We start from the raw sequence: 288358 nt of genomic DNA, 5'->3' as shown, positions 1-288358 counted from the left end.
TCAATCAAGCTACTTCTTTGGTGCATAGAACATCACTTGGTCAAAACTAACGCAGACATATCTTACGTTGTCCCACAACCCAGAAAAAGTCCCAGTTCAGATTTCCATTATATTGCAAATTGGAAATGAAGAAATCACCTTATAAAGCAAGGTAGAGAATCTGAATCAACTGTTTCTTTATTTTGTGTGTTTTTGTCTCAATTATTAAAGCTGGTTCTCAATGTTATCAATCAAATTAAATGTTGCTCCATAATTCAAGATGTGGCATGGTAATTTTTGATTAAATATGATCAACAATTTTCATTTCAAAGCATTCATTCTTGTAAACCAAATGCTGCATTATGATTTTTTTTGCAGCACAGAATAATTATAATTATTGGGGTGGCACATTGGTTAGCATTGCTGCTTCACAGCACCAGGGACCTGGGTTCAATCCCACCCTCAGGTGGCTGTCTGTGTGGAGTTTGCATGTTCTCCCCATGTCTACGTGGGTTTCCTCCGGGTGTTCCAGTTTCCTTCCACAATCCAAAGACGTGCAGGTTAGATAGATTGGCCATGTTAAATTGTCTCTTAGTGTCAGGGATATCAGCAGGGTAAATACATGTGGTTGTAGGGATAGAGCGTGGGTGGTCAGTGCAGTCAGTGGGTTCCTTCTGCACTGTAGGGATTCTGTTCTATGATTCTATAATTAGTAATGCAATGCATTTAAATGTAAGGAAAGACAGAAGGAGTGAAGTCTATCGTTGCTTTAAGACATTCTGGTGCAATCTCATCAAGGGAACACTGGTGCTGTATAAGTACTCAATATTTGTGGCTTAGGACATGTTCTAGCCTGTTTCACCACATGGAGCAAACCTGCTGAAATGGTACCAAGCTGAAGTGAAGTTTTTGCAGAGAGGAAAAAACAGCAATTGAAGTGTGTAAGAAAATTATTTTGGGAGCAAGAAAGTTAGTTGTGCTAAAACAGTTCACAATAAAAATGTAGAATATTAGGTTGACAGAAGAAACGTACTGTCTCAAGTATAACAAAATCTTGCCATTATATTTCACAATGATTAATATTCATAGGGGTCAGTGGAAACTTCAACTTGACGGGAAGATTGAGTGACATTTAGAGCTGACAGTAATAATACTATCAACCGACAGGAAATTTCAATAGGAAGTAGAAAACCAATATTGGTCACGAAGGAAATATATAAAGAAAAATTTAAGGTAAGAACACTACAAGCTTGCAAACCAGACAGAAACCATGAAGTGTGTCACTGTTATAATGTATACACTGATTAGCATTCATTGTTGCTACTGCAGGCAAGAACAGTCGGGTGACAACTGCTTCAGCTATTCCAATTTCCCAGCTCACCTCAAGGAGCTCAGATCTTCATATCGGAAAATCAAGGCTTATTTTGTGAGTATGAAAATGAAATGCATCTTGTGCAGTTGTAGAGAATGATGCAGTCTTTGTAAATTACAGGTCTGGTATGTTACGATTTATGAAGTGCAGCAGAGTCAACGCTGTCACCGCTGAGTCTGTGACAAGGAGTAATTAGAGCTCTTCAGTTTGTTTTCTTATGAATGCACTGCAAACAGTATTTTAGGAATTAAAATAGTTTGAATTAGATTTGAAGATGAAAATTCAAGAAGCTACAATAATAATTGTATTAAAGCAATTCGACATCAGTTAAATTAGCTTTGACATCGATTGTTTATGAAAGGGAGAACACAGACTGTATTTTTATTGAGATAATACTGCAGTTTGTGTAGATTTATTCAATTTTACTTTGCAATGCTCAGTATGAAAAACACAGATATAGACTGTTGCAGATAAATTAGAGGTATGTGGTTGACAGTAATACAAAAGCATCAACAACAAAATGAATCCTTAATGTAATAAATCTAGGTTACTACATAGATGGAAATTCACTTGGTCTTTATTGATCTACAACACTTACTGGAAACAATGTTGCATTTAGTCATTATTAATTTCTTGCTTTTTATAGCAAAACAAAGATGACAATTTCCAGGTAACATTGCTGGGAGGCAGACTTAAGCATGGATTCAAGGTGAGGAAAGTTTAACATAAATTGTTTGGAATATAGAGTATGAATGTTAGACATGCATGGAATTAATTGGCAGAGTTCCACAACAGGGAAATCCTAGTGAAGCTTGTGCTTGTGTCTAGGGATTCTATGTTTGAATAATGGTGATAATGCTAAGTGACTGCATGTGAAGAGGTCACGAGAGCAGACGTAATGTGTAAAGATAAACCAATCGTGACTACTGGTTCATTTCTGCGCATTGGTTTATCATGTGAGAGTAACAGAGAACGCTATGTGATCAATCAGAGAATAAAGAGCATGTAGAGAAAGCTGAAAATGCTGGAGAAACTCAGCAAGTCTGACAGCATCCGTGGAGAGAGGAGAGAGGCAACGTTTCGAGTCTGGATGACCCTTCGTCCCTCCTGTTTTCGTTTCAGATTCCAGCACCCGCAGTATTTTGCTTTGATCATAAAATGAATAACCCATTTGCTTTTCCACTGACAATGGCTGAGGGAGGAAGGTGGCCAGCTTCAAAACGTCAGCTTTATTCCCTCACCGCAAATGCTGTCAGACCTGCTGAGTTCCTCTGGCATTTTCGAGTTTTATTTCAGATTCCAGCGTCCGCAGTATTTTGCCTTCATCTTATGTAGAGAGAGCTCATGCCCCAAGGGTCGGAATCAAGTGGATTGATATGAAGCATCAGTTGCAGATAGCTGGGCAGTAACACAACCCTGTACATATCAGTGTCTGCAAGCAGTGCCTCCCACCTGCCTAAATGTCACATGAAGGTAAATCAGTGAGAAAGCTATCATCAACACAGATTTCAGCAAGTGAAGGTTAAGATTCATGGATTTTCCCCGTTGGTGCTGTTGCACTGTCTGTATTTTATGAAAGCGCACATGTGCATTTTTTAAAAAACTATAACCCCAGCCAGAGTGTAGCATCTGATATGCAAATGATAGCATCAGAGATAGCCCAGTGAAGATCAACCATTAGCCAGGAAAGAGAAACAAACATATCTCAGTAATTCAAGCATTTGTGGGATAAATCATCAGTTTTCTCAGCTGGCAGAAGGTGGAATATTGAGGGGAGAAATTACTAATTTTAAAATTTAGGTTAAGAAAAGGGAAAATGAAACTACTTAACAATAAAACCAGTAAAAATGTCCTGTTCTTAAGAGGCTTTTGTTTAAGGTCATTGCTCTCCCAAGTGAGGATTGTGTAAGTGCATGTTTTCTAAATTAGGATATGGACTGTGGCATTATTCCAATTTTGTGACAGAACTGTCATTTCCTATTTGAGCAATGGGTCCTTGACAAGGTTATAACAATGACATTTGATATGTTCAGGGCCGTGAAGGATGTCAGTTTTTGAAGGAAATGCTGAATTTCTACCTCACGGACGTAATCCCAGCAGTCAAGGCCCAGCAGAAATTAATCAGCAGTAACATCAGTAAAATTGGGAACATATTGTCTGAACTGAAAAAGAATGTGGACAACTGTGTAAGTACTAGACTTTTGCCATTATCATTACACTGTAATCACTTTTGCTTTTCGAGTATTGTTGCAGCAACAGGAGTGGCACTTGCCAATAATAGGATGCTGCTGTCAAAACAAAGAGACATTTCCCAATTGACATTTCAGTGCTAGTGTGATGCCAGGTATGCGGGCTGTACCGCCTGAAGAATAGCGGACGATATCAAACAGCATGTCCCAGCCACTGTTCACAATAGGCCACAAAACTCAAAATACAGTGTCCAACATTAGATGTGATTCCACAATTGGACAATATTTATTAAATAATCCTGAGTGCATTAAGAAGCACACTGACAACCAATTTAAGATTGTCAGTCACGTTCGCAGTGAGGTGCATTTGTATTTACTTGAAGCTATATGTATTAATACACAGGCACAACACGTGTATCTTTTCTTTGCAAACAGAAGGAACAGGTGCACACATTGTACCTGTTTCAGTGAAACAAGATAAGTGATGACCATTCATTGATTCATTCCCCAGGGTTAAGGCATGACCAATCAGGATCAAGCTACCTGGCTTAAATCTCAAACAATGCTTGGCAGTTATCTGTCAATTACCATCAACAGGTGCATTGTCTATACTAACACCTCTAACAATCAGAGTCCACTTGCCAACCAATCAGTATTCTTTTCTCAAACAATATAAATTGCTGTGTCCCCTCATACTCGTTTGTGCGCTTTGTCAGGACAATTGCAAGAAGAAAAACTTAAACATGTTTCCTTTGTCAGCAAACAATTTTCTTTAATGCAAAAAATGTTTTGGTTGGTCTCGTTTGATTAGAAGGCTCTGAGATAAAATCCACTAACTTAAACTTGTTAGTGAGGCTGACGCCCCTATGCAATATACTCTGGCTAAAAATGCCATCTTCCAGATGAAACATTTTGATGCCTCATAAACATAAAATAATTATGACAGCATTTGAAGATGAGCAGGAAATTCTGCTAAAGCCTCGACCAACATTTCTTCCTCAATTAACAGTGTCAAAAGGCAGATTTGGTCATTTAGTTCCTGTTCATGGGACCTTGATGACTGTATCTGTCTGCGTAGCAGTGCAGTTCAGAAGTAGCCCATTGGCCGTGGAGCGTTTAGGGATATTTTGAGGAGGTGTAAAGTCTTTTTCTTCTAACTCATCTCTGACCTAATTGTCTACCTCACAAGAATCTGTCCAATTTAGTCATTTGGACGTCTTGTTAACAAGGTCATACATGAAATCCTGATATGTGTAGTTGGACTTTCCTCGCTTTTTAAATAGAATCAAAGCAAACTAAGTATATATGTATATTGCATATATATACATATATATACATACACATATATGTGTGTATATATATGTATGTATGTATATATTTATATATGTATATATTTATTCATTCAGATAAAGGTGTGTTGAAAATTAATTTGTTTAGTCAATAAACACACTGCCCCCATAGTGATTTGCGTCAAGATCTGGAGGTACTTGCCCAGTTTTCTATCCATAATGCAAACTGGAGCATAGGAAGTGGGAGTCATCATCCTAACTTTGTTTTGGTGCACAGTTCCTTCCTCCACTCAGAAATAGAGCCATGAAAACAGAGAGGAATGATTTAGAAGGGCGTCTGGGGAGACACAATGAGCCGGACTTAAAAGCACATGTATCCTTACAAAATTTCCATTTCACATCGATCCTTGCAGCAATTTACAACCTTGGAAACCCTATCAGTGGAAATTGGCATTGTAAAAATGAGGTTGTCAACACCTGGTTTTTTGTGTATAATTGAAAGTGTTGGCCTTTTTGCAGTTTGCTGCAAACTGAATATGGAATGTGTGCTTGAAGTGATGCACAGACACTTCTGAAACAATAATTAGCATGTTTTGAAAGTGGCATCTCTTTATATTTGGATTGCAACAGAGGAATAGGAACATACGTAATAGGAATAAGAGTGCACCGCTTGGCCTCTTGATCCTGCCGCACTATTTAATAAGAACATGGTTGATCTGATCATGACCTTAATTTCACTGCCTTCCACCTGCCCATGACCACTGATTCCCTTGTAGACCAAAAACCTGTTTAATACAGGCTTTAATACATCCATTGTTCCAACCTCCATTGCTCTGTGGGATAAAGTATTCCCAAAAAAACCCTCCTCAATCCAGTCTTCAGTGGGAGATACTTTATTTTGAAATGTTGCTGCCTTCATTGGTTTCTGATCCCCTCATATATTCCAATAAGATTTCATTCTTCCAACCTCCAATGTGTATCAGTCCAACCTGTTCAACCTCTCATCAGTTATAACCCTTCACCCTGGGAATCAAACTGGAGAACCTTCTTTGGACCAATAATGTGGCTTATCTTAAAATTATTCAGACTACGTCAATGGATAGAGGCCAGAGCTCATGTTTTCTTGTTCAGATTAATTTACAGAAGCAATCTCCCCCTAGTACAGGGTTCAGTCAACGTGCGCAGCTCTTCTCTTTTGAAAGTTTTGGTTCACAAAAGAAGCGCAAAGCCCCAATTTTGCACCAATTCAGAATGAAACAAAAAAACAGCCGTTAAATGAATGTACCACCATTGTTGCTGCGAAAACCGTTAACCAGATAACCAGGCAGCCAGAATGCATTTGCAAAAAAGTCGATGTGAAAATAAAGAATGCAAATTTTCAGTGGGACAGCACCAGCTGCAGATTGAGGGCCTTAATTGAAGCAAAGAAGCGCTGACCTAGTTGTTTCGTTAACTGTAACTCGTGATTCTATCTGATCAAACATAATTGCGAACCAGTTTCACAAGGGCATTATTGGACAAATTCTTGGGCCTTTTAGTAATATTTTATAAACCAGCTTTTGATGCCTGAACAGCTCTAAAGATGAACAATTATTTTCATTAACTCATTGGATGATTCAGCAATAAATGACAAAAGTGCATTTGGTCAGATTGTGAGACAGCAACAGGTGACAGCTGTGCTTTCTTCTGAGTGTTGCCTGACACTCACATATTGAATGGGATTTTTTTTTAGTTTCAGAATGTATCCACACCCATCCAAGCAGTTGCCTACACTCATATAGCACATTATTTAATCTGCAACTATCTCTGAGGATGAAGTGCTACAGTGTAAATCCTGAGTCAGGGCCTGACTGTAGAAGCAGGGAGTCTCACTCTACCACACTCTCTATAGCACCACTCTGGCATGTATATAAAGTGAAACTACTTTGACACCAATAATAATCATTACATAAGTGAGGAGTGGATGGTGTATTTCAATTTTTAAGGTAGGTCAGTATTGCTGGAGATGATGCTTTCCATTCTAAGTTAGTATTCTCACTGCTCACAGTCCTCCAACTGCACCATATAGATCAGATTTAAAACAAATATTTATATTTTGGTATGGCAGTGTGTTTGATATTCAATAGACAATTGGTTAAACTTGTACGCTTTTGCCTTTCAGCATAGATTGTTCAACTGTGACATGTGCCACTGCAGAGATAGTCCATATTTTGAGACCATAAAAAAAGTGTACAAGAAGGTAAGAAAGAAATTACACATAAAACATCATAGAAGAGATGGTTTTAAACAATTTTTATTGTCTAATATTGTGTCATTGTGTGTCTCAGTTGCAGGAGAAAGGGGTTTACAAAGCCATCGGAGAGCTTAACATCTTTTTTGACTGGCTCCAGCAATACATAAGGATGAAAATGAATTGAAACGCTGCAAAACTGACTTGAAAGAACCAATACTTCCTGATTTAACAAAGTCACTAGTATTTAAATGGATATTTATATTTAGACTTGTCAGTTTCGGAAGTTATTTAATTCAGAACATCACTGAGAAATTGTGATGTTTTCTGCTTCTAAAATTCGGTGTCCCTTTTAAAATCGTTAAAAAATTGGTTCTCCCAGCGCCTAAATTGATTGCGAGAATGGGTAGGCCAAATCACTCCGTAACCAATTGCTAAGGATACTCAGAAGTGTCCCGCCATAATGTGCCATATGATTTGTCCTCTCTTATGCAAAAGTACCGTTTTACACACAGTTCACCCTTGTTTTCCCTTAATGAATTACCTCCAGAAAAATCTCTGATGCTGGGAGTCCACAAGAATATAGTAATATCAACAGTTTCCTAACAGTTTCTGAAAATGATTCCCCCCACCTCATACTTTACAAATGAATCCCGAGACTGCCGAAACTAAATGTAAATTATGTATGAATGAATTTCATTCAATTATTATTTTTCTACACATTATCTGCGGAGGGTATTTTCTTTATTTGTATAGAGAGTTATTTTTGATGATGCGATAAGTGACTTTTTTTAACAACTATTTTGGGAATAACAAATAGATTTAAAATCAGCCATTGCTGTTAGTTCACATAACTTAAATGTTTTGCTCTTACAGTTTGATACATAGCTAAAATATTTTAAAGAGAATATTTTTGTACTATTTATGAGAGTGTAATGTGGAACTTTAATGACTTTAATTTCAAGTTACCTTCATAAATCCATCCATTACTGTATCAGTAATTCTTTAGCACTCATCTCAAAGTTTGCAGCATTAGCCAGCGTCCAATTTAGTTCAACTATTTATTGAAATTATATGAATGCTAATAGTGTTCAAATGAATGTGCACTTGTGTGTACTTTATTATAAGTTATAGTACATTGCCTCCAGTAACTGTGGTATTTGAACCTATCTTTTTGGCTAGTTTAAAATATAAAACTCTTATGTACTACATCCTCAGATATTGACATTTATTTTTCCAGCACCCTGTCAGTATAAAACCTCCCTCAATTCAACACAAGTGGGATTGATTTAAACAGTGTAAGCAGGTGGGGTATCAAGGAGTTGAAATCTTGTCCTATGATGCACTAACCATTTAAAGACCAGGAGCTGGAAATTCATCTTGGGTTGTGAAAGAAAATGGACAATGTTATTACACACAGCACCCAGTGTTCAGTTCCACTGCAGTCAACATAGTGCAGACAGCAAATCCAGTACAGTTCATTACCTGAGATGAATTTCTAGTTTAGGATTTTTAGTTTGTTTTGGTGTATAATTGCACCACACAGTCTGGTATCACTGTCATACTCATGTTAATGCAAAGGGAACCTCCTCAGAAGAGGGAAGAGCAGGTAAAACCCGTTTGCTACCAACAATTAAATCATTGGTTGTTTTCACTTGAGTTGTCCCAGTGGCTGTGGGAGGATCTTACAGCACAAGAGCAGCTGGCAGGACCACAATCTCTGTAAATGTTGGCACAATTCGTGCATGTATTGTTAACCAGCCTACCTCAAGATTTTTGCAAGCTGAGACAGCGACTTTGGAGTTTGTGTTATATGTTTCACAGTAAAATGTAGCAATTGTGTTGGCCCTTTGAGCTACTAGATCTTTGAAAGATTTCAGCACAGAATTGTTTTTGAAATATATCCAGTGCTGAATATTGTGAAGACTGAATTCGGGAAAAAATATAAAATGCAAAGCATTTTTAAGTTATTGGCGATATCAAGTTAAAAGTAATTCTTGTCATTTTGGGGAAAAACTCCCATAATGTTCAAAGGGTTTAAACGTTAATTACTCCAGCTTATTTAATGTATTCATTTACCTCATGTGTGTCAAAAGAATTGTAATGTACTTGGTTGTTCTGTCTGGATAAATACAATTCGATGCTTTGTTTACATTTCAAGTCTCTTTTATTGAGCTTTTATCTTAATGTAACATACAATGTGTTAGCAGCGGAAACATTATGGGTTGGATTTTCCAGCTCTTCCCACTGGCAGGATTTTCCAGTCTCACCACAGGTGCCCTCCCCATGTGGCAGGTCCCTTGGTGACACAGCCAGCAAACAATGCAAATGGCCATTGACATTGGTGGGACCATTCCTTCCCTCTGGCAGCCAATGGCAAGTTGCCTCCACCACCAGAAATCATGCCATGCTGGGGAGAGCGGGGGGTCTGGAAAATGTTGAGCCTGCTCTCTCCATCTGCGGGAATGGCTCAAAATGTGGAGAGTTTGGAAAAACTTGAGTCTCGCCAGCGAGATCGCATATTCCAATTCTGAGCTAACCTCACTGGCGGAGTGATGCAGAAACGTCGGGGAAGAGGGGAAATCTAACTTGAATACATCAGCGTATCATCAACACCCACTCTGAATATAGAACCAGCACTGAATATTCAGCTGGTGCCAGCGTAACGTCACACCAGCGCCAGGTACAACAACTCTATATAAGCATGAAGCTGGAGACATTTCCTCTGAGGGGAATGTCGGAGGTGACCGCTCAGGTGGCCATTACTTTTCAGGCAATCCAACACTCGAGGGGCACCATGGAGAATGCTGGGGATGTAAAGAGGTGCAGCTCAGGACCAGGGGTGAGGGTCACTTTCGCCATCGGGGTTGGGGGGGGAGGGGATGGAGGATTGGGAGTGTAGGTGGGTGGCTCAGAGGCCTTACCTACTCTTCATAATCGGGCTGTCCCTTGCACCAAGGGGATGTGTTGGCTGCCATGCAAGCATCACTTCCCAATTCCTCCATGCTGGTCAAAAGTCACTGAGTGAGTGCCCTTCCTTATTGGAGCTGCAAGCTGGGAGAGAGGTGGCCACAACAGAGGGGCGGAACTGGGCGTGACTATAAAGTCCTGAGGTCCTGCTTTGTGAGAGGCCACTCTGCAAGGACAGTGTGGGGGATATCCGTGGCAGGAAGCTACCCTGTCTCACAAAGACACATAAAGTCCTAGAGTGCAGCGCAGAAGAGACCCTTTGGCCCATTGAGTCTGCACTGCTGAAAACTACCATTAAACGTGCTCTAATCCCATTTTCCAGCCCTTGTCCAGTATTATAATATTTCAAATGCTCATCCAAATATTTTTTAAAGATTGTAAGGTTTTCAGCCTCCACTAGTTTCCCAGGCAGTGCATTCCAGATTCCAATCATCCTCCGAGTGAGTTTTTTTTGTCAAATCCCCTCTGAATTTCCTGCCCCTTACCTTAAATCTCCTTATGATTAACCCCTTCACCAAGGAGAAAAGCTGCTTCCTATTCACCCAGTCCATACCCCTCATAATCTTATACACCACAATCACGTCCCCCCTCAACCTTCTCTGCTCTTGAGAAAACAACCAAGTCTATCTCGTCTCTCCTTATAGCTCAAATGCTCCAACCCAGGCAATGTCCTGGTGAGTCTTCTCTGTACCCCCTTCTCGTGCGATCACATCCTCCCTGTAGTGAGGTGACCGGAACTGCACACAGTACTCCAGCTGCAGCCTAACCAACACTCTGTACAACTCCAACATTACCTGCTTGCTCTTATACACTTATACTCTTTGCCACGACTGATGAAAGCAAGCGATATGCCTTCTTAACAATCCTATTTATGTGTTCTGCTGACTTCAGGGATCGGTAAATAATCATTCCAAGATCCCTCTGTACCTCTGAGCTTCCCAGTGTCCTGCCATTCATTAAATACTCCCTCATCTTGTTTCTTCTTCCAAAATGCATCACCTCGCATCTGTCAGGGTTAAATCCTATCTGCTCTGCCCATCTGACCAATCAATCTAGACCCATCATAAGAACATAAGAAATAGGAGCAGGAGTAGGCCATCTAGCCCTTCGAGCCTGCCCCACCATTCAATAAGATCATGGCTGATCTGAAGTGGATCAGTTCCACTTTCCCTCTTTCTCCCCATAACCCTTAATTCCCTTGTCTATCAGAAACCTATCTACCTGTGACTTAAATATATTCAGCGAGGTAGCCTCCACCACTTCAATGGGCAGGAAATTCCAGAGACTCACCACCCTTTGAGTGAAGAAGTTCCTCCTCAACTCCGATCTAAACTGCCCCCCCCTTATTTTGAGGCTGTGCCCTCTAGCTCTGCTATCTTTTCTAAGCGGGAAGAATCTCTCTACCTCTACCCTATCCATCCCCTTCATTATCTTATATGTCTCTATAAGATCCCCCCTCAGCCTTCTAAACTTCAACGAGTACAGACCCAGTCTATTCAATCTCTCCTTATAGGCTAACCCCCTCATCTCCGGTATCAGCCTGGTGAACTTTCTCTGCACTCCCTCCAAGGCCAATATATCCTTTTGCAAATACGGGTACCAAAACTGCACACAGTACTCCAGTTGCAGTCTCACCAGTGCCCTGTACAGTTGCAGCAAAACCTGAAAGAACAAGAACAAAGAACAAAGAACAACCTAGCACGGGAAACAGGTCCTTCGGCCCAACAAGCCCGCGCTGCCATCTCAAAAGCATTTTCCTACACCTCCCTTGACCCGTGTGTATGCGTATGGTACCCCCATTGGAAACCAGATTCAGGGGAGAATAGTTTAGGGACAATTTGTTACACCAATCAGCCTAAGAGCACATCTTTGGGGTGTGGGAGGAAACCGGAGCAACCGGAGGAAACCCACGCAACCACAGGGAGGATGCGCAAACTCCCACAGACGTTGACCCAAATCCATGTATCTGCACAGCTAGCAGTGATAGTCACTGAGCTGTTGTGGTGCCCATCTGCTGGTCCAGTTTTAAGCACACACAATGACGCGAAGTACTAGGCCACTCTCGAAACATCCAAAAGCAGCCCACGCACTACTCACCGTGTGCATGCCCCTCGTTAGACAACAAGGTGGACTGACGCACCTGCGGATTAAAAGAGACAAAACATCAACATGCAGCATTATATTTCCAGCTCTGACCCTTTTTAAAACCGTCTCCTATAACCCTCCATCCCTGTTTCACTCATGTGCCTATCTAAGTAAACCTTAAACAAGTCCAGTGTGCCTGCCTCCACCACCTTGCTTGGTAGTGCATTCCATACCCCCACAACCCTCTGTGTGAAAAACCTCCCTCTAGTATCCAAATTATACTTCTCTCCCCTCACCCTTAGCTCGTGACCCCTCGTGATATTTGTCTCCAATCTAGGAAAAAGCCTGCCACTGTTGACTCTATCTATACCCTTCATTATTTTATACACCTCTATCAGATCCCCCCTTAATCTCCTTCTTTCTAAGGAAAAAAGTCCCAGTTTACCCAATCTTTCCTTATAACCCAGTCCTTCCATACCAGGCAGCATCCTGGTAAACCTCCTCTGCACTCTCTTTAGAGTCTCCACGTCCTTTCGGTAGTAAGGTGACCAGAACTGGATGCAGTACTCCAAATGCGGTCTAACCAACATTCTGTACAACTGAAGCATTAGACGCCAGCCCTTATACTCTATACCCCTTCCTATAAAGGCTAACACTCCGTAAGCTTTCTTTGCAACCTTCTCCACCTGGGTTGCCACCTTCAGAGGCTTGTGCACTTGCACTCCCAGGTCCCTCTGCATTTCTATACTCTTAATTGGTCTACCTTTTATCATGTAACTCCTCCCTGCATTATTCCTTCCAAAATGCATCACCTCGCATTTGTCAGGATTAAATTCCATCTGCCATCTCTCTGCCCAATATACCAGCCTATCTATATCCTGCTGCATCGCCTGACAATCCTCCTCGCTATCCGTCAATCCTGCCATCTTGGTGTCATCTGCAAACTTGCTGATCACACCACGTACACCGTCTTCCAAGTCATTTATATATCACACCACGTACACCCTCTTCCAAGTCATTTATATATATTACGAAGAGAAGAGGTCCCAGTACTGAGCCCTGCGGCACACCATTGGTGACAGACCTCCAGCAAGAAAAGGACCCTTCCACTACTACTGTCTGTCTCCTGTTACCTATGATGTGGGTGTGCCGGCGTTGGACTGGGGTAAACACAGTAAAAAGTCTGACAACACCAGGTTTTAGTCCAACCGATTTATTTGATAGTAAACTCACTAGCTTTCGAGGGGATTCCCTCTTCTTCAGGTGAATGGATTCACCTGAAGAAGAGGGAATCCCCTCGAAAGCTAGTGAGTTTACTATCAAATAAATCGGTTGGACTAAAACCTCCTGTTACCTAGGCAGTTTTCAATCCATCTAGATACCTGTCCCTGTATCCCATGTGCCTTAACCTTTTCTACCAGCCTACCGTGAGGGACTTTGTCAAACGCCTTACTGAAATCCATATAGATCCTTGCTTTTATATTCTATCCCCCTCGCTATAAAGGCCAACATTCTATTCGCCTTCTTGATCACCTGCTGCACCTGCAGACTGGGTTTTTGCGATTCGTGCACAAGGACTCCCAGGTCCCTCTGCACTGTAGCATGCTGCAGCTTTTCGCCCTTTAAATAATAATCCCTCCTACTATTATTTCTACCAAAGTGGATAACCTCACATTTGCTAACGTTACACTCCATCTGCCAGGTCCTCGCCCACTCACTCAGCCTATCCAGATCTCTCTGCAGGCTTTCCACACCCTCCACGCAATTTGCTTTTCCACTCATCTTCATGTCATCAGCAAACATCATTACCCCACACTCAGCCCCCTCCTCCAGATCATCTACGTAAATGGCAAACAGTTGAGGCCCCAGCACTGATCCCTGCAACACTCCACTAGTCACCAACTGCCAACCAGAATAGCACCCATTGATTCCAACTCTCTGCTTCCTATTAGACAACCAATCCTCTATCCATGCTAACACCTTACCCCCAACTCCGTGCACCCTAGCCTTTTGCAGCAACCTTTTGTGAGACGCAGCAACCTTTTGTGAGGGCATCAAGACCCGCTCACTTGGGTAGGGTGAATGCAGTAAAACCTACAACCCTCACTCTGTCAATGGTGTGAGGTTGGAGAGGAGCACTGAACAGGAAGTTCAAATCCACTTCCCTGCAAACTCATACTGTTAGATCCAGCAGTGAGAAGATGTTTATTGCCTCATGCACAGCTGTTTAACTGCACAGCATTGAAGACCCCAAAGAATGAGGCTGCCCTCTAAGGAATTGCTTAAAATTGCTAACTGCTGACCTCTCAGAATTTAGCTGTGCCTGGTCAAGATGAATATTGTTGCCAACATGACTAACTGACAATTCATAGAAACATAGAACCCCTGCAGTGCAGAAGAAGCCATTCAGCCCATCAAGTCTGCGCCAATTCTCCGACAACCTTCAACCTCACACACTTACCATACTTAATCCACTTAACCTATATATCTTTGGGCACTGGGAAATTTAACATGACCAATCCTTCTAACTTACACATCTTTGGGCTGTGGGAGGAAACAGAAGCACCTGGAGGAAACCCTCGCAGACACGGGAAGAATGTAAGAGCTCCAACACTAGAATTGAATGCGGGTCCCTGGTGCTGTGAGACAGCAGTGCTAACCACTGTGCTATAGTGCCGCCCATTCTTTGAGGAGTCCAGCATGCCTGTTTAATATATAGAGCCACATATAGTCACAGAGTCAGAAAGGAGACAAAAGTTACCCTTTAGAACACCAAGCACCAAGAGTGTAAATGCATCTTTCGAGTAGTGCAGAACTCGCACTGTGGAGAGTCCCCAAACAAGTGATAGCTGACACCACTCACCCTGTCCAATATCATGACTGACACCATCTTTGAGATACCTATCAGGTCACAGGCCTTGTTGTCAGGCATTCTCTGTGATGACCTTTAGCTCTATGCAAGGCTGAGACTTCTGTTCTTTGGCAGGGGGGATGGAGAATGTATGGGTCAGATGCCGTGAGACAATAGGTCCTCAACACTCACTATTCATCCTGTTGACGCATAGATGAATCTGTGTGGGGGTGTGGCTGTAATGTCAGAGGGGGTGGTGTAAGGGAGGGAGAAGTTCACACAAGTGATGGGAAGCACTGGGATGACAATCACAGACACATAATGTGTGCCTCATTCACATGGGCTGCCTTTTACCCACCAATGGCATATATACTATATGTATATTTGAAACCAATACTTCAACAAAAAGCAAACTCAAATTACATCAGGGAAATATACAAATGCAGTGGTGAGTGGCTGATACTTATGACATCATGTGTCACTGACAAAACAGCCACTCTTGAAACCAATGAAGTGAGTTTAAAGCAATCGTGAATAGAAACCCCTTTCCCCCAAATTCAGAGTTCTTCTTTGAAATAAAAACTAATTCACAATAAAATGCTTGAAGTAAACGGTGAGGCAGCCTCAGTTGTGGTCACTTTGTTCTACCCTTTTACTCATGCAGCATACCGCAGTGACATTAAGCAAAATCAGACAGGAGCTTTGGAACAGTTACTTATTGTAACCATTAAATCATGGTCAGACATTAAGACTTGGCACATTTACTGAAGCTGAACTTGATATACTGGTTGAATCAGGCAGTACATACAAGGGAGACAGGAATGGAGGATATGTTGATAGTGTAAGACAATGTGAAGTGGGAGGAGGTCCATATGGAAGATTAACACTGATATGAAACAAATGGTATGCATCCCTGCCATAAAATTGTGTGTAATATTATTTAAAGTCAACAATTTTGAAACATAATCAATATTCTTCTTTTTCTCCAAAGCCCTAAGCAACTTCCAGCAGGTACAATTTCATACTGTGGACATACAGCCCAGTGTCAAAAATACAAAATGGCTGCATTGCCCACAAAATAGGAGAAGAAAGTATATCTCTTTCTTCAACCACACAGTCAGTCACTCCAGGCCAGAATTGAACCCAGAACCCTGGCATTGTGAGGCAGCAGTGCTAACCATTGTGCTACACTTATTAACTTCCCTTGAAAAAGTTGAACACATAAACTAATCTGCGAGTGAGACAGGGGTGGATCTAGTAAACTGGGTGGTATGGCTTTGGCCATTCATCATGTGTCCATCCATTGCATGATGACCTTTGACCCAGAAGTAGTACAGTTTTGAAAATTTTAATTTCTTTCAAACTTCTAGAAGATTGGTAATTGTTTTTAAGAATATTGGAAAAGGACTTAAAGAGTTTGCATTATTTGTAAAGGTGATCTGTTTTAATTTTCTCAGAGAATAAATAATATTGAATTGTGTGACCTGGTAAGACTTGACCTGGAAACACCAGAAGGAAGTTTAAAATGCAATAGGCTTGTAGTAGACACAGAGAAGCAGACAAAGAAGCTGTGAAAAAGATAGGAACTCCTGAAGGCAACTGCATGAGCTGATTAAAAGGGTCCAAAACCTGGAAAACCATGTGAGTAGCTCGGAGATGCCAAAGGCTTTCCCAGAAGTGGGCAAACTATGAATGAGGTGTTACCAGTTGGCCAGTTGAAAGGGAACTCTGGAAAGCTAAAACATTAGGAGTGTCATGAGTTGAGGGAATTTGTAGGAGTGTGCCTTGCTGATGATAATCAAAGCCAGGAAGCCCAGAGGAGTCCTATCTTAGGACTCCTGACTTGCCCTATGAGAATAACAAACAACATATTGTGGAACTGCGCAGCTACACAATACCACATGTCCATGGAGAGTGATGTAGGTGTTTGTGGTAGTGTGGGAAATACACTTCTTGTATCATCTGTTTAAAGTGAAATTGATGTTTTTATGTGAAGTATCATTTGCCTGTCAATTCATGTTTAATTTGTGTTGGTTCTGATCTGTTGTAAAGAAGAAATAGAATTTTGTTGGCCATTTCTGCATCATTTCGCAAATTAGGCTAGCTTGGTTTACAGTTTCCCCTCGGGGATTAAATCATTTGGAAATGAATATTAGGCGGATGTATAATGAGCAGCTTGTGTGATCCCATCCATTTTAAACTCCAACTCAGGAAAAAGGAGTAAAATGTGGAAACATGTGAACTTGTCCACTTTGGCAGGAAGAATTAAAAAACAGTGTACTGTTTATTTGGAGACAGATTGCAGATCTCAGTTGTACAGAGGAATCTGGATATTGTGGTACACAGAATAGAAAAGGTGAGCATGCGGCCCAGGCAGCAGGAATGCAAAATGGAAGATTGGCGTTTAGTGTGATGGGCATCAAGTATGGAACATGAAATTAAAGTAGGAAAGGTTTACTGCAGCTGTACAGAGCATTGGTGAGACCACATTTGGAATATTGGTCTCCTTGAAAAAGGATGTAATTGCAAGAGAAGCAGTTTAAAGAACGTTCAATTGACTCATTCCTGGGATGATGGAATCATAAGAAGAAAGGTTGGGCCTGTTACTCATTGGAGTTTAGAAGTGTGAAAGTTGATCTTATTGAAACTTATACGATCCTGAAGGGATTTCATAGAGAGAGAGACGAGAGGGCACTGTTTAAGAATTAGAGATCTCCCTTTTAATGTGGAGATGAGGAGAAATTTTGTCTCTCAGAGGGCTGTTTGTCTGTGGGAGTCTCTTCGCAAGAAAACAGAGGAGGTTGGGTCACTGAGTTAATTCAAGGCTGAGTTAGACAGACTTTTGATAGACAAGGGAATTCATCTATGAGGGGAAGACAGGAAAGTGGAATTGAGCCTACATCAGGATCTTATCGAATGGTGCAGTAGGCTCAAAGGATCGAATGGCCTACTCCTGCCATTAAATTCTGTGTTCATATCCAGGTCTACATCTTCATCTCAATTCATTATTGTATTTCCCTAAGACTAACAGCATCAGTTCACCAACAATCTATAGTCTATTTGTCACACAGTGAGAGATGAGTATTGGACAACATTGCTTTACTGAGTAAAAGTTCAGCCACTTGATACATATATTGTCCACACTGACTATAACTGGCTTAGTATTTTTGCTGTAAATCCATTCAATTCATTCATTTTATATTACTAGGTTTCCTTTAACAGAGAAACAGAACACAACTTTAGCTATATCACGTGGTTTTCTGGACAATTTCGCAACACAAACACTTTTGAGGGATCGCGTGCCATTGTCACACTCTACAGTATTGAGCAACACCAACTGCGGGCAATAACTAGAACAAGACTGTTAGGTTTCCTGCTACACAGAACGATGCACAAATGAAGTTCCAGAATGGTTTGTCCTCAGTGTAGTTTAGAAGCAAATTTCCCAATAAGAAGACTTTTTATTTCCTTATATGGGAGTGTGTTGTCAAGGATATAATGTACTAAGGCCATTCTGATACAGTAGGGAAATAACTATTTGATCTGATATGAATATATTTATTGTGCACATACACATATTAATATGCATACAACCTACCACATGCCTTTGTACCCATGCGCGATCCTTCCCAATTATATGCCCCCTGCTAACAATCTTGCCACGGGGAAGGACATTACATTCTGCCTCACATCTCTGCTCACCAGGGCTGTCTGGATTCAAATGCTGAACCTCCCACTCAGATGGAGGAATGCTATAGCTGTAGTCAAAGCTCTCTCCTTTGATCTGAAACTACCGGTAATCATAGAAAAATCAGCACAGCATGAAACCACTGGGACTCATGTGCCTGTAACCTTATTTCAATTTTACATTTCATCATAGCTCCTTACTGCACGACATGCATTTTGAAAATTTGTATTTTTATTATATTCTTTTTTCACACCTCCCACTGGGAAGATGCATTAACAATCTGCTGGCAGGCTACAGAAGATGCAGGAAGTTAAGCAATGTGCTTCAGGGTGGCAAAGTCCTTGGTTTTCTTCTTCTCTTTTAACAAGCTGTTCCAAAATGCACTTCTATATGATTTTGCTTGCTGATTCTTGGGCAGCCACTTATGTTAAAGTTTATTTATTAGTGTCATAAGTCGGCTCACATTATCACTGCAATGCAGTTGCCGTGAAAATCCCCTCATTGTCATACCTCGGCGACTGTTCGGATACACTAAGGGAGAATTTAACATGGCCAATCCACCTAACCAGCACATTTTTCAGACTGTGGGAGGAAATCAGAGCCAACCTGGGGGAAACCCTGGGACGGCACAGTGGCACAGTGGTTAGTGCTGCTGTTTCACAGCTCCAGGGAGCTGGGTTCGATTCCCAACTTGGGTCACTGATAGTGTGGAGTTTGCACATTCTCCTCGTGTCTGCGTGGGTTTCCTCTGGGTACTCCAGTTTCCTCCCACAGTCCAAAGATGTGTGGGTTAGGTTGATTGGCCGTGCTAAAATTGCCCCTTAGTGTCCTGAGATGCGTAGGTTAGAGGGATTAGTGAGTAAAATATATGTAGGGATATGGGGGTAGGGCCTGGGTGAGTTTGTGGTACAGATGTGATGGGCTGAATGGCCTTTTCCTGTACTGTAGGGTTTCTATGATTTCTATGAAATCCCATACAGACACGAGGAGAATGTGCGGATTCTGCACAGACAGTGACCTAAGCCGGGAAGCAAACCCGGGTCCCTGACGCAGTGAGGCAGCAGTGCTGACCACTGTGCCACCATGCCGACATGCATCGTCCTTACATAAGACGCTGTATAAAAGCACCTTTCTCTTTTTACTTCTGATGAAGAAACACATACACACAATACAATTCTTCAAAAAAACAAGGCTACTTTATCATCTGCTGTGTATTCTGGCAACCAAACTGTAGATTACTGTGACCTGCTCCACATTCATATTCACTCTAAATCAAATTTTTAATAACTTTTTTTAAACTTAGAAACCAGGAAATTTGTGTGCATTTTATAATTTGACTGAAAGTGAATTTGACAAAAAAAATATGTGTAGGGATTTTTTCTCTGCATTTATTTTGAGACATTTTCCATTGTTAAAGTGTATTGGTTTATCAAAGTTGATGATCATTTAAATTATTCAAGTTTTTAGTTCCAAAGATTCAGACAGAGTTATATAACTAACCACTAAATTTCTCCTTTCTGACTCACCCCACCTACACAAGCATAAGTGAGGAAATGTCTGGTGAGTTAAAATTTGTGCTATTTACGTAATACTACAAGCTTCTATTCATAACATTAAATCATCTTTTAGCACGATGGGGGATCAAGAATACTCTTTTCGAAGGCTTTTGTGTTCATATATCTCTGTCAAGCCACAATTCCTCTGCTTGTTCAAGATTAAGGGAGCTTTCTATTGTTGTTCTGTCAGATTTAATGTACTCTCAAGGAATGGGAATGCACAATTGGCAACTGGAATTCCCTCATCATTCTATGAATAAGAACAACATCATCATTCACATGTGATAAAGCAACATGTCAGTTAATAGTGAGTGAGGAAATTAGGCATACTTGTGTATTTGTCATGTCTGGGAAGAATTTCCCTTGAAACAAAACATTGAAAACTTTAACACTTACCTCTAATGGTGATTATTACAAATATAGAGGGCAGGTTTCTCATCTTGTGTCATGTGAGCGGCCAATTTTCATGTGCTTTCTCTTTCTAGATTTACAACAGAACGGGACCAGGGATAATATTTTCAATTCACATGCCTATTTCAGACATCGCACTTAGTGAATGAATCACGGAGTTGGTATGAATAGGTAGCTACATGTCAGCATGAAGGTAAAAGTTAAAAGCAGGTCATCCAACTTGTTAATCATTGTGTAGGGGGTCAAAATCGATACAATTAGCTACAAGTGAAGTCGTACTACAATATTTTTGGCTAGCACACAATAATAGCAACAGGTAGGGAGATAGAACCAGACCTGGTCATAATAAGGTCATACCATGTGATGGATGTCATGTTATGTTGTAATGTTGGGTGTAATTAGGTTCAAGATATTTGTCCCAAAGCGATTTTTTAATGCAGGTGTCTTAGGGTATGTGTGAGTATTTGTAAATTTCCCCATCTTTTTTCCATCAGTCTGAAATTCTTGTTCTGTTCACTTGAACAGAATCTGTTTTATGGACAATCCACAGATAAAGATAATTGTAGGTGAGAAAAACAACCATAGAATCATAGAGGTTTAAAGCATGGCCCAATTTGTTCATGATGCCCCTTTTTTAACCCCTAAGCTAGTCCCAATTGCCTGTGTTTAGCCCATATCCTTCTATACCCATCTTACCCATGTAACTGTTTAAACACTTTTTAAAAGACAAAATTGCACCTAGCTCTACTACTACCTCTGGCAGCTTGTTCCAGACTCTCACCACCCTCTGTGTGAAAAAATTGCCCCTCTGGAAACTTTTGTATCTCCCCTCTCACCTTAAATGCAACCCATGCCCTCTAGTTTTAGACTTCCCTATCTTTAGGAAAAGATATTGACTATCTAGCTGGTCTATGCCCCTCATTGTTTTATAGACCTTTAAAAGATCATCCCTAAGCCTCCTACGCTCCAGAGAAAAAAGTCCCAGTCTATTCAACCTCTCCTCACAACTCAATCCATCAAGTCCCAGTAGCATCCTAATAAATCTTTTCTGCACTCTTTCCAGTTTAATCATATCCTTTCAGTAATAGGGTGACAAGAACTGTACACAGTATTCCAGGTGTGGCCTTACCAAAGTCTTGTACAACTTTAACAGGACGTCCCAATTTCTGTATTCAGTGTTCTGACCAATGAAACCAAGCATGCTGAATGCCTTCCTCACCATTCTGTCCAGCTGCGACTCCACTTTCAAGGAGCTATGAACCTTTACTTCCAGATCTCTTTGTTCTATGGCTCTCCCCAAAGCCCTACCATTTACTGAGTAAGTCCTGCCCTGGTTCGATCTACCAAAATGCATCACCTCACATTTGTCTAAATTAAACTCCTTCTGCCATTCATCAGCTCACTGGCCCAACTGATCAAGATCCCATTGCAATCCTAGATAACCTTCTTCATTGTCCATTATGCCACCAAGCTTGCTGTCATCTGCAAACTTACTAACCATGCCCACTAAATTCTCATCCAAATCATTAATATAAATGACAAATAACAGTGGACCCAGCACCGATCCCTGAGGAACACTGCTGATCACAGGCCTCCAGTCTGAAAAACAATCCTCTACAACCATCCTCTATCTTCTGTCATCAAGCCAATTTTGTATCCATTTGGCTACCTCAACATGGATCATGCTTAATCTGGCCAAAATGACCATAAAGTCTGCCCACTACAGATTCCAATAATGTTTTTTCAATTATTATGAGATTGTTGCTGCTATTAAAATAGTCAGTTTGTGAACTTGATCTTTTTCAGACCTTATGCTTTGCACTGAGTGAAACATAGGAGCAGGAGTAGGCCTATTAGTCCCCAGGCCTTCCCCGTCATTTTACGAGATCATTGCTGATCTTCCATCTCAATGCGTTGTTCCCACACTATCCCCATACCCGTTGATAACATTGGTGTCTAGAAGTCTATCAACCTCAGTCTTGAATATACTCGATGACAAAATCTCTACAGCCCCTGAGGTAGAGAATTTGCAAGATTTGCCATCTTCTGACTGAAGAAATTTCTCCTCGTCTCTGTCCTAAATGATCTACCTCTTTTTCTGAGACTGCATCCCCTCATTCTAGACTCCTGAGCCAAGGGAACCATCCTTCCTGCATTTATCCAGTCAAACCCTGTAAGACTGAATTATCACATTGTTTCAATGTGATCACTTCTCATTCTTCTCAACTCTGAAGAATACAAGAATACTATACTCCCCAATCTGTCCTTACAGGACAATCGGTCATCCCAGGAATTAATCTGTTAAACCTTCATTGCACTCCCTGGAAGGCAAGTATATCCTTCCTTAGGGAAGGAGACCAAAACAGCACACAATACTCCAGGTGCAGTCACACCAATTCTCTTTATAATTGTAGCAAAACTTCCTTACTCCTTTCTCAAATCAATGCAGAGAACTGTGACGTAATTTTAATGCAGAAAAATGTGAGGTGATTTCAATGCTGCAAAGTGTGAAGTGATGCATTTTGGTAGGAAGAACATGGAGAGGCGATATAGAATAAGGGGTACAAATCTAAAGGGTGCACAGGAGCAGAGGGACCTGGGTGTATATGTGCATAATAATGTTTTTTCAATAATTGTGAGATTGTTGCTGTTATTTAAATAGTCGGTTTGTGAACCTGATCTTTTTCAGACTTTATGCTCTGCACTGTTTTAAACATTGGAACAGGATAGGCCATTCAGCCCTCAAGCCTACCCCATCATTTTATGAGACCACAGCTGATCGTCCTCCTCAGTGCCTTATTCCTACACTATCCCCATACCTCTTGATGACATCGGTATCTAGGAATCTATCAACCTCAGTCTTGAATATTTCTTTTTATTCATTCATGGGACGTGGGCATCGCTGCCCATCCCTAGTTACCCTTGTTCAGAGGGTGGACAAGAGTCAACCACATTGCTGTGGCTCTGGAGTCACATGTAGGCCAAACCAGGTAAAGACAGCAGATTTTCTTCCCTAAAGGACATTAGTGAACGAGATGGGTTTTTCCGATAATTGACAACAGTTTCATGGCCATCGGTAGATTCTTAATTATAGATTTTTAAAAATTGAATTCACATTCCACTATCTGCCATGGCAGGATTTGAACCTGGCTCCTCAGAACATTAGCTGAGTTTCTGGATTAATATACTCAATGATAGAATCTCTGCAACCCTCTGGGGTAGAGAATTCCCAAAATTCGCCATCTACTGACTGAAGAAATTTCTCCTTATCTCAGTCCTAAATGGTCAACCTTTTATTCTGAGACTGTGTCCCCTGATTCTAGACCCCTTATTGGAGGACAGGCAGAGAGAGCAGTTAATAAGGTATGCAGTAGCCTAGGCTTTATTAATAAAGGTGTAGAGTACAAGAGCACGGAGGTTTTACTAAACTTATACATGACACTAGTGAGACCTCAGCTGAGGTATTGTATTTCTGGGCATCACACTTCAAGAAGGATGTGAACATATTGGGAAGAGTACAGAAGAGGAATACAAAAATGGTTTCAGGAATGAGAAACTTCAGTTATGAAGATCAGATTGGAGAGGCTGGGATTGTTCTCCTTGGAGAGGAGGAGACTACGAGGAGATTTGATAGAGGTGTTCAAGATCATGAGAAGTCGGACAAAGTAGATAGGGAGAAACTGTTCCTGTTTGTAAAAGGAGCAAGAACATGGGGACACAGAGTTAAAGTGATTAGCAGAAGAAGCAAATGAAATGTGAGGAAAATATTTTTTCATACAGTGAGTGGTTGGGGTCTGGAATGCACTGCCTGGAAGTCTGGTAGAGGCAGGTTCCATTCGGGCATTCAAGAGAACATTAGATTGTTATTTGAATAGAAACAATGCTCAGGGAAAGGCAGGGGAATGCCACTAAGTCATAATGCTCATTTGGAGAGCAGGTACAGACACGATATTTGTAATGATTCTGTGATCACCTTGCAATTATTTATCTTCTTATGTGCTTGTAGCATCTACATGTTAACTGGAGTTCTCCGATGTCACACGCCCCACACCACCGGGAACAGAGAATTTGGCACTCAGCCAAATTGCCGAAACACTGGAGTGGGATGGGAAAATCCCATTTGCAAGCAAGATTGGAGACTCCAGCCCGTGAACTTTCAATGCCTTATGATCAAGAAGATCCAAGTCTCTTTGGACCTCAATACTTTCTAATCTCCCCCATTTAAGAAATAGTCTACATTCCCATTTTCTTTACCAAAATGAATAACTTCACATTTTCCACATAATATTCCATCTGCCAATGATCTTGCCCATTCACATAGTCTGTCCAAAACTCTTTTAAGTCTCTTTGCATTCTCCTCACAACTCACATTCCTATCAAAATACTTGGAAATATAATATTTGAGGCCATGCAATAAAATTGCACCCATTGCTGATTTTAACTGAATTCCCTACTTTGCATAACCTTGTAGGTGCTCTTGCTCACCTCAACCACCACAGTGAGGACATTGCATGTTGTCAATGTCATCCATGCTTCAGTTGGTAGCACACTCACCTCTGAACCACGGTGTTCCAGGTTCAAGTTCCAGTGAAGGGCTCAAGCCCAAAAATCAAGGTTGCCACTAGCAGTACTGGGAAGTAGTACTAGGAAGTTAAACTTTACCTATTAGTGTCACAAGTAGGTTTACATTAACGGTCCAATGAAGTTACTGTGAAAATCGCCTAGTCGCCATACTCCAGCGCCTGTTTGGGTACACTGAGGAAAAATTTAGCATGCATCATACTGGTGGAGATGCCATCATGGAGCAGCACAGTGGCACAGTGGTTAGCACTGCTGCTCTATAGCACCGGGGACCCAGGTTCAATTCCAACCCCAGGTCATTGTCTGTGTGGAGTTTGCACATTCTCCTCATGTCTGCATGGGTTTCCTCCGGATGTTCCAGTTTCCTCCCACAGTCCAAAGGTACGCAGGTTAAGTTGATTGGCCATGCTAAATTGACCCTAGTATCAGGGAATTAGCAAGGTAAATAAGTGGGATTACGGGAAGAGAGCCTGGGTGTGATTGTGGTTGGTGTAGAGTTGATGGGCCGAATGGCCTCCTTCCACACTGGATTCTATGATCTTTACAATGAGACTTTGACTCCATCTGGATGCTTGGGCTGATAGGAATGACCCCTTGGCATTATTTTGAAGAAAAGCAGGGATATCATTCCCCATTGTCCTGGACAACATTTATCCATCTGTCAACAGGACAAAAAACATTACCTAGGCATTATCACCCAGCTGGTTGTGAGAGCTTGCTGTGTGCAAATTAACTGCCATTTTCCCTTGTCTTAAAATAGCGAGTACACTTCCAAAAGCACTTAGAACAAAGAACAAAGAAAAGTACAGCACAGGAACAGGCCCTTTGGCCCTCCAAGCCTGCGCCGATCATGATGCCTGCCTAAACTAAAACCATATGCACTTACAGAGTCTGTATCCTTCCATTCCCTTCCTATTCATGTATTCGTCCAGTTGCCCCTTGAATGCCACTATCGAATCTGCTCCCACCACCTTCCTGAGCAGTGCATTCCAGACATTCACCCATTCTGTGTAAAAAAAAAACCTGCCTCGCACACCTTTCACTTCATTGGTAACAGGGTATTTTGCAACATTCTGAGACGTACCAGCAGGTTCATGGTGCCATGCTGTGGGCATTCACAACCCTTGCCAGTGGCTGGCTGCAGCAAATTGAATATCTTTACTTTGAGCTGCCAGTCATGCAACTGGGAGGCAGAGGAATTAATATGACCAACATAATAAACACAGTTCCACATCCTTCAGCTGACTAAACGGAAGTCTTAGTGTTGACATCCAAGTGTGGTAAGGAGAACTGCTGCATTTACGCAAGGGAAGGAGATGAAGACGACCAGTTTTGACCACCATGCAACATGAACTTGCAACATGTTTTGCAATGTAGCGCACGCTGTCTTTGTGAAAGAACATTCCTATATTTCTAAAACTGCTTTGCAATCAGATCCCTCAGGTTTATGTAATTTTTATTTTTTGAGAGCTGGATGCTTTCTTCCTGCTGTTGGAGACATACAGAGAAAAAGAGGAAGATATCTCCACACTCTATGTATTTCCCTTGATCAGCACTGAGGGAACAACTTTGAGTAAGTCCATGAAGAATAATAATTTATAAAGACATCTATTTTACCTCCAATATTTAATCGGCAGATACTTGCAGAAATATCATTGAATAGCTTGATAATGTGGAGTACTGAGATACATGAAAACACTATTGCCAATGTCAGATCATTGGAAACATTACACTTTTCATGAAATTAGTGATATAGCTTGGAAAATGAACAGAGCTGGGGATGTTTTCACAGTAAGACAATGCATTATTTTTAGATTAAAAAAAACAACTGACACTGGAAGTAAGTAAGACAGATAGGCCTGGGGAAAGTCCTGACCACATTTACAGATATTACAGGTAGACCCACTTAAAGCTTCAGCTTTTCCAGTCAGTTGTTTGCCAACCTCACTATTTTAATCTCGATCCATTCCCGCTGAGCATCACTCATTTCGCCTCGCAAACAGGCCGTGCAATGTGAGAACAATTTCATCAGGTTAGGCCCGGCGCTGGGGAGTAGCTAAGTTGGCTGTGAATTTGTTTGGACTGCACAAAAGGCTCTGGAGTTGGTTCGAAGCATTGAGCACTTCACTGTATATCAGTCCAAACCTGGTGGCTGGAATAAATCATCCAGTGCCTTGGTATGTGTGCCAGTCAATTGGTAACACTACCACAAAAAAAAAATGGCACCAGGAGCGAGGTGACTTCTTGCGAGCTGTCCCCAGCATTAGACAGTTACATAGGTAAGATTGGTATAGAAGGATATGGACCAAATGCGGGGAATTGAGAATAGCTTTGGGAAAAAAAGGGCAACATGGACAAGTTGGGCTGAAGGGCCTGTTTCCATGCTGTAAACATTTATGATTCTATGACCCTCCAATTCGATCTTTTACTCTCGTTCTATGCTTCTAAAACTCAACTCTACATTCTGCACCCTATCCTTCTCCCCTGTACTCTATGAACGGTGTGTTTTGTCTGCACAGTGCACAAGAAACAATACGGTCAATCAAAATAGTTTTCACTGTATCTCAATACATGTGACAATAATAAATCAAATCAAATCACCAGGGCTTGAGCATAATAAAAAAGGCAGACACTTCCATGCAGTGCTGAGGGAGTTCTGCCCAGTCAGAGGTGGCTGCGTTTTAGATGAAATGTTAAACAACGGCCCTGTCAGCCTTTCCTGGTTGGGTTAAAAGGTCCCGTGATATTATTTTGAAGAAGGGCAGGGGTGTTGTAACCTGGCCAATATTTTATCCCTCAACCAACATCACAAACAATCCAGAATTTCAGTCACTAGTACCTGACCGCTTGTGGGTGTTTGCTGAATGCATAGTGACAGCCATGTTTCCTATATTACAGCAGTGACTATACATCAGATATACTTTGATAAAGGCAAAATACTGCTGGAATCTGAAACAAAAATGGAAAATGCTGGAAAATCTCAGCAGGTCTGACAGCATCTGTGGAGAGAGAATAGAGCCAACGTTTTGAGTCAGGATGACTCTTCATCAAAGCGAAAGACAAAGAAAACAGGACAACTTCACAAAGGAGGGAAATTCAAACTTAGCAGGGTTTTTTGAATTAGTGCTGAGTTTAAACAGACATCATTTTGGCTGCTGCAAGGGCACTAACAGCAACAGGGAGTCACAAATAAATGGAGTAGACATAAACACTCTTTAAAGATAGATAAGGTCTGATTGTAACATGATCTGAAATTCTTTTAAATCCCCCAATCTTTAAATTTGAAAAAACAGACTTACATTCTCAGTAAGAGTTTAAAAAGCAACTCTGTTTGACTACTTTGACGAGCCATTTGGTGTAGGTTTGAACAAAAACATTATTACATGGTCATGCAGCTTCTGTAGAGATCATTTATGACATTTACCCAAAGGGATATGATTATGCCATCACTAACACTTGGCTGAGTTTCAAAAGCTACAATTGTCTAGCTTAAATTGTCTAAGTTTAAAGATTGGGGGATTTGAAAGAATTTCAGATCACGATACAATCAGGCTTCATCCTCCTTTTAAAGAATGTATATGTCTACTCCATATATTTGATTGACAGTTTAAAGATGCTATTAAAGGATAAGATGACCTTTCTTGTGAGGTGTAAATATAAGTTTTTTTTAGTTTTCTATAAGAGATCAACCACATGAACGAAGTTAAAAGCATTGGATGAGTCTCTTGAATGGGGGACGTTTTTCATATCAAGTATGTATGAGAGAGAAGTTTATTTTCATCTACATGTGTCTCCTGAGGTCTGCCCATACTGGATACTGAATGAACGATTATGGTGTTGGCATGGTATATGGGCAGGCATGAGTTGGCACAGAGGCGACATGGGGATGTGACGTGGCATAGAGATTGGGGGGGGCAGTGAGCCAGAGAGTCTAACAACTTTTAAATCAACTGGAACAAAGTCCACAGAACAGAGGCAGACGTCTTGACTAGCCCACCTTGGCAACCAACGAACCCCTTTGCCAACAAGCCTGCTTCGGGGGCAATGGACCTGATCTGATCCTGACTCTGTCTCACTGGAGTAAAAATTTAGCCTAACTCACCTAACAGAGGTGAGTCTGCCAAGATGGAAATATTGCAACTCGAACCATCTGCTTCAGTCGTCAAAATAAAGTCCTAATCTCTAAATGGAATAGAGAGGATAGAATTTTTAGCTTTTTATGGGATGTGGGCATTGCTGGTAAGGCTAGTATTTATTGCACAATCTTAATTGCCCTTGAGAACATGATGTTGAGCCATGTTCTTGAGCCATTGCAGTCTGTGGATTATAGATAGGCCTATAGTGCTTTTAGATAGGGACCAGGATTTTAACACAATGAAGATAAAGGATTGGTGTTATATTCCTCATTAAGGTCAAATGTAACTTGGAGAGGAACTTGCAGATGGAGTGTTCCAATGTGCCTGCTGCCCTTGCTTTCCTAGGCAATAGAGGCCATGGGTTTGAAAGATGCTGGCAAATAAGTCTTGGCAAATTATTCAATGCATCTTTCATATGGTAGACATGGCAGCTTTTTGTGCCAGTGGTGGAGTGAGATCATCTTTAAGTTGGTGAAGAGGTGCTAATCAAGTGGGTTACTTTGCCTTGTGAGGTGTTGAATGTTGTTGGAGCTGCACTCATTCAGACAAGACAGTAGCATTCTATTGAACTCCTAAGTGGCAGCTTGTGAATGGTGGAGTGAGACATTGGGGAGTCAGGTGATTTATTTGCCACAGAATGCCCAGTCCCTATCTCCTCCATTAATACTGGGGGATTCAGCAACAATAATTCTCTTAAATGTCAATGGAAGATGGCTAGATTCTCTTTTGTTGGAGATAGTCATTGCCTGGCATTGTGTGGCACCAATGTTGGTTGCTACTTATCAGCCCAAGCCTAAACATTGTCCAGGCCTTGGTGCCAAGTTGGTATGGACTGTTTTAGTCCGTAAGGAGTTGCAAGTGGAACTCAACCCTGCAAAACCATCAGCTAACACCCCCATCTCTGACCCCTGATGGAGGGTAGGTCATTGTTGAAGGAGGTGAAGCAGATTGGGCTGAGGATAGCACCTGAGGAACTCTTCAAACTGAGGTTCTTCACTTCTGATAAGCATAACATCTTCCTTTGGACTGCATTTGGCCACAGGCAGCATTTAGTGAATTCCTTTTGCTAAAAACTATCCAATATATTTGCCTCAAAGTGTTCCTCCCCCTCCCTTTAAGTTCACCAATTTAAAGATGATCTCACCCCACCACTGGCACAAAAAGCTGCCATGTCTACCAAATGAAAGATGCATTGAGTAATTTGCCAAGATTTATTTGCCAGCACCTTTCAAACCCATGATCTAGGAAAGCAAAGGCAGCAGGCACAGTGAAACACTCCCACCTGCAAGTTCCTCTCCAAGTTACATTCGACCTTAATGAGGAATGTATCACCATTCCTGCTGCCTCGCAGCACCACGGAGTCAAGTTCAATTCTAGCTTTGGGTGACTGTTGGTGTGGCGTTTTCCCATTCTCCCTGTGCCTGCGCTGGTTTCCTCCGGGTGCTCCGGTTTCTTCCAACAGTCCAAAGATGTGTGGGTTAGGTAGATTGGCCATGCTAAATTGCCCCGTGATGTGTAGGTTAGAGGAATCATCGGGGTAAACATGTGGGATTATGGGGATGGGATGCTCTGTCGGAGAGTCAGTGCAGGCTCAATGGGTTAAACGGCCTCCTTCCGCACTATAGCATTTCTATGATTCTATGATTTCCATGATTATGCTCTGACTGGCATTTTGCTTGTCACTTCAATTCTTTATCCCAATCATGTTGGTTTCAGATCCTGCTGAGCACCCATTTTCTATAACTTGCCACATTGTCAACACTGTGGCCTAGGCCCGTTGGCTATATTTTGTCATTTTAATTGCCTTAATTGGCTGGGCATTTTACCCATTTGGGTTTCTGATTTCACTGCCCAGATGCCTGGGGGGAAAACAATATTGGGAGGCCAATGGAATCTTTTCCCCTATTTCCCTGCGTCCATCAGTCTGGAAAAGTTTGGACATAGTTATTAACCAAGCTATGAGGAACCATAGGGTTCCTCATATCACACAGTCTTGTGTGCCTTTGCAAAGTGCAGAATGCACTTGAGCCAAGTGAATGAGCCATCAGTTACTGGTGCAAAAAGCAAAGAAGTTCTGCAGAGTATTCTAGGAGGTGCGATGTCCCGGGGTGAGTTTTAAACTATAACACCTCCAGCTTTTAGCATCGTCTTGTAGAAAGATGCAATAATATCTAACAACATATAGCCAATCTTTCTGTAGAACAGTGGATGGGATTTTCCACAAGACAAAATAACAACTTGCTTTTTACCTGAAACTTTTTCTTATCTGGAATTTATCGTTTCATAATTACTAATTGATCTGAAACTTGGCGGCGGTGTCAGACTGCTTCTAAAGCACAGAAGGGAACTCGGCAAAGGTGGCATACTGAATGTCTACCAAAGTCAAAAAAAAGATTATTAGACAGCGAACAACTAACCAATCTAGGAAATATTTCTCTAGAGAAAACAATCTCTGCTAAATGATACATCGCTTTTTAAGAATACTTAATTAACACACTCTGATGGCTTTTGACGTACAGCTAGAGGCTGATATATAACAAATCTGATGCAACTAAAATCTCAAGCACAGCTGGTAGATTCTGTAATCAAAATGGATTAAGTCACTCAAATTCAATGAGACAAATCAGTGTCTAGTATTAATGATGTTTGTCCATCTCAGTAACTAGCATGGGCACAAAAAAGATATATGTGGCAATGGTCATGTATCTGCAGAATTTAAAACAAAATACAGCTATTCACCTCACTTTGCACAAGGGAAATAGATATCCTCATCTGGAATTCTGTACTGAATTTTTAATTACTGCATTCAAAGGAGGTGATTGTAACCATTTATTTATTGCCCTCGCCTCATTACCATTCAGAAGGTGATGGTGAGCTGAGTCCTTAAATACAACTGAATGGCATGTTCAGCCATTTCAAAGGCCAGTTAAAAGTCAACCAAATTACTGTAGTTCAGGCATCCAAGATTAAGTAAGGACAGCAGATCTCCCCCCCAAAATGATCATAGAATCATTGAATCCCTACAGTGCAGAATGAGGCTATTGAGCCAATGCAGTCTGCACCAACTCTCTGGCAGAGTATCTTATCCAGGCCCTCTCCCCTGCCCTATCCCTATAAACCCATACATTTACCATGGCTAATCCATCTAACTTGCACATCTTGGGACATTAAGGGGCAATTTAGTATGGCCAATCCACCTAACCTGCACATCTTTGGACTGTGGGAGGAAATTGGAGCACCCGGCGGAAACACACAGACACGGGGAGAGTGTCTCTCAGGACAACATGGTGGCACAGTGGTTAGCATTGCTGCCTCACAGCACTAGGGACCTGGGTTTAATTCCAGCCTCAGGTGACTGTGTGAAGTTTGCACGCAGTCACCCGATTGTGCGCAAACTTCTGCATTGTAGGGATTCTATGATTCATTCTATGCACGTGAAAGCTCCACGCAAATAGTCACCCAAGGGTCCCTGGCACTTTGAAGCAGTAATGCTAACCACCGTGCCTCCGTCAATATTATAGTGCACAGAATAGATCTTTATCATAATTCAGTAATTTTGCATTGTCATCTGTACTTATACTAGCTTTTCATTCAACAATTATTTCATGTGAGCTCATTTGCCCAAGGCTTGATTTGAACTCATGACTCTGTATCATTTGTCCATATTAGTCCAGTAACACAACCACTATGCTACTAAAATTTCCCCGAATGTAGGATTAAATTGAAGGGTTAGTGGTGGAAAATTAGCTGTGTTTTTTTGCAAATGTCTTTATGATCTCATGCAGTCATGTATAGAGGAAGGGAGGGGACCCGATCAACTAAAGGTAAGAAAACAACGCAAAGAAACTAACCTGAACTAAAGCTTAGTGTCAAAAATTATGCTTGAAGTATGGAAAATTGCAATGGCAAGCCAACTTAAAATAGAAGCAGCAGACATCAAAGCAGGGGTAACTGTGCAGAAGAGAGAGCGGTCAACGCATAAGATTAAACTTACATGTTTGAAACATGAATATGTTATTATAATGTTAAAAATTCAAGTGTTTTATTAACTTTGTTTTTTTTCACTTTTAATACTCCAAAGATTTGTGGGTTAGGTTGATTGGCCATGCTAAATTGTCCCTTAGTTTCAGGCGATTAGCGAGGTAAATATGTGGAGTTACAAGAATTAGGCCTGGGTGGGATTGTTATCGGTGCAGGGTCAATGGGCTGAATGGTCTCTTTCTGCACCATAAGGATTCTATGATTCAATGGAATGACATTGCTAATCCCTTCTGTTAAGCGGTGATTGTATGCATCTTTGTGCATATGTGTGTGTGTGTGTGTGTGTGTACCATTATGAATGACAAGAAAGAGAACTGGCATGGCAAAATTAGTCATCAGCTTCTTAAAGAATCCTCAGACAGTTCTGTTCTTTGTCAGGGATGGGCAAATGTTATCAATAAATCAGGCTCCAACAGACCTGCTGAACAGGTCTGTGCCCTTTGAATGACTGGGATATGACTTATCTACGAAGATATTTTTTTCTGAAGGATGTGGTTTGTGATCAGAGCAACCTCATGCAATAATGAATCTACAAAATACAGGCAAGGCCCAATGCATCTGTGCAGATAAGAGATATATTCCTGTGTAGAGCTTCCATTGACTCAGCAACCACCACATCTTTCCAATGCTTCACATTGAAATAACAACAAGGCCTTTGTCCAAAAACTTGGTGTAAAGGGATCGAACACGGTGAACGTGCCAAATAGCTCAATAGAAGAACAAAAACCAAGAATGAGTCGTAGAGTCATAGAATCCCTACAGTGCAGAAGAGGCCATTCAGCCCATTCAGTCTACACCGACACTCTGACAGAATATTTTTCCCAGGCCCTCTCCCCTGCCCTTTCCCCGCAACCCCACACATTTCTCATGGCTAATCCATCTAGCCTGCACAGCTTTGGACACTAAAGGGCAATTTAGCATGGCCAATCCACCTAACCTGCACATCTTTACTCTGTTAGAGGAAAGCGGACCATCTGGAGGAAACACACGTGAATGCGGGAAGAACGTGCAAACTCCACATGGAATGACACACAGTTCTGTAGAAAACATAGAAACATAGAAAATAGGAGTGGGAGCAGGCCATTCAGCCACTCAAATCTGCTCCACCATTCATTATGATCATTGCTGTTCATCCAACTCAGAAACCTCTGCTCACTTTCCACCCCCTATCCTTTGGTACCTTTAGCCCCTATGTCTAACTCCTTCTCGAAAACATACACTGTTTTGGCTCCAACTGTTTTCTGTGGTAGCGAATTCCACAGACTCATCACACTCTGGGTGAAGAAATTTCTCCTCATCTCTGTCCTAAATGGTCTACCCTGTTTCCTTAGACTGTGACCCCCTGCTTTCAGACAGCCATCCCCCCACCACCCACCACCGGGAAAATCCTTACTACATCCACCCTGTCTGGCGCTGTCAGAATTTTGTAGGTCCCTATGAAGCCTACTGCCCCCCCAACCATTCCCCCCACCCCACCGCCAGTCCTGCATTCTTCGAACCTGCGGCCTTTAGTTTGCAATCTTGTTATCCCAGCAAGCTGCATAAAGGTAAGATACCAAAATGCATTAATAGGGAGGCGACGGTCTAGTGGTATTATCACTAAACTATTAATCCAGAAACCCAGCTCATGCTTTTTGACCCAGTTTCAAATCCCGCCACGGCATATGTGGAATTTGAACGAAATAAAAATGTATGAAATTGAGAATCTACTGATGACCATGAAACCATTGACGATTGTGGGAAAAACCCATCTGTTTCACTAATATCCTCTAGGGAAGGAAATCTGCCATCCTTACCTAGTCTGGCCTACATATGACTCCAGAGCCACAGCAATGTAGTTGATTCTCAACCACCCTCTGAAATGCCCTAGCAAAGCCACTTAGTTATATCAATTGCCACAAAGTCAGGGGCAACTAGGGATGGGCAATAAATGCCAGTCAGCCAGCGATGCCCATGTCCCATGAATGAATTTAAAAAAACCTCATTATGACTTTATTGGACTTGAGCGGATTGAAATTGGTAAGCATTCTGCTCAAAGTCTAAGCATAGGACAGGCTCAACCACAGACAGAACTCCGAAGGGTGAAACCCCAGTTTTGTTCTCAAAATCTATAATCAATTTCATAAAGTGCAATGCTCGTCATATTAGTTATGAGAAACACATTGTGGTTCAAGCCCTAACATCAAGTGTGTCAGAAAAGTTTCTTTATTTGCTGTCATCATGTAGGCGAGCAGAATGTCAGCTAAACAGTAAACATCTTACCTGTTCTGTGCCCGGGTCTGAAATGTTCCACCAATATCTGAACCAAGTGTCACTTCCTATCCGCTCTAAACATACAACATAACTTTGTAGATTTCTGACAGGCAAACTGTGCATTTTGCTTTATTTTTGTACATGCAAGATATTTCATGAAGCCTTTGTTCAACGCTATCAAACGTCTTACACTTTCTCCCCTCACCATTAAGCAATAAGTCAGTTTTTCAGCAAAAACAGAAAATGTTGGAAAAAGTCAGCAGCAGCTGTGAGAGTTTCGGGTCCATGTGACTCTTCTTCAGAGTTAAAGAGAGGGAGATGGATTTTTTACTGCGGGAGATGGGGGTGGAGAGCTGGAGCAGGGTACAAGGTCAGTGACTGGTGGAAGAGAGGAGCGATTGCAATAAAGATATGTCGGCCAGGAGACAGAGGAAGCACTAATGGCAGGAGACGGTGCTAGAAGTTGTATAAAGGTATCTCAGAATGTGTTAATGGGTCCGTGCTCAGTGAAAGTAAAACATAAAAACAAGTGACAGATGGCCCAATGGGGATGGGATGTTCTTTTGCATTGGGAGAAAAAATATGAAAGATATGAAAGAAGAAAGGATCAAGATGGAGGAGAAAGGTCGCAAACTGTAGCCATTGAACTCAATGTTGAGTCCTGAGATCTGCAACATGCCTAACTGGAAGATGAGCTGCTGCTCCTATGGCTTGTGTTGGGCTTCACTGGAGCATTGCCACAGGCCAAGGATGGACATGTGGGCATAAGAGCAAGATGCCGAGTTGAAATGGCACACAACAGGAAGGTCGGGGTCACACTTGCAGACAGAGTGAAGGTATTCTGCAAAGCAGTCATCCAGGCTATGTTTAGTCTTCCCAGTGTGGAGGAGACTGCACTGATAGCAGCGAACACAGTACATCAAATTAAAGGAGGTGCAAATGGCAATTGCTTCATTTGAAGGAAGATCTTGGGGCTTTAAATGGTGAGGAGCGAGAGTTAAAGAGGCAGGTATTGCACTTCCTGAGATTGCAAGGGAAGAGAATGAGGAGTTGGGGGTGATGGACCAGGGTGCCACTGAAGGAATGGTCCCTGCAGAATGCTGACAGGGGTGCTGAGGGGAGGATGTGTTATGCATTGGCATCATGCTGGAGTAGGTGGAAATGCTGGAGGATGATCTTTTGAATGTAGAGGCTGGTGGGGTGAAATGTAAGGACAAGGGGGACCCTGTCATGGTTCTGAAAGGGAGAGGTATGGGTGAGGGCTGAGGTGTGGGAAATAGGTCGATCCCATTGAAACACATTTTGATATCTTACCATAATGTTACTAGCACATTCTCCTACCATTAATGCTTCCTCTGTCTCATGGCCTACACATCTTGGTTGTAATCTCTCTTAAATTCCCTTCGATTCTACTCCAGCTCCTCCACCCACCCCTCTAACAGCATCAAATCCATCACATCTCTCCCTCTTCCTTAAAACCTTGTAAAATCTAAAAGATTTCCAGCCAATTTAGTTTTACCTGGTTGAACTAATCTCATTCCAATAGACTGAGCTGCTGGCCCTTCACAATGATAATAGGTAGTTGAGCCAATTGCTGGCTTTCACAGGCAGGTTGTTCCTAATACTTTTAAGGATTCGCCCATATATGTAGCTAATTTTGCCAAGGTATCTTTCAACTTCATTTCTTAGGTACCAACCTTCAAATATTTATATGTATGTTCTCCTATCACTGAAGTTCCAATGTCCACTTCCATGTGGAGAGGAAAGCCATTTAGCTTAATTATGATGGGGGCTGATTTATACACACTTAAATTATTTAGCTGAAACACCACAGGCCTGTCTTCAGACTCTGCAAGACACTTCTTATTTTACATGTTTGAATCGGAGTTGTTTACTTTTTGTTCAGCCATGAAAGTCTTCCCATTTACCCTCGTCGCCAATGTAGTGTAGTGAGGTAAGGCTCGAACTTTGGTCAGTGAACCAGCAAAGGTTTATTAACAGAATAACCATACACGTCACAAAGGAAAAAGTCTTAAATTCCACAGGCCCAAAACTAAATCCTGGAAGAAGCCCAGGCAAGTCTGAGTGAGTCCCTAACTCGGGTCCTGATTGGATCAGTGAATCACATGGCCCTTAAAGGGCGATAACACTACAGGGTGCGATAGGAATTTGAGTACAAATACTTTCTTTCTTACCCAAGGTCCCAACTTTAGTGCTCAGTGATATTAGCCATATCAAATATGACTCTATGATGCTATAGCTTGTCCAACATCTTCCTAAACTGCTTTAATGAATACACTTTCACCGCAATGTCTGTCCATGCATAGAACACTACATCTTATCAAGATTAAGTGTTGCTAGATAAAACACGGTTGCCATTGCACCTAGATCAGATTGTCTTCCTCATCCAGGTTCCCACCACCAGCACAAATATTTACAATGAGCGTGGCCTAAACAAGCAGAGAGTGGGACCTCTACCCCTCAGCCCCCTGGAGAGCAAGCTGGTCAATCTGATTGCCAGACCTCGCTTGTGGGAATGCTGGGACTGCAAATAGGCCCCTGGGAAAAAGAGCAGAGGATCCTGGGCTAAAGTAAGTCCAGGGTCCTTTGGGTGTGAAAGGATCAGGCTCCCAAGGGAAGTGAGTGTTGGGGGCTGGTTTTTGGAGGCTAAGTCGGGGAGCACAAAGTGGGATTTTCTTTTAGATGGTGGGCAAGCTGCTGATTTCAGCTCACATCTGTCTGCCATTTTAGGGTGATAGATTTGGGGTGGAAGGGAAGCCTATGGACTAGCCACCATTATAGTTTGTGTGACCTCCCCCTGCCACTCACACACCCGCCTCCCCCCCAACACCACCCCCCCATAGCCTCGTCCCCACCCCCACCAATAAATCACCCAGTCATAGAGGCACAGAAAGAACATATAAAACTGATGGGCAGAAAATAACCAATTTGTCCATTAAGCTTGACATTTGATGGCTACAACATCATGATTAAATCTTGCTCCTTCCCTCACTGATTATTTTTAAGGCAGAGATACAGAGATTCTTGACCAACAAGGCAGTCAAAGGTTATGAGGAGGTAGGTGGAAATCTGGGGTTGAGCTTACAATCAAATCAGTCATGATCTTATTGAATGGCAGACCAGATCCAAGGGCCCAAATGCACCTAATTCGTGTTGCCAGGGATAGGCAAAAGTCAGAGAAGGACAAAATCAAGGGTCAATAATAGGAAACCCTAGAAAATGCCTTAGGGCATCAAAATGGATTGTGAAGAACAGTATACCCAACACCATTCACTGTGAGAACCCATTAAAGCTTAAAGATTATTTATTAGTGTCACAAGTAGGCTTACATTAACACCGCAATGAGGTTATTGTGAAAATCCCCTAGTCGCCACACTCTGGCGCCTGTTCGGGTACACTGAGGGAGAATTTAGCATGGCCAATGCACCCAACCAGCATGTCTTGTGGACTGTTGAAGGAAACCGGAGCACCCGGAGGAAACCCATGCAGACACGGGGAGAGTATGCAAACTCCACACAGACAGTGATGCAAGCCGGGTCTCTGGCACTATGAGGCAGCAGTGGTAACCATTGTGCCACCACGCCACCCCATGTTAATTCATGGACCTTCTCATGGGAACATTTTAATTCGTACCAATCTGATGGTTTCACATTTAGTACAAGGAGGGGGGATTGTTCAAACAGACCTGAAAAGTCCAAAGAATATGGCACTGCACCAGCACGAGCCTCCCCGATCTCCAGATTCCCATACCTCAGACAGTTCATTCAGACTGCTGCAGAGCGTTACTGAGGGCAAGGTAGGTGCTTCCCCACTGGAGGGCAGGAACTTGGACAGAGAGTCATTGCAAAAGTGCTGACACATATCGACACGTGCCTTCACAATTGCAAGAAATGAGTGGTCAGGCAAGACTTATACAGAGAGAGAAAGGGGGCGAGATGGAGACTGATTGCATCAAAAAACCATGCAGCTCCAGTGAGGCAGTAATTTAAATCTGGCTGTTGTTTGTAAGAGAACCTTCAGCCTAACCGCCAAGCTGAGGCAGAACAGTACCAGAGAATTATGCTGAACTTTACGCATTTGGTGACTTTTCAACATCTTTTTTTTCAATACCAGGCATTTAGAATAGGAGAACACTAAAGAAGCAGGCAATCACATGCATGCAACTCCAGCATACTGGACCTCAGGCAGATACAGCTTCCCTGATCTCTGTGCAAAAATACATGCAGAAATACATGTACTTTTCTGACTTTCGTTACAGGCAGCACCTCTACAGAGGATGCGTTATCACCAAAGCAGAGTCTTCACAGAGTGTGGAGAAACAACCTGACTGGGAACACCAAACTGAGAGTCTACCAAGTCTGTGTACATGAAAGTATCCCGACAATGTATGCCATGCAGGAGAAAATGCTGTATGGTTTGAACGTCTCACACATATCCTTGGAAACTCTTGGCAGGATAAGGTCACCAACTCCAAGGTACTGGAGCAAGCCAATTCCATCTGCATTCACTCGTTGCAAAGCCAATGATGTCTGTGCATGTTCGTTGGATGGATAACCCAAAGGCTCCTTTATGGTTAACTGGTCACTCCAACCTCCTATGTGTCCTTACCTCTGTTAGGAGACACACAAGCTAGATGCAAAGATGATAGATATTGAAACTGACAACGGGAAGACAGCCGCTGACAAGTGAGACCTCTGTAGGCTGACTGGAAGGACAATGGAAAAGGCGAGCAGGAGGGGAAAGCTCAGCAGAATGAAAACAGGGGCCAGAGAAAAGCGAGGCCAGCGAGTCTCACACCCACTCAACCCATTGTCTTTCTCTGCAGCAAACGTGGCAGCAACTGTTACGTCAGAGTGAGGCTCCTGAGCCACACCAGACAATGCTTAACACAGAATGGAACAACTCATTGACTTGTAGGATGGAAGGCTACAAATCAAGATTCAGTTTCTAAATCCTGATGCAAATTAAATAAACCAATGTATTACTTGAGGCAAAAGGCAGAAGATACAACTTGATAGGGTCATAAAAGGCCATTGTAGTTTGCTCACATTGTACACCTTGACCCATCCACCAACTCCCATTTTACCCATGCCAATGTTGACACATTGTTTTTTTTCTTTATTATTTATCTACGGATGTGCGAGTCACCGGCTAGACCAGTATTTATTGCCCATTGCTAATTACCCTTGAGAAGGTGAGCTGCCTCCTTGAACCACTGCAGTCCCTGAGCAGTGGGTACACCCATAGTGCTGTTAAGGAGGGAATTCCAGGATTTTAGCCCAGTGACAGTGAAGAAACGGCGATGTATTTCCAAGTCAGGATGGCAAGTGTCTTGAAGGGAACTTCCCGGTGGTGGTGTTCCCAGGTATTTGCTGATATGTCATTCTAGATGGTAGTGCGTGTGGGTTTGGAAGGAGCTGCCTATGAACATTGGTGAGTTTCTGCAGTGCATCTTGTAGATGGTACACACAGCTGCCAATATTCATTGGTGATGGAATGAATTAATGTTTGTGGAAGGAATAGCAATCAAGAGGGCTGCTTTGTCCTGGATGGTGTCAAGCTACTTGAGTGTTGTTGGAGCTGCACCCATCCAAACAATTGGAGAGTATTGCATTACAGTCCTGACTTGTGCCTTGTAGATAGTGGACATGACTTTGAGGGAGTCAGGGAGTGAATTGCTTGTTACTGGATTCCTGGCCCCTGACTTGCCCTTCTAACCATATTATTTATATGGCTAGCCCAGTTCAGTTTCTGGTCATTGGTAACTTCCAAGACATTAACACTAGGGGTATTAGCATGGTAATGCCAGTAAATGTCAAGGACTGATGGTTATGTGTGAATTGGAGCCAGCCATTAGCTGGTGAAAGGTGTGGGTCTGCTTCATCAGCATAAGTAAGCATTGAGATGCACTTCTGGGTACAGTTTGTGGTTAGGGAGGATAAGGATGTTTTTTGAACATTGTATGCTAAAATGTCAAGGACTCTGTACATCTGCATATATAGCAATAATTATGCAAACTAAGGATTGAAAAGATACTGAATTATATTGGTTGAAAGTGCACACCAAACTGTAATGCTATTGTTTTCTTAATTGGCTGCAAAATGCTATCACTGGAATTGTTTCATAAAACCTGGTCAGAACATTATAGTGAGGCCCATTGTTTTTGATCTCTTTGTGCACAAGAAATAAAGGCATAGTTTTTGCGTACTCATATACAGCGTCTGGTTACTTCTCAATAGTTAGATTCTCTCTTGTTGGAGATATGGGCTGCGATTTTCCCATTGCGAACCGCAACTTGTCTGTCTGGTCGTGGTGAGGGATGCGCATCTCTGGCCTTGAACAAGGATTTGCTCATGCGTCGGGAATGCATGCACATCTCACAGAGACGTTGAAGAGTCACAGGCCAGACCACACTAGAAACCAGCAGGAAAGTCATTTAAATCTGTTTTTGATCTGTTTAAATTATGTAAATTAGTTAATTATTGGGACCTTTTAAGATCCCAATTGAATCTCCCATCCTTCCAGGAGTACCTCATTCCAGTGGGATTCAGACCAGCTCCCTACGTTTGGTGAAGAAGCAGGAGACCCCGCTGGAATGAAGGGGGGTGCAATCGGGTTCCATCAGGGGGTCAGGTGGAGTATATGCCCTGGCACTGCCCAAGAGGCAAAGTGCCCATGCCCAGAGGGCAACTTGGCACTGCCCACTGGGCACTAGGCAGTGCCAAGGGGACAAAGGCCTATTGCGGACAGGGCCTGGGGCGATCAATGGGAGTGGGGGGGTCCTGCTGCCACTCTGCAGGCAGGATCAGTCTGGGATGGAGAGAGGGCAGCAATTCGGGTGGGCTTGGGGTGAGAGTGGGTGGGTGGTCTGCTGAGGCGGTGGCCTGCTTCCGGAGGGCTCTGACCCGGTGGGGTCAGCAGGAAGGGGGATCTGCGGGGATGAGGGGAGTGGGGGGATCACCACTGCGAGGAAGTGGGGCCTGGACATCGGGGCACTCCAGGCTGAGGCGGGTCGGGGTTGGCCCAGAAATTGTTGTGGGGGGCCGCGAGCGGGCTGTCGGGGGAGGGGGGGAGGTGGGCGGGGGTGTGGTTGGCTGGAGGGACAACATTGCGGGGTGCCCCAGGCTAGCCAGCAATTGAGCTGGCCAGCAAATGGGAAGTTGACAGTTTGGGGCCACTGAGCATCTGCAGAGCTCCAGAAGTATCCAACTCTGGCACAATTAGGCCCAGCACCCCCTGGGTTTTTAATGAGATTCCCGATTGGGACCTCTTCAGTGCACAGAGTGCAGAGATTCAGGTGAGAAGCTGAACTGACAGAAGAGTCAGGATTTAGAACCGTTCTCCCACCAGTTTGGAAGAATTGCAGCCATGATGTGGAGATGCCGGCGTTGGACTGGGGTGGGCACAGTAGGAAGTCTCCCAACACCAGGTTAAAGTCCAACAGATTTATTTGGTATCATGAGTTTTCAGAACACTGCTCCTTCATCGGGTGAGCAGTGATGGGTTCACATACACCGTGTTTGTGAACCTACCCCCACTAACCTGATAACGGAGCAGGATTTTGGCCCAGTGGTAGTGAAGAAACAGTGACATATTTCCAAGTCAGGATAGTAAGTGGCTTGAAGGGGAATTCCAGGTGATGGTGTTCCTAGGTATCTACTGCTAGATGGTAGAAGTCGTGGGTTTGGAAGGCGCTGCCTATGAACATTGGCGAGTTTCTGCAGTGCATCTTGTAGACGGTAAATACATCTGCTTCTGTGCATCAGTGATGGAGGGAATTCATGTTTGTGGAAGAGGTTGCAATCAAAAGAGCGGCTTTGTTCTGACTCTGAAAGCTCGTGATTCCAAAGCCTTTTTATTGTTGGAGATAATCATTGCCTGACACTTGTATGGCACAAATGTTACCTGCTGCTTCTCAGCCCAAGACCAGATATTTTCCACATTTTGCTGCATTTGGACATGGATTGCTTCTGTAGAAACATCCACTCAAGTTTGTAATGTCAACATGTTTATGGAGTCTATAAGTTGTCTGTAGTTGGCTGTCTATAAGATGTGCATGAGAGAACTTCCCGGAAGGGTGAGATTGAATGAGAGTAGCAGAATAGAAATATTATCAGAGAGAGTTAGGGAAGTCTAGGTGTTGGATGAAGTCAGCAAGGCTGTGGTACAGAGGCAAGTTTCCTCCATTAAAATGCTTCAGAATTTTGGAAAATCTTGATCAGGTGTCGTCACTTGAACAAAGAGGGTTAAAAGAACGAACTACAATATTCTAACTCTGATCTAATCAATAATTCTGTACAGGATTATTATCTTTTGTTTTTGAAATGTATGCTCCACTTGGAAGCTATTATTTAAGATGTTATATAGCAGGGCAGCTCAATAAATTCAAGGCAGTGTCAACATTCCACAAAATACTGTGGATGCTGGGAAACCTGAAATAAAAACATAGAATGGAAAAATACAGCAGGTCTGGCAACATCTGTGTGGAGAGAAAAAAGAGTTAACACTTTAAGTCTGTTTGACTCTTTCTCAGAATGAAATCGACTCAAAATGTTAAGTCTTTTTTCTCCATATACATGTTGACAGACCTGCTCAGTTTCCCTTTCCCTTTCACAAAACCATGTTGACGCCAAAACAAGAAAATGCTGGAAAACCTCAGCAGGTCTGGTAACATCTATATAGAGAAAAAAGAGATAACGTTTTGACTCCATTTGATTCTGATGAAGAGTCAACAGACTTGAAGCGTTAATTCTGTTTTCTCTCCATAAAAATGTTGCCACTCCTGCTGCATTTTTCCAGCATTTTCTTGTTTTGGATCAACCCGGGTTTTGTGAAAGGGAAATCATGTTTTGCAGTTTATTGGAGTTCTTTGAAGGAGTCATGTGTGTTATGAATAAAGGGGAACTGATGGATGTACTGTACTTAGATTTCCAGAAGGCATTTGATAAGATGCCACATCAAAGGTTAAAGTGGAAAATACACACTCATGGTGTAAGAAGTAACACATTGGCATGGATAGAAGATTGGCTACCTTATAGGAAACAGAAGAACAGGCATTAATGGGTCTTTTACTGATTGGCAGGGTGCAATAAGTGGTGTGCCACAGGGAACTGCGCTAGTCCTCAACTTGTTACAATTTATATAAATGGCTTGAATAAAGGGACTGAAGGTATTGCAGGTAAATTTGCACATGTCACAAAGACAAGTAGGAAAGTAAGTAATGAAGAGGATGTAAGGAGGCCAAGAAGGGACATAGCTAGGTTAAGCAAGTGGGCAAAATTCTGGCAATTGCAGCATCATGTGGGCAAATGTGATATTGTCCATTTTGGCAGGAAGAATGAAATGTTTATTATTCAAATGGTGAGGGATTGCAGAAGTCTGAAACTTAGAGGGATCTGGTGTCTTACTGCATGAATCACAAAAAGAGGCAGGTACAGCAATTCAGTCATGCCGTTTTGTAGGGTGATATAGATTGCGTTACAGGTTCTTGTTGTATTTCTCGTTCCAGTTTTAGTCTTGTAATCACCGCCCTGTTCACTGAAGTTACATTGGCTGAATATTCCATGGGTACTGCCAACGTAACTGGGACCATTTGTAGAACCCGGCCATGCCCACATCAATGAAGAGGATGCCTCCACAATCACTGAGAAATTGGGGAAGGTAATCAAGAGCGATGTTGAATATCAACCATGGGGCCTATGGTACGAGGCAGCTGGTTGTCCCATTGGGCATGGTATGCCGGGCTGAGGCAGAAAAGAGAGAACCAGGATGCTTAGAGAGCGGAGAAGAATTTAAAAATAAAGGCCCACAGTCATTCAGCCCATTGGCCTCGTGGCATTGTTGCTGGACTACTAATCCAGAAACTCAACTAATGTTCTGGGGACCCAGGTTCGAAGCCCACCGCAGCTGATGATAGAATTTGACTTCAATAAAAGAAAAAATCTGGATTTACGAATCTACTGACGACCATGAAACCATTGTCAATTGTTGGAAAACTGATCTGGTTCACTATTTTCCTTTAATGAAGGAAATCTGCCATCCTGATAATCTGGCCTACATGTGACTCCAGAGACAGAGCAACGTGGTTGACTTTCAACTACCCTCGGTCAACTAGCGATGGACAATAAATGCTGACCAGCCAGCGACACCTATGTTCCACAAATTAGTAAAAAATATGTGGGGGAGGAAGTCCCCTCATCAGGACATTGTCCTTCCCATCCTCGTGGCTCCTTCTTTGGGGAATGAGAGGATATCTGGATGGATCTCCTCTCTGCTGCTGGTATAGATTCTAGGATTTGGACTCAGTGGAGGGTTGGTAATAATGCTGGGAAAATGCTGCAGTTTTGGAAAACGGCCATAAGTGGGGCTTTAATGCATCTAATTGGCTACCCACCTTCATGGAGCAGATTGAAGCTTCTGGTGGGAGCCTATCCTGGGAAACATACTGAGAGATGGCAGGCAACAGAGCGCTATACTGACTTCAGTTTGATTAGTGTCACAAGTAGGCTTACATTAACACTGCAATGAAATTACTGTAAAAAAATCCCCTGGTCGTCCAACTCCAGCACCTGTTCAGGTACACTGGGGGAGAATTTTGTGTGGTCAATGCATCTAACCAGCATGTTTTTCAAGTTTGAGGGATGAAATCAGAAGACCCAGCGGAAACCCACTCCAGCATGGGGAGAATGTGCAGAATCTGCACTGACAAGCCAGGTATCGAACCTGGGTCCCTGGCACTGTGAAGCAGCAGTGCTAACCACTGGGCCATCATGCCCGCCATGTAACAATCTACATTTCCTTATCTGACCTGTACCTCCAACTCCACTTCCCTGGCTGAGGATTCCACCCATCGTGTCTGTCTTCCCATTTTCATAAGTGAAATTTCTTAGCTGCCTACATCTTGCAAGTTGCCAGAAACTGAAACATTTGTCTTAACAGTTTTGTTTCCATTGAGTGAGAACAGAGGTTTGAGCTGACCTATGTGAAAATTGCTTCTCTTTAATGAGTCAGCTGTCATGAAAGTAAATTCTAATCTGTGAATCTTTATGCTGGATCAGATAGCACAATGTGGCAATGCAAAATAGTTAATTATGTACATTAATATGTATTTGTATCTTTGATCTAAACCTTCTAGTTAGAACATTATGTGCTGTGTTAGGAAACCAAAGGTTCTGAGCAATTTATATTTGTCGGTTCAGTTAAATGTTTCAGTGCCTGGACGGACTATGTGGTTAGATTTCAAGCTGAACAAGCGTTTATCTGTGTGGGAATTAGTTTCAGTTTTAGCTGGGATACTATTGAGTTTAGAGAGCAACAGCATGAAGAAAGATTGTTGCTTAGCAACGATCTGTAAGGGGAGCAGAAGCTTTATTGGTTTTTTTAGTTTTAGCTAAAATCTAGCAGTTGAAGGCAGACAATGAAGCAGTAAACAACTCTCTCTCAACTCTGCTAGGAGAACCAGCTCCTTTTAACTTTGCTATAAGAAAACCTCTACAAGGGAATAATGGTTCAGCCAGCCAATGCCAAAGATCAAAAAAGCAATCAGGTAAGAAGCTAGAGAAAAGAAGAAAAGTTTCCTGAAGATCTGAAGTTAAAGGGAACAAAGAAGAAACTGAGAAACACAGCCTGATTCTGTTCAGGGACACCAGGCAAAGCTGAGAAGAAATCGATTGGTGGAGATATTTGAGAAAAGTTTCCTAAAAGTAATCCTAAAGTTTGAAATGTCTTTCTATCATCTATAAACAAATTATAAAGCATTTGCTGGATATCGGAATTAGTGTATAGTGGAAACCTGAAAGGGTTAATGCCAAACCCTGAAACAAACTTGCTACTAAAAGTGGAGCAGAAGCTCTGGTCAACCAAGTCTTTTGGAAATGTGAATTGGATTTTGGAATGCGGATGGCTCAGTGAACGTTAAGAAAGAAAAAATTAAAGTGCATGTTGAGAATAAGCTTTAGAAACTATCAAGTGACAATTATCTGGGAGGGATTCTGAGGAGAAATCCAGAAACATTGACTTTGTATGCCAATGAAACCATTTTACCTTCATACTTATAGTCTCATCGCTGTTCAAGTTAAAACCGATTTGTATTGAATAAACTAAAGGTAAAGGAGTTTTGTATTTTTTAATGTTTAATAATTCTTTTCTTCTTGCTAAAACTAATTAGCTGTCCTTTGACTCTTCCCTTTACATTTGATCAAAAAAAATTTAGTCTTTTGAGCCATCCAGTTATATCAACTGGGATTGTAACGTGTTGCTTAATTCACCAAAGATTCTTAGACAGCACGTTCCAAACCCATGACCACTTCCACTAGAAGGACAAGGGCAGCAGATACTTGGAAACACCACCGCCTGCAAGTTCCCCTTCAAGCCACTTACAATCCAGGCTTGGAAATGTATCGTCCTTCCTTCGCAGTCGCTAAGTCCAAATCCTGGGATTCCCTCCATAATGGCATTGTGGGTCAACTCACATCACATGGACTGCAGCGATTCAAGAAGGCAGCTCACCACCACCCTCTCAAGGGCAACTAGGGATGGGCAATAAATGCTGGCCAGCCAACAACACCCACACGAATGAATTAAAAAAAAATTCTGAAATAGTACAAGATTAGAGGATGACTAGAGTTAGCCGGAGACCCCAGGAATTGAAGACTAATCTGCAGGACACTGTTACAAGAAATCCTGATGAGAGATAATGGGCATAAAAAAAAGTTTTTATTTTCTTTCAATGCTTCTGTTTATTAGCTACAAAGATATTGGAGTTTTTTAAAAAAATGTTTAACTGAGTCAAAAATGATCTGTCTGGGTCGTAGCACTTTCCAACTGCAATATAGAGGCAGTACATCATGTTGAGTGGACAGAAGCGAGGATCTGGAGGGCATGTGACAAAACCTTTAGCGGTACATTCAACCCGAGTTGGCAATCTTGTGGTTAAAAGGAGGTTTTGGACATGGAGGAGAGGCTTGCCATTATTCTGCTGAAGGTGCCTGTAGGAAGCTCTGATCAAATTTTAATTGGGGTGTTGAAACATTGAATAATTATGAAGAGAAAAGGGTGTGGTAAAAGATGTGGGAGTGAGGCTAGGTGAGCGCAACAGGCCAAATGACTACTTCTCAATGGGCTGAATAATACAGGGGGCAGGGCACCAACAGCTCACCCACACCCACCACCGGAAATCACTTTGACATGAAGCCAACCAACTATAGGTCGAGCCTGGCAGAAATAAAGCGCTGCTGGGGTTCTTTAACCAGGGCTGTGTAGGACTTCCTGCATTGGGATGGAAGTCCCCTCCTCCGGAGCTGCTGGCTAATCTGAACTGCTGGCAGTGCCATCAGTGCTGGTAGCACCAGGAAGGCATCAGTGGCAGCTGCCTGGATTGTTGGTGAAGTGAGGAGTCAAAGGCCTGGGGTCCCTGAGGCAGCTAAGCCTGGGGGGTCTTGGGTTAAGAGAGTTAGGGAATGTTAGGGACAGTGGCAGTGTTGAGGATGGGGGGAGTGGTGGAAAGAAAGTGGGTTTAAGAGAGAGAGTGGGCAGGAACAAAGGAGGGGGCCAAGTTTGAGAGAGCACAGTCCCCAGAGAGTTACCCCCCCCCCTTTCCTTCCCATCCTTTAACCATCTGAGGTTAAAGATAGGGCTTCCTGCTCCAACCCTGTCACCTACGCCTAACACATTGTAGTGTGGGCAGCATATTATTAAGATCAATATGCTTGAAAACAAGCCTCATTGCAAACACAGCTCCATCGCCTGTTGACATGGAGCGGTCCTCCACAACCCCCAATTGGGAACTATTGTGTGCCACTCACTCATGGAGGCAACGAGCTCATTTTGCCACACATCATCTCTACACCTTACCATTGCCGGCAAAGTGATTTCAAAAACATGCCAACATCCTTCCATAGCTGGCAGACAGTGCCTGCTATGATGTGCCCCTTTAATACCAGTCTCTAACATCTCATCCAGTGACAGGACGGTGGCTGGTTGATGCCACAGTGCATTCTTTATTAGTCAAATGTCATCATTCAGGATACTGAGGCAGATGTTGTTTCAGAGAAGAAGCCAATAAACTATGGCTTAAGATTTTGGGCAGACGTGAAGGATTTCTCTGCAACCGTACCCACAATGTTCCTTCAAGTTTAAACAAAATGCATTCTGTTCATTGATTTTAACACTGTAATGGAAACAGAGGCAGACAAGAGAACAAAAAAGAAGGATTGAATAAATATATTTTTTTAATTGCTGAAGGCGGTATCTTTGAATACAACGGGGTAAAGTCATTGAATGAAACAAATAACATGCCAATCTGTCTAGGATAGTAAATAAAAAAACAAAGAAATGATACCCCTGTGTGATTTGATAGATGTAGTGAAAAATACCTCAGACACATTTTATATAGAAAGAATAAAATTGGACAACGCAATCAAAACTCAGCAACTGTATGAAAGGAGTGAAGGTCAATGTACAGCAAGGCAAAAACTGGACACCCGACTTGTCAGATTTTAAAACAGCAGCTTAGTGCGATAAACACTGATCATGGCCACATTCAAACCAACACCCCGGATCCCAATTTTAAACAAACAAGACCAGCCAGAACAGGGAGGGGTCAGGTTGGTTACCCAGTTTAAACCCCACCCAGAAAGAAGAGATGTAAACGAGGATTTGACCCGAGCCTAGCCCTGTCCGTGGGTTTGCTTAAAATAAGGGCTCTAGATTTTTCCAATGAAAAGGTTCTACATTTTCTTTCCTCACAAAAAGTTCACATTTGCCATAATCTGGATTTAATCTTCTTGTGACACCCGAGTTTGCATGATAATCTGGACATGTGAAGACCACACAAAATTTATAAAAAAAAACCCTACCCAAAGTGAATTCAGTGTAAAATATGGCTGTCGGTCCCCTTCGGGAGACACACATGGTCCAGTTCCTGAAGATCGAGCAGTTCCTAGATTCAGTGAATGCATGTCTTCTCTAGTGAAACCTCTATATTTTTAACACTCATTGTTTTTTCATGTCGCCCACATGGCATTTTCATGCTATATACAAGCTCTGTTTATAAAACTAAACTATTATATAGATCAGCACTTGTGGCTTGTGCGTGTACGTGAGGGAAGGAAAGAGAGGAAGAGGGCACTAAAGCAAAATGTTGGCTCAGAAAGTGATCACATTTGATGCTATTCTTATTCCACACAGTCAATAATTGGAACAGTCATTTCTACTTAGCAGAAGTACCTGATGGGGGCAAACTCTACTTGTGTACCAACTTCATATGAATGAGGACAAACAGTGGAACACAGAGGGTGATAACTGCCTTCCACCCCCACACCCCCCTGAAACAAGATGGTTTTGTGGGATGACTCCAACTACGCGGAGCTGATATTTCAGTCCCAACAAGAGGATTACATGAATACTAGCTGTGCCTGCACTCCACTAAAGCAGCCAGGACTGAAAGTGAAAGTTGAACTAATTTAGTATAAGAGGTGCCTCCTGAACGCTGTCAGATCCCTGGGTTCAAGAGGCAACAGCCACTTTGGAAGGGCTGCTGGGCGTTTGGCAAAACCCTTGCAGTACAAAGATCTTCTTAAAATCAGCTGAAGGGCAAGTAACGGGTGGTGTGTAAATGCTAGGTAGACCCGTTACCGGGAGACAACGGCCTGGAAAAATACTGCAATTATTTTGTTTCTGGAATACTGCTCAGTTGTTCCAGCCATACTTTGCTGGATGCATGTTCACACACAATGTGCAGCTTTAATAAGTTTAATAGTTGGTGCACAGGCTTTTAAGTATGCTAGGCCCTATTCTACAGTATTATACACTTTTTTAAGTTTATTAGTGTCACAAGAAGGCTTACATTAACACTGCAATGAACTTACTGTGAAAATCCCCCTGGTCACCACACTCCAGCATCTGTTCGGGTACATTGAGGGAGAATTTAGCATGGCCAATGCACCCAACCACGACGTCTTTTGGGGCATGGGATGGAACTGCAGCATCCGGCGGAAACCCACGCAGACATGGGGAGAACGTGCAGCCTTCACACAGACAGTGACCCAAGCCAGATTCGAACCCGGGTCCCTGGTGCTGTGAGGCAGCAATATGAACCATTGTGCTACCGGGCCTCATTTCAGTGTGCTAATAAACTTGCAGCACTGCAGCGCCTCAGGAACCTGACATCATGTCATTGCCTCTGGCACTTTTCAGCAGGAGAACTGTGCGGTCAAAAATAGTACTAACTTTTTAAAAAGAAATTGAGTTTACTTTACATCACAATAATTCATTGAGATAAGGTTAGAAGAAATATTGCTGTAATGTGGTGTTTTCTGACAAGTTCAGATCAATGCCTCCTGCACAGGGGCTCCCTCAGGATCTTGGCTCATTAAACGATTCAGATTCACAGCCTTTTCAGAGTGGATCTATCTTGCTCATTCATGCAGTGCTCTGTTACACAGTAACTTGTTCTCCAGCTCTGGAGTGCAGTAATAAAAACAGAAACTGCTGGAAAATCTCAAGCATGTCTGACAGCATCTGTGGGGAGAGAATAGAGCCAACGTTGAGAGTCAGAATGACTCTTCCAAAAGTTGACTCAAAACTCGATTCTCTCTCCACAGATACTGTCAGACCTGCTGAGATTTTCCAGCATTTTCTGTTATTGTTTCAGAATACAGCATCCACTGGATTTTGCCTTTATCCTGGAGTGCAATAAGCTGCTTATGACAAGAAAATAACTGAAAATCCCAAGCTATTTTCTCTCCATCCCTGCTGCAATTCTGCACCTATACCACATTCACACTTTTGCTTCAAATACATATTGTCATTTTTGCTGCAACCTCTGGGACTTTAACCTCCCAGGGTGCACAGTGCATTACCACCCAGCATAGAAGTCAAGAAAACTAGAGTTATGAGAAGGAAATTAATGTATTATTTCCTTTGAGTGTATTGGCATCAGAAATCCTGTGCTCTCTCTGCAGAAATCAGCAACAATATGAATTAAGATTCCATTTATCGGATTCAGTGCTCAAGACTTCAGACCTTTAGAAGGATCAGAGCAGGATGTGCATTAGGTTAGTTCTGAAGGAATGACTTGGAAGATACTGTTATCCGGCCCAATTTCAATCAACAAAGTCACTAATTCTTTTTTTGTTGCAATTTGCCGAAGTTTAAAATTAATTGTCTTAAGGAATTCGCCAATCTTCCATATACAAATAAGAGGATTGAATGTAAGTAGATAGCAGATCTTACAAGGAGCAAGCTTCGAGGCTCCTTCCCCAATTCTTTGCTACTGGTTCATATCAGGCCTTCCATCTGACTGGTCCTGTGATAACTGCAGCGTTCCTCTGGTTTGTCAGACACCAGCTGCACACAACTGATAGAATTCCTCAATGCCAATTCATTTCCACAAAGACAGGAATTTCCTGTCTTGGCTGCTAATCATCCAGGCTTGAGAAGGATGAGGTTCAAATAGGACAGAACATTTTGTGGTGAGCAAATTATCTGGTTAACAAGCACAACCTACACTATCAAAGCTTTGAGATGAAATCGTCTGATGATGGTCAGTAGATATTTCACTGGATAAATTCCTGCTTTTACTGATCTAAAGCTCTCTCTCGTCCTCGTTCACATGTGGACAGAATTTTTCTCCCACTCCAAAGCGTATTTCGTGGTGGCGGGAGCCAATGCCCGCTCGCTGGTGGAGGGATCTTAGGGTCCCGCCATTGTCAACAGGATATCCCGTTGAATGCACCCCTCACTGTTGGGAAATCCATGGCAGACTGCACCATTGGTTGGACCATAAGATCTCACTGGTGTGAATGGCAGCAAGATTTGGGCGATTAATTTCCAGTTCTTGGCTTCAAACATTGCTCTATATGGCTGATTTTATTACTTCGTTACAAAAGATGTGAACCCGCCCCCCCCACCTCTCTCCAACAAAGTCCTCACTGGGCCTGAAAATTCACATCAACTCCAGACTAGGTAAAACATCTTTAGCCTTAATGATGTGAGTTCCTATAATACTAGGCTTTAGTTCCAAGCTCCAACACGTTTAAATAAAACGTGTTTCTTAATGCAAATGGCCATTGCTTTTAGAATGAGCACAGTGAGTTCTTGATGGGAGACAAATAATTGCATGTAGGTGGCCAGAGCTAAAAGTAGCAGCCCTGCTCTGAAGAATATCGTTTGCACATTTCATCATTGTTCCAAAAAAAACTGGTTGTGGTTTAAATATAGATGAAATTGTTACAAGGTAAGGCCACATGCATACTAATGAGGACGGCTTGTGTCCAATACCAATTTATCTACCTGATGTTTACTCTTGGCACTGATCAACACAGGCTAAACTACTTGGGAGTGCATCGTTAAAAAAAGACATAGGCTGCAATCTAGTCAATATATGTGAAAGGGGAGGGGGTGACATCTGTGAATAAGGAGGGGTCATGTCTGAGAGTGCAGGAGAGCACGTGGCTTGTTCCTGGGGACAGGACAATGCCTTTGAAGAAAATGCCCTTGCTGCTTGCGGGGGCGGAAAAAAGTTTATTTACAAGTGCAGATCAAGACACCCTTGAAAGATGGCCTTGCCAGCTCTACAAAGGCCAGCCCCGTCAGAGAAAGCACAAACTGTGCCCTCAGATGCACAGAGTGCCAGAAAATCTGGAGTGGAAACCTGGCTGTATATCTGGGAAGATATATGTCGGTTTTCAGTCTGAACCTGACACTGCCACATTTTGGGAAAATTCCACCCCTGGACTTCAAAAGGTTCCAGTTTCTGTACAATTTTCTTTTTTTAAAAAAGTGAGCAAATTTCTGAATGCACATTTCCATAGTTACCATTTACCACTCGACTCTGTGTACATGGTGCGAGTGTGAGATTGGTGCGGTGAATGGCATCTTTTGAGGCTGCGAGCCCTAATGTTCAGCTTCCCTTCACCTCTCAGTAACGAATACCAGCCAGGAAGTGCACTAAGTTTCGTCTACTTAAAAAAAACATTGTTTTGAAAACTATTTATTGTAAGTGGAAGTATTTACAACAATTTTAAATGTTCAGTTGGGGGTTGGTAGGGATTATGGAATAACCCTTTCTTTGGGGCATTGTGGTTGTTCCCACTGAACAGATCTTGCAAATGAGCGTGGTCAAAAATGAGTGAATGATATGCCACTCGATTTGCAGATACCACAAGACTTGTTAACACAGTGGCTTGACTGGATGAATACAAAATGTGTCGCCATTATGTTTCATATGGACATGTCTCAATGTGCTTTGACAATGCCAGAACATTCAAACTGGAATTTACAGAGTCCTTCATTTAGGCCAAACTTAGCATCCAGAATTGGAAGAATCAAATGGACTCCTTTAGCAAGCAAGTTGAACCAAGTCTTTATCTATCAAATTTGATCAGTGTTTCTGAAGTATTGTGGTAGAAATTGTCATTCTTGCCCTTCTCAAATGCGGCAAATTTCAAAATGCTGAAATATTATTCCTTGTTTGAATGATTCAACAGAGGAGCATTTTCAAACTGTTAACCTACCCCACATGAACAAAAACTATGCGATATGGCTCTAAGATAATAGAGCCAATACTGTAGAGAATTTAACTCTCTTCCCTGCCCATACAGACGAAAATATGTCTCACAAAGTTCGAAAAGCAAATTGTCTCTCTATCTCTAAAATACATTTTGCTGTACAAGGATTTGCCAACAGATCCATACTGTGGACTTCAAACTTCTTAAACTGATATTCCACCACAACGACTAACTAAACTGCTTAAACAAACATTCATAATATGAGCAGATGGACAAACATCTCTTTGTTACATTCTCTGAACTATCTCAATCAGCGATCAGAATTTTTGTTTACTGTGCATTCTCCTTTCAAAAGCCTTGTCGCCATCTCTGAATAGCCACATTTGCAGGGTACAAGGGGGTGCATGTGGTTATTTCAAATTCTAGGTGCAAGACATTTTAGCCAATTGGGGATTTCAGTGACACGTATAGGCAAATTCACTGTTCCAACACTGGCAAAAAAGGACTCGAGGCTTTGTCTCCAATCTCTGAGCCATGTCTCTTGAGCTTGGCATCAAAGGGAGGCAGGGAGCAGAGGGACAACTATTCACCTGTATGAAAGGTAAAGCAAAGACTTGAGCTTAGCTGTTTAGTACTTTAATGCTTGCCAGGGAGAAATGCTGCTTAATTGTACTGCTTTCAGAAAAAAAAGGATTGTGTTTTGTAATTACTTAAAATGCAGACATTTACGTGATAGGAAGTGGATGACTGCTGGTAGTCAACAGGAATAGAAAGATTGCTCCCAGGAATTAATGGGAATCATGACAGCAGTTGCAATTAGGACCATATTCCAACTAATCTGCAAGATTAATTAAATTTAACCAGTCAGGGTCTGTGCATGGGTACAGTCAAACTATTGAGAGCTCCAAAACACGGCACATCTAGAAACATCTGAAGCTTTTCTTTCATATAAAATTTATACTGCAAGCCCAGTTTAAAATGGGAGTACTTTAAAATCGGATCTGTGTTTGGGGAATTTCACCAATTTTGCAGATTTGTTCAGAAGTCCATGAAAAAAAAAGTTAATGCAAGCTTTTAACAATACAGCTTTTAGCGTTAAAAATGTTCAAATATAATGAATATTTTGATCTTTTACAATCACAAAATTTTAATCCCACGAAACCAAGATGGTTTTAAAGTAGTTGAATAAAGCTTCAAAGAAGACAAGCCGCAAGAAGGCATGAACAGAATTTCTCCGATGTTAAGCTTTACTCCGAATGATTAAAATCTGAAAGGAATATTCAGCTGAAAGACTGAGTCAGTCTTTCATAGAATTGGCAAAATGACTTTTCCCAACCCCCTACCCCACCCACCCCTCCCTGCGTCCTTTTACATCGGTTTAAAAAAAATACTCGGCCACGTATCGGACTAGTAGCATCATGACAAAATGCTCACCTCCGCTCGAGGCAAAATTAAAATAAATCTTTTGTTTTAAAAAAATCCAAAAAAGCCAACCGATTAAAATTTTCTGAACTTCATGCGACATTTAAAAAGAACTGTCTAAAAATTAGTGAGGCCCACTTCCTGGCGCACTTCCCCATGTTGCTGTTCAGTGGCTGGCTGGAGTCGGAGTGGTTAAGGCCTTCTTTCTTCTTTTTATCAGCAAAGGGTTGCAAGACTCTTCGATCTTTTTGATCTTAATTTGTTCATAGTCAACCCTCATGGTTGCCAAGGCACTGGTCATTTCCTCCTGTCATGGCAGAAAGCTGTATTAGAATTATGAACCGGCATAATGGAAATAAGAACCAGCCCTGCTTATCCCCGTCTCATTTTGCAAAGACCATCTCCTCAACTGTCCCCGTTGAAAGGAACAGGCCAGGGACTTACACCCATTCCTCTGCCCAGACTACTCTCCAAGTTGGAAATGGACGGGAGCAACCTTCCATAAACCCATCATCAAGTTTACTTTTCTTCCTTGTTAAGAGTGCCTGGTGTCAACTTGGATATTAACATAATTCAGATTTGGGCAAAGGACTAAAAGCATTATGCACTTGAGAAGCGACAACTTGTTTAAGATATATTTAAAGTTTATTTATTAGTATCGCAAGTAGGCTTGCATTAACACTGCAATGAAGGTTACTGTGAAAATCCCCTAGTCAACACACTCTGGCGTTTGTTCGCGTACACGAAGGGAGAATTTAGCATGGCCAATGCACCTAACCAGCACATCCTTCAGAACGTGGGAGGAAACCAGGAGCTCCTGGAGCGACCTTACACAGAAAAGGGGAGAACACACAGCACCCACACAGACAGTGACTCAAGCTGGAGTCGAGCCCGGGTCCCTAGCACTGTGAAGGAGCAGTGCTAACCACTGTGCCACCATATCACCCATTGTGGCTCGATTCCAGCCAAGAACAAGTAAATTCAGTGATCCCACACTTGCTCTCCATGATAGACATGCTCAAAGAATGTGCATCCTTTAGTAATGGTGTGCCAAAAATCAATTAATTTCACCTAGACTTTTGAACAGTTCATTAAGGCAGAGAATGGTATATAGTTGAAACCTTGGTGAGGTGATCATGTGTTTGACATTATATTGTCTTAGCTCCAACACAAAAATGAACTTCCATTTCATGGTTTCCTGGGCATTACATGAAATAAGTAGCACAATCGCCACAAAAAAGGTGAAAATTAATCTTTTAGCACTGTACTAAATATCGTTGCTGAAGCCACATTGTCTGGTGTACTGCTATGGTTATTTCAACCGTTTCCCCCCCCTTACTGTATCCATATTTTTATGAATGAACAGACAGAGATTCTGGGTGCTGTGTGTTCTCCCCTTGTCTGTGTAGGGTCCCTCCAGGAGCTCCTGGTTTCCTCCCACATTCTGAAGGACGTGCTGGTTAGATGCATTGGCCATGCTAAATTCTCCCTTCGTTTACACGAACAGGTGCCAGAGTGTGTCGACTAGGGGATTTTCACAGTAACTTTCATTGCAGTGTTAATGCAAGCCTACTTGCAATACTAATAATTAAACTTTAAATATATTTTAAACAAGTTGTTGCTTCTCAAGTGCGTAATGCTTTTAGTCCTTTGCCCAAATCTGAATTATGTTAATATCCAAGTTGACACCAGGCACTCTTAACAAGGAAGAAAAGTAAACGTGATGATAGGTTTATGGAAGGTTGCTCCCGTCCATTTCCAACTTGGAGGGTATTCTGGGCAGAGGAATGGGTGCAAGTCCCTGAATTAGATGAGACAAAGGTTGGAATACTCCGATGTGATACACCACACCTCCACTGCCTGCAAGAACAGAGAATTCAACAGTCAACCAAATATCTATTCACAGCAGCAGGACTGGAAATCCCAGCCACAGGTGAGGTTGCAGGATTCCAGCCAAAAAGGCAATTCACTTTTTTTAAAGTTTATTTATTAGTATCACAAATAGGCTTGCATTAACACTGCAACGAAGTTACTGTGAAAATTCCCTAATCGCCACACTCCGTGCCTGTTCGGGTGCAATGAGGGAGAATTTAGCAAGGCCAATGCACCTAACCAGCACATCTTTCGGACTGTGGAAGGAAATCAGAGCACCCGGAGGAAACCCACACAGACACGGGGAGAACATGCAGATTCCGCACAGACAGTGACCCAAGCCAGGAATCGAATCCGGGTCCCTGACAATGTGAGGCAGCAGTGCTAACCACTGTGCCAGTGCGTTGCCCAATGTACGAGTTCTTAGCAACTAAACTAAAAAGAACATCACGAAAGAACCTGGGGATTAAGCGTGACAAAAACAGGCCCTGGGAAAGGGAAAATAACTAGGACACAACATCTTGCGAGTTTTTTGCTCTAATAATTCAAGTCAGAAAACACTCAGGTTTGAATCCTGGTTCCTGCTGAGTTAATATTAACCGAGTGACCATACAAGTGCTATAATTATCTTAAAACCTACAATTGATATGCAAATTTCCTTTCTTGGTCTTGGTTTTGTGAAAGCTAACAGTGAAATCAGAAAATCTACGTATAAATTCCCACAGTGGACAATGTTACATAGCCTATGACTGACAGGATCTTAAACAAAATAGCGGTGAAGAATTAAGCACTGAACTTTTCCTACATAGGGACACATGCAGTAAGATGCATGCATTATCTAACAGATATGACACTGCATTTCCACAGACTTGGCCTGTCAATGTTTTTTCTGACAGTTCTGTTACAGGAATGGACAGAAATCCACTTTTACCTTCACATCTTCCCATAGATCTTTCTCTTCCTTCAAAACCCTGCTGGTATGAAGAGGTGTCTGCGGTACCTGCATCGATTGCTGAAGGAAATAAAAACCAAAAGATTAAAGTCATTCCAAATGCAGAATTGAGAAACAAAATGGGACATAGCGTTAAACTGCAGACTATCGATGCGCTTCCTCAAAAATAAAAGTGCTTAAAATTGGCTCTTTCCAACTTGAAACTGAATGGTTACGGTCTTCTTTAATACGATGTGAAGGACTGTACAGAATCTGACAGTTAAAAAGCAAATTTCCATTGCATTAGCAGCGCACGTCTGGAAGTTTTATTGTAAACTTCATCATTGTGGACTAAATAGCTATGGCTATTAAAGGTGTTTTTTGGGATGGGGTAGTTAAGAAAATGCTGAATCTGCAAACTATGTAATAATCCTCCTTCATGGCTCTGAAACAGAGTGGATCAAATACCTTTAACACTGGAAAATATAAGGTGCCATTAATACATTCCTAAACTTGAATAATGAGAGGTATAGATAAGGAAAACAGTCAGAATTTTTCCCAGAGTTGAACAGTCTAATACAAGGGGCAAGCACATAAGGCGAGAGGGGAGAGTTCAAAGGAGATGTGAGGGGCATTTTTTTTTACAGAGAGTGTAGGTGTCTGGAATGCACTGGCAGGTGTGGTGATGCAGGCAGATATGATAAGGGTGTTTAAGGAGCGTTTAAATAAGCACAAGAATAGACAAGAAATAGAGGGATATGGGCCAAGGGCAGGCTGAAGGGATTTGTTTAGTTTAGCATCATCTTCAGCACATCATTGTGGCCGAAGATCCTGTTCCTCTGCTGTTTTATGTTCTAAAAAACTCCTCTGTTGCTGTTTGAGATGTTATTAACTGAGACACGTCACTTTTAAGATTACAGAAAGAAATTTCAGACAACATTAAACACTTGGCAATAAGCCTGCCATGGACTACAGCCTTTTTAAATGATTGGAGAGGGGGAAAGAGGAGAAACCTGGTGAAAAAAGGGGCAAGAGAAAGAACAAAAACCACATGAATAATTCTGTACAGAAAAACAGAATAATATATTCTCAAGAAGGCTTCGCTTAAATCCTTTAAGTCTCATTCCACAATGAGTTACGTACATTAATCCACGGATGGTTCATAAATTCCATGATGGTCATGCGCTGCGTTGGCTCAGTCTTCAAGAGATGTCTGATCAGTTGCTTGGCTGAAAAATTCAATGAACAATGAATAGATGCAATGCATTCCATGAGACGTGTTAATGTCATTTCAAACCTTCAGCAGATGTTAAGCCAAACGCACCGTTAACTGCAATACATTAAACCGTCAGGAGTGGAAAAACAAGCTCCATTTTCACCAAATTCTGTGTAATATGCAAAAAGCTATTTCATAAATCTGCCCAAGAAGTGAAACAAGCACAACCAAAGTTCAGATCAAAAGGGAAGTCAAATATAAAGGCAAATTACAAAGGATGCTGGAACCTGAAACAAAAACAGAGATGGTGCCGGAGCGAGGTGACTTCTTGCAAGCTGTGCCCAGCATACCTTCTAATTCTATACTTTACTCTCGTTCTATGCTTCTAAACCTTCATTCTAACTCTTTTAACCTCTCGAACAAAACTCCTTAAGTTGATCTTTCTCTACACCCTAGCTATGACTGCAACATTACATTCTGCACTCTCTTGTTTCCTTCTCCTTGAACGGTATGCTTTGTTGGTATAGTGTAGAAGAAACAATACTTTTTACTGTATAATAAATCAAATCAAATCCAAAAAAGATGCTAAATAAACTCAGCAGGTCTGAGAGCATCTGCAGCTATTTCCTAGTGTCTTCAGCTCTGATGAAGGATCATCCAGACTTAAAACGCTGGCTCTATTCTCTCACAACACCAGGTTAAAGTCCAACAGGTTTATTTGGTAGTAAACGCCACTAGCTTTCAGGGTTTGTGACAAAGGGGCAAACCCCAAAAGCTAGTGGCATTTACTACCAAATAAACCTGTTGGACTTTAACCTGGTGTTGTGAGACTTCTTACTGTGTTTACCCCAGTCCAACACCGGCATCTCCACATCTATTCTCTCTCCACAGGCGCTGATAGATATGGTCTGAGATTTTTCAGTGAAGTCTAATAGCCTGAAGTGCAAATCTCAACCAAGTTCTGGTGAAATTCTGTTACATGCACCCTGCTTCCTCCCAAGTCTGGTTAAATATAATTCGTTTGTCTGTCTCTAATTGCTGTGCAATTAAAACTTATTTCAGTTCAGCACCTGGGTGTTGCAATCTTTAAAGCTTTAAAGTTTAGTGGGATTTAAAAAAGAAATCCCATCTCAGGGGTACGTGTGCCACACTCTCGCTTTTAGGCTCTGTTGTGGTATTTGTCTCTCCCAAACTGAAAAGCCAAAACATAAACTAAACGTGAAATCACAGAATCCCTAAAGTGCAGAAGGAAGCCATTCAGCTCATCAAGTCTGCAACAATCCCACATATTCCCATAACCCCAGGTATTTACTTGCCAATCCCCCAACACTAAGGAGCAATTCAGTATGGCTAATCCACCTAACCTGCACATCTTTAGACTGTGGGAGGAAACTGGTGCACCTGGAGGAAACCCATGCTGAATAAGGACTGAGTACAGGTAGGAGGGTTTGTTTTTAGTTAGGGCATCATGTTCGGCAAAGGCTTGGAGGGCCACAGAGCCTGTTCCTATACTTTTCTTTGCTCTGACATGGGAGAATTTGCAATCTTCACACGGTCACCTCAGGTGGAATTGAACCCGGGTCACAGTGCTAGCAACTGTGCCACCGTGCAGCTGAAATGGAGAGAGGCCTGCGTTTTTGGATGGTGGGGGTTCGCCATCCAGAGAGTCGGCATCTCCGCCAACTCCAAAACATCTGCTGTCATTTTACACAATGGCGAGCATTGATTGGCAACATGTGGGATTTGCGTCCTTCATTGGCAGGAAGCCCCGCCTTGTAAAGCTACTGGCCAATGCAACTAGCTGGCAGCTCTCCACCAGGGCAAGGGCTGATGCATCAATGCCATGGCCAGACTTGGTGATGTGATCCATACTGAACAATCTGATGGGTGAAGATGTGACATTCATTAAAGAACTACTTGCATTTTAGTTAGTGGATGACCTAATTGCCAGTTGCTGCACCCCGATAGTAATTCAATCCCCATTATGACAAAGTTAACAGTGAAGGAATGTTGCATTTTAATGTGGTGAAATACAAGGGAAAGGTATTTCAAGTCGGTTTAAGAAAGTTGGATTACCCTCCTCCGATACTTCTGACCATTCTGGATTGGGAAATTCATATTGGCCCATTCGGATTCGCTTCTTCATTCCCGGTGAGATGGCCAGTCCATGGTTGGAGTAAAATGGGGGATAGCCACACAACCTGTAGATATATTTTTTTTAAATGGTTTGTTTTAACATATACTGCACTTGACCAGCCTACATGAACACTTTAGAACACAGCAGAACTGAAGATCATCTTTGGTTTAGAAGTAAAACAGTTAAATATCATAATGAATAGCTGTAGATATCATCACTTTCAAAACAACTATTAAAGCGGTACTTTTTCCGTCTGCGTTTTTTTAAATGAGCAATAGGATGCTACAAAATTTGCAGAACGCTTAACTGGTGTGGTAGAATCAGGCAAGATTGTCAATTATATCCGATTTCAAACCATCTCTATCCTCTTGCACAGGGTCTCCTTGCATCAAATCTCTGCATTTACTAACGTAAAATTACTGCAGAAAATGGGTCAAATTTCAAATAGACCCAAGCTAAAGACCTAAACTCGAAATCTCGGCTGACACTTTATAGACTTACAGAATCCCTACAATGCAGAAGAGGCCATTCAGCCCATCGAGTCTGTACCAACCACAATCCCACCCAGGCCATATTCCCGTGATCCTCATTTACCCTGTTAATCCCCCTTACACCAGGGTCAACTTGGCATGCCTAATCATCCCATCTTGCACATCTTTGGACTGTGGAGGAAACTGGAACACCCGAAGGAAACTCACGCAGACACGGGGAGAAAGAGCAAACTCCACACAGACAGTCGCCCGGAGCTGAAATTGAACCTAGGTCCCTGGCAGTGAGAAGCAGCAGTGCTAACCACTGTGCCACCAAGTGCAGGCTCAAGAGCTTGTTACACAGTCAAATATTCTGACCCTTGGGTGAGATCATAGAATCCCTACAGTACAGAAAGAGGCCATTTGGCTCATTGAGTCTGTACCGACCACAATCCCACCCAGGCTGTACCCCCACATTCCTACATATTTACCCACTAATCCATCTAACTTATGCATCTCAGGACACTAAGGGCAATTTTAGCATGGCCAATCAACCTAACCTGCATGTCTTTGGACTGTGGGAGGAAACCGGAGCATCTGGAGGAAACCCCGCAGAGACAAGGAGAATGTGCAAACTCCATACAGACAGTAAATCACTTCTCAAGTGAACCTAAAATATCCCACAGCACTATCTCAAAGAACAGCAGGCAAGTTAGGTGCCTTGGCCAAAATTGCCCTCCCAATTAATAACAATTATCTGGCTATTATCACACTGCTGTTCGAGGGGCCTCCTTGTGCATTTTTTGATCACTCCGCTTTCTACACTGTACCAGGGACTAAGCTTAAAAGGACCTATTTGGATGTAAAGCACTTTAGGATGAGAAGTGCAGCACAGGTACAAGTCTTCCTATGGACATACGCAAGAATTGCCACCATAGACGAGCATGAGAAGGAGAAGACGATCGAGTAGAAGTTAATTTTCTGTTTACGGTTTCCATCTAAACTGGAACATTGCAAAATGACAGTTTCAAGACATCTAAGAAATCATGTCAAGCGACGGAAAACGGAGGAGAAAATGTTGCTACTTCACCGAAATACCAAAGCATCGTGATAGCTTTCTGTTTCGACCAATGCAAACAAGCAACAGAGGGCATTTCAGTCAGTCAGTCATCGAATAAACTTGCAGTGTGACAATTCAGTAAGCATAGCTTCGCCAAGGGATGACTGACTGGCAGATCATGCTGATGTAAGGCAGAGGGATGCAACTCTAGCGTTATGCAGGTGGATGAACCTGTAATCCAGTTTCTATGGTATCGTGTTGCGGTTGCCATCTTTATTTAGTGCAGCTTATCTGTCAAGTTTTGGTACAACTGTGAACTTATCAACCTGAAGTGCAAAATCGAAACCTCAAACTAGTCAGTCAGAGAAAATAAAAATGGCACCCTGTACCAGATGGAATGTCAACAAATAGATATTAAAATGTAATTTCTTGATGCGAATTCAAGCGTGAAATATTGAGAGCATACATGCATTAGACGTGCCTCATTTTTGATGACCCTTCAATGGCATATGTTTTATGTCTCCAATCAAAAGGCATAACTCAACATTTGCACCTTTTTGCTTTTATGTGGCAACGCAACGGAGTTAATACCAAAAGACAAGTCACTCTACATTGTCGAAACAAATAAATATAACCTTTTTAAAGGGAAGTTCATGACATAAAGTCAACAGTTCTTTAGCAAAACAGGAAAGGTTTTTTGCGGAAACAGCCTTACCAGCATGGGAATTTTCAGATGAATAAAGATTCTTAAAAAGAGAATCATGCAGCCAAAAGCACAAATAAAGCTTTCGTACAGCAGGCAACTGTGGTTGTCACATTCTTATTTTTGCTCCCCCACACGCCTCCACCCCCCCGCTCCCATAAGAAACGACTCAATTGGAGTCAGTTAGCAGCATCACCCATTACGGTACTGAAAATATCCTTTCCTCTGCTGGATGCTGACCAGAAGGCAAACTGATCCCAGAAAGGTCGAGTCCTGTGAGGCAATTAACCTTCCCGCCTCTAGACTCGCCCAGGGGTTTGCATCAAACGAGTGAAAGTGTATCAAATATGTGAATTTTGCACTGGAGCCACTTGATAATTGATCCAGGGATTCGCATCAACTGAGAAGCTCCAAGTGAAGGGGAAAAGAGAACGGTCTGAATTTTAACTACCCAGGGCAGGAGGATTTGGGTCACAGAAATAAGATGAATGCCCTGAAGCTTTCATTATTGCATCCCCCCCCCACCCCTGCCACACACACACACGCGCACACGTGTGCACACACACGCACGCACACACACACACATACACATATGCACGCACTTAGAATCATAGAACCTTTCAGGGTTTCAGCAGGTTAGCAGAAAAGGTGAGTGGGTGCTTTAAAATCCATTGATAACTGTTTCTAACCTTCAATTCTGGATATCACAGTATATAAATTTAAGTTAAAGTTTATTAATATCATAAGTAGGCATACATTAACACTGTAATAAAGTTACTGTGAAAATCCCCAAGTCGCCACACTCCAGCGCCCGTTTGGGTACACTAAGGGAGAATCTAGCAAGACCAATGCACCTAACCAGCACTTCTTTCAGACAGAGAGGAATCCGGAGCATCCGGAGAAAACCCACGCAGACACAGGGAGCATGTGTGGACTCCACACAGACAGTGTCCCAAGCTGGGAATCAAGCCCAGGTCCCTGGTACTGAGGCAGCAGTGCTGACCACTGTGCCAGCATGCCTGCTTCCCAACCTGTTAGCAACTTACTAGAGACACTCAGGTGAGTGTACAGAAGGGGGAGCTTCTTCAGTGAAACTGACAAGCTATAAATTGAGAGAGGGAAATATGCGAGATCTGGGTTTCCTCACAGAAGGACCAGTCGCTGAAAGTAAAAATGCAGTGCAGCAGGCAATAAAAAAAAAAGGCAAATTGCCCTTCATAGTGAGAGGATTCGAGTACAAGAGTAGGGATGTTTTGTTGCAGTTATGCTGGGCCCTGGTGAAACCACACCTGGAAATATTGTGTGCAGTTTCAGTCTCCTTATCTGAGGAAGGATGTTCTTGCTAGAGAGGGAGTGCAGTGAAGATTTAGCAGACAGATTCCTGGGTTGGCAGGGCTGACATTAGGAGGAGAAATTGAGTTGATTAGAATTATATTCGCTGGAGTTTAGAAGAATGAGGGGAGATCTCATAGAAAGCTATATATTTCTAATAGGAATAGGCAGGGTAAATGCAGGAAGGATGTTCTTGATGACAGGGGAGTCCAGAACCAAGGGTCACAGTCTGAGGATATGGAGTAGACCATTTACGACAGAGATGAATAGAAATTTCTTCAACTAGGGAGAAGCGAACTATGGAATTCTCCACCACAGAAAGCAATTGTGGCCAAAGCATTGTGTGATTTCAAGAAGGAGTTTGAGATAGCACTTGGGGCTAAAGGAGTTAATGGATATGGGGGAAAAGCAGGAGAAGTTACTGAGTTGGGTGATCAGCCATGATCATAATGAATGGCGGAACAAATTCGAACAGCTAAATGGCCTATGCACGCTCCTATTTTCTATGTTTCTAAATTTAAGAATGCAACAACAGTTAAAATCAGAGTTTGTGAAAACAGTTAAAAGACAGAAGTAAAGGCTCTGCATCTTAATGCCTGTAGCATTCTTAATAAAACAAGAATTGTCAGCTCAACTAGAAACAACCATTATAGAAACATGGCTGCAAGGTGATAAGCCTGGGACCTTAATATGCAAGGGCATTTAGCATTTTAGGAGGACAGGCAGTTCAGAATGGCTGGAGGGATTGTTCTGTCAATTACGGATGACTTTAGCACAATAGTGAGGGATGACCTTGATCCTAAAAATCAAGATGTAGAATCAGTTTGGGTAGAGGTAAGAAATAGCAAAGGGGGCAAGCCAATTGTGAGATTACCTTATAGGCCTTGTCGCAGTAACAATCCCAGTGCAGGTGGACAAGATATACAGGAAGTAATAATGGGGTTTCTAAGGAAGGCACTGCAATTTTTAAAATTTAATTCATGTCACTGGTTGGCCCATCCCTAGTTGCCCTTGAACTGAGTGGCTTGCTCGACCATTTCAAAGGGCAGTTGAGAATACATCACATAGCTGTGGGTCTGAAGTCACATGTAGGCCACAGATAGGCCAGACCAGGAAAGGATGGCTGATTTTCTTCCCTAAAGCACATTCGTGAACCAGATGGGTTTTTCCCACAATGGTTTATGGTCATCAGTAGATTTTTAATTCCAGATTTTATTTACTGAATTCGAATTCCACCATCTGCCATGGCACTATTCGAACCTGAGTCTGCCGAACATTAACTGAGTTTTGGGATTATTAGTCAAGCAATAGTACCGCTCAGCCATCGCCTCCCCGATCACGGGCGGTTTTAAATCTACGTATGTATAGATTGGACGAATGGGATTAGCAAAAGCAGTCCGGAAGGTGAGTTCATGGAGTGTTTTCAGGATAATTTCTTGGAGCAGCATGTTCCAGAGCCAATCGGAGAACAGGCTAGTCTAGAACTGGTCGTCTGTGAAGAGTCAGGATTAACTCATGACTTCATAGTAAGAGAGCATCTAGATAACAATGATCACAACATCACTGAATCTCACATTCAGTCTGACGAAGAGAAGAGTGGGTCTAAGACTTCAGCTTTAAACTTAAGTAAAGGGCGTGAAGATGCAGCTGACAAAGGAGAACTGGACAAACAGTTTAAAAGGGTAAGTTAGTAAAAGGGCAGCCGTAGACATTTAAGAGATGTTTCACACTTTTCAGCAAAGATACACTCCAGTGAGAAAGCAAGATTCTAGAGAGACAAATGCTAACTAAAGAAGTTAAAGATAATATCAAATCAAAAGGAAAAAGCAGACAATTCTACAAAGTTTTGCAGTAGGTCAAAAGATTATACAGAATTCAAAATCCAGCAAAGAATGAAAGCTAGCTAGAAATATAAAAACAGACTACAAGAGTTTCTGCAAGCATTCAGGAAGGAAAAGACTAATTAAAGTGAGTGTAGGTCTCTAGAGAATGAGTCTGCAGAATTAATGATGGGAAATAAAGAATTGGCAGAAGCACTGAATGCATATTTTGTGTGTCTTCACTGAAAAAGGTCAAAAATCTGCCAGAGATACTTGTAGATCAAGCAATTAAAGGAAGGGAGGAACTTAAAACAGTTATAATCACCAGGGAAAGTGCACTGACAGAACTATTGGAACTCTGCTGTCTGTGTCTCAACTCACAGGACTTTCTGTTCCTCTTTCACCCTCGCATTCAGTGACCTACATTGGCTCCACATCAAGCAGGAGACAGTGGAGCGCCACAAGGATCAGTGTTGGGACAGAATGTACAGTTGCTAAATTTACAGATGATAAATATAGGAAGATAGCAACAGAAGTAGGACATTCAGCCCATCAACTCTGCTCCACCTTTCAAATAGGTCATGGCTGATCACTTACTTCGACATAGAGAACAGATGCCATGTGGCCCTTCAAACCTACACCATCATTCAACATGATCATGGCTGATCCGAGAACTTCCAATATCCACTCCCGCTTTCTATCCATGCCCCTTGAACCCTTTAGCCACAGGGGCCGTGCCCAGCTCCCTGCTGAACATATTTAACAAGCTGGCGCCAAAGGCTTTCTGTGGTAGAGAATTCCACAGGTTCACAACTCTCTGAGTGAAGAAGTTCCTCCACGTCTCAGCCCTGAATGGCTTACTCCTTAATCTTATACTGTGGCCCCTGCCTGGACTTCCCTAACATCAGGAACATTCTTCCCACATCTACCCTACCTAGTCCCATCAGGACTTTATATATTTCTATGTGATCCCCTCTCATTCTTCTGAATTTCAGTGAGTGCAAGTCCAGTCAATCTCTTCATATGTCAGTCCTGCCATCTTTGTCCCTTTTATCCCCACATCCCATAATGTCATTTAGTATCCAGAAATCAATCGATTTCTATCTTGAACACTCTGTGTGCCTGAGCTTCCACTGCCCTCTGAGGTAGGGAATTCCAAAGGTTCACCAACCTCCGAATGAAAAGGTTCTTTCTCACCTCAGTTTTAAATGGTCTGCCCCTCATTCTGAGACTGCATCCCCTGGTTCTTGACACATCAGTAAGAAGTCTCACAACACCAGGTTAAAGTCCAACCAATTTATTTGATAGTAAACTCATAAGCTATTACTATCAAATAAATTGAGTTTACTATGAAATAAATTGGTTGAACTTTTAACCTGGTGTTGTGAGACTTCTTACTGTGTTTACCCCAGTCAAACGCCGGCATCTCCACATCTTGACACATCAGCCAGGGGAAAATATCCCATCAACATCCACCCTGTCACGCTCTATAAGCAGAATGAGATCACCTCTCATTCTTCAAAGCTCTAGAGAACACAGGCTCAGTTTCCTCAATCTCTCCTCGTAGGAGGAGCCCGCCATCCCAGGGATTAATCTGGTGACCCACTGTTGCACTCCCTCAATAGTAAATATATCCTACCTTAGATATGGAGATTAAAACATAATATTCCAGATGCAATCTCACGTGCCTTACTAGTTTTTTTAATTTATTTGAGTCACAAGTAGGCTTACATTAACATTGCAATGAAGTTACTGTGAAAATCCCCTAGTCGCCACACTCTGGTCCCTGTTCGGGTACACTGAGGGAGAAATTAGTATGGCCAATGCACCTAACCAGCATGTCTTTTGGACTGTGGGAGAAAGAACACCCGAAAGAAACCCACAGGGAAAGCATGCAGAATCTGCACAGTCACCCAAGCCGGGAATCGAACCTGGCACTGGGAGACAGCAGTGCTGACCATTGTGCCATTCCAACCACCCCTGATGTGCTCACCAGCCTATGTCAGCTTTGCATCAAGCACCACCTTTATTTTAATATTCTCACCCGTGTTTTCAAACTCCTGTGTGGCTCCCTTTTGCTGATCTCCTCCATCCCCACAACCTTCTGAGATATCTGTGCTCCTCTAATGATTACCTCTGTACATCCTCGACTTTAACTGCTCCACCACTGGAGGCTGCACCGTTGGCTGTCTAGGCTGCAAGCTCTGGAATGGCCTCTTAACCTCGCTTTCCTCCTTTAAGATATTTCTCGAACCTTATCTGTTTGACCAAGCTTCTGGGTCACCTGACTAAATATCTCTATACGGCTCTGGGTTAGTTTTCTGGTTTTAATAATGCCCCTGTGAAACGCTTTGGGATGTTTCATTAGGCTCAGACATAAATTGTTACTTTTGTTGTTAAATTTACAGCTTGTCTCAACAAGGGCAGTCCTGGTGGTGGGACAGAAGTGGTTACAATTGCTGTTCCCTTGATACTAATGGTTTAACACTCTGCTGCAGGAGGAGATTGTAACAGCTTCCGAAAGTATCAAAGCAATTATGTGTTAATATCCCACACAGCGCAAGTTCCAGGCAATCACTACTGAGAGGAGGTATTTTATACTGAACATTTTCAATTCATCTGTCTTTTTTAGCTCTTCATTTTTGTTACTAACACATACATGAAGACAGTACACCTGAAACTTACAGTATGTACATTATTACGCCCAAGGACCACATATCACAAGATTTGTCATACTTCTCAGGCCCCAGAACTTCAGGAGCTGTAAAATGAAGAGAAAGCAAAGCAGTTAGTGTTACTGATACATGACTGTGAAAGATCAGACGTTATGAAACATCCACGTTACAACATGGAAACGTGTGTCTATTGGCCAATCTAAATCATGCTGGCATTTACTCCTTTACAGGAGCAAGTAGTTCTAATCACCTTTACACACCTGGTTCCCACATCCCTTCAATCCTTTCACCTTTCTCCACCTATCTGATTCAATCTTGAAAGCTGGCTCAGCTTGCTACAGGTTTGAAGCCCGTACATCATAAATTTCAATGCTCACTCAAGCTGGCTACGTGGACACAAACGATTGAAGGGGCATACATAGGGGCTCCATTTTATTTCATTCACTTGTGGCACCTGGGCATATTTGGCTGGCCATCATTTATTGTAAAAAGTCTGACAACACCAGGTTTTAGTCCAACCTATTTATTTGATAATATACTCACAAGCTTTCGAGGGACACCCTCTTCGTGACGAAGAGGGTGTCCCTCGAAAGCTTGTGAGTATATTATCAAATAAATAGGTTGGACTAAAACCTGGTGTTGTCAGACTTTTTACTGTGTTTACGCCAGTCCAACGCCGGCATACCCACATCATCATTTATTGCCCATCCCTAGTTGGCCAAGTTGAGAATCAACCATGTTGCTGTGGCGCTGGAGTCACATGTAGGCCAGACTAAGTAGGGACAGCAGATTTCCTTCCCTAAAGGACAATAGTGAACCAGATGGGTTTTTCCAACAATCAGCAATGGTTTTGTGGTCCACAGTAGATTCTTAATTCCAGATTTTTTTTTTAAAATTGATTTCAAATTTCTCCATCTGGCGTAGCTGGATTTGAATCCGGGTCCCCAGAACGTTAGCTGAGTTTCTGGACTAAGAGACTAGTGATAATAACACTGAGCCATTGTCTCCCCCATGTGTAACCACCCAGGGAAACACTGAATCGTGCATGGAGTTGATCAGCCTAGCAGCCTGTCAACAGTTAAAGGAAACCAAGGGGGCAATTCTCCCATTGCAACCCGCAAATTTTCTGACGGGTCCAGTCGGGGGAACCGCCTGTCAGGCATTCCGCGGGATTCACACGTGTTCCTGACACATGTGCTTATCCCAGAGCAAGGGAACAGACACAGTCAGGACCATGCTGGAAACCAGCGGGAACAGAGGTAAGTGATTTAAATTTTTTTTAATGCATTTTAAGTTTATTTTACATGTGATTATCGGGCACAGCACGGACCTTGCCGGGCTCAATAGCACTTCCCGCCCCACCAATTGCCCCCCCCTGCATTCCAGCAGAGTTTAGAGTAGTTCCCCACATTTGGGGGACTAACAGGAGACCCCACTGGAGTGAAGAGGTACAATCGGGGGGCCCCCAGGTGATCAGGCAGCAAGGGGGTGGTGCCCCCTGGGCATGGGCACCCTGGCAGTGCCAGCCTGTGCCCCCAGTACTGCCCAAGGGGCAAAGTGTCCATGCCCAGGGGGCATCTTGGCACTGCCCACTGGGGCCTAGGGGGTGATTGGTGGGGCTGGGCGTGGGGTCCCGCTGCCACTCTGCATTGCAATCGGTCTGGATTGGAGGGAGGCCAGCAACTGGGGTGGGTTGACGTGAGGGGGAGTGGGGGGGTTGGTCTGTGGTCTGGGAGGATTGCCACTGCTGGAGGGGGTTGGAAAGTGGGCTGGATATTGAGGCGCTCTGGGGGTGAGGGTCAAGGCTGGCCTGGGATTGTTGGGGGGGGCCGCAATTGGGTCATTGGTTCCAGAACTGTCAAACACTGGTGCAAATAGGCCCCGCCACCCGGTTTTAATGATATTCACGATTGTGACCTCTGCAGTGTACAGAATGGGGGAGATTCGAGTCTGAAATTGCGCTGAAAAAGCAATCATGACCTAGACCAGTTTTCCCACCAATTCAGCACTTTTGGGAGAATTGCCCCCCTCCCCCCCAAATTTCCTCACAATGCCCTGTTTCCAGTCCACTCGATGCACCATTATGGGAAGAAACAAAAAAGAAAAGCTCCCCTCTGAAATTAAGCAGTTGGGTATTGAATATGGGGCCTAGGATTAACCATAAAACACTGACTAGACACTTCCCCATTGAATTTCTTGGGAAAGAAATTGATGACAGTAGGGTGATTGGCAAGTCAAATAACTCACTTGCTTTGCCTGGCTAAACTACAGATTCTTTGAACCAAATACACACAAAGCGGACCTACCCTCATTTCTGTGAAGCCAGAATGACAGATTGAAATAACCAATTTCCCCTTCAAAAATGCTTTTCCGCTCAGCATCTTTTATTTGCAGTCATTGCATAACAAAATAATTTCCAAAAATATACCCTGTAAAACCAAACATATCAAGAGAAACTACCACAGTATCACTTTCCCAACTGCATAGTTGACTCACCAAGTTTACTCTCATTGACTGGTGATTGTGAACCTTGTATCTAAAATTACTGGGAAGATATAGGCCATGGCAGGATGAAGAAAAGTTTAATTATGCCTTTATTTTAGAAAAATGAAACGAAAGTGATACTAAATTAAATACAAGGACGCAAAGTAATCATAATCATTTTCCCACCAAAGGCACCACAAGGAACTCCCAAGTTGTTTCTCCCAGTGCAAAGTTAAGTAATATATTTCACCAAGGACATATTGGTATTGTTCCTCTAGCAGATGGGCAGCACACTGGTGCAGTGGTTAGCACTGCTGCTTCACAGCGCCAGGAACCTGGGTTCAATCCCGGCCTCAGGTGATTGTGGAATTTGCATATTCTCCCCATGTCTGCATGGGTTTCCTCCAGGTGCTCTCGTTTCCTCCCACAGTCCAAAAGATGCGCGGGTTAGGTTAATTGGCCATGCTAAATTGTTCCTTCGTGTTAGGGGGCTTGACAGGGTAAATACATTGGGTTACGGAGATAGGACCTGGGTGGAATTATTGTCAGTGCAGGCTCGATGGGCTGAACGGCCTCTTTCTGTACTGTAGGGATTAGAACATAGAACATAGAAAAACTACAGCACAAACAGGCCCTTCAGCCCACAAGTTGCACTGATGATATCCCTACCTACTAGGCTTACCTATAATCTTCAACCCTATTAAGTCCCATGTACTCATCCAGAAGTCTCTTAAAAGACCCTATCAAATGTGCCTCCACCACCACCGACGGCAGCCGATTCCACTCACCCACCACCCTCTGAGTGAAAAGCTTAGCCCTGACATCTCCTCTGTACCTACTCCCCAGCACCTTAAACCTGTGTCCTCTCACTGCAACCATTTCAGCCCTGGGAGAAAGCCTCTGAGAATCCACCCGACCTATACCTCACAACATCTTATACACCTCTATCAGGTCACCTCTCATTCTTTGTCTCTCCAAGGAGAAAAGACAGAGCTCCCTCAACCTATCCTCATAAGGCATGCCACCCAATCCAGGCAACATCCTTGTAAATCTCCTCTGCACCCTTTCAATAGGATTTTGTGATTCTAGCAGAGAGGAAGATATCCATTTTGTATATTAGCAGAAGCTATGGAATACCTAACATTACCAAATCTATTCATTTAAAAATACACAAATGGGATACATTAGAAAACCGCCTGTTGGATAGACTGAGCTGTCCTACATCAAAGTAATGGACAATTCAAGACGTTTTCTGATGCCGGAGGCCGTGAAAGCAAAATTGTGGGATAAAGTCTATCAGAGGTTTGTTATTAGTCATCATGTTTTATGGGACACTTTTAGAAGTTCAGGAAACTTTGAAGGACATGGAATTAAAAAGTTATATATGGTTGCCATTTTGGAGGAGACATTTAACTAAGGGCTTATCTGTCCTTTCAGATAGATGGAAAAAGATAGCACAGCACTATATTAAAGAGGAGCAGGGGAGTTATCCCCAAATGACTAAATTGGAGGAATTCTTGTGAGGTAGGCAGTTAGATCAGAAATGAGTTAGAAGAAAAGGACTTTACACTTCCTCAAAATATTCCCGAATGTTCCACAGCCAATGGACTACATGCGAACTGCAGACAGATACAGTCATCAAGGTCCCATGAACAGGAACTAAATAATCTTATTTTTGACAGTATGCAGCTCACTGGGCTGAATGGTCTTCTTCTGCATTGTTAGAAGTCTATGATTCTATGGCCACACTTCAAAAGTACTTTATTGGTTGTAAAACATTTTAGGATATCCTGTAGTTCTGAAAGGTGCCGAGTCTGTTATTTTTCTTTCGCTTAAGAGTACAGTTCTGTTTCAGCACAATAAAAGTAACTTAGGGGCACTGGAGAAAGTCCAAACAAAAATCACCACTGATGCAGAACTGAGAAGTTCCCCTCATTAGGAAGGATTGAACGGGTTGGGGCTTTTTTGTTTGAAGACCAAGTACTTAGAAGGGATCTGATGAAGACTTTTCAAATTCTTAATGGATTGGAAAGTGTAGAAATAGAGGCAATGGGTTAGATTTCACTATAAGGGCGAGAAAACATGATTTGGGCACCGTTGCAGCTTCCGAATCGCACACCTGACCAGCGAAAGTTATTTTCAGCAAGGTTCAGGTTCACAGTGCAATTTGTGAGCCACAATAAAATGCGGGAGTACAAGTTTGGAGGTGTGCTAGTTTGAAAGACTGCCTTGTTTCTTAGAGACAGCTTCCAACATTGTTTAAAGACCTCTCCCAAAGCTTATTCTTCACCCACCCTCAAACCCACTCTTCATGTTCCTCCATGGTGCCCCCTCAGATGATCTAATGGTATCAAAAGAACCCCCCACACACAGCTTTTGGAACTCAGCCGAACATTCATAATTGCTACAGCTATCAAAAAAAAACATACAACAAAAGGTTATACTTAAAAGAACAGAATGTGCTTATCGCTATCATGATTCACTTCACAATAAGGGTCACCTGACTTTGGGATGGCAGAGCTGACCTATGAGGAAAGACTTGGAAGATTAGGACCTATATTCTCTAGAGTTTAGAAGGATGGGAGTTGATCTCATTCTTACAGGATTCGACAAGGTGGCTCTGCAGGAAGGAGGTTCCCCCAGCTGGGAGTTCTAGATCTGGGGGACACAGTCTCAGAATAAGAGGGAGGTCATTTAGGACTAAAATGAGGAGGAATTTCTTTGCTCAGAGTATGATGAACCTTTGGAATTCTCTACCTCAGAGGCAGTAGAGGCTCAGTCAATGAATATATTTGAGCAAGAGATCAATTCATTTCTAGATATTAAAAATATTAAGGGATATGGGGATAGAGTCAGAGTTGTACAGAGCAGAAAAGGTCCTTCGGCCCATCAAGATATGGGAAATGATGTTCAGGCAGAAGATCAGCCATTGTCTAGTTTAATGGCAGAGCAGGCTTAAGGGGCCGAATGGCCTACTCTGCTCTTATATCCTATGATATGGTCCTTGTGCATGAGTCGCAAAAACCCAGCTTGCAGGTGCAGCAGGTGGTCAGGAAGGCGAATGGGATGCTGGCCTTCATAGCGAGGGGGATTGAATATAAAAGTAGGGAGGTCTTGCTGCAGCTGTATAGGGCATTGGTGAGGCCGCAGCTGGAGTACTGTGTGCAGTTTTGGGCGCCGCACCTGCGCAAGGATATTTTGGCCCTGGAGGGAGTGCAGAGGAGGTTTACTAGGCTGATACCGGAGTTGAGGGGATTGAGCTATGAGGAGAGGCTGAATAAACTAGGCTTGTACTCGTTAGAGTTTAGAAGAATGAGGGGAGATCTCATTGAGACGTATAAGATGATGAATGGGATGGATAGGATAGAGGTGGAGAGACTCTTCCCGCTCAAAAAAGACAGTAGGACTAGGGGGCACAGCCTCAAGATAAAGGGGAGGCGGTTTAGAACGGAGTTGAGGAGGAACTTCTTCACTCAAAGGGTGGTGAATCTCTGGAATTCTCTGCCCGTTGAAGTGGTGGAGGCTGCCTCGCTAAATATTTTTAAGAAGCGGGTTGATGGGTTCTTGATAAGAGAGGGGATTAAGGGTTATGGGGAGAGGGCGGGAAAGTGGAACTGAGCCACAACAGATCAGCCATGATCTTATTGAATGGCGGGGCAGGCTCGAAGGGCTAGATGGCCTACTCCTGCTCCTATTTCTTATGTTCTTATGATCCTAGAATATTTGGCCCCCTTTAAAAAAGTAAGTACTTTGTTGTTGACCCCAGTCAGTTAACATCCAGATTCATAGCATCCATATTTCATCCCTATTTGACACTCAATTCTTTAGTAACTATTCTTGGCTGGTTTTACTTTCCCAGCAGGTCTTCTTCTTAAACTTTTCACCACTTCCCCTTGAGTTGTACATCATTTGCAGACCACAGGGGAAGTGTACTGAGTGAAGTTATGAGAAGCCCTTCAGATATATAAGGAGTAAAGTTTAGCTCTCACTTAAAGGACTTCCAGTGGGCTAGGAATAACATCAACCTCGAGGGGTACAAAATGACACCATCAGCAAACCAGCAGCACAAGCAGCGGAAACCTTACCACCAACATCACCACCTTCCCAAGCCTCAGTCAGCAATTCAAGCAGTTGGGCGGTACGGTGGCACAATGGTTAGCACTGCTGTCTCAATGCCAGGGACCAGGTTCGATTCCTGGCTTGGGTCACTGTTTGTGTGGAGTTTGCATGTTCTCCCCGTGTCTGCGTGGGTTTCCTCCGGGTGCTGCGGTTTCCTCTCACAGTCCGAAAGACATGCTGGTTAGGTGCACTGGCCATGCTAAATTCTTCCTTGGTGTTTCCAAACAGGTGCCGGTGTAGCGACTAGGGGACTTTCACAGTAACTTTCTTGCAGTGATAATGTAAGTCGACTTGTGACACTAATAAATAAATTTTAAAAAATTAAAAAAGGTACCAAAACGTGGACAGTGTGTTCTGCCTTCTTAACCACTTGCCTGCTACCCTGTGTTGGATTTGAGTGGAACAAAACCAAAAAGGCACTAATTGCTGCAATGAACGAACAAGTATTATCTTGCTGCTCTGGTGTGAAACAGCAAAACACTTTCATTAAAGTAAAATCTGCCACATCATGATCCGCCGAAATCGAGAGTCGACTGCATGACTAACTGGAGCAAGACTTTCAAAACTTTATTCTAAACAGAGAAAATGTTGCAAAAGAGTTTCACTGCAAATGGCAATAAGGTTATGCTTGGTAAAGACAGTTGCAGCAACTTACCCACGTAATATGGTGTGTAGCACGGAGTGGCTAATGAATTGTAGCTGGTGGTTTCTTTGGCAAAGCCAAAATCTGTTAGCTTTAGAATAGCATTGGGTCTTTTGGTGGTGTACAACAAATTTTCCGGCTGCAGAAGGAATACAAGAGCTTTTAGTTTTCCTTTCGAGAGAAACACTCCAAAAGCAACCTGTTAAATCTTTAAAATCCAGATGTCTCATTCAAAGTTACCACATTTAACACAGTTTAAATAAATGTTTAATTAAAGCTGGTTAGCAGTTTTCACACAAAGAATTTTGCACCATCTTCTGCTAGGATGGAGGAGGTAGATGTTCTGAGGGAAGATGTATTAGCAATTTTGAAAAATCTGAGGGTCGATAAGTCCCCTGGGCCAGATGGGATACGTCCTAGAATACTTTGGGAGGCAAGGGATGAGGTTGTGGAGCCTTTAGCTTTGATCTTTGGGTCCTCACTGTCCACGGGGATTGTGCCAGAGGACTGGAGAGTGGCGAATGTTGTTCCTCTCTTCAAGAAAGGAAATAGGAATGACCCTGGTAATCATAGACCAGTTAGTCTTACTTCGGTGGTCGGTAAGTTAATGGAAAGGGTCCTGAGGGATAGGATTTAAGACCATTTGGAAAAATGCAGCTTAATCCGGGATAGTCAGCATGGTTTTGTGAGGGGTAAGTCTTGCCTCACAAATTTGATTGAATCCTTTGAGGAGGTAACTAAGTGTGTAGATGAAGGTACAGCAGTTGATGGTCATATACATGGATTTTTGTAAGACATTTGATAAGGTTCCCCATGGTAGGCTCATGAAGAAAGTAAGGAGGTGTGGGATAGATGGAAATTTGGCCGATTGGATAAGTAACTGGCTATCTCATAGAAGACAGAGGGTGGTGGTGGAGGGAAAATTTTCAGACTAGAGGCCAGTTACCAGCGGTGTACCACAGGAATCAGTGCTGGGTCTTCTGCTATTTGTGATTTTTATCAATGACTTAGAGGAGGAGATGGAAGGGTGGGTCAGAAAAATTTGCTGATGACACCAAGATTGGTGGAGTAGTGGATGAGGTGGAGGGCTTTTGTAGGCTGCAAAGAGACATTGATGGGATGCAGACCTGGGCTAAAAAGTGGCAGATAGAGTTTAACCCTGATAAGTGCAAGGTGATTCATTTTGGTAGGACAAACTTGAATGCAGATTACAGGGTCAATGACAGGGTTATGGGGAATGTGGAGGAACAGAGAGATCTTGCGGCTCATATCCACAGATCTCTGAAGTTTGCCACTCAAGTGGATAGAACCATGAAGAAGGCTTATAGTATGTTAGTGTTTATTAATAGTGTGTTTGAGTTTAAGAGCCGTGGGGTTATGCTGCAGCTGCACAGGACCTTGGTGAGACCACATTTGGAATATTATGTGCGGTTCTGGTCATCTCACTGTGAGAAGGATGTGGAAGTATTGGAGAAAGTGCAGAGAAGATTTACCAGAATGCTGCCTGGTTTGGAAGGTAGGTCTTATGAAGAAAGGTTGAGGGAGCTGGAGCTTTTCTCTTTGGAGTGGAGGACGACGAGAAGCAATTTAATAGAGGTTTATAAGATGATGAGGGGAATAAATAGAGTGGACTTTCAGAGACTGTTTCCTCGGTTGGCTGTATCTGTTACTAGGGGCATAACTGTAAGGTTCATGGTGGGAGATATAGGAGGGATGTCCAAGGTGGATTCTTTACTCAGAGTGCTTGGGGTGTGGAATGCACTGCCTGCTGTGACAGTGGAGTCAGACACTTTAGGAACTTTCAAACAGTTATTGAATAGGCAGATGGAGCACACCAGAACGATAGGGAGTGGGATAGCTTGATCTTGGGATCGGACATAGCTCGGTGCAACATCGAGGGCTGAAGGGCCTGTACTGTGCCATACTATGTTCTGGGTCTATTCAGAAACATGGGAGAAATATACATTGCGTATCGTGAAGATGAGAGTACTTGGGTGGTATAAAAAGAGAATTACTGTCACTTGTGGTAGGGTGAATGCCCAGAGAAGTCAGCAGTGCCATCAAACATCACTCCACCCCCAGAGAAACTTGGAAAAATGACTTTCAAAATTATTCAAAAGAAATGTGATTAGGATATAACGGAGCAGTTACAGGAGCATATAAGCATTCATGTTTTACTTCATCCAATCGGATATTGATATTAGGAAGGACGTAGCTAGGGCATGTGTGGGGGAATCTTGAACACCTTCCCTTCTTTTACTCTTACAGCCAGACTAAAATAGATTGCTACTACACCACTGGAGTCTTAAGCAACACAGCATCAAGTAGGTGATAATGTCAACATCTTGGAAAAATTCATGGAGCATATGAGGTGGCACCGTGGCACAGTGCTAAGCACTGCTGCCTCACAGTGCCAGGGACCCCGGTTCAATTCCTTGGGTCACTGTCTGTGTGGAGTTTGCACGTTCTCTCCGTGTCTGCGAGAGTTTCCTCCGGGTGCTCCCATTTCCTTCCAAAGTCCAAAGATGTGCAAGTTAGGTGAATTGGCCACGCTAAATTCTCCCTCAGTTTACCCAAACAGGGACACCGAGTGTGGCGAATGGGGGATTTTCACAGTGACTTCATTGCAGTGTGAATGTAGGCCTACTTGTGACAAATAAATAAACTTAACTTTTTAAATATTCTCTGCTCATTTAATCTCATCAAGGAGGCAATCTATTTCCCAAAAGTAGGGTACGTCCTCATTTAGGCTCCCGAAGTAAAGCAATCTAAGTTACCAAATCACGAGGGTGGTGGATAACAGTTGATATTGACCAAAGTACTTGCACTCAAGTTGCATCTCAATAGAACAGAGTGTTTCGCAACTGTTGGCTTCCTGCAAGTTTACTCGGGAAACAAGAACAATTTGTACTCAAAAACCAGACAGAAATGAAAAGAACAAGATTTCTTCATTCCATTGGATTTTTAATATTATTCAATGCTAAGGTATTAGCCACAGTAAGAAGTCTCACAACACCAGGTTGAAGTCCAACAGGTTTATTTGGTAGCAAAATCCTTGGTGGATTTTGCACTTTGCTACCAAAATCAAAAAGGTGGATTTTGCTACCAAATAAACCTGTTGGGACTTTAACCTGGTGTTGTGAGACTTCTTACTGTGTTTACCCCAGTCCAATGCCAGCATCTCCACATCATGGATATTAGCCAAGCAGTGAAAGTGCAAAACTAAACAATTTTCTTTTTCAGATGAACACCAGATGGCTGACAAAGCAATTGCACTTATCTATTCAGAAGATTACTATGGGTGAAGGGTTACAATGTCATCATCTTATAGCAGGATTTTAAAAGGATAATATTTCTTCTGGAATTAATGGGAATTGCAATCAAACAGAACTTTTACTGAAATGATTTGAGATTCGATATACATCTACCAAGTGCAGTTTTTTTTAAAGAGATACCACCAGCCAGCACACAAAGTGGTGGTATTGGCTTCCGATTCTGCCACTGCAATAGGGAACGGTCACGATTGTGGTTTGGTGGCTTGTAGAAGCAGATGGCTCATTACATCCAAGTGGTTGCTCAGTCTGTTTGATATGCAAGACACTTAATGGAATCTAAACTTCTGCTTACCTTTACATCCCGATGTGCAATGTTTACTGAATGTAGGTGCTGTACTGCCTCGCCAATGCTCTTCATTATTTCGGAGCCCTCTGTAGAAGGTGTAGAGGTACAGTACGTTACTCTTAATTTGTCCTTTGTAATTCCCTTTTGTAACTCTTGCTAAGAGGGTAGGAAGCTCAGCTGGATTTTGGAGACCTGCAATTCCACTTGAACATCTGTTGACGGTGGATGCACTCTCACATTTGGAACCACCTTGTTATCTGTCCCCCAAGCCCCAATATCATATCCAGAAATAGCAACAAACACTACTACGGGAAAGCAGTTTGTAAAGTGACTACAAAGTTCCCAGTGACTCAGTTTCCAATAGATCTTCCTTAAAACCCACAAACTTGTGCCCATCCTTCTTAATCTGACAAGCGGAATTTTCCAAAGTTTCTAAGTGCTGTAACAGTGTGAAACCAGGAGTCCTCCATGATGCTTTTTCGGGAATGAACTCGGCACTGAAATCTTCTGGCACTTTTTTTTGACAGCTGGGAGCTTTACGTCGGTAGAATGGAAATCTAAATATGCCAGTGAAGCCATTTTCAGAGCGCTTGGCCCAATTGGCTAGTGAATCGGGAGATCTCCTCCAATGCACCCCCCCAGTAGACATTGGCCCGCCCCTCTCCCATCACCAGCAGCATTGTCAACCCCCACACTAACACTAGCCACTGGCGTTGGGGCATCAGCAACTACCCTGGCAGATCCCTGACATGCCCCCAGTTGCATGACCACACCCTTGTAGAGCTCCCCCACTTCTATGACCACCTCCCTTGCACAGGCCTACGCCGTGCGTAAGATCCCCATCATTATACCTAGCCCCCTACCACAGGCCCACCCCCACCCCTTGGCGCTTACATGACGCGCAAAACGATCACAATTCATAAACTTTACAGTATGTTTAGAGATGGAAAGAACAATAAAGGCTATTGCAACCACAGAAAACGCACCTCCCAAACTTGCAGCCTCTACCACCTTGAAGTACGAGGGCAACTGAAGCATGGGAACACCATCACAAGCAGGTTCCTCTGCAAGTCACACAATATCTTGACTTGGAATTACATTTCTGTTCCTTCACTGTCACTGGGTCATGGTCATGGAGCTGCCTACCCAACAGAACTGTGGGTATATCTACACCATGGGTGTCAAGCAATTCAAGAGGGCAACTCACCATCACCTTAATAATAAATGTTGGCCTTGTTGGACACATACCCAAATCTCCTTTAAGAACAACACAGAAAACTTACAACACAAAAGGTCATCCTTCCAATTTGAAATGGTGTTACAAAGCTGATCAGGTGGATCAAATGCCACCAATATCAGAGATAAAGAATGGTAAGAGCCAATGGTCAGCTCTGCCTCATCACAGGGTGAGACTAATTTTACCTCAATGCGGAGCTGGCATGGGCTCAAAAGTCCGAATGGCCTCCTACTGTGCCACAAAGCATTTGTTGATATTACTTATTACTGCAGAATCATGAAACGATCCAACAAGTTACTCCATTAAATCTGTTAGACAGAGTGGATAGAATGTAGATTTACCTCTTTCTGTGAATGCTTGATCCCCTCTGTCCTGGATTCTACTGAACAGCTCCCCTCCTTCCATACTGCAAACAAAAAGAGGCATGTTTGCAAGGTTAGCTATGAAAATGGAAATTTAATTGATGGGTAGAAATAAAGCCTATGCAGTGTTAGTAGTGACCATGTTGGTACGTCCACACAAATTCTTCTGTCCATTATCGAACAAATGTGTCAATATAGTTAAATTAAAGTTAAATTAGCAAAGGAAGTTGATATAAATATCTGTTCAGCAGGAAGGAAACGATGGCCTCGTGGTATTATCACTGGACTACTAATCCAGAAACTCAGCTAATGTTCTGGGGACCCAGGTTCGAATCCCGCCATGGCAGATGGTGAAATTTGAATTCAACAAAAAATATCTGGAATTGTCAGTCTACTCTTGACCATGAAACCATTGCTCATTGTCGTAAAAACCCATCTGGTTCACTAATGTCCTTTAGGGAAGGAAATCCTTACCTGGTCTGGCCAACATATGAGCCACAGCAACGTGGTTGACTCTCAGCTGTCATTAGGCAACTAGGGATGGGCAATAAATGTTGTGATTTGGAGATGCCAGCGTTGGACAGGGGTAAACACAATAACAAGTCTCACAACACCAGGTTAAATAAATGTTGGCCAGCCAACGACGCGTGGGTCCCATGAATGAATAAAAAATGCATGACTTCAACCCCATCAGACAGGACATTAAAATCCTGAAGGGTCTGGAAATGTCCACAGTTTCTCTCCTGTTTAGAAGGGCTCCCAAGTTATTAAGGGACATGCTGATAGAAGGCAGACAGATTCTGTGATAGCAACATATTGTGTAGTATCTGCCACTATTAGTTAGACTTGCTTTTGCAAGTTCATACTTTTAAAATTTTGCGAACGGCACGCAGCTGAAAATGCGAACTGGAAACAACACAAAAAGGCCAACAGAGCGTCAAGACCCAAGTGAAAATGATGAACAAATGTGCAATTCTTAACCAAGCAGACGGAAGGGCTATGAAATAAGAGGCACAGAAGGATGTGTAAATCAGACTGGATGAACTGAACATCGCATCATAGAATCGAATCATAGAATCCCTAAAGTGCAGAGGAGGCCATTCAGCCCATCAAGCCTGCACCAACCACAGTCCCACCCAGGCGCCATTCCCAAATCCCCACATATTTATCCTGCTACATCTGACACCAAGGGGCAACTTAGCATGGGCAATCAACCTAACCCACACATCTTTGGAGTGTGGGAGGAAACCAGAGCACCTGGAGGAAATCCACGCAGACACGGGGAGAACATGCAAACTCCAAGCAGACAGTATCCCGAGGCCAGAACTGAACCAGGGTCCCTGGCACTGTGAGCCAGCAGCACTGATCACTGTGCCACCATCCGCCCAAGATAAGGGAAAGAGAGAAAGAAAGAAAAATTAGATTACGAGAGAGAGTGATAGAGAACTTAAAAGTAAGAAAAACATTAAAATGCATACAGTTGAAAAATTTCCAACAGTATAAACGTGAAGAGGTGCTACGCTTTGAATAATTAATTTTCAGTGCCAATGAGATTAACTGGCAATAATAATACTTAGCACATCTTTATGGTAAGAAGTCTCACAACACTAGGTTAATAGTGCATACAACTAACATGCCAAAGACTTCATATTTAAGCCCACATCTGCCACATGCAAATACAATCTTCCACCATTCAATATATTTTAGCTGTGAATCAAGACAGTGAGGTGGTTTTTTTTTTTACAAAGCTGACAGTGTAGTCCAAACAACAATTTCTGGATGTTCATATTTAACAACACATCCACCCCTGACCTGAAGTTGCAGCACCATTTGCACAATGGAAACATGAGCACCAGTAAGTTCACCATTATTGTGACAGCAAATGACGGTCCAAAATGAATTTATCAGATATGGCAATGAAAAGCTTTAGAAGTCAAAGATGCTTGTAAGCGCAAACCTAAATCTACTACAATTGTTGCCGCACTTCCTTCCAAAAATGGTCAAATTCACTTTCGCTTATCTTGAAAAGAAAACGTATTTCATTAATCAGATATATACACATGTTCAAGAGGGTGAAAAATAATCAAAGCTGGCCTTCAGAAGGACTGAAGCATTGGGCCTGAACCTCCATGGGCTGGCAATCAGAATCAGATTGTCACACTGCTGCTAGCTTCCCATCTGGAAATCCAGCTGATCCTTTCTCTCCCAACCTTCCGACGACTCATGCCAGAAGAGGACCATATAGTGCAGCATACTCAAGAGGCCTTCAGTCAAGGGCTACAGAGCTGGGGGTAAGAAAGCAATGCCCTTCTTTTTAAAGCAAGTGAGTAAGTTTAACAGATCAGCCACTTTCAGAAGCAGTTCAGATCTCCTGACCCAAAGAATAATATAATAGCCATGGAAGGAGTGCTACAAAGATTCACTCAACTAATTTCTAAAGTTCCTTTCCCCATTGTGGGGGTTGTCCCACAAGGACAGATCAAATAGGCTGGAATTATATTCCCCAGAATTTAGACTTAAGGAGGTATATCTTGTCGAAATTCTTAAAGGGCTTGACAGAGTGGATGTTAGCAAAATGTTACCCAGAACTGTGCAATCACAATCCCAGAATTAAAGATTTGGTCATTTAGGACTGCATAATTCCTGCACTTAAAGGTTGTGGATTTTGGAAATCTCCATCCAAGAGGGCTGTGGGTACTCACTCAATAAATACGGTAGAGACTGATAGATCTCGAATGCTGTGGGAATCAAGGGACATGAAAATTGTATGGCTAAGTGGAGTTGAAGTGGAAGATCAAACATGATGGTATTAAATGTTGGGTCAGGCTCAAAGAGGCAAATGGCTCACCCCTGCTCCTATTTTTTAAGTTCTGATGCTCCTTTATGAGTTTAAGGCAATGACAATTCTCAGGTTAATCTACAGTTCAGACACAGTTAACACCAATCCACGCTGTACTTGATGTCCACCAATGTTTAGTAATAGGACTCAAAGGGTAGAAGGCTGTTTGAGTGACTGGAGGTCAGTGTCCAATGGTGTATCACAGAGTTCAGTGTTGGGATCCTTACTGTTTGTTATAAACATAAATGATATTGATAACGTGGAGGGAATGATAAGGAAGTTTGCAGGTGACATCATGATTGGTCGGGTGGTTAATAGTGAAGAAGAGAGTCGTAAGTTACAAGGACTTATAGATGGATTGGTCAAATGGGCAGAGCAATGGCAGACGGTATTTAACCCAGATAGGTATGAGGTGATGCACTTTGGAAGAAGTAACAAGACAAGAGAGTATTTAATGAATGGCAGGTCACTAGGAAGCTCAGAGGAACAGGTGGCTCTTGGGGTACTTATTCATAGATCCCTGAAGACAGCAGAGCAGATGGATCGGGTAGTTAAGAAGATATACAGGACACTTGCTTTTATCAGTCGCGTCATAGAGCATCAGTCATGGCATTGAGTACAAAAGCAAGATGGTAACGTTGGAGCTGTACAGAATGTTGATTAGACCACAAGTGGAATAGTGCGCATGGTTCTAGTCACCTCACTATAGGAAGGATGTGATTACACTAGAGGAGGTAAGTAGAGGTTCACCAAGATGTTGCCTGGGATGCAACATTTGAGCCATCACGAGAAACAGGATATGACTGAATTGTTTTCTTGAGAGCAGAAAAGGTTGAGGGGGGACATGATTAAAGTGTATAAGATTATGAGGAGTATGGACAGGACGAATAGGGAGCAGCTGTTTCCTTTGGTTGCTGGGGTCAATCATGAGAGAGCACCATTTTAGGGTAACGGACAGGAAAGTCAGAAGGGATTTGAGAAAACACCTTTTCACTCAAGAGGATGGTTGGAATCTGGAATGCACTGCCTGGGAAGGTAGTGGAGGCTGGAAACCTTACAATCTTTAAAAAGGAGCGCTTGGAACATCATAACATTCAAAGATATGGTAAATGCTGGAAAATGAGAATAGCATGACTTTAGTGGTAATAATTAGCAGTGCAGACTCAATGGGCCGAAGGGCCTTTTCTGCACTGTATGACTCTATGATTCCTTCATTTGTAATCAACAATTAGACATTTTATTAAAACCCTCTCAAGCCCAGGGACACTGAAGAAGATTATAATGGCTGCCTTGATTCAGACCATTTAACTCAAAGGGCAGAAATCAAAATTATGATTTTCATTCTGGCTGCCACATGCCAGTTAGAACTAAGTTTTGGTGTGGGGCAAAATACATGGGGAAAGTAAAATGATTTTCCTTCGCTGTATAGCTGGTTAATTATGTTTATTCATATGCATTAACTGGGGGGGGTCACTTGTACCCTTATACATGATGATTATAGTTCACACAGGGAGCCTGAGTTGCTATGGTAACATGTCAGGACTGATGGTTAGTGATGGTAGAGGTTCCAACTTTCTTCTCTCAATCCTGACCAGCAATTTCTCCCACTCTTACCGCTTGCCATTGGAAGGATTTGCAGGCTGATATGCATTACAAACACATCTTCCTTAATCATCAAATCCTGGTGTGGGGCACAAACCCAGAGGGAGTTCCTGGCTCAGGAGGCAGACGTGCTACCCCCTGTGCCACAAGACATCCTCACCAGAATTCTACCACCTCACCCATCACAGAATCGGAGCGGGCAAGGGGTGGACAAGGGAAATGTCTGTTGACCTAGTGTGGGAATTTCCGGTCTCGCTTGAGCGAGGCTGTAAAATCCCACCCCCAGTCCCTAAAAATAGATACTAAAAATATGATTTTGGGGTTAAGAGGTGCATGCTAGTGATGTGCAAAACTGCAAATAAATATTTATAAGTGTTTAAAGATTGGCTCCAGTCCTATCCATCACCAGGCTGCACCGCCCAGCACATTGCCTAATGCTACACATTGTCTTAGTGAAATACATAAGTTTAAAAACTGAAATATGACGAATACTGAAACCATTTTTGGTTCTGCTCAGAACCATTCTGTTCCTGTTTCTTAAATTCCTTCTGTCCAGAGCACCAAGACAGAAAATGATCCCTGTGCCATTTTCCACGCAAAGGGTGAATAAGAACATAAGAACATAAGAAATAGGAGCAGGAGTAGGCCATCTAGCCCCTCGAGCCTGCCCCGCCATTCAATAAGATCATGGCTGATCTGTTGTGGCTCAGTTCCACTTTCCCGCCCTCTCCCCATAACCCTTAATCCCCTCTCTTATCAAGAACCCATCAACCCGCTTCTTAAAAATATTTAGCGAGGCAGCCTCCACCACTTCAACGGGCAGAGAATTCCAGAGATTCACCACCCTTTGAGTGAAGAAGTTCCTCCTCAACTCCGTTCTAAACCGCCTCCCCTTTATCTTGAGGCTGTGCCCCCTAGTCCTACTGTCTTTTTTGAGCGGGAAGAGTCTCTCCACCTCTATCCTATCCATCCCATCGATCTTGATTTAACTGTGAAAATGTGATTTCCCCCTACATCTTTACTTCCTTCTGATTTCAAAATTTTCATTATTTCCTTTTCCCAAATCACTCCCTCAATCACCTTGCCCCTCCCTCCCCTGTCTTTGCCATCTCCTCCAGTATCACGACCTTCTGAGATCTGAGCTTTTCTCCAAATCTGGCCTCTTTAGCATCCACAGTTAGCACTGCAGCCTCACAACGCCAAGGACCCGAGTTTGACTCCTAGCTTGGGTCACTGTCTGTGTGGAGTCTGCACCTTCTCCCTGTGTCAGCGTGGAGGTTAGGTGAATTGGCCATGCTAAATTCTCCCTCAGTGCCCATTCAGTAGGGTAATCCCAAACTGCTTCACCGGGCAGGGAATTCCAAGATTCACGCCCTTTGGGAGAAGGAGTTCCTTCTCAACTCAGTCCTAAATCTGCGCACCCTTATTTTGAGGGCCCTAGTTCTAGTTTCACCTGCCAGTGGAAACAACCTCCCTACTTCTATTGTATCATTCCCTTCATAATCACCCAGGGGATTTTCACTGCAACTTCTTTGCAATGTTAACATAAGTCTACTTGTGATTAATAAATAAGCTTTACACTTAAGCATCCCCGATTTTAACTGTTCCAATACTGGCTGCTGTTTCTTCAGCTGACTCAGCACAAAGTTCACGCATTCTTCCCAAACCTTTCTTTCCTCCTTTACGGCATTCCTTAAAACCTACATCTTTCAACCAAGCTTTTGGCTATCTGCTCTAATATTGCCTGGCATGGTTTGGTGTCAATCTTACTTCAGAACTTTCTTCTAAAACACTCTGCTATGTTTTAATGCATGGAAGGTGCCAAAGAATGCAAGTTGTTGTGGTGTTGCTGTGGGACATCACCATGCCCCGCAATACATCTCTCAAACATCTTCAGATTTGCAAACATGTTTTGGAAACGCATGGGCTCAAACTTGGATTCCTATTTTGGATTGGCAAAGTGTGGTACACTGCACCATGAGGATACCTGGATGGCATGATGGCACAGTGGTTAGCACTGCTGCCTCCTCACAGTGCCAGGGGCCCGGTTCAATTCCAGCCTTTGGAATTCTGAAGAATTCTAGCATTGGAATTCAGAAAAATGAGGGGAGATCTGATCAAAACATATAAGATTATAAAGGCAATGATAAGATAGAAGCAGGGAGGCTGTTTCCACTGGCAGGTGAAACTAGAACCAGGACGCATGGCCTCAAATAAAGGGGGAGTAGATTTGAGGAACTTCTTCACCCAAAGAGCTGTGAATCTCGGAATTTCCTGCCCAGTGAATCAGTTGAGGCTACATTACTGAATGTTTTAAGGCAAGGATAGATAAATGTTGGAACAGTAAAGGAATTAAGGGTTATGGTGAGTGGGTGGGTAAGTGGAGCTGAGTCCATGAAAAGATCAGCCATAATCTTATTGAATGGTGGAGTAGGCTCGAGGGGCCAGATGGCCTACTTCTGCTCCTAATTCTTATGTTCTTATGACTGTCTATGCAAAGATTGCGCATTCTCCCTGTGTTTTTTTTTTAATTCATGGGACATGGGCATTGCCGGCTGGCCAGCATGTATTGCTCAAGGGCTGTTAATAGTGAACCAAATTGCAGTGGTTCAAAGTCACATGTAGGCCAGACCAGGTAAGGACAGCAGCTTTCCTTCCCTAAAAGGAAGTTAGTAAACTAGATTAGATTTTCTGACAATCGACAATGGTTTCATGGTCTTCAGTAAATTAATTACAATTTTTTTTATATTGAATTCCATGGCAGATGGTGGAATTTGAATCCAGCTGAGTTTCCAGATTATTAGCCTAGCGATAATATTACTAGGCCATCTTTCTCCAAAGATGTGCAGATTAGGTGGATTGGCCATGCTAAATTGCTCCTTAGTGTCCCAGGATGTGTAGGTTAGGGGGGATGGGCAAGGTAAATAGAACATAGAACATTACAGCGCAGAACAGGCCCTTCGGCCCACGATGTTGCGCCGACCAGTTACAAAACAATGACCCACTAACCTAAACCAATCCCTTTTCGTCCATAAACCTATCCACGGATCTCTTAAACGCCCCCAAACTAGGCGCATTTACAATGCGTGGGGCCAGAGGGATAGGGCCTGGACAGGACGCTCTGCTGGAGAATCAGTACACACTCAATAGGCCAAATGGCCTCCTTTTCACTGCAGGGATTGTCTGATACTGGAGCTTCAAAACTGGTCAACTCAAGCATCTGAAACCTGGAGCTGGAAAAGTATCAGTTAAAATGACCTGAACACAATCAATGCTTTGAGATGCCATATTAGTCGATACCAGGAAAATTGATAGAACTGGAACCATCACTGTCATGGGGGGTTGAGGTCTAACAGATCAGCAGTATGTCAGCAGAAAACCACACAAAAGCAGCACAGCGCCGAATAACAGAATGTGTGGCAGAAAGCGGACACCCAGCCAACTCAAAATCAGCTATCAGCGGGTGCAAACTGTGCATTTTCTGAACTCTGCAGGGCCTGAAAGGTTAAGTACCGATTGCGAGGGTTAATTTGCAGAATACCAGTCCAGATTATTAAATAGAAAGTACTGGGTGCAAGTTACTGGATTGCCTATCATAACATGCATCCCTTCTCACACCTTCTGCATTGCAGCGTGCGTGTGTGGGTGGTGTGGTTTTCCTCGCCGTACATTTCAGCAGAGTCATCCAGCCCTCAATTGGCAGCTATATTTTTCCTACCTCCACGCATTCTGCACGTGCCACTGCCTGGCCAAGTCAGAGTCACGTTTATTGACAAACAGTGGGATACTATGAACCGTGACGACGAAAACAAAAACATTGGGCAATGCTGCGCTGCTGTTATGGTGGAGTAAGTTATGCCTATGACGCAGGGTGACACACTTCTTTCATTCACAGCTGAGGAACCGGAAATAAACTTTATTCCCTCCCCATCCAAACTGCAGAAGTTACAAACCTACCCTTGTTTTATTAACCCGTTTGTTCCTACACCAAAATGAGCTCGCGTTAGAAGTTGGTCGTGTTGCACAGATTGACACAATATCTACAGAGCGTGCAGATTAAAGGGCGAGAAGTGTAAAGGTTGGTAGAAACTATTGCAAACCACTGACGCAGTCACCCAAATAATTAATGAAAGCACATGCAAAATAGTAGCAGTCAGTTGTGTCTTAAGGGCTGGATTGATGTTGCAACTTTCCAGCAGTTTCAAGCTATCCCCTGCAGCCTTTTGAACAACATCATTGTTAACTTTCATTTCATTTATAATAGATGCCAAATTGCTACTGTTGTCACTGCTGCTGAACATTACCAACGTAACCAAAAGAGACTTGCATTTATACAGCACGTTTAACAACCACCAGATGTCTCAAAAGCACCTTGCGGCCAACTGAAGTACTTCTTAAAGTGTAGTCACTGCTGTAATGTAGGAATCACAGCAGCCAGGTTGCACACAGCAAATTCCCGCAGATAGTAATGAGATGACGGCCTAGTAATCTCTTGGTGAAGTTGACTGAGGGTTTGGCACAGTGGTTAGCATTGCTCCTTCATAGTGTCAGGGACCCGGGTTCGATTCCCGGCTTGGGTCACTGTCTCTATTTGGAGTCTGCACGTTCTCCCTGCCCAGTGAAAAAAATAATGACTTAAGGCCATTCTTGATCAAACCGGGTCTTCTGCTTTCCTCCCACAGTCCAAAAGAAGTGCTGGTTCGGTGCATTGTCCATGCTAAATTCTCCCTCAGTGTCCCCAAACAGGCACTGGAGTGTGGTGACTAGAGGATTTTCATAGTAGCTTCATTGCAGTGTTAATGTAAGCCCACTTGTGGCAATGATAATAAACAAGATAAATAAACACATTTTGGTGTAGACACTGGTAACAACTCTTCTTCAAAATAGTGCCATGGGTTCTTTGTCAGTCGGCCCAAGCAGGCAGATGGGATCCAGGGCCCAAAAGAGAAAATGCTAGAAAATCTCAGCAGATCTGGCAGCATCTGTAAGGAGAGAAAAGAGCTGACGTTTCGAGTCCAGATGACCCTTTGTCAAAGTTCAGGGATTCAGGCTTCAATGTTTCTTTCAAAAGAGGACATCTCCAACAGTGCACTGCTCCCTCAATATTACATTGGAGTGTCAGCCCTGATTTTTGAATCCCGAGGTTGGATAGCGGCGGGGAGGGGTTACTTGAACTTGGAACCTTTGGATTCAGAGGCAAGAATGTGCAATCAACTGATTTACGGCTAACAGCCAAAGTGAGGCTACCGCCGTGGCAGGTCACTTGTGCCAGTGAAGTTGTACAACTTCAGCCAAATCTCTGAAGGCAGCACAGCCTCAAAGCCCAAACCTGACCTGAGCAAACAGCTTTCTGAAGAGCAACACAGACATGGCTGAAACACTTCCCAACATTCAATCCTTTGTCATCTCCCCAATTGAAGGGAAGCTGAAAGGCAAATCACTCAACTTTAAAACAGTGTGTACAGTTTGTTTTGTTTTTATTGAGAAGTCAAAGCAAAAGGCCAAGGGCCAAAGCACAGGAAGGATCCAAAATTCCTGGGACGAGAGAGTCAGAATCCTTACAGTGCAGAAAGAGACCATCTTCCCCAGTCCTACCACCATACCCTATTCCCATATCCTCACTTATTTCCCTCATCCCCCTTATCTACACATCTTGGGACGCTAGGGAGCAAATTAGCGCGACCAATCCACCTAACTTGCACATCTTTGGACTGCGAGGGGAAACTGGAGCACCCGGAGGAAACCCATGCAGACATGGGGACAACATGCAGACTCTGCACAGACAGTGACCCAAGGCTGGAATTGAACCTGGGCCCTGGCACTGTGAGGCAGCAGTGCCAACCATTGTGCCAACGTGCTGCCCTTTTTTTTCCCAAGATAGATTGAGTAGAAAAGAAAGCCTTGCATTTATGTTGCACCTTTCACAATCTTAGGCTATTCCAAGTCACCTTACAGCAAATGATGCACTTTTGAAGGATAGTTACTGTGCTACTGTAGGAAAAATGGAAGTCATTTCGTGCACAGCAAGCTCCCACAAACAGCAATATAACAGTGAACAGATAATCCATTATTGTGTGCTGTTGATTTAGGAATAACTATTGGTCACTGAGGATAATGCCCTTTATCCCCTTCAAACTCACAGAATCATAAAATACCTACACTACAGAAGGGGGCCGTTCGGCCCCTCGAGTCTGTACTGACTGCAATCCCACCCAGACTCTATTCCTGTAACCCCACACAGTTGCCCTGCCAATTCCCCTGACATTAGGGTCATTTTTTCCCTAGCCAATCAACCTAACACACACATCTTTGGAATGGTGCCAGGGATCTTTTACATCCACCTGACAGACAGATGGGACCTCGGTTTAATATCTCAGATAGAAAGGCAGGTAAGTAGGGTGGAGAAAAAGGCATATGGCACACTCGCCTTTACCAATCGGGGTATAGATTACAAAAGCAGGGAGGTCATGATGGAATTGTACAGAACGTTGGTGAGGCCATAGCTGGAGTACTGTGTGCCGTTCTGGTTGCCACATTATAGGAAGGATGTGAATGGAGGAGGTGCAGAGGAGATTCAGCAGGATGCAGCTTGGGATGGAGCATTTAAGTTATAAAGAGAGGTTGGATAGGCTTGGGTTGTTTTCTCTGGAGCAGAGAAGACTGAGGGGTAGCCTGATTGGGGTGTTCAAGATTATGAGGGGCATGGGACAGAGTGGATAGAGGGCAGCTGTTCCCCTTCGTTGAAGGGTCAGTCACGAGGGGACACAAGTTAAAAGCGTGGAAGTGGGAGGTTTGGGGGGGAATTTGAGGAAAAACCTTTATACTCAGAGGGTGGTGACGGTCTGGAATGCACTTGGATGGAGGAGGTGGGATGCCTCATATCCTTTAAACAGTACCTGGATGAGTACTTGGCACACCATCACATTCAAGGCTATGGGCCAAATGCTGGCAAGTGGGATTAGATGGGCAGGTCTGGGCATTTCATGCATCAGTGAGACTCGATGGGCTGAAGGGCCCCTTCTGCACTGCAGTACTTTGTGATTCAGACATCAGTACCACTGACAGTGCAGCACTCCCTATCAAACCCCAATGTAGTATTGAGGATGTGCTGCACTGTTAATGTTACTGTCTTTCAGATTATACAAAGACCCAGTCTGCCCTCTAAAGTCAATTTATAAGGTCCCACGGCATCACTCTGAAGAGCAGGAGGGTTACCCCCAATCTGTGAATCAACATCATAAATAACCAGATTACAATTATCACATGGTTGTGTGTTGGATGTTACTTTAGCAAATTAGCTACACTTCAGAAGTACGCCATTGACTGTAAAACATTTAGGGATATCTGGTGGTCATGAAAGGCACTGTATAAATGCATGACTCGCATGGCAGTCCTTTGGCACATGGAGAGATGGCTCTGCCTCTGAGCCAGAAGATCTGAGTACAAGTCCCACTCCAGGATTTGGAACCCAATCAGGTTGAGTATCAGTAAACACATCAAACATACTCCAAAGGCCAGTAGTAAGACCCTTTTACTGATACAGTATCCTAATTTTATTATTAATAGCATAGAGTCCAAGAGCAAGGAGGTTATGCTGTACTTGTACAGAACACTAATTATTCCTCAGTTGGAGTACTGTGTACAGTTCTGGGTGCTACATTTTAGGAAGGATATGAACACATTGGAGAGAAAAGGTTTACAAAAATGGTTCCAGGACAGTGAAACTTCAGTTACGAAGGTAGACTGAAGAAGTTGGGACTGCTCTCCTTGGAGGGGAGAAGGCTACAAGGAGATCTGACACAGATGTTCAAAATCATGAGGGGGCTGGACAGAATAGATAGAGATAAACTCTTCCCGCTCATAAAAGGATTGAAAATGAGAGGGATTTGAAGTGATTTGTCGAAAGCAGCAAGTGTGATGCAAGCAAAAACTGTCAGACAGCAAGTGGTTGGGGTCTGGAATGCACGGCCTGGAGGCAGGTTCAATCGAGGCATTCAAGAGGGCATTAGGTGATAATTTGAATAGAAAATAATGTGCAGGGTTCTGGGGAAAAGGCAGGGGAATGGCACAAAGTGGGTCGGGGGGGGGTGCCTTTGGAATAAACAGACAAAAAAAGGCAAATCTTCTTGACATTTGAGCATCACAGCCAACTAAAAAAAATGAATTCTTTTGCATCTGTGTGGTCCGATGACTATGTCAAGCAAAATTAAAACCGAAAACTGACACTTCAGTAGATTACAATGGAGTAAACTCCAAATTTTGAAGGAGATAGTCTATTCTCCAATAAACTGTAGTTTTTTTTGATTAATAATTGGTAAACTGGACTGGTCATAGAAGGCGGCGAGAATTGTGCTTCCCCAGCATGCACTGTGCATCTGTGGCATTTCTGTAGCCGTTCCGTGGCTCAGAGAAAGGGTACTTACAGCAACAGAAACAACCTATAAGGCAAGCTGCTGGCATAACTACGCAATTCCGTGACAGCGTAGACTGTTTCCAGATGCAAGTCTGACATCGATGAATCAAAACGAAACCACACGTGGTATCTGTATTCATGTCACAGCACTGCTCCTCTGGGCTGGTTAACACCGCTTTGAACGGCTGATATGAGAACATCATTCGTCAAAAGATGCAGCATCTGCTTTCCTACGCCTCATCTGAGGCTTTTGTTGAAATTGCATTCCAAGCAAACAGTGGACATAACTTCTCAAATTACCTGAATGCTGAACATTTTAAAAGCGTTGGAAGGATGTCGCTACGATACGCATATTATCTTGATTTTAAATTGCTGGTTCTAGTGGAAAGAGAGATTAGTTTCATTTGCTGAAAGCATTTTTTTGTGAAACTGGTTTGTTTGCAGAACCACATCAGGGTCATCAAACTGAAGGCACCGTTTGCAAAATTCAATCAAGAAGATCCAATCAAGAAATGGGTGCCTGGTCTTGTCCACCCACATCTCTTACCCATCACTAACTGCCAGAAATGTCGCTCACTCGCTTATACATATAGCTAGAACCTTGCAGGAGAAGCCCATTGAGTTCTACGTAGATCTAGAACCTTGCAGATGAAACCTAGAAGGCATGGCTAAAAAAAAAAATGATGAGGCACCAGAAACCAGAATTGGAGGAGCACAGAGGGTTGTAGGGCTGAAAGAGATTGTAGGAAGGGTGCAGCAATGGAGGGATTTGAAAACAAGAGTGGGAATTTTAAAATTCAGCCACTGTTGGATCAGGACCCCATATAGGTCGGCAAGCACACAGATAAGTAGTGAACAGAACTTGGTGCATGTTAGGATAAGGGCAGCAGAGTTCTGGATAAGTTTAAGTTGAGAGAGCCTGGATGTGAAGAGACCAGCCATAAGAGCATTTAAATAGTTGAGCCTAAAGTTTGTTTGCCATCACCAATAAGGGACACTCTAACCACCGCCCTTGACATTCAATAGTGTTACCATCCATCCCCATCCTTGGGGTTACCGCTGACCGGAAACTCAACTGGACTCACCACGTAAGCACAGTGGTTACAAGAGTAGGTTCGACGCTAGAAATACTGCGATGAGTAACTCGCCTCCTGACTTCCCAAAGCCTGTCCACCATCTACAAGGCACAAGTCAGGAGTGTGGTGGAACACCCCACCACTTGCCTGGATGAGGGCAGCTCCAACAACACTCAAGAAGCTTGACACCATCCAGGACAAAGAGCCCGCTTGATTGGCACCAACGCCACTTTCTCCGCCATCAATGCTCAGTAGCAGCAGTGTGTACAGTCTACAAAACCCGTTGCAGAAATTCACCCAACATCTTTAGACAGCACCTTCCAAACCCATGACCACTTCCACCTCAAAGGGCAAAGGCAGCAGAAAGTAAACAAAAAGTAAATAGGATAAAGAAAAGGATCAGATAGCAAGCACGATTCACCGATTTTACTCAAATTGTAAAGAATTTTAATAATATTTTGATCGATTCTTAAGCAGGTGCAAAGGACTGGAAACGTGGGGTTATAGTGACTGGGAAAACAGTGATCTGCACAATAGGAAAGGTAATTTCAGAATGAAGGTGACTAAACAGTAATGGCAGAGTGGTACACATCTGGTTCATAATGAACATGCGCTTCCTGTCTCCCAAATTGGAAACCATCGCAATGGTCTAACACCCGTAAAATAGAGGTTCTTTACAGGGTCTCTGGCCTCCAATGCCCATGGCCCCCTCCTATTGCGACATCACATTACCAATTAAAGGACACAAGGTCTTGCAAAATCTTATTAAATCTGGATAAATGACACTCAAAAGAAAATCAGTTTTCACTCAAGTGTTCTCTGATAATCTTCGGGGAAAACCGCAATAGAGTAGTAACTTATCTCACTTCTGCCACCACAATTAGAAGAAAAGTGGCCAGCCTGTCACTTCTCCTACTAGAGATAAAAGGCAGGAAGGAAGTGGCGGTGCTTCTTTCAGAGATCCTCTATGCCCATTGGGGGCACTCCCAAAATGCCACACTTTGTGCTTCTTCCCCTCCTTATACTCTCACTGGGCCTCCGGAACCTGACCACAGCCCACCATAATCAAACTCCTTCAGGGTCCCCAACCAAAAACCCTAGACTTGCTCTTCAGTCCAGTATCCATGGATCTTCTCCTCAGGACCCGCTTGTCGTCCCAGCAAGGGCTCACTATCGCACTGCATGGCACTGCAGGGACCACTCAGCTGCCGGTCAGTCAGACTGGCTGACAGGCAGCTCTCAGTGGTAGGATTTCTGATACCTGAAGGCTGAAAGTCCCATTCTCACTTTGTTAAGGAAGGCCCCCCCCCTCTCCACCACCCCACCCAAAATGTATTACTGCTGTAGGGCAATCCTTTCAAAGTTGGCAAGTTTCTGACTGACTTTTCTACCGAGGGGTGGGCAGGCAATACACACCCCCATTAAATTCACCCAGTAGCTTGGAGTTCCTATTTACAAATTCACTTCCTGATTTTCACTTTTTCTTGAGGTTGCCACACTCTCGCTAAGATGTGGGGAATGTCGGAATCGAAAAAGTAAATTAAAACCTGGAAGGTCGTCCACAAGCAATACCAAGAACCTACAAAAGTAGCCAATTCTGACAGAAAAAAACTGATTACGAAGAAAAGTTTCTAATGAAAGCTACCACCTCTTACACATCGTAATGCTCTGTACGCTGAAGCCCAACAGAACGAAGGGGATGCCAGAATAAAATATCAATTGGGGTTCACTGGCAGATTCTTGGTGTTTGCTGGCAATGAACATGAAAATGTTTCATTTGGAAAAGTGCAATGAAGCATCTTTTTCTAATTCATTCATTCAGTCCCCATCCCTAATTGTCCTGGACAAAGTGGTGATGAGTTGAATCATTAATACACATTTAACAGAAACATGGGGTGGGAGAAGGTTTCCACTGTTGGCTAAGCTAGCATTTCATACTGATAGCTTAATTTCTCTGACCATTTAAGAATCAACCACATTGATGTGGGTCAGGGTCTCAACTAGGATGGCAGTTTTGCCTTTCCTAAATGACATTAGTGAACCAAATAATAACAGTTAAACAATGATTTTCTTTTATTGATCTCCGGCACAGTGGTTAGCACTGCTGCCTCACAGCGCCAGGGACCTGGTTCCAATTCCATGCTCGGGTCACTATCTAGGCGTAGTCTGCGCGTTCTTCCCATGTTTCTGTGGGTTTCCCCTGGTTCCCTCCCACAGTCCAGAAGATGTGCTGGTTAGATGCATCAGCCATGCTAAATTCTCCCTCAGTGTACCCAAACAGGCGCCGCAGTATGGCAACTAGAGGATTTTCAGAGTAACTTCATTGCAATGTTAATGTAAGCCTACTTGTAATACTAATAAATTATTAAAAGAAAACTTACCGTGGTGGGATTCTTACAGAACATTACTCTGGATATCTGGGTTACTAGTTCAGCAACAATACCATTACATCACCGCCTCCCACCTGCACTTATCCAAATTTCATAAAATCTTAAAGCCATTAAGACACAATTTTTTCCATCTTATCACATCATCAGGAGCTTTCCCATATTATTCAAAACAGTCAGGGTAGAGCTCTCGTCAGAACTTTAAAGTGCTGCCGATCATTTTACTTTCTAGATCTTGACGCAATAAAAGGAAGTATCATTTCTTTGAAATCCTGAAACGATCCTGCCCAGCGATAATGGCTTATTGCAGAGAGAAAGACCAATTATAGACTGTCATTAATTACCTTGTGGTTTAAATGTGGGTGTGATTTCTGTGAACAGGAAGATCAAAGGGAACAAAGAATGAGAAAGGTGAATAACTACCAGTCCTGGTCAACCCTCCAATGGGCAAAAAAAACCCCTGACATTTCTAGTATCGTATGGCTCAACAGTCATGATGCTTTCTACGAATCTGAAATTCATAGAATGCAGAATTTCTTCTACAAATTGTACCATTTGTGGCTCATTAAGGAAAAAGTTAGGCATAATATTAAATTGGAAACAAAAATTGCCAATCCTCCTGTACGTCATATGGAGCAACCTCAATTTCATTTTACATTCTTCGCACAGCGAAGGAAACTCATTTCATTCCAAAACTTTGTTTTTCTCGCTCAATAGTTTGGCAGCTGGTAGATAAATAACCAGTTTTAAAGATGCTTTCTTCCTCCATTTAAAAAATTTGTTCTTTGAATATGAACATCAATTCTTACCTGTCCTCAACTGCCCTCGAGAAGGGGGTGGTGAGCTGTCTTCTTGAAATGCTGCAGGTCATGTGGTGTAGCTACAGACACAGTGCCTTTACTTACAGCTAAATCCTCAGTGCCTTTTTCCTGTAGCTCCATCCACAGCACCTTTTTCCATAGTGGTTTCATACAGCCTAATTTCTCTCTTTATTCATTTGTGGGACATGGGCATTGTTGGCTGGACAGCACTTATTGCCCCTTAGCATCAGGGCTAGCTGGGGTAAATGCATGAAACTATGGAGATAGGGCCTGAGTGGAATTGTGGTTGGTGCAGACTTAATGGGCTGAATGGCCTCTTTCAGCACTGTAGGATTCTATGATTCCATAGAATTTGGTAGTTTTATGATGACCACAAAGGTCAATGGGGGTCATCCCCCAATAGATCGCCCCATGAGCTTCCTGGAGTACGAGCTCCCTGATTAAGCGAGCGGAGATTTGCCCAATGAGAAGTGGTCCTCAAGGATTTTCAACATATTTGATGTAGCTCCAAGGGAAACAGCTGGTCCAACCACCCCTGAACTGAGTGGTTTGTTCGGCCATTTCAGAGGGCTGTTGAGAGTCAACCACATTGCTGTAGCCCTGGGGTCACATGTTGGTCACAGCAGGTAAGGGCAACAGATTTCCTTCCCTAAAGGGCATCAGTGAACCAGATGGGCTTTCCAACAATTGACAATGGTTTATGGCTTCTTAATTCCACAGATTTTTTTAAAATAAGTTCAAATTCCACCATCTGCCATGGCAGGATTTGAACCCAGGGCCCTGGGAAATTGAGGAGCAGATATGAAAAATAGAGTGGCAATAGTAGGGGATTTTAACGTTCCCAACATTGATTGGGACAGCCATAGTATTAGAGGGTTGGATGGAAAGACACTTGTTGAGTGTATTGAAGAGGAATTTCTCATTCAGTATGTGGATGGCCCGACTAGAGACAGGGCAAAACTTGACCTCCTCTTCCCTTGAAGAGCGTAGTGGGTGGAAGAGTAGAGTTGAGAGAAATCAGGAGGGCAAAAAGGGGACACAAGATTGTTTTGACAGATAAGGCAAAGCAGAATCCGAAGAGCTTCTACAAAACATAAAGGCTAAAAGCGTAATTAGGGAGAGAGTAGAGTCTCTTCAGGATCAACAAGGTCATCTATGTGCGGATCCACAGGAGATGAGCAAGATCCTAAATGAATATTTCTCATCAGTATTTACTGTTGAGAAAAGCATGGATGTTAGGGAACTTGGGGAAATAAACAGTGATGTCTTGAGGAATGTGCATATTACAGAGGAGGTGGTGCTGGAGTCTTAAAGTGCATCAAGGTAGATAAATCCTGATGAAGTGTATCCCAGGACATTGTGGGAGGCTAGGGAGGAAATTGTGGGTTCCCTGGCAGAGATATTTGAAGCATCAATAGTCACAGGTGAGGTGCCCGAAGATTGGAGGGTGGCAAATGTTGTGCCTTTGTTTAAAAAGGGCTGCAGGGAAAAGCTTGGGAACTACAGGCCAGTGAGCCTCACATCTGTGGTGGGTAAGTTGTTAGAAGGTATTTTGAGAGACAGGATCTACAGGCATTTAGAGACACGAAGGATTGATTACAGACAGTCAGCATGGCCATGTGAGTGGAAAATCATGTCCCACAAATTTGATTGAGTGTTTGAAGAGGTAATCAAAAAGGTAGACAGATGAGGGCAGTGCAACTGATGTTGTCTACATGGACTTTAGTAAGGCCTTTGGCAAGGTACCGCGTGGTGGGTTGTTGCATAACATTAAACCTCAGGGGATTCAGGTTGAGGTAACTAAATGGATACAAAATTGGCTTGAATACAGAATGTGGAGATGCCGGTGTTGGACTGGGGTAAACACAGTAAGAAGTCTCACAACACCAGGTTAAAGTCCAAAAGGTTTACTTGGTAGGAAACGCCACAAGCTTTCGGGGCTCTGCCCCTTTGTCAGGTGAGTGGAGAGTTCTGATCACAGAGTTCTGATCATCTAAAGGCACACACAGTTTACAGAATACTGATTAGAATGTGAGTCTTTACAGCTCGTCAGCTAATCAAATCTTAAAGATGCAGACAATGCAAGTGCAATGTTCTTGATGACAGAAGCCAGAGGGTGGTTGTAGAGAGTTGTTTTTCAAACTGAAGACCTGTGACGAGCAGTGTGCCTCAGGGATCAGTGCTGGGCCATTTGTCATTTATATTAATGATTTGGACGAGAATATAGGAGGCATGGTTAGCGAGTTTGCGGATGACACCAAGATTGGTGGCATAGTGGACAGTGAAGAAAGTTATCTTGGATTGCAACGCGATCTTGATCAATTGGGCCAATGGGCTGACAAATGGCAGACGGAGTTTAATTTAGATAAATGCAAGGTGATGCATTTTGGTAGACTGAACCAGGGCAGGACTTATAGGACATTAGGGAGATTACAGAACAAAGAGGCCTTGGGGTACAGGTTCACAGCTCCTTGAAAGTGGAGTCACAGGTGGACAGGGTGGTGAAGGAGCCAGTCACTTTGGAAGAAATAATAGTAGGATGGAATATTATTTAAATGGTGAAAAGTTGCAGCGTGCTACTGTGCAGAGGGACCGGGGGGTCCTTGTGCACGAATCACAAAAACTCAGTCCGCAGGTGCAGCAGGTGATCAAGAAGGCAAATGGAATGCTGACCTTTATTGCGAGAGGGATAGAATATAAAAGCAGGGAGGTCTTGCTGCAGCTGTACAAGGCACCGGTGAGGCCGCAACTGGAGTGCTGTGTGCAGCTTTGGTCCCCTTATTTGCATAAGGATATATTGGCCTTGGAGGGGGTACAGAGAAGGTTCACCAGGCTGATACCAGAGATTAGGGGGTTAGCTTATGAGGAGAGATTGAATAGACTGGGCCTGTACTCGTTGGAGTTTAGAAGGCTGAGGGGGGATCTTATAGAGACATATAAGATAATGAAGGGGCTAGATAGGGTAGAGGTAGAGAGATTCTTTCCACTTAGAAAGGAAACCAGAACTAGAGGGCACATTTTAGAACACAGCTGAGGAGGAACTTCTTTTCTCAAAGGGTGGTGAATCTCTGCAATTCCCTGCCCATTGAAGCGGTGGAGGCCACCTCGTTGAATATGTTTAAGTCACGGTTAGATAGGTTTCTGATAGATAAGGGAATTAAGGGTTATGGGGAGCAGGCGGGAAAGAGGAACTGATCCACTTCAGATCAGCCATGATCTTATTGAATGGCGGGGCAGGCTCGAAGGCTAGATGGCCTACTCCTGCTCCTGTTTCTTATGTTCTTACGTTCTTATGTAGGACTTACTCAGTTAATTATAGAACACTGGGGAGATTACAGAACAAAGAGGCATTGGGGTACAGGTTCATAACTCCTTGAACGTGTAGTCACAGGTGGACAGAGTGGTGAAGGAGCCAGTCAGCATGCTTGATTTCATTGGTCCGAATACTGAATACAGGAGTTGGGATGTCTTGTTGAAGTTGTACAAGACATTGGTAAGGCCACATTTGGAATACTTTGTACAGTTCTGGTCACCCTATTATAGAAAGGATATTATTAAACTAGAAAGAGTGCAGAACAGATTTAGAGTCATAGAGGTTTACAGCATGGAAACAGGCCCTTCAGCCCAATTTGTCCATGCCGCTCTTTTTTTTAAACCCCTAAACTAATCCCAATTACCTGCATTTGGCCCGTATCCCTCAATACCCATCATACCTACGTAACTATCAAAATGCTTTTTAAAAGATAAAATTGTACCCGCCTCTACTACTACCTCTGGCAGCTTGTTCCACACACTTACCACCCTTTGTGTGGAAAAAATTGCCTCTCTGGACCCTTTTGTATCTCCCCCCCCCTCTCATCTTAAACTTATGCCCTGTAGTTTTAGACTCCCCTACCTTTGGGATGCTACCAGGGCTTGACAGTTTGGGTTATAAGGAGAGGCTGGATAGACTGGGACTTTCTCCGCTGGAGCATAGCAGGCTGAGGGGTGATCTTATAAAGGTCTATAAAATAATGAGGGGCCTAGATAGTCAATATCTTTTCCCAAAGGTAGGGGAGTCTAAAACCAGAGGGCATAGGTTTAGGGAGAGATCCAAAAGGGTCCAGAAGGGCAATTTTTTCCCACGCACAGGGTGGTAAGTGCCTGGAACAAGCTTCCAGAGGTAGTAGTAGAGGCAGGTACAATTTTGTCTTTTAAAAAGCATTTAGACAATTACATGGGTAAGGTAGGTATAGAGGGATATAGGCCAAAGGTGGGCAATTGGGATTAGCTTAGGGGTTTTAAAAGAAAGGTTGGCATGGACAAAATGGGCCGATGAGTCTGTTTCCATGCTGTAAACCTTTATGACTCAATGATTATATAACATTAGCTGAGTTTCTGGATTAATATTCTAGCGATAATACCACTAGTCATCACCTCCCCTATTTAATGTCGCTGACCATTCACTAATATCATTGGTTCAAGTAGAAACACTTCTACCTCTACAATTCAGAGTGGGCTCAAGGGACTGAGTTGCCCGCTCTCTCTTTCTCCCTTCTATATTCCTAAATACATTTGTAAACATGAAACGGTATTAATTGTTCCCCCTTGTGGGAACGTCCGGGACCAGGGAATGGGCTGCTAAGTAGGCTCAAGGCTGAGATAGGTAGACTTCTAATCAGTGAGGGGACCAGGGGATATGGGGATATGGCAGGAAAGTCGAGTTGAGGATTATTGCGATTATCATGAATTGTGGAGCAGACTCGATGGGCCGAATGGCCCAGTCCTGTTCCTACGTCATATGGTCTATTAAGGGATTGACCAATGCAGCTTAGCACAGTGGGAGTTCATGAATATAGGCAGCCTGGTGCGGGGATAGGACCTGAATGGCAGAAACTCAGATGTGTTTTCAGAGGGTTGAGAGTGAGAGTCAGGATGGAGACTGAGCCGCATCACATTGGGATAATCGGAGGTTAGAAAGGGTATAATGCTCGTTTTAGTAGCAGATGGGATGGGTTAGGGGAGGGATGTAATGGAGGTGAAATAGGCAACTCCTGTGATGGAGATGTTCTTTGGTTGGATGCTCAGCTCCAAGTTGAAGCTGATGCAATGATTGAGAACAGCCCTTTTCAGTTTAAAACTGTGTAGGAGGCTGGATGGATTTAGCCACAAGGGTTTCAGTGAACAGTTTTGATCTTATTGATGCTTAACTGGAAAAGGTTATGACCTAATGAAGGTGGGTTACTTCTTCTGCAAATCCCCATCTTCCTCAAGCCTTCCTTCTTTCCCTGAGGAACACCAGTCACGACACTTTCTAAGCTTCTTGAGAAGCTACAGTGTGAAAGAATATCTTGCAGTCTTACCAAATGGCAATGTGAAAGAATTAAAACAGGTGGGGGTAAAAAAAATGCTTCTATTTCTAAAGACAAATTGCCAGAACAGGATTCGTACATCTGGTTTGAGTTATCCTCATTACGTTGGGCTCTCCTTAACTGAATAATAGAAGTTTTCTTTCAACTTTAATTTAATGGCTGGGTTTGGAAATGGAGTCAAACCAATACTCGCATTTCTATTTATGGGAATATAAATGGGAATTTCTATCTTATTTTTCTGAGGGAACCAGAGCAATTTAAAAATGAACTGTAAATTAATGTATCATTCTCCACACTAGAATAAGTGATTTTTCAAATTCGGTGAAAAGATTAGAATCAAATTTCTTCTTTTCCTCAAGAGTTTCAGGTTTACTATCAATAGGAACAGATGCATCACTTTGGTCAAATTTTCAATGACATTTGCTTCAAATTGGGTTGTCTGAAAGGATGCCCCCATTTCAAGGGTAAAAAAACAACTAATCAACCCAATCCCTCCATAGCCACCATACGGGCAAATGTAAATTTACATACCTCCGCCCACCCAGTGACCTACTCTTTTACAAACGCAACCAGCAAAACGTAGCAGAGGAGGTGAGAGACAAAACAAAGGTATCAGTATGATCTTTCAAGACAATAAAATGGAGATTCATTCATAAACTTTGCCAGATATTTCTGTTTCGGATACGCAGAGAGCATTAACTAGCTCAAATTCACATACAAAAAACACCACAGAACACAAGTAACTACACACCAATGACAATTTCGGTCCTGCTCTTCTCCCCCCTCCCCGCCTCCTTCCCCTCTTTATAGGTGATTTTCAGCATCGTCACCGAAAACATCAGGGCATTTAATTAAACATCGGCTACAATTAAAGTCTTTTCTTTAGGAAAAAATAACATAATTGTAATGATGGCTTCCAATAAATTATGGCAGCAATATAATTCTCATCTGTTAAACTCCTCTGGAAAGCTGCAGCATCTTGGTGGTGAAGTGCTCCAGTTATAATGTTAGTGGAAACCGGGGCAGAAGGCGGGCAGACTCATCATTTCAGCCACTGGTGGGTATTTCTCAGCACCCCAAGCTATTCTGTCAGAGATCGGTATGGGGGGGGGGGGGGGGGGGGGGGGGCAGAAGAACGACCCACCCATGAATGGCTTCGAGAGCCCCATTATGGACAGGAGATGGCCTCCCAAAGGCAGATCTTGGCACAAATGGTCCAGTAATCTTTTGGAAGTCTTCTCACCTACCTTGGTACAAGTTGCTGCTGTCTGGAAGGATTTCCTCTCGACAATGATGGCCTGGCAGCTGTGGACACATTTTTCTTTCAAATTTCTTTAAGGTTGCTGAGAGGGCACCTCAAGGTGGAGACATCCACTTTCTCCCTGACCAGCAACAACAGACTGCAGCTCGTTCTGTGCTACAAAGCATCCTATTGACCCCAGAGACCTAGAGAGGCGGGTGCACAAGATGCAAAACATCAGGGCCTGTGGCATAGAATAGCTGGGGCTCTCCTTGCAGCTTTTATCTTTGCCTTTACCAAGAGCACTGCCCTTCTCTATCGCAAGTACTCTGCCTCATACATGGTGTTGCACTGACCCCTCAGAATCTGGAATGTCCACTATGCCAACTATGAGGCAAAGTTCTAGTGCTCAAGACCGGGTTGTCCTCGAGCAAGAGCTTGAGTGCGCGCGGCCTTTTGTTCTGACCAGGTGCATTCTGGGTGACCCTTGGCCATCTTACCCTCCTGGTCCACAAAAGGACCACAGGACCCAAAGTGCAATTCGAAGAAATTCTACGGAAAGTGTCAAAGGGAAAAATGCAAGTTATTCCCTTCAGTAGCACCACTCTATAAACAGAAAGAGGGATATCTTATCGTGCAAGAGTTTATTTTAAACAAGAACATTTGTTCTTGGGGAAGGGTATGGAAATTAATTGCCAGAATGATATGAGGATAAAATGATGATATAAGGATAAAACAATGACCTACTTTTGAGATATGCAAATCCTGTTGAGATTAATGCATTGAAATTTCTACAAATTTGAGAGTCGGGATGATCAGCTCCAAGTCTATATTTGTGAAAAGCTGCTTAAAGTTTACGTATTCCATTTGCTATTTAGTGAAGAACTACTAATAAATGAATGCATACTTATCTAATGGTAATCAGCTGAAACAAGGACAGAATTCAACAAAGTGTGGTAACTGGTTAGATTCTGCTGGTAGAAGTTATCAGTTAAAAAAGCATAGAAGTATAGAAACTAGAAGGAAGGAGTAGGCCATTCAGCCCTTCATGTCTGCTCTGCCATTCACTTTGATTATGGCTGATCATCAAATTCAATATCCTGATCCCACTTGCCCCCATATCCCTGGATTCCTTAGCTATTATCTGTGAATTCCTTGCATATTTTGAATTATTGATCCAGATCTACTTTTAAAACAGGAAAAATTGATGTCCTCAATTTTAACTAAAACAGGAAAGCAACCACAGATTCTATCAGGCTTTGATGATCACTGTACTTGTACTCAACAATGGAGTCAGAGCGTACAAAGGCTACTTTGGATCTCTCTACAGCAATTTGTTACTAATCACAATTTAATTTACAGTTTGCTAGAATTGCTTTTGACTATTTGTTACTTTTATTTACTCCAATGGAAACACCAGACTCCAAGGATGGGATCTTTTGGCCACACCTGCCCCAAAACCGGAAAATCCCATCCGAGGTCAACGGATCTTTCCATGGTGTGCTTCCCTGTCTGCAACCATTCCCAAGGCAAGCAGAATGGGAAAATTCCCTCCTAAAACTCAGCAGCTCAGGCAACCCCTGTAGAAAAGACAAACTGTGTTTGGGCACTTCCTGAAACATTCCTGTTCTAAGCAAGGGTCTGAACCTAAAAGTTTCTTCACAGATGTTTCTGGCTTGCTGGTAGCTAGGTGATTTGACAATTTCACACACAGTAAATTAGCAAGAAATATTAATTCTGATGATTCATTTGATGCCATTTAAGTTAGATACACTTGATTCACTTATTTCAGTGCTGCTCTACCCTAGTGTCATTCCTTTATTCTCAAATATTGAACGCTAAATTTTGTTTCAAATAAAAATTTTCCCATTTCAACTTATTTTCGATGAACTCTCAGTCTAATGAATTTCTTAGATACACTTGTTAAAAAAAGACTCTAAGTTCATAAGAACATAAGAACATAAGAAATAGAAGTAGGAGTAGGCCATCTAGCCCTTCGAGCCTGCCCCGCCATTCAATAAGATCATGGCTGATCTGTCGCTGCTCAGTTCCACATTCCCGCCCTCTCCCCATAACCCTTAATCCCCTCGCTTATCAAAAACCCATCAACCCGCTTCTTAAAAATATTTAGCGAGGCAGCCTCCACCACTTCAACGGGAAGAGAATTCCAGAGATTCACCACCCTTTGAGTGAAGAAATTCTTCCTCAACTCCGTTCTAAACCACCCCCCCTTTATCTTGAGGCTGTACCCCCTAGTCCTACTGTCCTTTCTGAGTGGGAAGAGTCTCTCCACCTCTATCCTATCCATCCCATTCATCATCTTATACGTCTCAATGAGATCTCCCCTCATTCTTCTAAACTCTAACGAGTACAAGCCTAGTTTATTCAGCCTCTCCTCATAGCTCAACCCCCTCAACTCCGGCATCAGCCTAGTAAACCTCCTCTGCACTCCCTCCAAGGCCAAAATATCTTTGCGCAGGTGCGGCGACCAAAACTGCACACAGTACTCCAGCTGCGGCCTCACCAATGCCCTATACAGCCGCAGCAAGACCTCCCTACTTTTATATTCAATCCCCCTCGCTATGAAGGCCAGCAACCCATTCGCCTTCCTGACCACCTGCTGCACCTGCAAGCTGGGTTTTTGCGACTCATGCACAAGGACCCCGAGGTCCCTCTGCACCGTCACCTGCTGCAGTTTTTCGCCACTTAAGTAATAGTCCTTCCTACCATTATTCCGACCAAAGTGGACCACCTCGCACTTGCCAACATTAAATTCCATTTCCCATTTCCTGGCCCATTCGCCCAGCCTATCTAGATCCTTCTGCAGACTCTCCACACCCTCCGCACAATTTGCCGTTCCACCAATCTTGGTGTCATCAGCAAATTTCGACACCATACACTCGGTTCCCTCCTCCAGATCATCTATATAAATGGTAAATAGCTGAGGCCCCAGCACCGACCCCTGGGGCACTCCACTAGTCACCAACCGCTAATCCGAATAGCAGCCATTAACCCCCACTCTCTGCCTCCTATTTGACAACCAATCCTCTATCCACGCTAACACCCTACCCCAACTCCATGTCCCCTGACCTTCTGCAATAACCTCTTGTGAGGTACCTTGTCAAACGCCTTCTGAAAATCAAGAAAGACCACATCCACTGGCTCTCCTCTATCCACCGCCCTAGACACATCCTCATAGAACTCCAGTAAATTTGTCAGACACGACTTCCCCTTAACGAAACCGTGCTGCGTCTGCTCTATCAAGCAATTGCCCTCAAGATGCCTCGCTATTTCCTCCTTGATGACGGATTCTAACATTTTACCTACAACAGACGTTAAACTAACCGGCCTATAATTCCCTGCCTTTTGCCTGGCACCCTTCTTAAACAACGGCGTAACATTAGCCGCTTTCCAATCTTCCGGCACTTCCCCGGAATCCAGCGACGTCTGGAAAATAACCACCAAGGCATCCACTATCACCTCCGCCATTTCTTTCAGAACCCTCAGATGCATTCCATCTGGTCCTGGGGACTTGTCCACAATCAGCCCCTCCAGTCTGTCGAGCACCGCCTCTCTAGTAACAGTAATGTCATCGAGACCCTCCAGTCCTACCACCTTTCCATCTCTAACACCCAGCAAATTATTCACGTCCGCCTCCGTGAAGACCAAAACAAAAAAGTTATTCAAGACCTCAGCCATTTCCCCATCCCCTACCACTAAGTCCCCCTTCTCATCCTCTAAGGGTCCAACGTTCACCCTAGCCAGCCTCTTCCTTTTTATATATTTATAAAAACTCTTGCTATCCTTTTTTATGTTAAACGCTAGCCCAGCTTCATAGTTTCTCCTACCCTTCTTTATCAACTTCTTTGTCAATCTTTGTTGACATTTAAACCTCTCCCAATCCTCTTCTCGCCCACTACTCTTAGCTACTCTAAACGCCTCCGCTTTTAATTTAAAACTTTCCTTCACCTCCTTCGTTATCCACGGCTTATTACCTCTCCTCCTACTGTCCTTTTTGACCATCGGAATAAATTTCTGCTGAGCACCAAGAAAGATCTCCTTAAAGATCCTCCACTGCTCCTCAACAGACCTACCTTCCAACGCACTCCCCCAGTCAACATTCGCCAATTCTTCTCTCATCCTACCGTACTCCCCTCTGTTCAAACAAAGGACGCGTGTCCGGGAACCCACTTTCTCCTCCTCCATCTGCACCAGAAACTCCACCATACAATGATCACTCTCCCCAAGAGGATCCTTCACCGCAAGGTCCCTAATTCTACCCGCCTCATTACATAACACCAGATCCAAGATGGCTCACTCACTCGTCGGTTCCAACACACACTGTTCAAGGAAACTATCCCGGCAGCATTCCAAGAACTCCTCCTCGAGCCCACCGTGTCCAACATGGGTCGACCAATCAATATGCAGATTGAAATCCCCCATAATTACGGCCGTCCCATTCCTGCACGCCGCACTTATTTGCGCGTTAACAGCCCGCTCCACCTCCAGATCATTATTCAGGGGCCTATAGACGACACCCACCAGCGTCTTCCTCCCTTTGCTGTTCCTTATCTCTACCCATAACGATTCCATATTCTGTTCTTTGGTTCCTATATCATCCCTTGCTACCACCCTGATGCTATCCTTAATCAGCAGAGCTACGCCGCCCCCCCTTTTTCCTCCCGCCTATCCTTCCTGAGCACTTGATACCCCTGCACATTCAGCTCCCAGTCCCTGTCACCTTGCAGCCACGTCTCTGTAATGGCCACCAGATCATACCCATTTGTGCTGATCTGCGCCACCAGCTCATCCACTTTATTCCGAGTGCTTCGTGCATTCAGATAAAGTGCCTTCATCCCAGCCTTCACCTGGACCCTATTTGCCAGAACGCCACCAACCATACTCACGCCCCCTACTCCCTTTATTATTGGGACATCCTCGGTCTCTACCCTTACCTGTACCCTCTCCTTAACTCTAGACCCTGTAATGTCACCTACCCTCGCACCCTCCCACCCCCCTAATTAGTTTAAAGCCCTGTCTACAGTCCTCTTTACACGATTCGCCAGGACTCTGGTCTCAGCCCGGTTCAGACCAACCCCATCCCACCTGAACAGGTCCCACCTACCCCAATACTGATGCCAATGCCCCCCAGTGGCCATGTCTGCAGTAAGTGCAGGTTGCTGGAGGAGCTCCAACTCAAGGTGGATGAGCTGGCCTCTGAGCTACAGACACTGAGGCTCATCAGGGGGAGAGAGGGTGCCATTGTCAATGGGGTGCAAGTGACATCCACCCCCCCTGGACTGGCTAACTCTAAGGGTCAGGAACAAGAGGGGGCTGCTGAGAGGAGGAAGGGGGTGGGGAGCAGAGGCCTCAGCCTCTCAATCTGCATAACAGGTTTGAGGTTCTTGCTTCCAGTCTGGACGAGAACGAGGGAGGTGAGGTTGGTGAGCAAACTGCACACGGTACAGTGATGCAGCAGGGCATAGGCATAGAGAAGGTGAAAAGGAACGTAGTAGTAATTGGGGATAGTGGGGTGAAGGGTATTGACACTGTCCTTTGTCACAATGACAAAGTGCACAGAATGGTGTGCTGTCTGCCTGGTGCTCGGGTCCGGGATGTCGCAGCTGGGTTGCAGAGGAACCTGGAGTGGGAGGGTGAGAATCCGGTCATTGTGGTACATGTGGGTGCCAACGACATAGGCAAAATGCAAACTGAGGATCTGGGGAGGGAGTATGAAAAGCTGGGAATGGAATTAAAAAGTAGAACCGACAAGGTGGTTATCTCTGGGCTACTGCCTGAACCGAGTGCAGACGGGCGTAAGGTTGATAGGATTAAGGAAGTGAATGGGTGGCTCAGGGAATACTAAATTTAACACAAAGTTCAAGAAATGCACACATTTCTGTTATCCTGTCACATCTGATTCCTGCTGCTGCATTTTTTTTTCATTAAAGCATTTTAATTCAACTCCCTCCAGCATTCACTGGACTGTCCACAAACTCTTGTTTGCAGTCTTCTAGGTCAAAGTTGGTTCTGAGATTTAGCAGATTTAGCCAGTTAGTACGAAAAGGGTGACTATATTAGGTGTCTCAAAGAGGCCCAAGCTCTTGATGGATCGATCAAATCAGATTGAATTGGCAATGTGCACCCATCACAACATCTAAACACTAATTTTGCTACCGTATCCGAATGACAAAGATCTATGTTCAGAGGTCAGGTAAGCGTGGATGGGTAGTAGAGTGCAAGGTGCCTGACAAAAGGTCCAAGGCAGTTATTGAGTAGCCAACAATTTAAGAGCAGTGAGTGTGCTCAATGGAAGAACAATATACCTCAATGGGACAGCAACATGTCAGAGCAGATGAGTGTAACGCAGACAGCCAGGCAATTCAGCTGATAGCAGGTTTTGACTTTCTGATCAGCCTTCAGCAGACGGCTTATCTTAGTTCATAATTGTCAAGGGGAGGCGATGGTCTGGTGGTATTATCACTGGACTATTAATCCAGAAATTCAGCTAATGTTCTGGGGACATGGGTTCGAATCCAGTCACAGCAGATGGTGAAATTTGAATTCAATAAAAAGAAATCTGGAATTAAGAATCTACTGATGCCCATGAAACCCTTATCGATTGTCGGAAAAACCCAAATGGTTTACTAATGTCCTTTAGGGAAGGAAATCTGCCAACCTTCCCCACTCTGACTCCAGAGCCGCAGTAATGTGGTTGACTCTCAACTGCCCTCGGGCAACTAGGGATGGGCAATAAATGCTGGCCTGCCAGCGATACCCATGTCCCACAAATGAATGAAAAAAAAACAGGCTGACCATCATGTTTACCCAATTGACCATTTAGGATGGCAGTTCATTAGCATTTGCAGTGTGCACGTAGAAGTCAAATGGCACAACCTCTGTCCTACATTGTTGATGATGCCATTTCAGGCAGCCTTTCACTATGAATTCTGGATGGTTTATTAGTTTGTTTCCCGGCATCAATGCTTTCTTCAATATCTTCATATTTTGGACCAGCAGTTCCAACAAACTGTCTCAGGACCCCTAGTTTTCTACCCTACCCTACGACCATGACCAAACTCCCATGTAATGAAGAGGGTCCATTTCAATCGCAACGCCGTATACAATTTACTAAAACAACAAATGATATTTACAAGAAATGTGGACTATGTAGGCAATTGGCCTAAAAATACCACAGGCGTCGGATGGCAGGAAATCACGGGCACTGCATAGGGCATTAACATAAGAGATGCAAATGTCCACAGTTGTTTTTGATTTTAAAACTCATGATGATTGAAAATGGGTTTGATTTTCTAAAAGTGCCTCATAGCGAAAATGCATAAAACACTTAACTTCTGTTCATTTCCCTTCTGTTTCCTCCGCATCACCCCCTACCCCACGCCCCCTCCTCCTTCCTCACTAACTTATGAAGAGTGGGTGGGGAGAATATTCATGCGTACTGCCCCTGATTGCTTTTGGTTGTCGTCCTCCACCTACAAGAGTTGCCAAACTAATATTGACAAATGTAACAAGTGCACAGGAGGCTTTCACCAAACAGAAATTCCCATGACTGTACCATCCATTGATCAATAACGTGTATATAGACATTACAATAAATCAGATCAAATTATTGACCTTCAAGCATACTTTCCCCATAATTATTCTGTCATAACTTCATGAGGCAGCATGAAATCATTTGCCCCAAGACATATTTGCTCTTCAGCCATGACGTGCGCATAAAATTTCTCATCACCCTCACTGCATTTTTGCAGCATCTAGTTAACCAGTTCCATTTTTTGATTCTGTGAATGGCAAGAACATTTAAGAGTGTTCAAGTGGTTAGACCACTTCCTGTAACATTACGGACATCTCACCAACTTGAAGGCTGCTCAGCAATAGAAGAAAGCATTTAATCACTCGAGTAGCTGCGGCCAACCTCAATCGAAACATGGGTTCGATTCTAGTCTGATCACTTGGCAAGACATTAACCTTTCCAGCAGTGGCTCACTACATAGTACGGAGCAATACCAATCCAAGTCTAAATGATCGAATCCCTTTCTTGTAAGTGCTCCCCGCACAACGTGTACCAACACTTCTTGTAAACAATACCACAATCTATTCTGTGCTCTACTTTCTTTCATCTCGTTGCCCACTATCAGATTATGGTTATCAGTTTAAGTGTTTCAATAGCTTTAAACCACTATAATTGATGTAATAATTTACAGCAGATTACTGGTCATTTTATATTTGCAATTCTTGGAGAAATCACCTCAACGCTACAAAACTGTCAATTCAGTCAACGAACATGACTTGTACTTATAGTCTGTGATTTACATGGACCAAAAATGGACTAAAATTTTTAGTCTTCAAGTACCCTAAAGTCAAAGAGGAGAGATAGACTACAATCCCTTCGGCTCTTGGGAATATTAAAAAATGCATATGTTCTGCTGTTCTATAATAGTTTTAGAAGAAATCTTTCAATGGATTCAATAACAACTACAGAACTGCACACAACCAAATCTACATCATGTGCATAATGGACAGCATGAAACACCCAAATCTAGGACACAGTGTACCGTAACAATTTTGCTGAGAATCCAGAAGTGTGCTAAGCATTATGTCTTCTTTCAAACAAAGATTGGACCTGGCTGCTTCATTGTATCACGTTAATAATCTACCACTTGTGCCAGCTTCTTCTTGTCGCCTTTAAATCTGTGTCCTCTCATTGCCAACCCTTCTTCTATTGCATAGTTTCTCGTTATTCATTCCTAATTTGAACCCCCTCTATCAAATCTCCTGGGACAATCCCAGGCTTTCCTAAAGTTTCCCAGCAATCCTCTTTGACACCCTCTCTAGGGACCTCGACATTCTTCCCAAAGCCTGGCTCAGAGTTGGACACAATACTCCAGCCAAGATTAAAGTTTACACAGGCTTGTACACTTCTGTACTCTTAATACTGCCAAGCATCTCATGTGCTTTGTTTTTAATGGCTTTAATGTCCCCTGCAAAGAATATATATATATACATATCTCAGCTCTCTCTGTACTACCTCCACGCATCCAACTGTTCCTCCACCAAGAATCCATACTTGAAGATTTGCATCTTTAGTTGTAGCCTCTGCTCCCTTCAAACACACTGTCCTACTGGAAACATATAAATTTACTCAAATGATGCCACACATTAAAACCAACTTCAGGCTCCCATTGACAATAGCTCATTGCTATCAATAGGGTAGTGCTGATCTTCTAGATTAAGACTCAGATTCAACCCTGGCTTTGAACCAAGCCCACGACCTCAGAACCCATTTGCAGTGGATGGGGTGGAGAGGGGAGGGGAGTGGGAAGAGCAGGGACAGAGAATTGGTTCAGGCTTAGACTCGATTGGTGGCACCTGCTCCATGCACAGCTGTTGGGTGTGGATGGGATTCAGCTCAGTTCTAGGTTGTGTTCTTACTCATGTATTTCCAGTGTTCCACTTGAACCAATTGGGTGAAGTTTCAGAGGGATTCCCAAAATCACAGCCACCATCTTTAAGGGGCAAGGGAGCTCAATGTGACAGAACAAAAGGCACAGGATCTGCCTTTGTCAGGCCCTACTTCAATGCACAGTTTACCATTTGTCCATTAGTGTCACAAACAGGCCTACATTCACACTGCAATGAAGTTACTGTGAAAATCCCCTAGTCGCCACACTCCAGCGCCTGTTCAGATACACTGAGGGAGAATTTTAGCATGGTCAATGCACCTAACCAGCACGTCTTTCGGATTGTGGGGGGAAACCGGAGCACATGGAGGAAATCCACATAGACACGGGGAGAATGTGCAGACTCTGCACAGACAGTGGCCCAAGCCGAGAATCGAACCCTGGTCCCTGGTGCTGTGAGGCAGCAGAGCTGACCACTGTGCCACCCCAACAGGAAAATGTAAATGTTAGAGGTTGATTTCTTCAGCTATTTTGTTGTTACTAAAATAGAGGCCCAAAAGTAAATATGGAAATTTGGCCTTCAAAAATTTATGCCATAATATTAGCACCTCGCCTGCTCGAGGCTCGTAATATCCTGCCCGAGGACAACGGAAAATGCCATTCTGCGGAATCTGGGTGGGTGTACCAGTAAAATTCGAGCATTCGAATGGAATTGTATCCAAACTCGATTTGAAAGTGAGGGGTAATTTTGCAATGTTGATTTTCCACCTCCCATCTTACATCTGACCAAAATAACCCAATTGGAAATGGAGGGAACCTCAGGGATCAGATCTTGAACTTGAGGGGTGGGTGCCTAGAATTAACTGAGCACTTGTGCTGGCATGTTGGGAAATGACCATATTTGGTGACCTACCAAGAAGAGTTTCTTCGGAGAATCTAGTCCTCTAGAATGAAAAAAACCGATACCAGTGTAATATAAAGGCAAAATACTGTGGATGCTGGAATCTGAAACAAAAACGGAAAATGCTGGAAAATCTCAGTAGGTCTGACAGCATCTGTGGAGAAAGTACACAGCCAACGTTTCGACATTGGATGACCCTCCCTCACAGCTGGTAGCAAAGTGTCTGCAGCAGCAAAGAGGACAGGAGGGGGCTGAAACAAGCTGCGAGCACCAAAACCAGACAGAAGGGAGTATGGACAAAGGAAGTTGAGAAGAGGTTGCTGGAAAGCAGGGAAGAGGAGGAAATAGAGACAAAAGAATGAAGAAAGAAAGGTTGTAAAAATAAAAGATTAGCCAAAAACAATTACTTATTCACACATAATGAAGTAAATAATTGTTTACGAATCCCAGATCTTTATCTGTCATTTTCAATCAAGTGTCTGTGATGTAGGGGAGTGCATTTGAATCAGCAAAAGCGATATAAACACAAGCAAGCTTGGCAGACAGTTTTGACTCAGATAACCAAAAAGGGCAGCAGTAAACAGGGCAGACTGCGTCAATCAGCGGGTTCAACTCTTAACTGCATCATTTCATGAAAGCAGCCAGGTACAGGTGTTCCATCCCTAGCTCATCTTTCTGCTGAAAAGCCACAAGAGAGAACACTCTAGATACATATAGTACAGATTACTCATCCCTTCTCACTATAAGAATGCTGACTGATTTGTAAGCATTTGCTTGCCTTGCAAAGGTGTACACGAAACATCGCTGTCTCATTGTTTTTTTTGAAATGGCATCAGCAAATAGTTCACATTTTTCATTGCTCTATTCTAACTGAAATCTTATCTTGGGTTTAAAAATGAACAGTAGCTCAGATGATGCGCTCTTCTAGCTTGTGTTACTTCCAGTTACATCATTGGACACACTGCGCTATCCGAAAGCATCTGATTTACGGGTAAAATAACTGAGTTCAGTCTTTCCAAGTTAAACTGTACCCAGACAGATCATCACAAGATGCATAGAATTGTGTGAAATGCAGAACACAGAAGCAGGCCACTTGGCTCAACCAGTCCATGTCTCCACTGCACTGCGGTTAGCACTGCTGCCTCACAGCGTCGGGTACCTGGGTTCAATTCTGGCCTCGGGTGACTGTGAGGAGTTTGAACATTCTTCCATGTCTGCGTGGGTTTCCTCCAGGTGCTCAAGTTTGCTCCCAGAGTCCAAAGATGTGCAGGTCATGCTAAATTGCCCCTTAGTGTCCCAAGATGTGTAGTTTAGGGAGATTAGCGGGGTAAATGCATAGGAGTTACGGTGATAGGGCCTGGGTGGGATGCTCTGTCAGAGTCGGTGCAGACTGGATGGACCGAATGGCCTCCGCATTGCAGGGATTCTGTGATTAAGCCCTTTATCAGCCTCCTCCCACCAGACTTGATTTAACCCCCATTAGAATAACCTTCTACCCCTTTCTCTCACCTATTTATCTAGCTTCCCCTTAAATGCATTTATGCCACCTACGTCAACTTCTCTTTGGGGTTGTGACTTCACATTCGAACCTCGTTTCTTGAGCTCACAGCCGAGTTTGCTGGTGACTTGCTTCAATTTACAGGTATAATAAAAGCAAAATACTGCGGATGCTGGAATCTAGAACAAAAACAGAAAATTGCAGTAGGTCTGACAGCATCTGTGAAGAGAGAACAGAGCTAACACATTGAGTCTGTGGCTCTTCATCAGAGCTCCGGCAAAGAACCATCACAACTCGAAACATTAACTCTGCTCTCTCTCCACAGATCCTGTCAGATTTGCTTAGAATTTCCAGCATTTTCTGTTTCGGTTCAATTTATGATTCTTTGTTTTGGTCTGCCTCACAACTGGAAACACAGAACTATACAGTGCAGAAAAGGCCATCCAGCCCATCAAGTTTGCACCGACATCCGAAAAACACCTAAATTCCCACCTAATCTCATCTGCCACATTTGGCCCATAGCTCTGAACGTGCCAAGTGCTCATCCAGATACTTTTTAAAGGATATAAGGCAACCCAGCTCAACCACCCTCCTCGGCAACGCATTCCAAACTGTCACCACCCTCTGGGTGAAAAAGTCTTCCTTCATGTCTCCCCTAAACCTCCTGTCCCTCACCTTTAACCTACATCCCCTTGTGACTGACCCTTCAACTAAGGGGAACAATGCTCCCTATCCACTGTGTTCATGCCCCTCATAATCTTGTACACCTCAATCCGGTCACCCCTCAGTCTTCTCTCTCCAGTGAAACCAACCAAAGCTTTCATAACTTAAATGCTCCATCCCAGGCAGCATCCTGGTAAATCTCCTCTGCATCCCTGCCAGTCCAATCACATCCTTTTCATGATGTGACAACCAGAGCTGCACACAATACTCTGGCCTCACTGAAGTTCTATGCCACTGCAACATGGCTTCCCTGCTTTTATAATCTATGCCTCGATTGATAAAGTAAAAAGTCTGACAACACCAGGTTTTAGTCCAACCTATTTATTTGATAATATACTCGCAAGCTTTCGGGTTAGCCCCTTCGTCAGGTGAATGGAGAGTTCTGGCCTCAGACCGAGCATATAAAGCACAGACAGTTTAGAGATTACTGATTAGAATGCGAATCCTTACACCTAACCTGCTGTTCAAGACCTGAAGTGGCTGATAATGTGAGTGGAAGGAGCACTGATCACAGTTTAAAGAGATGTGTATTGTCTCCAGACAGTACAGTAAGTGAGGTTTTGCAAACCCAGGCAAGTCACGGGGGTTACAGATAGTGCGACATGAACCCAAGATCCCTGTTGAGACCGTCCTCATGTGTGCGGAACTTGGCTATCAGTCTCTGTTCAGCGACTCTGCGCTGTCGTGTGTCGTGAAGGTCGCCTTGGAGAATGCTTACCCGAAGGTCAGAGGCTGAATGCCCGTGACCACTGAAGTGTTCGCCAACAGGAAGGGAACAGGAAGGGATTGATAAAGGCAAGTATCCCAAATGCCTTATTTACTACCCTACAAACATGCCCTTCTGCTTTCAGAGATCTGCAGACAAACAGGCCAAGGTCTCTTTGTTCCACAGAGTTTCTGAGTGTCATGCCATTCATTGAATATTTCTTTGTCAAATTACTCCTTCCAAAGTGTATTACTAAACATCTCCTCCACATTTAGCCTACTGAAAGCTCTCACTATCTTGAAGACTTCTAATTAGCTGTTGTGATCTCAACTGATGTCAATTTGAACAAGTCAGATCCCAGGGTGGATCCCGGTTTGATAAACTGTTACTCTTACTTTTTGTTTGGATACATGGGTGAAGAGTGTCGCAGGACTGGCAATTAACTCTTAATGAAAGAATAAAACATTTATTCAACAAGAGTAATTCTAATACATGACTCTTTCACTCCAGGTATACCTTTACAGATGTAGAGATTAATAAGGATGTCACAAACTTTATCCTGTCCTTTAATGTTCTCAGCCAGCACACAATCCACACAAACTAATTGATGAAATGTGGTCAGACACACCATACTCTAACCAAAGGGCAGATGCCACCCAAAACAGCTTCTGTGGATTTCTCACCAATCCTCCAGATGCTTGTCATATTGTGAGTCAAACAGTCTCACTGGGACTCTGACTTTCACGTAAGGGTTTTCAAACTCCGCTCTCAAAGAACACACTTGGAATCTTCTAATGCACAAAGTTCTCTCTCAGATGCCTTCACCAAGGGACCACATCCACGGTTTTACCCTCTCTTTTCAATATTCCTTAGTCTTGGATCAACGTGTACATTCAAGTTACTAAACAATCTCTCAGGTACCCAGACAACAACAGAACACGTCTGCTTCACAGACATGGTATGAAGGTATCATCAACCTTTTCCAACTCAGATATCTAGCTTCTCACTGGCCAACATCTTCAGATCTGCACATTGCAGCCCTACCTTTACTGGGGACTTCACTCTGCCCCATGTCCAAATTTAGTGAACAGTACTTTGCTCTGGTCCTTTGTCCCTTTAATTTGATGGAACTCTCTTCAATCCCAATCTCTGACTTCTGACTGTTCTTTAGCTCCTAGGACATATTTTCTGTCCTACTGCATTGTACTGACAAAGTGGAAAGCTTCTTGCTTCTATGTTATTAGTTCTAACTGAACTCAAATACTTCTGCTTTTCAGTGTTGGCCTCTGGTTGCTAAGCACCAGCTCAGTTTCTTTTACCCCTGCAATTGCTTTTATGATTTAAAACCCAGTGAAACTAAAATGTACAGATTTTTAGGCACCTGTGTTATCATGAAGCTAAAGTTCCAACCTTTCTGAGCACACAAATGCAGAAACACAAATTAAGTTTAAACTTGTATTTTATTTCTAACACATATAATACAAATAAAAATTATTCAAACTCTCTAGCTCCTAACATCAGGGTGTCCCCTAATCTTATCGATCCTGGAGTAAAGAGCCCGATGCATCTTTCACTTGTCCTGATCATTCTTAACAATACTGATATTGCTTCTGTAAATTTTTATTGCAAATAATTGGCCTGGAAATCCCAAGAAGATTCTCCTGATTGCCTGCCAAATCTTCAGCAAAAAATTGGGGCAATCTACAGCGAAATGGCACAAATGGAATGCCCATCAAACACATAACAGGAGGCCAGGAGAAGCCCTGAAGGATTCCATGGCCCGATGCATAAACTTAATGTAAACCAATTGGCTGTAACCACAACTGGGGTATACAAGGATGTTTGAGACTGAGTGCATCGATGTGACGTCTAACATGCTTTGAATACTTGAAAAGGAGATTGCACTCCGATTTGTTTTCATTTCTCATCTCGTGCCTCTTTCATCCTGGGCACAGTTCTGGGCAGTAACGTACCTATTCTGACATTCACCCATAAAGCATACAATGACCCCTAATTACAATGTATCTTTCTAATTTTGATTACACTGCACTTTCATGCAGACTCTATACTAGCATCATTATGACTACAATGTTTGGCTGATTACACAAAGGCAAATAATGTTGTACCAGCTTATTGAGGTTAATGAGGTGCAATGATGCCATCATCAGATGCATTTAAACCCAAGGTGTGATTCACTGTGTGTGATCTGCGCACAAACTCATGGTTGATGCTAGGAAATAGAACATTAACATCGACTGATGGTAATATTAAAGAAATGATATGACACGAAGGAAAATCAGCTGCATTCATTTCATAATTTAAAAGAGAATTCAAAGAATGGAAAATACCACATTGGCAGATTGACAGAGTAAAGAGAGCTTTATTCTACACCTAATTGTTTGTATCTATTCCAAGAGAGAGCTTACTATTTATGTTAGGTGATTGAAGAAAATACTCCAGATTCAACATTAACAAAAAAAATCATAGAATAGTGAAGTATTGAGGGAGGCCATTTGACCCATTGCGTTTGTGCCAGCCTTGTAGAACAATTCGGTTACAGGTGAGGCAAGAGTGACTGCTCATGACTTCAAGGCAGGAGTTGACCATATGTGGCAAGAGGGAGCTCAAACAAAGTTGAAGTTGAAGAAGAAGGAGGAGGAGGAGGAGGAGGAGGAGGAGGAGGACGATGGTTGTGATTACTGGAGACCTATTATTCCCAGGACGTCACTGCAGGAGTTCAGGCTTCAGCTGCTTCAACAATGACTTTCCCTTCAACATAATGTCAGAATGGGGATGTTTGTTGATCACTGTATAGTGTGCGTTACCATTCACAACTTTTCACATACTGAATCTGTGCCCACATGCAATAAGACCAGGGCAACATTCAGTCTTAAGCTGATGAAAGGTAAAAAAATTTTACACCTCACACAGTGCCAGGCAAAGATTATCACCAACATGACAGAACCTAACCACATTGAATGACATTACCATTGTTGGATTGCCAATCAAGATGCTGGGGGTTAACATTAATCAGAAACTTAACTGTGGATACAAGAGTAGATCAGAGATTGGGAATTTTACAGTGAGTAACTCACTATCAGACTCCTTCCCAGCACCTACAAGGCACAGATCAGAAGCCTGAATGATTGCAGTTCCAACACTCAAAAAGCTCAACACTCTGCAGGTCAAAACAGCCCATTTAAATCAGCACCCATCCACACCCTCCACCAGCAGTGCAACATCACTGTAATTGGCAACATCAACAAAATGCACTGCAACAACTCCAAGATTTCTTCCGACAGCACATTTCGTCTACTGCTTAGAAGAACAAGGGCAGCAGGTGGATAGGAATACCACCTTTGGTAAGTTCTCCTTCAAGCCACACAACCTCCTGAAATATATTGCCATTTCTTCATCACGTCCGAGTGAAAATCCTGGAATTCTCTTCATCAGCATCATAGATATACCTTTACCATATACACTACATGGTTCAAGATGGCAGTTCACCAGGAACTTCGTAAGAGTAATTAGAGAGGGGCAATAAATGCTGTCCTTGCCAATGACACCCACATCCCATGATTGAATTAAAAAGGTTCTTCTCTTTCACTCGTTCCCATATCTCGGAATTTATTTCGTCAAGTATTTCTCCAATTCCTTTCTGAAGACTACTATTTGATAATTCTCTATCAAACCCTGCTTGGATCTTGCTTTGGCCACAGAATACTGTGTACAGTTCTGGTTACCATCTTCGCCTTTGACAATCACTCGCTGACGAGTATGATTGTCCACCTAAGAGGCTCGGTGTTACAGGTCATGTGTTCTGAGGGTCCTTGTGTGGCTGACGAACCCTAGAGTCGCATCTTCAACCTCTCACTTGGCAGTGCTTCCAGAAGGTGGAAACTGGTCCTTGAACTCAAGATCGCTGGCATTCCTTTCTCAGGCTCCTTATCTGGACCTCCTCTTACCATATGGTATTCTTGAAGAATGGTGTCCCTTCAATCAGGAGGTTCCTCCCAGGCACTTCTTAATGTGAGCTTTCACATCCTTTGTCATCCTCTTGTTTACGAGACTTTGAGCTGGGTGAAGGTGTCAGGTCTCTGACATGCGAAACACATGGCCGGCCCAATGGAGTTGATTTTGGATAATCATGGCCTCAATGTTTGTGCTCTTGGCTCTTTCAAAAGATGCTGATGTTAGTACGCCTGTCCTCCCAGCTGATGCAGAGAATCTATCTCAAACAGCCTTGCTGGTACCTCTCCAGGGCCTTGAGGCAGCATCTGTACATAGGCCAAGTTTCTGAGCTGTACAGAAGAGTACATAGAATCAGCATGGATGTTGCAGTCATTGAAGACTCAAGACATCTGAAAGCTGTCCTCACAGATTGGATACAATGTTGGATCTCAGGCATCAACCTTAGATGAGAGGTGACTTCCCAAAAAGGGGAAATGTTCCACATTTGGGAGACTTGTTCTGTTGATCTTGATGGAAAGAGAGACCGGATCTCATCCTGGGGCAGTTTGGTAATAGACTTATTGGAAATGGAGTCTTCCTGAGGCAGAGGCCGAGACTGATTCTTTGGAATGCCTCCATTAAAGAGTCAAGCGTGGCTTCAAGACATACAAGAGAGTGGAGCACGTGTTGTCAATCGCAGAGTGAAGTTCCACGAATGATGTCAATGTCATTTTCCTCTTGGATTTCAGCCAGTTGAGATTGGAAAGTTTTCCAACTGTCCTGCAGACGATGTCCACTTCGCTGGGAAGCTTGTTCTTGAGAAGGTGAAGGATGATGGTGATGAAGATGGAGAAAAGGATGATGACACATCCTTGTCTGGCTCCAGCCTGGACCTCAAAGTTTTCTGTCTTATTTCTGTCACCAGCATCTGGTCGTGGAGGAGTTACCATATTGTAAAAGGGGATATAGCGGCACACTGGAGAGGGTGCAGAGAAGATTTACAAGGATAAAACCAAAAATGTGTGGGTGTAGGCATCTGGAAAAGATTGGCAGGCTGGTCTTTTCCTCTTAAAAAAGGCTGAGGGGTGAAATAATAGAGGTCTTAAAAATTATGAAAGGTTTAAATAGAGAGGATACAGCTCCTCTTGCAGGGAGGGGAATAACTAGAAGCTGTCAATATAAGACCAAGAAATTCAATAGGAAATGCAGAAAGAACTACTTTACCCAAAGCATGGTGACAAAGTGGGAGTGGTTGAAGCAAATAGTATCAAAGGACTTAAGGGGAAATTAGACAAATACATGATGGAAAAGGGAATAGAGCGTTATGATTATCGATTTAGATGAGGAAAGATGGAAGAAGGCTCGAGTGGAGCACCAATCTTGACCAGCTACAGTCCATTTAGTGTAGGTGCACCTGCAGTGCTGTTAGGCAGGGGGTACCAGGAACTTGACCCATGCAACAGTGAGGGAACAGTGATAGATTTTCAAGTCAGGACAGTGAGGGCTTGGAACAGGAACTTGGAGCACTGAATTCTCAATGAACGTATTGCAGATATTCCATAATGTTTTAGTGAGCAACACAGGAGGAAGTGGGCAGAATAATTTGAAACATGGAATCCCTACAGCGCAGCAGGCCATTCAGCCCATCAAGTCTGCACTGACTCTCCAAAAGAGCATCTTACAGGCCTTCCCCCCTCTGCTCTATCCCCATAACCGTATTGATGGTACTTGCTAAACAAATCGAACTACCGTTTATTTTTGGTGCAAGAACATTCAAAGGTGTCTTCACTTGTATGACTTTAACCTGGTGCCTGTCCAGTGCTTTCAGGCTGGGATAACAGATCCTCATTACATTATTTGGTTTAGCCCTCAAATGACATCAATAAAGCGTATTATTTGACCAGCATCTCACTGCTGGCTGTTGAACATTGATGTGCGCACATTGGCCACTATGGTTCCAACTTTACAACAGTAACGCTTCTTCAGAAAGCAAGTAATTAATAACTTGCACTTACCATCACTGAGATCAAAATGGGTGCTATATAAATGCAAACTCTTTCTCTGCTTTTCGTTAACGTAAGTATTTCTTCAGCACGATTATTTAAACTTCATGACTCATTTTTCAGTGGAGTCAAAGATAACCACCTGCCTCCTTCAATTCTCATCCTAGATCATCACTTTGATTGATTTGAGGAGATTAAGAAATGACTCAAGCTCCCCATCAAGCCAGAGAAAGCAATATGAAAAGGAAGAATTTCAATAGTTTTCTAGTAATCGCTCCACTTCGACTGTGTTCTTGAAATGAAAAACCATTAACGTTATTCAACATATGGCGTAAGCTTTATTTCATGAATCAAGTGTCTATTTAAAAAGGGCAGACTACAACTTTATCTGATGATCAGTAAAGTCATCAGACTGGAGGAGTAAATGAAGACCTTGCACTTACATAGCAGTTTTCACATTCTCAGGAAGTTCAAAATGTCTTCCAAAGGGTAGTCACCTTGGCAAATTTGAAACATGACCAAGTCCTACCCATGTCAACCATGGCACAATTGGCAGTGCCCCCCACCTCTGAAGAAGGTTCTACACTCAATCCCACTCCAGGCCTTGAGCACAAGCATCAAGGCTAACGAGCCCTTGCTGGAGGTGCCATCTTTCAGGTGAGATGTTAACCAGAAACTTCATCTGCGGGTAGACAGAAATGATCCCAAAAAACAGCAGGGAGTTAACCCTGGTTTCCTGCTTCAACATTTGGTATGATCCTCTTAGGGAGGGTCGGTGCAGACCTGATGGGCCAAATGGCCTCCTCCTGCACTATAGGGATTCTAAGGCCCACAGCAATATGGTCGACTGGCCTCCGAAAATGGCCCAGCAAGCCACTCAAGAAGGGGCAGCAAATGCTGGCCTTGCCAACAATGCCCACCTCCCCATGAAAAGAATGATTTGAAATAAGTATTGAAGTGAAGTCTACATTAATGGTTCCCAACATTTTCTATGTCATGGGACACCTCTATACTATTAGGAAACAATGACGCACAGCTCCTAGCTCCTTCCCTTACAGAGTTTAAACTTACCTGTTTTTCTACCTCTCTCTGTTTCTCTCACTTCTCCCAGGGTTTTTGTGCTCTTTTTAAGTTTCTGCTTTTTGTTCAGGTCTTTGGGGGGCCTTTGTCTTTATCTCCAAGTCTCTGCGCATGGGCCCGACCAATGTAAAAAAATTCTAAACCCCCCACATGGGCGGCTCTTTCCTGGCCAGCATATGCGCAGAAGGCCTGAGGTTCGGAAATGCTGACCACAGACCCAAAGACGAAGGTTAGTTTTAAATTAGTTACGTGAATTTTCAATCAGTTTGAATCTTTTTTTGCAGCACATTTGGGAGGTCCTCACATCACACCAGAGTGCCGCACAACACTGGTTGGGAACCACCGGTCTAAATTATGTGCTCAAATCCTATAATATAGTTTTAGTAAGAACCCACTCACTGAATTAAGCTGACACATTTTTTTGTAGGTACTCTCTTGGCCACTGCTTCAGCTAACCCGTTCCTGTTACACAACAGGTGAAACAACTCCATGAAACATGGGTTGAAAATTCAAAACCTCCCTCTGTTATATTTTTCAGGGTGCAGCAAAAACATGCACCCATTCGGCATGCCTGTGTAAACTCTGAAACATATATTCAAAACAGAGCAGATAGTGCTCTTTCAGGATGGAGTATTTGAACCACAGCTTGCATCTAATGATGTTGAATATTCACAACTCGAGTAATACAAGGTACAATCGTTCCCTTTAAATAAAACCATTCGCAGAAAACCGCCCCGAGGAAGTTTCACAGAGGCGTAGGGAACATGAATGGAAGTGAACACCAAGACGTGGCTATTAGCATGCTAGGTGGTCAAAAAACTGGCCAAAGAGTTAAGCTGTATAAGAAGGAGGGGAAGCTCAAAGGAGGAATCCAAAATGTGGGACCTAATCGGTTGAAGGAGTAGCCATGGGAGGGATGGCAAATGATGCACAAGAAGCCAGGTTCAGAGGAGTGATGGAAGGGTGAGAATTATAACTTTTAATGAATAGGGACCAGGATAGAATACAGGCACTAGAGTTAGACTTAAGTTTACTTTAGATGGAGAATGAGAGTTTAGTCAGGAAAGCATTGGTGTAATCATGTCTGGAGATGGCAAAGCTCTCGATGAGTGTTTAAGCGACAGAATTTTTTAAAACATTCATTTTGGGAATAAGGGACATAGATGCCACTGGCTGGCCAGCATTTATTATCCATCACTAGTTGCCCTTGTTTAGAGGGCAGTTAAGAGTCAACCACATTGCTGTGACTCTGGAGTCACATGTAACTCCAGACTGGGTAAGAATAGCAGATTTTCTTCCCTAAAGAACATTCGTGAACCAGATGGGTTTTTCTGACAATTGATAAGGGTTTTGTGATCAGTAGATTCTTAATTCCAGATTTTTATCATTGAATTCAAATTCTACCATTTGCTGTGGTGGGATTCGAACTCGGGTCCCCAGAACATTAGCTGAGCTTCTGATTAATAATCCAGCAATAACAACATAAGCCATCACCTCCCCTCTGTGGGGATAGAGGTGGAGCAATGTTAGAAGCAGATCAAATAGAAGATAGGGATTGCAAACAGTCTGGTTCAGCCCGAGACAAGCAACTGGGGAGAGTGATGAGTCAATAGGTTAGGGCAAAAGGTTTGCAGCACACCTAAAGACAGTGACCTGGAATTAGCGATGGTAACAAAAATGAAACTTAGTGTCCACCGGTATTAATTACTCCACTGAAGGCGAATCAACTTCTGGAGATCACACACGCTCAAAATAACGCAGAAATCGTGAAGTGGCTGCCAAGTGATTCTGCACTTCTCCAAAGGGTATCCTGTGGAGGTAACCCACACCCCATTCCACCCACCCGTCCTTCACCACCCCCACCCCCACCCCCACACACAAATTACTCCAAATGGAGAAATCTTTAACTAATGAGAGCTTCCACTTTAATGCAGTTAAACTCACCGTAAAAACCCTTGAGAAGTTGAATGAAGTGTAAGTTGGTTCTTACTAACTTCACAATTACAGCTAAACACGCTCACTGGACCGATTTTACCATCACCTTGCACCCGTTTTCCAGCATGAAAACTTGGTAAAGTTGGGGGCGTAAGGCGAGTAGCGCAATCTGCGCCTGCCTCTGTGCCGGTTCCCCCTTTCCTGAAACCCTATTAACTGGGGACTTGCCCGTGTGCAAACAAAATAGCAGGCTGGATGCGGGTTTTGTTTTCTCATGTAGGTGGGTACGTAAAGGAAGGTTTTATTTACAATAATAAAACCTTCTTTTAAATCATTCTTGGGATGTGCCTAGAGAAGGTGAGCTGCCTGCTTGAGCCGCTGCATTCGATGTGTTAAAGTGCACCCACAGTGGTGCTAGGGAGGGAGTTCCAGGAATTTAATCCAGCAACAGTGAAGGAATGGCGATATATTTTCAAGTCAGGATGGGGGAATGCCTTAGAGGGGAGCTTTCAGGTTCTGCTAGTCTCACGTATCTGCTGCTCTTGTGCTCATAGCAGCAGTGATGGGTTTGGAAGGTGTTATTTGGGGAGGCTTGATGAGTTGGGGCAGTGCATCTTTTAAAGACGCACACACTTGCAGCGACTGTACATCGGTGGCAGAGCTTAACTTTTCTTTTAGCGTCACAAGTAGGCTTACATTAACATTACATTGAAGTTACTGTGAAAACCACTTAATTGCCACACTCCGGTGCCTGTTCGGGTACACTGAGGGAGAATTCAGCATGGCCAATGTATCCAACCAGCATGTCTTTTGGACTGAGGGGGAAACCGGAGCACCCGGAGGAAACCCACACAGACACGAGCAGAATGTGCAGACCATGCACAGACAGTGACCAAAGCCGGGGAAACAAACCTGGGTCCCTAGCACTGTGAGGCAACGGTGCTAACCACTGTGCCACCCTAGGGAATGAATGTTTGTGGATGGGGTGCAAATCAAGTGAGCTGGATGGTGTCATCCAGGTAAGAGGAGATTTTCTATCACACTTCTGCCTTGTAGGTAGCAGAAAGGGCTTGGGGAATCAGGAAGTGAGTATCTCGCCGCAGGATTCTGAGCCTCTGACCTGCTCTTGTAGCCACAGTTTTTCTGTGGTTAGTTAGGTTTAGTTTCTATCAATGGTAACCCTAGGATGTGGGGGATTTGACAGTGGTAATGACACAGAATATCATGGGGCAATGGTTAGATTCTAGGTGAATGAAGATTGGTTTCAAGTATTTTATCCTACACCACCTAGCTGAGCATTGAGTCAGCAGAAAGCAACATAGATCATTTTCTCAGGTAACTAAAAATCCCCACACAAAAAAAAATCAAATAGAAAAGAGTGAAAATACTGCAGATGCTGGAATCTGAAATAAAAACAAAAAAAGCCAGAAAATCTGAGCAGGTCTGACAGCATCTGTGGAGAGAGAATAGAGCGAATGTTTTGAGTCTGGATGACCCTTTGTCAGAGTTGATTAGAAAAAGGTTACGATGACAGAACCTGCTGCTAAACTGTGTACCTGGAGCGCAATTCAGGACCTTTTTGAGAATTTGCTTTTTTATTTCAGCCCTGCACATGTTTCTGTTTTTAATCTAAACACCTTACAGGCTGTATATCAGCCAGGGATTTAATTCATTTATAAACATCATTTCCCTTAACTAAATTTCCAATAGTCAGTGTACCTGGTTGCAGCAGAACTTACCATTCCATCACTATAAGTAGGCACTTCCTTCCCTGATACAGATTCTCATAGACATCTACAATTCGTACAATGTGTGTGCAGCCAGATGCTCGCCAGTGTAGGTCGACCTCTCGCCTTGCTTTCGGACAGTCCTGCAACATCTACAGAGGAGAAAGTAACAGTAAGCAAAGGAGGATTTTTCACTTAAATATCAGCACTCAGTCAGTCAGCCTGCTGCAGATTTAAGAGAATTTGATAGAGAGATGTGATAACTCGTATGTTCTACATTTGTCCACAAGGATAAAGAGCTCGGGTCTTCCCTTGCAACTTACAGAGCAGCTCATGAATGGCTAAGCCGAGTGGACCCAAATTCAATCCAAGGTCTTGCTTGGTATGGCTCCTGCTCTGCCCAAGACTGCAAGATACTACAAAAGGTCGTGAACGTAGCCCAATCCATCAAGCAAACCACCCTCCCATTCATTGACTCTGTCTGCATTTTGACAAAGCAACTAGTATAATCAAGGACCCTACACATCCTGGACATTCTCTCTTCCGCCTTCTTCCGTTGGAAAAAGATATAAAAGTCTGAGGTCACGTACCAACAGACTCAAGAACAGCTTCTTCCCTGCTGCCATCAGACTTTTGAATGGACCTGCCTTGCATCAAGTTGATTTTTCTCTATCCCCTAGCTATGGCTGTAACACTACTCTCTTGTTTCCTTCTCTACGAACAGTATGCTTTTTCTGTGTAGCACAAGAAACAATACTTCTGACTGTATACTAATACATGTAACAATAATAAATCAAATCAAATATCCATGCTGCATTGTTGGGTTTGGGGGGGGTGGGGGGGCGACGGCGCTCGCATCAATGCTCCAGGTAAGAGAGTGGACAATCTGTCCAGATCACTTGCTCCTGATCATTATCAACACGCTCTTTGTTGAAAGGTTGGATCATAGAATGGGCGCAGCACAGAGGGCAGCATCTGGCCTTTTCTGAACGAGGAACTGAACATTTGCAATTCTCCAATATTTGGCATCACACCCAAGCGTAGGGGAGATTAGATGGGTCTGTACTCATTGGAGTTTAGAAGGCTGAGGGGGGATCTTACAGAGATGTATAAGATAATGAAGGAGATAGATAGGGTAGAGGTAGAGGTAGAGAGATTCTTCCCGCTTAGAAAGGATAGCGGGACTAGAGGGCACAGCCTCAAGATGGGGGGGGAGCAGTTTAGATCAGAGTTGAGGAGGAACTTCTTCACTCAAAGGGTGGTGAATCTCTGGAATTCTCTGCCCGTTGAAGTGGTGGAGGCTGCCTCGCTGAATATATTTAAGACACGGGTAGATAGGTTTCTGATAGACAGGGGAATTAAGGGTTATGGGGAGAAAGCGGGAAAGTGGAACTGATCCACTTCAGATCAGCCTTGATCTTATTGACTGGTGGGGTAGGCTTGAAGGGCTAGATGGCCTACTCCTGCTCCTATTTCTTATGTTCTTATGAAAATGATGGCAAGTGCCTCAGCAATTTTTTACTCCTGTTTCCCTCATATCCTTGAACGTATCTTATCTGATCCTGCTGCTGTATCATCTTTAAGTACATGCAGTCTATCTAATACCTCTTCATTAGTTTTAAACCCTTCCAGCATCTGAAATATCTCTTCCTTCACTATGACCTGAGCAGCATTTTCTTCCTTGGTAAAGACAGATGCAAAGCATTAGGTCACAACTCAGTCATGCTCTCTGCTTCCATATGCAAATCCCCTTTTTGCTCCCTAATCAGCCCCGCTTCTGCTTTTACCAATCCTTTACTATTCATATGCCTGTTTGGATTCCCTTTTATGTTAACCGCCAGTCTCTTCTCGCACTCTCGCTTTGCTTCAAGTTTTTACTTTTTTCAATTCCCCTCTGAACCTTCCACATTCAGCCTGGTTCTCAGTTATATCACCCTCCTGACACTGGTCACAGGCACACTTTCTCCCCTTCATCTTTATCTCTGAGCTTTCTTTGCCACCCAGCGAGCTTTGGATTATTTGTCCTCCCTCTTCCCCTTTGTGGGAACGAACCGTTACTATGCCCAAACTCTACTCTTTAACAAAGGCCCATTGTTGAGTTAGCTTGCCAGCCTTTGATTCCAATTTAGCTGGATCAGATCCATTCTTAACCCACTGAAGGTGGCCTTCCCAGTTGGGCATGAATTGAATTGGACTCAGCTATGGTGACCTTCAGGGATGCTTAGACAGCTAACATCACACAGCCAGGGCTCAAAATGGCTACCAGAGGGCAAGCAGCACTTGTAGATCTCTACCCAAGCAAGCAGTAATGCCCTCAGGAGAGAAAACAAAAGACCACAGACAAACACACATGTACACACACACACTCTTGATGTGGACTCAGTGGTTTACAACAAGGGTGTGAAAAGAGGAACTGCAGAAGTAACTGCCAAAACACTTGCCGCGAGTAAGAAGAAACCATTCCAAATCCACACTAAATGCTGGGTAGGTCACGCTCTCTATTTGAGCAGCAATGTATTTTGTGAGCAACTATGGTGCTTGCAACTGCATATTTCCTCTACTAGGTGAAGCTTCAAAAGCACCAGAAGCTGCAGATCCTTCACCCTCCTAAATAGCATCAGTAACACATTGCCCAAACATGCTGTGGGTAAAAGTCACAAGATCCACCAGTAACTGTACTTCAGAGAGTCAGTTCACATCGTGTACTCCCCGTTTCCAAGATAATTCCCTACATCAGCCAACCAGACAGATAGAGCTAGAAGTGGGGGCACCTTCTTCAGCAATATGTCCTTCCTGTCGAAATCGAGGGAGAGAATGGAGGGTAAAGGACAATCCTCCGAGGCAGAAATTGGTCTTGGGCCAATCGGCAGCAAATACAGAAAATGCTGGAAAATCTCATCGGGTCTGACGGCATCTGTGGGAGAGAACAGAGCCAACATTTCAAGTCTAGATGACCCTTCATCCAGCTCTGATGAAGGGTTATCTAAGCTCGAAAACGTTGGCTCTATGCTCTCCCCACAAATGTTGTCAGACCTGCTGAGATTTTCAAGCGTTTTCCGTTTTTGTTGCAGATTCCAGCATCCATGGTACTTTGCTTTTACCTTTGAGCTAATCAGCAGTCTGTCTCCAATGAAGCTTAAAAGAAAAGAAAATTGGGTAGGGTGTAAAATGAATCATTAATTCACTGTTGTTCACTTTGCACCAACGTGTGTGAATAACTTTGCCCCCTTTGCATTAGGACTTGTGAAAAGACATATAGAGAACCTTCTTTGTCACTTAAGTATCTTCAAACCAGAGAGCCTGTCTACTGCTTTGTGCAGATCACATAACCAGAACACCAAGGCATCAAGGAAAAGAAGAGGTCATATGAATTAACATAGGGAAGCCTACATGTCTAACTGGTACGTGTGTGCTGGATTACTGGTGCTCATTTAACATACACTTAAAATTAGCAACTAGTTAGTTCCCTGTTCAAGGAGTACATATTTCACATAAGGGAGAGTACAGCCACGAGAGAGTGGCAAACATTCATTTGCAGGTGTCCATCACCCTTCAAATGGAAAAAAAAGTCCTCTCCTGATAAAATAATTTTCTAAATGTTCATTTTTCTTAACAACAAAAAAAGGGCTCATCAACACTTAGAAGCAAGTGCACAGCATTTCTGCAGCGTCATCTCTTCAAATCTGTTTACCATCATTAGGAACAGAGTCAGGTAGCTGTCTAGGCTTAACACCCAAACCACCGTAGGCATTTTGAGTTGTTGGTGGTAGAGCAAATGGAACAATGCCAAATCTTGATAATGGGTCACTTACTTTTATTCTTTAACCCGACAGTCTTTCTAAATAACAGTAATGACAACAAAAACATTCTCATGCGACCACATCAAAATTGCCATTGCTTAACTCATGCACTCTTGAGGTGAGTGCATCTTCATAGTCCAACAAAAGGAGGCCTTCTGGCTATTGTTGTTATGCATAAACTTTCACAGGAAATCGTTCACATTCACTGCAACCAACAATAATGTAGCAACGCACTCAAGGACTTCCAGTCAGACTTTTGAACGGGCCTACCAAAATATTAAACTGATACAAAAGCAACATACTGCAGATGCTGGAATCTGAAACAGAAACAGAAAATGCTGGAAAAATCTCAGCAGGTCTGACAGCATCTGTGGGGAGAGAATAGAACCAACGTTTCAAGTCCAAATGACCCTTTGTCAGAGCTTCCGAGAGGTCATCTAAACTCAAAATGTTGGCTCTCATCTCTCCCCACTGATCTTTCTCTACACCCTAGCTATGACTGTAACACTCCATTCTGCACACTTCCTTTCCTTCCCCCCTTTGTACTCTATGAACGGTATGTTTTGTCCGTATAGCACACAAGGAACAATACTTTTCATTCTATCCCAATACATGTGACAATAATGAATCAAATCAAATCAAACCAAACCTGCCCGTGTGTTCCTGCAGTCAGACTGACTCCCACCACCCCACTTCCCCATGGCATCCATGAAATGGAGAGGCAGCAACAATCACAGGATAGAATAGAATGCCTACAATGCAGAATGAGGCCATTCGGCCCAAAGAGCCTGTGCTGACAATGATCCTACCCAGACCCTATCCCCACAACCTCACATATTTACCCTGCTAATCCCCCTGACTCTAAGGGGCAATTTAGCACGACCAATCCACCTAACCTGCACGTGGGAGGAAACCAGAGTACCCAGAGGAAACCCACACAGACACGGGGAGAATGTGCAAACTCCATGCCGGGAATCGAACCTGGATCCCTGGTGCTGGGGGCAGCAGTGTTAACGACTGTGCCATCGTGCTACCCTATCCTCAAAGGACTCAGTGAGGCCAAGCCAGCGCTACCTAGCAGAAGCCATGGCCCCAGCATCTGCAGAAACCAGCAAACGAGAATGAAATCGGTACAGCATTTCTGCCACAGCATGTCTCCCCCTGGTGGATGGTGGTGTTATAAAATCCTGGCCTTGGGGAGCAGAAGTTTGTGGTTCAAGTTACACTCCAGAGACTTCAATATAATCCAGCCTGGCATTGCCGTTGCAGTGCTGAGGGAGTGCTGTTCTGTCTGTGGGGTGGGATATTGAACCCAGTACCTGTCTGCTGGGTCTCAGGTGGACATCCAAGCAGGACAGGGGGAATTCTCCCTGGTTTACACTCTTCACAATTAACATCACTAAAAAAGCCCATCTGGCAGTTACCATCCTGCTCTTTGTGGGATCTTGCTGTGCACACTGGCTAGAGATTGTCCAACCGCTTTGGAAAAGCCTGAGGTCACGAAAGCTACTATTAATAAAGAGAATCGTGTTTTTTGTAAACCAGGATTTTGATTCAGTCCGGTTCAAGTCAAAGCAAGTGCAAACATCCACTCATGAAGCAGATGGCCAAAAGGATTTTTTTTAAACTGTTTATTAAAGTTGCTTATTTTCCCTTTTCTTTAAAAGGAAGCCAGGGCTCACTCCCTGTTTCAGGCTTTTGAACATAAATGATGATAATTTACAGCACTGCAGTACTGAGGTAGACTGGCATTTCCGAAAATGCCTTCTTCTGAAATGAGACTTTCAAATTCATTGACTGCTCTGAAAAATATGTTGGTTGTGCTCAGTCTGCTCATTCCAATGTACCTATAACATTTTTTTGCGCTCTCTCTTTTAAAGGCAGTATATGAGGGGGTGGCCCATGCAATACTGTTGGAGGAGCAGCTGACAGGGAACACTAGCCCCACCTAGCTGCTCAGGTGAGCATAAACAGGTTTCTGCTGCACTGGCCAATATTCCTCCCTCGATCAACACCAACAAAAACAGATCCATAAAATCCCTACAGTGCAGAAGGTGGCCATTCAGCCCATCAAGTCTGCACCAGCCCCTTATCCCCGTAGCCCAATATACTTACCCTGCTAGTCCCCCTGACACTAAGGGGCATGGTCAATCCATCTAACTCGCACATCTTTGGACTGTGGGAGGAAACCCACACAGACACAGGGAAGAACGTGCAAACTCCACACAGACACTGAGCCAAATCGAGAATCGAATCCCGATCCCTGGCACTGTGAGGCAGCAGTGCTAATCACTGTGCCACCGTGCTGCCCCTAAACAACTGGCTAATGATCTAATTGTTGTTTGCGAGACCATATATGTGTGAATTATTTCTCCACAGTACTTCACAGGAACTTACCAAAAAAATTGATCACAGAAGCACACAAGCAGATACTGGGGTAAGAGCTTTGTAAAAGTGCTAGGTATTAAGGGGAGTAAAATAAAGGGGAGATATTTCAGAGTAAAATTCCCCAATTCTCCACTTAGTATTAGCCCAATTAGAAATATACAAAATTACATACATATTCAATTTTGGATTTATAATAAACTAGGTTTGAAATAAATGAATTTGGCAGCCTGGTGGCACGATGGTTAGCACTGCTGCCTCACAGTGCCAAGAGACTCAGGTTCAATTCCAGGCTTGGGTCAATGTCTGTGCGGAGTTTGCACATTCTCCGTGCCTTTGTGAGTTTCCTCTGGGTGCTCCGTTTTCCTCCACACAGTCCAAACGGCGTGCCGGTTGGGGGACTTTCACAGTAACTTCATTGCACTGTTAACACAAGCCGACTTGTGACACCAATAAATAGACTTAAAACTTTTCTTAAATTGTTGTACAAGGTTATTTAATGTATCAAAGGTAACTTTATCACTGCAATAAGTTACCTCTCATTGAAAGTGCCCTCCTCCAACCCCTCAACAGCAAATCTTTGGATAGCTTCCCTAAGTATAAGGGAAAAGGTGTTTTGCATTTCCCTCTGTGCCCAGAGTGTGTTCCAGGAACTGAGCTGCGCTATAATGAGAAAGCTCCACCACCCAGAGAGCAACACCCATTTGAAGTCATATTGGAACTGACAGTTCCAGACTTGACAACGCCAACTAAAATAAACGTAGGGAAGAAGTGCAGCCAAATATAACATTGTAAGTGCTTTTGAAAGAAGTGACTGGACTATACAAAGGTCATTTTCAGGAGTTCCTCTTATTACCATTTAACTGCTGCTGTTAGCAAATGAAAAAAAAATAGCCAATTTACAGCACTGCAGGCGGCACAGTGGTCAGCACTACTGCCTCTCAGCACCAGGGAGCCGGAGTTTGATTCTGGCCTGGCTGACTGTCTGCATAGAGTTTGCACATTCTCCATGTGTCTGCATGGGTTTCCTCCAGGTGCTCCAGTTTCCTCCCATACTCCAAAGATGTACAGGTGGATTAGCCATGTGCAGGGTTACAAGGATAGGGCAGGAGTGTGGGCCTGGATAAGATGCTCAGACCCAATGGGCTGAATGGTCTTCTTTGCAATGCAATGATGCACTGTAGGTTTCTATAGATCCTAGCCCATTATGGCTGTACCAAACAACAAGAGCTACACAGCTTTCCCGTTTTTCTGCCTGCAGTCCTGTACAATATGGCACATCAAGGGCATTTTCTATTTAATGTGAAGATTATTTATGCTTTGATTATCCATTCGGTGAGTTCCAAACACCCAGTACACTCTGGGAGAAAAATAAATTCTCAACTCCCCTCCAATCCTTTGGTCAATTACTTTAATTTTCTGCCCCTATTAACCTCTGCTAATGGAAATTGGTTGCCCCTATCCACTCTACCTCAGCCCCTCATAATTCTGTACATTCTTCAACTTGCATCTCTCCTCACAGCTGAAAGTCTATACACCTAGTGACATCCTTGTAAATCTCCTCTGTGCTGTTTCTAATACAATTGCTTCATATTAGAAAGCCCCGTGGACCCCTACAGGAAACATTTTCCAGTCACAAGCACATCCGTTAACGATTAATCTGTGCCTTCTGCCACTGAGGCAATCGTGGATCTAGTTTGGCATGTGCCTTTTGATCCTGTGGGATCTTATTTTTCTGACCTGTGGGATCTTGTCAAAAGCCTTGCTAAAATCCACAAAGATCAACTGGGCTACCCTTAGCAATTCTCGCTTCCTCTTCCAAAATAGCCAAACAAGTTAGAACATAGAACACTACAGCGCAGTACAGGCCCTTCGGCCCTCGATGTTGCGCCAACCAGTGGAACCAATCTAATGACCCTCTAAGTTAGTTAGACATATTATACCGTTCTAATGTAGCTTCCTTGCTCTTGCATTCCATGCCCCAGCTAATGAAGTATGCCGTTTGCCTTCTTAATCTCCTTATCCTGCTACTTGCAGAGGTCTGTGGACATGCTCTACACTTCTCAGCACCCTACCATTCATTGTGTGTTCCTTCGGCTTATTTGGGTTTTCAAATGCATCATCTCACACTTCTCCAGGTTGAGTTATATTTCCCACTCTTCTGCTCACCCAAATTCATTGAAATCATCCTGCAGTCTACAGCCTTCTTCCTCACGATTAGCCACGTAACCAATTTTCATATCATCTGCAAACTTCTAACTCAATGGCCTGAATTACAAAAAGAAAGCAGCATAGAATTAAGCCCCATGGACCACGACAGGAAACATTTTCCAGTCACAAGCATATTCGTTAACACTTAATCTGTGCCTTCTGCCACTGAGTCAATTGTGGGTCTAGTTTGGCACGTGCCTTTTGGTCCTGTGGGATCTTACTTTTCTGACCAGTCAATCATGTGGGATCTTGTCAAAAGCCTTGCTAAAATCCACAAAGATCAAATAGGCTACCCTCAGCAATTCTCGCTTCCTCTTCCAAAACATCCAAACAAGTTAGTCAGGCATAACCTTCCCTTAACAAATCCATGCTGACATGATGTTAATTAATCTAAATGACCTTTTTCCCTGGCCATCTGAATTCTTTTGACTAAGTCATCGGTCATGAAGGTTACATCGTAATTTCTCACTCCATTCATTCCTCCCTCTTTACACAACGGTAGAATTTTATAAAAATTCATTTTTACAGGATGTGGGCATCGCTGATTTATTGCCCATTCGTAACTGCTCTCTACATCAGAGGACATTTGAGAGTCAACCACATTGCCATGTGTCAGGAGTCACACGTAGAACAGACCAAGTGAAGACAGCAGATTTCTTTCCCTAAAGGACGTTAGTGAACCAAAGGGGCTTTTATGACAAGTGACAATGGTTTAATGGTCATCATTAACCTGTTAATTCCAGACATTTTATTGAATTCAAATTTTACCATCTGCCTGGGTGGGATTCAAACCCAGGTCCTCAGAGCATTACGCTGAGTCTCTGGACTGCTAGCCCGATGATAATTCCACTGTGCAATTGCCTCCCACTAAACGTTACAATGTCAGCAGCCTTCTGGCTGCATGTCAGTGGCCAGTGAGGATTGGAAAATGATGGTCAGATCCACCACTTTATCCTTACTTGTTCCCCTTCCCTTAAGGGTACATTTAATCTGGGTCTCACAAATCATCCACTTTCAAAGACGTTAAACCCCTTAACATTTCCTCCATTCATGCCATCCAGTATTTCATAGTCTTCTTTAACTACAATGCCTGCATTGCTCCCACACACACCATTGTGAAATCAGACAGAAAATATTCATTCAGAGCCAAACAGGCATTTTCCATTTCCAATCAGCACGGTTCTTTCCTTAATTACCTTCTTGTTCTTCATGTACTTTTAAAAAAAATCCACGGTTTCCTCAATTTACTTGCCTCAACTTTTTTCACGCACTCCCTTTGCTCTCGTACTTTCACGTTCAATTTCACACTTTCCATCCCCCTTTCAGCTTTTTGCAGTCTTGAGCTTCTGGTGTTTCCATAGAGTTTAGCCTTATCCTATTCTTCAACTTCCATCAAATTTGGGAAACCCACTTACTTTCTTCCTGGGAACATATTTGTTCTGGAGCCTCTCTGTTCTCCTTCAATATTTCACACTGCTCTGACACTAATTTACCTTCAAGTTACCATTTCTAGTCCACTTTTAGCTAATCACATCACAACTTCATCAGTCTTTCTCCAATATAAAACTTTTACTCTTGGTCTAAGTTTGTCCTTCTCCATAACAATGCCAAATTTAACTGAATGACAATTGCCACCAGCAAAAGGTTCTGACCAGCTTAATTTTGTAAAACTAAATGAAGGACTAACCCCTTCTCTTGTTGTCCTTACTACCTACTGGCAAAAGTGTTCTCCGGAATGCACTTTAAGACTTCTGTACCTCCTATACCTTTCACTCTGATTTTATCCCAGTTAATATTTGGGTGGTTGGAATCCCTTATGATTAGGGTCTTATTTTTTCTGCAGTGATCAGCAATTCCCCACCCAAAGACACTTTCTGCACCTACTTCTCCAGGTCTCAAGAAGCATCCTGGAGTCCCCACGCGGCACAGGATGCGCATTCGACAGGAATCCAATTAATTAGGCAACCATCTAAATTTATTAGAAATAAATCTAAGACTTGCCCTGGATCTGGATAAAGAAAACACTCAGAAACCACCTCCAGGCATTCTGACTGAAGACTGCTATTATTAAAGAAAGCTGTATCTTTATGATTAAGTTATTTTTATCATCAACGATACATGATTGGAATAACAAAGAAAGACATTTAACTCACCTCTTAAGCCAACTTTAAAGGGTGTTCCTGAAGGGATTTGGGTAAACAGGACCATAAGCGAGCAGATAGTCCATACCTAGCCCCTTTTTGGATGGGAAATTCACATTGTGGCCAGTGCTTTATACATGCTGTAGCGACCATTTTGAATGCTATCTGTACTGTGTGATATACAAGGTTCATAAGCGTGTAAACCACATAGATGTCATGGTGTGAAGGTTGGTTTGGAAGATAGACAATGGTCAAAAAGCATTTAGCCTTCAAGGTGACTAACGTAATTTCCAGTAACTTAAACAGCACACTTCTGGTTTCCATTGTGCTAATGCTATAGATTTTGTGTAGTATTTTGGTTACCATTACAATTTAACACATAGGTTTTATTCACAGAAGGAATTAAGATTTCTTATTCTGCTTTTCTGTTCTTTGTTTCTCGGTGCCCTTTGTGCTGCACTAATTTCTCTTTGACGGTGCTGGGTCCTCATACAGTGTGCAGCCCCCAGACCATACCAGGAATGTAATATTAGCTGTTCCACTGTAAAGCAGCCACTACCAGCTCAATCCCTGTTCGAACCTTTCAAACTCTCTACCCCAGAGTGCTGTGAATGCTCAGCCATTGAATATATTCAACAACAGTCTTGATAAACCTTTAGACACCAACAGAATCAAGCGACACAGGGATAAGGAGGGGGTAGGAGTGCCCAGGGGAGGCCTATGCAGATGCTGGGAGAGCTTGCAGACTCCGCACAGACACCGCACAGTGGCAGAGTGGTTAGCACTGCTGCCTCACAGCACTAGGGGCCCGGATTCAATTCCCGGCTTGGGTCACTGTCTGTGTGGAGATTGCACATTCTCCCTATGCCTGCGTGGGCTTCCTCCCACAGTCCAAAGATGTGCAGGTTAGGTTGATTGACCATGCTAAATTAACCTTAGTGTGAGGGGGGTTAGCAGGGTAGATATGAGGGGTTACAGGAATAGGTCTGTGTGGGATTGCGGCTGGGAAATGAGAGTCAGGTACACAATCAGCCATGATCTTATTGAATGGTGGAGCAGGCTTACGGGATCAGGTGGCTTATTCCTGCTCCTTACATTTTGAATTCCTTCAGCCTCCCTTAAAATTATCATCTCGCCTGACCAAGGTGTTCACTGAAGACAAGGGGAGGAATTGCTCGGGTTTCTTTGAATAAATTACATAGTGTGGATGGTGTCTTTTTGGTGGCAAAAGCAAGCATGTCCCTCGCTGTGGCAGGTCACAGAATGGGAGAGATGCTGGTACAATAAAAAGCACCTGCCGCAGAACCAGAGCTGTCAAAACCTACCCTCGAGCTTTCAAAGGAGTCAGGGAAAGCAGCCTGTGCCATCAGGACTGTTGCAGCCAGATTGGGAGAAGGTTCGTAGGCATGTGGTGTGTCAGTGCTCACCACATCCAGGAACCTCAAATAGAACATGGCCACTGGCAAATGCAACTTGAGGGCTGAAACCAGCGAGCGGGAAGTGGGAGACACAAAAAAAAATCGAGGCATAGGTTGTGAGGTTGCACGTGGCCCCAGATTTGTGTGGGAAGTAGTGAAGATGCTTGGAAATACCTGACGTATACCTTTGTTGTTTCAACTATTTAAAGTGAAATGCACTTCTTTGAAATATTCTTCACCTGCTAACTATTTGAATTATATTGATTTTAGTAGTTTGTTACAGTGGTTAGCACTTCTGCCTCACAGCGCTAGGGACCCAGTTTTCGATTCTCGGCTTGGGTCACTGTCAGTGCAGAGTTTGCACATTTTTTCCATGTCTGCATGGGTTTCCGCTGGATGCTCCACTTTCCTCCCACAATCTGAAAGACGTGCTGGTTAGGCGTATTGACCCAAACAGGCACCGAAGTACGGTGGCTAGGGGAATTTCACAGTAACTGCACCACAGTGTTAATGTAAGCCTTACTTGTGACTAATAAATAAACTTTAACTTGCAAATGGACTTCTAATTTTTTAAAAAGTTCTTTACAAAAATGAAACTTCTCCACTGGTTTGCTTCCTTCTGGCTTCACAGGGAGTCTTTTAAAAGTTCTGAATTTCTAAGTGGATTAGAACAGTATAATCGCAGACAAGAGCAACTGTTTCTAAAGGGAAATGCTCTATTTCCATTAGGGTTGGTGTGTGAAAGAGAGATGATCTCTTTCTCACAGATGTGGCACGGTGATTTAACTTTCAGGTTTTCGAAACCCAGAGCAACATTTTTCTTCTTTTCATTTTCAACGTGCCCTGACCCGAACTTTCGGGCCATCCAAGTGGGATCATACAGGGCACATCCCACCATGGGTTCCACAGCGGTGAGCGATACATTCAACAGGAAACCCTGCTGACAGAAGTGGGACCAAATGATCCCACTGGCGGCCAATGGCGTGCCGCCTCCCGCATCCGTGAAACACACGGCGGGTTGTGTGTTAAATCCTGTCCCATCTTTCTTCAATCAAATGCACCAACATTTGCTGGGGATTTGGAGTGCCTCGTTTAACTGGCCGTTCACTACACGCAAGCTCAGACAGTTTGGTGGATTCTTTAACAAAAGAACCAGCATGAGGCTATTGTTTTTTTTAAATACACAGTACATTATTGTGATCTGGAATCCACTGCCTGAAATGCTGGTGGAAGAAACTTCATTTCTAATATTCAAAAGGGAGCTGAATTATTCCTTGAAGGGAAAATAAAATGACAGAGCAATGGGGGCAAGGACATTGGAGTCAGATGAATTGAACAGTTCTATCAAAGAGCCCATATAGGCATGTTAGGCTGAATGACCTCCTCTGTGCTGTATCATTGCACAATCTGACCCTGGACACGTAACAGTCAAAGCCAATCCTGTCCCTGCTCGACATTACAACACAAAGATGCATTCTTGCCCAAGTTAGTGGCTAGTTGTGACCGAGGTTCCTCTCCCTAGTTTGGTGATGCCAAGGTCAGTTTACCAACCACATCAACTGGCTCAGAGTAAACAGGGAATCAGAAGCTCTTGGTAAACATGGTCTTCTGCCAAGGGCATTGAGTGCAAGAGTTGGCAAATATAGACTCGCAGCGATATAAAACATTGGTTAGGTCACATTTGAAGTATTGCGTGCGGTTCTGGTTGCCACAACACCACAAGGACGTAGAAGCTTTGGAGAGAATACAAAGAAGGTTCACCCATATATTGCCTAGTCTGGAGGGTGTTGGCTATGAGGAGAGGTTGAGTAAACTAGGATTGTTTTCACCGGAAAGACGGAGGCTGAGGGGAGACCTTACAGAGGCCTACAAAATTATTAGAGGCATAGACAAGGTGGATAGTCAGAGGCTTTTTCCCAGGGTAGAAGTGTCAATTACAAGAGGGCACAGGATCAAGGTGAGAGGGAAAGTATAAGGAGCATGAGAGTTTTTCAGAGAGTGGTGGGTGCCTGGAAACCGCTGCCAGAGGTGGTGGTGGAAGCAGGCATATTAGCAACATTTAAGAGGTATCTGGATGGGTGGATGAATAGGGAGGGAATAGAAGGGTATATGGGCAGAAGGGGTTTTTTTTCAATTTAGTTAAGGCATCATGATCAACATGGACTTGTAGGGCTGAAGGACTGGTTCCTGTGCCGTACTTTTCTTTGTTCTTTATTAACACTACAATGGGTAGTGTTCTTACTCATTAAGTCACAGGAGCAACAAACATTTTAAATCAGAACAGCAACAGGTATTCAAAAAAAGATCGACTTGAATGAATACACAGCGCAGTCGGATGGATAGTTTGAATGAGGGAGAGCTGAACCACTCTTGTAGCATTTCACTTTGGTGATGAGTCACTCCTGAATGTAGCTTTCAGTGATAGTGGGAACTCTATCTGGAATAAAGCAGTGTAAGATTAAACTGCAAGCACGTGCATGTACACACAAACTTTTGTACTGGCATATACTCAACGACCGCTGGTTCAACATTAAGATAAAGGCCATTACTGCAGATGCTGGGATCTGAAAGAAAAACAGAAAACCTCAGCGGCTACGATAGTATCTGAGGAGAGCGGATGCAGCTCTTTCCCTGTCTACAACTGCGCTGTTAAACCTGCCAAGATTTTCCAGCATTTTCTGGTTATGCATTATGGCCGGAGTTCTCCGGTTGTTCGCTCCAGCGGGATTCTCTAGTCCCGCCAGCTGGAAGGCCAGGGAATTTCACCTTATATTGGTCAAGGACACATATAAGAAAGCAATCTGGTGAAGGCTCCGGCTGCTCCTTTGCAGAGAGGTACCAGCCTCTGTCCATTGCTTCTTGGTCAGTAGCACGATCGAGATCAGGAACTCGAAAGTGAGAGAGCGCCCCACTGCGCCGTGGCACCATCAGTGACTACTCCAGCAGAGCCAGACTAATGGCAACCCAAGCAAAGCTGTTCCAGAAGCCAACATGATGGCAGGGAGAGGGCTCCCTACACTGTCACAAACAGGTCTCCAATTTGTCTCCTGCAGGCCCGATAGCAAACATCAGCATCAGGCTGGAAAATACTGTTCATTCCCATGAAACTACTGTTCAAGGCACTGAGCTGGCAGATTCATCAACACGTGTAATGCAGCACGTGAAGTCATGTCATACATGACTTAGCAGTGGAAAGAAACTTGGGAATTTAGATCACCAGTCCCTGTGCGTTATGAGTAAGACATTGCACAATTGTGCTCCAACACAAAATTTTCCCTAAAATTTAATGAAGAATCCCCTTTACAGATGCACGATTGTAAAGTCGCAACTTCCTGTTGATGTGACAAAAGCAATGCCAGGTATGCTTCGAGGGGAGGTTTGACCAGTTTTCAACACCTCATACCACTCATTACAAGTTCGAACATATTACATCCTTGAGTGAAATACCTTCCATTCAAAGGAGCGTGATTCCTCTGCCCCAACACTCGCTCCTAAAGGAGCGACGCACAGCAACAGTTTTAAGGTTAGCCATTAATCATGCAATTGTTTCAAAGAGTGTGGAACACAGAAATGCTTACATAAACTGTACAACACTGTGTTGGGGTAAGGTTCAGTGGTATGCAATTCAGCAAAAAGCTTTTCTCAGGCATCTTGCTGGGGGCAAGATTGTGAAGGGGAGGCGTGGTGGTGGCGCAGTGGAATTGTCACTGCAATAATTTTAAAGTTTATTTATTGTTACAAGTAGGCATACACTCACACTGCAAATGAAGTTACTATGAAAATCCTCCCAGTCGCCACATTCCAGCATCTACTCGGGTACATTGAGGGAAAAATTTAGCACGGCCAATTCACCTAACCTGCACATCTTTGGACTACGGGAGGAAACCAGAGCACCCGGAGGAAACCCACGCAGACACAGGGAGAACATGCAAACTTCACACAGACAGTGACCCGAGTCGGGAATCGAGCCCGGGTCCCTGCCAGTGTGAAGCAGCAGTGCTAACCACTGTGTCAGCCTAGCAATCCAGACACCCAGAGTAATGCTCTGGAGACCAAGATTCAAATCCCACACGGAAGATATGGAATGTGAATTTGATTACAATCTGGAATTAAAAGTCCAATGCTGACCATGAAACCATTGTCAATTGTTGTTAAAAAAAAACCTGATTCATTTTGGGAAGGAAACCTGCCGTCCTTATCTGCTCTATGCCCAAATGTGACCCCAGTAATGTCTTCTGAAATGCCATTCAATTTAGGGGCAATTAAGGATGGGTAATAAAGCTGGTCAATGACATCCACATCCCATAAATGAATTGGATCTCAGTAGTGTTAATGATGCTTGTGCGAGCGATCAAGGTGACCAATACCTGAGAGAGAAAATAGATTTTGCTGCCAAAACCTTTTAGTAATTTTGTCAAGATGTGATCACTCTCATTTTTCACTAAAATCCACGCCGGCTGCAAGCAATGTTTGGTTTCGGGGCAGCACGGTGGCACAATGGTTAGCACTGCTGCCTCACAGTGCCAGGGACCTGGGTTCGATTCCCGGCTTGGGTCACCATCTGTGTGGAGTCTGCACATTCTCCCCGTGTCTGCATGGGTTTCCTCCAGGTGCTCCGATTTCCTCCCGCATTCTGAAAGATGTGCGGGTTAGGCGCATTGACCCGAACAGGCGCCAGAGTGTGGCGACTAGGGGAATTTCACAGTAACTTCCTTGCAGCATTAATGTAAACCTTACTTGTGACCAATAAATAAACAAACCTTTATTTATAAAAAATAAAATTTTGCGATTCCACTTGTGGCTGAAGGCGGTCAGCGGGGGGCAGGTGTGAAATTTGGAATCAATCATTTTGGACGATACAATGGTATGGTTTGAGAGATCAGTTTAGTTATGAGTCAGAAAAGATGCCATGAGAAATGTTCCTGATAGCACCAACGTCTGTTAGTTTCAGTTTAGATGTGTTTTATTCCCCTATTGAGAACCAATGCCAACTCACTAAATAAACCCTGGGAAAACAGTGGTGTTGGCAATATTAAATAAGAGGCACAAGTACGCAGCTAGTTCCTGACTACACTTCATACAATCTTCCATAACAAAAACAGAAAATGCTGGATAAACTCAGGACTATACAAGGATCGTATGGACCCGAAACTTAAACTAGGTTTCTCTCTCTCTCTCTCCACGGATGCTGACAGGACTACTGAGTTTAATCCAGCACTTTGTTTCTATTTCAGAATTCCAGCAGCATTTTGCTTTCACACAATCTTCTGTCTGGTCACTAATCACCTTCCACCTCTTCGGCACGTTCCTGACCCACGAGAGCCGCTTTTAAAATGTAATCATTGTTGTTCTGCGGGCAGCCATTTTGTGCACAGCAAGATTCCACAAACAGCAAGTGGACTGATGATCAGGTAGCCTAATCTTGGCCATGCTGGGGAATGAACGTGACCAAGGTGCCAGGTGCCAGCTCCTTAAAGCAGCGCCAAGGAGTTGACTAGGCCACTAATCGCCATGTTACTCAGAGCAGGAATGGCTCCAGCACTGCAGAATGGAAATTTTTGTTGAGGGAATGCCTGCGACACCTTTCAAAGTCAAAACCCACCTGAGTTCCCAATATCCTTTCCCAATATGCAAATATTCTTAGCGTTAATACGTTTTTCTTTAAAAAAAACTGGATCAATGTTGTAACACTTCCCAGAAACAATCCAAAAGACATGATATTACTGGTGACATTTCTCAGGAACCTTGGTTGGTGAAATATTGTTCGCTATCTCTATACTCAACACAAGCTTCGACACGTTAAGCAGGCTGGAGCGATTCCGCTTTCTCAAACTGCATCCTGCATTCATCAACTTGGGCAAAATTTCTCAATTTGCAAGTTCGTCAAAAGGTTGTAAAAAAGAAACCAAAGGCAATTGCTGTCTACTTCCTCTGTCGATTGGGTATCTTCCTTGCCAGAAAACGTAGGTCACTGACCAGTGCAGGTACTTGTGCAGTGTGGGAACCGAGGCAACAGAGAGGTCAGGCTGCACTGGAGGTATGAGTGAGGTGCACAGCACTGCTTATTTTGGTGCATTCTGGCACATCAGTCTGAAGCATTAGTCAGCAAAGTAACCCAACTTCCATCGCGATCACGTGAGTGAATCTACACAACACGTTCACACTCACTACAGGAAATGTCACATTGTTAAATACTCAGAAGCGAATGAGCACATCTTGACCACTGTGGTAAACCGGGAAAGTTTCCAATCACCTGCTGACTGACTTCAGTGAAATAAAACTGCAAAATGGATTTAAAAATCGGCGGATGATTCAAAGCTTCCCGCATTCCCCCCCCCCACAACAAATGGCTGTTAACGCCTGACGAACGAGTTTCGTTGTAATGCTGAGACAGGCAGGAACAGAGTTGTGCATAGCAAGATCCCACAAACAGCGATCAAATACATTTTTTAAAAAGGGGCGGCGTGGACAGGTTGGACCAATGGGCCTGCTTCCGTGCTGTGAATCTCTGATGAGCCCATGACCAACAATCCATTTTCATGATGTTCGTTGAAGAATAAATACTGGCCAGGCTCAGGGTAAACTCGCCTGCTCTCCTTTGAGCATCGCCACAAAATCTTTCGCATCCACCCGACAGGGTTTCAATGTAGTTTAAAGTTTACTTATTAGTGTCACAGGTAGGCTGGCATTAACACTGCAAATCCCCTAGTCGCCACACACTGCCACCTGTTTGGGTAGACAGAGGGAGAATTTATCATGGCCAATGCGCCTAACCAGCACGTCTTTTGGACTGTGGGAAGAAACCGGAGCACCCGGAGGAAACTCATGCAGACGCGGGGGGAATGTGCAAATCCCACACAGTCACCCAAGCCAGGAATCGAACCTGGACCCCTGGCGCTGTGAGACAGCGGTGCTAACCACTGTGCCACCGCGCTGCCTCCTGACACTAAGGGGCAATTTAGTACGGCCAATCCGCTTAAGTAGCATACCTTTCGGACTGTGGGAAGAAACCAGAGTGTCCGGAGGAAACTCATGCAGACAGGGAGAGGCTCCACAAAGTGACCCAAGTCAGGAAACGCAAATCGGATCCCTGGCGCTGTGAGGATAATTATCCCATCCAGAGAAAAAAAGAGCATCTGAGGCAGTGCAGCACCCTCTCAGTGTTGGCTCCGATTGTGTGCCCAAGATTTCTTGAGTAGGATTTTAACCCACACAGTCTTCTGCTTCATAACTGGGAGCTCAAACAACTGAGCCACAGTTTATACCTGTTCATCCAGCCAGTGACAATCACAGTAACTGCGCTGGATTTGCCCAGTCCAGCAAGTGGTGAGTCTTATTAAATCTGGCACATTAATAATTTCTAGCCTACTCTGGTAAAGGTCAAGCAGTGGCGGAACTGAACAGCTCAGAGCTTTACCCTGACAGATTCTGAGCTGCCCAGTGAGTGACCGGCTCCACAGGAAGGGTTTACAGAAACCCCACGACTTTCCAGCAAAACCCCTTTCCAAAAACAAAATCACCGTTAGATTATTTTACATTTCACCATTTTTACACACTCAGAATTTAGTAAGGACTTAATCACTATCCGGTAATCAGGAAGGCTAATGGAATGTTGGCCCTTATTTCAAGGGTGTTGTGGGGAAGTCTTGCTGCAACAGTACAAGGTACTGGTGAGACCGCATCTGCAGCACTGTGAGCAGCTTTGGTTCCCTTAGTTAAGGAAAGATATTTCATTGGAATCGGTTCAGAGAGGATTCACTAGGATGATCCCTGGCATGGAGTAAAGATTAAACTTGGTACTGAATAAGAGGTTATCTCGTGAAACATAGAGGATATGTTATACCTAGCGCATGGGGCGAGGGGATCAAAGGAGATGTGGTGGGGGGGGGGGGGCGGTGGAGGCAGGATCAGGCTACTGAGTTGGATGATCAGCTATGATCTTAATGAATAGCAGTGGAGCAGGCACGGAGGGCCGAATGGTCTCTTCCTGCTCCTATTTTCTATATTTTTAATGACACTGGAACATGGCAGTCCCAGCTGGGATCCAGATCTCGGCTGATACTCACAATGAGCTGGGCCAGACCCACCGTTATCGACTGGGAATATCAGACGAGGAATCCCATCCCAAGTGCACCTCTGGAATTGGATGCCCAGCTTTGTTTCTCCACCAGTTACTGCAGTGAGGCACTGACACCTTCTCCTCACTGTATATAGGTGCTAGCCACAATGTGGCGTTGTGCTGCGTACACCAAATGCAGCATTTTTGTATAAAAATCATCAGCAGCTCCAGGAACTAAACTGATCAATCTCTGGAGCTCACAATTGCCCAATGTTCCCTTTCTGGGCCAAACAGGTTTCAAGGACATAAATTTCACCTTTTTCTTTAAAAAATTACTTATTCCATGGAGTGCCAGCGCCAATTCTACAGTTTATTTAATTCATAGAATCCCTGCAGTGCAAAGGGAGCCCACTCAATCCACTGACTCTGCACCAACTCTCTGAAAGAGCATCTTACCCAGGCACACCCATCCACCCTGTCCCCATAGCCCCATGCATGTCCTCCTTGGCTAATCCCCCTAACCTGCACATCTTTGGGCACTAAGGGACAAATCACTGTGGCCAATCCCACCTAACCTGCACATCATTGGAGTGGGTGAGGAAACCAGAGCACCTGGAGGAAGCCCATGCAGACATGGGGAGAATGTGCAAACCCCTCACAGACAGTGACCCAAGCCAGGACTCGAACCCAGGACCCTGGCATTGTGAGTCAGCAGTGCTAACCACAGTGCTGCCCCAAAATTGACAATGAATGTGTAAAAGCAGCGAGTTCATCATCAAGTTCACCAGGAAGTGAAGGGAAGCTGCCATTTTCACCAGGCGAACTGTGGACTGGCACATATCGTCCAGCAAATGGAGGCCTTGTGGTACAGTGGTTAGCACTGCTGCCTCATAGTGCCAAGGACCCGGGTTCAATTCCTGGCTTGGGTCACAGTCTCTGCGGAGTTGCATGTTCTCCCCATGTCAGCGTGGGTTTCCTCCGGGTAGGCACAGCACAGTGGCACTTTGGTTAGCACAGCTGCTTCACAGAATCAGGGACCCAGGTTCGATTCCCGGCGTGGGTCACTGTCTGTGCAGAGTTTGCACGCTCTCCCCTTGTCTGTGTGGGTTTCCTCTGGGTGCTCCAGTTTCCTCCCACAGTCTGAAACATGTGCTAGTTAGATACGTTAGCCAGGCTAAATTCTCCCTCAGCGTACCCGAACAGGCGCCAGAGTGTGGCGAGTAGGGGATTTTCACAGTAACTTCATTGCAGTGTTAATGTAAGCCTATTTGTGACAATGATAAATAATAAAAAAAATCGACAGCTCACAAGGTATATCATCCTCACCACAAGTTGCTACCTGATCTGCATGACGCTAAGGACAAGAACTTTTAAATTTGTTATTATTTTCACAGCCACTCCTGGGTCAATGTTGATGAAGCTAGTTACAGAACAGGGAAAGCAGGCAGACTGAGACAGAGCTTCTCCGTCCTTTACACTGGCAACTGTTGGAACAATGGGGTGTGTGAGGTAAAGACCAACAAAATCCTCCCCTGATCCACACTGGTCCCTAAAACAATCCAACGAGGTGAAGTGAAATAGTTTTGTTTGTTGTACTAGGAAATTTTCAGGCACTTTGCGCAGATACATTGAAAATGCGACACACAAGCGTTGGCTGATTTTTGGAAAGGGTACAGACATATATTTAGGGAAGGGAGGGATTTGCAGAGACACCCAGCCACAGCAGGAGGTAACAGCAGCACAATCTTCCTCAGGGAGAGGCTTACAGGCAAAAATTATGCTGGCAAGAATAATGACAATTGAAACAAAATTGGAGCCTGTACAGAAACAATGAATGATTATTTAGCAGAGAGAGAGAGAGAGAAAAAGAGAGACGCAGTGAACTGATTTATTTTATGGAGGTCAGGCTCTATATTTTCCAATGCAGCTGTTAACCTGCTGCCATCTAGTGGAATTACAACAACATGCGGAACAATTTGGATTATTTTTGGCTATCGCTTTTCTGCAGGATTCCCAGCTCCCCAGAATGTGAGAGGCTCCCAGTCTCACTGAGCTACACTCGGCCAACTACTAATATAGAGTAGACCTTTTATTGCATCCCAACCAACAAGGGCCTTTGTGAAAAATCATCCTGCACCAAATCCCTGAGTTGGGGTTACTTCATCGTTGTTTTTGGTCCTTTTCCATCCGCGATTCCGACTCAACTGAAGATGAGAACTGTGACACTGGAATTTTGTTCCATAACAGTGGCCCATATTTAACCCTCACAGGTTCTATACCCCCAGATACTGGCGCACTGAACTGCCCAGGGACAGGAGCAATGCAAGGAGCAAAATCTTGCCAAGGCGAATGGGATGCTGGCCTTCATAGCGAGAGGGATTGAATATAAAAGTAGGGAGGTCTTGCTGCAGCTGAATAGGGCATTGGTGAGGCCGCAGCTGGAGTACTGTGTGCAGTTTTGGGCGCCGCACCTGCGCAAGGATATTTTGGCCTTGGAGGGAGTGCAGAGGAGGTTTACTAGGCTGATACCGGAGTTGAGGGGGTTGAGCTATGAGGAGAGGCTGAATAAACTAGGCTTGTACTCGTTAGAGTTTAGAAGAATGAGGGGAGATCTCATTGAGACGTATAAGATGATGAATGGGATGGATAGGATAGAGGTGGAAAGACTCTTCCCGCTCAAAAAAGACAGTAGGACTAGGGGGCACAGCCTCAAGATAAAGGGGGGGCGGTTCAGAACGGAGTTGAGGAGGAACTTCTTCACTCAAAGGGTGGTGAATCTCTGGAATTCTCTGCCCGTTGAAGTGGTGGAGGCTGCCTCGCTAAATATTTTTAAGAAGCGGGTTGATGGGTTTTTGATAAGAGAGGGGATTAAGGGTTATGGGGAGAGGGCGGGAAAGTGGAACTGAGCCACGACAGATCAGCCATGATCTTATTGAATGGCGGGGCAGGCTCGAAGGGCCAGATGGCCTACTCCTGCTCCTATTTCTTATGTTCTTATGTAACTAGCAGTCACAAATGACAAACTTTCCTATGGGTACAAATCTGCAGCTAGAACTTTTAAATATACAGACGTGAGCGTCGCAGGCTAGGTCAGCATCGAGAACCCAAACCCAACACCTCAGCATTGATAGCTCATCCTCAATTAGCCATCCGTTGCCCCAGGTTAATGCTCTCGGAACCCGAGTTCAAATCCCACCACAGTCGATGGTGAAATGCGAGTTCAATAAAAATCTGGAAATAAAAGTCTAATGGCATCGATTACCCTTACCCATCTGTCATCCTTACCTAGTCTGACTCCAGAACCACAGAAACGAGGCTGATTCTTAAATATCTCTGAAATGGCCAAGACAAGCACTTAAAAAAATATAGAAAACAATTGTTCCTTGTGAAGCTGACGGTGAGCCTTCCTGACGTAGCAGCATCAAGACCAGTTCTTTCAGTCTCAGTACAAAATGGGTAGTGCAAACAAGCCAGGTTACAAACTATTTAATGTACACTTCCCATTGAGCCAGAGGAGAATTCTCAGGGTATTTGGGTATCAGGGTTTTGTTGAGGAGTGGCTGGGCTGGCAAAAATAGGACAACATCTTGCATGTATCCAGCATTTTTAAACAGTAAAATGTCCTGAGGTGCTTCTGAGCAAATAAAATCCTCACAGCGAGCTACATAAGTTTTAAGTTTATTTATTAATGCCACAAGTCAGCTTACATGAATCCCCTAGTCGCCACACTCCGGTGCCTGTTCGGGTACAGCCGAGGGAGAATTTAGCATGGCCAATCTGCCCAATCAGCACATCTTTCAAACTGAGGGGGAAAACACACACAGACACAGTGAGAACGTGCAGACTCCACACAGACAGTGACCCCAGCCAGGAATCAAACCCAGATCTCTGGCGCTGTGAGGCAGCAGTGCGAACCACTGCGCCACCGTGCTGCACATAAGTAAATGTTAAGAGCAGTGAACACATTAATAAAAGGGAAGGGTAAAGAGGCAGAGAGCTTTAGACCAGGACTTCCAGGTTTTAGGGCCTGAGCAGCTGAAGGCTCAGCTTCCAAAGGTGCTGCAATTCTCAGGGTTGGAACGGAGCAATGTTGGGGCTAGAGCCTCGGCAAAGATAGAGAGGGTAAAAACAGCTGGAGGTGGTTACAGGGATAGGGAGGGTTGTAACAACTGGAGATGATTACAGGGATAGGGAGGGTTGTAACAACTGGGAGAGGTTACAGGGATAGGGAGGTTTATAACAGCTGGAAGAGGTTACAGGGATAGGGAGGGTTGTAACAGCTGGAGGTGGTTACAGGGATAGGGAGGGTTGTAACAACTGGAGGTGGTTACAGGGATAGAGAGGATTGTAAGAAGTGGTAAAGGTTACAGAGATAGGGAGGGATTTAGGAAGTGGTTACAGAGATAGGGAGGGATTTAGGAAGTGGTTACAGAGATAGGGAGAGGAAAGTCCATGAAGAGATTCAAGCACAATCTGTTATTTTTAAAGTTGTGTCCTCCCCAGTCTCTGAGCTAAAATTAAAATAATCCTATTGATTCAGAAATGAACATTCTTTGCATTCACGAAGGACACAATTAGATAATCCCGGTGAGAAATGGCACAATCCCATGAAATACAATCCCTTTTATAATAAAGTAACTTGCTGCGGTTTGGCTGGGCAGATACAAAGTTGGCCTGCTGCAGTGTCTGTCGGTCCATCTCATCAGCCCACTGCCCCTCCCTATTAATTCAGGGATTAATGTTCTTTGTATTTGCAAAGAGACACCCATCACCTGTCACTTCTCCTTTTATATTAACTGGTACGGCCTCATGGTTTGGCCTTTGGCTGCTCTTCAAGGATTAGCCTGTTGACCACATCTGGTGGTGGTGGTGGTGGTGGTGGTGTGTGTTACCCTTTAATCCCAGAGGAACCTTGGAAAATACACAACATTGGCAGCACCATCGAGGTGGTATAGCCGAACCAGGTATGGACAGGGCCTGATGTTACAGATGTTGCAAGTAGCAGATTCAGAGCGCTGGAAATACAGTCAATGTTACGCTGTACAATGCTGCCCTCCTGTGGGTTGCTCAGGAAATACAAGTCAAACAAATGATGACCAAATGACTCCCCCACATTGTGTACACGCGAGCTCCCCCTGTGGCTTTGAGAATGCTGCCTATCTGAAGAATACTTCCAGTCAGGGACTCTCACCTTTGCACTGCTGCTAACGGATTCCAGATATGGAGAACTAGTCAGTTTTGAAACCCAGCGTGTTTGATGCGGAAAAACTTAGACAGCACCTTTTGTTAAGGTAGTCAATCCTGGTTTCGTTGAAACTTTGCTTTGGAAACGACTTGAAGACAAGGCGGTAACTTTAAAAGGAAAAGCGGCTCTCTTCAGCAGGTGTTTTGGTCTGGAAATGAAACGGGAGGGGTAGGGGGCTGATGAATTGGAGCAATAGGCCAACTTTGTATCTACCTAGCCAAAACAGAAGCAAGTTATTTTATTATAACAGGGGGTGGATTTCCTGAGATTGCACCATTTCTTACCTGGATTATCTCATAGTGGACCTTATTAGTTAGACTTCCTCCCCTTCCCCCTTCAGCTTGTGTTGCTGGAATTACAAGCTGAGAGCGACGTGGGGAAGGGCAATGGGTCATCCAAAAACCAGCGAATGAAGGGGTCAACCCATCCATTCACTTCATCAATGAGATCTAACAATTGAGAAAGAAACAGAGAAATGAGGGAGAATGAAATAAGATGAATTTGAGTCAAATCAAATACAGAAAGAGAAATAAAAAGAGGGGGAGAAAGGATAGATTAAGAAAGGGATAGAAGGAAGCAAGTAAAACAGTATTAGAATGTCTTCAAAACAGCTTGCTTACTACCTGCAGGAATAAGGCATTACAGTTCAAACTCTTCCCTTTCTGGGACAGAGATGTTGAGTAACTTTGCAGGAACATAAATCTCAGCATTGGGTACTTGTACTGTTAAATACCAGCCCTAAATTGCTGTCACAGACTTAACTGAATGTGTGAATGGGGTGACTCCTTCAACCTCCGAGTGGTTGAGCGGGAGCTGGTGTTTGCCCCAAAACAAGGGGAGAAACGACAGAAATCACCCAGCAACTTGTGGAGATTCAAGATCCATGGGTTACCTCCTCCTTTAGGTATTTCTAATGTATCAGCGCAGACTCGATGGGCTGAAGGACCTCTTCTGCACTATATGATCCATGATCCTAAGATTCCTTGCAACAAGTTGATGGGTAGTTTCCTCCTCCAAAGTGTGCAGCTTTGACGCATAGAAACTAGAAACAGGAGTAGGCCATTCAGCCCTTCAAGCCTGCTCCACCATTCATCTTGATCATCGAATTCAATATCCTGTTACCTCCTTCCTTCGATATCCTTGATCCCTTTAGCCCTGAGAGCTATATCTAATTCCTTCTTGAAATCAGACAATGTTTTGGCCTCAACTATTTTGAAGTAGTGAATTCCACTCATTCATCACCTTCTGGGTGAAGAAATGTATCCTCTCCTCAGTTCTAAAAGGTTTGCTCCTTATCCTCAAACTATGACCCCTAGTTCTGGACTCCCCCACCATTGGGAACACAACTCACTGTGTTCTAATGTCACACAAAGTGTTAATTATATCTGTGAAGACATGTCCTCGGGGATTGAGGAGGATTACAAATTACTGAAAAAAGGAGGAAGAGGCAAAACAAAAAGGGTGGGTAAAATTATAGGTCAGGTAGCATCAGCAGCAGGCAAAATGCTGGAATCTGCTCGGTACTTGGCAACTCAACACTTAGAAAATCCCCCATCGCCACACTCTGGTGCCTGTTTGGTTACACTGAGGGAGAATTTAGCATGACCATTGCACCTAACCAGCACATCTTTCAGATTATGGAAAGAAACCGGAGCACCCAGATTAAACCTGCACAGACACAGGGAGGAAGTGCAGACTCCTCACAGACACAGCACACTGCCACGGTAATGGGCGGCACAGGCATTAGCACTGCTGCCTCACAGTGCCAGGGACCTGGGTTCGATTCCTAGTTTGGGTCTTTGTCTGTGTGGAGTTTACACGTTCTCCCCGTGTTTGCGTGGGTTTCCTCCGGGTGCTCCGGTTTCCTCCCACAGTCCAAAGGCGTGCGGGTTAGGTTGATTAGCTATGCTAAATTCACCCTGGTGTGAGGGGGATTAGCAGGGTAAAGATGAAGGGTTACGGGTATAGGGCCTGGGTGGAATTGTGTGCAGTGCAGACTCGACGTATCGAATAGTCTTCTTCAGTACTGTTGGGATTCTACGATCCTGTGACAGTGATCCCAGCTGGGAATCGAACCCAGGTTCCTAGTGCTGTGAGAGTATTTAAATAAGGAAGTTATCTAGAAAGTTAATGTATAAGTACAGCAAGCAACTGGGAAAATAGAACGCACGAGTTTTGTTACAAAGAATTCGGAGTATTGCAGCAAAAAAAAAATTGTGCAAGGCATCAGTGGAGCCACAACGGGAGTCGTGTGAGCAGTTTTGGTCTCTTTACATCAGAGGGAGTGTGAGTGCAACAAAAGGTCACAAGACTACTTCCTGGGATAAGGAGATTGTCAATGAGAAGAAATTGAATAGACTAGGCTCACATGTCCTGGAGTTTAAAAGAATGATAGATAATCTGCTTGAAACATAGTAAATTTTGAAGGGGCTCGACAGGTTAAATTCTGAGAAAATATTTTCCCTGGTCACAACCTCAGAATAAGTGACAGCCATTCAGGGCAAGAGATGAGGAGAAATTTCTTTACCCAAACAGGTTGTAAATTTGTTAGAGATTTCTACCACAGAGCATATTCGAGATAGAGGCTAAATTTTGGGGTGGGGGAAGGAGATGTGGTGGAGAAAGAAACAGTGGAAAGTGCTGCCGGAGAGCAAAAGGTGACACAATAAAGGAGGGGGGATAGCGGAAGGTGACGTTATAGAGAGGGGGATAATGGGGACTGACCATCTCCTGTACACCTCACTTAACTAGTCAACAATGACCCTTTAGAATGAACTCGGGATGCTGCTGGGAGAGATTTCTAACGAGGTGGAGGCTCTTATTAAAAAAAAGCACAGTGGCATGACAGGAATGGTGTGAAACACAAGATCTATCTGTGGGAGTGTTGACAGGAAGCAAATCCATCAATTGGAGGCTGGAAGGGGGATGGGGAGGAACTCGATGGATGCTGAGAGATATCTGAAGATCAGCAATTCTGTCTGAAGAGGAGTGAAAAGAGACTGTCTTAGGGTGAGTTTGCAAATACCATTTCCTATTAAACAGAATATCCAGTAATAATTCATTGCTGAGAATTTAATATTCCCAAACCATTGTGTTGTTGCCAATGAATATCCAAGATTCTGGCTTTCCTCAACATTTGGATGACACTTCACTCAACCCTGAAGTTCCGGTGCATTAAAGCTGTCCAAGTGACTGACCCATGAAGCGCTCCACTCAATGTAAACTAAAAGGAGAACATCCTGAACTCTGACACTGTCAAGTTCTGAGTTCCTGGAAGGTTTCTGGATAAAACAGCTCTCCAGATTCACTTTGTAGCCTTTTGTTTCCCTGCCTCCCCTCCCAGCTCAGTGTTTCTGGAGGACATGCTTGCTCAGGTCAATGTGGTGTAACGCTGGTCCCTTCATCTACAGCCCTGTCCTCTTAGAATCCTCACAGTGCAGAAGGAGGCCTTTCAGCCCATCAAGTCCACATCAACTCTCTGAAAGCATTTCACCCAAGTCCCCACTCCAACTCCATGCATTTACCATGGCCAATCCACCCAGTCTATACATCTTTGGCCACTAGGGGGCAATTTAGCAAGGCCAATCCACCCAACCCACACATCCTTGGGTTTCTCTGCTCACTCACCTTTCACTTAGATACAGTTGTACAAGGAGGGATTCTGTCTCACAAATAAAGGCCGAGGGGGCAATTTAGCATGACTAATTCACCCAACCTACACATCTTTGGCCACTAGGGGGCAATTTAGCGTGGCCAATCCACCCACCTTCACATCTTTGGCAACTAAGGGGCAATTTAGCACGGCCGATTAACCTAACCTGCACATGTTTGGGTTTCTCTGCTCACTCACCTTTCATTTCGATACAGTTGTACAAGAAGGGATTCTACCTCAAGAGTAAAGGCCACTGCCAAAAAACAAGCTCATGGGACATGAGTTGGCGCAGTGGTTAGCACTGCTGCCTCACAGCACAAGGAACCCCGGGTTCAATCCTGGCCTTGGGCGATTATCTGCAACGAAGTTGTACGTTCTTCCCGCGTCTGTGCGCATTTCCTCTGGAAACTCTGGCTTCCTCCCACAGTAAGAAGTCTTACAACACCAGTTAAAGTCCAACAGGTTTATTTGGTAGCAAACCCCACTAGCTTTCGGAGCGCTTGCCGCCCCTTTGTCAGGTGAGTGGGAGTTGTGTTCACAAATAGGGGATATAAAGACACACAAAGACACAACTTACAAAATAATGGTTGGAATTCTTACTGTGTTTACCCCAGTCCAACGCCGGCATCTCCACATCATTCCTCCCACAGTCCAAAGATGCGCAAGTTAAGTGTGGTGGCCATGCTAAATTACCCCTTAGTGGCCAAAAATGTGCAGGTAAGCTATGGTAAATATGCGGGATTATACAGATAGGGAGAGAGGGACAAGATGCACTTTTGGAGAGTTGGAGCTGACTCGATGGGCTGAGAAGTTGCTATTTTGCATTTGGGTCGGTACCAGTACTGGGGCAAAAAAAATTACTCTCAAATACACCTCAGTTGTTTCACTGTCAAAAACCTACCCAATCCCCTTGTAAACTTCCCAAAATGACTGTATGTTCACCAACAATAATCAAATTTAATTTGCTCCCTCTACTCCCCTCTTCTGCGATTATTCCTTTTGTCCATGCCCAAAGGTTTTGGAAATCTGGAATTTTCTCTCCAGTTCCATTGGAATTTTCAGAACAAAATGCTATTGGCTGAGAGTTTTCATGGGGGTGGGAGAAACTAGAATCAGTTGGGGGGGGGGGGTGCACAAGGAGTCTCCCTATTTAAGATGGAGGTGAGAAAATTTTTTTTTGCTCAGGGTTGCGAACCTTCCCCAGGGAGTGGCGGAGACAGGAGCAGTGAATGTTTTTAAAGGGAGAGCTGGATTGACTCCTTTGGTAACAGGGTCCTTTCCTTCTCTATGAATGGTACGCCTTGTCTGTATAGCCCGCAAGAAACAATACGTTTCACTGTATACTGACACGTGACAATAATAAATCAAATCAAATGTAGTCGAGGCCAAAATGTTATCCCATTTTTTGAGTTGATTTATTATTGTCACATGTATTAGCGTACAGTGAAAGGTATTGTTTCTTGTGCGTTACCCAGACAAAGCATACCGTTCATAGAGAAGGGAACGAGAGAGTGCAGACAGTAGTGTTACAGTCATAGCTAGAGTGCAGAGAAAGATCAATTTAATGCAAAGTAGGTCCTTTCAAAAGTCTGACGGCAGCAGCTGTTCTTGAGTCGGCTGGTATGTGACCTCGGGTATTTGTATCTTTTTCCCGACAGAAGAAGGTGGAAGATTAGAAATGGCTCTGGGGGGGGGGGGGGGGGGGGGGGGGGTCGAAGGATATAGGGAGAAAAGGGAGGGATTACGAAATTGAATTTGATGATCAGACAATGATTGAATTGTGGAACAAGCTCGAAGGGCTCTGAATGGCCTACACCTAGTTTCTATGATTCCATGTTTAACAGAAATCCTTGAGCGGGAAAGCTAGACAGAATGTGGAAGCAATAAAGCGCATTTCATAACCTCTGGGCGTCCCAGAGCACTTCCTGACCAAGGACATATCTTTAAAAATGTAGCTACTGTTGGAATGCAGACCAAGGTTGCCAAAATGGTTTCAACACACTCTGGAGAAACTGACAGGCAAAACAGATGAATTGCAAGATAAAGCACGATTTCAATCAAAATGCTTATATGCAGACCTTTGGTGCATGAATTACACACTTGGGTTACTAAACCTCAGCAAGGTGTGGGCAATAAACCATGAGAATGTTTCTCATGTAACTGAATCAGTACAATCAGAGGTCTGGAAACGGAGTGGATATTAAGTTCTCAGTTGTCATGACCTGTTGAAAAAAAATATTTCAGTTCTGCTCTCGCAAATAACTCCCACATTTCCATTCTTTCCAACAACCACAGTGCAGATATTCCAAAACTTAGGAACTGCTTGCCAAGAAACCAGCATGTTGGAGCAGGGGCCTTCTTTGTTTTGCTTAAGATAGCAGGATAAACAAGCAGCGATAGCACTGGAGATAGCAGCAGGAAGGATGATGCTCAAAGTTTATTTATTAGTGCCACAAGTAGGTTTACATTCACACTGCGATGAAGTTACTGTGAAAATCCCCTAGTTGCCACACTCCTGCGCCTGTTTGGGTACACTGAGGGAGAATTTAACACGGCCAATACACCTAACCAGCATGTCCCTTTGGACAGAGGGAGGAAACCAGAGCACCTGGAAGAAACCCATGCAGACACGGGGTGAATGTGCAGACAATGACCCAAGTCGGGAATCGAACCTGGGTCCCTGGCACTGTGAGGCAGCAGTGCTAACCACTGTGCTACCATTCCACAGCTCAACTCAGTTTGAATAGAAGGATTTAAAAACAATGGGGCAGAATTTACTCTCACCAACGATGACACCTGCTTTTAGTTAGACCTGTCACTGTCCAGTTAATTTCTGGGAGATTTTACATTGCCGGTGTGAGATGGAGAGACCTGGCACCTCTACAGGGCACCTGAAGGTCTGAGCATACATGGAAAGCAATTTGTGTCTTTAACCAATTAGATTAAAAGACTGTTAACAGAACAACAGCATCGGAACCAGAAATTGCAAGATAAATTCGTGAACTGAATGTCAAGTCAGGCACAGAGAAATAAAGAGATGGAAAGAAATAATAAGGCGGGGGGTGGGGAAGAGAAAGATGGGCAGAAGAGATAGAGAGGAGAAAAAGAATTCCATTTCAAAAAAGAATTCCATTTCAAAAAAGAATTCCATTTCAAAAAAACTCAAACAACAATTAAAACTTTAAAAGATACGAGATTCTATTGTTGTTCATTTTCAATGCAAGAGAGATTGGTTGATAATACAAAAGGAATCACACCATTAAACAAGGTGTTTATATTGAAACGAAAAGTCCTAACTTTGTGATAGGTTTGGTTCGTATTTGCCACGCCAAGTACGGGAATTTCGGAGTTTAAAGCACTGGAATGTGGAGGCAGACAGTGAGATGCCATTTTCATGTAGATAATGACAGAGCAATGCAGATTAGACAGATGCGTCCGGATGTTTGCTTATAACCACACATCTGCTTTGCCTGAAATTGTTATGCGATTTGCACATAACGAACTATGAGGGCTATTAGCCTCAACACAATTTTGACAGGAGATTCTTAAGTAATAGATTCATGCACAAGGGTATGATTCTTTGGAGGGGGGGTGGTTTACAACAGGGGTGCAGGCACAGAAAGAGCATTGTTCAGGGGCAAATTTGACACCACAATGACAGTAGCTGAAATTTATCAGAATTTCCGGAATTGAGGCAATGCCTTTCTCAACTGGGAAGTTTGCCAATATAAATCAGGATCAGGTTGTTTCCGTAGGAGAAACTTTAAAAGGACCATATCCATAACGAACCAGTACGGGATTCGATCAGCTCATGTATGCATCCCTCAACCATGTGGTACTTGTAGTTCAATGACAGCGTGCCCACCTGAGACAGAAGTTCCAAGCCACACTCCACACAGCCCACCACATCATCTTAAAGGTATTCAGACAACACTAAGGGAGTGCTGCACTGTCAAAGTTGCCACATTTCGATCGAGACATTAAACCGGGACCTCGTCCACCCTCTCAAAAGAACACAAGAGATGCCATGGCAATATTCACCTGGGGGAAAAGCATACTCTCCCAATCATATCTGTTAAAGTTAATAAAACAATTCAGTTTATCCCATTGCCATTTTGGGGAACCCGAGAATAAACTGGCCACCTTGCTTCCCCACGTCACAACAGTGAAGTACTTTGATTGGTGCCGAGGATGTGAAAGGTGCTATATCAATGCAACCTATTTCTATTGGAAACTTTCAATCTCATTAAAGGTATCTACTGCTTGCTCCCTCTCATTTCTGGCCCTCTGCAGACATCTATATGGTGGGGCATCTGTCCCACCAGGTCTGGGATGTGCATGGAATCCCTACAGTACAGAAGGAGGCCATTCGGTCCATCCAGCCCACACCGACAACAATCCCATCCAGCCCCACTTTTGCAACCCCACGCATCCATCCCACCAATCTCCCTGACACCAAGGGGTAATTTTGCAATGCCGACCCTGCACATTTTCAAAGTCTGAAAGGAAACCGGAGGAAACCCACACAGACATGGGGAGAACGTGCAAACTCCACACAGACAGTGACCTGAGGCTGGAATTGAACCTGGGTCCCTGGTACTGTGAGGCAGCAGTGCTAACCACTGTGCTCGGGAGATACAGAGGTTAACGCACAGACAATCGGTGCCCTCGACAAGAATTTGTCGAGTTGACTTGGCCCTAACCTCAGGGTTTAATAAGGAGGCCGGTGCCCTTTTCAATATTGACGTTGTGCCTCAGACATTTAACATCCAGGATCTGCATTCTGTTGGTTGGCTCTCTGAAACAGCGGTGTAATTTGCTTGGCCCTTTCTGAGAAAGAGCCGGCAACAGCCTGAAGGAAAAATGTATGACAGCCCGTGGAAAGAATGCAACCCTATCCATGCAGTGTAAAGGATATTTTCCCCACAGCAAGTAACCTTCACAGTGAACTGCCTGCTGAACAGAGACCAGCGCAGGTCACATTCCTAAGATATGTGCTATTTAAATACTACTCTGCTGCTGTGCATTCTCCCCCCACGCCCCCATCCCGTCCTTTCCACTCAAGGTTTAATCTCCAGAAGTCGGACTGTTGCCTCATTCAATTAGTGAAACCCGTGGAAGCTACAAGGCACAAACTCTGACTTGCCTGACTGGACTGCCTGCCAAACTGACTTTCTTGTTTTCAACTTTGTGAAACAAAGTAAACACTTTGAGCGTCCAGATCGCATCAAGCCCATCATTCATGGTTATTCACCCAATGCTCATATATCTGCTGCACCGCCCCCTCCCTCCCCCCCCAACCATTTGATTTGATTTATTATTGTCACATATTAACACACGGTTAGAAGTATTGTTTTTTGCGTGCTATACAGACAAAGCATACCATTCATAGAGAAAGAAATGTGAGGGTGCAGAATGTTGTGTTACAGTCATAGCTGGGGCATAAAGAAAGATCAACTTAGTGCAAGGTGGGTCCATTCAAAGAGGCAGCAGGGAAGGAGTTCTCAAATCGGTTGGTAGGTGACCTCAGACTTTTGTATCTTTTTCCCAATGGAAGAAGGTGGAAGAGAGAATGTCCGGGGTGTGTGGGGTTCTTAATTATGCTGGCTGTTTTACCAAGGCAGCGGGAGGTGCAGACATTGTCAATGGATGGGAGGTTGGTTTGTGTGATGGATTGGGCTTCATTCACAACCCTTAGTAGTTTCTTGCAGTCTTGGGCACAGCAGGAACCATACCAAGCTGTGATACAACCAGAAAGGATGCTTTCTACGGTGCTTCTGTAGAAGTTAGTGAGTGTCGTAGCTGACATGCTAAATTTCCTTGGTCCTCTGAGAAAACAGAGGTGTTGGTGGGGTTTCTTAACTAAAGTATTGGCATGGAGGGACCAGGACAGGTTGTTGGTGATCTGGACACCTAAAAACTTGAAGCTTTGATAGCTGTCACATCATTTTCATTCAGCGTGTAAGCAAGCCAATGGACCTGTTGCAGCAAATCACTTGGAAAGCCATCATTTACGAGGATACTCGAGAACACATAATACAAATGAGGAATGATGGGGACGGCAGCACACAATTCCAATCTGCTTTGCAACACCTTGGAACGGTGCTATTTCCAGTTCAACAACAGGTAGTGGAATTTCTCAGCCTTTTGGTTGAGATCAAATCATCTAGTGGAGGCGACAGCCTAGTGGTATTATTGCCTCATCATTAATCCAGAAACTCTGGGGACCTGGGTTTGAATCCCACCACAGCAGATAGAATTTGAATTCAATAAAAAGAAATCTGGAATTAAGAATCTAATGAACATGAAAGCATAGTTGGAAAAACCCATCTGGTTCACTAATGTCCTTTAGGGAAGGAAATCTGTCATCCTTACCTGGCCTATGTGTGACTTCAGAGCCACAGCAATGTGGTTGCCTCACAACTGCCCTCCAGTGACAACTGGGGATGGGCAATAAATGCTGGCCAGCCAGTGACACCCATGTCCCATGACTGAATAATAAAACGCCACATCAAGCCCAGGAGGGGGATGCAATGCCTTTTCTGTCAGCTTGGATTGTGTATGTTTCTCCTTTGGGAATCATTAATTGGATTCCATTCGAATTGATATTTGGAGCAAGCAAGGAGATGGATTAAGGGGTTGCCCTGTCCATTTTGCACATTGGCTTTGTAAGAATGGAGTGAATTATTTTAAAACAGGTGGTAGCGGGTGGGGGAGCAGACGCTGGGTCACTCCACAATTTACCTACTTTATCACTTAATTCCCACCCCCTCCCTTAGTTTAGTCAAGGCTGCCCAACAGTTTGAGACTAAAGAATATCCGTTCTCATTCTAGCTAGCGACAGACTTTCAAATATCACACAACACTGCACTCCCAGACATGGTGTATTCCCTATGACTGTCCTCATTTGCATCTGAATAACTGCAATGAAAACAGAAAAGCCTATGCAACAAAAAAGGAAAGCCTCAGGGTAAAAATAGACAGGAAAGAAAGATTTGCATTGATATAGTATCTGCCACAGCCACTGGACATCCAAAAGCACTTCCATTCAATGAAGTTACACAGGGAAAAATAACGTGACAGTCAATTTGTGCACAGCAAGCTCCTACAAACAGCAACGCACCAAGCTAACAGTCAGATAATTTTGCGATGAGCCAGAGCACTGGGGGTAACTCCCCCCTGCCACTCTTCAAAGTGATGCCATTTAGTGCCACCCATCAGAGGGAACAGATGCAGCTGCAGTTAAATTGCACCCGAGGACGGAACCCCAGACAGTGCAGCACTCCTTCAGCACTGCTCTGGAGTGTCAGCCTTTTTCACAGTAACTTCATTGCAGTGTTAATGTAAGCCTACTTGTGACACTAATAAGTAAACTTAAATAAAGTTAAGACTTAAGCTTTTGTGCCCAAGTCTCTGGAAATCGAACATTCTGAATCAGAGGCAAGCGGGTTAACAAACTGAACCATGGCTGACAAGATCCCAAAATGCACAAATCCAGTTACCTCCACTAGAGATCAGAGCCATAACTATACTTAGCAGGGGTTAGTGCAGACATTAATCCTTCCTGAATAGACTCAACACCAGAAAGAAATCTAACAAGCCTTATAACAGATGGTGTTAGCAAGAGGAGAGAGCGTCTTCCATATTCAAATATAGGAAGCAGTGTGGTGGGGACTCAAAGCTTTAATTAATCAGGAAATGTACTTTTCAACTGTCCAACCTGGAACAGAAACAAAATCTTTAGGCTGCCGAGCAAGAGAGCAGAATCGGCTAGGGTTTAAAATCTGAGACACAGTCAGGCCCCTCACTTACAACAAGAGGAACATCCAGTGGCACTGTGGTTAGCACTGCTGTCTCATGACGCCAGGGACTGGGTTTCAATTCCCAGCTTGGGTCACTGTCTGTGCAGAGTCCGTACATTCTCTTCCTGTCTGCATGGGTTTTCTCTGGATGCTCCGATTTCCTCCCACAGTCTGAAGGATGTACTGCATTGGCCACGCTAAATTCTCCTTCAGTGTATCCGAACAGGCGCCAGAGTGTGGTGACCAGGGGATTTTCACAGTAACTTCATTACAGTGTTAATGTAAGCCTACTTAGCACAAAATAAATAAACTTAAACTTAAATCCTGGAACACAGTTATAACTTCATAACCTCTGCGAGAAGTACTTTGTAATACAAGTTGTCCAGAAGGCAGTTGTCCTAATGAAGTTTGCAACCGATTGAAGCAGTTCGATTCCATTGGACAAAAGAAACAAATTATTTGCTCTCGGTTCTTTTTGGAATTTGACAGCCCTAATGATTTCCTTAATGCTCATTAAACATTAGAAACGTGGCTAGAATCACCACTCGCAACATGGAAACCAGGGTGAAAGTACTGTTTTGACAGCATGTTCATACTAGAAAAGTTCAGGCTCAGGAAGAAGTCAAAACTACACGTTGAATCTGGTGAAATGGTGCAACAGCAATAATCTCTCCCTTAGTATCAGTCAAACAAAGGAGATAGTCACCAACTTCAGAAAAAGTAGTGGAGGACATACCCACAGTGATGAAGTGAAAATGGTTGAGAGCTTCAAGTTTCTAGGTGTCCAAATCACCAAACAACCTGTCCTGGTCTCTCCAATGCTCTTTACATTATCAGGAGGCAAAGAAAATTCAGTATGTCTGCCATGACTCTCACCAATCTTTACAGATGTAGCATAGAAAACATCCTTTCCAGATGTATCTCAGCTTGGTATGGCTCCTGCTCTGACCAAGACCACAAGAAAACACAAAGGGTTGTGAACGTAGCCCAGCCCATCACGCAAACCAACCTCCCATCCATTGACTACACTACCTCGGAAAAGCAGCCAGCATAATCAAGGACCCCCTCGCACCCCGAACATTCTCTCTTCCACCTTCTTCTTTCAGGAAGAAGATACATAAGTCTGAGCTCACATACCAACTGACTCAAGAACTGCTTCTTCCCTGCTGCTGTCAGACTTTTGAATGGACCTACCGTATATTAAGCTGATTTTTCTCCACATTCGAGCTATGACTGTAACACCATATTCCGCACCATTTATTTTCTTTCTCCCCTACATACTACTCTATGAATGATATGTTGTGTGTGTGTGTGTGTGTGTGTGTGTGTGTGTGTGTGTGTGTGTGTGTGTGTGTATACATATATAACACGCAAGAAACAATACTTTTCACTGTATCCCAATACATGTGACAATAATAAATCAAATCAAAAATTTTGGAGCAGAATTTTGATAAGGCAACTCAAACTGACCCCAAAGCAAGCCAAGGGCTCTTATTCAGTCAATCTCACACTACTTTTCTCTGGTTGGGCACTCACCCTGGTAGAATCAACCTGCATTTAAACCTATGCCCGGGTCCTGATACAAAGTGAAGTCAGGATTCAAAACAACAACAACAACTTGCATTTATATTGCACCTTCAGTGTAATACAATGTCCCAAGGTGCTTCACGGGGACAAAGTTTGACTCTGTGGCACACGAGGCAATATCACACAAATTTACTCAAGCTACTTGTAACACAAGAAAATATCTTCAAGTACTGTTTTAATAATGGAGTAGCTGAAGGAAAACAGACTAATTGTGCCATTTTCTTTGTTATTCACAGAATCCCTACAATGCAGGAGGAGGCCAGTCAGCCTGCACCAATAACAATCCTATCCAGGGTCCATCCCTACAACCCCACATATTTACCCTGCTGAGCCTCCCTGAGATGAAGGGTCAATTTAGCATGGCCAGTCAACCTAACCTTGGACTGTGGGAGGAAGCCAGAGCACCCAGAGGAAACCCACACAGGCATGGAGGGAATGTACAAACTCCACACAGGTATCACCCAAGGCCAGAACTGAACCTGAGTCTCTGGCACTGTGAGGGAGCAGCACTAATCACCGTGTCGTCCCAGTTATTGGTTGGTCTTCATTCAAAATTAATATTCAAGTGGAGTGAGCTACAACTTAATATAGGTGAGAAGACAACATTTGGTAGATCACCAGAGACAGAAAGAAAAAGTAAATCACATCTCAAACTTTTACATTTAAAATCCTCACTAATTAAAACCTGAAGGCATAAATAAAAAGACTAATTTTCGGGGCCAGATTGGTTGTTTAGCAATAACTGAGATTTAATGCGCCATTAAAATTTGACTTGTACTTCGATGCACAAGCTCCAATTTTCTCTGGTATGTTCAGTCAATATTTATCAATAATGACCACAACACTCCATGTGCTTCAATGCCAAGTCTCATGGTGAGATACTGTTATATTTGATTTAATTTATTATTGTCACATGTATTACTATACAGTGAAAAGTATTATTTCTTGTGCACTATACAGACAAAGCATACCATTCATAGAGAAGGAGAGGAGATAGTGCAGAATGTTGTGTTACAGACATTGCTAGGGTATAAAGAATTATCAACTTAATGCAAGGTAGGTCCATTCAAAAGTCAAATGGCAGCAGGGAAGAAGCTGTTCTTGAGTCGGTTGGTATGCGTCCTCAGACTTTAGCACCTTTCTCCTGATGGAAGAAGGTGGAAGAAAGTACGTCCGGGGTGCGTGGGGTCCTTGATTGTGCTGACTGTTTTTCTGAGACAGTGGGAAGCATCAATGGGTGGGAAGCTGGTTTGAGTGATGGACTGGGCTTCATTCATGAACCTTTGTAGTTGCTTGCGTTCTTGGGCAGAGCAGGAGCCATACCAAGCTGTGATACAACCAGAAGGAATGCTTTCTATGGTGAATCCATAAAAGGTGGTATGAGTCGAAGTGGACATACCAAATTTCCTTGGTCTTCTGAGAAAGAAAAGGCATTGGTAGGCTTTCTTAACTATCGTGTTGGCATGAAAGGGCCATGAAAGTTGGTGATTAGGATGCCTAAAAACACTTAAAAGGTTGAAGCTCTCAACTCTTTCTACTTCATCCCCACTGATGTAGACAGGGGCATGTTCTCCACTATGTTTCCAGAAGTTGATGACTAGCTCCTTCATTTTGTTGACATTGAGGGAGATGTTATTGTTGCCGCACCAGTTCACCAGATTCTCTTTCTCATCCCTGTACTCCATCTTGTCATTGCTTGGGATCCAACCACGATGGTGGTGTCATCAGCAAACTTGTGAATCAAGTTGGAGGGGAAATGAAGCTTATAATGAAGCTTGTGGAGGATTTGGGCAATATATGCGTATATTTGGTGTTAGCAAACCAAAGTTACTTTAAAGGGATCTATATTTGTGTAGATAAATAAGATACTAGCTATAGGTGGGTTTAATTTCATGTTTCTGTGCCTGGAAGTGACCAGTAATTGAGGGGATTAATTATGTTTTCCCTGTGATGCTACTGAGCCTCGTGAGTGCTACAGCGTGAAGAATAAATATAGTTGCTTAGCAGCCACAGTCCTTGTAAGAGAAAAAGAGCATCCCTTTGTCCTTTAATTTTTAGCTGGAAGCCTGGATAGTTGGTGACAGGCAGCTGGAAAGGGAAACATCTCTCTTAGCTTTGCTAGAAGAAAACCCATACGGCAGAGTAATAATTAAGATAGCCAGCACCAGAAATCTAAAAGACAGCTTCTTAAGGAAACCAGAGAAACGAAGTGCAGTTTCCAGGAACCTTTACATAAAAGTAACAAAGAGAAACTGAGAAGAGAATAGGGTAGTGTTATTCAAGTCCTAGAACTGAAAAGGAACTGGCTAGCAAGATCAGAAAGATATCTTAAGTTGTTCGAAGGTTTGTGATATCTTACTCCAGATTGTGAGATGTTAATTGAATAACTGTGGCACAATTGCTCGCTGGACAGCAGAGTTTGTGTAAAACCTGTCAATACAAAGAGATTTTAAAAAGGGGTGCTATAAAACCTGGACTGGATTCACTGGTGAAGTGGAGCAGAAGTTCTGTTCAAAAGAAGACATGGAGCGGATTTTCGGAATGCAAACCACTAAGTGAAATCATTATTACGAGACAAGGTTTTGACACATGTTTTTTGGGAATGGAGTTTAGAAACTCTCATGTCAACCATCTGGGGGAATTTTGAGAGACCTTGGATTCAGAGCAGAGTGTGCATTTGACCACAGTCATCCTGTGTGCTTTAAAAAAGGACTGTGTGTGTTAATGAGACCATTGTAGCTTCAAATGTAATGAGTCATCCGTGTTCATCTTAAAGCCTACATATATCACAGCGCCAGGGACCCAGGCTCGATTTCCGGTTTGGGTCACTGTCTGGAGTTTGCACATTCTTCCCCGTGTCTGTGAGAGTTTCCTCTGGGTGCTCTGGTTACCTCCCACAGTTCAAAAATATGCGGGTTAGGTGGATTGACCATGCTAAATTGCCCCTTAGTGTCAGAGGGGTTAGCTAAGGGTTATGGGGATAGGGCTCAGTTGGGATTATGGTTGATCCAGACTCGGTGGGCTGAACGGCCTTCTTCTGCACTGTAGGATTCTATGATTTGTGAAGGCAAGGATGGAGTAAAAAAGAATATTGTATTAGTTTCCAACTGTTTCATGTTTAATAAATGTTTTGTTGGTGAAATTAATCAGTCATGTGACACTTTTTCCACATTTGATTTAAAAACATATAAATACAGTCTTTTGAGCCAGATTCCATCCTGGAATCCTGCCGTTTAGTTATAACACCAGCCGGCTTCGTAACAGCGGTCACGGGAGATGGTGGCCAGATTTATTCTTAACTATTGATGGGTGCTGATAGCCTCATTAGTAATTTTACCGCAACTTTTGGGTCTTAAAACTTCATACGACATTGTAAGCTGGATGATAGCACATTGGCAACTGATTTTTACTGAAATTGGGAGAGAAGTAAAAGAAAGTTGGGAGTAGCGGCAAAGTAGGTTTCCAGTTCAATACTGCACTCTGTCACACAACGTCCAAGTTGACCCATGCTGCAACATGCCTCCCACAACCATCTCAAATGGGAGAGGCCCACTTTTTCCAAGAATACCAAATCATTTCAAGCTTTGATACGTTTTTGAAATGCTGCTTTACAGCATCAGGAACTCGGGAATATCACTAACATTTGATGCTCAAGGAATTCACTTTGTTCTTTATTATATCTCTTAGGAATTTTGACTGCTTTTAGACACAGGTCTGCGATTGCTCAATTTCCACCCTGTCTGTATGATTCTCACATGACTTGCCTGGGTTTGCTAAACCTCACTTACAGTACTGTCTGGAGACAATACACATCTCTTTGACCTGTGCTCAGTGCTCCTTCCACTCACATTGTTGGCCACTTTAAGACTTGAATAGCAGGTTAGGTGTAAAGATTCGCATTCTAATCAGTAATCTGTAAACTGACCGAGGCCAGAACTCTCCATTCACCTGACAAAGAGGGGAACCTCAAAAGCTTGCGAGTTTACTATCAAATAAATCGGTTGGACTTAAACCTGGTGTTGTCAGACTCCTTACTGTGATTCTCACACAACAGTTTGAGGTGGAAGATATATTTTGGACAGTTCCACTTCAGTACGAAGGCAACTGGTGCACATGAATTGTGATGTACAACTCTGAAATGTTAAAGAGTTGATCTCATCAGGGCTCCACTGTATATATGGAGTTGTTGGAGGAATCGTTTAAACAACTCATTTACAAATTCCTATGCAGTACTGTAATCTGAGAGGCATATTATTTTAAATGAAGACTTTGCTTCATCACTATGACAAGCACAAACCATTAACAGCATAAACCATTCATCACAAACATCATTCTTGCTGTCCCTTCCTTTCATGGTAGCTGAAGTCAAGAGGAATGTTCTTTTGTCTGAAAGGATGGTGCACTTTAAAAGAAAACAGTCTTGTCAAAAGCAATCCTGCTTTTGAGCTGGGTTTTATTCAGTGGCAGTCCCCCGAGCTTTACGTGCCACCTATCTTCACTGCTATCCTAAAATGGTCTTCCATTTGGTCATGGAATTCCACACGCTAAAGACATGCACTGGTTTGCCAATTTACCTAATCAGAGGTATGATGATGTTGATTGAAGGTACTGGGCAGCGGCTCAGTCAGTAGCATTCTCATCTTGAGAGTCTGAAGGTTGTGGGTTCAAGTCTCGAGCCAGAGGCATGAGCAGAAAATAGTCCGAGCTGACATCCAGTGCAGCTCTGGGGAGGATTTATTTTAATTCGTTCCTGGGACATGAGCGTCGCTGGCTGGCCAGTATTTATCAGAACATAGAACACTACAGCACAAACAGGCCCTTCGGCCCACAAGTTGCATTGATCATAGCGAAGGGGATTGAATATAAAAGTAGGGAGGTCTTGCTGCAGCTGTATAGGGCATTGGTGAGGCCGCAGCTGGAGTACTGTGTGCAGTTTTGGTCGCCGCACCTGCGCAAGGATATTTTGGCCTTGGAGGGAGTGCAGAGGAGGTTTACTAGGCTGATACCGGAGTTGAGGGGGTTGAGCTATGAGGAGAGGCTGAATAAACTAGGCTTGTACTCGTTAGAGTTTAGAAGAATGAGGGGAGATCTCATTGAGACGTATAAGATGATGAATGGAATGGATAGGATAGAGGTGGAGAGACTCTTCCCGCTCAGAAAGGACAGTAGGACTAGGGGGCACAGCCTCAAGATAAAGGGGGGGCGGTTTAGAACGGAGTTGAGGAGGAACTTCTTCACTCAAAGGGTGGTGAATCTCTGGAATTCTCTGCCCTTTGAGGTGGTGGAGGCTGCCTCGCTAAATATTTTTAAGACGCGGGTTGATGGGTTTTTGATAAGCGAGGGGATTAAGGGTTATGGGGAGAGGGTGGGAATGTGGAACTGAGCCACGACAGATCAGCCATGATCTTACTGAATGACGGGGCAGGCTCGAAGGGCTAGATGGCCTACTCCTGCTCCTATTTCTTATGTTCTTATATCCCTACCTACCAGGTCTATCTATAGCCCTCAATCCCATTAAATCCCATATACACATCCAGAAGTTTCTTAAAAGACCCCAACGAGTTTGCCTCCGCCACCACTGACAGCAGCCGATTCCACTCACCCACCACCCTCTGAGTGAAAAACTTACCCCTGATATCTCCTCTGTACCTCCTCCCCAGCACCTTAAACCTGTGTCCTCTCGTAGTGACCATTTCAGCCCTGGGAAACAGCCACTGAGAATCCACCCTATCTATACCTCTTAACATCTTTTAAACCTCTATCAGGTCACCTCTCATCCTTCGTCTCTCCTGGGAGAAAAGACCTAGCTCCCTCAACCATCCCTAGTTGCCCTTGAGAAAGTGGTGATAGCTGCTTTCTTGAATCGCTGCAGTTGCGATTGATACAACTGAGTGGCTTACTAGGCCATTTCAGAGGGCAGTTCAGAATCAACCACAATGCTATGGCTCTGGAGTCGCATGTAGGATCGACAAAGTAAGGGCAGATTTCTCTCCCTGAAGGACATAAGATTCTATGACACTGTGAAACATTCAAAAGCTTGTGCCAGCCATAAAATGGATTTGTTGACTTAAAACGGTTAATCAAAAATGTGTAAAATCTGTACACAACACTTTCCGCTCTCTATTTTGCTACAGAAATGTGAATTTATTTTAAAATTATATTTAAGGTCAATTCAAAATCAAAGGAGCTCTGATCAGTTGCTGATCTGGTTGCATCGCATCTTTGATCAATGGATTCAATTTTTCTCTGGAGTGTAGGAGGCTTAGGGGTGATCTTATAGAGGTCCACAAAATAACGAGGGGCATAGATCAGCTAGATGGTCAATAGCTTTTCTCAAAGGTAGGGGAGTCGAAAACAAGAGGGCATAGATTTAAGGTGAGAAGGGAGAGATACAAAATGGTCCAAAAAGGGCAATTTTTTCACAGAGGGTGGTGAATGTCTGCAACAAACTGCCAGAGGTCTTTTAAAAAAGCGTTTTGACAGTTACATGGGTAAGATGGGTACAGAGGGACATGGGCCAAATGCAGGCAATTGGGTCTAGCTTAGGGGTTAAATAGAAGGGCAGCATTACAAGTTGGGCCAAAGGGCCTGTTTCCATGCTGTAAGTCTCTATTACCTCTTGGGCTGTAGTGATTGCTGGAGACATCTCTCCCTGTTGTCAACTGGCAGGCGAGTGGGTGAAGAGCAGAATGGGATGTTCTGGCTCTGAGCTCAGTATTAATTCTCTGGGTTTTTGTTCTGATGTTATTCAAATGGACGTGGCTTCAGTGGAAGATGTCCTATAATGGGAGCCATTTCTTTAGATCAAATCACTGTTAAGGAATCAATTGTGTTAGAAAATCCCACAGCACAATTAGCCTGAGATAATTTACTTTGTAGAACTAAATATCCTTTCATCTTAAAAGGTTCCTCATCCCATCTACAATCTTCTCTTGAAGGACCCCAGTCTAGAGCATTTAACCTTTTTGTATTTTGCTGACTGACTTCTTGCCTGTCTCAAACGCTTGGTTCTAAAAAAAAAACAGACAGACTTGTGACATTAATTTACTTCGTGAAGGATAAAACACTCTGGATAAAAGTCTATCATAAAAAAAATGCTTTTACTTCCTGAAACCATTTTACCGGGTTTTGAAGACCTTTTTGCCCAGAATCAAACCTGATTGAAACTAAATTGCATTCAAAGTGAACTTCTGTTTGATTTCATTATTAACCACAGGTCAGTGCAGTACATTTTCTGCTTCCGCAAACGTTCTTTTCATTCTGCATCTCTTCAGTGCGGTACAGACATGTTTTTGTCTGGTATTTTTAGGTGTGAAACATCTCAAAGTGAATACATTGCGTTAGTCAGTCATTTGTAATTTTTAACTGTATGTGACATAGGGCCATTTTTCACCATTCAGCATTTTGCTGAACTATCAGAGGTTCAATCTTGATCATCATGTATAAGGGTACAGTCCAGCTCATCGAATCATAAAATCCCCACAAAGCAGAAGGGGTCCATTTGGCCCATTGAACATGCAATTTTTTTTCTTGCTGTAACTGATATCATTCTTTTGCGATCTTGGGAGTGCAGATTTTGCAGGTAACCAGAATATTGACACAATTTTCTTCTGAGAAAATCTACAGTTTTACTTCAAATTTCATCTCAAAAGATGGTTATCATTGCTTTGGGATTGTTGGATTGATTTTCAGATTACGTTCTGAGAATTTGGAACTGAGCAGTTTTGTTTTAAGTGCCGAGTGCACGTGGAGCTCCTGTGAATTACGCTAAGCTGTTTTTCTCCATTAAAGGTGTTCTATAACTGAGTTATTGTTGTAATATCATCAATCCACAAATTCCCCCTTCTTTAAATATTGTAGACACGAAGCAAAGAAAATGTCACAAACAGAGACTTGTTCTCGTTAGGTTGACTTTACACTAATTGCCAGTTTTAATCTGGTAATTTCATCTTTTTACCAAGGGAGTTGTCTCACTTTGAGGGACTCCACAAAAATGTTTCTCTTTTTTTTTGCAGTGTTATCATTGCCCATTTTAGCAGCTAAACTATTTTGGGGTGGCACAGTGGTTAGCACTGTGTACCCCAACAGGCGCTAGAGTGTGGCGACTAGGGGATTTTCACAGTAACTTCACTGCAGTGTTAATGTAAGACTACTTGTGACACCAATAAAATAATAAATTAATAAACACCATCCCTGACTCACTTACCGATTCTACCGTTACGTCTCAATGGAAAGTCAGGGTGGAATGCATGTGATGAATATTACAGAGCTGAACGGGCAGTTAAATGACAGGGAAATTTAGGGCTGACGAAGTGGAACTTATTCTTCCTGGCTTGGTCAGACAACAAAAGCTCTTTGCTCTATATGTCTGGGTCTCTATATAACCAACTGTTGAAGGAGTAGTTAATGGACAAAATACACATAATGTCATTGAAGGTGTAGGTGGTTGCTGCTTTCCTTCACTCTCACAAGTGGAAAGAAGTTGGTTATCCTGATTGGCCACGGGGTCATAATGATGGAAACTGAAAGTGAGTCAGAGATGGTACGGTATTTAGCGCGCAAGAAACAATACTTTTCACCGTATCCCAATACAAGTGACAGTAATAAATTAAATCAAATCAAGGGCTGTGTCAATAGTTTCTTCATCAAAATTCACTCAGCGCCTGAAATATCCCCGACATCTTTGGGCTGCCTTTGTTGTCTAGGTCACTTGAAATGTACATCTCTTGAACCACAGCAGATAAAATGCCATTCCATTTCAGAGTACCATTTTCTTACCCCTAAGTTGGACTGAATCAACTTCTGCATCGAAGCCGATTGCTGTAATACCAAACTATATCCAATAGATGGCACTAGCCAGGTCCCAGAGCATTCTATCGCTCATAAACATGTCAAGACCCCGTTTTACCCCGGGGCTTGGAGCAACTTTCAAATTAACAAGATGGACAAAAGCGTAAGTACATATTTTTTATAAAGAGGAGAGAAGTGACGTGAGAACAGCTAAAAGAAATAAAAATGAGTTGTAAAAAGAGTGAAGAAAGCAGAGAATAAATGGTATAAACTCCCATGGGGAAGTTGATCCTTTTTTTGCAACTATCTGATGAAGTTGGAGTTCTCATTGAATAGTGGGAACGATAAGCAATAAATTAACACCATATTTCCTTGTGAGTGCAGCCCTGAGTGTTTCTAAGCTGCAAGGTGGTTTGTGAGATTCTCCATTCTTACATCCTTATTTATCAACATCATAGCTCTTTGACAGTTTGGGCTGGTGTCATATAGAAACTAGAAGCAGGAGTAGGCCATCCAGCTCTTCGAGCCTGCTTCACCATTCATTTTGATCATGGCTGATCATCAAATTCAATATCCTGACCCGTCCTTCCCCCGCATATCCCTTGACCCTTCAGCCCCAAGAGATGTGTATAATTTTTTCTTGAAATCAGACAGTGTTTTGGCCTCGATTACATTTCGTGGTGGTGAATTCTACACATTCACCACCCTCTGAGTGAAGATATTTCTCCTCACCTCAGTTCTAAATTCAAACTATGACTCCTAGTTCTGGACTCCCCCACCATTGGGAACATTCTTTCTGAATCTACCCTGTCTAACCCTGTTAGAATTTTATAAGTTTCTACGAGATCCCCTCTCACTCTCCTAGACGCCAATGAATCCAATCCGAACCGACTTGGTCTGTCCTCAAATGATTGGACACACACATGGGATACCGATCGAAACTCAAATATCAAAAGAAAAATCTGAAAACATTCTAATGCTAAAAATAAACAGTGGTATTTAGTGTAATGAAGAAATGTGACATTTTGACTGGTGTTAATTTAAACAAAACTTGGCAGTTAACTGCCACTCATCTGTTAACTGGTGTGGTTGCCATGGCAATACCTTTTACCAGAGTCTATTTTCCAACAAATCAGCACTCTCTTCTCATGCAGTATAAACTGTAGTTTCTTCTCACATTTGGCATTCTTGTGAACTGTCCCAATGAGAGCAAGGCATAAAGCTGCGACAACATGCAGCTTTTTTTTTTAAACAATGCTCAGTATCGCCAAAAGACTAAGTTGCACAACTGGGAAATTCGTTTATTCAGGGCTTGCAAGTTTATTGTAATATAACATAGCATCCTGTTAAATTGAAGTTGCATCTCATTCAACAACCCAGAACGTCAGGGTTTTGCAGGCAGTAGCTTAAAAAGCAGGAGTCCCATTAATTCATTCATTTCTACTCAAGCAATTCAACAGTGCACTCTGCAAAGAAATAGAAAATTACTGACAGCAACTCCCAGATTCTCCAAATGTAGGCTTCAGAAGATGTAGTCAATTTTACAGACAGGGAATGCTCGTTATTTCATCGTCATTGCAAAATTCTGGCGTTAAGCACTGTCAGAAGACCGAGTGCTTACTCTGGTCTATTGTCTTGTGAAATGGTATTAAGTCAGCCTGTGCTAAAGATCATTGCTGCTCTGTCCTCCTCTGTAAGGCCACAGCACCTTGGGTTGCAGTTATTTAAGAACACCGCTTTGTGGTAGCGGCGGGGGAGAGAGAGAGAGAGGAAGCCAATGCACACCACGTACAGGCTTGCTGAAGGATGAAAGCATTACAAAAGCTTCAATCATTCTTACTCAGCAAGTGGCATTCCATTTCAAAGCCAACTGCTGAACAAAACATAGGCAACCTCAGAACAGGATCTCAAGTGAATAAAATAAATGATAGTATGGAGGAAAATTAGGGGGACACAACAGAGTAGGCTGGCGGTTAGCGATGAGCAGCACAGAAAGCAGCGACGAATGGGTGAAGGTTGAAGTGTGATCATTATTTCAGAAGACGGAAAGAGGTAATTACTTTGATGGATATCAAAGAAAGATAGAAGACAATTTTTCCCTTGAGCAGTTTCTTCCCCTCCCCCAGCGAGAGAAAGATGCACAGAGCTCTAGACACAGCCAAAGCCCACACTTGTAGTAACACAACCAACAACTCATCTTATACTCATATCCAGCCTTCAATGTAAACAAATATCCCAAGGCGATTTACAAGAGAAAAATAAAGCAAGAACCATTAGCCACGAGTTAGCAGAGATATTGTCATCTTGTTTGAAAGAAGGCTTTTAAAGCTCGGGGAAGGAGCAAGACCAAAAAGTAGCTCAAGGGTCTGCTACTGGTGACAGGGTTAAAGGGAGAGGGGACGAGGACAATGCCAGAGGCTGGCGAGGTGAGGATGGTGAATCCAAGGCGTTTAAAAGTTTTGGACCCAGTGGAGATTGACAATACCAAGTTCAACAGGCAAGTGAAGCTTCACCTACGAGGGGATTCTGAATGAGGTGGATTTTTCTGGTGTGCGAGGGGTGGAACACCAGCATGGAAGACACTGGAGAGACTAGAGGGGGAAGAAGTGTGAATAAAGTTTCCAGCAACACTGTGCTGTGCTGCTGACGTTGCACAGTTGGAAATCAGATCTCTTGGTGGTAGCAGCCACGTGGGACACGTTTAACCTGATTGATCTGGGTGCCAATGTTTTACAATAGCCTGATTCAGCCAGGGAAGTACACAGAACCATTGACAATTAAAGGAGTAGAGTTTGTGGCAAAGGAAATAAAGGCTTTGGCACTACTAGAATTCAGTGCAAAAGGAAAAAAATTTTGGTAACGTGTATAGTTTTATGAGGTTTGTTAAATGAAAGGTATAATCCTATTGATTAATTGAAATAGTTAGTTCAACCTGTGGCTTCATGTCCAACTTGGTGCCAACTGCCCAGCAATTTATTCACTTCCTCCTCTCTTAAAAATGCCAACCCCGAACTAGAGACTGGTGGACAGGGCAGCCTCTTGCTGCTTACCCAAGCAACCACTACTCACGCACAACTCTCAATAGGAGACACCCCAACAAGGCTCTATCATGACCAATCCTGTTCCTCAATGGAAATTTAAACACTAACCCAGAGCAGTGTGTCCAATTCCAGTTGTCACCAAACCTGATCTTTGATACTGAACCCATGGTGGAATCCAAGATCTCAATCCCCACCCAATAAAAAAATACAAGTACTTTACCAAAACTGGACAGCATTAAACATGATATTTCAGACTACAGAGGCTGAGAACCCTTGAATAAGTCTTTGGATAATTTTGGCTTGCTACTACCTCAGAAGTTAAGCTCAAATGAAGAAGCATCCTTTGACCAGGTCAATATCATCTGAAAATATATTTTTAATTGTGACAATATGTCACTGGATAAAACTTCATCCCCATCTGGCTGCTATTGCAATGTTTGCCGAGTTAATGTTGTCTGCCTACGATTCCGTGAAGTGCTTTGGTCATTTGGTCTGCAACGTCATAACCCACATATCTGGGAGAACCGCCATTTGCTGCAGTTAAACAGGGGAGAACAGAAGTCATCAGCTTTGGCCCTATCACAAACCCCATTCCGGTGTCACTGATTCCATCCTTCTCCACTGCTTCCCCACCACCTCCGGCAGTGATCTCAGATTGAGCCAGACTACTGGTAAACTCACCGCCCAGCTGTAAGCTGAGCTTCCGACACCCCCCATCCCGAGCTTGATTACTTCCATCTCAGTAACATTACCCGACCCCTGACCATCTGTAACTCCAGTCTTCCGTTACACTCCACGCTTTAACCTCAGCCAATTAAAAGCTCTGGTGACCAAATCCTGTCTGACCCGACAAAACGTCCCAGTCACCCACTATCGCAATCAGCCGCCATCCTTTGACTTGCAAAGCAACCTCTGCACACATCTTCCAATTTAAAAACTTCAACTTGTGTTTAAATCCTTTCGTGGCCTCACCCCTTCCAGTTCTGCATTATCTTCCAGCCCTACAACAGTCTGCACATTCCCAACTCCGTCCCATTGTGAAACTCTGTCTCCCTCCCTTCGTCCCACCACCGGTAACCATATCTTGTCCCACTTTGAGTGAGGTAATAGAATTTCCTTCTCAAAACCCGCCTGCAATCTTCCCCCAACATCATCTGGAAAACCCAGCTATCTGACCAAACTGTCGATCACCCATTTAAAAGTCTCTTCCTTTTGTTCCTCAAGTCTATTTTATGGTCTTGTAAAACAGTCACTAACCTCTGCCAACCAACAACAACAACAACAAGCCCCCATCTCCATTTACATATCCACCGGAAAGCCACATAGCGGGTGTAAAGGAGGAAGTCTCAGCAAAGCTCCCTGACCGCGCTGTAAACAGGGCAGAAGGAACAAAATGTTTACTGGAAACTGAGCTTCCCATATCAGCACGCAAACTCCACAGGAAAACATCCACTTGGTGAGTTCTGTGTGGCGCTGTTAAGTTACTTTTAAATCAGCACTACTTTTAATTCAGGGTCAGTGGAACCAACATGTGCAAAGGTGGCTACTATCAACTCTCAGCGACAGTGTTTCCTTGTGGGTCACAGAACAAATGCCAGAGTCCAATTCAATTAGTCACCCAAAATCCAAAATAAAGCAAATACCACACACCTGGGACCCAGGTTCAATTCCAGCCTTGGATGTCTGTGTGGAGTTTGCACATTCTCCCGATGTCTCTGTGGGTTTTCTCCTGGTGCTCCGGTTTCCTCCCACACTCCAAACATGCGTGGGTTAGGTTGATTAGCCACTCTAAATTGACTCTTAGTGTCAAGGAGATAAGCAGGGTAAATACTTTTTATTTGATTTGATTTATTGTCTCATGTATTAGTATACAGTGAAAAGTATTGTTTCTTGCACGCTATATAGACAAAGGACAACATTCATAGAGAAGAAATGAGAGAGTGCAGAATGTAATGTTATAGTTATGGCTAGGGTGGAGAGAAAGATCAAATTAATGCAAGGTAGGTCCATTCAAAAGTCTGATGGCAGCAGGGAAGAAGGTGTTCTTGAGTCGGTTGGTACGTGACTTCAGACTTTTGTATCTTTTTCCAGATGGAAGAAGGTGGAAGAGAATGTCCGGAGTGCATGGGGCCCTTAATTATGCTGGCTGATTTGCCAAGGTAGCGGTAAGTGTAGACAGTTAATGGGAGGCTGGTTTGCGTGATGGATTGGGCTACATTCATGACCTTTGGTAGTTTTTTCAGTCTTGGGCAGAGCAGGAGCCACACCAAGCTGCGATACAACCAGAAAGAATGCTTTCCATGTTGCATCAGTAAAAATTGGAGAGAGTTGTAGCTAACACGCCAATTTTCCTTAGTCTTCTGAGAAAGTAGGTGTGTTGGTGGGCTTTCTTTACATGGGGTTACAGGAATAGGGCCTGTGTGGGATTGTTGTCGGTGTAGGTCCACTGGGCCAAATGGCCTTCTTCTGCACTGACAGAGGAGACATTGGAGACAGAGCCATTTAATCAAACAAGTCCACGACAGGGAGACTTGTTGATGGCCCTCCTGCTTCCACTGCCAATTCAGGCCCTAAAGTAGGAAATTAGTGAACACATTACACCAGGGCTGGTTTTCACCCAGCTAGCAGGCAGGGGTGCTTGCAGGTTGCTGAGGAATGGACCTTCTCAAATGTAGGCGACGCAGGTCTTTCACCGGTTGAAATGCTGACAGGAGCCACCCCCATCACCTTCAGTAAACACTATCCAATAACATCAATACTGTCTTTAAGAGCGGCATGGCGGCACAGTGGTTAGAACTGCTGCTTCAGAGCGCCAGGGACCTGGGTTCCATTCCCGGCTTGGGTTACTGTCTGTGCTGCGTCTGCACATTCTCCTTGTGTCTGCATGGGTTTCCTCCAGGTGCTCTGGTTTCCACCCACAGTCTGGAAGATATGCTGGTTAGGGTACACTGGTCATGCTAAATTCTCCCTCAGTGTACCCAAACAGGCACCATAACGTAGCGACTAGGAAATCTTCACAGTAACTTAATTGCAATGTTAATGTAAGCCTACTCGTGACACTAATAGATAAATAGTAGGCAGCCTCAATATTTCACCCCACAAATAGATGTTTTACTTACTGGTGCCTTATAACAAGTAAGGAGTCTCACAACACCAGGTTAAAGTCCAACCAGTTTATTTGAGAGTAAACCCACAAGCTTTTGGAAACGCTGTTCCTTTGTCAGGTAGTTCCTTTCCTGGTGTTCCACTTTAACCTGGTGTTGTGAGACTTCTTACCGTGTTTACCCCAATCCAATGCCAGCATCTCCACATCATGCCCTATAACAAGTGCAGGAGGGGCTGTATTGTAAAAGTGCACAGAGGTCGAAGGCATACCCAGACCTCATGTGGCGAGTGACAGTGATGGCAATCAGCCACACCTTTATCCTCAGTGTTTAAGACCAGCCACATACTGGGAGAGATTTTGAGGCTTTAACAGTCAACGTATATGCTGATGTCTACAGTATTTAGAATTATTGACAGCCCTATGACCCTATGGGACACCCCTGCCCCATGAATTCAAATATTGCAGAATTGTCCTAAGGAGTTTTTTTACCATTTAGTTTCATATTTCAAGTGAATACAATAGATCTTTTGCATTTGAATTCATGACAGCTCAGTAAAGCCCCACTGGCATCACCCAGAATTTATATCAATTTGTCAGATGCCGATCAACTTTCCGGAACATCCATAGCTTCACCACAAAGACCTTCTGACATGCTCCCAGAGCGCAGCCAGTGAGTTCCCTCAGTGAACTCCCATTTTTGCCCAATGAGCTAATAATCAACTTTCATCCAAATAGATTCTTTCGAGTAAATTTATAAATATTTATTGTTGGCAGTTTGACTTGCAAGTAAATGATTTAGCTGCTGCAGAGATCGCAATACCAACGTCCATAAATATACTGCTGGCAATCATTTTATTGATCGAAAGAAATTATCCAACAGTTCAGCTGAAGGTCAGCATCTGACAGAAGGTTAATTCAGTTTGAGAGAGACTCACTAAAGAGAATGTGTGTGCAGTGGGGGAGGGGTGTACAATGCGTGCCTTCTCTCACAGGGAGCACAGGATTGAGTGAGGTTCGGGCCTTATATGTTACTCACGACTCAGATTCTGCAGAGTCAGTGGCTAAACAATTGCCAGTGACTTCAAGTAAGCTGCCCAGAAAGACCCCAAACAGTAGATGTCTGAAGTAGCAAAGCAGTGGCGATCAGAGCGGTAGATTGCCACTGCGTGGCCAAATTCCCCTCCAACTCCATTCTCAAGTTTGCTGATGATACCATCATAGTGAGTCGGACCTCAAACAGTGATGAGACGGACCACAGGAAAAAGAGATGGAGAATCTGGTGAAATGGTGCAATGGCAACAATCTCTCTTCTATGTCAGTAAAACAAAGGAAATAGTCATCAAGCATCAAGTTTCTAAGTGTCCAGATCACCAACAACCTGTCCTGGGTCCCTCCACACCAAAGCTATAGTTAAAAAAGCTCACCAACACCTCTACTTTCTTAGGAGGCTAAGGAAATTCAGCATGTCCGCTACGATTCTGACCAATTTTTACAGATGCACCATGAAAAGCATCCTTTCCAGATGTATCATAGCTTGGGTATGACTCCTGCCCTGACCAAGATCGCAAGAAACATAGCCCAGTCCATCACACAAATCAGCCAGCCTCTCATCCATTGACTCTATCTACACTTCCTGCTGCCTCAGAAAAGCAGCCTGTATAATCAAGAGTCCCATGTACCCTGGGCATAATCTCTTCCACCTTCTTCCATCAGGAAAAAGATACAAAAAAGTCTGAAATCACATACAAACCGACTCAAGAACATCATCTTCCTTGCTGCCATCAGACTTTTGAATGGACCTACCTTTTATTAAGCAGATTCTTTTCTATACCCTAGCTATGACTGTAATATTACATTCTACACCCTCTTCTTTCCTTCTCTATGTACTCTATCAACGGTCTGCTTTGCCTATATAGCATGCAAGAAACAATGCTTTTCACTGTATCCCAATGTGACAATAATAAAATAGATCAATAACTGGCATGAAGTGAAACAGATTAGGATGGAGAGATTTCTGCCTTCACCCAAGCCAAGGGAAATGTACAACACTGAATAGGCCCACGTACAAAAGTAAGAAGTCTCACAACATCAGGTTAAATTCCAACAAGTTTATTTGGAATCACGAGCTTTCAGAGCACTGCTCCTTCATCACGTGAATTGCTATTGACCCGATGAAGGAGCAGCGCTCCAAAAGCTCGTATTCCAATTAAACCTGTTGGACTTTAACCTGGTGTCGTGAGACTTCTTACTGTGTCCACCCCAAACCAAGTCCACCTGACGAAGGGGCTAACCCCGAAAGCTTGTGAGTATATTATCAAATAAATAGGTTGGACTGAAACCTGGTGTTGTCAGACTTTTCACTCTGTTTACGCCAGTCCAACACCGGCATACCCACATCATGATCTCCACATCATCCATACACAAGGATTGAGCAATCACATTTAGAAAGCACAAGATGGAGCTGAACTCGAGCTGCTAGGAAGAATGGGCCTTGAAATGCAAGTTGTTATTCAGAATAAAATATATACATTGATTATTGCTTTCAGATTCATTCAGTGCAGTGAATCCACTCACACAAAATAAGTGGGTTTTTTTCCTCCCCTAAATCATTTTTCAGTGTTTAGTTCGCCAGGAATGAAGGGAATTTTCCCTTCATCAAAAATGGTCGATAACTGCACAAGTCAAGCAAACAACCTTTCCAACAAAGCAATCAAACCAAGATCCTCAGGGAGCCACAGTGGAGGCCATCTTACTGGCTTATGTTCACCTACTATTCCAGTCAGTCAGACAGATAGTCCAGTGGCACGTGCGTTGTGACTGATGGGGCAACAATACTATCTGGCAACATGCAGCATCTAGACAAGGGAATACACTTAGCTCAAGTCAATTGCTTCAACAGTCTGGCACTTGATGAGGCAAGATAATTTGCAGCAATCAATGAATATCTCAGGCTCGACTCTGGGCATGACACTACCAGACGATTTATAATGAGTTAACAGTATGCAAAGTCCAGGCAGATTCACTTCGGAGAACCAACCCAAAACCGCATGCCAGAACACTGGAAGCAGTGCTGCAACGCCATTCAATTCACTTCATGAGGAATCACAACATCAGTGTCACTAATGCCTGGGGGTCGGCACACATTCTCACAACCTCAAGCAAGTCACTTGGTTTAATCCTCTGTGAAGGTGTCACTTTGTAACTAGCATCAAACCCTGACTTGCTCCAGGATTAATTTGATCAGTAATCTACAAAATCAGCCAACAAGATGATTTCCACACAGCTCACCAGGATTCTAGCTGACATACGTCTGTACTCTGCAACATCACACTCATAGTTTGGTCAGGTTGGAGTACAGGGCATCCATCAGCAGCTCACTCTGGCATCTTGCCCCTTCCTTCCTCGTCTGTCACTTAGCAACAGGGTAATGCAATCGAATAGCACACTAATTAACTGTACCAGATGGGTGGCAATGTTGTAGTCAAACACTGCAACACCTGCAGCAAGAATCACTTAGGATAAGCAAATGCCCCAAACCTGAAGTGAACCCATCTCAGTTTGCTGCCACTGTGAAGTATTTACATGTTTACTAGAAGAATCATAGAATCCTTACAGTGCAGAAGGAGCCCATTTGGCCCATCAAGCCAGCATTGACAACGATCCCATCCAGGTCCTATCCTTAACCCCACTTATTTACCCTGAAATTCCCCCTGACTCCCAAACGGCAGTTTAGCACGGCCAATCAACCTAATGATGTGGGGATGCCGGCGTTGGACTGGGGTAAACACAGTAAGAAGTCTCACAACACCAGGCTGAAGTCCAACCAGTTTATTTGATAGTAAACCCACAAGCTTTCGGAAACGCTGTTCCTTCGTCAGGTGTGAGCCCCGAAAGCTAATGGCTTTTGCTGCCAAACAAACCTGTTGGACTTTAACTTGGTGTTGTGAGACTTCTTACAGTGTTTACTCCAGTCCAATGCCGGCATCTCTATATCAGGTTGATTGGCCATGCTAACTTGCCGCTTGGGAGTCGGGGGAATTTCGGGGTAAATAGGTGGGGTTAGGGGTAGAACCTGGATGGGATCATTGTCAATGCTGGCTTGATGGGCCAAATGGGCTCCTTCTGCACTGTAAGGATTCTAGTGTCAGGGGAATAGCGGTGTAAATACAGAGGTTAACAGGGATAGGGCCTGGGTGGGATTGTTGTCGGTGCAGACGCGTTGGGCCAAATGGCTTCCTTCTGTACTGTAGGGATGCTTCAATAAAATCTCGGTAACAAATTAATCCAAATGTGAATGGTGACGACCTTCACGAACAGCAGAGGGTGCTGCACTGATCAGACCTTTCAAATCAATTAATGCAGGGAATAATTTGCTCGAGTGTTTTGAACAGCTTCCCCGTAATTAGCTCATGTCCAATTCAAAGGAGCAGTCCAAATGGACATGGACGCTTGCTGCGCACAGACTTACTTATTAGAAAATAATGATTAATCCAGCTCCCCCCAAAGATAGTCGCTCATTTAGATTCTCAGCGGCCTGCATCAAGCTGAGAAACAGCAGTTTTCATTTGATTATTATTCGTTTCTTTAAATCAAACTCCGCAGACGGGAAGCTATCACACTCTGCTGTTCCACACCTCCCACTGATAGGATGTAGCTTCTCTCCCTGAGGCTAGAGCAGAAAATCTAATCGTCCTGCTTTGAAGGCAAAAAAAAAGGTATCCCCGAGAGTGGCAGACCGCACTTTCTGAATCCTAACATATCTTACCCAACTCCCCCCAAAAAAACTAATAAACAGAAAGAAATGGGTCTGTCAACAATCTGCTGGCATCTCGCTGCCAGTTCTGCCTCCACAGCAGGAAGTGGTTTTGAACCTGCTGGCACGGGGAGCAATCCAACTTCGAAAACCGGCTCTGGAAACACGGCCAGCAGAGCGAGAGCAGCATTTGGAAATTCATCTGATAACCAGTGGGTTTTCGTACCCTCCCTGCACCCAAGCCTCTCAGAGTGAAGGAATTCTGGCAGCCTGCCACCCTTTACTAGCAGGTGCTGTACAAATATACGGTACAATTGGATCGGGTTGCTAATTGTAACTGGCGCATTGTGTCAAAACAAGAAGAATCAGAGACCAAAGGCAATTCACAACCCTTCCCCAACAGATTCAAACAAAGATCTGAAAGGAAATATTACACTTTATTGCATACATTATGCAATAGGCTATTCCAACACTCCCCATGGGACCATGATGATAAACAACAGTGGTGAAGTGAGTGAGTGATTAAGGTGCTGAATGGGGTGCCAATCTAGCAGCTGCTTTGTTTTGGGTGGCATCAAGCTTCTTAACAGGCATTGTACCCATCCAAGGGAAAGCAGGGCCCTCTAGTACGCGCATGGGAAAATCCCTTGTGGAGCGATGCCCCTCACTGCGAGGGTGCAGACTGGCAGCAGTGTGGAACCACCAAAAGATGCATTCCACAAGGCTCCTGCGCCAGCACCTTCCAAGCCTGCAACCTCTACCAACCACCGAGAAGGACAACCATCAAGGTGCACGGGAACAGTACCACCGGCAGGTTCCCCTCCGAGTCACTCATCTTCCTGACTCGGAACCACAAGGTTGTCCCTTCCGCCGTCGTAGAGTGAAAATCATTGCACTCCCTAAGGGGGAGCATGATGGGCGAACTTCCACCACACAGACAGGGGGGATTCAAAAGGCTGGCCACAGCCTTTAAGGGGAATTAAGAGTGGGCGTGAGTTGCTCACTCCGCTCTCCCCTTCCATCTCCCTTGTCCCATCCTCCCCTCCCCCCGCTTCCCCTGCTTGACTTGCTAAGTAACCTCAGAGACAGCAGACATCAACAAAATCATTCCTCCACATTTAATAAAAGCACGCAGCCTTGTGTGTCAATCACAACTCAGTAAAGACAAGGAGGACCTCTTCCTAATAATAGAAACATTAGGCTATCAGAAGGGGTGACGAGATATCATTTGCAGATGGTGGATTTTGGCTGCCCTTCTTTTTGTAATCAGGATTAAAACTGACTGGTTTACAGTTTATTCACAGAATTTGAAAAACCTACTGCAACGTCAACAGCAGAACAGAGCAGCTTTAGTACGAGTGGGTTAGAAAATGCAATGTTGGACAAGACACAATATGTTCAGTTGACATTGGGGCAGAGAATTATAGAGTCATACAATGCAGAAGAGACTCTTGGGCCCATTTAGTCTGCACCAACATGTGACCTCTCACCTAATCCCATTTACCAGCACTTGACCCGTAGCCCTAAATGCTCTGATGTGCCAAGTGCTCTTCCAGATACTTTTTAAAGGATGTGAGGCAACCCACCTCTACCACTCTTCCAGGGGCGCATCCCATACCATCACCACCCTCTGGGTAAAAAAGTCTTTCCTCAAATCCCCTCTGGAGCTCCTGCCCCTCACCTTGAACCTATGTCCCCCTCTGACTGACCCTCCAAATAAGGGGAACAGATGTTCCTTATCCACGATGCCCACACTCCTTATAAACTTGTACACCTCAATCAGGTTACCTCTCATCCTTTACTGGTCCAACAAATTAACCCAAGACTATCCAACCTCTCCTCATAACTTTAATGTTCTATTCCACCCTGGAAGGAGCAGGTCAATGCCCAAAGAGAAGGGACCATTATAGCAGTGATAGACAACCTAAGCTGGTGAGTGGGCCACATAAGTGGCTTCCCTTCATCTCAAGGAGCAACAAGATTGAAATTGGCCAATAACTGCGAACTTGGAATAAGATTGAATACATTTAATACTCGCCAAATATTTCCTACAAGTTATAGAAAATGCTTACAATAATAAAACTGTCATCAATTTCAAGTGGTTAAAAACAAAAGCAATGTTTGAGCTTGATTAGATGTAGAGGGAGCGCATGGCACAGTCAATGCCGTGTGCACCTCGTTTTGTGTGCATATCATTTCAGCCACACTCATAGGAAAAAAGCGGACAGAAAGCAGCGAAATGTGGCAATCTTGCACGTAGGCACCAATCAACAAAATGTCTCCTGGGCCCCTCTGAGCCCTGGGTTTGCTGCCGAAAGAAGCTTTGGAGAATGGTGAGGTGCCTGCTGTGTGCCTGATGCTTTACCAGAATGAGATTTTGGAGCAGGGAAGGAACGAAGTGAACGAAACCAAAAATGCTTCCTGCCACACGAAGACGGCTGCCATCGATCGAGTCTTGGAGCGGTGTCACCAAATGGATAGGGATCAGGAGGAGGTGTTTGAACACATTGAGTGGGATTTTATGGTCTCATTCATCCCGAAACTGTAAAATCCTGCCCGAGGTCAACGGACCGTTCCATGGTACGCCCCTTGCCCACTGTAATTCCCATGGCAGACGGGACGGTAAAATTGCGGCCAGTATTGTATGCCACTGTGTAGCCATGCATCATGTATATTGCTGCCTTGCGGCTAACTGAACATCCCACTGGTTATGCACAGCTGTCAGAGTGAGCAGGTTGGAGGCTGTGGTTCAGTTCCCGCATGTGATTTACAGCTCACTGAGGCACCCTTCCATGTAACCCCTTTGCAGAAACCCAGGATTTGCAATCCTTAAATGGTTTCATATTACTCCCAAGTTCAACCAGAGGCTTTTTTTGTCTCGATGTCCTGCAAGCTCACGTCTACAATGCTACGGGTGATATCTGGGAAACTTTCAATCCACGGCATGTGCAAGCACAAAGCAAAGAAAACTGATCTATCTGCGGAGACAGGTTCTTCCAATGGGTGCTACTAGTGTTAAGACTGAGGCCAATGCAGGGGTCTTATCTGGGGACTAACACAAGCCCACCACGGATTAATAGTAGCAGCTCCAGGAACGGAACATGGCTGGTCTACATTTTAGTGGGAACGGGGTCAAAAGTCATTATGACAGGAACTAGCTGATGCCAAAACATTGAATGTATTCAAGAGGTGGCTGGACGTAGCGGTTAGAGCAAATGGGATCAAAGGTTACGGGAAAAAAAAACAGGATTAGACTGTTGAGTTGGATGATCAGCCATGATCATAATGAATGGCGGAGCAGGGTCAAAAAGCCAAATGGCCTCTTCCTGCTCCTATCTTCTATGTAAAAGAGGGGAAGAATCGTATGAAGGATATACAAGTTCAGAGAGGGCACAGAGTAGCGAAACTATACGTTGTTATTACTGGGAATTGAAAACGGGAGCAGAAAACAAACTGGAAGTGCTCTAGTTTCCAATCAGTCAAAGATGGGAGTAAATCAATCTGGGCACCGCAACAGTGTGAACTTGTAATCTTCAACTCCTGGGGAAAAAAAATCCACAAAAGCTGAGAGTAAAAGAATGATATGATTTTCTTTTAATTATTCAACATTACAGGGAGTAGCCTGCTCAGATTAAATTCAGAGTGAAAATTGCTGACTGTTGCTCAGTGCACAAGTAACCCAACATGAAACTAAACCAACAGTTTAGAACCTATCTGGAACTTCCCTAGCCACCAACCGAAACACAAGCTCACTTCCTTTAAACAGGATATTTAAAACCAGATCTTGTGAGAAATCAACTTGCCAAACTTTCAGAACCCAGTTGCAACCTGCACTTTTTAATTTTAGAATAAATGTGGTCCAGGTTTCAACGCTAGCCATTAACATTTAACAAAACCTGCAATACCACAAAATCTCATTGAGTAAATATTCAACCCGTGTGTAGTCATTGGTCTGAAATGTTAACTTTGTTTTTGCTCTCTCTTCACAGATGCTGCCAGGCCTGCTCAGTTCAGCCTTCCAGAATTTGCAGTATTTTGCTTTCATTTGGAGGAAGTTCACCAAAGTTGGCTAGATGCCCTCCCGAACACTGCTTTCAAACAGCAGGCCCTCTGTCCGAACTTCATCGTCACGCGTATGCTCCAAAGTCCAATCAAGATGCCACGGTTGGGAGATTAATATATGAAAGGTACAACATTCAATGGGCTGAATGTCTCACTAACTTTCTTCGATGAGGTCATACAAGTCAAATGCTAAATACCCACGCATCAAAATGACATTGGTAGTTCACTAATTTAACAGTGCAGAATGGGCGGCACGGTGGCTTATGGTTAGCACTGCTGCCTCACAGCGCTAGTTCGATCCAACCTCAGGCGGCTGTCTGTGTGGAGTTTGCACATTCTCCCCGTGTCTGTGTGGGTTTCCTCCAGCTGATCTGGTTTCCTCCCCTGCTCCAAAGACGTGCAGGTTAGGTGGATTGGCCATGCTAAATTGCCCCTTAGTGTCAGGGGCATCAGCAGGGTAAATAAGTGAAGTTATGGGGATGGGGCCTGGGTGGAGTTGCTGTCGGTGCAGGCTCAATGGGGCGAATGGCCTCCTTCTGCACTGTAGGAATTCGCCAACAGCCACAAGTGGTGTGGCCCATCCTGACCAATGAAGAACAAAATCTCACAAACTTTATATCAAAATGTATTTACATAATACACTATTGCAACTATAACCATTATTACACCATCAACATATAAAGCACTCTTCTCTCTTTCAACTACAATCAAAGTATTCTCTAGCAGTAAATGTAAAGACTTACATGTCTTTAGCAATAATGTAGTTCCATTTTGTTATTGTGGTTTCAATGATAAATATCACCACAACACAAAGACAAATTTAAAATTACTGCAAGAGGAATACACACTTAACATTAATTATTATAGAATCCCTAAGTAAAAAAGGAGGCCATTCGGCCCTTCAAGTCTGTACTGACCACAATCCCACACAAGCCCTATCCCTATCATTTACCCTGCTAATCCCCCAGACACTAGAGTCAATTTAGCATGGCCAATTAACATAACCCGCATATCTTTGGATTTGGGAGGAAACCGGAGCACCGAGAAGAAGTCCACGTAGACACGGGGAGAATTCCACACAGACAGTGATCCGAGCCTGGAATTGAACCTGGCACCCTGGCACTGAGGCAGCAGTGCTAACCACTGTGCCACCATGTCACCCAACTATCCTTGCTGTTTTAAGACCAGTTTACTTTTAAACATAAATATTAAAAGGTGGGCTTATAAAGATTATTGAAAAGGGGAACACTTACAAATACCTTTTGCTATACACCAAGAACTTAAGTTTGCATAATATCTTTTGCAGCTATAATGTATTGTATTCAGTGAATTTGGCTTTTGACGTGTATTCACTGTTGTTAATGTTGACAAACATGTCAAGCCAATTTTCTCCTATCATGGACTGTAAATGACAAGTGAACGTATTTTGGTGGAAGGATAAAACGTTGCTCAGTCATTAGTAGAGTTTCCCTTTATCTTCTTGGCATAATGCTATGGAATCTTTAACATCCCCCCGAACAGGTGGGCAGGGCCTTAGGTTTAACATCTCAGCTCAAAGACACCTCCGGCAGTTCGTCAAGCCTCATTTTAAGCTGCAGCCAAGGGAGCCCATCTGAAAGCATCGACTTCTGATCTAGAGGCTAGAGAGGACGGTAACACAGTGGTAATATTACTGGGCTAGCAATCCAGGCACTCGGACATATCCGCCTGAGACACGAGCTCAAATCCCACCACGGCAGCTGGGGGAGGTTAAATTCAATTAATAACTAAAGTGGATCGTCATAAAAAACAGATCTGATCCATTAACCTCCTTCCGGGAATAAAATCTGCCGTCTACCAGCTCTGGTCTCCATGGGGTTCCAGACTATTTAGCGGCGTCTGAAGTGGCCTCGCAAGCCAAATAGGTGGCATCAAACCACTGAAAATTCAAAGAAACACAACATCGGCCTAGTGGTTCAAGGTGGCTACATATCGCCACCCTCACAAGTACAATGAGAGATAGGTTATAAATTCAAAAAAAAACAAGTAGCTGAAATAACAATGAAGGAGCTATTTCATCCACTTCTGGCCTTTCGAAGACATGCCCAGCATGTCTGAACTCCGTTAACTGTGGAGGACATCAGTTGACCCAGCCTGTCCTCGGAATACATCCTGCAATCCCCTGCAAGGCACTGCATCGAATGGACTTGGTGCATTTCACCACAAACACAGGCTGAATGCAGGGAAGTCATTCCCAAACGTACATTCAGCTAAGAGAAGTGATACTGCACTTTGCCACTGCATCCAAATGAACTAAAGCTTCAGTTCCTATGCATATTCAGAGCAAATAGTAGGTCAATTCTGATGGGTGGGTGCAGTAAGAAATAATGGAATGCTGCAATAAAGGTAACGTTATCCTTCTGAAGTAATGGAATATCTTCCCATCCCCACTTGAAGAAAACATGCTAGTAAAGAGTACAACACAATAAAGATGGATTACATCGATAGGGAGCAATACCTGTTAAGTCTGTCCAAAACGACAGTTTATTGAGGTATCAATTCGTTACAGGTACAACCCAATCCTCTGATTACCTGGAAAAGTGACTTCTCTATGCTGGTCAAATATAAAACATAAAAATCAACAGTAGGCCATCTGGCCCCTCGAGCCTGCTCCGCCATTCAATAAGATCATGGCTGATCTTTTCGTGGGCTCAGCTCCACTCACCATAACCCTTAATTCCTTTACTGTTCAAGCCTGGGCAGCATAGTGGCAAAGGGCAGCATGATGGCACAGTGGTTAGCACTGCTGCCTCACAGTGCCAAGGACCCAGGTTCAAATCCAGCCTTGGGTGACTGTGTGGAGTTTGTCCGTTCTTCCCATGTCTGAATGGGTTTCCTCCGGGTGCTTGGTTTCTCACCCACAGTGCAAAGACGAGCTATGCAAACTTGCCCCTTTGTGTCCCAAGATGTATAGGTTAGGGGAAATAAAGGGGTAATTTTATGAGGTTATGGGAATAGGGCCTGAGTAAGATGCTCTGTTAGAGAGTCGGTGCAGACTCGATGGGCTGAACGGCCTCCTGTACTGTGGGGATTCAATGATTCTGTCAACCATCTGGAGTTGATGCTGATGGAGCAAGTTAGTCATGTTAACTATAGGTGTCATTTGAACATGGTGTTCTTATCGATGGGACAAAATTCAGAACATAGAAGCTTTCACCACTTCAAGCTTGTATTGCTTGAAACATTTAGTGTAGAATAAGCTGCCTGTCCTGGCCCAGGGCCTAAAATGAGCTCATGTTACTGACCCAAACTATCGCGGCCACATGTGGCTCAATGCAAACCTTTCATTCAGGTGATGTTATTTGGCCAGCTGACACTGAAACCATCCTGCAAATTCCACACCCCCCAGAAATAGCCCAGCCAGGGAAAAAAAAAGAGGCCTTGAAATAACTCTGCTCTCCAGAGGTTAATTTAAACGTGGGTACTGAAGGATGGGCTTTTTTTGGACGTGTTCTCTCCAGCTGGCGTATCACTAACACAGCAGAGGCTGAATGAATTTAAATCGGAACCAAGCCTGCAGTGGAATGTGACAACTGTCACACCTCCATTCTCATTTTAGTTTAAGGCCTAAAACCGCCACTTGGAGCCGGCAAGGGTTTGGACCATCTCTCCGTTTTTCAATCTTGCATCTTCTCGCCTTTATGCTGAGCCAGCATGACGGATTCTTAACTGCCTCTTAACCACCACCTTCCCAAGGTAGGGACGGACAATAAATGCTGGCCAGCCAGCGACACCCAGGTCCCACAAATGAATAAAAAAAGGTCATTAAGAATGGACAACAAGGGTTGACCCAGCCTGCGATGCCCACGTTTCATGAATGAATAAAAAAAGATAAGTAAATCACGAGGCAACATGCCTGCACTGCCTGTTTGGACTGCCAAGGACATACCGGTCTGAAGTTTCCTCCTTGGGTACAACTCAAACCAGTAAACAGGGTTAATCTGACATTAATTTTGCCCATGTTAAGTCACTACAGGTGCCAACTTGGTGAAGCTACAATGCAGGACGACTTGTGTGCCAAACAGCTGCAGTGATATGCAGAGATACGGAGATAACATCCAAAATTCTGCAACTGAGCTCTATAATTGGTTGATGGCCAGATTTACAAGTGCATCTGGGAGCAGGGAGAGGGGAAACAATAGGCCTCCGCGAGTGTTTGAACTCCAGCAACAATTATCCATCTTCTTGAAAGAATATCCTAATCCACTTCAATTACCGAGATGTTTTTTGGTATCAAGTCGACTGCTGAGTTTCAGTCAGCAAAGATCAAAGCAACGTTTAAACTGGCTGGGCCCTGTCATTACTCAACAGGATGGGTAGTTACAAGATGGAAAGGGTGGGGTGGGCGAGTGGAATGAGAAGTCTATTACAAAGTGTCACGGTGCTACAACATACACTGGAGTCTTCAGGATTGAAACAAAAATAATCATTAATCTCCTTGTGCAACTATCATCATTCAAAGACATAGGGTGGGATTTTCCAGCCATGCTCGTTCCCCCAAGGCCAGACATTCATGTCCCAGCTCAATGAACCTTTGCAACAGTCTCCTAAATTTTCTGTCCCGCCCGCTACGATTCCCGTGGCGGTTGGGATGGGAAAATTCCACCCAGAAGCCAGGATTTTCCGACTCCCCTCCCACCAATTCTTCTCAGGTGGTGACGCGAGTGGAAAATCTCATAAGAGGCCCAAATCAGTGGCAAGTTTCATCATGATTGTCCCTGCACCCCAGTGGCATAACGAGAATTCCAAAACTGAACCTCGGAAACTCCACTCTGATAAATTTGAATGCATTTCCTCTTTAACTGTTAACCCACCCCTTCCCCCTCGTTAGGTTATCCATTCACACCACCATGCCCTCACGTCAATTACAATTGGCCTCCCATGGGCATGCATCTGGTAGGCTGACCTGCCGGAGGGTCTCCAGTGAGTGCATCGCTCTGGGGGAGGGGTGGGTAGGTTAAAACCAGGCACTGCCCCCTGGGAACGCTCGGGTTAACTTGGTATCTTCCCACAACGTGACAAGTCAGTTTGTGCACCAGAGAATGGTACATCAACAGCGAACTACCCATTGTAGGAATGTCTTAACCTTATACTGCAGGACATTTCCTATACGTGTGGGATGGGGCTGAACTCCCCTGCAAATTTTCCTTTGAAAAGGAGGAAGCATACGTAAACGGTGTCAAGGACAGTTGAGGATTAGCTTCGTAAAGCGGGAATGAACTACACCCTCCCGATTTCACTGGGATTCACGGTTTACAAGCAGGCACACTTCTGTCAGAACGCTGCCTCTTTCTTTGAGTAATGGCTCCTTTGAGGAAATCCTGTAATTATGCTCAGTGCCAGGGTGTTATGTAAAGCCATCAGCATTTACTCTTGGGAACAGTTGACACTGCAGTAAACTGTTAAATCAGCAGGAAGTCCTCCTAACAGCCTCTACAAATAATTTAGGATTTTATCACGTGCGTTATTTTCACAGAAAAGATGTTACCAACGAGATCCAGCGAAACACGAGGAAAGACAGTGATTGGCGTTGGTTCCGCAGCTTATCTCATCTTGGCAAGTCAGAGCAAAAAGAAACCTTCCATTTTGGCTGAATGTTCCAGCAACAAACACTTCCTTTTGGCACAGCTCAGTGTGGGAACACTATTCTGTTATGAACACCTGAACAGCATACAAGCAGTCAGTTTCCCTCCACATTACTCCTCCCCCCACTGCCACCATTCCCAGAAGTACGTGGGCGGCACAGTGGCACAGGGACCCAGGTTCAATTCCCATCTTAGTCTGTGTGGAGTTGCATGTTCTCCCCACGTCTGTGTGGGTTCCCTTCAGGTGCTCCGGTTTCCTCCCACAGTCCAAAGGTGTGTGGGTTAAGTTGATTGGCTATGCTAAATTGACCCTAGTTTCAGGGGCGATTAGCAAGGTAAATACGTGGGGGGATTGTGGTCAGTGCAGGCTTGATGGACTTAATGACCTCCTCCATGGTTTATTTATTTGTCACAAGTAAGGCTTACATTAACACTGCAATGAAGTTACTGTGAAATTCCCCTAGTTGCCACGCTCCGATGCCTGCTCCGGTCAATGCACCTAACCAGCACATCTTTCAGACTGTGGGAGGAAACCTACACAGACATGGGGAGAATGTGCAAACCCCACTAGGACAGTGACCCAAGCCGGGAATTGAACCTGGGTCCCTGGCACTGAGAGGTGGCAGTGAGGCACCCAACTGCAGGGATTCTAAAAAAAACGTGGACTGAAAAAAGATCCAAATGATGGATATCTGATTGAAGTGAAAGATTTGGAACCATCATGAAATACAGTCATGAAGCCACAGAAGAACTGTGTATGTATGTGTGTGTGTGTGTGTGTGTGTGTGTGTGTGTGTGTGTGTGTGTGTGTGTGTGTGTGTGTGTGTGTGTTTTATTTTGTCAAGTCCATAAGCACCAATTCTGCACCAATGCTGGCGGCTCCTGTAGGATTCCTCCAACAACAAGGCCTTAAAAGAGTGACCCCTCAGCATTTGAGGACCGCAATGTGCATTCTTATGGCAGTTTTTACACCCCCGAACCACTCCTGTGGAGCATTTTGAGACATTATCAGAGCAATATCAACACCTAACTGCGGAGACATTAGGACAGGTGGTTGAGCCCTGATCTCTGAATAAAATGACTTTCACACCACAACTTAGCTTTGATGTGAAATGGAATTGCTTCACTCTGACACTACCATAATAATATAAATACATAAATAAGATGAACAGGTTAGGTGGATCGGCCATGCTAAAACACCCCTTAGTGTCCAAAGATGCACAGGTTAGGTGGATTGGCATTGGGAGATGCGGGAGGTTACAGAGTCAGCACAGAGGGGAGGACTTAATTAGGACGCTCTTTCAGAGAGTCAGTGCAGACTCGAAGGACTGGGAGGCCTCTTTCTGCATTGTAGGGATTCTACAGTCAAATGTTTAGACAAAGAGATAGTTTTTAATGAGTGCCTTAAAGGGTGAGGAGGTAGAGAGGCAGAGGGATTTAAGAAGGGAATTCCAGGCCTTGGCAGCTGAAAGCACAGCCTCCATTGGTAAAGGAAGTTAAAAAAAAAATCAGAGATACATGTGTAGAACTGAACGAGGGCAGAGATCTGGGAGGAGGTTACAGAGATGGGGAGGGCCGAGTTCATAGAGGGATTTGAAACAAGAACGAAAATTTTAAAAGTCAAGATGCTGTCGGACTGGAAACCAATGGGTGCCATCTTACCAGCTGTTCACGCTCTACTGCCGCTGCAAGCGAGGATGGAGAATTTGGCGCCCAACCAAATCTCCATTCACTGCAGCGGGACCGGAAAATCCAACCAGCGGGACCGGAAAATCTCACCAGCATGGATGGCCACAAGATTCCACCCACTGTCGTTCAGCTAGAACAAGCATACACGAACAGGACAAGATGCAGAGGTGAGTTGAAGCTTACAGTGGGTGATAGATGGGAGCACACAAGAGGTGTATTACAATAATCACGCACCAATTAAAAGCACAGAATACCTCACCTTCTCCATGACTGACAGTTTAGCATTAAATCAGCACTGATGATAAATGACTCTGTATCCAATAAGTGAGGGAAGCTACATTTACTGCCCCATTGCCACTTGCCTGCTTCTGTGTATAGCTCCTCTCATTATAATCGGTAAATACATTTCAGATGCAAGAGGAGAAAATACAGGCCAGTAGCAGGAACAAAAGAAAACAGATAAGTACAGATTTATAAATAAATAGTATTCTGATCAAAGAAACAGAATTGGTGCAAGGGTATTAGGCAGCCTTAGTGAAGTTTTGCCTCGGTCCCCAACTAACATTCAAAATCCTGAGTGTTAGTATGAATAAAAATTCTGCATTTATATTTAGACTTACTTTGATTGGAAAGGAGAATATTCAAGATACTGTCTAAAAAGATGTGGCAACAGAAGTAGATCACGTGGCCCATCTAGTCTGCTCCACTGACTGCCATTGTACATTCTCAATCTACACTTTTCGCAGGATACGTGCCAAAAGATACGTACATCATAATGTGTCATAAGGTTCACATTTAGTCCAGCAAGTTTTTCACAGAATCCCTGCAGTGCAGGAAGAGGCCATTCAGCCCACCAATCCTGCACCGACATCAATCACACCTCGCCTTATCTCCGTAACCCCAAGTATTTACCCTGCTAATCTCCCTGACACTAAGGCCAATCTGCCTACCCCAAATATCTTTGGACTGTGGAAGAAAACAAGAGTACCCGGAGGAAACCCACGCAGACACGGGGACAGAGTGCAAACTCCACACAGTCACCCAAGACTGGAATTGAACCCACGTCCCTGGTCCTGGGAGGCAGCAGTGCTAACCACTGTGCCACCATGCTGCCCATAAGTTACTGGATGAATCATTACAATAGAGTGGGCCAGATCAAATTATGTTCCTTGGTATTATTTACTGGTTTGGAACAATCAAGTTTTTGAGAAATGTATAATTGTTTATTTGAAACATTGTAATTTCAGAGTTATATTGGAAATTTCAGAGCCTTTTCTTTAGAGAGGCATTGAACTAACCAATGTTATCTCTCCTTTTGATTGTTGGTTAAAAAAGAAACACTGGCTTTCATGAGTCTTTATATTGGTTGAAGTTTTGGCAATATACAAAGAACTAACAAAGTTGATGCGCAAACTGTCACAAACAGAATGAAGAATATGAAATGATATTTTAGGAAAGACTGCAGTGTAAGTATATGGAAATCTATGTATGTGGGCGTACACAAGTCAGTGTAGGCCTTTCATTTCCACTGCTGAAGTCTGTTTGTTTACTTGTATAGTTTCATGAATAGTTCATTCATTTCTTTTTGCCACGCCCCCAGCTGTTGCGGCTGGAAATGATGTCTGGTTCACTGAGAGGATGCACTAACCCTGAAAACAATGGTGACAATCGTCACCGTTTGAGAGAGAAATTAAACATCACTTTATGAGTTTCACCAACACCCGCCCCCCCCCAATCGAGACTTAAAGAAAGTGCACATTTCCTACCAGTAACCAACGAAAACTCATCACAAATCCCACATCACATTTGTATGGAATGCATAGTTTACCAGATGCTCCAGTATGGAAAAAATACCAAGTTTCTGCGGCAAAGATGCGATGTATGAGACAGTGTTCTGGAAATCGCACGTTCTTTCTGGAATAAGTTCCAGCTACTTTAATTCGATGACAGAAATAGGTTAAAGTCTGTAGACTGCGGTGGGAATTAAGTGCTCTGGACAAGATTCAGCGCCTGTGCAAAACAGTAATTCTTTCACTACAGTATTCCACAGTGTTTGCGCAGCTTTTAGGAGACGTACCTGGACACCAAGTTTCATAAAGTGAACTTCTCAGAGGTACTGATCCTCAGCCCAGTGATATTCTCAGTGCCAAACCTCCACTGCTAGTGTTTTATGCTGGCTGGAAACTTAAGGTAATTTAGTATCACTCTTTGCACATGTACAAACGGCTTAGACACGCACTTATTCTTGATCATTCTCTCTCCCTTTCACTGAGCCATACTATGAGTGTTCAGGCCATATCTTATATACCATCAGTTTACACTCTCCATCAACAGTACACTGGCATGGGTATTTGATCAGTCTGAAGATGAGCAGGTTAGGTGGATTGGCTATGCTAAATTACCCCATGGAGTCCAAAGATGTGCAGGTTAGGTGGTTCAGCCATGATAACTTGCCCTTTAATATCCACCAACGTGTAGGTTAGGGAATTAATGATTTAAATACATGGGGTTATGGAAGGAGAGCCTGGGTAATATGTTCTATTGGAGAATCAGTGCAGACTTGATGGGCCAAATGACTCCTCCTACACTGTAGGGATTCAATGATTCCGTATATTCTCAAGAACAAGTGGCACAGTGGTTAATGCTGCTGCCTCACAGCATCAGGGACAGTTCAATGCCAGCCTTGGGCGACTGTCTGTGTGGAGTTTGCACATTCTCCCCGTGTCTGCGTGGATTTTCTCCAGATGCTCCGGTTTTCTCCCACACCACAAAGATGTGCGGGTTAGGTTGATTGGTCATGCTAAATTGCCCCTTAGGCATTGGGGGACTGGCAGGGTGCAAGCGTGGGGTTACGGGAATGTGGCCTGGGTGGGATTGTTATTGGTGCAGGCCCAATGGACCGGGTAGCCTCATTCTGCGCTGCCCTGGCTAGATCACCATTCCTGTCCTTTCAAAAATTAACATCCTCTTCTCATAATTCAAGACCTCTTAAATTGAGTGAGGATAGAATGAACCTCTGTACATTATTGCTGTTATAGCAAACAAATGTACAACGTCACTTACCCCACATTGCCAAGGGCGATTTGTGGACACCTGAATAGGCTCCTAGTGGCTAACCTCAATGAGCCAGCTTTCCAGAAACAAAAGAAAATGACTCACTTTACAGCAACATGCCTTACGACCAATTAACTACTGCTGCAGTGTCTCTGCTGCTGGAAAGCTCAGCAGCCAATGCGAGCACAGTAAACACAACAAGATACATGACCGGATAATCTGTTGCTGCTTGCAGCATATATATTGGTCAGGACACCGGAGAGATCACCTTTACTCTTCTTCTAAATATTGCCATGGACCTTTCAAGCCCATGTGAAAAGGTAGAAGAGTCCTCTTTTCCAGCACAGGGTGGCACAGTGGTTAGCACTGCTGCCTCACAGCGCCAGGGACCCGAGTTCAATTCCGACCTCAGGTGACTGTCTGTTTGGGGGCTTATGTTCGCCCCGTGTCTGTGTGGGTTTCCTCGGGGTGTTCTGGTTTCCTTCCACGGTCCAGAGATTTGCGGGTCAGGTTGATTGGCCGTGCTAAATTGCCCCTTTTTGTCCCGGGCTGCGTAGATTAGATGGATTAGCGGGGTAAAAATGTGGGATTACGGGAATAGGGCCTGGTTGGGTTTTGTGGTCGGTGCAGACTCAATGGGCCGAATGGCTTCCTTCTGCACTGTAGGGATTCTATAACATCTCATCCACAAGACAATATCGTTATCAGTGCAGAACTGTAGCAGCAGCTTTGAATACAAGTTCAAGCTGCTGGTGTTTGGCTTGAACCCATGTTTTTCTGACCGAGACGTTATTGCTGATGAAAGGTGACAAATAGCGAGACAGTACTGGGACATTTTGATCGCGTAACTATTTGACAAAAGCTTCCATTTGACCAAGGTGCTACTTAGTTATCTGGCAGGAACCACACCCAGAGAAGTGAAGCAACGCCCAAAGATTTCATCTGTTTGTTTTTTCCGAAGAAAGACAAGGGTGCGTTTCAAATGACCTTCAGGTCACAGTGAAGAAGGGGCGTTCATCAAATTATAAACAGACATTAGCAAGCATTTTGAATTCTATCACGGCTGAAATTGGTACTTAAATCACAACAAAGCCGAAAAATTGGCATCATTTTTTGGAAACGTTTCTTATAAAAGCATGGGATAAAAGTGTATAAAAAAGGGCCACATCGCTGGTGTCAACCAGTCTGAACCAGTATCTCCGTTCACAGCCTTTAAAAGAAAATTAAACCCTAGCCAGGCACAGTGGGTAGCACTGCTGTGTCACAGCACCAGGACTCAGGTTCGATTCCATCCTTTGGGTGACTGTGTGGAGTTTGCACATTCGCCCTGTGTCTGCGTGGGTTTCCTCCAGGTGCTCAGGTTTCTTCCCACAATCCAAAGATGTGTAGGTTAGGTGACTTAGCCACAGTTAATGTGCAGGGTTACAGGTGTAGCTTGGGCGGGGGGGGGGGGGGGCAGGGGTGCTGGGTGAAATGCTCTTTTGGAGAATTGGTGCATCTTGATGGGCCGAATGGTCTCTTTCTGCACTGGGGTGGATTCTATGTATTCGCAGAAGCAGTTCTTTAATTCCCACCGGAAACTTTGTGCGTTCGGGATGCAATATACATCATCAAAGAGAGTTGTGAGTCTGCTGCGCTCGGTGACGGGTTGGGGGGGTGTTGTTTGGCAGGGGAAAACACATAACCATACAAAGCAGAGAGATGAAGACTGTGAATAAATCATCTCTCCTATGTGTTGTTACACAACTATTAAAAATGTTCTGGCCCGACTCACAAGAAAAACCTCAATGGATGGGAGAAAGAAGTTTGAAGACCGAAGCAACAATTCATCACAGGTCAACTAGTAGGGTAGAAAAGTAAGCTGGAAAGGTGGATCGATGCCAACCGTCAAGCCTGGCATTTCAGATTTAATTCCTCAATGGTTATTCCATTACCAGGACATAGCTGATAGCATTTAGAAAGCTAGTGCATGGCTGGTTAATCCTTTGAAAATAAATCCAAAAAGGAATCCATAACTCAAAGAAAGAAGGAAAATAATCAGTTGTGCAGGGAAGGCTTTCCTTAAATAACACCCTCATGCTATACATGGTGAAAGGTTCACCCAGTTACGAAATGTTACGAACTGGCCCATGGTTGCAGAATGTACAGAATACTACAGTGCGGAAGAGGCCCTTCGGCCCATCGAGTCTGTACCAATGCATGAAATGCCCTGACCTGTCCACCTATCCCCACACAGAATTGCTCTTCCAACATTTGTCCCAGGTTAATTGTATATCTAAACATAATCTGTACATCCATTGCAAAACTCCAGGACAACCTGCAACCTCAAGTTGATCTTCACTCCAGTAAATATATTGTCTCAACTCAGTACAATTACGCCTAATTTTTTCCTTTCCTACAGCCTCCTATAAAAAGTTATGATTAATAAAGCTCAATTTTTTTTCAAACTATCAAGCAATTAAATTATGTCTGTACTCAGTGGGGTTTTTAAAATCAGTACCAGATTCAACCTCAGTTCCCTTTTCTTCATACTCCACCAAGAGAAATTCTCTCACCTTGCCCGCATCCCAAACAATTCAGCCACAAAACAAATCCAAAAGAAGATGCAATTCAACAAGTGCACGTCAACTATGCGTAATGATGCCTGCAAGTATCCACCAAAACCAGTTTTTTTCTCCATTTTCTCATGTTAAATGCAAGATACTTTACTATCAAAGAAGATTGCACTGGTGCATGTACTTTATGCCCATCACATGCATCAGTGACTTTACTCTGGAACTGATGTATTGAATTTTATTGAGAGTTCTTGCAATGCCAAATGGCAGCCAGTTAGAATAGAACAACATACCTGAGAAAAGTCCATCAAGGAATGGAAGGGCCATCTATCTCGATGAATGGTTGAACTCTGTTTTTTAATAGGCCTCCAATTTAAATCTAATCCAGGAAATTTTGAATCCTAATCAACTCCCCATATTTTAGTCAACAACTTATCTTATATATTCAGGTAAAAGTCACATTTTTGAGACTGATCTTTTAGGCCACAGGTCAGCTCTCACAAGGATAAAGTTTGAGGGATTGACATGAGTACTTGATTTGGGCCTCAACTGAAATCAGAAACTGATTTGGGGTGGCACAGTGGCACTGCTGCCTCACAGCGCCAGGGACCTCGGTTCGATTCCCGGCTTGGGTCACCGTCTGTGCAGAGTTTGCACGTTCTCCCTGTGCCTGCCTGGTTTCCTCCCACACTCCAAAGACGTACGGGTTAGGTGCACTCGCGATGTCAAATTGCCCCTTAGTGTCCCGGGATGCATAGGTTAGAGGGATTAGCAGGGTACCTATGTGGGATTGTTGTGTCGGTGCAGACTCAATGGGCCGAATGGCCTTCTTCTGCACTGTAAGGATTCTATGATTCTACGACCATTGGCAATGGAATAAAGTTAAACCCAACAACACTGAAGAATTCGTGTTCATTAGCTAACTTTTTTTATAACAATACAAATTATAGCCATTCCATCCAAATTAATTATCTAACATTAATTTACTAGTACTAATTCCCAAGTAACTTGAACGATAAACATCATTCCTTTGGATGATCCTTTGGTTCTAAAATCTTTGGGTATTAGTCATATAAAATGAAGATTAACTTTTACATGAGTAAACACTGTATTGCACATCAGTGCTATGAATAGTGACATTGTGATTAGGTAACACATTCAGAACGGACTAGTTGGTATTCCATACACAATGCATGCTACAAAGGGCAGGGAGAGATACACAATTTCATGAAACCTCTTGAATATTTGGAGTACTTGCCAAAACATCTCATGGTCTATATTCAATATCACCATGGGTGGCAATGCCTCTGTATGGGACAATGGAAGCCTAGGCCTAAAAATTCATGCAGATCCATTTTCGGGAAGGAGGGAACCGATACCATCCAGGTGCAGCATTCAGGGGAAGCGATGGCCTAGTGGTATCATCGCCAGCCTATCAATCCAGAAACTCAGATAATGTTCTGGGGACCCAGGTTCAAACCCTGCCACGTCAGATGGCCAAATTCAAATTCAATAAAAAATATCCCTGGAATTAAGAATCTACTGATGACAACGAAACCATTTTCAATTGTTGGGAAAACGCATCCAGACTCAAAACATTGGTTCTATTCTCTCTCCACAGATGCTGTCAGACCCCTCGAGGTTTTCCAGCATTTTCTGTTTTTATTTCAGATTCCAGCATCTGCAGTAACTTGCCTTTATTTCAGTTTGAGACATTTTTACGATGGCAGTGCGGAACTGACTCGCTCCTTGCAGCACGTTTCTGTTACCAATATCGTGGAATCTAAATAAGTTACAAATTCTTTCTTTAGGAGGAAGAATAGTCAGGGAAGACCTTCTCTGACCGCCCCCAGCACCCTGCATCAAAGTGAAATGCCATTGAAGTGGACAGGACAAAAGACACCTGTCTACGTATTGTAGGCGCAGAAGGAATTGGAGAGGTTATACTGAGAAATGGTTTGAGCAGGGTTGTCCAGTCTAAAAGAGAGAGAGAGTGCTCTGGTTGTGCCCAATAAACAACAAAGCGTCAGATGCTGGAAATCCGAAACCAAATCCAAAAATACTGGAAACACTGCAGAGTCAGCATGTGTACAGAGAGCAGACAGGTGTGGGCCCTTTGTCTCGACTTGTCGTGAAGCCTTTATCTCCTCTGTTTGATCATCCAGTCTGATATCATCATTCTCCTTTAAAAGATGCTGAACAAAGGCAATGTTTCATTTGGAGTGACTCAGCAGTAAATGTTGCTAAGGAGTGAGTTTGTTTATTCTCTGAAGTTTAGAAGGGCTTGTGATTTTTCCCATCACTGGCCTAGAGATCCCACCATACCGCGCTCATATCAACCAACAAACAACTAATGCTGTCCTTGGCTACAAGGTCTGGAATATTAAAGATTCTTCTGATAAAATGTAAAATCTAAAGAGCACAGAGTGATAAGAAATTTAATTCCTTTCTGAATCTACTCGTGTTCACGAAACTCTCGGTGGATTAAAGGCAGCAGTGGACTAAAGGTGAACTGATATGATATTTTATCCAGTAGTTTTATGATTATCTCCTTTGAGCAAGGAAAATGAATTGTTCTTTTAATGACACATGGATTCATGCTACATTGAAGTGTGAGCTACGACCACGTGAGGGAGGTCACGTCTATACAGGGCAAACAATGTCAGAATGATGAAAGTGGGTCCTGATCCCAGTTATACCCCCTCCCCCTCCATGTGCTTTCATTGCCTTTCAATGTTTTCATAGCCTACGGATTATGTCAGCACAGGAGGTGAGAATAAGTGCCAGATTCAAAGGCTCAAATTACCGCTCCTGAGCAAACTCTATTGAAAAGTCCAAAGTCTCATTTTCACTTAAAAAAAAACGACAGAAGCAACAAGCCTATCACTGCTTCGGTTGCTACTGAATTTGAGAATACCAACTGCACTTCAAGATAAGCCAGGCTCCCCTTCCTCAACTGGCTGCTCATGCCAGCAACGCCAGATCATGGTTCAGGCTGGTTCAGGCATATAGCCTCCAGTGAGACTTAAGGACTGTGAAAGGATTCTTATTTCCCGTCAGCAACTTCCCTGCACCCGTGAGGGATTTTACTGTTCTGTATTTTAAGTTGATGATCAGATGGCAGTAAACTCTTTCTTTTGGCTAGCGTGCGGGCCGCACTAGTGAGGCAATGGGCCAAATCTTGCTGGAAAATAATGCTGTCCTGATGCACACATCAGCCAGCAAGTGTAAGGGGGTTAACAGATATGACAAATGTTGCGCAATTTCAGAAAAGGCCACTTCTTGCCCTTGGCCCTTTATGAGGTTGCTGGATCGGCGTGTTCAACCTGCATTAAGCCTTCCATAGAAAGTTAGGGCTGGTAATCAAGAACACAAGTATCCTATTAACATAATGATCATTGTAAGAAGTCTCACAATACCAGGTTAAAGTCCAACAGGTTTATTTGGTAGCACGAGCTTTCAGAGTGCTGCTCCTTAATCAGCACTCCAAAAGCTCAAGCTACCAAATAAACCTGTCGGACTTTAACCTGGTGTTGTGAGACTTCTTACTGTGTCTACCCCAGTCCAAAGCTTGCACCTTCACATAATGATGACCATTATTTAATCAATGCGCATCAACCTGTCGATTTTCATTCCCGCGTTTCATCAATTCCTCTTACAGATACAACAAAATTAGATTTTAATATTTTTCTTACTTTTCCTTTTTTTTAAAATATACAATTTATATTTCTCTTTCTTTATCCAATTTTGTTCAAATTCATCCTCCTCTTCTTTTTTCCCTCTCGCTTTCTTAATCCTCAAGTATCATCATCGGTTAAGGAGATAGATGGATTGGCCATACTAATTTGCCCTTTAATGTCCCAAGATGTATAGGTTAGATGGATAAGCCATGGGAAATGTGCAGGATTATAGGGGCAGGGTGGGAGAAGAGGGCCTGGGTGAGATGCTCCGTCAGAAAGTTGGTGCAAGCTCGATGGGCCGAGTGGCCTCTTTTGCACTGTAGTGACTCTGTGAAAGCTTTCCCCAATGATAGTTTGTCATTCACTAAGGTCCAAGTTGTTACAGCTAGGAGAAAGGCTTATGACAACTGACAGCGAATTAGCAATCATTTAAAAAGAAAACACTCCAGATAAGTTTTTCAAAGATTTAAAGGGCTGGACCTTTAAGTGCCTTGACGGCTTGATAGCCCCCTTTGACGGGTCCTAATGGCACTTTTGACAGATCCCTTTGACAAACTGTCAAACTGTTTTGGCAGTCGATTTTGGCCCACCTGTTGACAGTTCCAATGAACCTGACAGTAACAAGCTTATGCAGTTCACACATTTATACTTACTCTTAACAATGTGAAAGGGCACACTAGTCCTCATCTCCAAAGGGCACCTGACCTGACCACCCTGCAAAGGTATCCCAAAGTATTCAATCAAATCCACTATGTTCAGACCTGCTCTTACCGACACACTTCAGATTTCACACTCCAAGGTTCCCAACAGTCCCAATTGAGTGGGGGCAGCTGATGATGTAAATGTTTGTCAGCCTCCGTAAAACTCGCTTGCCCCTATTCCCACCCCCCACAAAAATGGGAAGTGCTGTGCTCGGGGCAGGACTGACAATTTCTGAGTGGTTCCATTCTTTTTGCCTTGTAAAAGAGCCTCTCAGTCCTGGCGCAAAAGTGATTCCATTCTAAAAAAAGCACACAAACCACTTTTGGGCTATGTCTCCGGACAGGGCAAACTCTGTGGGCTACATGGTTTCTTTAAGTTTCCAGTAAATTATATGCCACTGCTGACTGCTGGCCACAGTCCAGAGGAAGGCATCATCTTTGACAACTGTCAATGAACTTCACTAGTATTTACAGTCATTGAGTCATTCCACGATACTGTACAGAAAGTAGCCATTCAGCTAGTTCCATCAGTCCTACCCCCCTTCTCTTCCACCATTGCCCTGCAAAGTTCCTCCCCTTCAAACAGATATCTGGCGAAAGCTATTCCTGAATTTGTTTCCATCATCCCACCAGGTTTAAGTCCAACAGGTTTATTTGGTAGCACCAGCTTTCAAAGCACTGCTCCTTCATCAGGTGAATGACACTCACCTGACACTTACCCTTCATCTAACCTCAGGTTAGTTTGTCAATCCCTTTCCCAACTCTTCAGCCATCTTCACTTCATTTAATCAGCAAAGCCCTTTATGAATTTGAACACCTCTATCAAATCTCTTTCGTAGAAGTGTTGCTCTAAGAAGAACAAAATCAGTTTCTCCAATCTCTCCACACTCAAATCTTTCAGTCCAATATCATTGCCAGAAATCCCCTCGGCACACATGCTTTGGCCTTCCTGAAGTGTGATGCTCAAAACTGGCCACAATTGGGGCACAGCCCGTGATTTATGAAGGGTGTAGCTTTGTTTCTTTGTTTTGATATTCTAAGGCTGTGTTTGTAAAACCATACTCAAAGAATGCAATGGAATACTATGTCCACTAAACAACAAATATTTTTTAATTTGAATTCATCTCTTCCACAATTATCCTTAACACCGGTGCCCCACAAGGCTGTGTCCTCAGCTCCTTACTGTACTCCTTATACACCTATGACCGTGTGGTCAAATTTCCCCCCAACTTGGCTAACAAGTGTGCTGATGACACCACCATAGTGGGTTAGATCTCCAACAATGATGAGATGGAGCACAGGAAAGAGATAGAGAATCTGGTGAACTGGTGCGACAACAATGATCTTCCCTCGGTGTCAGCAAAACAAAGCAGATAGTCACCAACCCCAGGAAGTGCAGTGGAGGACATGCCCCTGTTTATGTTAACCGTAACCATAATGAAGTGGGAATGGTCGAGAGCTTCAAGTTTCTAGGTGCCCAAATCACCAACAATCTGTCCTGGTCCCTCCAAGCTGGTGCTATTAGGTTAAAAAAAAACACCAACGTCTCTATTTTCTGAGGAGGTAAGAAAATTCAGCATGTCCAGTATGACTCCCACCAATTTTTTACAGATGTACCACAGAAAGCATTCTTTCCAGATGTATTACAGCATGGGATGGCTCCTGTTCTGACCAAGATTGCAAGAAACCCACATAGCCCAGTCCATCATGCAAACCAGCTTCCTATCCATTCACTCTGTATATACTTCCCACTGCCTCAGAAAAGCAGCCAGCATAATCAAGGACCCATGCAATCTCTCTTCCACCTTCTTCCATCAGGAAAATGATACAGAAGTCTGAGGTCACGTACCAACCAACTGCCATCAGATTTTTGAATGGACCTACCTTATATTAAGCTGATCTTTATGACTGTAACACTACATTCTGTACCCTCTCCTTTCCTTCTCTCCTATGTACTCTATGAACCGTATGTTTTGTCTGTATAGCATGCAAGAAACAATAGTTTTCACTGTATGCCAATACACGTAACAATAATAAATCAAATCATCTAAAAGTTGAACGATTGAGTACCGAGACTTTTTTTTTAAGTTTTATTAGTATCATTAGCTCTACATTAACACTGCAATGAAGTTACTGTGAAAATCCCCAAGTCGCCATACTCCAGCGCCTGTTCAGATACACGGAGGGAGAATTTAGCATGGTCAAGGAACACAACCAGTACAGCTTTCAGGTTGTGGGAGGAAACAGGAGCACCTGGCGGAAACCCACGCAGACAAAGGGAGAATGTACAAACTCCACATAAACAGGGCTGCTAGGTACCAAAGAAGAAGATTGTTATTCAGGAAGATGAAGAATAAATTAGGCTTGCTAGAATAAAGGGGTTCCTTGTGCACATTTAAGGCAGAGATAAATAGTTTGGTGATCAGTAAGGGAATGAATGGTTACGAGGGAACAGCAGGGAAGTGAACACGAGGACCGATGGGTGAATTAGCCATGATCCTATAAAATGGTGGAGCAGGCAAGAGGGGCTGAATGGCCTATTACTGTACTATTTCTTATAGTCTTATTGGGAGGACACAGTAAGAAGTCTCACAACACTAGGTTAAAGTCCTAGTGAGACTTCTTACTGTGCTTACCCCAGTCCAACGCCAGCATCTCCACCTTATTGGAAGGAGCAGTGGCGAAGAGAACAGATGCCAGGGAAGTTAATGTGTCAGTCGGGGGTAACTTGTTTTGTTGTAAAGATAACATGCCAACTCGGGCTCAAAGTTCCAGGTACTGAATTGAGCACAGATGATGGACGCTGAGATTGGAAGAGGCATCAGCCATTTTATTACAAATCTAAAGTCACCAACTGTTAACTCTGTACGAGTGTTTAAACTCCTTTCCGTTTACTTTACTCTTTTGTCTATACCATGGGGAAGAGAAAGGAAATGAACATATTCTGCAGAGACTGAATTACAATTAGCTTCTCTAATTGTTTCTACTTTTAATATTAGCAAGAAGCACATTGCAAGCAGTTAAAGCAAACCTTCTTTAACTGGTTAGGAATTTGTGACCTCATGTTTAACTGGCTTCTCTTATGCCAACACAGATAATGTCTACTTTATTTCAAATTTATGGAAATGGGAACAATTAAATCTCAATTCACCCTCAGCCCACAAAGCAAACTGCATCCAGTACTTTGGCCAGTTCCAAAGTGGGAAGGAGCGTGCCAGCTGCAGGCTAGCTTTCCCTGCTGCTTTTCTTTGAGAAAACTGGAACAAAATAACTTCATTTTTACTGCTCTGAATATCAATCAGGCCTCAGCCAACAAAGAATCTGCCTCCAGTTTGGATAAATCTTCAACGTTCGCAACAGATGTGTCCGCATTCAGCTCTTAAGAAGAGGAACAAAAGAGACTCTCCAAAAGCATGCAGGGTGAGTGGCGGAGCTTCTGTCTGAGAGAGGATCCACCTGCTCCCCTTCAAATGGAAAGGATTACATCAATCAACCTCTCACTCTGCCTTGACGCCAGCAAGGAAGGATTTTCCATGAAAATACAAACTTTTAAAAATTAAACTTCTGACCCTCTGATGTTGGGGTAAATTATTTTCAAGTTGTTTTAATCTAGCTCTTACTATCAGTAAAAGTGAGCAAATTTTGGTGGGAAGATGCAGAAAGAGACATTATGTAAACATAAGCAATGGGTGATGTTTTAGGCTGGTCAAGATGTTGTTGTGTAGGAACATACAAATTCGGAGCAGGGGCGCCTCAAATCTGTTCCACCGTCCAACTTGATCTTGACTGACGTGACTGTAGCCTCAACCCCACATTCCTGCTGACCCACCAATAATCTTTCATTCCCCCCTCCTTGTTAATCAAACCCTGAAGCACATTTGCCAGCTCACTGAAGCTAACCCTTGCAATCATGACCTCATAATTGCCCTTATTTAAGTTTAAAATATTAATTTTAGACGTATGCTTCTCTCCCTCAAACTTCAAAAAAATTAAGATCACTGTTACAGCCTTCACCATGAGGTTATCATATAATCCTATCTCATTGCACAACAGTATAACCCGCCCTCTGGTTGGATATGTTCTTCTAAGAAACTCTGTCAAAAATATTCTGTGAACTCAAGTACGCTAACTTTGCCCACCTTATTTTTCCAATCTAGATGTAGATTAAAATCCCCCATGATTATCGCCGCACCGTCTTGACAAGCTCCCATTATCTCTTCTTCTATATCCTGTCCTACCATGTAAGAAATCCTTTTCTGCAGCATTAGAATCCTTTGAGTAACTGACGTCAGAAATTAAAATCTTTTGAAAACCGTGACATTTGGGTCACCTTCCCGACCTTTAGGTTGCAGTAGTCATTCTTTCATGGGACGTGGGAGGAGTCGCTGGCGAGGTCAGCGTTTGTTGCCCATCCCTAATTAACCTTGAGGGTAGTGGCTTACTGGGCCACTTCAGGGGCAACAACTTGAATGTTTGCTTAATGAGGTGTCACATGGGGAGCGCAAAGAATTTGTATCTGCCCTCTCTGGTCGGTTTGTCAATTTTTGCATTGAGTAGTGTTCGGTAATGACTTCAAACCAGGGCAACATGACAATTTGGATACTTTCCCTGTGCCCAAACATCAATGAAACTGAGAGTCTTATATTCCATCTGTTTCCTACATACAGACAGTATATAGAGGCATACACTAGGGTTTGGTTTTTCACAGATTCTACATTCACTATCAGCTCTTGCGCATTCACTTCTTTAGCAACAGACAGATTATTAATGATTCAGTCAACATTCGCACATATCAAACAAGGATTCATCTCCCCTTTCAAAGCAAAGGCTGCTTCCACAATCAGAGCCATACAGAGGTTTTTCAAGTGATGGAACAGACAGAATGGTGTCACAGTGGTTAGCACTGCTGCCTCACAATGCCAGGGATCCGGGTTCAATTCCGGCCTTGGGTCACTGCCTGCGTGGAGTTTGCACGTGCTCCCCGTGTCTGTGTGGGTTTCCTCCGGATGCTCCGGTTTCCTCCCACAGTTCAAAAGTGTGCTGGTTAGGTGGACTGGCCATGCAAAATTGCCCCTTAGTGTCCCAAATATGTAGGGGGATTAGTGGAGTAAATGCACAAGGTTATGGCGAAAGGGTGATGGGCTTTGGTAAGATGCTCTGTCAGAGTTGGTGCAGACTCGATGGGCTAAATGGCCTCCTTCTGCCCTGTAGGATTCTGTGCTTCCACAATTCTGGTTTGTCTCACTATCTAATGATGAAATAAGGGCAGGGTAGCTCCAATCCCTGGAGTGCCCATCCTGTTCCACATGGAGAACTCCTGGTTAGCCATACCTGCAGGAAATTCTGATAGCTGCAGCATTGCGAGCTCCAGACTTTAGAATCCGAGCGGTACCTGGTATCACTACCACGCATCCGTGAGCTCAGGGATATGTGGATAGTTTATTTATAGTCACCCAACAGCCTAAGGGTACGCAGGGAAAAGCGGAATGGGAGACCAACAGGCAGTCGAGAAGAAATAGGGAAATGGGGCATGCAAGGTGGCACAATGGTTAGCACTGCTGCTCCACTGCGCCAGGAGCCTGGCTTAGGTCACTATCTGTGCGGAGTCTGCACATTCTCCTCATGACTGCGTGGGTTTCTTCTGCATGCTCTGGTTTCCTCCCACAGTCCAAAAGACGTGCTGGTTAGGCACATTGGCCATGCTAAATTCTCCCTCAGTGTACCCAAACAGGCGCTGGACTGTGGCAACTAGGGGATTTTAACAATGACTTCATTGCAGTGTTAATGTCAGCCTACTTGTGTGACATAAATAAATAAACTTCTTTAAATAGCGCAGGAGTTCCCAGTGTGTGTCTCACTCTCCAAACAGTATTCAGTTATAAATACCGATGAAAGTGATAGTTAATTTGGGGAGCACAGCCAGAGCCAAGTCCAAGAGCTGCCTTAGTTAGTCTTAGAATAAAATTAGTATTAGTGCTCACAGATTCAATGGTTAGAGGGACAGCCACTGATGTTAACCCAGGACAGCATGTTAACTTTCTGACTGAAAACAAGGCTCTGGTCGTTTAGTCAGAATCAGAGAGCTAGGTGGGAAACCAGCAAGATAAACCTCAAAAGCTGCAATCTCAAGATTACTCCCATTATGCTGCACTAATGAATACAGAAATTGGAGGATAGAGTAAATGAAAGAATGGCTGGAGAGATCCTGCAGGATTTTTGGGACATTGGAATCAGTTCTAGGTGAGATGGGACCTTTACAGGCCACACATGCCGCACCTAAACACAGCCAGATCCATTTCCTCCAAGGATGATTTGTTAGTGCCACTGGGGAGGGTCTAAGTCAACTCAACTGGAGCCAGGAGGGGTACTAACACTAGAGGGGTTACAGGGTAAGAATACGAAGACAGACTGATCGTACCAGATTAGGAAATAGATGGGTTGTGTAACAGGGCAAGTAACAACGTGAAACATGCAGTGATTGACATGAATGTGTGCAGTGATTGGTGAGGTGCAGACAAGGATAACCGCTTTGAAATGTGATGTGGGGAATACAGAGAACTGGCACAAAGAAGGGCAGGAAAGGTTTTTAAATATCCTTGGTCCCAAGGAGGAAAGAGAGAGAAAAGGCAGGAGGAGGGTGACACTATTGATCAAGCAGAACATCGCAGTGCTGGAGAAAGAAGATGTCCCAGAAGAGTCAAAGGTCGGAATCTGTTTGACTGCAGTTACTTCTGACCTTTCTCCCATCATAGGGTCAGAAATGGGGATGTTCATCAACGATTGCACAACATTCAGCACTATCTGAAACTCCTTAGATACTGAAGCAGTCCGTGTTCAAATGCAATAAAATCTGGACATTATCACAGAATCCCTTACAATGCAGGAGGCAGCCTTTTGTCCCATCGAGTTTGCACCAACCACAATCCCACCCAGCCCTATTCCCGTAACCCCACTAATCCCCCTGATGCTGGGGGCAATGTAGCACGGCCCATCAGCCTAACCCGCACATCTTTGGAGTGTGGGAGAAAACCAAAGCACTCGGGGAAGAACGTGCAAACTCCACACAGACAGTGACCCGCGGCTGGGATTGAACCCGGGTCCCTGGCGGTGTGAGGCAGCAGTGCTACCACTGTGCCGCCCCATTAAATACAAACGCAAGCCATATTAAAGTTGTATAAAACAGTGGTCCAGTTTCAATCAGAGTATTGCATTCAACTCTGGGCACAGCACTCTAGGAAGGACATGAAGGTTTACAAGATTGATTCCAAGGATGACCAACTTCAGTTCTGTAGAAAGATTGGAGAAGTTAGAATTGTTTTCTTTGCAGAAGGTTGAGAGGCAATTGGATAGAAGAATTCAAAATCATGAGGGGTCTGAGCAGAGCAGATAGGGAGAAACTGTTCCCATTGGTGAAAGGATTGAGAACCAGAGGGACAGATTTAAGACGCTTGGCAAAAGAAGCAATGGTGACATGAGGAAAATCTTACTCACGCAGCAAGAGGTTACGATCTGAAATGCACAGACTCAATGTGGTGGGGGTAGGGTCAACAGGAAGTTCCAAAAGGGAAATAGATTATCTGAAAAAGGAACATTCACAAAAGGCTATCAGGAAAAGGCAGGGGAAGTGGCACAAGATGATTTGCTCCTTCAGAGGGCTAGGACAGACACAATGGACCAAATGACAACCTCCTACTTTGTGACCACTCTGTGATTCTAAATTGAATGCTCCAAGCATTTACGTAGTGCCTAACATAATTGCAGGGCATTCCAAAGCACTTTACAGCCAATTACATGTTGTGACTATTCTACTGGAGGGAAGCTAGCAGCCAATTTATACACAGCAAGTCCCCACTAACAGCAGCCGTGATAAAGGCCAGACAAGTTGCTTTTTTTTGATGGGGTTTTGAAGGATAGAGATCGATCAAACCACCAGGAAAAACTCTAAGATAGAAGCAAATACTGTGGATGCTGGAATCTGAAACAAAAACAGAAAATGCTGGAAAATCTCAGCAGGTCTGACAGCATCTGAGGGGAGAGAACAGAACTGTCCTTTCAAGTCTTTGTCAGACTCACGTTGGCTCTCCCCACAGATGCTGTCAGACCTGCTGAGATTTTCCAGCATTTTTTGTTTTTGTACCCAGAAGAACTCCCTTGCTCTTCGTAAAAAAAAAACTGTGTCAGCTGGATCTTTTACATCCACCTGTCAAAGCCTCGGTTTAACGTCTGAGTATTTGTTACAAGCATCGGCTGCTGGAGAAGTTTAGTGACTATACATAGATGTTTTTGCCTCTCTCAGGAGGCTACATGCTTGCTACAGGGGAAGGAAGTGTCTAGTCATGACTCTCCAGTCATTGTGAGAGTATGGCAGGCTCAAGGGATCAGCCAGTCGTTTCCTGCCTATCATTTTTGCAAGTTTGTACAAAGTTTCAACAAAGTAGCTACATCAGGTTAATGACCTCAGCTGTACTAATGTTGAACTCATTCACAAAGGAGGAGAAACTAACCAACATAAGAACATAAGAAATAGGAGCAGGAGTAGGCCATCTAGCCCTTCGAGCCTGCCCCGCCATTCAATAAGATCACGGCTGATCTGAAGTGGATCAGTTCCACTTTCCCGCTTTCTCCCCATAACCCTTAATTCCCTTGTCTATCAGAAACCTATCTACCCGTAACTTAAATATATTCAGCAAGGTAGCTTCCACCACTTCAACAGGTAGAGAATTCCAGAGATTCACCACCCTTTGTGTGAAGAAGTTCCTCCTCAACTCCGATCTAAACTGCCCCCCACCCCCCCCCCCCCTTATCTTGAGGCTGTGCCCTCTAGTCCTGCTATCCTTTCTAAGCGGGAAGAATCTCTTTATCTCTACCCTATCTATCCCCTTCATTATCTTATATGTCTCTATAAAGACCCTCCCTCAGCCTTCTAAACTCCAACGAGTACAGACCCAGTCTATTCAATCTCTCTTCATAGGCGAACCCCCTCATCTCCGGTATCAGCCTGGTGAACCTCCTCTGCTAATATATCCTTCCGCAAGTGCGGCAACCAAAACTGCACACAGTACTCCAGCTGCGGCCTCACCAGTGCCCTGTACAGTTGTAGCAAGACCTCCCTGCTTTTATATTCTATCCCCCTCACTATAAAGGCCAACAGTGGCGTTGACATTGAAAAGCCTCTGAAAGTGCTAAGGAGAAAGCACGTTGAATTGAAGCAAAGATCAGGAAGGGGTGGTCAAAGGCAGAAATAATTTTTTATATATAAAAATACTGCACAAATTAGCACTGTGCACCATCGGAGCCAAACAGAGACTGGAGTCTGGAGAATGCTGAATTCTCAGAATAAGCATCAGAAATTCTGAGCAGGGAGAAAAGGAAGCATCCCATCAGAGTGACACTGTGCACATGGCGCACTTCTTTTCAGAGCTACACGGAGAAGCAACTTACGAAAAGGGGTACTTTCAAATCCAGATGTTAATGGATGCCACACGTTACCACCCACTTTTTAAAAAAGAACAACATCTGGCAGCACGCGTCTTAAATTTATCACAGAGGTTTTAAATGAGCTCGCATTAGAAACAAAATACACAGCTGCTTCAGAGGAAAGCTGCCTTAAACATTTTCCGATGGGCCGCTTGTAGATTCGAAGGCAGTCAGTCGTGTGCACAAAACGCTTCTGTGCTCCACGCATCATTCTGCAGCTGCACTGAGACCGGGGCTTTCCATCTGTGCAAAGTGGCAAGATCCTCACTCAGAAATTGTGTTTCATCCAATTCTCACTCCAGCTTCTTAAAAGTTTGAAAGCAAATTTCAAAAGAAAGAGCCTGAACGCCGGAACAAACCCACAAGAGATGACCACAATAAAAACTTCCCACTTTAGCGTCTGGATGTTCGACTTGGATGTGTCAAAGTGGATGAGGAAACCTGCAACTGTAAAGCAAAAGGAGTTGTAGTTGCTGCAGAATGTGGGTGTCAAAGCGCTCAAATTTCTGCTTCAACCTGGAGAGGCAAACCCCTATTTGACTTCTAACAGTGTCAATGCAGGAGGAGCATGGTGCCAACTGGGACAGCATGGCAACTTACCAAAGTGAAAACAACACCTTGTGGTGTAATCAAACATACAATATATCTTCATAGATCTACAGAATCCTACAGTGCAGAAGGATGCCGTTCAGCCCATCAAGTCTGCACTGACCACAATCCCACCCGGGTCCTATCCCCATAACATTTACCATAGCTAGTCCCCCTGACCCTCAGAGGCAATTTATCATGGCCAATCCACCTAACCCGCATCTTTGGACAGTGGGAGGAAACCGGAGCACCCAGAGGAAACCCATATAGACACGGGGAGAATGTGCAGACTCCACACAGACAGTCACCCAAGGCCAGAATTGAATCTGGGTCCCTGACGCTGTGAGGCAACAGTGCTAACCATTGTGCCACCATGCCGTCAAATTAGCCTCATTCTGAAAAGCATTAGCTACAACATCTCTCCCTTTAACACCTGATTTTTCTGGTATAAAGTGAACATGCCGTGCCGGTAATAATTAAGTTCTATTTTTGCAACAAATACTGGAGTTTCATAGAATCTTACAGTGCAGAAGGCGGCCATTTGGCCCATCTGGTCTGCACCAACAACAATCCTACCTAGGCCCTATCCACGTCACCACACATATTTACCTCAGTAATCCTTTTAATCTATATATCCCGGGAGACAAAGCGGCAATTTAGCATAGCCAATCAAACTATCCCACACAGCTTTGGAGTGAGAGGGGAAATCAGAGCACTCAGAAGAAACCCACACAGACACGGGAAGAATGTGCAGACTCCACACAGTGTCCCAAGGCCAGAATTGAACCCAGGTCCCTGGCGCTGTGAGGCATCAGTGTTAGCCATTGTGCAAAAATTTAGAGAAAAAAATACTTTAATCATGAAGGAGCTATGCAGATCCCCAGTAGTCACAATTGCTGACAACATCAGAACCAAAGGAACATAATACAAAACGCAAGAAAAATGGATGTAGCATTCAAATTGCGTTAGCTAAGTGTCACATGACCTTTGACTTACCTAAACTACAACACCAGGCATGAAATCATCAATAGTGACAGTGGGAAGAAACTTCACCAGCAGAAATAAATCTTGAGAATAGAATACCAGAGTAATCCAGCTGGAAACAGGGCCATGCAGCCCATCAAGTCTGTGTCAGCTCTTCTGAAAAGCAATATAGTTTGTGCCGCTCCTCCTACTCCTTCCCCATAGCCCTGCAATTTTCCCTCCTCCCAGTAATTATCCAATTCCCACTAACAGAATAATTAGGGTTTAAACACACTGGGAAAGGTTCTGGTCGCAACACTATTCGAGGTTAGCTTTTGTTAGCTGTCTGCGACACTCCTTTGAAGGGGGCAAGTGTCCTATGATAATCTACAGTGAGCAACAAACCCAATGCACCCCTCCTGCCATTAACACCCTGGAGATTAACACCCCTGAATTTAACACTCCTTTGTGAATTATTGCATTGTGGATGTCACACACTGTCGCCAGTGTAAACACACAGGCTTAATGACTGAAGCAGCCCACACCCAATCTCACTGATAACTGGAAGCCATCTGTATTCAGTTAATCTCTGTAGGAGTGGTGAATGTTAGACTGTAGCAATGTCCCTTGAAGATGACAGAATGTTACAATACAAAAGACAGTTCGGCCCATCACATTTACACCAGCTCTCGATCTATTTAGCTCAATCCCCCTGGTTTTGCCCCCCTCATTCTTTCACAGGATGTGGGCACCCCGGCTAAATCAGCATTTGTCACCCATCATTAACTGCCTTCGAGAAGCTGGCAGTGAGCTAGACAGGTGGATTTATTTCCATTTGTTCTGCAATACTCAATGGGCCACATGCATCTCCAAGCAGTGCGAAAATCACCAGAGGAAGAAATAATGCTTTCTATTAGTCAGCAGAATAAACAGCACAGAAAGAAATCTCGGTTACGCCTATTAAACTCCAACAGCGCAGATCATTTTCCAATTACTGCCACGCTCAACCGCAGAAATCAGAAACAATTTACACGATCCTATATTAAAACTAATCCCACAAAGGGCAGAATCTTCTTAGAACAACAAGGGGGGGGGGGGCGTTAAAAGAATCTGGAGCAACATTAGAGATAAGGACAATGGGTCAATGCCACTACAAGTACCTGTCACCCAGCCATCTTGCCAGAGGGAGATGAATATCCACTGTGACCACTAGACCAGCAACAGCAGATAGCCAATAATGATCAATTAAAGCACCTAGATGGGTACATGAATAGGGAGGGAATAGAGGGATGCAGAGGCTTTATTTTGGTTAGTTAGGGCATTATGGTTGGCACAGACTTGGAGGGCCGAAGGGCCTGTTCCTGTGCTATACTTTTCTTTGTTCTAAGCCATTAATGACCGTGGGCGGTGGGTGCAGGATCGATTTCTGGAACAAGTCCCCTGTTGGGTGCAGCTCCATGAAAGTGGCCTCCCAGGTTATTGGATCCTCCATGCCCCACTGAAAGGCCCATGGGTACGAAAGACCTCATGTGCTGCTCAAGCAAGTTCTCCAGATGGGTTTCCCTTCCACTCCAATGGCCCTTCGGGCCTCTGCTTTGGGAATGGGGCAAGTGCTTCAGAGGACACGTCCAGTTTAAGGCACCCTCATGCTCCCTTCCCTGCTTGACCACCTCTCCCAGTGGGGGTCCCGGCAGCTGCGGACTCTTTGGACGGACTGGCAGCCACAGGAACCTGGCCAGTGAACTTCATTGGACAACAAATGCGGAGGCAGCCAGATAGCAAGACGCCTCCTGGGAGATCATGCCAGCCTGCGCATAACAACCAACGCAGGGTTGGGACCCAGGTATGGACCCAACTCCCAAAAATATTCAACCAGTCCAAGTTTCCACCCACAACATGTACTTTTAAAGGGCACAACTGGCAATAAATTATTCAGCATTCAAACTGCTATTTTTCAGGAGATGGGAAAAGATAGTGAACAAAGCTGAGTCATAATCAGCCTGTTCTGAAAGTATGGGTGAATAATGACAAAGGCTTCTTCACTGTCAAAATCCAGACTTCCCTCAACAGCAGCTTCTGAAGCAATAGTGACTCCAGCGTACACTGCAATCATCACAAGAGCTGTCTTCAGTGCCTGCCACGCAAAATAGACTGAATGAAGTGTTGCCCATGGCAACGCATGGCTTGCCTACCACCACTCACACTTCCACATATACAAAAGAGATTACATGTTCCAGAAGCAGTGCAGATCCAATGGGCGATTGTTCTGAAAACAAAGCCCCCTCCCCACCCCCAACCACCACATTGCAGGGAATTCTCCTAAAGTACGTTCCACCTTATTCTGCCTTCAGCCATTCGTCCAGTGCTCTTTTGCAAAGCCTGCACCAGGAGGGACGGCGGGGTTGGTGGTGGCTGGGTTAGCTACCACGTACCACAAGACAACAGGAACACTGGCATTCATAAGCACCTTTCAGGAAGTCCTAAAGCACTTTTACAGCCAATGCAATTCTTTGGGAGCGAGACCATTGTTGCGATGAGAAAAATCTGGCAACCAAGCTGTGCACAGCAAGATCCCAGCAAAAAAAAAATGTCTTCCAGCAACACAGGAGGAGTAATAAATATTGGCCAGCACACCAAGGAAAATCTCCCTACTCTACTTCAAAACAGTGCCATGGTATATGGCACATCCACCCAAGAGAACAAACAGATCTGCGTTTAGCACCTGTGACAGTGCCGCACTCCTTCAGTAATGCACTGAAGTTCATCCAAGATAATATGCTTAGGACTCTGGACTAAGTGGAATTAGAATCCACTGGTCATTCACACAAGATTACCACTGCTGTGTCACTGGGGTGAGGAGTGTCATCCCCATATCACTATGGTATCAGGTACTGACTTCAGAAGCCTCCAACTGCTGTCTGTAAATTGTGGCCAAAGGACCTTGAAGTCCCAACTTCTCAATTTCTCTAGCCTGAGGACAAGGCTCACTGCTGCCACTGAAGGTGCAGACTAAAAGAGGCACGTTACTGCGAGACCAGTTATACCACGTAGTTACAATACTTATAGCAGCCATCAGCTTAAGTACAAAATTGTCCCTCTACTTTCCCGTGAATTACCAGATTTGTCAGTTCTAATTCTGGTCAGTATACACTGCAGGATGAAAGCATTGACAGGAGAAGCATCATCAGGACCAGTACAAAACTAAGGGGAAGATTTCTGCTGTCTTCATATATGTACAATTAAAAAATAACACTAAGTGCTGGAAATTACGCATTCAGGCAGCTTCTGTGGAGAGGGGAACAGAGTCATTGGGCTGAATTTTCTGGTCCAGCCTGCCGTGGGAATCGTTGTGGGCGGAATGGAAAATTTGATGGATCATTTAAAAGTCCGTTGACCTCAAATGGGAATTTCCTGTCTCGTGGCAAGCGCAAATTCGGCCAAAATGTTTCAGGTTGATGATTTCTGGAAAGTATTTCCAGCATTTCATTGTTATTTTGGATTTCCAGGAGCGTTTTGCTCCGCTATCAGTACATGCACGCGCACAACCTAAATACACCTCGGATTTAATTGTGGCTTTGTTTTTAAGTGGTTGCAGATATTCAGAATTTTTGCCAGTAACATTATTTAATAAAAAATTAAAACATGTTTTTTGTGATATTGCTCAATTTTTTAAACATCCGAAAGCATACCTGAAAACAACACCACGCACAGTTTTCTCATACATAATTAAATAGAACATACCACCCAGCATTATGACTGCAGATTACTTCCTTCTGAAGTTATATTTAAGTTAGGTAATATAAGAACTGTGTAACTCAAACACTTGAATGGTTATCTATTTATCATCGATAGCCATAGTAAAGGTGATAATTTCAAGGTAGATCATTAAACTGCATAAGCCTCAGTATAATTTTTCTAATAGCCTTTTTACAGGCGGCACATGGTTAGCACTGCTGCCTCACAGTACCAGGGACCCGAGTTCAATTCCAGCTTTGGGTAACTGTGTGGAGTTTGCACATTCTCCTCGTGTTGCATGGGTTTCCTCTGGGTGCTCCACTTTCCTCCCACAGCCCAATGATGTGCGGGTTAGATTAATTGGTCATGCTAAATTGTTTGTGTGGGCGAGGGGGATTAGCAGGGTAAATATGTGGGACTGCGGGATGGTTGTCAGTGCAGTCTTGATGGGCCAAATGGCCTCCTTCTGCACTGTAAGGATTCTACGATTCTTTTGGTAAACAAAATGCATAACGAGAAGATGGATGACAGTAACGATTTTAATATATAATCTGTCTGAACATAAAAACTGTCGCATCTAGAGTAAGACCATAACTCATGGGAGCTGAATTAGGCCACTCGGCCCATCAAGTCTGCTCTGCCAATCAATCATGGCTGATACTTTCCTCATCCCCATTCTCCTGCCTTTTCCCCCCACAACCCCTGATCCCCTTATTAAAAAGAACATATCTTTCTCTGTCTTGAAGACACTCAATGGCCTGATTCCCAGTCTTCTGCAGCAAAGAGTTCCTTAGATTCATCACTCTCTGGCTGAAGAAATTCCTTCTCTGTTTTAAAGGATTGTCCCTTCAGCCTGAGATTGTGCCCTTTGGTTCTAGTTTTTCCTACTAGTGGAAACATCTTCCCCTCGTCCACTCTATCCAGGCCTCACAGTATCCTGTAACTTTCAATAACATCCCCCTTCATCCTTCTAAACTCCGAGTACAGAGTACATAAGGCACAAATCACTCCAATACGAAGGATCTTTTCTCCCCCTCTTACCGTGTTAGAAGTGTCAGAGCATATTGGATATTCATAGTGTTTTTTAATTAACATAAATCACCCGAAGCTGACTGACATAATGGTGCCTGAATAAACATTAATCAGAGCTCAACTGGACAAACAGAAGCAGAAGTAACTGGGCACTATCTGATAAAAACCATAAAGGAGACAGAATAATATTTCCTGTTAGTTTAAGACCTTTCCTTGCAAGAGAGAAAAATAATCTCTCAACTTTAACCTAATTAGGCATCAGATTTCAGACTCAGACATTGAAGAGCTTTAACGTTTAGCAAATCCCTCCAGTGCCAATCACATCATCCAATTCTCGCTTTCACATTACAGGAAACTCCTGGCATACTGATAGAACTCTGGGATGGGTGGGTGGGGGATGAGGTTAAAACAGGAACTTGTGGAGTGAAACAGCCTACTCCTCTCCCTCTGACACCATGGTGCAAAACACCTCAGGATTTTACCATCCACACAAGAATTCAACTGTTGCAGTTTAAAAATAATTAAGGGACCTCCTCCCTTTAGGCATGCCACAACGTTTCTACACAATTGGCCGATTCCTTCAAGTGTTCGCGAGAGATTTGCGGGAAACTGTGTTTATTATAGACAAGATCAGTCAACACTTTATTTTGAAATAATCTGCCCACAAGCTCCCATCAAGTTTAGACAATTACTGTCAAACATGCACAACTGGAATTCAAAAGCCACTTAAAAGAGGAATGCACTGTAAACTTTATCTTCTAAAAAATTCTAAATATTTCTCTGCATTACAAATCAAAACAAATTGTTTTCTTTCATAATTACCAGTAACCTGGAAACATTAACCTCTTTGGTTAATGTAACTTAGCTATTTTGTCAAGTGATTTCAACGTGCTGCACAGGTTACACAGAATTGTTTATTACCCTGAATTTGAATTTACGCAAGCCACACTGGATTTGAGATGGCTAAATCTGCAAGACAAATAAGGAATTCGCATTCCAGAATACCAAATCCAGTGACACGTTATGTAACAAATATCCCACTGCAAATTTCTCTTGACACGTCACCAATATAATTTTATGGCAAACAGACATCATGACAGTCCAAAGGTGTGCGGGTTTGGTAGATTAGCCATGGCAAATGTGTGGGGTTATGGGTATAGGGCATGGGAGAGGGTCTAGGTAAGACACACTGTCAGAGAGTCGGTGCAGTCTCAATGGGCCGAATGGGCTCCTTCTGCATTGTACTATCAAGATGGAGTGAGGTGACTTCTTGCAAGCACAATTTACTCCAATACAAAGGATCTTTTCTCCCCATCTTATTGTGTTAGGAGTGTCAGAATACGTTGGTTATTTGCAGTGCTTTTTATTAACATAAATCATCTGAAGCTGACTAACATAATGTTGCCTGGATAAACGTTAATCAGAGCGCAACTGGACAAACAGAAGCAGAAGCAACTGGGCACTATCTGATAAAAATTTGCAGCGAGATATTTGTTTAGAAGGATGAGGGGGGATCTTATTGAAACTTACAGGATACTTCCGGCGTACCTTCTAACTTTTACTCTCATTCTATGCCCCTAAAACTTTATTCTAACTCTTATAAACTCTCTAACAATGTTTCATTAAGTTGATCTTTCTCTATACTCTAGCTATGACTGTGACACTGCATTCTACACTCTCTCCTTTCCTTCCCTGTGTACAGTATGCTTTGTCTGTATAGCGTGCAAGAAACAATACTTTTCACTGTATACTAATACATATGACAATAATACATCGAATCAAATCAAATATAGGGATTCACTGATATGATTCTATGATCCAGCATCTTTTTTAAGCATTCACAGCTGGTCCTGTCAAAACAGGTAAGTATGGTGGCCATAATTTGTCATTAAAAACCCAATTTAAAATCATAAAATCTAACAGTGTAGGATGGTCACATGTACAGATTGGGGTACAGCAAAAAGTATTGTTTCTTGTGAGCTACACAGACAGACAAAACATACCATTCATAGAGTACATAAGGGAGAAGGAAAGGAGAGAGGGTGCAGAATATAATGTTACAGTCACAGAATCCATACAATGCAGAAGGAGGCCATTCAACCCATCAAGTCTGCATCAACCACAATCCCAACCTACCCCCATAACCCCATGCATTTACCCTAGCTAGCCTTCCTGACATGAAGGGACAATTTATCCTGGCCAAATCTACCTAACCCATACATCCTTGGACTGTGGGAGGAAACCCACACAAGACAGGGAGAATGTACAAACTCCACACAGTGACCCAAGCCAAGAATCAAACCCGGGTCCCTGGCACTGTGAGGCAGCAACACCAACCATTGGGCCACCGTGCCACGCTATCTTGGAATAACCTTGAGAATTAAGGAGTTTTAAGTTTTAAAGGAGTTTTCTACCTCCATTCCACCCCACTCCCCCCAACCCAGGGAGCTCCAAGTGGAAAATACTTGTCACTTATGGTTATGGGAAAGGATTTCATTCTAGATTTAGAAACTTCCAATAATCAGCTGGGTATACTTGTGGTGATATTAACATGAGTAATTGTCCCATGTGAATATCAATTTGTACCACTGGATTACAAGTGATTAATAACGTGACATGGATGACATGGAAACTGGCCAAAACCCTAGTTCTAACCCTCTGTAGAATTGGAATCACATCCAATTAATGAAATGGAAGCCATTTCAACATTGCAATGGAGAGATGCTGAGTGAAATGACCACCAGTGGACTTGTGAACCTGTTAGTGAAGTTCATCAAAACATCATTTTATAATTAATTATCAGGAAATATATGAACGGATGCCATGAAACAAAAACTTTCCTTCAAGGATAATTAGGAATGGGTCACAATTACTGGCCAAGCCAGCGACACCCACATCCTGTGAGAGAACTCTTTAAAATTCTAGCTCCAATTATTCTCCGTGGTTAGTACAGCAGAATTATTAACAAAGACATTAACTGACTTCAAACAGATTCATATTTTAGTTCAAATAGAGGACAAATACATTTCATAAGAAAGCAATGATTTGTCTGTTACCAACATTGATAGTTCATGCTCAAACTGGATCTTTATAATGCTACCTGGACTTTTGATTAAACTACTGTCAGCTAGCACGCCCGGGCATCTGTTAGTAGCACGCCTAAGCATCTGTTAATCTGCATTTAATTAAAACTAGAATATTCTGGGATCAATTGGGAAACCACCTCTTCTCCCTTCCCAACCCCCCTCCCTGACACACTGTTTCTAGCCCTGCCTACTTCAACATAGATACTTGAAAATAATTTTGTTTCTCTGCTTATAGAAATGTTTCAGAGCTTTCCAAAGTGAGATTCTGGAGACTCGCCCAGCTCCCCCCAGCCAGTTTAAAAACTCATTCAATCACAGGTCCGTGCGGAGAGGTTATCCCGGAGGGTTGTTGCCCATGTTTCTTTTCTTTCTGCACAGACCAAGCCTTTCTTACACTGGGCTGCAAGTCCCGGAGCCAAGTCTGTGCTTCTGGTTTTCATTCAGCTTAATTGGGCCACACACAGTCCGAGATACTGGCAGACCTCAAGAGCACCAAGTGCACATTTTCTTGGAGTTTGTACACTTGAAAAGCAGCACGTTATTGAGAGCTGACCTGAATATGGCTGTTCCTCCAATTCCACCTTGCCAATCTCATTGTTTTAAGTCGGTGGGCTTCCTTTTCTCTTCCACGGGAGTTTGGAAGATGTGCGAAGTATCCCCACAATAGGAAATTAGACTCTGGAAAATGTACAAGATTCCCTGTTTGGCATAAATGCAGCCAACCCTAGATGGGGGGAGGTTGTGACCAAAGAGAGAAACATGTTACCTTCTAGCACTCATTTGGCACTGGCTAAGTTCCCCGCAGAAAATGACAAAGTTACTGCTTATGTTCACTCAATGTTTGTTTATACAGTTGCTACACTGAGCAATAAATCGGGTTTCCCTGTCAACTTTTACAAACTGAACGCTCACCCTCATTTCTCACCCACCCACCCCGCCCCCCCCATCCCGGCCAACACCGAGTATTTATTCTCTCTCTCAAAGGTCGGGAGTATTATTTTCCTCGGGAAGCTGTTTCTGTATCCACATTCATAAAAATCGCAGAATCGCCACAGCACAGAAGAACACCAATCTCGACCCCTCCCTAACCCACACATCTTTGGGGCATGGAATGAAACTGGAGCACCCAGAGAAAACCCACACCAACATGGGAAGAACATGCAAACTCCAAGGCCAGAATTGAACCTGAGTTTCTGCTGTTGTCATAGATACATGGAATCCCTACAGTGCAGAAGGAGGCCATTCGGCCCATCGAGCCTGCACCGACAACAATCCCACCCAGGCCCTATCCCTATAGCCGCACGTACTTACCCTGCTAATCCCCCTACACTAAGGGGCAATTTAACATGGCCAACCCACCTAACCCGCACGTCTTTGGAGTGTGGGAGGAAACCGGAGCACCTGGAGGAAACTCACGCAGACACGGGTAGAATGTACAAACTCCACACAGACAGTGAGCCGAGGCTGGAATCGAACCCGAGTCCTTGGCACTGTGAGGCAGCAATGCTCACCACCCTGCCACCCAAAAAACATATTTTTGGACAATAGTACTGAGCTGATCAAATTAACAACGAATGCATCCAAACAGTGCCTTGCACATCCCAAAATGCTTCAAAGTCAATGAATTATTTTAGAAGTATAGTCACTATTGCAATGTAGGCAAAACACCATTTTGCCCACAGCAAGTCCCAAAACAGCAACGAGATGTGCCCAGTTAATATGATTAGCTGAGGGATAAATGTTGGCCGGGATTCCCAGGATAAATCTCCCACTTTTCCTGAGGGATCTTTCACTTTTACCTGAATGAATTAAAAAAAAAACAGATTGGGCCTGGGCCTGAGCCGGATATTTCATCGGAAAGAACAGCAGGTTCTCGAGAGCAATCAAAAATGAGCAACTAATACTCAGCAGCACTCTCAAGAATCAAGAATTAAACCAGAAATTAGTGGAAATAGGACACTTCCTTGGTACTGCATGGAAACGTCAGGCTGAATGCGCTCATGTCCCCAGAGTGGAGCTGGAACCCAGCAGCTGACTCCGAGAGGATGATGACATTCAGTAAAATGACACTTGATCTCTGTCTGAGGCAGGAGATGATCTAAGTACTGTATGACCGGGTAAGGCAAGCAGACAATGTGATGTTGAGAGGTGGCCAACTAGGGTAATGACATTTCTCTGCTTTCCCTGCATTCCCCCCAGACACAGTGGCACAGTGGTTAGCACTGCGGCCTCGCAGCGCCAGGGACCCAGGTTCAATTCCCAGATTCAGTCACTGTCATTGCACATTCTCCTCGTGTCTGTGTGGGTTTCCTCCAGTTTCTTCCCACAGCCCAAAGACATGCAGGTTAGGTGGATTAGCCACGCTAAATTGACCCTTAGTGTCAGGGGACTAGCTAGGGTAAATGCATGGGGTTATGCAGATAGGGCCTGGGTGGGATTGTGATCAGCGCAGACTTGATGGGCCAAATGGCCTCCTTCTGCTCTGTAAGCTTCTATGATCTTCCAGGAAACTGCAAGTACTGCTCTGGACTCAATAGACAGTAAACAACTCAGATACACATCTTCCATCTCACTGCAACGGGTGACACAAAGTGGACAGATAAAATATTCATTTTAAAACAGCACAATAACAAATAATAAAACCATTTTTCACCCAGCTAAATTTGTGCATTTTTATCAAAATAAATCATCAGAGTCAGCATTTATCTGGAACAGAACATTTGGAAATATCAAAAATGCAAATCAAAATTCTTACCCAGGCCACCAGCCAAAAAGGGAGGCCATATCATACTTCACCAACTGTTTATGTCATGCCCAAAGCCTGGGAGAAACTGCTCCTGAAGAATTTTGTCATGAATTTTATCATGATTTAGCACTTCTCCATCTTTGATTACACAGTTGATATTGCAGTGTGAAGGGGGTTTTTTTTATCATTGACGTACATACGCAAACTGTTGCTTTTTACAGCAATCATTTATTTATGTGCGAGAATGAGTACGAGTGCATGTGCCAAAATTAATTTAAATGTTGTGTGTTGCAGTACATGCAGTTTGTTTAAACATTCTGTAGGCCAATTTCTGCATGCATTCACTACAAATATTTTAATGGATTGAAGTGGGTGTTATATATTGGCGTAGAGTTGGAGTGGGTGGGGAATACACAGAGGCCTCTGAGGTTTCGAAAGCCCACACAATTCTTCATGCAATTCAGTTTACGCATCTTCTGATGTTAAGGCTTCAGGTCATTGAGGTTTGCACCTTCAGAAAAGCAACCCTTCAGAGTTGTAGGCCACACTTTTGTCCTATTCCCTTCCTATTTCAGACATGACAATTTACCAACACCCTACGTCGAGTGCATACCAATACAATATCCAAAGAACAACAGCCTCGGACCAAGACCATGCCGGATTTTATATAATCCTGGAATTAGGACATCCAGCCTGTACAATCAGCATATCATAACCGCTGATTACACAACCAGATTTATTATTCCCTTTGGTCAGTCACAGTTGAAGACACCCCCAAGAGTACCTAACGTACAGCTGCACATCAGTTAACAGTCTTAGAACCATAGAATCCCTGTAGTGCAGGAAGAGACCATTCAATCCACCAAGTCTGCTCCAACTGTTCGAAAGAGAGTCCGTCCAAGGCCCTCGCCTCCACCCTAGCTCCATAACCCTGGGCATTTATCATGGCCAATTCACACAACTTGCACATCTTTCGATTGTGGAAGAAAACCACAGCACCCAGAGGAAACCCACACAGCTATGGGCAGATTGGGCAAACTTTACACAGACCAAGGCCAGAATTGAACCCGGGTCCCAACCGCTTTGAGGCAGCAGTGCTAACCACCGTGCCACCCTTGAGACAGGACTGCTCCTGTTCGTGTCCGAGTAAGCATTTTTCTAGCAGACAACAACTAGACTCAAAAGTGTAAAGTTCCCTACTACAAAACCTTCCCAGTATTTGCAGCTCATGGCTCTAACCCAAATAGAAATGCACAGTTTGGGCCTGGATTTGAGGAGGGGAGCAAATACTTCCTGCCCAACGCTGCTTCAAAAAGAAAATCCACTAACATCCTCATACAAGCAGGATATTGACCTTTGAGGAGGTTTGCTTCCCTCCCATCCGTTTTAGAACGTTCCCTCCCATTCATATTGGGGAAAAAACATATTATCTGGGTGGGAATTTCAGTTCTATGAAACAATAGGAAGGGAGGCAAAAATTACAAAGTAGCTTAAAGAGAACTCATACTTCATAAAAAGCTATTCATCACCACTCAATAGTTGATCAAATAATATTAGATTTAAAAAAACACACAGAAACACAAAGTACTGCATCTTATTTGACGATGGATGCAGCGTACCTGGTGATTTCCGTATAAAATTCTCGTGAGCACAGATCAAGAACATAGCAGTTCACAGCTCCAATGACTAAGAATGTCTACTCCATTCACTGGGAAGCAGTAAACTGGCCAATTCATCCCTCGGATTATCCATGGCAACTTGGCAGAGATGTTAACTTTCAAATCGACTGGGAATTGTTTTGTTTGGCCTTCATACAAGAAGTGTGATCAACGTTTTACTGTAAGTCATTCAGTTACTGCTTGATGTGCTCCCAATTGCACCACTTTCTATTCAATCGTCTGACAGAGTAAATTAAGCATTTGCCTGCAGACACAAGTGAAAGGGTTACAGTATGAGTCAGATGCTTCCAGCTCTCGCAAGGCCCCACGTAGCTGAATCCCAGAGAGTAGTGGCAGTTAATGCCTCAAGGATTACGTCTGGTCAGGGCTTTTCTATAACGTTCCCGCTTCCAAATTCTGGAAATCCTGAACTGGCACCGAGCGTAGACAATCTCCAGTGGGACTGCAGAGGTTTCGGAAGGCAATCCATCACAATTTCCTTGTGAGATCAGCAATGAGTCTGGCCTTGCCAAAGCCACTCACATCCAGAGAATAAATAAAAAAAACAGGAGAGGTGCAATAGGAATTCTTCGCTGGGTTCACTCCAGGTAAAAGTAATGCAGGACACAGAGGCTGATGCAATTATACCACTGAGGGCCAAACTGCCATCAATTTTGCTTTTAAAAATACAAATAGGATATTGAAAAAAGTGCAATACCAGGAGTAGGCCATTCAGCCCCTTAAGCCTATTCCCCCAAGTAGATCATGGCTGATTGGTATCTCCGCACTATCTGTAACCCCCGTGACTTGCCTGGGTTTGCAAAACCTCACTCACTGTGCTGTCTGGAGACAATACACATCTCTGTAACCTGTGATCAGTGCTCCTTCCACTCACATTGTCAGCCACTTTAGGACTTGAACAGCAGGTTAGGTGTAAAGATTCGCATTCTAATCAGTAATCTCTAAACTGTCTGTGCTTTATATGCTCTGTCCGAGGCCAGAACTCTCCATTCACCTGACGAAGAGGGAAACCTCGAAAGCTTGTGCGTTTACTATCAAATAAATCGGTTGGACTAAAACCTGGTGTTGTCAGACTTTTTACTGTGTTTACCCCAGTCCAATGCCAGCACATCCACATCATGGTATCTCAACCCCATTTACCATCTTTATCCCTCAACATAGGACATTGGAACAGGGGTACGCCAGGAGTTGAACCTGCTCTATCATTTGTTATGACCACAGCTGACCTCTTATCTTCTCCCACCTAATCACATTTCCTCAATTTCCCAGGAGATCGTAAATCCATCAATCTCAGCCGGCAATATATTCAATGACGGAGCATCCACAACACTCTAGGGGAGAGAAATCCAAAGATTCACAATCTTTTCAGCGACTACCTTTGGAGATTTCTTTTCATTTCAGTCCCAAATGATCACCCCCTTATCCTGAGACTGTGCTCCTGTTCTAGATTCCTCAGCTGTGGGCCAACAACCTCAGTATCCATCCCATCAACCAGCTATAACTTTTCCTAATAAAGACCTCAGTCCTGAGAAGTACAAATGGCCCACAGCTGCGCAAATTTTTAAAGTTTATTAGTGACACAAGTAAGCTTACATTGACACTACAATGAAGTGACTATGAAAATCCCCTAGTCGCCACACTCTGACACCTGTTTGGGTACCCTGAGGGGGAATTTAGCATGGCCAATGCACCTAACCAGCACGTCTTCCAGACTGTGGGAAGAAACTGGGGCACCCGGAGGAAAGCCACGCAGAGACGGGGAGAACATGCAGACTCCGCACAGACAGTGACCCAAGCCAGGAACATAACCCGGGTTCCTGACACACGAAGGCAGCAGCGCTAACCACTGTGCCAATGTGCCACCCCCAACCATCCTGCGAAGAAATGCTCACAGAATAGGATTATTTGGGTACAGAGCACAGAAATATACTATTCAGCCCAAACATGCCATGCAGGTGTTTATTCCCCACTCGAGCCTCCGCCCATCTTTTCTCGTCTAAATCTACCACTGTAATCATCTATTTCATTTTTCCCTCAAATGCCAGTCTAGTTCTCCTTAAATGCTGCTATATTTTTCACTTCAAGCACTCCAGAGAGTTCCACATTGACATTCAATGGCACTAAATAACCCATTATCAACATCCTCGCAGCTATCATTGGCCACAGACTGAACTGTACTAGCCACATGACTACAATAGCAGGTCAGAGGCTACAAGTCCTGTGATGAGTGACTCACCTCTTGACTTTCCAAAGCCTGCCCTCCATCTTTACCTATAGCACAAGGACTGTGATGGAATACTCCCCACTTGTTTGGATGGGCGCAGCTCCAACAACACTCAAGAAGCTCAACACCAGCAAGGACAAGCAACCCACTTGACTGCTTCCACAAACGTTCACTCCCTCCACCAGTGACGTATGCACCATCTACAAGATGCATGGCGGCAACTCACCAAGGCTCCCCAGACAACACCTTCCAAAACCATGACCACTGCCATCTAGAAGGACGACGGCAGTAGACACGTGAACATAACAACCTGATTTGTAAATATATCGCCATACCTTCACTGTCACTGGGTCAAAATTCTGGAACCCCTGTCCAAACAGCTCCATGGGTGTACCTACACCTCAGGAACTGCAGTGATTCAAGGAGACAGCTCATCATCACCTCCTCAAGGGTAATAAATACTGGCCTAGCCACAAATCGAAGAATCCCTACAGTGCAGAAGACAGCCCATCGAATCTACACCAACCACAATTCCATCCAGGCCCTATTCCCGTAACCCCTCATATTTACCCTATTACCCCCTGACACCAGGGTTAATTTAGCACGGCCAATCAACCTAACCTGCACATCTTCGGATTGTGGAAGAAATCAAAGCAACCTGGAGGAAACCCACACAGACACAGGGGGAACGTGCAAACTCCACACAGACAGCAACCTGAGGCCGGAATTGAACCCGGGTCCCTGGCACTATGAGGCAGCAGTGCTGACCACTGTGCCCCATCCTTGGGTGGAGCAAAAAAAAAACCATTTCTGAGAACAGGCTAGCTTTAGTTTTAACAATTGTTTCCTTTGTTCGGGAATCCCTCACCAGAGGAAACAATTTGTCTGCATCTGGCTCATCAAATCTGTTCATCGTTGAAACTCCTTATATTAGATCACTCCTTAATAGCACAAAATAAAGAGAATACAAACAAAATGTGTGCAACATGTCCACGTGATTTAATATTTCCTGAGATTCAGCATCCAAAACTGAATATACTACTCCTGATGAGACCAAAACAGCTGAGGGATTGTCTCGTCTCCTTTGTATTGCAAACCCCCTGAAGACAACAGCGAACGTTCCATGCACCTCAATTAGACTTTGTACCCTTCAGTGATTTGTCTACCTGACTATCCAAGTCTCTATTCTCTGCCACAGTTCTCAGCCTCTCGCCATTAAGAAAAGCATTTTCATTCAGCTTTCGGGGATACAAAGTGGACGGTGCCACAATTCTCCATGTCGGATTCAATTTGCCCATTCAAGCTGCCCAAGTACTCTTTGTAAAACCCCCTGTCCACTGTGAGGGCTTGGCAGCAGAACCTCTTTTTCAGCAAGATGTGGTCAGGTTTAGCCTTTTACCTGCCAGCTTTCTTCTTCCACCAGCTCTTTCCATCATGACTGGCGGAAGAGTCTTTTCAATAACAAGATGCGGTCCCTTCCTACTGCTGTGCAAAACACACTGCACCAACAAAACAAATCCAACACCAGATGCGCTAAACTTGGCATATCCCAGGGACACTGTCCAGTTGGCTTGTTCCCTGATAGTATATGGCTCCCAGTACACATTTCAGCTATCCCAAAAGTATTCAAACACCTTTGCTCTAAGTCCTGCATGATAAAGTGTACAGAGACTTGACAAAATAAAATCCCAAAAACAAATATCGGAAACAATATCAGCACAAAGCAAGGAAACTTGCGCATAAATAGCATCTTTTAACACAGAAAACTCTCCCACAGCATTTCACAACGGAAAACGGATATGGAGCCAAAGCTTGGCCAAAGATAACAAAGGACATCTTAATTAAAAGGGAGACGTCGGAGGGACAAAACGGATGGGGGAGGAGAGTATCTAGTGTGCAAGATCTACGTAAGTGAAAGTATGGCGGGTACACAAGAGGTCAGAGTCAAAGGAACAGAGAGTTTGTGGGCTGGGAGTTGAATTGGACAGCTTGGAGGGAGGAGGTGGTTTACAAAGGTGGGTTCAAAGGCCAATTTTACAGTCAGTAAAATGTCAAAGTAAAAGAAGGAGGAGGCGAATGGTTAACTGCTGTCAGCACGCAACAGCTTCATTCATCAAAAACAGGGAGCGGTCGAGGATGAATGAGCAAACAAACTTTCGGCAAAACCACAAAAGGAAGAGCAGGCCTTATGCACTATTCAGATCCGCATTTTGGATCCTGTTGCCAGTGATAATGCTCGTCTCCTGTTTGTGAGTTCATACGTTCCCTTCAGTTAATACAAAATTAACCATAAACCCAAGTACTGGGAAAAGCAAAACTAAACTGCCAATTTTAGGAATGAAACACAAGGAGTTCATTCTAAAACAGCACGGGGGAAAGAGTAAATCTGAACCTTTCACACTCTGCATTCCTTCCTGTTCCTCAGAATGTATTTACACCACAGTTACCCTAGGTGTAGCTGATGTGCTAGTCAGGTAGAGCCCTGTTTACATTGCTAGGCCCTTACTTGACCAGATGGGTAACATTCCTGCCAAGGAGTTAGCTCCAAATACGTAACAGTTAAGAATTTAAAACATTGAAACAATCAGGAGTAAAAAAAACAAAATAAATGTAAATGCCTAGTAGGTCCCTTCTTTCCATACTTTATAAACCAGTTTTGACGCCACACTGGATTTAGACTCTACGTATTGTCAAAAATCAACCAAGAGACTATTTGCTCCAAGGAATCTCATTTTGAGTGAGGTCATGTCTGCCCTCTGGATTCACCCAACGTGTTTAATGTCTACACAAAAGGAGAAATCAATTCATGCACATAAAAACATATGGTTTCCTGGGCTTTTATAAATAGAGGCATGGAGTACAAAAGCAGGAAGTTAGACTCAACCTTGATGAATCACTACTTAGGCCTCAGCTGAAGAATTGGGACCAAATCTGGGCATCTCGCTTTTGGAAGGATGTTAAGGTCTCAAGTGTGGGTGCAGAGATTTACTAAAGAGATGAGGGACTTTCGAAAAGACTGGACAAGCTAGGGCTGCTCTCCTTCAAAAAGAGAAGTGTTCAAACTTAAGGAAGAGGATAACCAGGGAAAGAGTAAAGCCCGTTAGGGACCAAGAAGACAATCTATGAGTGGAGCCAGAGGGCATTGATACTGCTGAACGAATACTTCACATCCATCTTCAACCAAGGGAGAGGATGAAGGTATGGAATTCAGGGAGAGAGACTTCAAGTTCTTAAGCAAATTGACATGGGAACGGAAAATGTGTTGGAGGTGATGGCAGGCTTAACCTCCAGGCCTAGATGAATTGCGACCCAAGCTGCTGAGGGAGGCAAGGGAGGATTTTTTTTAATTTTTTTAATTTTTCTCTGGCCATGAGGGAGATACAGTAAAAAGTCTGACAACACCAGGTTTTAGTCCAACCGATTTATTTGATAATAGACTCACAAGCTTTCGAGGCTTCCCTCTTCATCAGGTGAATGGAGAGTTCTGGCCTCAGACAGAGCATATAAAGCACAGACAGTTTAGAGATTACTGATTAGAATGCGAATCTTTACACCTAACCTGCTGTTCAAGACCTGAAGTGGCTGACAATGTGAGTGGAGGGAGCACTGATCACAGTTTACAGAGATGTGTATTGTCTCCAGACAGTACAGTAAGTGAGGTTTTGCAAACCCAGGCAAGTCACGGGGGTTACAGATAGTGCGACATGAACCCAAGATGAATCCAGAGACTGATAGCCAAGTTCCGCACACATGAGGACGGTCTCAACAGGGATCTTGGGTTCATGTCGCACTATCTGTAACTTGCCTGGGTTTGCAAAACCTCACTTACTGTACTGTCTGGAGACAATACACATCTCTGTAAACTGTGATCAGTGCTTCTTCCACTCACATTGTCAGCCACTTCAGGTCTTGAACAGCAGGTTAGGTGTAAGGATTCGCATTCTAATCAGTAATCTGTAAACTGTCTGTGCTTTATATGCTCTGTCTGAGACCAGAACTCTCCATTCACCTGACGAAGAGGGAAGCCTCGAAAGCTTGTGAGTCTATTACCAAATAAATCGGTTGGACTAAAACCTGGTGTTGTCAGACTTTTTACTGTGTTTACGCCAGTCCAACGCCGGCATACCCACATCATGAGGGAGATGCCAGAGGACTAGAGAACAGGTAATGCGATTCCATGATTTAAGAAGAGTTGTAGAGATAAGCTAAGGAACCAGTGAATCTCAAGTCAGTGGTAGGGAAGCTACTGGAGAACATTCTGAAGGAGAGGGGCTATCTTCACTTGGAAGGGAAAGCTTGATCAGGGATAGTCAGCTTGGCTTCGTCAGAGGGAGGTCACGCCTAACAAATCCAACGGAATTTTTTGAGGTAGTGATCACTAGGGAGTTCTGTGGAACAAAGGAACCTTGGTGTGTTTGTTCACAGATCTCTGAAGGCCAAAGGGCATGTTAGTAGGGTGGTGAAAAAGACATTTGGGACACTTGCCTTTATCAATTGAGGCATAGATTACAAAAGCAGGGAAGTCATGTTGGAATTGTGTAAACCTTTGGTGAGGCCACAGCCAGAGTCCTGTGTGCAGTTCTGGTCACCATGTTGTAGGAAAAGGTGTGAAGGTACTAGAGGGAGTGCAGAAGAGATTTACCAGGATGCTTTGGGATAGAACATTTAAGTTATGAAGACAGGTTGAATAGGCTTGAGTTGTTTTTGTTGGAACAGAGAAGACTGAGGGGCGACCTGATCGGCGTGTACTAGACTGAGACACACGGATAGGGAGCTGCTATTTCTCTTTGTTGAAGGGTCAGTCACATACGTTCAAGGTTTAGGGGGGAATGCGAGGAAAAACATTTTTACCCAGTGGGTGGTGACGGTCTGGAATGCACTGTGTGGGAGGGTGAGGCGAGTTACCTCACATGCTTTAAAAAGTACCTGGATGAGTACTTGGCACATTATAACATTCAGGGCTATGGGCCAAGTGTTAATAAATGGGTTTAGTGGGAGGCCAGATGTTTCTCACGTGCTGGTGCAGACTCAATGGGCCGAAGGGCCTGTTTTGCACATTATGACCCTTATTTTACCGACACTGCCGCCCGTGGCTCAAGATTGGCCTCGGGGGCAATGGGGAATGCCGTTCTGCGAGCCTTGCTCACCCTGGTAAAATTAGGGCCTCTGATTCTATGAACGGTTTTGATGGAGTAAATAAACGGTGAGACAGTTAGTAACGTGGAGGACATAGACATAAGACGATCGATAAAAAGAACCACAGAATAGATTTGATTTTTTAAAACGCAGCAAGTTATTCCAGCCTAGAACACACATGGGTGTGGAAGCAGACGCTAAGTAACACTCAGAAGGATACTGGGTAAATACACGCAAAAAAAAATCTGTAAGGCTGTGAGACAAATTGGATAGCTTTTCTATCAAAGAGTCAGCTCAATGAGAGCCTATGCTGCATAATTCCACTGATCTTAAACTTGCAATATTACTTTTCTTGGTGGTGTTCAACACCAGCCAAAGGAAGGCAGAAGTGTCACGAGTGGTTCAAGTTAACTTCAACAGACTCCCACCCTGAGCCCACGGAATATAATGTTCTGCCTTTATTCTGGAGTTGCGAGCAAAGAATGGTGCGGGAAGCATTCACATTTAGCATTCATTCACTGAGGGCACCAAATACCGGGGCTGAAAGTGGAAGCGTTTTTCCTCCTCGCCGACACCAAGTAACACAATCAATGATTAACCCAACACGCAGGGAAACCTCAGTCGTTTCAGGCTGGATCAGGGTTAGAATTACCCAAAGAAACAACAACAACAGAGCCTGGAATAAGGACAAGGGACGGGAAGGAAGCTTTCATCGTAAATGATCTTGCCCCAGATTTAGGAGATCTAATGTTCAAAAGGGATCAACTCCCAATCACTGATCCTCCAATTTAATCCCAAGAGCCTTAAACTGGCATTGCTCATGAGGCAGCCTCATAAATTCAAACGGACACAAATCACAGCAAACTCATTACAGCTTTGCTTTGGCTAAGGGGAGATAACATGCAAACACAATGCGTGGCTTATCTTTTCATGAAGTGGAGATGTCGGCATTGGACTGGGATAAACAGAGTAAAAAGTCTCACAACACCAGGTTAAAGTCCAACCAGTTTATTTGATAGTAAACCCACAAGCTTTTGGAAACGCTGTTCCTTCGTTGTTCCTTCACTGTTCCTTCAGAAGTTCCTTCTGAATTTTCCACACACCTGACAAAGGAACAGCGTTTCCAAAAGCTTGTGGGTTTACTATCAAATAAAATGGTTGGCTTTAACCTGGTGTTGAGAGACTTCTTACTGTATTATCTTTTCGTACCAGTGCTTACAGGTCATTCTTCCTGGGGAGCATTTCCCCAAATCATATTCGAGGTACTGCTACTTCACAACGCCAGGGACCCAGGTTCAATTCCAGCCTCGGGTCACTGTCTGTATGGAGCTTGCATGCTCTCCCCGTGTCTGCGTGGGTTTCCTCCGGGTGTTCCAGTTTCCTCCCACACTCCAAAGATGTGCGGGTTAGGTGGATTGGCCGTGCTAATCTGCCCCTTAGTGTTAGGGGGATCAGCAGGGTTAATACATGGGGGATAGGGTTTGGGTGGGATTGTTATCGCAACAGGCTCAATGGGCCAAATGGTCTCCTTCTGCACTGTAGGGATTCTAAGACCTATTACAGGCCTAAGTTTGTCATTATGAAAAAAAATTGTGACCTTTTTAGCATTTACTCGGATTACAACCGCAGCCTCGTATTTTCAAAGCGTTTCCAAAAGAATGAGCTGGGTGTTTTTGCAGAAACATTTTCGTGACCGATGGGTCAGTTAAGCTGCAGCAGATCCCAGCAGTACACTGACGGAGACACACCAGTACACTGGGTAATTCAGATAAAAGTGCGGCACGCACACACACAATGCTGGTTCATTGCAGGATAATCCCTGAGGTTACTCACTTTAAGTTTAATTAGTCTTCACAAACCTGCTTATTTTTTTTTTGACATGACCTACTTAGATGTTTTTCACAGTCTTGGTCCAGGCTCTCGTGGTTTACCTCTTTTGTCACAGTATTACTTTCAAGGGCATTATATCATTTTATCTGAAGGCCAAGGCATGTTCAGACATGCAAATCGGCCCCAAGGCTATAAGCACAACACTAGTGCAGTTTGCCACTTTGAGGCTGCTTCAATTCTTCTCTCTCAGCCAACTGGCCAATACTGCATGCACAAGCCTCAATTTCACCAGGATGGAATCACAATTAAACTCAAGAGCCCCTACTCCAAGAATAATCAACACCCAGAGCAGATTTCTCCAACCCCATCCCCACCCCACTTCACTCCACTCCCTTGGACACTAACGCATCAAGATCACCCATAGTTTCTCCACTATGGCCTTACCCAACATCAGATAATTTGAGGCCAACAAGGACTGAAACCTGGATTTAGCTGGTCTGTTGTTATGATTAAGCACTACACTAGCCAGTGCATTTACTCACCAGTTCATAGTGAAGTAACAACAGTGATAGTCCCTTCTGGAGTCCACACAATTTTTATGTATTTGTCACAAGAAAGCTTACATTAACACTGCAATGAAGTTACTATGAAAATCCCCTTGTCGCTAAACTCCAGCGTCTGTTCAGGTACACTAAGGGAGAATTTAGCATGGATAATGCATCTAACTAGCACGTCTTTCAGGCTATGGGAGGAAACCCACACAGACACAGGGAGAACGTGCAAACTCTGCACAGAAAGTGACCCAAGCCAGGAATCGAACCTGGGTCCCAGGTGTTGTAAGGCAGCAGTGCTAACCACTGTGCAGAATAACACAGATCTAAAATTTGCTGTCAGGGATTCTCCTAAGGATGTTCTGTTGAAGCCCCTCCCAACTCCACCTCCCCCACTACCGTCCCCACCCCCATGCTGTAATCAAGGGCAACCTACTGAACAGATGAACTGTGCCACTTACGTCTATACATCATTAGACATAGAACAGAAGTAGGCCATTCTACCCATCAAGTCTGCTCTGCCATTCATTGAGATCATGATTGATCTGATAAACTCCATTTTCCCACGCAAAGAAAACAGTGTTTTCCCATCCATTAAGCTATTAGTCCTGCTGTAAAACCATTAAAGGTTACACCCTGTAAATTAATTACTGCTAAACACCCTCACCTGACCCTGAAACTTTATTTTTAAATGTCTTTTATGCTTAAATGTCTTCACCTGATGAAGGAGCAGCGCTCTGAAAGCTCGTGACACCAAATAAACCTGTTTAATCTGATGGTGTGGGACTTCTTACTGTGCCCACCCCAGTCCAATGCCGCATCTCCACATCATGTTTATTTTTAAAGTGGTTGAATGGCAAATTTCTTGATTAAAGAATTCTACTTTTAAAACACTTTTCAAAAGTTCTTTCATCATAATCACTTAGAGTCATAGTCATAAAGTCATAGAGGTTTACAGCATGGAAACAGGCCCTTCGGCCCAACTGGTCCATGCTGCCCTTTTTATTTAAACACCTAAGCTAATCCCAATTGCCCCATATCCCTCTATACCCATTTTACCCATGTAACTGTGTAAATGCTCTAATACTACCTCTGGCAGCTTATTCCAGACATTCATCACCCCATGTAAAAAAATTGCCCCTCTGAACATTTCTGTATCTTTCCCCTCTCACTTTAAACCTATGCCCTCTATTTTTAGACTCACCTACCTTTGGGAAAATATATTGACTATCTAGCTGATCTGCGCCCTTCATTATTTTATAGACCTCTATAAGATCACTCCTCAGCCTCCTATGCTCCAGAGAAAAAAGTCCCAGTCTATCCAGCCTCTCCTTATAACCCAAACCATCAAGTCCCAGTAGCATTGTAAATCTTTTCTGCACTCTTTCTAGTGTAATAATATCCTTTCTATAATAGGGTGACCAGAACTGTACACTGTATTCCAAGTGTGGCCTTAACAATGTCTTGTCCAACTTCAACATGACATCCCAACTCCTGTATTCAATGTTCTGACTGATGAAACCAAGCATGCCGAATGCCTTCTTCATCACTCTGTCCATGAGTGACTCCACTTTCAAGGAGCTTTGAACATGTACCCCTAGATCTCTTTGTTCTGTAACTCTCCCCAACGCTCTACCATTAACAGAGTAAGTCCTGTCCTGGTTCAATCTACCAAAATGCATCACCTTGCATCTGGCTAAATTAAACTCCATCTGCCATTCATCAGCCCACTGGCCCAACTGATCAAGATCCCACTGCAATCGGGGATAATTTTCCTCACTGTCCACTATGCCACCAATCTTGTCATCTGCAAACTTACTAATCAAGCCTCCTATATTCTCATCCAAATCATTAATATAAATGACAAATAACAGTGGACCCAGCACTGATCTCTAAGGCACACCACTGGTCACAGGCCTCCAATTTGAAAAACAATCCTCTGCAACCACCCTCTGGCTTCTGTCATTTTGTTTCCATTTAGATACCTCACCCCAGATCCCCTGAGATTTAACCTTATGCAACAACGTACCATGTGGTACCTTGTCAAAGGCTTTGCTAAAGTCCATGTAGACAACATCAACTGCACTGCCCTCAACTATCTTCTTGGTTACCCCTTCAAAGAACTCAATCAAATTTGTGAGATATGATTTTCCACTCACAAAGCCATGCTGACTGTCCCTACTCAGTCACTGCATCTCTAAATGCCTGTAGATCCTGTCTCTCAAAATACCTTCCAACAACTTACCCACCACAGATGTGAGGCTCACTGGCCTGTAGTTCCCAGGCTTTTCCCTGCAGCCCTTTTTAAACAAAGGCACAACATTTGCCACCCTCCAATCTTCAGGCACCTCACCCGTGACTACCGCCATTTCAAATATCTCGGTTAGGGGACCCACAATTTCCTCCCTAGTCTCCCACAATGTCCTGGGATACGCTTCATCAGCTCCCAGGGATTTATCTACCTTGATGCAGTTTAAGACTTTCAGCACCTTCTTTTCTGTGATATGCACATTGCTCAAGACATCACTTGCTATTGGAATATTTTTTTAAATTAAAAGTAAAGGGACTCGGTGTTTTTAACTGGTTTGCTGTCTGTTGAAATACTTCACCGTGATTGGCTGCTTCCCCATCAGCTGCCATCATTGCCACTGCATGCCTGGAGATGCTCGTGACTCATTGCGAGATTTAAATGGTGATTGGAAAACGTGAACTCTGCTTTCACGGAGATAAATGCACAGCCACTAATCAAACACTGCCCACAAAATCCAGGCCAATTAATCTTCAGTCTCAAACTACTGCTTTGGTAACAATAAAGCAACAACTTGCTAATAAAATGATTAGACACTTACAAGTTTAATAACGTATTTAGTATACACCAGTATCAAGGGGTTTTTGGGGATTGTGATGATGTAACCAATGTTAGGACCGCAGCGATTTTAGTTCTCAGGCACACCTTGTTGTGGAAGTTACAAAAACACAGATTAAAAACTCACTCCTGCCATGGGTGGCATCAACACCTCCTGTCTCCAACTGCCCCAACCTGTTCAAGTGCTGGGTTACCCAACATTTAAATCCTTGTGGTGCACCACCTTCCCACGCTAATTGGACAACCAGCCAATCGCACTGAACTATTCCCACAGAGAGCAAACCAACTAAAACTCAATGCTGCTTAATTGGATGAGCAGTCTTTTCCCACCCTTAAACAAAAGTATTAAAAAAATTAAAAATAGAATGATTAATTATTAATTTCGGGAAACCCCAAGACACATCTGGAGGGTTAGCAACCTTACTCACTGCAGAACGGAGCCCGTGCAGAGATCCAAGACCTCCTCAACACAGTTCCACTGCCCTTACTGCACCTGCCCTGCGAGAGTCCTCCACAAGAAATAATCCCTCATCTAACATGCGTTCAGCCACTTTCGTCTGGGGTTGGATATCTGCCTCTCTCATCTTCCACTGAGCTGGGTTGTCACATCAGTAATAAAAGAGAATCTCAAACAGGCAGAAAAAGTTTGATCGTAGGAGCTGTTTGCCAGCAATCTTGCTTCAGCCTGTCCTTTACCCAAAGCAACAAGGGCTCAAGTGGGTATTTTCTTTATTCAAAAAAAATCAGAGGTTCAGTTCCCATGGCCTCAGTGAAGATAAAAATGAATGAAGATCTGATTTTTTTTTCCAAATTTAAGAGTTCTCACCAGTGTGAAGCTGGATTGCTCTGTAAGCAAATACACGGTTAAAGGGAGACCATGACATAGTAGTACTACCAATAGACTAGTCATCCAGAGGCCCAGGCTAGCGCACTGGAAACATGAGTTCCAGCAGAATTTGAATTCAATAAATCTGCAAGATAAAGCTAGTCTCAGTAATGGTGGTTATGGAGCTACCATTGATTATTGCAAAAACCCATCTGGTTCACTCATGTCCTTTAGGGAAGAAAATCAGCCACTAATACCTGGTCTGGCTTACATGTGACTCCTGACACAAGTAGTGTGATTGATTCTTAACTGCCCTCTGCAAGTGGCCACGTAAGCTGCTCATTTCAAGGGTGATTAGGGATGGGCAACAAATGCTGGCCTTGCCACTAACTGCTACAGCATATGGAAGAAGAAAGAAAACAAGTTGACATCACTAATCCTGCCCCACACTTCTCTCCTGCCTCAACTTTCAAGTGGACTTCACCCAATAATGCTCTCCAAACTGTCAAAGGGAGGGAAGAAACAGCGCAAGCACTCCAAAGGCCAGCAGACACTCAGCATCCCTTTCTCCTACTAAAGAAACTACTCTTCTATATAAAACACTGAACACAGCCATGGCGTAGTGGTATCATCACTGGACTAGTAACCCAGAGACCCAGCCATGGGTCCAACCATGGCAAATGGTAACATTTGAGTGCAATTTTTTTTAAATTGGAATTAAAAGCCTAATGATGGCAATAAAAACATTGTTAATCATTTTAAAAACCCATCTGGTTCATTGACGCCTTTTAGGGAAGGAAATTGGCCAACCTTACCTGGTCTGGCCTACATGCGACTCCAGATCCAGAGCAACGTGACTGACTCTTAAACATCCTCAGAAATGGACAACAAATGCTGGCCCAGCCAGTGACACCCACATCCCATAAATTAATAAATAAAAACATAAATCAGGAACCTGAGAAGAATGTTCCTGAGCTAGGTTTATACTTGGAGGAAAAGAGGAGCTGAGCAGAATAATCCTTCTTCACAGCGCCCCACAGATGGATCTTCCGCGCAGGGTCGACATAAACAGTACTTATTCCTCTGGTTCACAACATCCCATTTAGGACGGCATGGTGGCATAGTGGTTTCCCTGCTACCTCACAGTGCCTGAGACCAGCGTTCGATTCCCAGCTTGGGTCACTGTCTGAATGGAGCTTGCACATTCTCCCTGTATCTGCATGGGTTTTCTCCCACACTCCAATCAGGTTAATTGACCGTGCTAAATTGCCACTTGGTGTCAGGAGGGCTAGCAGGGTAAATACATGAGGCTACGGGGATAAGGGCTGGGTGGGGTTGTGGTTGGTTCAGACTCAATGGACCGAACGGCCTCCTTCTACGCTGTAGGGATTTTATGATCCCACTGACCCACAAGAAGCAAAATCTACACGTTAATGACAGGCTGGCTTTAATGAAACCAGTTCGGGTCTCCCTGAATGAGGGCGATAAGCAGTTAACTGCTGACGTGAGCAGGGCAGTTGTTCTTTGAAATGTTCGGCAAAATGTACCCTAGAATTCTAGGAATCTGCACACACTGTGTACATGAAAGCAGCACACTTCCTGTGAGAAGGAGGACGGCAGAAGATGTGAAATGTTATTATTGATTCGCATGCGTGGTTGAGCACTTTTGTTTTAAACAAAAAAAAACAAAACTAAAAATTCTCACAAGTTTCAATGTGGCTTAGTTGGAGATGCCATCATAACCGAGGCAGAATAAAGGCTGTGGGTTCAAGCCACACACTCGACCTAAGCACATTAGCTAGGTGCCTGCTCCAGTGCAGAACTGAGAGTGATGGATTGTTGTAGGATCTGGCTATTGGTTCAGACAGTGAGCCAGGAACCGCTGGGCAGTGATGATGATTTAAATTGAACAAATTTAACAGCACTGCCCATTATTAACCAGGAATAGGTTACGCCACAGGTTGACATTCTCTGCCAACTTCTGGACAATTTGCATTTCTCTGCTATTAGCCTCGCCAAAAAAGCTGATTTTAAAAAAATCCTTTCGCCCCGTGAAGCTCCCCTACGGACTTGATAACAATCGAGAAATGGCTGGTTTCGTGACGTTATCACCAATTAATTTTGCTGCAGCCATTTAAGGCTGGTAATTAATGTCACACGCTGTTAATGATATGATGCATGGTCCTGACCTGTCATTCAACCTTGGAGGCTCATAAAAGCACTAATGAAGGAGCTCACTCCAGCAGGTAGTAAATTGCTCCCCATGCCTTTTCAATCACGTTCTGTTTCAGTGGAATCTGTGTAATTCGGGTCAAGTACCCTTCATCTGTAAATCGAACAGACCCAAAAACTGCACTCTTTTTTTAATTAGAACCTCATCAACCTTTAGCATGGGGTGTCTAGTTGTTTTCCTACACAGGGCGGCATGGTAGCACAGGTGGTTAGCACTGCTGCTTCACAGCTCCAAGGACCTGGGTTCGATTCCCGGCTTGGGTCACTGTCTGTGTGGTGTTTGTACATTCTCCTTGTGTCTGTGTGGGTTTCCTCCCACAGTCCAAAGATGTGCAGGTTAGGTTGATTGGCCATGCTAAAATTGTCCTGAGATGCTTAGGTTAGAGAGATTAGCAGGTAAATGTGTAGGGGTATGGGGATAGGGCCTCGGGTGGCATTGTGGACGGTGCAGACTCGATGGGCCAAATGGCCTCTTTCTGCACTGTAGGGGTTCTACGATACACTGTTTACCTTGCAATTTTTGTGAACATGGCAAAAAGAAATATTAAGACAGGTGTCCTGCATTTATTATTCAGTGATACATTGTACTCTTTTATTTACGCAACAGCTGGCCTAGCTATAGGTTATTGTAATGGAAGTTTAGATGCAATATCCAAACACCAATATTTTCCAAAATCCAAAACACAACGGTGGCACGGTGGCACAATGGTTAGCACTGCTGCCTCACAGCACCAGGGACCTGGTTTCAATTCCTGGCCCATGTCACTGTCTGTGCAGAGTCTGCACGTCCTCCCAGTGTCTACGTAGGTTTCCTCCAGGTGCTCCAGTTTCATCCCACAGTCCAAAGATGTGCGGGTTAGCTGGATTGGCCATGCTAAATTGACCCTGAGTGTCTTAGGGGGACTAGCTGGAGTCAATGCATGGGCTGGATGGGATTGTGGTTGGTGCAGACTCGGCAGGCCAGACAGATTCTATGACTGCATTCTATGATTGCAATTGGCACCAAGGATTTTGGATAAATGACACCCCACCTACAGTCTTTCCATCCATACAGCTGTTGGCATCACTGGGTAAGAACACAAAAGCTGCCGTTAGAGTTACTCATTTAAATGTAAATTAGGTAGGTTGTTTGAAAAAGTAACATTTCATTTGAAATACTTTATACAAGTTATGAGACATGAGATGTGGTTAAGCGTGGGCAATGTTTAAGAAGACGATGCTGACTTTGAACCTATGGTTCCAAAAGCCCTTCACGACTGGGGTTTCCCTCATGTCTGATGTAGATAAGAGATTAATGCTGTGTTTAACCAAAAGTTCCACTTGGATTGCACCAACGGGGTTTCCAGGACGATAGCAAAAAGGAATAAGGACGACTCTGGGCTTTTTTGTTCTAACAATTCCTGTGATAGTAATGTAATGATACACCCAGAGTGTTCCTGATCATGGTGGTCAGGTCTACTGGCACTAACCCACATGAATCAAGAATGTTTGTACTTTTCACACACCAACCCCATCATTCATTATCAATTTCTCAAGGATAAATGCAGCAACTTGCATACATGACTGGATTTCAAAGTCTTCTGAGCCCAAAAGAAAAAACACTGGAAAATCTCAGCAGGTCTGGCAGCATCCGTAAGGAGAGAAAAGAGCTGCTGTTTCGAGTCCAGATGACCCTTTCTCAAAAGCTCCCACTGTTTCCTCATGAGCTTGGTCTGTCTATCCTCCTTCGTAAATTCCAGCTCCCATCTACACAATCTTCTGTGCCTCCTAATTGCAAGCTTAGATACACATCTCTCTAATGCTTTGTTGAAGAAGTCCTTTATGATGGAAAGTTGAGATTCCAGTACAGTTCACAGCTCCGAAGACCAGATGGTCTTCAAATTATATTGTGCACACTTAGCACAAATGCATCACCAAAAGAAATCTTGCTACTATTTCAAACAGTGATGTTTAAATAGATCAGTTCACCATTTTACAAACAATTTCGAATGATCCTACCAAGTATCTGCAGACTATTACCTCACAACCTAATTTCAATGTCACCAACAAAAAGATATTGCAGCCAGCACTACAATCCTTCATACTGTGTTTATCATTCAGTAAATTGTTTGGGGAACATTAAACATTGACAGGGGAAACGTATTATGGATCTCATCCATCTTTGGAACAGAATTTCAATTAAACCACTATCTTCCCCCAAAGAGCCAACAATTCCAACAGCCACACATCGCTTTAAAAGTAATGGCATAATAAACATTGCACTTAGTTAAGAAATGGCATTTTTCTGAAATGAGTAACTGGCATTTACAGGTTCAAAAGAGAAGTCAGAGAAACGTTCCAATTAATAACCGTAATGCAGTGAGATCATCCACATGGAATGATTTTCTGGACTCCACTCAGGATGTGATTTTATGAAGTGAGGATTTTATTAAACAGGGGCATTCTCTTCACAAAAAGTTTTGTTTCCAAGAAGCTCGAGTACTGCTGTTTTGCCATGGTATGACACATCAGTCACAAAATCTGGAATCACAATTTTTGTAATGAAAAGAAAATGCAGCACATAACCTCCGCCACCTCTCCCCCCATGAACATAGTGCCCCTAAAACTTAGTTCAAGGTTTGTGTGTTTTTAAACATGCAGTTTACCAACTACTTACAGACAAGTCACCATCTTTATTACAAAACCACAGCAAACAGTTTCATTAAAATTACCAGGAGCATTATTGTACACAATTGGAAAGGTGTTGTACATATAGCGGTTGAGGTCTGATATTGATATCCCCAGGCAGAAATCCACTAAAAATAAGCAACTCATTGGAATTGAAGTGGAATTTTCTATCGAAATATCAAATCCTTTCCAATGCTTTTGTTGTGTCTGCCTGTGCTGGGTACAAAAATCAATCCAGATCTTTGGGATCCATTACAAACCATGGGGAAGGAAGACAAACAAATCAGTTTTGAAAGTTTCAACCCAACTCACCAATTACACAGTTTGTGAACACTGCATACGGCACATTTGAGAAATATAGTTGTTAGCCAAGTGTAGCCAGGATTGGTCTATTGACACTGGGGTTAAAACACTATGTTGACACTGCAAACTATGTGATGTCTGACCTGCATTTACTTGACATACAATGAATACTCATCAGTTTTAATTTCACACATCTGAATGATAGTAAATTTGGAAAATCATTTTTTCTCTACTACAGTTAATCCTCAACATTAGAAAATTTCCAGCCTTCTATGCAAAGAGGTTCCTCTCAGTATGTTACTCAAATAGTGAGAACTCAAAAATCTCCATGTTTGGCTTTCGCTATTCCAGTTTAACAAATGTGATGTGATCCCTCTACATCAAACTCACTATGTTTATATCTCTGTAATTTTAACAAATTACGTACTTCCGTTTTTTAACGATGTACCACAAAACAATTTTCCAACCATATGCAAAGAAAACCAATGGAGGGGGAATAAAGGACTGGAGCTTCACCATTTAGAACACTCCCCTGCGTCAGCTGTGGCTTAGCTGGCAGCACTCTTGCCTCCAAGACAGAAGGTTCTGGGTTCAAATCCCACTCCAGAATTCTAACATAAAAATTAAAACTGGTGCTCTCCAGTGCAGGATGAAGAGATTGGTATCATTGTGCAAGGGGTCTTCTTTCAGATGAGACAATAAACCAAGACTGCCCCACAGATTAACCTATAGATCCCATGGCACCATCTCAAAGAATAGGGTCATTATCCCTGATGTCCTGGCCAATATCAATCAACAGCACAAAAACAGAATAATTAGTCATTATTACATTGCTGTCTGTGGGTGCGAGCCATATACAAATTGGCTGTTGCATTTCCTACATTATAACAATCACTACACTTCAAAAGTACTCCATGGGCCGTAAACAGCCTCGAGATGTATAGTTGTCATGAAAGGCACTATAAAAATGCACATCTTTCTTTTTCGCAAATCAAATGTGCTGTATAAAATGACAATTGGTGAAGAATAGCTGAAAAGTCCCCATGTACATAGAGTTTTGACTACAACCTTAGAACAAAGCTTTAGTCATTGGGAGCAGGTTACAAGGCTCCCCCTTCATCGCTCAAGTCATAGTTCAATTGTAAGATATTGTAGTGTGGTAACGATCACACTACATAAAAACCCAACTGATTCATTAATGTTTCTGTCACCCTCAAGTACAACTCCATGCCCACAATAATGTGGTCAACTCTTACTGCCCCTCAAAAGTTGTAAAAAAAAAGAAATCAAGGCACATTCGCACAGCAACTGGACGCGAACAAAAAGTGCAACCTTGCTAACTTCAGCCAGATCCGGAGAATGAGTCAGAAAAATACAAATAGCAGCAAATGACTGGTGTTACAAGAAAACCTTGCGTACGTCCAAAGCGAGATGACTGTTGTGAAAAGCTGGAGGACATTTTTACAGACTGAAAATTAGTTTAGACAACATCCCGAGCGAACAATGTTACGTATGCTCACTTTGTTCCAATGCCACTGAGAAAGTCAGCGGGTGATAAACTGAACAATGATGAGGCAGGATTTACACAGTAGTAATGCAATTACGAGATTCAGATTATATCAAAAATCAGGAAGGCGCAACTCAAAATGGTCCCCGCAGGCCATCTGGACCCCTAGACTTTATTAAGATTTTTAATACCATCACATTTAATTTTGACATGCCCACATAGCAGGGTGTTGCGGTCATTGTAAAAGATCAATATTTTTCATTTAAACTTAAGTTAGATTATTAAACCAGATTCTACAACCAGTGTTTTTTCACAACACACGCATGCGTTCAGATTCCCCATCTGGATATCTGCTCATACAGTCATAATGACTCATTTGGACACCACAGAAGAAACTAAATTGATCTTTTTTGTCAGTTAAAAATACCCAGTGTCAAGCCTGGTGCCTTGGGAATGAAGCAGCCGAACATCGGTCAACATATAATAAATTTGCCACCTTCAAATGACAAAAGCGATGGGGAAATAGACACAAGAAGTCGTCTCACAACACCAGGTTAAAGTCCAACAGGTTTAATTGGCAGCACTAGCTTTCAAGCCTCAAGCTCCTTCTTCAGGAAATAGACACATACAGATAGAAGGAATAAAGATAAATAAAAGGACAGTTTCTGCACACAATTCACATGTGATCTTTCTACCGCATATTTTTAAAGGAGAGATGCACAAACAGGACCATATGCTACCAAGCAATAAACTGTGATTCACCTCTGACTCCCCTAAACATTAATGCCAACAAACTGTGAAGTCAAGGACAAATCATTTCGTGCCACAGTTTGTCAATCAGCTGTGGTAAAACACAACACACACCTTCCTCAATGAGCCAAGTGATTCACCTCACCCACAGGTTTTGGGTAGAAGTATTTAACTATCATGACAGCATCAGGGGCTGATTTTCTTTTTGTGAAACAGCCTCAAAACCAACACAAACCTCGTCACAATCAGTCCTACTGTAATTCTCAGGACTTCCAGTCGCTTTGGTCCTTTACATTCAAGCTTGCAAAATCCAACAGTTATACAAACAAGCACAAAGAGAGAAGCAAGTTATCAGAGTCCTGCTATCTGGGTATGTTCCTACATACGGTGAACCTTTCCAACACATCATGCCAACAACTGCTGCCTCCCCAAAACTGAGGCTACCCAGGTCAGGTTGGGGCACTTAAATACATACACTGAACCCACGGCATTATTTCTTCAATTGAGTCAACTTTCACTTTCGGTGGGTTTCCCTTCCATTTTGATCAGGCAGTGAGACTCTTCCTGTGAGCAGATTATTACATATTCATCCACTGCACTAGTAATGACAAGAAAATGGCAACTTTTGTAAAAATCTGACCTATTTTACAACGAGAACAGTGAGTCATCTCGCCCAATCAACACAGGAAATTTTTCCTGACATACAAAAAAGCTTTTGATCATGACTATTAGAATTCTGTGCTATATATATTTCATCTCAAAGCCTTCAGTTTATATTTCTTGATGACACTCTTCACAATTGACAATACACACATATGGAGCCCCAAAAGTGAGTGAAGACTGAGGAATTTACAATGGAATAAGATTTGCAAATGGAAAGTTCAGGCGGCTTTCCTTTAGAACTATTCATTCAGATTTTGGTAAATTTTAAATGGGTAAAAAGCACTAGTATTCGCTTTGGTCTTTCCTCATTTTCCTGGCTGAATCCAGGTGCATATAAAAACAGTAATCCTAGCGCAGGTACATGCAAATGTAATCAAAGACTGCAATATTTAATGCAGAATGTAATTTAAAATTGGAGCTGCATAACTGCATGCTTCAAAGTTGTTCATTTTGTATCAAGCAAACTGAATTAAGCACAAGTGGGAACTTAGTGCCATTATAAGGAACTGAAGTATTACTTTTAATTAAACAGTTTTAAATTGAGAGATGTAAACTCTACATGGCTGTGTGTAATTTGTTTGTATAAAACCACACTCTTTCAAAATGGGAACACCACCATGGTTTTTAAGCATGCTTGCAAACCTTCTGAATCACAGAATACCAAGGTTTATGCACTAAATCCCTTGGCGTTATGATGGAATCAATAAAAGAAGAAACTCAACATGATGTTCATTGCATCAGGAATTCTTCTGTAATTTTAGTTCACAAATCATCAGCAGCACAAAGTTACTGTCATTTCTTCTCCCAGGCTTTGTTGTCCCACACTACACAGGTCTCCTTGACCCTGGCCCAAAATTGCTCTTCATTGACTCTTTCACAAAATTAAAAGCAAACTTCTAAAATGGATGCAATATTATGCAGTCATTGCAATTGAAGGGGTCGGGGGGGCACGGGGGGCAGGGTGGTTAGGGGTTGAGAGATTGTGACAGCAATAATTTAACCCCATCCCTTTGAAAAGGCTGAAGTGAGGGTTACACATCTTTAACATGAGATAATTGCCTGCATATCCCATTCCTGGTTACTGATCTATTTCAAAGTTCAGATGATAATCTAATCTCTTTACATTACACACAATGCATTCAAATCTGGTGCAACGTGGAGCATGAAAATGCATAGTGTCAACGCCTGTGCATGAATACTATAAGTTCAGTAAGTATCATGAGGAAAGTAGATGATTTGAAGGCACAAACCAAAGTAAATTGGTCTGATTTAATTGTCATGACATATGGTTACAGGGTGACCAGGACTGGGAAGTGAATGTTCAGGTACATTCATCATTTAGGAAGATGACTCAGAGGGGGAAAGGAGGTAGGGTAGCCTTGCTAACAAGGGACAAGATCAGTACACTCGTGAGAGCAGATCTTAGATAAAAGGATCAAAATGTAGAATGAGAGAGAGTGGAGTTAGGGAACAGCAAGGTGCAGCAATCATTGGTGGAAGTTCTTTACAGGCAATCAAACTGTGGTGGTAATGTTGGGCATGGTATAAATCAGGAAATTAGAACTGTATGTCATTTTGGTAAAAATAGGCAACTTCAATTTACAAAAATAATGGATAAAACTAATTAGGACCAATGCTGTGGAGAATGGATTTCTGGAATGGTATGTTGAGGAACCATCTCAGGATCAGGCTATTTTAAATTTATTATCTAATGAGAAACGATGAATTAATAAACTTGCTGTAAAGAAGTCATTAGAAAATAGTGACCATAATATGATAGAGTTTTAAAAGAAGTTTGAAAGTGGGATAAATAATTCTGAAACTAAGGAAATTATGAAGATGGGGGAGGAAGGTGGTGGAAAGGTGGCTATGGTGGATTGAGAAAATGCATTAAAAGATTTGACAGTATACAGTCAATGCCTAATATTTAAAGTACGACATGAACTACAATAAGCGTACCATCCTCAACAATAACCCAATCAGAAAGGTGAATCAACCATGGCTAACAAAATAAGTTAAAGATTTAATTAGATCAAAGGAAGTGGCTTATAAATTTGCCAGAAAAAGTAGTAAGCCCGAGGATTGGGAGCAATTTCGTAAACAGCAAAGCAGGAACAAGGAGCTAATAAAGGGAAAAGAGGATGTGATAGCAAGTAACAAAAAGCAGACTGCAAAATTTCTTTAGGTATGTGAAAAGGCAAATATTAGCAACGACAAATGTGGGTCCGTTATGGGTGGAGACAGGAGAATTTGCAATGGAGAATAGGGAAATGGTGGAGAAACTAAACAGTTACATTGTGTTTGATTTCATAGAGAAAGGTACAGAAAATCTTCCAGAAACACTTGCCAACCAAGGGGCTTGTGAAAATGGAGAATTGAAAGAAATTAGTATTAATTCAGAGGTAGTACTCAAAAATATTCGGACTGAAGGTTGATAAATCCCCTGGGCAAGATAAATTGCATCCCACAGTATTGGAGGAGGTGGCTATAGCAATAGCGGATGCATTGGTGGGGATGTTTCAAAATTCCAAAAATTCTGGAAAAGTCCATACTGGCTGGAACGTAGGAAACGTAACCCTCACCCCTCATATGAGGGAAAGAGAGAGGAAAAAAAAGGAAACTACAGATGTGTTAGTTTGATGTCAGTAGTAGGGAAAATGTTAGAATTTATATAGAACATGATAACTGAACACTTAGAACGCACTGTCGTATGAGAAAATGCAAATACACTGATCCATGTTATGCCTTGATCTCATGTCACCAACAGACATATAATAAAATGGAGGAACAGGATTAGTTTTACCCTTACAGAATTACTTCTCAAATAGAAATAGATTAAACTGAAGGAATAAATACCATCCAATGGAAAAAAAACTACTTATAATGTAGAAAGCACTCTACACTCAAAAGGAACTAATTATTAACACTGATTCAATAGCACTTTAAGATCAAAAGCATCAAGGAATTAAGTAAGGCAGCATCATTCTGCTTGGAAGGTCAAGGCAAAGCAGCAGCTTTAACAAAGATTACATTTTGAGCCATTTCTTATCACTACAGTTATTTAAACTTGTCTCTCTTCCTTCCAAGCTCTAACAAATGTCACTTTCCTGTATTTTATGTTAAACCCCAGAATCATTGCACTCCCTAACTCTGTCCCAAAAACTCAAATTTCAAAATGCATCTCTCTCAAGTTTTCCATTCTTCAGGCATTTGATAATGTGACTGAATCACTGCTTCTTTATCTCGTCTGAACCTTACTGACATTGCCCAGATCAGTGGGCATCAAAAGGTTACTGACCTGAAATGTTAACTTGGTTTATCTGTCCATTGAGGCTGTCTGAACTCCTGAGTGTTTCCAGCATCTTCCCTTATTCTGATTTCATTCTTTTCAGTCTGGCTGGAACCCAATACCCTTTATCCTTTCACCTTGGTTACTCAAGAATACAGTAACTTCTAATCAACAGATCATGGCAAACCAAACACGACTTTCATGTCTCCTAATATACGGCCACAGGTTCAGTTCAACTCCAGCTATGGGTTCTATCAGAATCCATCAGAATTTTGCTTTTAAACAAGGTGGCTTTATTTTTCAAGGTAACAGGAAGATGCACAGAAATGTTTCAAAGAGCCCAGTTTGAAATCACACCTTTGTCTTTAAAATGCATATTGGCAAGTTTTGGAACTTGCAAGGATGTCAACCTATTATTCACATTGGAGACAGAGTGAGATGAACATGCATGCAAGTTTTCCTAATAGACTACTATAAACAGAATGCTTGGTGAACTCAACCATAGCTAAAAACTATACTAGCCTCGAATAACATGTGGTGTCAGAGTCATAAAATCCCTACAGTGCAAAAGGAGGCTATTCGGCCCATCAAGCCTGCGTCGACAACAATCTCACCCTAGCCCTATGCCTTAACCCCACATATTTAACCTGCTAGTCCCCTTGACACTAAAGGGGCAATTTGGCATGGCCAATCCACCTAACCAGCATATCTTTGGCATGTGTGAGGAAATCGGAACACCCAGAGAGGGCTAACACACATGGGGAGAATGTGCAAACTCCACACAGACAGAAATGAACTTGGGCCCCTGGTACTGTGAGGCAGCAATGCTAACCACTGTGCCACCGTGCTGCCCAAATAGTCAAGGGGACTATCAGGGCAAATATGTGAGGTTACAGGGGTGGAGCTTGACTGTTGTTGTTGCAGGCTCAAAGGGCCGAATGGTCTCCTTCTGCAATGTAGGGATTCTATTCCAAAGTACAGCTGAATAACCCAAACAATACTACTGCATCCCACAAAATATCAGAGATGCTAGCAGTGCCCACATTCCCTCCTGGCATAAAGAGTGTGCCTCTCTGGACAAGCGAAATCCCATGTTCCCTCAAAACTCTGTTCCAGCAGCCCAGGGAATATAAAGCTAATCTCAGAGTCATCCCACATTGCGCAGAGATATTGTGTAAGAATATCTGACATACCAAATCTGGCTAGAAGCTTAATTGATTTCTTCTCCTGAATAGTCAAAACAACGCATAGTAGTGACAGTACTTTTCCATCGGAAATATGGCCAAAGCTATGAAGTTAACATTACTGCATGAAATTAACTCTAGCAGTTGGTCAAATCTGTGTAAACGGGTCAACTTTATTTATGCTCACAATCCCCTAAGAATTTTTTCAAATGATCTTCGTAACAGAAAACATCGGAACGTGATAACCAGCTGGCAAATGTTCTCTTCTCACCTACCCACAAAGTGGAACTTATTCAAAAAGTTCCAATATCCTACGGGAAATAAACCAGGGATCTCAGTCCTGGTTGGGGTGGCATTTCCCACAAGAGAGGAGATCCCAGGACTTTACATAACATGTCCATCCCCTACAGTTCAGTACCTCGGTACAGCTGTGGTGCCAAACATAACACGTTACTGAAATGACAAACTTATTACACTCCCGAAACTGGGGAAGCCTCGGGGGAAAAAAAAAACAGAGAGCTCCGTCTGCCGGTCTGTGCTGTGGTTGGGTCACTGAGAGCCGGCGGCGGGCAGATAACTGAAAGCCAGCCACATACATCCTGGTGTGACTGAGCGGATCCGCATTGTCCACACAACCATTCATTCCCACTCTCAGACCTGGGGAAGAAAGCGTGCCAATGTGACAACCCACTACAGATAAAGAAAAGCCCTTCACTTTCCAGGCAGAAAACATACCCGCTGTGCGATTTTTGACTCTCTGTTCCAATTTCAGCATTAAAAATAAAGAGGCTCTTCCCAATTTTGGGGGAGCCTATTAAGGCCTGACTGAAAGAGATCAAATTCTCACTTCTCTCAGTCACTCCCATTAAACAAGCCTGGCTTCAGAGAGAAAAAAGCGGCCAGAGTACATGTTCTCCAGAGAAAGGTTCTGAACTACCCAGACTCTAATCATTCAGGGGAGTTACTTTCAAGATTATTAATAAAGTAGCGCCAGAATTTTTGTTTTGCTCTCTGTGTCAGATCGCACTCACCTTCAGGGCAAACTTCTCCCCTGTTTTCTTGTTAAAACATTCCAAAACTTTGCCATTGATGCCCAGACCCAGGACCTGCGCCGTGACCTTGTAGTCGTCGGTGATGGCGTTTTTCTTGGTCTGAGCGCCGGTCCTCTGGAGCTGGAACTGGGGCGGTGCGGGAGGGTAGATGGGGGCCGGCGGCGGCGGCTCCTGGATCTGGTTGCCTTGCTGCGGATCTCTGGCTGTCGCAACGTTCGACAACATTGTTACATCGGAGCTCGATACTTTGTACAAACCACGGGAGCTCCCCCCCTCTGAAAGAACAAAGTTACAGACTTGGCAGCAGGCAGAACAAAGTGACTGATCCCCGATCCCAAGCCGCTGGATCTCTCGCCGGCACTAATTATTATTTTTCTTTAAAAAAAACAATTCTTTTTTTCCTCCAGTTCAGCCCCCGATACAGATCCCGCTTGGTCAGTTTCACAGCACTTCGCTTCCAGTTCAGTTTCAGTGGAAATTAACGTGTTGACGTCAAAGCCTCAGTACGAGACTGGAGTCAATGACGGTCTCCTTCTTAAAGGAGATTGGTACAATACACACTTAAAGGCAATGTCTTTTTTAACCCTTCTTGTGGAAGGTCTCTGGCTCTACTTCTGTCGCAAAATTGGAGCCCTTTTGCCTTTCTTATTGGGGTTAAGACGCAGTAAGAAGTCTCAGAACCCCAGGTTAAAGTCCAACAGGTTTATTTGGTAGCAAAAAAGACCTGCACGCAGAGTTAAATGACAACATCTAAAGGAGATGGATGGAGGAACAACCAAGGAACATAGGAATTAAGAGCAGAAGTAGGCAAATTCAAGCTTGCTCCGCCATTCGATCAGATTATGGCCAGTCTCTCCCTGGTCTCAAATCCACTTCCCCACCTGTTCCCCATATCCTTTTGATTTTTTTTTAATCAGAAGTATATCTATCTCCTTCTTGAAACCATTTAATGATTCAGGCTCCACCGCGCTATGGGGCAGCGAGTTCCACAAATTCACCACCCTCTGCGAGAAGTAATTCCTCCTCTTCTCGGTTTTAAATTTGTCACCTCAACTTAGGCCTGTGATAGAGCGCTTTCACACACACGCGCACAAAAAAAGCAGAAAACATACGAAAACCTCAGCAGGTTTGACAGCATCTGTAGAGAGAGAAAAGACCCAGTGTTTCAAGTCAGGATGATGGGCGGCACAGTGGTTAGCACTGCTGCCTCACAGCATCAGGGACCTAGGTTTAATTCTGACCTTGGGTAAGTGTGTGGAGTTTGCAGATTCTCCCTGTGTTTGTGTGGGTTTCCTCTGGGTGCTCCAGTTTCCTCCCACAGTCCAGAGGTATACAGGGTTAGGTTGATTGGCCACTTTATTGCCCCTTATTGTCAGGGGGATTAGCAGGTTAAACACATAGGGTTACGAGAGATAGGGCCAGGTTGGGATCATTGTCAGCACAGACTCGATGGACCAAGTGGCCTTCTTCTGCACTACAGGGTATGTATTATTCTATTCTATGATCCTTCATCTGAACTTTCACACTGGGGGCAGATTTTTCAAACATGAGTGAGCCGTATATCTGATTCCCCGACTTTGCAACAACAGCGTCAAGATGATTGCAAAAAAGTGAGGCTGGCACCATCACACAATGAATCATAATTCATTTCACCTTTATTGTGACTGAATCTCATTGTTTGGGGAGCCAGTGATGGGTGTGTTTTGAAATAGCCAACAGTGACAAATCACTTGGAAGGTGTGACCTCGCCCAGGTGGAATTCACTGCCTGACATTCCAGTGTAACTAAACGCCAAATTAATATAAACTTCAGGTCTAAATCCAAACACATCTCGATGACTGGATAGATCTCACTGTCTTGCTGATAATTACATTTAATTGTTGGTTGGAAGTTACTTGGCAATGCTCCATACATATCCTGAGTGTGGAGATTTGCCTTCCCCAATATCACAACGTAGGCACACGGTTGAAAAGATGTTTGAACTACAGCCCCTAATATGTGGACCCCTCAGCAGAACATAAATGTGGCCTCAGTACAATTTTCTCTTTCTAATTTTCTTTGTCTTTATTCGACCATTCTTTCAGCTTTCCCTTTCTTTTGCTCCTCATCCTCATTTCCCAGTTTTCATGTCCCAGAACAGACCATCTCATTGCAAACACGACAGTCACACTTTTTGTTATCTATTCTCTTCCGATCCAAATGAGTTCCAAGTTCTCTATTGTGGGCTGAGATCCAAAAGAATAACCTATGTCTAATAAGCGTGGCACACTTTGGGCGATGTCAAGACACTTCAGGCTCCATTAGAGAGTGGCACAGTGGTCAGCATTGCTGCCTCATAGCATCAGGGACCCAGGTTCAATTCCAGCCTTGAGTGACTGCCTCTGTGAAGTATACACTTTCTCCCTGCGTTTGCGTGGGTTTCCTCCAGGTGCTGCAGTTTCCTCCCACAGTCCAAAGTTGTGCAGGTTAGGTTGATTGGCCATGATAAATTGTCCCTAGTATCGGGGGATTAGGGGGTTAAATATGTGGTGTACAAGAATGCGACCTGGGTGGGATTGTTGTCAGTGCAGCCTCCATGGGCTGAATGACCTCCTTCTTCATTGTAAATTGTATGAAAAGGTAAGCATTGATTTAAAAAAAAATCAGATACATGCATTTGCTGCCTTGGGGCAGAACCCCTGTTCTTACATGCTTACTAGATGGCTGCTTGGTGATTCTGCATGAGAGTGGACTCCATCCTCTAAGGTGGTCACTCACTCTCTGCTCCCACTGCTCCCTCAAGCCAGGTGACTCTCTTCTGCAGTGACAGAAACTGATACCACAGCCGGTATTTTATGATTGCTCATGAGCAAGGCTCGTAAAATCCCGCCCGAGGCCAACAGAGAATTCAGTTTTGCGAGCTGCACCTGTCCTAATTCTGGGGTAGGCATGGCGGTAAAATTCCGGCACACAATCGTTACATTAAGCAATCCCCCCTCAGATTGTGGGAGACTGCTAATGAATTTCCAGCACTTTCTGAATGAATTTCACATGTCCACAATTACAGCCTTTTTGCTGGTCTTTATTCCGGGTCTTACTCCATGCCAAGTCCAACAACAGCATGGGCTGTTGAACCACTTTTGCTAGTACAAGGGTGTTGACAACCTGAAATTATGAAAAGAACCTGGATTCTCTGCAGATGTCTCCTTTCACTTTTGTATAACCTTGTGACAATAAGATTGATGTGTTTTCTTGAGATGTGCCGAAGGGGAACAAAAACAGCAACAAGATTCTCCGCTCTTAATTCTGGCCTACCTCCCAACTCCAGCTGTAAACAAATCCTGGTTCAAATCTTTAAATGAACTGTTCCCAGGGCGTTTTCTGGGTCAAATCTTACATCTTGGCAAGACCAATGTTTTCCGTAGTACTCTTTGCAAAATTCTAACACTAACACGCAAGACATCAGATATTATTGTTCATCACAGTGAGTGCTTTCTAATTAATAGAGTAAATTGACAATACAATTGTCATTGGCTGCAAGTTTCTTTTTCAAAGCAGCGTTGAAATCAAATATCAGCAATAAAGTTTTATTTTATAAATGAATGAAAAATACTGCGGATGCTGGAAATCTGAAATAAAAACAGAAAATGTTGGAAGAATTCAGCAAGTCAAGCAGCATTTGTGGAGAGAGAAACTGAAGTCCAATTTCACTCTTCTTCAGAGTTAAAGAGGAGAAATGTGATGGATTTTTTACTGTTTAAGAGGGAATGTTTAGTTTTCTGCCTCTGTGTCAGCCAATGAGTTAGAGGTGGGCTGGGACTCCAAATTCATGATCAAAACTGCAGCAATTAGAGTCTCCCTTGTCTTATTCCATACTCATAAGTTTGTAAGATATAAGAGCAGAATTAGGTCATTCGGCCCATTGAGTCCACTCCACCATTCGATCATGGTTGATATGCTCCTCATTCCCATTTTCCTGCCTTCTCCCCATAATCTTTCAACTCACTACCAATTAAAAATCTGCCTAACTCCTCCTTAAATTTATTCGCAGCATCCACCGCACTTTGGGGGAGTGAATTCCACAGATTCACAATGCTTTGGGAGAAATAGTTTCTCCTCAACTCTGTTTTGAATTTGCGATCTCTGATCCTCTTGTCCTAGAATTCCCCACATAAGCATCTGCTCCATGTCTACTTTATCCATACCTTTAATAAGCTTGTATACCTTAATTTGATTGCCCCTCATTCTTCTAAATTCCAGAGAGTATAGACCTAAACTGTTCAATCTCTCTTCATATGACAAATACCTCATCTCTGGAATCAATCTAGTGGACTGCCTCTGAACTGCTTCCAATACATCTTTTCTCAAATAAAGGGACCAAAATTTGCACAATACTCCAGGTGCAGCCTCACCAAAGCCTAGTATAGTTGCAACAATACTTCCTTTACTTTATATTCTGTTCCTTTAGCTATAAATGCTAACATTCCATTTGCTTTCTTTATTATCTGCTATATCTGCATGCTAGATTTTTGTGACTCATGAATGAGGACATCCAGATCCCTTTGCGCTGGAGCACCCCAAAGTCTCCTTCCCTGATTTCTAACCAAAATGCTTACCCACATTAAGCTCCATCTGCCACATTTTGGCCCGCCCTCCTAACCTATCTATATCTTTGTAAGGTACTTATTTCCTCATTGCAATTTACTGTCCCACCTATTTTTGTGTCATCTGCAAATTTGGTTATAGGGTCTTCTAACCCTGTATCCAAATTATTAATATAGATTGTAAATAGCTGGAGCCCAAGGATTGAGCGCTGTGGCACCCCACTAATTACTTCTTGCCGTCCAGAAAAAAAAACAATTTATCTTGACTCCCTGTCTTTTGTCTATCAGCCAGTCACCTATCCAAGCTAATAAATTACCCATTATCCAATGTGATCTAACCTGGTGAATTAACATTTTGCGCAGCACTTAATCAAATGCCTTCCGGAAGTCTAGATATGCTACATCTACAGGATTGCCATTATCCACCTTGCTTGTTATATCCTCGAAGAACTCTAGCAAATTAGGCAAACATGATTTGCCCTTCATAAAACCATGCTGACTCTGATGGGTAGAAGTTTGACTTTCCAAATTGCTTCCTTGATAATTGACTGTAACACTTTCGCAACAACAGATGTTAAACTAACTGGTCTGTAACTTTCCACATTTTGTCTCTCTCCTTTTTTGAATATGGGTATTACATTAGCATTTTTCCAATCCACTGGAATCTCTTCCATAGTAAAAAGTCTGACAACACCAGGTTTTAGTCCAACCTATTTATTTGATAATATACTCGCAAGCTTTCGGGTTAGCCCCTTCGTCAGGTGAATGGAGAGTTCTGGCCTCAGACAGAGCATATAAAGCACAGACAGTTTAGAGATTACTGATTAGAATGCGAATCTGTCGCACTATCTGTAACCCCCGTGACTTGCCTGGGTTTGCAAAACCTCACTTACTGTACTGTCTGGAGACAATACACATCTCTTTAAACTGTGATCAGTGCTCCTTCCACTCACATTATCAGCCACTTCAGGTCTTGAACAGCAGGTTAGGTGTAAGGATTCGCATTCTAATCAGTAATCTCTAAACTGTCTGTGCTTTATATGCTCTGTCTGAGGCCAGAACTCTCCATTCACCTGACGAAGGGGCTAACCCGAAAGCTTGCGAGTATATTATCAAATAAATAGGTTGGACTAAAACCTGGTGTTGTCAGACTTTTTACTGTGTTTACGCCAGTCCAACGCCAGCATACCCACATCTTTTCCATACGCAGGGGATGTTGGAATATTATAACCAATGGATCCAGTATCTCCACCGCCACTTCCTTTAATACCCTATGATGTAGACCCGGGGACTTATCTGCCTTCATCCCAATAGTTTACTGAGTACCTTCTCCCTATCAATGTTGATTGTTCTAAGTTCTATCCAAACAAGTAACTCATTTAGTGTTATTTATTATTGTTACATGTATTGGGATACTTCGAAAAATATTATTTCTTGTGAGCTATACAAACAGATAAAACATACCATTCATAGAGTACATAGGGGGAAAAGAAAGGAGAGGATGCAGAATATAGTGTTACAGCCACAGCTAGGGTGTGGAGAAAGATCGGCCTAATATATGACTGTGTCAGAGACATAGCAGATATAGTGAAATGTTCAAATAGAGTTTGAAAGAGATAGGCTATTTTACATGTAGATAATTAATTGGAGAAACTATTTATGTTCAATATATGGTTTCCATTCTCAGAATGTTAAAGGAAATGAGTGAGAATGTTGCAGATGTCCTAACTATAATCTTCCAAAGTTCTCTCAATTGTTATTGTAACATTTGCATGTAACTCAGGTTAGAGAGGGAAACCAGAGAATTATAGATCAGTTGCCCTAACATCTGCTTTGGGGAATTACTAGCATCTACAATTAAGAACTGGGTGACTGAACACCTTGAAAAATATCAGCTGGTCAGAAAAAGCTAATATGAGTTTCTAATGAGTAATTCATGCCTGATAAATTTGATAGAATTATTTTTGAAGAGGTGACAATAGTGGACAGGGAGAAGCCAATGATTGTTCTCTATATGGACTGTGAGAAAGCATTTAACAAAGTCACTCAAAAGAGACTGTTAGCTAAATTTAAAATTCACGGAATTGTGAGGAAATTGGCTAAGTGGCAGGAGACAGAGAGTAGGGATGATAGGCAAGTTCTCTGATTAGCAGGATGTGATTAATGGCACTCCACAAGGATCTGTGCTGGGTCCTCAACTATTCACCATATTCACCACAAATATATAACAGGCTACAAGATGAAGGCATGTAAAATTGCTGGCTCCAGAGCATCCCTCTCTGATGAGCTCAATGCATTCTATGCTCCTTTTGAGCAAGAGGTCAGCGAAAGCATTACTCCACCCTGGAAGCCTCAATGAACCTATATCTGGGGTTACTATTGCAGATGTCAGAGCAGCTTTCTCAATGGTCAACCCATGGAAAGCAACTGGCCTGGGTGGGGTACCCGGATGTGCACTCAGATCCTGTGTGTGTCAGCTGGAGGGGGTATTCACAGATAACTTCGACCTCACTTTACAACAATCTAAGGTCCCTCCCTGCTTCTAGAAGATGACCATCATCTCAGTACCAAAGAAAAGCCAAGCAACCTGCATTAATGACTATCGTCCAGTGGCTCTGACATCCATCATTATGAAGTTGTTCAAAAGGTTAGTCTGGCACAAATCAATTCCAGTCTCCCGGACTACCTGGATCCCCTAAAGTTCACCTACTGCTGCAACAAATCCACAGCAAACACCATCTCCCTAGTCCTGCACTCAACCCTGGAGCACTTAGATAACAAAGACACCTATGTCAGACTCCTATTTATTGACTACAGCTCAGCCTTCAACACCATTATACCTACAAAACTCATCTCCAAACTCCGTGGCCTGGACCTTGGATCCTCCCTCTATGACTGGATCCAAACTTCCTAACACACGGACCACAATCAGTAAGGATAGGCAACCACACCTCCTCCACGATCATCCTCAACACCGGTGCCCCACAAGGCTGCGTTCTCAGCCCTCAATATACTCCAAATACCCCAAAGACTGTGTGGACAAATTCCCCTCCAATTCGATTTTCAAATTTGCTGACCCACTGTAGTAGGTCTGATCTCAAACAGTGACGAAACAGAGTACAGGAATGAGATAGGGAATCTGATGAACTGGCACAGCAACAATAATCATTCCCTCAATGTCAACAAAACGAAGGAGATAGTCATTGACTTCAGGAAGCATAGTGAGGGACATGCCCCTGTCTACATCAACAGGAGTCATGATGTGGATATGCCGGCGTTGGACTGAGGTAAACATAGTAAAAAGTCTGACAACACCAGATTTAAGTCCAACCGATTTATTTGATAGTAAACTCACAAGCTTTCGAGGTTTCCCTCTTCGTCAGGTGAATGGAGAGTTCTGGCCTCAGACAGAGCATATGAAGCACAGACAGTTTACAGATTACTGATTAGAATGCGAATCTTTACACTTAACCTGCTGTTCAAGTCCTAAAGTGGCCGACAATGTGAGTGGAAGGAGCACTGATCACAGGTTAAAGAGATGTGTATATGTGGGACAATACACATCTCTTTAACCTGTGATCAGTGCTCCTTCCATTCACATTGTCGGCCACTTTAAGACTTGAACAGCAGGTTAAGTGTAAAGATTTGCATTCTAATCAGTAATCTGTAAACTGTCTGTGCTTTATCTGCTCTGTCTGAGGCCAGAACTCTCCATTCACCTGACGAAGAGGGAAACCTCGAAAGCTAGTGAGTTTACTGTCAAATAAATCGGTTGGACTAAAACCTGGTGTTGTCAGACTTTTTACATCAACAGGGACAAAGAAGAGATAGCTGAAAGCTTCAAGTTTTTAGGTCTCTAGGTGCCTTGGTCCTCCCATGCCGACGCTATAGTTAAGAAAGCCCACTACTTTCTCAGAAGACTAAGGGAATTTGGCATGTTAGCCACGATTCTCACCAACTTTTACAGATGCACCATAAAGAGCATTCTTTCTGGTTGTATTGCAGCTTGGCTCCTGCTCTGCCCAAGACCGCAAGAAATTACAAAAGGTCATGAATGTAGCCCAGTTCATCACGCAAGCCAGCCTCCCATCCATTGACTCTGTCAACACTTCCCACTGCCTCGTCAAAGCAGCCAGCAAAGTTAAGGATCCCACGCACCCCAGTCATATCTCTTCCACCTTCTTTTGTCAGGAAAAAGATACAAAAGTCTGAGGTCACATACCAACCAACTCAAGAACAGCTTCTTCCCTGCTGCCATCAGACTTTTGAATGGACGTATGTTGCATTAAGTCGATCTTTCTCTACACCCTAGCTGTGACTGTAGCACCACATTCTGCACTCTCTCATTTCGTTCTCTATGAATGGTATGCTTTGTCTGCAGAGCATGCAAGAAACAATACTTTTCACTGTATATTAATACATGTGACAATAATAAATCAAATCAAACCATATTTTGTAATGACTTAGGAAGTCACATAACCAAGTTTGTCAATGGTGTAAAGATAGATGGGATTGCAAGCAGTGTAAATTTATCACAATGATAGCTGACACAAGTGCAAGTTGTTTTCCTTGGAGTTTAGATAATTAAAGATGATTTGATCAAAGTTTTCAAAATGTGAAGGGGAATTGAAATGTCTATAGAGCAAAATGTGTTCTACTGGTTGGTGAAGCTAGGACTAGGAAGCTTTGTCTTTCAAAAGGAAATTAGGAGGGACATTAGGAAATGCTTCTTCATGCAAAAAGTGGTAGAAGTTCTATTCTGCAAATGACAATTGATGCTGGATCAATTGTTAATTTAAAATCTGAGGTTGATAGATTCTCGTTAATGGGAAAATACAGATATATGAAGTTGAGTTGCAGATTAGCCACGCTCTCATTGAATGGTGCCTGAAGAACTAAATGATCTACTCCCGTTCCTATGTACCTACATCTCCAACTGACTGAGTTTGAATGGGACAGATCCTCTAGATTAAAACTGAGTCAGAAATATAATGACTCAAATAAGACACAAGTTTTATCCACCACAATCTCACCAAAGTTGAAGCCCAAGAAATTAAAGGTGACAACGACAGCATTGATAATAATAAAAACAGAAAATGCTGCAAAATCTCATCAGGTTTGACAGCATCTATGGAGAGAGAATAGAGCCAATGTTTCTCGTCTGGATGACCCTTCATCAGATCATTGATCATAAGATGGCCCAGAAACAAGAACCAGAGAGTAGTGGTGAGTGGTTGATTATCAGACTGGAGTAAGGTATAGTAAGATTCCCCAGGGGCTGGTTCTAGGCTCACTGCTTTTCTTGATCTACACTAAATACCCTAATACCCTTAATGAATTAATGCCCTTGGGTATCCAGTGCACCATTTCAAACTTGGAGTTGACCCAACATTTGGAAGTATTGTGAACTGTGAGGAGGATGGTGATAGACTTCAAGAGGACATAAACAGGCTGGTGGAATGGCCAGAAAAGCATACATTTGGCTGTAAAGAATGAAGAAAAACAATATATAATAAAAAATCTAATTCTAAAGGAGACGCAGGAGCAGAGAGACCTGGAGCTATATGATATGTGCAGATATTGTTAAAAGTAGAATAGGTTGAGAAAGCAATTAGTATGGCACATAGAATGATTCACCAGCAGCTCTTAGTGAGTTGGATTTTTACACCCTCCCCCCACCTCCACCACCACCCCCGCCCCCCCCCACCACCCTGCAAACCCCCGCAGGTCCATTATTGGAAATTCCATCTCTCTGTATGACCAGCTTGACTAGTCTCACTCCCTTGACCTTTTCCCACAGCCCTTTTCTTTGAAGATAATGATCTAATTTCCTTTTGAAAGCCACAATTGAATCTGCTTCCACCACACTCTCAGGCATGGTAGCACGGTGGCAAAGAGGTTAGCACTGCTGCCTCACAGTGCCAGGGACTTAGGTTCAATTCTAGCCTTGGGTGACTGTGTGGGATCTGTATGTTCTCCCTGTGTTTGTATGGGATTTGATTTGATTTATTATTGTCACATGTATTATCATACAGTGAAGAGTGTTGTTTCTTGTATGCTATACAAAAGAACATACCATTCATAGTGAAGGAAATGAGAAAGTGCAGAATGTAATGTTACAGTAATAGAGAGAGTTTAAAAGAGTTAGAATGAAGTTTTAGAAGCACCAAACAGGAGTAAGAAATAGAAATAGAAGGTATTCTGGGCACAGCTTGCAAGAAATCGCTTCACTCCAATGCCACCTTGGCATTTCCTCTGCATGCTCCAGTTTCCTCCCACAGTCCGAAAGACATGCTGGTTAGGTACACTGGCCATGCTAAATTCTCCCTCAGTGTACCCAAACAGATGCTGGAGTGTGGCAACTAGGGGATTTTCACTGTAACTTAATTGCAGTGTTAATGTAAGTTTACTTGTGACACCAATAAATACATTTAAAACAAAAACTCCAGATGCCAACCACTCAGTCTCTAGGAAAATGGAACTTAATTAGATGGATCTCCCCTAAAACAGGCAAGAGTGTTCTCACTAGCTTGCCAAACACAATACCCCTCATGTCCATTGTTCCAGGAAACAGACATTTCAGTTACTTGGACAGATTGGCTAGGGCTGTTCTCCTCAGAGAGGAGATTGAGAGGAGATTTGATCGAGGTTCTCAAGACAGAACAGACAGGGAGAAATTGATCCTGTTATTGAAAGAGTCAAAAACCAGAGAACAACAATTTCAGGCCATTGGCAAAAGATGCAACATGACAAAAGTCCTTTCATAGAGAGAGCTAGCATGGACACAATGGTGCGGATGATCTCCTCTTGTACTGTAACCTCTCTGTAATTCTGATTCAAAGGCAAAACCAGTTCAGTCTGGACACAGCACAAATATAAAAAAAATTCTAGAAATTCAGAAGCAATTAGGAATTTTAATTGTAAGACTGTTAAGTTGCCATTTAATTTTTTTAAAAATGTAAGCAAAAGCGCACACATAGCATTTTTGTGCATATATTTCCCATTCGTCATCACTCAGACAAAAGAAGGAAATAAAGGCATGGACGAACCATGCCACCCTTTGTGTAAGTCTTCATTTCTGGTGCTGGTTTAATCTCAGGCAAGAGAAATACTTTGGATAACAACTCCATAGTTCACTATTATTCATGAGATTTTATTGACTGTCAACACATTCTGTCACCATCTCTACGCTCACTGTGGGAAAGGTGTTGACTGAGCACCTTCACACATTAGATAATGTACTGAAAGCAATTAGAATCCGAGGTGCTTCTGCAAACGCAGTTGCATGGATAACTGGTGTGATTAGGCAGACTGAAGACTTTAATCTAACTGCGGAATTCGACATATTTCATTACCTATCATCGACTACAGCTTATTCAGCAACAAGATTTCAGGGCAGTCTTAACACAGCAGAATTCTCATTACTGGGACAGCTTTGGCAAATAAATAGCTCTCCGGTGAATAATCGAGTATCACTTTCAATACCTCTTTTGAAAAGTCAAGGCTTCTAATTTGAGATGATCGGGTGCGGAAGGCCGGAGGAGGGTGGGGGAGGTGCGTGTGAAGAGGTTGGGGCAGTGTAGTGCTGAATTAATAATGGAAAAATGAAAAATCACTGATTGTATCGTGTTATGCTTTTTTTTATATTTCTCAATAAACAAAGCTGAAAAAAAGTCAAAGCAGCTGAAAATTTGATTTTACTGACAGCTTGAGCAAGATTTTTTAACAGAGGTGATTCATGGACCAATAAGCTAATCCCTTTATATTAGACCAACTTCAAATAATCTTCCTCTTACCACATCCCTCTCTATCCCTGGAAACTGCATGGAGACTTTGAAAGGTGTAGATAACAGAAAGATATCAATGAGCCAGTCAGGTGGACAGAACTGTGCCAAATGGAATTCAGTCTGGGGAAATGTGAGGTAATGCTTCTGGGGAAGGTTAACAAGACAGTAAATGGTAGGTTTGGGTATGTAGAGGGACAGAGGAATCCACAGATCCATGAAGGTGGCTGGACAGGTGGATAAGGCATAGGAACATTTGTGGTTAATAGCCAAAGCATAGAATATAAGAGCAGAGATGCTCATTGAATCGTAGAATCCCTACGCTGCAGAAAGCTTAGTTATTGATGTCACAAGTAGGCTTACATTAACGCTGCTCTCAACTCACTGTGAAAATCCCCTAGTCAGCACATCTGCCACATTTGGGTGCACTGAGGGAGAACTTAGCATGGCCAATGCACCTAACCAGCGCATCTTTCGGACTGTAGGAGGAAACCAGAGCGCCAGGAGGGAACCCATGCAGACACAGTGAGAAAGTGCAAACTCCACTAATGTCTCACAACACCAGGTTAAAGTCCAACCAGTTTATTTGAGAGTAAACCCACAAGCTTTCGGAAGTGCTGTTACTTCGCCAGGTGTGTGGAAAGTTCTGATCAGAGAAGGGCTTATGAATGCACACACAGTTTACAGAATACTGATTAGAATGCGAGTCTTTACAGCTAACCTGCTATTCAACTCTTAAAGGTGTACCTTTAAGACTTTAAGGTGTACCTTTAAGACTTGAATAGCAGGTTGGCTGTAAAGACTCGCATTCTAATCAGTATTCTGTAAACTGTGTGTGCATTCATAAGCCCTTCTCTGATCAGAACTTTCCACACACCTGACGAAGTAACAGCACTTCCAAAAGCTTGTGGGCTTACTCTCAAATAAACTGGTTGGACTTTAACCTGTTGTTGTGAGACTTCTTACTGTGTTTAACCTCAGTCCAATGCCAGCATCTCCACATCAAACTCCACTAAGACAGTGATCTAAGCCAGGAATTGAACCCGGGTCCCTGGCACTGTGAGGCAGCAGTGCTAACCACTATGCCATTGTGTCATCCATGTGCCTGTTTACATAAGCTTGAGATCAATCATTAAAGGATTTGTGCTGCAATGACAGATTTTACAAACCAACATTATCACAGTGGAATATCTGTTAAGCGAGCAGCTTGATTGACAGTTCCAAGTGGTTATATAATAGAAATGTTTGTTTTTTTATGATATTAGTGGAAGGAATTTATATACATTGAATGTTTTCTTTGATCAATTATAATGTTTTCTTTAAACGGTGATTCATAAATAGACACAACTTTATTTTGTATGTGGATGGTTCCTGCTGTTTGCCCACGTTGGATATCGATGAGCTGGCATGCAGGGGGTAAAGGAAAAGTGTGGTGAGTTGGCGACATGGGTTGGCATGAGTTAGCACTAAGTTGGCAAAGGGAATATAAAGGGCCATGAGGATGTGAGGACATGGGGGTATTCTGGCTTTTGGGAGGTAGGTAGAGTGGCATAGGTTGTGTTAGAGCAGAAACCACAAAGTATGTTATAAAGCCCCACTAGACCCTAAGAGTATTATTTCATTTTGGCATTAGTGTGAGGATAGGGTGTTTCACTCAAAGTGTGATTCTATTGACACTTTAGGAAGCTTTTATCAAAATAAACTTTATTTAACAATACGATTTAACTATAACAAATCAATTAGCTTAATGTTTACCAATTAGAATACTCAAACATGACAGGATACAGTTCTTACCACTAACCTATCCCTATTAGTTCAAATTCAAGCATTATTCCTCTTAAAGACTTAAACATCCCTTCAAAATAAGTTAGCAAACTTCCAAGCTTATGTGCTTGTACTTGTTAACACTCTTAGAACCTTTTGAACACCTGGAGACAGAGAGACACCTGTCTTCTGACAGCCCCAAGCAGCAGCCTCCAGAGACTGAGAGAGACAGAAAAACACCACTTGCTTCTTTCAGAACCAGTCAGAAATTGACTGTTTTAAAATAAAAGAGAATTACATGTTTTCCCTGCAAGCTTAACTCCACCCATTCACACGACTCTGTCTTTGTTAATCAACCCAATCAAACCATCCTCTGAAACCCCAGGGGAAAAACCAAAATAAACAAAAATGCATCGACTCAAATTAAAGCAAACATATTCCTAAACCAATCATTAGTCTGCATCCTCAGCATATGATTTGCCAAATGTAGCCAAATTGGCACTGTGTAAAACAGAGCTGAATTTTAAACATACTCTTCACAAGAAACATGATAACAATATATTTCTTAAAGGCATAGTATCATCACAGTTGGCATAGGAGTATGAAGGGCCATGTGGTTTGGGTGGTGTGGTATGAGGTTGCATATATTGGCATGGATGGAGCGTGGGGTTATGCGGGGGGAGGGTGTAGAGGGGGAGTGAGGGGTTATAGAAGGGAGTGAGGATTGTAGGGTTGCTTATCACATTAATCATTCTTTAATTAAAAATGCAATAAAGTGCTGAAGCAGGCCTTCCATCCAGCCCACCTCCATGCATTTCAGCCTCCGCACTCATCCCTGGAATGGTGGGTCTGTGATGTTAGTGTACCTTTAAGCAGTTTTTCCAAATCATGATCACAGCCTTAGATGATGTCACTGTGGGAGGTAAGAAAAACTATGGGCAGGTCTGATGGCAAGAGGTCAGATTTTAGTTTTGGTTTGGCTGCAGTGTTAAAGATAGTCTTAGAAGCAAGTTGGAAAAGAAGGCACTTTCTCACTCTGTTTTGCTTGAAAATTTTACCAGCTAGCTGAAAGAAAGGCCTGTTGCTGCATAAAGAATCTGTGTTTTGGTGTTTTAGGGAGCTGATCTGACTATAAACTGCTCTGAGTTTTCAAAAACATTTGAAATCAGCATTCAACCCAAGGAACTGGATTCTTGTTTCATGTGAGCTTTAACCTGCGCAGTGATAAACCTGTTTAAAGGTTTTTGTTTGTTGGATATTGGTTTTGATTGGAACATCTGATATATATTGGTTAAGCGTTATACATTATAGTGCTTGTTTTGTTTTTGCTTGTAATTGATAAAAGTTATTGCTAATTTTCATTCTCTATATGTTAACAGTATTCTTAAATAAACTTTGTTTGATAAGAGCTCCCTTGTGGGTCGTTTGAATCATATCTGAAGTGAAATATATCATGCTTACCCTAGCCAGGTTCAAGATGCAAAAATTATGATTCAGGCAGGCTTCATAAGACACTTCGAAGTTTCTGACCTGAACCACAACAGTTCCAACATCTAATCCAGCAGATTCTGCCTCCGCAGAATGAAAATCAGAATTGTCGGCCACAATTTTTAAAGATCGGGTTCATGAAGCTGGGAACTCCCCTGCCTCCACGCACCTGAATCAGGAGCTAAGATGCAGGCCTACATTTGATGGTGTGAAAGATCTGAGTTAATCATAGAATCCCTATGGGTACAGAAGGAGGCCATTTGGCGCATTGAGTCTGTACTGACCACAATCCCATCCAGGCCCTATTCCCGTAACCCCATGCATTTACCCTACTAATCCTCCTGCACTCAGGTCAATTTAGTATGGCCAGCTAACCAACCTAACCTGCGCATTTTTGGACTGTGGGAGGCAAGATATTTTGGGATATTATTTCCATTACAATACAGCACTTGGTAACTTCTCCATGATAGCATTTGGACTGTGAATATTCTGGATGGCTCTGCGAGTGATTCAGTGGGGAAACATACCAAACAAGGTGTCAGAAACAATCAGAAACAGGAAAAATCCCTGGTTCAATTCCCGGTCTTGAATGAGTTCAGTCGGAGTGACCAGAACATTCTAATTGGCCTTTTCATTCCAAAGCCAAGAGAAAACAAAGTCAGCCAAAGAACTGACTCTTTATCAGTATTGAGTCCCCCCCTCTGATAAACAATGCTGACATTAGGTGACTATATGATAGGATTTGGTTGAGATGGATGGAAACAGGATGCATTATTAATATTAATACTAAGGATCAGTTGTGATGATAATAATATTGTCACATTTCCTTATGACTTTATTCCCAAAATATTTGACACTATCGCCGGAATTCTACCACCTTGCCTGCCACAGATTTCGAGCGAGTGAGAGACGAACAATGGGAATGTCCGTTGACCTCAGGTGGGAAATTCCAGTCTCGCTCAAGCGAGGCCATAAAATCCCATCCATTGATATACGTCTGAATTATTATTTACTGTAGGTATGTTGACAAGTACAGCCACATCACCATACAGCAATGTTCCAAAAACAGCAGTGAGATGAATCGCCAGTTAATCCGTGTTTTTTTGGCGGCAGGGAAACATCGGCCATTCCCTGCCCTTGTCAAAATAGTGCCAGTATCCTGCCTAACATTTACCCCTCACCCAGTTTACCTGATTCTTTACTTTTGTTCTTCCATGGGATTTGGGCGCCACTGGCACAGTCACATTTCTTGCCCATCCCTAATTGCTCTTCAGAAAGTGCATCGTTCTTAAACCTCTTCAGTCCACTTGGTGCAGGTACATGCATAGTGTTGTTAGGAAGGTCATTATCACATTGTTACTTCTGGGAGCTTACTGTTTGCAAAATTGCTGTTGTGGTTCTGCCTTACAAAATACTTCGTTTCAAAAATAGCTCATCAGCTATAACGCTCTTTGGGATTTCGGATGTTATAGAAAGACAAGTTCCTTCCTCCCCTTCCTGCCACCCCTCCCTTTCTTGTTTCACACCCAAATTGGCAGAGAACGATTCCGTTTAACACCTCAACAGTTTGCAAATGATCATGATTGATTTTCATACACAATAAGCATTCACTTAGGCAGGGTACCAGAAACTGTCTGCACCAATAGAACTGCAATAATCATTGAGGGAAGTTACATGGTATTTGTACCCCCTTCTTTTCTAAGCTCCCAATCTTGGAACTGTCCCTGGTTCCTGACTTCCGTCTGCATCCTGAGGATCACTGCTGGTCCGTGATTGTCCTTTCTCCCACTTTACTAACCTTCTTAGGCAACCCAGATTCATTCCTCCAGTGAGGTGAGTTGTCAGCAAGTCAGGGCGGTGATGTTGGCCAATTGGAGGGAGGAGGATGTTGGCCAGTCTGGGGTGGCTGGGATGATGGACAATTATGTAGATAAGGCCAGAGGACCAATTTCTCCCGAGCCTCAAGCCTATTGTGTTCAGATACAGAGATCATTCCCTGCACTCATTAGATGCCTGAGACTTGGCCACAAGTCATTCCCAGATGTTCACATTGGACCCTCATACTAGGAGTGGCTAGATAGTAGAAAGCCCAACTGTATGTAGCTTCTGCAACCAATGGATCCTGAGGTCAGTTCTAAAGCCTGTGCCTCTGGCACTGATTTAAAAATGACAATGGAGCCAGAATCCACTGTCTGTTTTGTTCAGCAACTTTCTAGATAAACATTTTGAGACACTGAGGATAACCTGGTAAAGTACCTGACAACACAACCTGCATTTATATAGCACTGACAATAGTCTGAATCTTCCCATCAGTGGCAATGCTGTGTACACTTAAGGATTTTCCTGTCCCGATGCCACTGCATATTTCTTCCAGAGTCTTGCAATCCACTCACCTGCCTCTAAGTTACCCCCAAAAGTAAATGTAATAGTCTAATCTGTCTTTTAATGGCTCCAAAAATCTGATCATTGTAAAAGCCAGACCAATATTTAAGAACAGTTAGGACGTACATAGGAAACGATGACATCATTGAGAAACTCGAATCAAACTTTGAGGGCAGAAGAAATAATGTATTGGGAAGGGGTGGGCAACTCTCTGAAAATATTTGATATGTGGCTATCCACTCTTACATGGTTCCTCCCCTCTAAGTGTACAGGGTGCTTCTATCTCATTGCACTAGCAGATGTGATTGGTAGACAATGATTTCTTGACTTATTTGCAACCAATAGCCATTTTTAAAGCTTCCTTTATTGGCTTCTCTTTTGTCTGTGTTCGCCTTATTATGTTTTGTTTTCTTCCCAATTTACTAATACACAATTTTACTTTTAATGTAAGAAATGAGATTTAAAATCACGCCATAATAATGCAGGCAGTTTCCATTTTGCGGAATGGTAAATGCTCTCATCAACAAAGTGTGTGCCAGACTGGAGGCAAACTGTAAAGCTGGATCAAAATAACAGCAATACAGTTTGTAACCTTTTGTTTGTGTTTTTCATGAACTTTGTGCCAGTTAGTGGGGAAGATCAATACCAAGGATTAGAGCGTGTTTAACTTTGAAGTCGCATTGTAGGATAAGAATGTATGAATGGTTAACATACAATTCAGAATTGATCTTTCCAAAGTATTACTGGGAGATTAACCCATTAATTTGAAACAGGCTATGTTAAAGTAGTGTTAAAATAGTGAAGGATGAAATTTCAGATGTACATGTGTTAAGCATTGCTATAACGGTAACCCATGGCACAGTTCAACAAACTTAGACTACCTTAAGTATCCAGTCTTAGCAACAAACCAATAAAATTGGTATGCAGATTGTATATCACCTGCAGGAAGTTTTATTATATCCATTTATACATTTATCTGCCTTACTAACTACATATTACCAAAACCCCAATAGAGGGCGGGCAGTTCATTGAAATCTAATATTTAATTTTCTGGGGGGAATTGTAATGTTAACATGGCAACATTTATTTATAAGTATTATCTGTCATTCCAATGAGAGTTCCTGTCTGAACATAATGATTGAACTGTAATGGTGATGATTTTTTTAAAATTTGTTCACAGGACATGGGCATTGCTGGCTGGCCAACATTTATTGCCCAATGCTAGTTGCCTTTGAACTGAGTGACTTACTAGTCCATTTCAGAAGGCAGCTGAGAGTCAACCACATTGTTGTTGCTCGTGAGTCACATATCGGCCAGATCAGATAAGGACAGCAGATTTCCTTCTCTAAAGGACATGGTGAACCAGATGGGTTTTTCTGACAATCGACAATGGTTCATGGTCATTAGTAGATTCTGAACTTCCAGATTTTTAAAAAATTCGAATACCTGGAATTAAGAATCTATTGAGGACCATTATTGGTGGGATGCACCCTTCACTCACTACATGTTGCTATCAGAAGAGGAAACAGGACTGGTAGAATCACTCATCAGAAACCTCGACCTCTCTTGTTTCAGTACAACACATACCCACATGAAAAATACTTTATGTTGTCAGAATATCAGTAATAAATTCAAAGTCCCTTTGTATTATATGTTCATTAGTTCCAGGCTGACTCCATATTGGTAACAGTTCTGATTTTGTCAAGGCATAAATGAGACTTGTACTACAAAATTCAAGCAAAAGTTTACAAACATACAATTAAGAAATATATAGGACTTGTTATTGTCCTTTGGGTAGTGGGTGTGATGCATTTCCTCTTCCTTCTACTTACCTACTGTTTGGGATTGAAATGCAATTGTGCACTAAAGGTCCCATCTGTCTTGCCATTCTCTTGCGAGCTCTGCCATGAGGTGCAGGTTGAGGCAGTCATGTTACATTCAGTTCCAATAGAAACATTGTACAAGAAGCATTGTATTCATTCAGCCCATAACATTGTATCAGAAGTGGAGATGAGATTGAATTTTAAAGAGCTGGGGAGAAACCATAGCCACTGAAAGAGGAACACAGAAATGTTGAGAGCTGCTAAATCAAACAAGAAGCCAATGAAAGCTACAGAAAAGGAAAGCAAACAAACTGTAAGTAAATCACTTGCCTTTGCCAATTTTCCTCTCCCAGCTCCTGTCAAAATGAAAGGAGCTGGGAGAGGAAATGGCAGTTTTTTCACTTGCAATGGCAACAGATTAAATGAACAAGCCAGAACCAATATGAGTAGCAACACTTATAATGCTGTTGGGGCAAGACTGCTACAAATTGTGTTCCATCCTAAATCCCCCCGAAGAATAGAAAAAGCAAAAGGCAGAAATCTTAAAAGCATACTTTGAGCTGCAAGTGCATGTAACTTGTGAACATTACGGCTGGAATTTTACCACCCGCCTGCCATGGGAATCAGAGCGAACGAGGGGCAGACAATGGAAAGGTCTGTTGACCTTGGGCAGGATTTTACAGTTTCAGGACAAGCGAGGCTGTGAAATCCCGCATGACCAACAGTTGGGCTCAAGATGAAAAAAAGTCCATTAATCCGTATGTGACTGCATTAACATAGTTGTTATAATCCTGTGAATTTGGACAACTAAAGATGATCTCATTAAAGATAGGATTGTCTTAGGCATAAGAGATCCTGCAGTGAAAGCAAGTCTACTGATAGAGGAGAAAATCAGGAGACCTGCAGAAGTGCAGAAACTGTAAAATGTCAGCTCGAGCAGAATAGTCCGGGCTTTGCATTTTGCTAAAAGAATGAAAGAACAGAAAGGTCATGGACAAAGGACAGGATGAAAATGTTGTGGCGGATATCGCACAAAGAAGGCTTGTTTGGCATGGGGAAAGCAGTGTTGTAAATGCAAGATGTCATTTTTCACATGTTTTTAGGCTAAAAAAAAGTAAAACACAGATATAGAAGCCACTGGAGAGATTTCAACCAAAGATTCTGACAAATCGCCACACAAAAGCCTGGCACTGTTACATTTACAGGTGATAAGGGGTTTGTATCTGTTAACCACAAAAGGGGAGCATCAAGGAAACATGAAGGGTCAGATAGACAATGGTGCACCATCCAACACTGTGATCTTCACAGACCTGTGCGTGCAAAGTGCCTCAATGTGGCGATCTAATAATGAGGCCCTTGAGGGTAATGTTGATGCTATATGATGTCATGATACTCATACCGAGTGAACAACTTAATCTGAGAGCTCAACACAAAGACAAGAATGAAGATCTGGAGTTCAAAATCATAGACAGGAAGCAAGAGTCACTCATCTGAGTCAGAGCAATTCTAAACCTTGGACTGGTAACCCTGAAGATGCCAAAAAAGACTAATAATATGTTACGGCACATTAGATCATTGACAGCTGAACAGATCCTAGGGGAGTACAAAGATGTGTTTACAAGCTTTATGTGTCTATTTGATGAATATTCTTTTGCAGTTGATGAGAGTGTCAGACCTGAATTAATCTTCAAAGAAGAGTTCCAGCTTCCCTCAAATCCAGTTTCAAAAACAAAACAGTAGAGCTGGAGGAGCTGGGAGTAATGAAAAAGTAACAATTCCCACAAACTGGATTAACAGCATGATAGCGCTGAAGCAGCCCGGAAAGTTGGGACTTTGCTGAGATCCAAAAGATCTAAACAAAGTGCTGAAAAGATTTCATTATATCATGCCAATCATTGAAGAAATGTTACTTGCTACAGCAAAAATCTTTACTCTCCTGGGTGTGAGGGATGGTTACTGGCAAGTGAAGCTGGTGCCTTTAGGGAGAGACAATGGTTACAATACCCTTTGGCATTTCCTCCAGAAGAGCAACAACACAGACAATCTGAGGCAGTCAGGGATCTTTCCAGGGTGGAAACCAATGAAGATGATTTGCTATTGGATTTGAAGACACAGTAGAAGAAACTATTGTTGGCCACAGAATCCAGTGTGACTGCCAGGAAGAACTTATCTGCTGAACATGAGGCTGAACAAGAAAGAAAAATCTTTAGTTCGTATGTGGATAGTGCAGTGAATCCGTGGTTAGCGCTGCTGCCTCACAGCGCTGGGGACGCTGGTTCAATCATGGTCTTGGGTGACTGTCTGTGTGGAGTTGCACGTTCTCCGTGTGTGTGTGTGTGTGTGTGTGTGTGTGTGTGTGTGTGTGTGTGTTTCCTTCAAGTGCTCCAGTTTTTTCCCACAGTCCAAAGATGTGCAGGTTAGGTGGATCTACTGGTTAAGCTCTTGATTGATCTTAAAATTCTCATCCTCCATTTCCTTGTCCCTCCGGATCTCTGTAACCTCCTCCACCTCCGCAACTCCAAGAGAAGTCTGCATTCAGGTCATTCTTTCGTGTCTCCAGTTTTAATTGCTCCAACATTGGTAGCTGTGTCAAAGAAATATAGAAACTAGAAGCAGAAGTAGGCCATTCAGCCCATTGAGTCTGCTCTGCCGTTCATGTTGATCATGGCTGATCATCGAATTTAATATCCTGATTTCCCCATTCCCTCCCATATCCCTTGATCCCTTTAGCCCCTAAAGCCCCTGAATTGCCTAGGCCCCAAGCTCTGGAATACCCTCCCAAAACTTCTCTTCCTCTCCAATATACCTTCTTCCTTCAAGATATTCCTTAAAACCTGTCTCTTTGACCAACCTTTTAGTCACTGGACCTTATACCTCCTTACATGGCTTGGTGTCATACTTTGTTTTATAATGCTTCTGAGAAGCACTTGGTATATTTCATAGCGAGGTGTTATAGAATATGTTGTTGTTTTCATGGAGAGCAGAAGAAATGTTTCAAAGACACACTCAAAGCCTCCCTGAAGTCGCTTGACATTGACACGACCACCTGGGAAACGCTGGCACAAAACCGCCCTACCTGGCGCTGCCTCATCCACAAAGGCTATCAAGCTCACGAAGCAAGACGTATTGCTGAAGCACAACTTAAGCACGAGCTGTGTGAGTCCAGAGCCACCAGCGCAACAACTACAGTGTCTACACAAGTCTGTCCAATATGTGCCAGGACATTCTGTGCCCGAATTGGCCTGATCAGTCATCTTCGGACACACCGCAACCAGTCTCAAAATGACTAATGGTGTCAAGGTCCTCATTGATGACGATGGACGAACAACTTCCTTGGTTGATACATTTTCAAGATGAGTTCTAACTGAAAATAACTCCTAGATCCTGACATACTTTTCTCTAATTCTAGCAAATAAAAAAAAGATCTGAAGTTATAAACAATAGACTAACAACTTTAATATTAAACTGCAATACAGTTTAGCAGTAAAAAGTAAAGAGAGATTATATTTGATTATATTCAGCAACGTACGTTAAACATTCTTTTTCCATCTCTTCCAGCAATGTTAATTTTTATTTGCAGTAACAAGATTCTTGCGGGACTGCACCTGGCAGAAGTCAGCTGTGAGTCCAAAACAATGTACTTTGCAGAACAGTAGGTAGGTAATTGGCCATAACTTCCAGAGGACCATAGGCATCCCTCTCTATCAGAGAGACAATTGGTTATACAGGTTGATGGACACCTGTTCACATCAAGAATGGGGCAGGTGAAAAGAATCATAGAATCCTTACAGTACAAAAGGAGGCCATTTGGCCCATCAAGTCTGTACCACCACAATCCCACCCAGGCCCTATTCCCACAACCCCACACAGTTGCCCTGTTAATCCTCCTGACACTGGGGTCAATTTAACATGGCCAATCAACATAACCCATGGGGTGAATGTGCAGGCTCCACACAGTCAGTGACCTGAGACCAGGATGGAATTTGGGACCCTGGAGCTGTGAGGCAGCGGTGCTAACCACTGTGCCGTCCAAGTCTGCCTCAGCCAGAATAGGAATTAAAGACACACCATTGGCGTTATCGTGAACCACATGCTAGCCACCTAACCCCCATGTTAGTTAACCAACCCCCATGCAGGCACTAACTTTGGAGAAAACCTTAGGGTCATTTAGCTCTTGCAATGTCTAGTCCATCAAAATAATCTCATCAACGCAAACCCTTACATGTTTTGACTGTTCACCATGATGATTTCCTGCTTCTTGTCACACTGATCAAATGAGCCGTGACAGCCATCTCTCATTTCATCAGAAATTTTCAAAAGAGGAGTTAGAGGTACGAATGACGTTTATAGTATTTTGGATATCTCCCATCAAATTATTGGCTGGACTGCTGAATCTCGACCATTTGAAGCCCAGTAGATGCACGCTAATTGGGTAGATTAGGTGAACGGAACAATGGTATTAAAGTAAACAACTGCAGATTTGGGCGTTTGGGTTTGGGAAACTCTGTGCCTGCCTATACCATGCAATTATATCCAGTAAATATTGTGGATCATGTGAGAAATAATTGATCAATCATTAAAAACTGCACAACCCAGCTACAGGGAATGCAAATGTGATTTTAGTTGTACTACAAGACTATGAAGTAGAAAATGAAGAGTACTATACTTCAGCTATGTAAAGTTTTGGTATGCTTGCAACTGGAGTATCGCATTCCAAAGATGTGCGGGTTAAATAGATTGGCCATGTTAAATTGACCATACTGTATAGGAGATTATCAGGGTAAATGTGGGCTGTTATGGGAATGGGGCTTGGGTGGGATTGTGGTCAGTACAGACTCAATGGGCTGAATGTCTTCCTTCTGTACTGTTAGGATTCTATGATGTCCAGATTCTGGATATAGTAAAGAAGGATCCGACAAGGGCAACCACAATGCCAGCTAGTTTAAGAGTTCTTAGAGTCATAGAGTCCCAATCAGCCCTTCGAGCCTGCACCAACAACATACTCTGTCCCCGTAACACCAGGTATTAATCCTGTTAATCTCCCTGACACTAAGGGGCAAATTAACATGGCCAATCAACCTAACTTGCACATCTTTGAACTGTGGGAGGAAACCAGAGCATCTGGAGGAAACCCATGCCAACACAGGGAGAACATGCAAACTCCACACAGATAATTACCCAAGGTCAGAATTGAACCTGGGTCTCTGGCACTATGAGGCAACAATGCTAACCGTTGTGCCACTGTGCTGTCCTCTTAGATACGGTAGTGGGCCTAAGACCTCACACTCTATGTTATTATAATACATAAATACATCCTCATAGCTAATTTCTAAAATTTTAAAAACTGGACAATGACGTTTGAAGATGGCTGAAGCTAATGTCAGGATATCAGAATAGAAACCCCAGGGTATATTATGAAGTCAGACTAGACCTCAAAAATTTGCTATTTTGGGATCAATGTGAGGGTAAGGTGTTTCACTCTAAGTGCGATTCTACTTACAAACTGGGGAATTTTTATCAAAACAGATTTTATTTAACAACTTAGTTTCACTATAACAAATGAATTAGCAATTGAATAATAGTTAACCATGATAAACTACAACATTTAACTGCTCAACTATCGCTATGAGTTCCAATTCAAGCAATATTCCTCTCATAGACTTAAAGCTGTCTTTAAAATTAGTTCACAAAACACAGACATAAATGCTTGTCTCAGGTTAACAGTCCTAGTGCTCTCAGAACACCACCGGAGAGAGAGAGACAGACAGACAGAGAGGCACTTGTTTCTTCAGACAGTGAAAGCAGCAACTGCTTGTATTGTTAAAAATGAAACTGAAATGCAATTTCTTCTCTGCAATCTTATCTCCTCCCATTAAACACATGACTCTATCCCTGTTAATAAACCTAATCAAAACTCTACACTAAAATCCCCAGGGAGACCCAAGTAAACACATTTGCATTAGCTCTGCTTAAAACAAACAGTCCAGCCAGAATTTTACCACCTTGCCCACCCCGGATCTGGGTGGGTGCGGCTCACAGAACAGAATTCTCCATTGGCTTCGGGTGGGATTTTATGAGCCTCGCCCAAGCGAGATCCTAAAATACCGGCCTCCAAGTCTAAAATTCTGTGCTCCAAGCAACCAATTTAAATGTTTTGCTCGAGAAATCAGTACCCTACAAAACAGATCTGAATTCTAAGAATATGTCTTACAAAAAACATGATAGGCATATATTTCTTAAGATACAGTATCATCATACTATGTGTCTGCAACCCTATTTAATGTATCAAAAATATTGGCACCTCATTATTTCCGAAGTGTCCCTAATGATCCAACCACCCCACCCTCAACATGAGCTACAGAAAGCAAGTACAAAGGAAACTATACAAAGGTCATCTGCATTCCTGAACCTAGGCTGGCCTTCCAGAACCTTCTAGTCTGCTAGGACAAAAGGTCCTGCAACCTGCCTTGATTGTTATTGGCTGGAACATTTTGCAATTTTGCAGATGCAGATAAGGAATCCATATCCTTTGTCAAAGTTGGTGTGGAGAGATGGGACTCTTGTGACAAGAACCTGTGGCTGGGAGAATCGGTTATATTGTAATGCTGTAAAGTTTATTTATTAATGTTTATTTATTAGTCACAAGTAAGGCTTATATTAACACTGGCAACTAAGTTACTGTGAAATTCCCCTAGTTGCCACACTCTGGTGCCTGTTCGGGTCAATGCACCTGGCCAGCATATCTTTCAGACTGTGGGAGGAAACTAGAGCATCCGGGGAAAACCCACACAGATTCGGGCAAAACATGCAAACTGCACACATACAATGACCCAAACTGAGCATCGAACCCGAGTCTCTAGCACTGTGAGGCAGCAGTGCTAACCACTGTGCCACTATGCTGCGCATACTGTACTGCATAACCCCAGTCTGCCATTTTTCTATCTACCTAGCAGCTCAAAGGGCTCTGTCAGGATCAATGCCTGGCCCGATATTCTTTTACTGAACCTTTGTACTGACTGATTTATCTCTGCCTGCATGTCTCAAGTCTATTGGAGAAGTGAATTATCCAACATCAGTTCAGCTTGCCGACTTATGTGAATGAACACACCAGTGGACTTTGATTCTGAACTCTGGACTCAGCTGAAACAATTACTTTCCCTCTCATTTTTGACTGTAAAGATTTCCCTTTTTATCCCGTCTTTACTTTACAACTGAAAAGGAGGCTACCTGGCGACTGTCCTTCCGTGTTTGAGAGAGTGCAAATACACAAACCCCCTGAGTTGATCCTGTCTTGAGTAATTACTAGCAAAGTGGATCGCACCAGGACTGATGGGGTTGTAAACATGCCACTGCTAATAATGAGGGAAGCAAATCCAAACCCTTTTCTGTTTATGGAAGGGAGCTGAGAGGAGAAATCAAGGCTGCTTAAATTAACTCCCCCTCTTCACCATAACAGAAAGACAATAAGTTCTCAGAAGTTAGGGATATTCAAGGAATCCTGGTACAAAGAGTTTTTCAAAAGGCTGAAGCAATTGGAATCAGTCCAGTTGCATGGGTTATTTGTTTAAAATTTATTTGTTAGTATCACAAGTAGGCTTACATTAACACTGCAGTGAAGCTACTGTCATAATCCCCTAGTCACCACACTGTGGCGACTGTTTGAGTACATTGAGTGGGAATTTAACATGGCAATGCACCTAACCAGCACGTCTTTCAGACTGTGGGAGGAAACCAGAGCAGCTGAAGAAACCCATGTAGACACTGGGAGAACGTGCAAACTCTGCACAGACAGAGACCCAAGCCAGGAATTGAACCCAGGTCTCTGGCCCTGTGAGGCAGCAATGCTAACCACTG

The 288358-nt window shown here is 43.3% G+C and overlaps 2 protein-coding genes across 2 annotated transcripts; one reads left to right on the top strand and one right to left on the bottom strand.

Annotated features, from left to right (window-relative positions):
* Positions 1-1249: 1249 nt before the first annotated feature.
* il10 (interleukin 10) lies at positions 1250-7789 on the top strand. Its single transcript, XM_080209936.1, has 5 exons — positions 1250-1405; positions 1998-2060; positions 3385-3537; positions 6991-7068; positions 7157-7789. Exons 1-5 carry the CDS (start codon positions 1250-1252, stop codon positions 7244-7246), a joined length of 540 nt encoding a protein of 179 aa, XP_080066062.1. The 3' UTR covers positions 7247-7789.
* Positions 7790-56522: 48733 nt separating this feature from the next.
* On the bottom strand, positions 56523-261157 carry LOC145356965 (MAP kinase-activated protein kinase 2). Its single transcript, XM_080209985.1, has 10 exons — positions 260660-261157; positions 130952-131091; positions 83244-83308; positions 81672-81751; positions 78057-78183; positions 70809-70884; positions 62678-62802; positions 60529-60614; positions 59386-59466; positions 56523-56889 (listed from the first exon to the last, which is right to left on the bottom strand). The coding sequence occupies exons 1-10, from the start codon at positions 260903-260905 to the stop codon at positions 56749-56751; spliced, it is 1167 nt and encodes a 388-aa protein (XP_080066111.1). The 5' UTR covers positions 260906-261157; the 3' UTR covers positions 56523-56748.
* Positions 261158-288358: the final 27201 nt, after the last annotated feature.

The sequence above is a fragment of the Carcharhinus amblyrhynchos genome, chromosome 22 (genome assembly GCF_965287045.1).
Source record: "Carcharhinus amblyrhynchos chromosome 22, sCarAmb.v2.hapA, whole genome shotgun sequence".
NCBI classification, from domain to species: domain Eukaryota; kingdom Metazoa; phylum Chordata; class Chondrichthyes; order Carcharhiniformes; family Carcharhinidae; genus Carcharhinus; species Carcharhinus amblyrhynchos.
Note: the sequence above shows the minus strand (reverse complement) of the source record. Positions and strands in the feature narration are given on the sequence as shown.

What these genes read in the sequence shown, in the direction of transcription:
- il10 (XM_080209936.1), top strand. Translation starts at nt 1,250, where the DNA reads ATGAAGTGTGTCACTGTTATAATGTATACACTGATTAGCATTCATTGT. An exon ending in GGAAAATCAAGGCTTATTTT is followed by an intron (nt 1,406 to 1,997) that starts GTGAGTATGAAA and finishes TGCTTTTTATAG; the next exon opens with CAAAACAAAGATGACAATTT. An exon ending in TAAAAAAAGTGTACAAGAAG is followed by an intron (nt 7,069 to 7,156) that starts GTAAGAAAGAAA and finishes TGTGTGTCTCAG; the next exon opens with TTGCAGGAGAAAGGGGTTTA.
- LOC145356965 (XM_080209985.1), bottom strand. Translation starts at nt 260,905, where the DNA reads ATGTTGTCGAACGTTGCGACAGCCAGAGATCCGCAGCAAGGCAACCAG. An exon ending in CTACACACCATATTACGTGG is followed by an intron (nt 70,885 to 78,056) that starts GTAAGTTGCTGC and finishes TTCATTTTACAG; the next exon opens with CTCCTGAAGTTCTGGGGCCT. An exon ending in GTCAGAAGTATCGGAGGAGG is followed by an intron (nt 60,615 to 62,677) that starts GTAATCCAACTT and finishes TGAATTTTTCAG; the next exon opens with CCAAGCAACTGATCAGACAT.